The sequence below is a fragment of the Geotrypetes seraphini genome, chromosome 1, assembly GCF_902459505.1.
Source record: "Geotrypetes seraphini chromosome 1, aGeoSer1.1, whole genome shotgun sequence".
NCBI classification, from domain to species: Eukaryota; Metazoa; Chordata; class Amphibia; order Gymnophiona; family Dermophiidae; genus Geotrypetes; species Geotrypetes seraphini.
In genome coordinates this window covers 161,268,196-161,556,553 of record NC_047084.1, presented here as the reverse complement: position 1 = coordinate 161,556,553, position 288,358 = coordinate 161,268,196, and the positions used below count along the sequence as shown (strand labels likewise).

At 42.5% G+C, this 288,358-nt stretch overlaps 1 protein-coding gene and 1 long non-coding RNA gene across 2 annotated transcripts; one reads left to right on the top strand and one right to left on the bottom strand.

Annotated features, from left to right (window-relative positions):
• Window positions 1–81,198: 81,198 nt before the first annotated feature.
• Window positions 81,199–101,606, bottom strand: LOC117358893. The gene is made up of 3 exons (XR_004539113.1): window positions 101,418–101,606; window positions 89,648–89,897; window positions 81,199–81,296 (listed from the first exon to the last, which is right to left on the bottom strand). It is a non-coding gene; the product is annotated as an uncharacterized LOC117358893 (long non-coding RNA).
• Window positions 101,607–101,896: 290 nt separating this feature from the next.
• On the top strand, window positions 101,897–261,937 carry FBXW7 (F-box and WD repeat domain containing 7). Its single transcript, XM_033940721.1, is given in 12 exon segments — window positions 101,897–101,998; window positions 102,001–102,069; window positions 104,906–104,988; window positions 113,131–113,272; window positions 154,417–154,551; window positions 196,079–196,202; window positions 207,529–207,665; window positions 216,996–217,109; window positions 239,341–239,522; window positions 242,373–242,598; window positions 254,090–254,300; window positions 260,628–261,937. Coding segments are annotated over 12 exon segments (1,779 nt in total). The 5' UTR covers window positions 101,897–101,911; the 3' UTR covers window positions 260,897–261,937.
• The last annotated feature ends 26,421 nt before the right edge of the window (window positions 261,938–288,358 follow it).

The window sequence follows — 288,358 nt, the reverse complement described above, 5'->3', positions numbered from 1 at the left end:
GATGCACAAAATGCAGACCTTAGAGAAATAGTCTTTATTGTTACTTTTAAAAGCTTCCAGGTATTAAACACTGAATGGATCATACTGGTTTTTATCTACTGTCATGTACTATATAACTATGTAGATCATATAAATATTTATTCATTTCTTTTCTATCCCATTGTCCCCAAAGAGCTCAGAACGGATTACATGTTAAACATATACTTCCCCCTCTGTATTCGCGGGGATTTAGGGTAGAGCCAGCCCGCGAATATGAAAAAACCACGAATAATATTTGGGCTGTTTCTGCTCCTAACCCCCGCTTCCCCCGGCTATTTTAATCCCTGAAAACCCCCCCACTTAAGCTTTACCTGGTGATCTAGCAGGTTTTCAGGCAGGAGCAATCTTCCCATGCTCCTGCCCCGTGCAGATCACTCACAGGAAATGGCTGCCTTGAGCTCCCATAGTCTCTCGAGCCATTTCCTGTGAGCGATCTGCATGGGGCAAGAGCGTGGGAAGATCGCTCCTGCCCCAAAAACCCGCTAGACCACCAGGTAAGGCTTATGGGGGGGGGCTTACAGGGCTTAAAATAGCCCAAAAAATGAAAGTGATTTTTTTTTCGTTTAAAACCTCAAATAAGCGAATCCGTAGATACGGAATTTGCGAATACGGAGGGGGAAGTGTACATATTATATAGTTCACAGGTTACAATCTGACAATTACAGAACAAGCTTCAATACAAGATTGTACCCTAATTTGATACAAACTAGGAATCTAGTACAAACAAATATAGAGATTACAGGTTACAATTTGCCATAGTTATCCTTAACAGTGCATGTTTTTCCAATTCAAATTTTTATCCTAATGTGACATATTGGGATCTAGTTCCAATATACATTTCTCTGGAATCCATTGGCCATGGACTGGCAATGGCTGTTTCTCCTCTTTTTGTGTCTAGGGGAGCCTATTAAAACTTGATAGCTTACGGGACATATACCTACCGTATTTGCCGGCGTATAGGACGACTGGGCGTATAAGACGACCCCCCAACTTTTAGTTAAAAAATAGAGTTTTGTGTTATACTCGCCGTATAAGACGACCCCTTCTTCCTTCTCCACCCCTTTGTATTCCCCCATGTGCTTTCAGCGTTCTTCTTCCTCCTCTGTCTTCAAGTGCTTTCAGAGTCCTTCCCCCCCCCCCTCCTGTCTTCACCATGGTATTTCAGCGTTCTTCTCCCCCCCCCCCTTCTCTACCGCCCCGGATGCAGCACAGCCAGCCAGGTCCCCTTACTTTTGTGGCACTTCCCCGACCGACCGACAACAGCCCGGGTCCGACAAACTTCCCTGCCCTTAACCGCGAATCTAAATTACCTTCTTACAGCTGCTGTAAGAAGGTAATTTAGATTCGCGGCTACAGGGCAGGGAGGATTGTCGGACCCGGGCTGTTATCGGTCGGTCGGGGAAGTGCCACAAAAGTAAGGGGACCTGGCCGGCTGTGCTGCAACCGGGGCGGGGCGGCCGCCCCTCTCTCTTGGCACCGCGAGGCTACTCTCCTCCTTACCTGCCATGCCTGCAGCACAGAGCCGAACGGAAGTCTTCCCGACGTCAGCGCTGACGTCGGAGGGAGGGAGGGCTTTGTTTAAGCTTTGTTTAAGCCCTCCCTCCCCTCCGACGTCAGCGCTGACGTCGGGAAGACTTCCGTTCGGCTCTGTGCTGCAAGCAGAGAAGGTAGGGAGAAGAAGAGCCGCGCGACTGAGTACATCCAGCCCCGCAAGTAAGGGCATGTAAACTGTACCCGGCGTATGAGACGACCCCCGACTTTGGGAAGGGTTTTAAGGTACTAAAAAGTCGTCTTATACGCCGGCAAATACGGTAGTGAACTCACCGATATTATCCCGACCAGTTTGCGAGCATTTCCTGACCCGATTCACTAACCTTCTGGCCGATCAATCTCCCACCCGATCCGATCCGCACATGCAAATGAGGGAAAATGGCATGTATAAGTAGGAAGGCAGCGATTCACTAAGCAGAAGAAGAAACACTGATTGGGTTTGCCAATCTGAAATGAAACGTAAATCTGCTCTCTGCCGCCCTGAAGTCCCAGTATCAAAATAAAAAATAAAATTGTACATATGCATACGAACTTCCTTTTTATATATTAAAAAAAAGCGCAGTGCGAGCCCGCGATTTTAACCCGCGGGTTGAAAGCATGTTTTGTTCCAAGTTTCAAGTTTATTTACAATTTACTATACCGCCTACTCGAGAATTCTAGGCGGTGTACAAAAATGCCATAACAATATACCAATAAAAGTGTAATTTAATCTAAAACATGCCAAGGGGAAAAAGACAATTCAAGGACAAAAAACGAACAGGAACAAAAGGGAAGAGGGAATAGGAACTCCAATTAATAGAAAGAAAAGAAAACAGTTAAAGGTAAAAACAGAAGGGTGGGGAAGTAGTACTAAAAAAATTATTCTAAAAACTAAGTCGTCCTTAAAAGGATAGTTTAGATTACAAAGGCATCACGGAATAAGAATGTCTTTAGCATTTCCTTAAATTTGATCAATGATGTATTTTCCTGCAAGTAGTTGGGGATACTGTTCCAAAGAAAAGGAGCACTTACAGAAAAGATCGTGTTCCTCATTGTACTAATATGTTTCAGTGAGGGAACAGTGAGAAGATTATGTGCGGTGGATCGTAGGGTCCTCGATTGATTATAAGGGATAAGTAAGTTGTAAATAAATTCTGGCTGACTATTTGCTTTCGTTTTAAAGATTAGTAGTAGAATTTTATAAGTGATCCTATGCTCTATAGGTAACCAATGAGCTTTGGACAAAAGAGGTGTAACATGATCGTATTTCTTTGCGTTGAATAAAATTTTTACTGCAGTATTTTAAACCATTTGAAGCCTGTTTATTTATTTTTTATGTGATGCCCTTAAGAAGGGCATTGCAATAATCTAAGCATGAGATGACCAGTGGGTTCTAATAGTTTTGCTAGAGATCTCAAATCAGAAAATAATGATATATATTGAAGAACTAAGGCCAGTACTGGGTAGACTTCCATAGTCTGTGTTCGTATATGGCCATTTGGTTGAGGATGGGCTGGGGAGGGCTTCAACAGCTGGGATTGTATAGATGGGCTGGAGTAAGCTTTGATGGATAATTCAGCAGATGGAACCTAAGCACAGTACTGGGCACAGCTTTGGGTTCTGGGCCAGAAATAGCTAAGAAGAAGGAAAATTTAAATTAAATCAGTAATTTAAAGAGAGGGTTAGGTTGGGCAGACTGGATGGACCATTCAGGTCTTTATCTGCTGTCATGTACTAAGTTGCTATAAAAAAAAATGGAGATGCCCTTAGGCATCTCCAATAATGGTGCCTTTGTCCTGACTAAAGAGGAGCCTATAGCCGGAAGTGGCCTTAGTTGCCCTTAGGCGCTTCTGTAGATGCGATTCTTGTGGAAGATAGATGCCAAAAATGTAGGCCTTTAAAACCTTGACCTACATTACCAGTGCCTACCTTTCATGTAGCTGCAATTCTCCAAATGGTGCCATTGCATGAATGACATACGATCAACGGCTATTTTGTAGGCGGCCACCATTAATGGTGCCATTTGCAGAATCTGGCCCTGAGGGTTTACTTGGATGCATCACTATGATTAGAGTTTCATATTAGTAGATATAACAGGGGATTCAATCAAATAAATCAAAATGTATACAAGGACGTATTGAAATCAGATTTTAGTAGCTGGACATCATTCACACCACATTAACAAAGACCTTGTGACTACACACCATCAATAAGACAACATATGAAAAATAATATATATACTGTATAAGACAACGGAGAAAAATGAACCTCAATTGTGTGAGGTCAGGACTACACAAGTGCCTGAACCAACTCACATCATCACGGGTTCATAAAAAAACTCCGTGTACATTTAAATAATTCTCATTCATACGTTTTTTCAAAAACTATTTTTCTTTTTCAAACTTTTTCTGTGTGAGCAAAGTCAACAGTATTAACAATCTATTTTTCGGTGTGAACCGGAACCAAGCTAACCAAAAAATTTAACGAGGGCAACAGCTCAACTTCACAGGTGTAAATAGTTGTAGAGGCATGAAAATAGTAACAACAATAAGAGAAAAAAACGTTCACTCATCTGAAAAAACAAGATGGTTCTAAAGTTTCCTCAGTTCGTGTCCCAACAGAAAAGTCTTTCTGTTTCTCCTAAAAGGCTACTTCAGGGGAGTATTGCATTGTCCAGAAATTTTCACGCTTCTTCCAACACAATCAATATAAAGCTGGCTCCTCTCCAAATGGTTCTGGGACTGTGAGACGCGCCCGGCTCGAACAAAAAGACGAACGAACCGGGCATCATGACGTCATCACGAAAAACGTGATGCGTGATAGGCTAAACCCCAGCTAACAATTAATCATCTTATATTGTATTCTCCAAGCTACTTAGATCATCACAAAGACAGAATAAACAAACCCGGGACTGAAACTCTTCATAAAAAAGGTTGCCATTCATGTACAGTATTCAAACCTTCAGGCTCTAACGTTTGCAACCGATCGATCCACTGTTGCTCTTTCTGCCAAAGTACTTTTCTAATATCGCCTCTCCTTAAAGATGTCATTAACTTCTCTATCACATAACATTTCAGGTTTTCAAACCTATGATCTTGTTGAACACAGTGAGTCACTATAGGAGCCGTTAATTTTCGAGTGTTCAGGCAACTTTTATGTTCTGTCATTCTCACTGTTAACGTACGTGAGGTTTGACCCACGTACAACAGGTCACATGGGCACTGAAGGATATAGATAATGTTTGTTGATTGACAAGTGGAGATATGACGTAAATTATAACTCTTGCCGTTTCTCGGATTAATAAAAATAGAAGTTGTAACCATTATATTACAATTGGAACAATGGCTACAAGGACCATGTCCAGGTACAATATCCATATTCTCTTGGTCAAAATTTTCTTTAGATGTATGACATAGCCAATCGCTTAAGTTTCTGTTTCTTGATTGAGAAAAAATAAATTTCTTTTCAGCAAAACATGGCAGAGTTTTAAGTAATGGCAAATGTTTTTTATATTTTTTAATAATCTGCTGAGACATGCGAGTTTGTTTTATAACGCATGGAATTAATTCTTCTTCTATTTGAGGTCTTCTGTATTCCAATAGCACTTCTCTCGGATTGTGCAAAGCTCTTTTTTTTGCTTTTTTGACCAATGTGGTGTGAATGATGTCCAGCTACTAAAATCTGATTTCAATACGTCCTTGTATACATTTAGAGTTTCATATTGACACATTTACTAGAGAGCTATTTTAAAAAAAATAAGTTACATGGTCTTAGAATTCAAGCTCATTTTGAAGAAAAACATTTTTTCAATTTTAGTTCAGAAAGCAATTCTCTCTAAACTGGATTACTGTAATGGTCTATATTGTCTTCTCTCAGTTAATTTAATATCCAGATCATATATGATACAGAAAACAATAGCTAAATTGAATTTTAGACAAAAGAGATCAGATCACGTCAAGCCTACTTGGATAAAACTTCATTGGTTACCTATCAAGGCTTACATTATCTTTAAATTGTCATGCTGGATATATACAATGTTTTCAGATTGCTGTCCAGAATTTTATTTTTTTTTTTCATTTCCACTATTTCCCTTTTCTTTATGGGCTAGAGATTCTTGTCTGTTTTTCAACCTTATTTCCTTATCAAGCTGTGTCAGCTTGGTCTTCTTTGCTTGTTGAATTTAGAACTGTAGAAAAAAAATTCTTTATTAGATTTTTGTTTTGATTGATTTTTTATTCTTTTGAATATTTTGTTATCCACTTTGAACCTACAGTTGGGAATTGGTGAATTACAAGTACCATTGCCATCTCATTTGCTTTCTGAAAGTGAATGCAAGAGCAAACAGTTCCATCTGGTTTTGGGACTACAATTATAGGTGAACAGCACTTACTTTGAGATTTTTCCTCAACCCCCTATACAGCGTTTTCTTACTTCGTAGGACAGAGATTGGCTTCAGAAAACTGATAAACATATCATTTGATCCATTTTCTTGGGGGGTGTATGGATCTTGTCCTTTATTACTACTACTACTATTTATTATTTCTATAGCGCTGAAAGGCGTACACAGCGCTGTACATTTTTACATACAATTGAGAGTCCCTGCTCAGAAGAGCTTACAATCTAAAATGCATTTTAAGTCCTTGGATTCACTTTCTCTGCCTTGTACTAGGAGAAATTCAGGGTCCCCCCCTCCCCCTCCTCCCCCTCCCCCATCCCAACACACTCAACTATGGGTCTATTCTCCATTTATCTGGTCTGTATCCAAATATTTGAAGACTTTCTTTTGTGGATTCCTCAGTATTGCTGTCAGGGGGTCATAACAACACTGCTCATATTCTTGGCAATATCTCACTTGAAGACCAATGGATATCAGAGTAAAGGTTGCATGCCTGCTTCCTCTTAAATTGACTGATATGGGATTTCCATGTATGCAGAAAAGCATCATGCATTGTTGATGATCTGTGGGTTGTTTTTGTTGTTTTTTTTGGATACCCAGGCTTCTTATGAAGCCTGTTTCATTTCAAGAGCTCCTTCTGATAAGTAGCATAAAGCCTGTTTTATTCTTTTGGGATCTTGCCAGATACTTGTGACTTGGATTGACAACTGTTGGAAATAGGATACTGAGCGTGATGTACTTTCAGTCTGTCTCAGTATGGTAATGCTTATTTCCTTATGTTCTAGAATGACCTTGGAATATCTTACCTGCTGGCATTCAGACTTTGGCAAAGGTAAATTTGGGCTTTAGTAGGTTATATCATTGCCTTTTCTTTTACATTTTTAGTTACTGTTCTTTTTTTTTTTTTTTTTTTTTGCAAAGTCAGTTTACACAATAGGTGTAACCTTTAAAGTTTCTGTTAGGGTTTTATATAAAAAGCGTTTTACTCTAGATTAGTATTTTATTAGTCTAGTATTAGAGCATAAGATAACATCAGTTTAGAGGACAGATAGGAAAGCTTCTGTTTAGTGTTTAATTCTCTCCTCCAAGGCTGATCTTTTGATTTATAAACTCTTCAACCAGTTAGGAAGAGGACATTGATTTGGTAGAGCTACTTTCTCTTCTGCAACCCCAGTATGGCTTGGAAACATCATGACACCAAAGCTGTTGCCCAGGTTACAGCTTATGCCTGTGCAGACAGAAAATGTTACCCAGGGAGAGGGAATGGTTCCATGTGCAAGATGTTTTCAGCTTAAATCCCTCATGAAGGAAGTGAAGGAACTGAGGGAAGAGGTGGCAAGACTGAGAAGCATCTGCAAGAATGAGAGGTACATTGATGAAATGGTTCATGAGGCTTCAAAGATTTCCAGCAGTGGGGAAGAAGAGGGCATGCTAAAGCAGGACAGCTGGACTCCGATTAGAGGACCCTGCAGGATTGATACTGTGACTCCACCTATCCTTGAACTGAAAAACTGGTGTGCAACCCTGGAAGTCACGGAGTCAGTTATAATAGAGACCATCACAGCGAGTTCACTGTCTCTGCCACCTGCTAGTAAACACCACATACAAGAAAAAATGGGTGACTTATCTGAATGCAGGGTCAGGGCGAACTAGAAGCCCAAAACTAATAAATACATTCACAGTAAACACTTCATAACCTTTCAATACTATTAATTGGCTTACTGGGGACCGGACACTCCTACACCCGGCTGACAGGCAACTCTAGCGATGACCCTGTTGTCACAGTAAGATGGAGGTTAGAGTGTTGTTTTTCCTTTGTAGTGTCCCCTCCTGATGAAGCCAACCGTGAAACCCGGGTGGGGGGGGGGGGGGTCTAACAGCTCATGGCAGTTGCAACGTGTTAACACTTTAAATATGTACCAGGAGCAGTTAAAGAGCAGCAGCAGTGCCATCCTGCATTCAGATAAGTCACCCATTTTTTTCTTGTATGTTAAATCAAGATTCGAAGTAAATATTGGTGTTTACCAGCAGGTGGCAGAGACAGTGAACTCGCTGTGATGGTCTTTATTATAATTGACTCCGTGATTTTTCACTAGAGTTTGGTTATGAGTCTGAGCGTTCACTTTGAAGTCTAGAGTCACTGTAGTGACTATGAAAGTAGCTATTCATTTATTTATTTGGGGATAAGGTGATCATTTTGTGAATGTTATATTGCTATCACCTTTGAAGAAAGAAGTTCCCTTATATTTTATGTGGGATATATAGTTACACCAGACTATAATCTGTTCAAGAAACACAGGGTAGGAAGACAAGGAGGACATAAGAACATAAGTATTACTACACTGGGACAGATCGAAGGTCCATCAAGCCCAGTATCCTGTTTCCAACAGTGGCCAACCCAGGTCCCAAGTATCTAGCTAGATCCCAAGAAGCAAAACAGATTCTATGCTGCTTATCCTAGAAATAAGAAGTGGATTTCCCCAAGCCATCTCAATAATGGACTTCTCTTTTAGGAAATTATCCAAACCTTTGTTAAACCCCACTAAGCTAACTGACTTCACCACATTTGCTGGCAATGAATTCCAGAGTTTAATTACACGTTATGTGAAGGGGGAGTGGAGTTATATGTTAAAGATCATATTAAAGCCACAGGAACTACAGGGTATGGAAGAAGCATTGTGGGTCAATCCAAAAAGAGGGAATAGTGTGATAGACAGAAGTGGATAGAGATGTAATAGATGGCATTCAAAATATAGCCATAAAAGGGGAAGTACTACTAATAGGTGATTTTAATATGCCAGGTATTGATTGGGGTATCCCTATTGCGGGGTCTCCTAGAAGTAGGGAGATTCTTTAGTGCTTACAAATGGGGAAAGTGTTTCTGATGTTACAGTGAGTGATCATCTGGCATCCAGTGATCACCACATAGTGTGGCTTAATATTAAGGCAAGTGTAGAGAGGGCTCATTCAAAAGAGAAGGTTCTAGAATTAACTTTGTTTATATGGGGATTACGTTGAGTTGCCTGGGTGGGAACATCTAGAAGAAGTAGGAAAGCAGTGGGCAGAACTGAAAGGAACTATTTTGTAAGAAAAGTAAGAGGAAAAGAAGTCCGCTTTGGTTCTCAAAACTAGAAGCTAAGAAAATTAGCTTTCACAAACTACAAAATATTGCAGAAAGAAGAAGGCAGGCAAAATATCTAGAAAAGTTAAGAGAGGCTGGTCAATTAGTCAGGAAAGTAAAGATGAAAAATGAAAGAAAAAATAGTTGAACCAGTAAAACGGGGAAGACTTTTTAGACATTAGTGATAGGAGAAAGTGCAAAAGTGGAATTGTGAGACTCAAAGGTAAAGGAGAGGAATATGTAGGAGCTGATAAAGATAAGGCTGAATTGCTTAACAAATATTTTTGTCCTGGAACAGGACCACAGAAGACAAGTGAAAATAGCGATGGAGGTGTGGTAGACCCTGAACGATTTTCAGAGGACTTTGTTTGTGAAGAGCTAGTTAAACTATAGGTGGACATAGCAATGGATCTAAATCAGGGGTGTCCAACCTTTTGGCTTCCCTGGGCCGCATTGGCCGAAAAAAAATGTTTCTGGGGCCGCACAAACGCGCAAACACTGCAGCAAGACAGAGGAGGGAGCAGGCAAGATGGTAAACACCCGGGGGCAGCAGAAGAAAACACTGCATTGCCCTCAACCGGAGTCGCACAAAATACTTCATGGGGTCGCAGATTGGACACCCCTGGTCTAAATGGTGTACATTCGAGTGTACTGAAGGAACTTAGGGAAGTTCTGATGGCTCCGCTGGCTGACCTTTTCAATGCTTCTCTAGAGTCAGAAGGGTGGATGTGGTTCCTCTCCAGAAAAGTAGAAGTAAGGAAGAGGCAGGGAACTACAGACTGGTAAGTTTGACTTCTGTGATAAGTAAATTAATTGAAATGATTTTAAAATAGAGAATAATAAGGTTTCTGGAATCCAATGGATTACAGGACCCAAGGCAACATGGATTCACTAGATAAAAGAAACTGGAAACAAAAAATGAAAAAACACCAAACTCTGATAAAAGAAAAGCGTTCAAAACACTATGCACAGAAAATAGGAACTTCTAAAATAAATAACAGAGAACTGTTTAAACTGGTGAATAGGCTAACAGACACAACTCAGGTTCTGAAAAAGAATAATGAACGCATACCATTGGTTGATACCCTTGCCAGCTACTTCAACAAAAAAATTTTAGACTCAAGAGCAACAATACCTACACCCACACCTGATTTTGAATTCCAATTCAGACCTCATGAAAGGGAGCCCAGAGTGGACATGCTCTGGGATCATTTTGAGCTCCCTAATTGGCATCAGTTCCTCATTTTGTTTAACAAATACACCAAATCAAACTGCTTGCTAGACGAATGCCCATCTAAGATCATGAAAGTTGCAGTACCTGAGTTTAAAAGGGATTTATTTAATTGGATAACAACTACTCTCATCAGAGGGACATACCATGAGGAAATGGGACACATCCTGATCACACCCATCCCTAAAGACCAGAAAAACTCAATCGCACTGAAGTCTAATTACAGGCCCATAGCGAGTATCCCCTTATTCACCAAACTACTGGAAGGATTGGTCAATTTGGAACTAATGAATTACCTAGACAAATTTAACGTTCTTAGTGAACACCAATCAGGATTCAGAAAAGGATTCAGCATAGAGACAGTTTTAGCTTCAATCCTCAACCACCTTTTTAGTAAAGGTACCAGTGCTCTGATCTTACAACTAGATTTTAGCAGTGCTTTTGATCTAGTGGATCATGAAATAATGCTACATTGCCTAGATGCAATGGGGCTCTCGGGAAGACTTTGGAACTGGTTTCAGGGTTTTTTAACCAAAAGATCATATCAAGTGGTCTGCGATGGGAAATACTCCAATTCTTGGAAAAATCCTTCGGGGGTATCTTAAGGTTCCCCGCTGTCACCCACCTTATTTAATATCTACATTTCATCTTTAGGACATCTATTACAAAAGTTAAACCTAAAATACTATATATATGCTGACTGAAACTGTACACTGGACTATCAATTTTAAATTGAAATTAAACACAGAAAAGACAAAAATTTTCTTGGCAAGCCCAAAAGATAAAATTACTAGAACATCATTACACCTAAATGATCACGATTACCTAATATCAAAAACCATAAAAATATTAGGAGTCACATTAGACACTCACTTGACCATGACTGAACACACGAACTTGGTGGCAAAGAAGTGCTTTTTTGCACTATGGAAATTAAAGACCATTAAAAAAATATTTCGACCCTCTATCTTTTAGACTACTGGTTCAGTCATTGGTTCTATCCATATTGGACTACTGCAACATCATTTACTTGGGTATACCTAAAAAACCAGTGAGAAAATTAAGCATAGTGCAGAACACGGCCGTTCGCTTAATATTCGGACTAAAGAAAAACGAGCATGTTAGTCCCTACTACAAACTGCTACACGAATAACGTTCAAGTTCTCTTGCATTTGCTTTAAACTAGTTTGGGGAATGGCCCCTATCTATCTCTTACCACATTTCGAGCTACACATCCCCACTAGGACAACCAGAAATTGTAATCTTTTTGCCTATCCAAGGATCACTGATTGCAAATACAGGTCCTTTCTGGACAGAACTTTTAAGTTTCAAGCTAGTAAACAGCAGACCTGGCTAGGCAATTAAATCAACAGAGCCAGGGTGACCTAAGGCAAATTTCGGAAAGAAATTAAGACAGCACTGTTCGACAGATTTATCTCCTAATCAGATACCATTTTAAAACTAACAACACCATACTGATAACTTTGAAAAATATGTGTATTTTTTTTATTTGTATTCTGTACTTCGCTGACTGTCCAGGGATATTTTTGCTATTTGTATTCTGTAATTCGCTGGTTGTCCAGCTCTCTTCAGTGTAAACCGCCTAGAAGTCGTAAGATTGTAGTGGTATAGAAAAATAAAGTTATTATTATTATTATTATTAGAAGCAGGTCTTGTCAGACAAATATGATCAATTTCTTTGACTGGGTGACCAGGGAATTGGATAGACGGAGAGTGGTAGATGTGGTGTATTTAGATTTTATCAAAGCCTTTGACAGTATTCCACACAGGCATCTAATAAATAAACTGAGTGCCCACAGTCGTGTGCCTCAAGGGTCAGTTTTTATGCCTGTTCTTTTTAACATTTTTGTAAGAAATATTGCTGAAGGGATGTCTGGTAAGATTTGCCTCTTTGCGGATGATACCAAAATCTGCAATAGAGTAGACACCCCTGACGGTGTGGAGAATATGAAGAAGGATCTAGCATAGCTTGGGGAATGGTCTGAAATTTGGCAGCTAAGATTTAATTCTCAGAATGCAAGGATATGCTTTCGGGCTACAAAACCCAAAGGAAGGGTACAGTTTAGTGGGTGAAGAATTTATATGCACAACAGAAGAGCAGGACTTGGGTGTGATTGTATGTGATGATCTTAAGATGGCCAAACAGGTTAAAAAGGTGATGGTGAAAGCTAGAAAGATGCTAGGGTGCATAGGAAGAGGTAGGCCAGTAGGAAAAAGGAGATATTGATGCCCACGTATAAGACCCTGTTGAAATCTCATTTAGAATATTGTGTACAATTCTGGAGACCACACCTTCAAAAAGATATTCGAGTTTCCAAGATTATTCAGTATCTGTTATCCTGCACATCAAAAAAGTTGTCTGAGCAGCTTACAATTCTAATAGGTAATCAGGGAGAAGGGAAGGCAGGAGAAAGAAAATAAGGTAAAACAGAAATGGGGTGGGTAGAAAGGAACTACAGCATTGGATAAGAAAGGGCGAGCAAGTTGATCAGGGATAGAAGAGATGTTCAAAGTTGTTTCACAGGCTCCCACTGTGTGGGAAGGGGAAAAACTAAGATGTTGGAGAAAGCATCATTAAAAAGGAAGGTTTTTAGGTCAGATTTAAATATTTGAAGCGAGGTCTGGAGAAGTAGATATGAGGGTAATAAATTCCATAGTGTGGGAACAACAGCAGAAAATATATTTAGAGAAAGTTCACTTAAGTGTCGCCTTTGTTCAGAGAGCTTCATCAGTTATCAATCCAAGTATGAATAGCATTTAAAACTTGTACTTTTAAGGTTTTTTTTAATGGACTGACCTCACCATAGGTTTTTAAACTAATATCTTTTCCAATTATATCTAATTGCAGTTGAATGTCTTATAGACTAGATATAGTTGCACTTTTGTTTAAAGGAAATAGATTTTTTTAAATTCTTGTAAACTCACTCTTATCAATCTGTACAAAATTGTAATGCTTTACCTCAGTTGTTGAAAAACCAGTCTTCGTATATGCTCTATTGGAAAGCTCTGAAGACATGTATTTGAGAAATTTATGAGTTCAAATTGAATGATTATATGTGTTTGAGATTAATTTTATCCTGTAGTAAATATGAATATAATTTTTATTGTGAGACACTCTGAACCTATTTGTAAGGAGAAAGCAGTTTATAAATACCAATTTAGATTAGATTGAATTACGAGTAGAGTCATGTGATGTCTAAAGGATGGAACAGTTGGGAGATGTTGAGCTGAATAGAGGTATCAGGAGGGTTCCTAGAGTGTAAGAAACTGCTAAAAATAATGAGAAGTCAAAGGTTTGTATCTTGAATACAAGCAGTAATATCTTGTATTTAATCCTATAATTAATTGGAAGCTAGTGTGTCTGTTTCAGAAGGGGGGTCACATACTCAAGTTTCCAAGAGCCTGTGATCAACCTAATAGCAGTGTTTTGAAGTAGCTGGACATAAACAGGATGGAGTTGGTCCAGAGGAAGGCTAGTAAAATGGTTGGTGGTCTTCATCATAAGGCTAAAAACCTACCTTTTTGATGTAGCCTTCAATCCAAACCCTACTCCCCACTGCCCTGGCCTGCAAATTAACCATTCCCCCTAGTATTATCCATGGTATCCTGTTTTGTCTATTTAGATTGTAAGCTCCTTCAAGCAGGGACTGTATCCTTTATTACTATGGGAGCATTTGGTAGTGCTATAGAAATAATTAATAATAGTAGTGGTGTACAGGGACAGATGTAAAGATCTCAATATATATACTTTGGAGGAAATGTGGAAAAAGGGAGATATGATAGAGTCCCACCCTCTGAAACCACAATCCCCCCATCCTTAAAGCCCACCCGTACTCCCCAGACATTTATAAGCAAGGCCAGCTGGAAGGATGCCTACTCCCTCTGGCTGTAGGCCTCTGTCTTCAGAATGGGAGTAGCCTTAGGGATCTGGCCAACTGGAGTCTTAGACCACTCCAAGTGCGTCCCAGAATGCACTGGGAAGGAGGCCTAAGACTCTGGTTGGCCCAGGTGCCTATGCGAGGAGCTTTAGTGCCTGAACCAATCAGGGCCTTAGGCCCCTCCCTGATGCATCCCATGATGCACCGGGAAGGGGAAGGCCCATCATTCTGAAGAAGCAGGCCTTCTGGCAGAAGGGAGTAGGCACCTCAATGACCGACCTTCGTGTGAAAGGTCCAGGGGTGGGGATGTCCAGGTGGGCTTTATAGGTTCGGAGGTTCCCTGCCGTGGTCACTCAGCTGATCACGGCAGGGAGATTTCCTTGCCATGGTCAGTTTAGTGGCCGCGTGTATCTGAAATGTAGGCTAGCATTTCAATGGCCTACATTTCAGGTGCCTATCGCGGCCCTAGGGAGATGTCTAGGGCTGCTTAAGCTTGCTAAGGCCACTTCCGGATGAAACTACGCTCACACCCAGCCTTGTTTATTTATTTGTTAAATTTTCTATACCATTCTACCAGGGAGCTCAGAATGGTTTACATTAATTTATTCAGGTACTCAAGCATTTTCCTTGGGTGAGCTTAAGGGTCCCTAGGCACCTCCCTACACCTGTGAAAGATACCTAGAGTGTAGGCGGTCTGCCTTGGATTGGTTTTTTTTTGTTTTTTTTAAATGTGCGTCTCAATTGGCTGGTTAGACAGCGGTAGGATACTTACAATTGGGATGTTGTTTGTAGAATTTGGCCCAAAATGTGTATCTGAATTCAAGAAAGCTTGGGACAAGTACGTTGGCTGTCTAAGGGAGAGGAGGGGATAATAGATGACATGGCTAGGCAGACCACTGTAGATAGGCTATGTGGTCTTTATCTGCCTCCATTTTTCTGTTTCTACATTGCTATGCATGGATAGGTGCAGAGTATTTATAAACTGGTCCAGCAATTCTTCCTTACCTCTTGCCTGGATCTTGCTTCTGGATTTAGTCACTTTCAGCTGACATCTCTCTGTTGTAGAAGCTTTTGGATGTTTTCATTGAGTTAGAGGTAATTAGAAATATAGAAACAGAGAACTAAGAGGGCAGATAAAGGCCAAATGGCCAGTCTAGTCTGTCCATCCACAGCATCCACTATCTCCTCCTTCCCTAAGAGATCCTACATGCCTGTCCCACACTATAGAAACATAGAAATACAATGGCGGTAGAACCTCTAGCAGTATGCTTCAGTGCTTCAGCATATTGGACTCTCCCTGACTAGGAAATTGTCCAGTTAGGCAGCCCATGTTTCCTCTGGCTACTTCACTGCAGAGGCTGTTCTCGTAGAGTTAGTGAAAATCTAAGTTGTTTCCAATAATTGTTTTTAATTGCTTACCCTAAGTTGTGGGGAAGTGATTGCTGATTGGACAGCTATTTTTTGGGTGATTCCATGAGTTTGTTTAATTTTAACTAGTATCTGATAAATTCCGTACAAACGTAAGGAAGTTCTTCTTCACCCAGAGAGTGGTAGAGAACTGGAACGCTCTTCCGGAGTCTGTCATAGGGGAAAACACCCTCCAGGGATTCAAGACAAAGTTGGACAAGTTCCTGCTGAACAAAAACGTACGCTGGGAGGGCTAGTCTCTGTTAGGGCGCTGGTCTTTGACCAGAGGGCCGCCGTGTGAGCAGACTGCTGGGTGTGAGGGACCACTGCTCTGACCCAATTCTTATGTTCTTATGTATATTTGAGAATCATAGGTTTAGTAATCAAAATGAAAGCAAAGCCTCTCTATGTTGCTGACTCTTTGACACACTGAGCTAGTCACTTTACTTTCCCACGAAACTCTTTATTCTGCAGTAACTATATAATGATCATTTAGAATCATCAGGCACTTGTGCTGAAATGGCTGCTGTTGACATCCACCAACAGACATGGCTACACACATGTTTTATAGCATTATAATTAAAATGCATAGCCATCTATAAATCTAAAGTTTTTTATACTAGATTTTTCTTTTAAGGATCTTTAGTGGAAACAACGTCACTAGTGATCTCCAGAATACTAAATTATGTTATTATCTAAATGGGTTACAGCAATGTTGCCCTGTGAAGTGGAAAGGTTTTAGGGAATGAGAACCCCCCCCCCCCTCCCAAGAAACAGCTTGATACAATGCACGTAGTGTAGCTTGTTCTTTTTTTTTTTTTTCCTTTGCAGTTTAAAGAGGTTAATTAATGAATGGAAAACACTCATTAGCAAGTGGCCCTCTGTGAAAATTGACAGATCTTGCCATCAGGATAATATTTGGCATATCATTAGCATGCAAGGAATATGCCTTGCAAAATTCTAATAATTACCCATGCATTTTAACAAAGGCACTTTAGAATTTATTCCAGAGTTATCTAGTTACTTCTTTTCATATACACATTTTTTTAAAACAATTTTCATTCTTTGACTATTTGACTATTCTTCATTTCAAGTCCACCCCCACCTCTCTTGGACAGCTACATTTAAAGTTCATGCTGCAGTGGCTTTATAAAGTAGAAATGTTGTTCCGACCATTTCATACCAGGTTTGTTACTATGCAGTATTTTTCAGCTGTTTGTGCTCATTACCATACAGCTGGCCTGTGGAAAAAGGGAGAGAAGCAGGCAGAAGCTACACTGGCTGCAAGTGTAAGGAGTTTGCTTGCAAATGGGGCCCTGGCAGATGGGGCATGTGTTTCAACGGGTTTTGTTGATAACAGACTGCATTAAAAATCATTCTGAGCAAGGCTAAGGTCAGCCCATGAATTCAGAGCTTGAGAGGTATTCAGCGTTTTGAAGACTTTTATAGAATATTAATTAACCCTGTTGGACAAAAGTGACAACCAAGCTGAAATGGCAGATGTATGCAGTTTTTGTCTAGTTTCTTGTGCTATCTCAAAATATTTTCTAGAGTCCACCAGCGATGTATTTTATTAGACTTCATGTTCATGTATTTACAACAAAGAATGTACAGTGTAAATTATAATATAAGCACAGGATTCTAGAAAAAAAAAAAACACGTTTCAACTGGTTTCATGCTGTACTAAGAACATAAGAATAATCTTACTGGGTCAAACCAATGGTCCATCAAGCCCAGTAGTCCATTCTCACGGTGGCCAATCCAGGACACTAGTACCTGGCCAAAACCCAAAGAGTAGCAACATTCCATGCTACGGATCCAGGGCAAGCAGAGGCTTCCCCCATGTCTTAATAACAGACTATGGACTTTTCCTCCAGGAATTTGTCCAAACCTTTCTTAAAACCAGCTACGCTATCCGCTTTTACCACAACCACTGGCAATGCATTCCAAAGCTTAACTATTCTCTGAGTGTAAAAATATTTCCTCCTATTAGTTTTTAAAGTATTTTCCTGCAGTTTCATCGAGTGTGCCCTAGTCTTTTTAATTTTTGACGGAGTGAAAAATCAATTCACTTATACCCCTTTTACTCCACTTTGGATTTTGTAGATTTCAATCATATCTCCCCTCAGCCTTCTCGAAATAGAGTTGAAATCCAGATGTGAAAGTAAAATGTCTGCCCATTCTTGAAATACATGTTCATTACCAAACTAAGAGTCATAGAGTGCTTCTATCAAATATTGAGCCAGTCTTTTCCTTTGAAACCTTGAGTTCCAGTGATTATTAGGGGCATTTTCAAAACACAAAAACATCCCCCCAAAAACCCATCCAAATTGGCACTTGGATGTTTTGCAGGACTTTCACCCTCCAGGATGTCTAAGTCATAAAGGTACATGTTAGAGGTGTGTTTTGGGTGGGATTTGAGTCATCTTTAGTATGACTTAGACTTGGATGTCTTGCAGCGATAATCAAACCTTTCGCAAGATGACCTGAATGGAACTTAGACGTTCTGACCAAGACCTGTCTTAGAAGTATCTAAGTTCCAAAAAGGTACGGACCACTTGATGCATTAAGGCAGTGTTTCTCAACTTCTTCAAGTCAAGTACCCCCTAATGCCTAGCAAATACCAACCGAGTATCCTCACCCCAGACCCGCCCAAGCTCTGCCCCTGACTCCACCCCATAATAATAGTACTATTGTAATGCAATTTCTTTCATCCATTTTTCATATACACACAATATAATCTTATTAATACATAATGGTAACCACAAAATAAAAAAAATATAAAGCACACTGTACGAAGAGAAAATGATAGTTATAATTTATATTCGGTTTTTATTCAAAGAGGTCAACGCAGATGACTTTAAAATATGCAATGTCACCTCAGTAACAGCTATAGAAAAATAGACAAATAAAGTGCAAAATATAGACAGCAGATATAAATTCTCAAAACTGACACATTTTGATCACTAAATTGAAAATAAAATCATTTTTCCTACCTTTGTTGTCTGGTGATTTCATGAGTCTCTGGTTACAGTTCCTTCTGACTGTGCATCCAATATTTCTTTCTTTCTTTCTTTTTGCCTCCTGCATGCTTCCTCTCCTCCAGACCTCATTCCATTCCCTAACCAACATCTCTCTCTGTCCCTCCATGCTTCCAACTTTTCTTCCTCTCTCCTCTGCCCTCTTGGCAACAAGTCTCCCTCTCGTTCTCTCACTGTCCAACTGTCTTGAGAGATCCAGGCATCTCTACCACCCCCTCTACTGCCACATTTAACATTTCTCCCTCATCCCCCAGATCATGTGCGGCATTTTTTACCACTGCTCACCAGCCCCATGCCCATTCCTATCACCCCTCTCCAGCATCATGACACATCTCTCCCTCCATCACTATGTCCAATATTCCCCCACCTTGCATCCCCTCTGTTCCCTCTCCACCACCATATCCAAATCAATGTAAGGGTAGGTCATGCCTCACAAACTTATTGTACTTCTTTGAGGGAGTGAACAGCCAGGTGGATAAAGGGGAATCTATAGACATCATTTACCTTGACTTCCAAAAAGCCTTCGACAAGGTGCCACACGAGAGACTGCTTAAAAAGATATGGAACCACGGGGTACAAGGGGAGGTCCACCGATGGATCAAAAACTGGCTGTCAAACAGGAAGCAGAGGGTTGGCGTAAAGGGCCACTACTCAGACTGGAAAGGGGTCACGAGCGGAGTTCCGCAGGGGTCGGTGCTGGGACCGCTCTTGTTCAATATCTACATAAATGACCTAGAGGCGGGAACTAAGTGTGAAGTCATTAAATTTGCAGATGACACCAAACTATACAGCAGGGCTCAAACCAAGGAAGACTGCGAGGATCTCCAAAAGGATCTAACGCAGCTGGAAAAGTGGGCCGAAAAATGGCAGATGAGCTTCAACGTGGGGAAATGCAAGGTCATGCACGTGGGGAAAAAGAACCCGATGTTCACATACAAAATGGGGGGAACACCACTAGGGGTTAGTAACCTGGAGAGAGACCTGGGAGTGATGGTAGACGCAACACTGAAGGCATCGGCGCAATGCGCCACAGCCTCTAGGAAAGCAAACAGAATGCTGGGTATCATTAAGAAGGGTATTACAACCAGGACGAAGGAAGTTATCATGCCGCTGTATCGTGCAATGGTATGGCCGCATCTGGAGTACTGTGTCCAGTACTGGTCGCCGTACCTCAAGAAAGACATGGCGGTACTTGAGGGAGTACAAAGAAGAGCAACCAAACTGATAAGGGGAATGGAAAATCTCCCATATACTGACAGATTGAAGCAGTTGGGACTTTTCTCCCTGGAGAAGCGAAGACTTAGAGGAGACATGATAGAAACCTTCAAGATCCTGAAGGGCATAGAAAAAGTAGACAGGGACAGATTTTTCAAATTAAGGGGCACCACAAGCACAAGGGGGCATTGGGGGAAATTGAAAGGGGACAGGTTTAGAACAAACGCTAGGAAGTACTTTTTCACTCAGAGGGTGGTAGATACATGGAACGCGCTTCCAGAGGCTGTTGTAGACAAGAAAACACTAAATGGTTTCAAAGAAGGTTTGGATAGATTCCTAGAAGAAAAAGGGATTGGGGGGTATAGATAGGTATAGACCATTGCTCAGTCAATGGGCCTGATGGGCCGCCGCGGGAGCGGACCGCTGAGCAGGATGGACCTATGGTCTGCCTCAGCGGAGGCAACTTCTTATGTTCTTATGTTCTTAATATACAATTAATCTGTGGAATTGCTTGTCAGCAGATCCAATCAAGTCCTTTTCCCCTCTCAACCTTCTCCCCTTCCCTGTCTTCCAGCTTTTGTCAAGCAAAAGATCATGTCCCCCCCTTACTTATTTGAACTGTACTCGCTCCTTCGGTCCTCAGCCCCCACAATGGACTCCCCGCAATGGACGGCGCAAGCAGCAACCCACACCCTGCATGTGGCTGACCCACAAGCCTCCCTCCGACATCAACTCTGACATCAGAGAGAAGGATTCTGGGTCAGCTACTTACGTACAGCACCTGAATCGCTGCGTGCACCACCCACCGCAAAGAGCTCTGCCAAAGGCTGAAGGCTGAAGACTGAAGAAGTGAGTGCGGCCTCAAGGTTGTCACACTGTGTTGGCTTCAGGGGTGGGGGTGGTGAGGCAGAGATCATCGTACGTGGCTTCAGCTAGGGGGGAAGGGGGGATTACAGGCAGGAAAATTAGATCTTGTGTGGCAGCGGTAGCAGCGGCTGTGGATGCCACTTCTATAGACAGGCAGGAATTGGCAGCCAGGCTGTGTATCCCCAACAAGCGGCCCACGTACCACATGTTGAGAAACACTGCATTAAGGTATAACCCACCCACGCACACACACTACCCTAATATGTGAATGAAACAGTACATACCTGTATCTAGAACAGCAGCACCTGGTATTGGAAAGCCCAGTAGAACTCCACACAAGTGTCTTAAGTAGCCAGGTGAGTGAGCTAGTGAAATATAGAGAGGAGGAATCAGACCCATAAGACACTCTAATCACATTTATGGTGGAAATTATGAGCTCCCCAAAACCCTACTATACTGCCCTATAGGTGCCATCTGCAGCCATAAGGGTTACTGGGGTGGTAGATAGGTGGGTATAGTAGTTTTTGGAGGGCTCAGCATAAATTATGATGAGATGTAGTTCAAAGCAGTGCCTTCTAAGGTACCCCACTGCTCTGTTGGCATGTCTAAGTGGCCATGTCCTTTAGAATGCTGGCTCCTCCCACATCTAAATGGTGCTGATTTGGACATTTCTAACTTGGCCATTTTTATGGTCAAAAATGGTAAATAAAGTTAGATGTTCTGGTGGTCTAGACATTTTGGCGGCCAAGACATCCCAGTAAGCGATGTCCCCCCAAAATTATTTGGACGTCCTATTTGAAAATGGATGTTTCTCCACCTTCGACTTTGGACATCTTGCTGGAATTGTCCAAATTTGGACTTAGACATCCTATCAAAAATGGCCCTCCACATATCATATGAGAGCTGTGGCACACAAAATGTAGCCTAATGATCCTTTCCTTACAAAATTATTATCATTGTGATCATATTTAAAAATACAGGTAACAGAACTGAAAATTAAGGTAGATGTTGGAATACAGTTCTGGTTGTGAGTTTCATTGGTAAGTACTGGCACAAGGAGCAGCATAGGTTTGAATTCACAACCACAGGGTGCTAAGGCTGTAGCTTTAACCACTGTGCCTTGTTCTACATACCACTGATGAAAAAGGGTGTATGCTTGCCTCGCCTAAGTAATGCCCTTGACATTTTATTTATAGATCCATCCCGTCTGAATGCCTTAATCTTGTGATTAGAGAGGCACCTGTGAAATAGCATGCCCTGGTTGTCTCACCAGATATAAAGGAGCATGGAAATAATATCCTCTGTTGAAGACGGAAATGATTAAATCTATTGACAAACTAGGACTTTTTATAACAGTATTTGAGATAGTTGTAAAGGTTATTTGAAAGTCAAATGACAATTCCATTTCAGTAAAACTTTTTCCTATGTTGTGCAATTTGGGTTCATAATTATTTCTCATTGCCAAGATTAATATAAGAAGGGTCAAGCTATGGACCCCTTTTACAAAGCCACAGTAGCAATTTTCCCACGGCAAATGCACCGAAGCCCATAGGATTTGAATGGGCTTTAGTGCATTTGCCTAGGGAATCACTACTGTGGCTTTGTTAAAGGCACCCTATATGTTCTTGCAACAAGTTCAGTCGCATTTTATATATACATCTATCTTTATTGAGCTGAGTCACATTTTATAAATAACTTTGCATACCCTTTATAATTTATACATAACATAATATAACATCATTAGTATTTTAGCCCGTTACATTAACGGGTGCTAGAATATATGTCTGTCTGTCTGTCTTTATTTCCGTCTCTCTCTCTCTCTCTGTCCTGCTGTCTTTCTTTCTGTCTCTGTCCCTGGCCCCCTTTGTCTGTCTGTCTTTCTGTGTCTCTCCCTGTCCTTGTGTCTTTCTTCTTTTCTTTCTGTCTCCCTTCCTCCCCTTGGTGGTAGAATATATGTCTGTCTTTCTTTCTGTTTCTCTCCATACCCCTGTCTTTTTCTTTCTGTCTCTCTTCCTCCCGCTGTCTTTCTTTCTGTCTCTCTCCCTCCCTTGCCCCCTTTGTCTGTCTGTCTTTCTGTCTCTCTCCCTGCCCCTGTCCCTGTGTCTTTCTTCCTATCTCCTTCCCTACTTCCCTGTCCAGCAGCCGCAGCATTCCCTCTCCCTCTATTTACCGCGAGAGGAGCCTGTACGGACCTAATAGCCCGAGCCCCCAGCAGTATAACTTCCCAGCGGCTCTTCTCACGATCGGCGCCTTCTCTGACGCAGGAGTGGCTCGTGAGAGGAGCCACTGCAGCGTCTTTGAGAAGTTGAAAAAAACTTCGGCCCATCTCCGTGCTCGGCCGCGGCGGGCTACAGCTGCCGCTGCCGCGGCCTGCAGCCGCCGACAGCCACCGCGGCCGACATCCGCCTTGCTGTATTTTTTTTTTTATTTGAAAGACACGGCGGTGGCTCCTCTCATGATCCCCACCTGCGTCGAAAGTCCGACGCAGGCGGGGATCGTGAGAGTAGCCACCGCTGCATCTTTCAAAGAACCATAAGCCGCGCATGCGCACTTCCTATGGGTCGCTACAGCTCACGGAAAAAGGACCCACGCGATGGGAGTGTGCATGCGCGGCCTAGCGTTTTATTATATTAGATACTTCTTAGCCGCGTAACCCTGAGCTCTTCGTGGTTTACAAAAGATTATAAACTAAAAACAATATAAGAATGACAAAAAGAAATTATTTGACCACGTTTTTTGAAAAGTTTTCAGTTGAGTTCTGAAATATTTATAAGAGCAAGCTCCAAGCAATAACAATCGAAATTCTCTGTCGTGTGAAGCTGCTTGGAATGCTAAAGTATTGTCCAGAAATTTCTTACTTTTACAGCCCTATACTGATGAGAAGGTGAATAGGGCATGAGACTTTCTACTATTTTTATACGATGCTAGAGAGAATCTATTAACCATATAAGACGGAGCAATACCATACATAACCTTATAGTAAAAGCAACCCAACTTCAACAAAACATGAGCCTCCATTGGCAGCCCATGCAATTCACAATAAAATGGAGTCACATGATCATATTTTTTAAGACCGTAGATCAGCGGTCTCAAACACGCGGGCCGCGGGCCGCATGTGGCTCTCCAGGTGTTATTTGTGGCCCGCGGTCTAGACACAATCAACAGCATTTCTCTTCCCCTTTCCCTTCCTTTTGGAGCAGCAGCGTGTCTGGCCGGCTCGTTCCGTTCAAAGCCGCGGGTTGATGGCTCCTCGCGCTATCCACTCCTGCATCAGAAGCCTCTCTGACATCACAACATCAGAAAGGCTTCAGATGCAGGTGCGGATCTCGCAAGGAGCCGCCACCCGCAGCTTTGAACGGAACGAGCCGGCCAGACACGCTGTTGCTCCACAAAGAAGAGAACGGAAGGGGAGGGGAAAGAGAAATGCTTCTGCTACATAGGAAAGGGGGACCCTAGGGAAATGCTGCTGCTGCTGTACAGGGAAAGGGAGAGGGAGGGAAAGGGGAAGAGAAATGCCTCTCCTGCACAGGAAAGGGGGAAGGGAAATGCTGCTTCTGTCGCTGCTGCACCCAATTGGGGAAAGAGAGGGAAGGAAGGAGAAGGGAAAGGAGAGGACAAGAGAAGAAGCCAAGTTCATGGGAGGGAGGGAAGGAAAGGAGATATCAGACCATGGAGGGGGAGGGAGAGATGACAGGGCATGGGGGAAGGGAAGGAGACAGATGCCAGACCAAGGGAAAGGAAGGAAGGAAGGAAGGAGGGAGGGAGAGAAAGGAAGGAAAGAGATGCCAGACCATGGAAATAGGACGGAAGAAGAGAGAGATAGGAAGGGAAGGTAAGACATGGAAACGTAGATTTTGAAAAGAAAGCAGAAAAATTGAACATTAAGTTAATGCCAAAGATGGATGCAAGGCAGAACGTGAAGACGGAGAGAAAAACAGTCAAAGGACAAGAAGGCCCTGGAAACATAGTTGAAAACACAGAAAAATAAAGTCACCAGACAACAAAGGTAGGGAAAATGATTTTATTTTCAATATAGTGATTGAAATGTGCCAGTTTTGAGAAAGAAAAGATATTAAACTTTTAATGTGAGGGCTGCAGAAAAAATAGAGTACTCGGAGGGTCGCAGAAAAAATAGTTAATGTCTTATTAAAGAAATGACAATTTTGCATGAGAGAAAACTCTTTATAGTTTATATATCTTTCCTTTTAACTGTTAAAGTTTTACCTTATGTAAAATTGTCATTTCTTTAATAAGACATTAACTATTTTTTCTGCGGCACTCCAAGTACCTACAAATCCAAAATGTGGCCCCGCAAAGGGTTTGAGTTTGAAACCACTGCCGTAGATCATTCTTACCTCTGTATTCTGAATTAGTATGAGTCAAACCATGTCTTTCTTGGGAATTGTTAAATACACAATATTATCCAAAAGACTCAATAATAAAGATTGCACCAGAAGTTTAAAAGCAGAAAACTCAAAAAAGGTTAAATGGTACGCACCACAGCATCTATTTGGTGACTTCACTCATGATCAAACTCAAATGCTTTCAAATATACATAATTGAGCATCTCTTTGATAACAAAACTGCTAATACGGCTCTGTGTGTATTACAATTAGAACAGAGAATAAACAGAGAAAGCATGTCAAGTTTTAATATGACTACAGAAGAATATGTTAATGTATCTTTTTAATGGAATCTAAACAGATTTTTAGTTTTCAGTATTGATGGAGAAATTGTCCTACCTAAAAGCAATATGATATTGCGGGATTTCAGTCCCATAGAGCAGTGTTTTTCAACCGCTGTTCCGCAGCACACTAGTGTGCCGCGAGATGTTGCCTGGTGTGCCGCAGGGCCGCCATCAGGGCAGTACTACCAGTCCTGCATTCAGGGGCCCGGAGCTGACAGGGGGCCCGAGGCAGGGGCGCCAGTAGCTCGTCAAGGCAAAGTGAGTCGATCACCCAGGACTCACTTTGTCATGGCGATCTAATCTATCGAGCCGATAAGTCTTCTTCTCCCCGACGTCAATTCTGCAGTCGGAGAGGAAGTTCGGGCCAGCCAATCGCTGCCTGGCTGGGCGGAACTTCCTCTCCGATTGCAGAATTGACGTCAGGGAGAGCATGCGTCAGCGTCGGCTTTGGGGCCTGTTATCCATTGGTGGGTCCTGTTCCCCGATGGCAGCGGCAGTGGCAGTGGCTTGGGGAACGGCAGGGAGAAAGAAAGAAAGGGGGCAGGCAGGGAAACAGAAGGAAAGAAGAGAAACAGAAAAAAAGAATGAAAGGTCAGGGAGAGAGGAAGAAAAAGTTGGGGGAGGGAATGAGGTGTGGAGGAGAGAAAGCATACAGGCTGATAGAAGGGAAGAAAGATTGGATGCACAGTCAGAAGAAGAAAGTGCAACCAGAAATCACCAGACAAGGTAGGAAAAATGATTTTATTTTAAATTTAGCAAAGTGGAGGCAGTATTACTACAGTTTTCAAAGGAATTTGCCCAAATAACTTAATAGTTAACTGGGTAAATTCCCAGAGATGAAAACTTCCCTTCACTTACTATGCACAGTTCTGAATTTATATCTGCTGTCTATATTTTACAATATGGTCACCTTTTACTAAACCACAATAGTGGTTTTTAGCACAGGGAGCCTATGAGCGTCAAGAGCAGCACTGGGCATTCAGCGCAGCTCCCTGCGCTAAAAACTGCTATTGTGGTTTAATAAAAAGGATGGAGGGTATATTTGTCTATTTTTGTATGCTATAAAAACCAAATACAGAGAGAGACTGAGAGCTGTTGACGAAGAGCTACGTGTGTGTCTTTCTTCGATTCCAGCCAGAATATCAGCTTTGTGTTCAGCCAAACAGGCCCAGGTTTCGCACTGAATAAAGTATTTTATAATTTTTCACTATTCTGTTTACTTAATATTTCATAATAAAGTAATTATAAAATACTTTCTTTGTGTTTATTTGATTCCTATTCAAGAGAATTACTTTATATATAGTCAATATAGGCACAGAGTTAAATTTTTTAACATTTTCTAATGGTGGTGTGCCTCGTGATTTTTTTCATGAAACAAGTGTGCCTTTGCCCAAAAAAGGTTGAAAAACACTGCCATAGAGTACTGAATTAAACAGGTCAGTATATAAACTCCATGATTTATGTTTCTATTTAAACACTAGTCCCCCTCTTTTCCTAAGGCGCACTTGCCAATTTAGACCGCGCTAAATGCTAATGCATCCATAGACTATAATGGACACGTTAATAAAAGGACCCCTCGCTGCGGTGTTTAAATATGTTCCTAGATATTCAGTGCCAGCCTCAATCAGGAGGTTAGTGCAGAATATCAAAGTTACATTTTTTTATACATTGGTTTTATCTCTTCTAGTTTTTTTTTGAGATTTGGAAAGTTACCTCCACAGTTTTTATACATACAATCCATCATTTTCCATCGGTAGGTCACTAGCCATTATTCATTCTTTCAAAAATTCTTTTAAGTATCACTTTCAATAAACATTTATACACTGGGTTTTAACTTCCAACCAATGCTGTTGGGTTTATCTCGCTCTCATACCTCAATTATTATCACATTTCGACGCACAGGCTTCCACACCTTGTTTTATTAGTAACATCACATTCACCTTCTCGCATGATCAAAAGATATACCACAGCTCGCTTTCATTTTTTTTTCCGTACACACCATCTATGAGAACACTTATTACAACGCTTGTGTTTACATCTGGTTCTCACTTAGGACCCCTGAGGAAGGCTTGTTAGCTGAAACACGGTCCTTGTCGGGTCCGTTTTACCTCTATATACGATGTATGTGGACAAGTTTTATTTTGTGCGAAAACGCATTTGAAGAAATAAGAGGAACGTCATGAACATTGTATTATCCTCAGCCTGTTTTTCTTTGAATATCAAAGTATGCCACAGACCACTATCATTACTCAGATACAGGTGATCTTCAGCACTGATAATTATCTGGACAACTTAGGACATCAATCTTTCTGCCCTAATCTGCCTGGATAAGTCTTCGGATGTCAGCAATGAATATCCCAGATAGTTTCTTGCTCCACATGAGAGCATAAGAATTGCCGCTGCTGGGTCAGACCAGTGGTCCATCCTGCCCAGCAGTCTGCTCACGCGGCGGCCCCCAGGTCAAAGACCAGTGCTCTAAATGAGTCCAGCCTCACCTGCGTATGTCCCAGTTTAGCAGGAACTTGCGCAGCTTAGTCTTGAAACCCTGGAGGGTGTTTTCCCCTACAAATGACTCTGGAAGAGCATTCCAGGCTCTCCACCACTCTCTGGGTGAAGAAGAACTTCCTTACGTTTGTACGGAATCTATCCCCTTTGAACTTTAGAGAGTGCCCTCTCATTCTCCCTACCTTGGAGAGTGTGAACAGTCTGTCTTTATCTCTAACAGATGTCCTGGTGCATTCATAATGGCGACACCAGGAAGTATTTCTTCACCGAAAGGGTGGTTGATCATTGGAATGATCTTCCTCTGCAGATAATTGAGGCCAGTAGCGTGCCAGATTTTAAGCAAAAATGGGATAAGCATGTGGGATCTCTTCATGGAAGAAATTAGGGGGGTGGGTCATTAGAGTGGGCAGACTTGATGGGCTGTGGCCCTTTTCTGCCGTCATTTTCTATGTTTCTATCTGGTTAGTAATAAACAGGAATTTGTCTGATCAAGTGGTCTTATAAACAATAACTATATATACTAATCCCCCACTCTTAGATGGTGCAATACCTTTGGCTGATAAGTTTGTCTTATTATTAATTAACTTATTTTAGGGGGGGGAGAACGCCTTAGAATTTAGAGCTGTTTGCACAGTTGATCTGTGCTAAACAATTCAGAATAATCTTCTTGCTTTGCTCTTTTTGCAGTCATGCCACACACTTTTTATTCTCCTATTTATTTTTTTTACATATTTTTATTTTATAGTACATTCTCTTATTTTAAACTATTTTTAATTATTTCTTTTTTTTTCTCAGTCTTTCTTCTTACAGCCATGGGCCAGCTATCTGGTTAGTACCAGGTGGTCTGTTATCATTTTCAACAGCATTGTCTGGATAGTACTGATAAAAATTACTGGCTGGCCCCAGTTAGCAGCATTTATCCAGGCAGATGGTGCTGCAACCCGTATAAGTGCTTTTGTACCTGGACTTTCTGTGTTCTATGGCTACTGTACTGATTGGTTTTGCTTTTTTTTGTGTTATATTTATAATAGATTATGTTTTAAATTGTTACCTGCAGAGAATGGCAAGATATACAGTGGTTTTAAACGATAAAATAAGCAACTGTGACCTGAAAGTCATAACATATTGTAGTCAGACATGAGCAATCGAAAAGTCTCATGTTTGCAAAGTGACTTTCATCACCGAGTGGCCTCTTTGGCCCAGCAACTGATAAAGAGAATTCTACTTGTGCTTACTTTACAATTAATAGTTGTTAACTACTCTTTCAGCCACGCTTTTGAAGTTGTTCTTCTATTGAAACATGAACTTCATAGTAGTTACCATTCAGATAATGAAATTTCAGCATGGGAAGGCAAATAAAAGAAAACAGGCTGAAACAAGAAAGCGGACCAGGCAAAAATACAGTGCAGAAGAAGAGAGCCTCCAGGAATCCAAGACCTTGAATGTGTCGCACAGTAACTTATTTCAAAGCAAGCTGGCCTACCCGCTTTGCGGAAAGAATGTCAAAGCAGTGTGCTGCATGGTAAAAGAATGTGGTGGTTTCAAAGGAATTGCAGGGGGGCCTAGGAGGGGAATGTTGTTAATCATTGCCACTTGGAAAACAGCATGTTAAACAGGGATGGGTGTATGAAACTGTAGGCAGAAATATGACCCGAATTTGGGGAAGTTTAATTAATTCATTTCTAAGATTGCTAGACCCCCTAAAACCAAGCGGTTAACAATTGAAAACATTCATAATAATTCAGGAACCATACATTTACAAAATGCATTCAAATTACATTGCAATTGCATGGTAATAGCATCCTCCTAAAATAATAACAAGACCTCAACGAATTTACACAATAGCCATCCCATTAGATAATGTGCAAAGATCACAGCTTAAAATTTTCATTAAATATGGCTCCCAAATAGTAAAAAAAACAAAAGCCTCACAAAGAGTTGTGTCTTCAACATCTTTTTAAATTGTAGACGGGCAGAACAGGTCCTCAGCATACCAGGGAGGGAATTCCAAACTTTTACCCCGGCTATGGACAACATTGCCGCTCTGGATTTAGCATACTGGACAGTTTTCTCCGTCATGGAAGTTCATCTCATAGTACCTTCAGACCTTAAATTCCTCCTCGGCTGATACACTTCGCATAGAGATTGAAGGTTCAAAATCTGATGTATCACTGATAATATTTTATAACAAACCCTTTGCGACACTGGGAGCCAGTGCAGCTGTTTTGGCACAGGGGTTATATGTTTTGTGCGTGAGATTCCCAAAATCAACCTCGCGGTAGAGTTCATCAATTGCTGCAACGTCTTATATCTAACCTTGGTCATTCCTAAATAAAGCACATTACAATCATCTAGGCATGTCAAAATCAAGGTCTGTGCCAACGATCGTAAGTCATATGGCAACAGCATTGGCTTCAGCTGATAAAGTGTCCGTTAACTGCGAGCACCCATCCTGGATAACCTGAGGACCTGTCTTCCCATTGAAAGAGTGTAACCTAAGCAGACATCTAAAATCACCTTCTCCCTTATAACCTGCAAGTTCATTCCTTGTCTAAAATCTGTTCAGCATGACTCCCTCAGTCTTGCCCAGAAATTGTTTATCATTGTTTTATTATTAGCAGAATTGTACTAATATGAATATACATTAACGGGTGCTAGAATATATGTCTGTCTGTCTTTATTTCCGTCTCTCTCTCTCTCTCTCTCTGTCCTGCTGTCTTTCTTTCTGTCTGTCTCTCTCCCTGGCCCCCTTTGTCTGTCTGTCTTTCTGTGTCTCTCCCTGTCCCTGTGTCTTTCTTCTTTTCTTTCTGTCTCCCTTCCTCCCGCTGGTGGTAGAATATATGTCTGTCTTTCTTTCTGTCTCTCTCCCTCCCTGGCCCCCTTTGTCTGCCTGCCTGTCTTTCTGTCTCTCTCCCTGCCCCTGTCCCTGTGTCTTTCTTCCTATCTCCTTCCCTACTTCCCTGTCCAGCAGCCGCAGCATTCCCTCTCCCTCCATTTACCGCGAGAGGAGCCTGCACGGACCTAACAGCCCGAGCCCCCAGCAGTGTAACTTCCCGGATATGTTTTTAGTGCCCTGAGGTGGTTAAGTAGATCTGAAACCACACAGTAAATTTGCATTATTCATTATGGCCCATATTCTATAAACAGTGCCTTGAGTTAAGCGCCCTCATCTAAGTAGGCGATTTTCCCCAAAAAAGAAACAGGCTGAAACAAGAAAGCGGACCACATCCAAGTAGTGGACCACATCCTACCGGCACCTAACTTAATTGGTAAAAGCCGTTAAAAAAACATAAGAACATAAGAATAGCCTTACTGGATTGGAACATGGTCCATCTAGCCCAGTATCCCATCTTCACGGAGGCCAAATTACGAGCACCTGGCAAAAATCCAATGAGTAGCAAAAAATGTAGGTGCCTGCCAGCACCTAGAAAAATGGCACCTTCATTGCTTCTACGGAGGTGTCTTAGAACGCTTAAGGGTAAAGTAGGTGTGGTTAATGCGGAAACTACCTTAGCTGTTCTAAGGCACATCCGTGGACATGATTCTCATCAAAGGTAGGTGCTGGAAATGTAGGCCTCTAAAATCCCGACCTTCATTGCCAGCACCTACCTTTGATGAAAGCCATGATTCTGTAAACAGTGCCGTTGCATGATTGACATGTGATCGGTGTCTGTTTTTATAGGCAGCTGCCGATAACAGCGCCATTTACAGAATCGAGCCCTATGCATTTATCGACTGCTATTAAAACATTTCTATAGTGCTACAAGACGGCTACAAGTACGGCTCTGTGTGTATTACAATTAGAACAGAGAATAAACAGAGAAAGCATGTCAAGTTTTAATATGATTACAGAAGAATATGTTAATGTATCTTTTTAATGGAATCTAAACAGATTTTTAGTTTTCAGTATTGATGGAGAAATTGTCCTACCTAAAAGCAATATGATATTGCGGGATTTCAGTCCCATAGAGTACTGAATTAAACAGGTCAGTATATAAACTCCATGATTTATGTTTCTATTTAAACACTAGTCCCCCTCTTTTCCTAAGGCGCACTTGCCGATTTAGACCGCGCTAAATGCTAACGCATCCATAGACTATAATGGACACGTTAGTAAAAGGACCCCTCACTGCGGTGTTTAAATATGTTCGTATATATTCAGTGCCAGCCTCAATGAAGTAGGTGTTATGATTAGAATACATAACCAAGAGCATTCTCACTGAATATAATTTTTGTGAACTTTCAGATAACAGGCAGATTTGGATGATCTCTGTATCCTGTATCTACATCCAGATTCATCTACTATCTGAAGTTCCACAAAAATTATATCTAGTGAGAGTGCTCCTGGTTTGTGATATTATAGGATTCTACTAATACTACTATTTAGAATTTCTAAACCACTTAAAGGCATACGCAGCACTGTACATGAGCATTTAACATGTAATAGATGGTCCCTGATCAGAAAAGCTTATAATCTAATTTAGACAGACAAACAGGACATATAGGGGTTGGGGAGTTTCTCACAGAAAGATGGGCATACACATAGGTATCTTATGGTGAATGGGAGTTAGGAGTTAAAAGCAGCCTCAAAAAAGTGATCTTTTAGCTTGGATTTGAATACTGCTAGAGATGGAGTTTGACGTAATGACTCAGACAGTCTGTTCCAGGCATAAAGCACAGCAAGATAGAAGGGACGGAGTCTGGAGTTGGCAGTAGGGGAGAAGGGTACAGATCGGAGGGACTTACCCAATGAACAGAGTTCGTGGGAGGGAGCATAGGGGGAGATAAGTGAGGAGAGATATTGAGGGGCTAATGAGTGAATGCACTTGTAGGTCAGTAAGAGGAGTTTGAACAGTATTTGGAAACGGATGGAGAGCCAATGAAGTGATCTGAGGAGAGGGGTAATGTGAGTATGGCGGCTCTCACGGAATATAAGTCGTGCAGCAGAATTTTGGACAGATTGAAGAGGAGAGAGATGGTTGAGCAGAAGATCTGAGAGAAACAAGTTGCAGTAATCTTACCTAGAGGTGATAAAAGTGTGAATAAGGGTTTTGGTAGTGTGCTCAGAGAGGAGCGGTTGGATTTTGGCAATATTATAGAGGAAGAAGTGACAGGCTTTAGCGGTTTGTTGGATCTGGATGGAGAAGGAGAGAGAGGAGTCAAAGATGACCCTAAGGTTGTGAGCAGATAAGACAGGGAGGATGAGAGTGTTAACCATAGAAATAGAGAATGGGGGGAGGGGGAAGTGGGCATAGGTGGAAAGATAAGAAGCTTGGTCTTGGCCCTATGTAATTTTAGTTGGCAATGAGACAAGAATGCTAATAATGACCATATTTGGGGGTTTGTATGATTAAAGCATAATCACAAAGGATACATGACAGTTTTTCAGTTGCATAATGAGACACTAAACTATGTCGTACCATTGTAGTCATGTTCTTTCTACTTAATTTGTCAACTGCTTCAGAAGAGTTTTACAAAATATTGTTTACATTTATATCATGCCTTATGAGGCAGCTTATAATATTTTTAAAAGACAAAAGGGGAATCTCAGAATGCCACTTGTCCGCTGTTGATTCCTGAAGTACAGTGTGGCAGCACTCGTCACTGGCTCACCCAAATGTGTCCTCTATTGTATTCTAATCTCTTTTTTTTTCTCTTCTTTTGTATTCTTCACACTACTTCTAATTTTTCATACTGTTTCTGTGCTCTTTAATAAATAAATATACTAATAACATCTTCAAAGTCATTTTCAGGATCTCAATTCATTGGATTTTTTATCTCGTCCCTATGTTTTCTTAGTCATTTCATTCATTTCAATACATTATCATTCTTTCTAATTCATTTTCAAGTAGTATATTTTCAAGTAGTAAATATTTGGATGACCTATTGTAAGCAGCATGAGAAAGCGAATGAATAAAATGTAGTTGTTAAGGCACTTCCCCCGTCCTGAGGAAGATACGAAACGCGTTGGTGGGGCGTAGTGTAACAGCGACATTGCACTAACAAGCTAAGTTATCTAGGGGATATGAAATTTTCAATATACTACTTGAAAATGAATTAGAAAGAATGATAATGTATTGAAATGACTAAGAAAACATATGGAAGAGATAAAAAATCCAATGAATTGAGATCCTGGAAATGACTTTGAAGATGTTATTAGTATATTTATTTATTTATTAAAGAGCACAGAAACCGTATGAAAAATTAGAAGTAGAAACAGTGTGAAGAATACAAAAAAAGAGATTAGAATAGAACAGAGGACACATTTGGGTGAGCCAGTGACGAGTGCTGCCAAACTGTACTGCAGGAATCAACAGCGGACAAGTGGCATTCTGAGATTCCCCTTTTGTCTTTTAAAAGTATTATAAGCTGCCTCATAAGGCATGATATAAATTTAAACAATATTTTGAAAAGCCTTTGAGTGGATTGATATTATAGAGTGTCTAATAGGACTGTGATTCAGAAGAGTTTTAACCATTGAATATGAGTCTGAATAAAACACCTGTTTATTTAAAAGTATTGAAGTTTAAGTTTCAAGTTTAATAATTGTTTTGATTAATCGCTTAATCGTATTTCAAAGCGATGAACAAATTAAAATTACAATTTCTGGGGAATAATACAAAACAGAACAATACATATTAACTTACAATATTAAAAAAATTACGATTACAAACTTAAAAACACAAGGAAGGGAGGGAGATGAAATACAAATCATTATAGGAAAGTAGAACAAAAAAGGAAAAATACAAAATGAATAACAAAAAAACAGTGTAATATAGTACAATAAAATATTCTGAGCTGCAGTAAGTTTCGTTAATTATCAAAAGCGTCTTTAAAGAGAAATGTTTTTAAGTTACTTTTGAATTTCTCAAGATTCTGCTCTTCCCTTAAATAAATTGGAAGGGCGTTCCATAACTGAGGTGCCGTAACAGAAAAAATAAATTGTCGTCTTGTATTGATGACCTTAAGGGATGGAATAGTTAATAGATTCTGTTCATTAGATCTCAGGGTTCTGATTGGAGAATATGGTATCAATAATTTGTAAATAAACGCTGGGGTTTTATTAAGAAGGGTTTTGAAGGTGAGTATGCATAGCTTATATGTTATCCGGTGTGAGACTGGGAGCCAGTGCGCTTCTTTTAAAAGTGGTGTTACGTGATCAAATTTCTTAGTTTTAGTTATAAGTTTAATGGAAGCGTTTTGAATGATCTGTAATCGTTTTATTTCACTTAAAGAGATTCCTTTAAAAAGGGCATTACAATAGTCAATCCTGGAGATCACCAATGAATGAATTAGAATGTTAAGTGATTTAGAACATAAAAATTTTGAGATTGATCGATTTTGTCTTAATCTGTGAAAGGTTGTTTTAATAATATTACTAATGTGATCATGGAAATTTAGTTTGTGATCGAAGATCACCCCTAAAATTGTGGTATTACTAACTAATTGTAGGGGAACATTTTTTATAGAAATGGGAGCAGTAAGGGAGGAGTTGGCTTTCCAGGGAAAAAGCATCACATTAGTTTTTTTTATATTGAGTGCTAATCTATTTAAGTCTAGCCAATGATAGATTTGATCGAGTTTTTCGTTGATCACTATGATATCAGATGTTTTGTTAGCGTCTAATGGGTGTAGAAGCTGGATGTCGTCAGCTACTATTTTTTGCAAAACACAGCAATATCTCCTCTTTGGAGTCGTTCTCATTTCCTCTCTCCTAATCAGTCACAGAGCTAGGGCTGATAAAGTTCATCCAGGTTCATAAGTTAGCTCAGAATTAGAGGAAGTGGAAATGAGATAAAATATTAGAGAGGAAATAAGTATTATTTGGAAGTTATTTTAAGTGCCAAGCGGCTATCCTACCTTCCCATAACGGATTCTGCTTCCTGCTTTTCAGGGAGTTCTCCCAGCGCCCGAGAAAAGGGGATTTCACATTCACCCGCAGTGGCATCTGATGGCCAAGTTGAAGAGAATATGATTTTAATACGAGTATTTTATGTTATGTTGACCGACTTCAAGAGGTGCATTGCAGTTTATCAGTTGTGAGAGCTGAGGGGAAGAACTATGGGGGGGAATTCTGGGATTATCTCTGAAACCAAAACTTTGGGCCCTCTGATTCTCTGCTGCAACCAACTGCTAGGCACAACTGATATCACAACCCTGTTCAATGACTCTGAGTTAACCAGCTGTGTGCCAAGCAGTACAGAATGGATAAAAAAAATGACAGTATGCAGGGTGAGGATGAAAAGCTCTGCATAAGCAACAACATGTGAAAATAAAAAGTAAGTTTTTTCCTTTACAGACTGTATAGAGCACTGGTTTCAAACTTGCGGCCCGCCAATTACTATTTTGAGGCCCTCAGTATTTTTATCATAATCACAAAAGTAAAATAAAACAGTTTCTTGATCATAATATTATTATTAAGACTTAGCCAAAAGGAAAGATTTATAAACTATAAAGAGTTTTACCTCATGCAAAATTGTCATTTCTTTAATAAGACATTAACTATTTTTTCTGAGGCCCTCCAAGTACCTACACATCCAAAATGAATATTATCACTGAATATATTATAAAAATCTTGATATACATATAATTTTGAGATAAACTTTTTAGGTCCTTATACATAATGAAATGTATTTAGACAACCACATTATCATCAAATACTTCACTCTACAAATAACAAAATAATTGATCCACACTGATATGGATAGTATTTGAAAGCTGAGAATCCAGACCTAGAAGAGATAGAGGGTCCAGTGCCAAAAGCACAGTTGAGATGTGTTCATGAACATTTGTTGGCAAACAGTGCAGAAACGTTTTGCTCCATCCCTAGCAGTATTCAAATCCAAGCTAAAAACTTACTTTTTTGAAACTGCTTTCAATTCTTAACTCCCACTCACTGCTGTCAGATACCTATACCCACTGTATCATTTCCTCTACCATTACGGTATAATCTCGTTATAACGGACTCACTTATAACGGAATATCGTCTATAGCGGATGAGATCCGCTGATCCCGGCCGTGTGCCTTTACAAACATGCAGAAAAGCACCATATATAGCGGACTCGCATATAACGGAATTTTGTATATAATTTGCAAACAATTTGGTCCCCAGAGTCGCTTTTAGCTGTAGTTTTGTTCGGCTATAATGGGCATGAAGGCTCCGCCTACAAGGTGCGTGGCGTGCTGGTGATACAGTATCAAAATGCAGCCCAGAAGAAAATGACAGCTTATTTTTCTTTCCAGTACAGTACGACATCTTGCTTTAGAACATCTTTTAGTGTTCTGGTTTTGCAATTATTTGATGCCATACCAATGTTTGCTGAGTTTTGTTATTGATGTTGCTGATATGCTTGTGCAGTGACTATTGTTCATTGATTGTACGTTGTTTCAAGCTGACCTAAATAAAGTTTTAAGAAAATGGAACTCTGGATATAACGGATTCTGGATATAACGGACTGTTTTGCCAGGTCCCTTGAAGTCCATTATAACGAGATTATACTGTATCTCCCCAACCCTGAAATGTCCTGTCTAAATTAGATTGTAAGCTCTTCTGAGCAGGGACTACCTATTGTATGTTAACATGTACAGCGCTGTGTACGCCTTTCAGTACTATAGAAATAATAAATAGTAGCAGTAGTAGTGGTACAGGGCAGGAGTTTGCTCAGGTGATAGACGTGCCATATTAAAATGCATGGTAAGTAGGTTCTTCTCTGATGCAAAGAAGTTGTAAAGGGAGAAAACTCGTGTATAACTTGGAAAAGTTGCCGCCAGGTCTGAGGCAGTATACAAAGGGTTAACTTTCTGCGCCTGTCAGTGATTGACAAATGTCAGGTGCCTGCCTCAGCTGGTGCTGCTTATAGAATCAGCCCAAAAGGGACCCTCCTGCTAATCAATTATCACTACTATGCCCACTCTCCACCCTCTAACATGCCCCCTTTGAGGAAAATAAAAATTAGCACAAAAAGGCAAATTTACAATGGGATGCTGGCACATATTCTACAGTAAGCCTTTTTAATGTGCGGTAAGAGTGCCCTAGCAAATACCACGGTGTGCGGCGCAGTGGTTAGAACTACAACCTCAGCACCCTGAGGTTGTGGGTTCAAATCTAGACAAGTAACTTAATCCCCCCCATTGCCCCAGGTACATTAGATAGATTGTAAGTTTGCCAGGACAGACAGAAAAAAATGCTTGAGTACCTGAGTAAATTCATGTAAACTGTTCTGATCTCCCCTAGGATAACAGTATAGAAAATTGAATAAATAAATAGTGTGTGAAGTTTCAGCCTCTGATAACCAGAGCTGGTATTGTGACATCATAATGCCTCATTCCACCAATGCCTAAGAGCCAACCTCTTCAGTGATGTCACAATGGCTTCCTTGTCCTAGACTTGGCTCACTTCTAATACATTTTGATTTCTAGAGTGGCGCAGTGGTTAAAGCTACAGCCTCAGCAGCCTGAGGTTGTGGGTTCAAAATCTCTCACTGCTCCTTGTGACCTGGGCATGTCACTTAATCCCCCCATTACCCCATGTATATTAGATAGTTTCAGCCCACCGGGACAGATAGGGAAATATGATAAAGTACCCGAATGTAAAACCACTTAGGATATAAGTGGTATGTAAATAAATAAATGGACACCATAGTGCTATATTTTATCAAAATATACAGCATATTTGTATTTCATGTATAATACCTTAGCATAAAGGATGACCTCATTGTTAAAAGTTGACAAGGGAACTTACTTGAAACTAATAATAAATGCATTCTTTGAGCTAACTTAATATCAGAAGTTGGATTTTAGTTTTAAGAAACAGAACAAAAAGGCCAGCAATTCTTGATGCTCTTTGATTTAGTAGTCTTTTGTACTTCTGGACAAATCCCCCAAGGATTCTTTTTACATTTGTGGATGTACTGCAGATTGTATGAGATGCCTCATTAAAAAGCTGTGTAGACTTGGTTTAAAGCAGCCTTGAAGTAACCATGCAGACTTCTTTTTTCTATAGAACCTACTGTATATTCTTCACAGCAAGACTAAATAAGTCCACATAGTATATGCTATGCTACTGAGCTTAAACCTCATACACAGGGCACTGCGAGGAATGTTTGGCATCAAACATTAATCCAGAGAATTTATGCACACCTTTTCTGCATCCTTGTTTAAAATAACATAACATAACACTCCGTTTGTATAACGCAAACACCTTGCAGTCTTACGCGGTTAGCATAAAGAGGTGGGGAAATGGGAATCTGATGTTTATTTTGCAGTCCTTGAATATTTGTGGTAAGATAGCATAGAAAGAACATTGTCAACATGGTCATTCCACAAACAAGAGATGGTTGAGGGGAAATATGATTGAAGTCTACAAAATCCTGAGTCGAGTTGAGCGGGCACAAGTGGATCGATTTTTCACTCCGTGAAAAATTACAAAGACTAGGGAACACTCGAAGTTACAGGGAAATACTTTTAAAACCAATAGGAGGAAATTTTTTTTCATTCAGAGAATAGTTAGGCTCTGGAACGCATTGCCAAAAGAGGAGGTATGAGCAGTTAACGTAGCTGGTTTTAAGAAAGTTTTGGACAAGTTCCTAGAGGACAGACATGGGGGGAGCCACTGCTTGTCCTGGATTGGTAGCCTGGAATGTTGCTACTCTTTGGATTTCTGCCAGGTACTTGTGACCTGGATTGGCCACCGTGAAGCCGGGATACTGGGCTAGATGGACCCGGTAATGCTATTCTTATGTTCCTATGTAAAGTAATAGTAGGAAGTGACATTTAATTTTTGACTAGTAGAAAAAAACTGAGATGGGGGAATATTTTGAAACAGAGAAAACAAGGATAAAAGCAAGAGTTAAAACTTGCAAATAATTCTCTACCTTCAGCATAAGGTTGGAACGGTATGTGGTACAATAGGTTTTTTTCCCCCCAGAGCAAATCTGACTCCCGGGGCACACTCCATTGTTGTATCTCCTGGGGTACAGTTCATTGTTGCATCCAATGGTGATTCCTATGGATCAGTTCATGAACCTTTCCCATATAACTAGACTCCATCATTGGCAACAATATAAATAGTCATACCTATTTTCGATGTGACGTCTTAAGTCCGAATTTGGACGTTTTGTGAAGTGTATCCAAAAATTCGATAGAGAAAATGGCCATTTTTGAAACCGCAAAATGCCTATTCGGTTTTTTGTTTTTTTTTAAATGACCTTTCTAGACGTGTTCACCCTTATAGGCCCTTTATAGGCCATTTAGAAAAAACAAAACATACAAATTCAAAACATACAAAACAAGCCATTGGGATATAGGAAGAGTCAGCATTTTTCATAGACTGGCCACACAGACATCCCAGCAGAGCAGTGGGGCACCCTAGGGGGCACTCCAGTGAACTTCACATGAAGAGCCCCAGGTACACATGTCACCATAACCCCCTTACAGTGTATGAGAATCCCTCCAAAACTTACCCAAAACCTACTGTACTGAACTGAATACCACCCTATATGTCAGTTAAGTAGGGTTTTTGTGAGCTCATACTTTCCACCACAAGTGTAAAATGGGTAGTAGGCCTTGGCCTTCTTCTCAGGAGTCCACTGCACTGACCACCAGACTAATCCAGGCAACTGCTTGCTGTTCTACTAGGACTGCCTATAACATCCGCTGCTGTCATACAGATAGTTATGTACTGTTTCATTCACATCTTTGGTGGGTGAGAAGTAGCCAGTGACTACTGGGGGAGTGTGTGTAGGGGGATATGCCCTCATGCCTCCAGTTGTCATCTGGTCAGTTTAGGCACCTTGTGGGCATTTACTGTTATTAAAACAGGTCTAGCCCCAAACGTCCAAATTGTGTATTGGCCGTTTTGTAAAATGTTTCTAGGCATTTAAACTAGAAGGTGGGGGGTGGTGTATGTATGAAGGACAATTATAGAGACCACCCCCGGCAAAAGAAAAGATGTGATGTTAGTAAAGATTGCAACATAAACAATATTAGCAACTCATTTCATAACATTGCAATGGAAAGGGCAATGAAAAAAAATCTATACGAAAAAGGAGATTACCGCTGAAAAATAGCTGGAAAGCAATGACCACAAATGCTCGCAGTCTAAGCAACAAAGTTCATGATCTGCAAGCCCTGATGTTAGAGGCAGATCTAGATATTGTCGCTATCACAGAGACATGGTTCAGTGAATCCCATGAATGGGATGCAAACATACCGGGATATAATCTTTTTAGGAAGGACAGAGATGGTCATAAAGGTGGAGGAGTAGCTCTTTATGTAAAGATCAATATCCAAGCGACCGAAATGCAAGGGACCTGGGGAGAGGAAGAAGCGATATGGATCGCTCTGAAAAGAGAAGATGGAACTTCTGTCTACGTGGGTGTAGTCTACAGACCTCCGACTCAATCGCAACAAATTGATAAGGATCTGATTGAAGATATCCAAAAGTTTGGAAGGAAAGAGGAGGTGCTGCTGTTGGGAGATTTCAACCTGCCGGATGCGGACTGGAATGTTCCGTCTGCGGAATCGGAAAGAAGTAGGGAGATTGTGGATGCCTTTCAAGAGGCTCTGCTCAGACAAATGGTGACGGAACCCACAAGGGAAAAAGCGATATTGGATCTGGTCCTCACAAATGGAGAGAGTATCTCTAATGTTTGAGTGGGTGCTCATCTGGGAAGTAGCGATTATCAAACGGTTTGACTTGATATAACAGCTAAAGTGGAGAGCAGCCGCACAATACTTAAAGTCCTAGATTTCAAACGTATGGACTTTAAAGAAATGGGAGAGTACTTGAAGAAAGAGCTGTTAGGATGGGAGGACATAAGAGAAGTGGAAAGACAGTGGTCTAAGCTGAAAGGAGCGATAAAAATGGCTAAGGACCTTTATGTGAAGAAAATCAATAAAAACAAGAGAAAAAGGAAGCCGATATGGTTTGCCAAACTAGTGGCAGAGAAAATAAAGGTGAAAAAGTTGGCGTTCGTGAAATATAAAAAAAAACCAAGAAGAGGAGTGCAGGGTAAAACTGAAAGAAGCCAAGAGAGAAATACGCCTGGCAAACAAATGGCTAAAAATGTAAAAAAGGGAGACAAAAATTTTTTCAGATATATTTGTGAAAGGAGGAAGATGAAAAATGGAATTGCTAAGCTACAAGATGCTGGGAACCGATATGTGGAGAGTGATGAGGAAAAAGCAAATGTGCTAAACAAATACTTCTGTCCTGTGTTCACAGAAGAAAATCCTGGAGAAGGACTGAAATTGTCTGGCAAAGTTACACGAGAAAATGGAGTAGATTCTGCACCGTTCACAGAGGAGAGTGTTTATGAGCAACTTGAAAAACTGAAGGTGGACAAAGTGATGGGACCAGACGGGATCCATCCCAGGATACTGAGGGAGCTCAGAGAGGTTCTGGCGGGTCTTATTAAAGACTTGTTCAACAAATCTCTGGAGACAGGAGTGGTTCCCGGGGATTGGAGGAGAGCAGATGTGGTCCCTATTCACAAAAGTGGTCACAGGGATGAAGCAGGAAACTACAGGCCAGTGAGTTGTTGGAAAAATAATGGAAGTGTTGCTGAAGGAAAGGATAGTGTACTTCCTTGAATCTAATGGGTTACAGGTTACAGGGTAAACATGGCTTTACAAAAGGTAAATCATGTCAAACGAACCTGATTGAATTTTTGATTGGGTGACAGGAGAGCTGGATCGAGGACATATGCTAGATGTAATTTACTTAGATTTCAGCAAAGCCTTTGACACGGTTCCTCATAGGAGGCTGTTGAACAAACTTGATAGGCTGAAGTTAGGACCCAAAGTGGTGAACTGGGTTAGAAACTGGTTGTCGGACAGACGCCAGAGGGTGGTGGTTAATGGAAGTCACTCGGAGGAAGGAAAGGTGAGTAGTAGAGTCCCTCAGGGTTTGGTGCTGGGGCCGATCCTGTTCAATATGTTTGTGAGTGACATTGCTGAAGGGTTAGAAGGAAAAGTGTGCCTTTTTGTAGATGATACCAAGATTTGTAACAGAGTAGACACCGAAGAGGGAGTGGAAAATATGAAAAAGTTAGAGGAATGGTCTAATGCCTGGCAACAAAAATTCAATGCAAAGAAATACAGAGTAATGCATTTGGGGATTAATAATCGGAAGGAACAATATATCCTGGGAGGTGAGAAGCTGATAGAGCTTGAGGTTCGGAGTGGGGAGGTAAGGTTATTCCAGAGCTCAGTGATTCTAAAGGGGAGGGATGTCCCTAGTTTACCTGCATGAGAAATACCTTTTGTGGAAGGGAAGGATAGTTTAAGAGTTTGGGAGGATCTGGTGGAGTTAGGAGTTGCGGAGTTCCAAGATAGAGGAATAACGGGAGGAAGGATGTCATGGAGGATCTTGAAAGCTAGACATGCACATTTGAAGTGGATCCTGGGGATTACTGGGAGCCAATGGAGCTTAGACAGGAGTGGCGAGACGTGATCAAATTTACTTTTTGCGAAAATAAGTTTAGCTGCGGCGTTCTGAATCCGCTGAAGTCTATGGAGGCTTTTCTTGGTTAGGCTGAGGTAGATAGAATTGCAATAGTCCAATCTGGAAAGGATGATGGATTGTACTAGGACGGCAAAGTGTTTTTGATGAAAGTAGGGTCTGACTTTCCTTAGCATATGAAGGCTGAAGAAGCATTTTTTTACCAAGGAATAGAGATGGTCGTTGAAGGATAGAGAAGAGTCCAAGGTGACACCCAGAACTTTGCTTGAAGGGTATTAACGTAGAACAAAATCTTTTCCAGAGAAAGGAAAATGGTAAAACCAGAGGACATAATTTGAGGTTGAGGGGTGGTAGATTCAAGAGCAATGTTAGGAAATTCTACTTTACAGAGAGGGTGGTGGATGCCAGGAATGCACTTCCAAGAGAGGTGGTGGAGAAGAAAACGGTGACGGAGTTCAAAGAAGCGTGGGATGAATACAGAGAATCTAGAATCAGAAAATAATATTAAATATTGAACTAAGGCCAGTACTGGGCAGACTTGCACGGTCTGTATATGGACCGCTGCTATTCAATGTATGTATAAATGATCTAGAAATGGGGACGAAGAGCAAAGTAATAAAATTCTCAGATGACACCAAGCTATTTAATGGGTTTAGTACTAAAGAGGATTGTGAAGATTTACAAAGTGACCTGAACAAACTAGGGGAGTGGGCGATGAGATGGCAGATGAAGTTCAATGTAGAAAAATGCAAAGTCTTACACGTAGGAAACAGAAATCCGAGGTACAGCTACATGATGGGAGGGCTATTATTGAGTGAGAGTTCCCAAGAAAGGGACTTGGGGGTAATAGTGAACATGACAATGAAGCCATTGGCACAATGCGCACTGGCTGCTGAGAAAGCGAATAGAATGCTAGGAATAATCAAGAAGGGTTACTATACATCTCCTGGACCTGATGGGCCGCTGCGTGAGCGGACTACTGGGCATGAAGGACCTCAGGTCTGACCCAGCAAAGGCACAGCTTATGTTCTTATGTTTATGCTTATGTTCTTATGGCCGTTTGGGGAAGAATGGGCTGGAGAGGGCTTTAATGGCTGGGAGGGTGTAAATGGGCTGGAGTAGGTTTTGACGGATATTTCGGCAGTTGGAACCCAAGCACAGTACCGGATAGAACTTTGGATTCTTGCCCAGAAATAGCTAAGAAGAATCTCGAAAATCCACAAATACGGTTTTTCATGAGGGAGCCTGAAGAGGGCAGCGGGAGAGCAGCCGGAGCGCCGCAAGTGCAGGAAATCACTTGCGGTTTGCTCCAACCGCCTCTTCCTGCACGAAGTCGGGCCTTATCCAATCAGGAGTTACCTCACCCGTTGCCCTCTCCTTGTCAGCGGTTCGTGGTCCGAACATACGGCGAATGACTGGGACCGCGAACCGCTAACCGCGAACAACCGGGGAACACTGTATACTCAAATATAAGATGAGAATTTTGAGCCACAAAAATGGCCCAAAAATGGGGGTCTCATCTTATATTCGGGTCTGTGCCTACCTTCTGGACTTGTTGCAGGCCTCCGTTGGGCCTGCCATATGACCTGGTGGGCCGGAACAGGAGGGATTTTTCCTGTTTCCTGTTTCCTGTCTCGACCAACTCTGACCATATTTTTTACATTTATCCACCTCCCCCTGTGCACCTTTTTGAATTCCTGGTGGTCCAGTGGTGTACCGGGCAGGAGTGAGCTTTCCGTGCTCTTGCCCCATATTGAACCCCTCTGAATGACTGCTGCGAGTTCTTGTGGTTCAGCACAGTGGTGTACCGGGCAGGAGTGAGCTTTTTGCGCTCCTACCCAGCGCTGAGCCGTTCGCTGAATGGCTGCCACCAGTTCTCGTGGGACTCGTGATAACTGGCGACAGCCATTCAGGGAGCGGCTCAGGGCTGGTTCACTCTTGCACGGCACACCACTGGGCTGTGAGAACTTGAGGTAGCCTGGTACACCACTGGACCACGAGGGATTCAAAAAGGTACATGGGGGAGGTGGGAGGGAGGTAAAAAAAATTGTCAGAGTCAGCCAGGACAGGAGATGGGAGAAATCCCTCCTTTCCCAGCCTACCACTAGACCACCAGGTCATACAACAGGCTCGGTGGAGGCCTGCAGGACATCGGGAGAGAGGGGGGGGGACAGGGTACAGAGCAGGGAAGTGGGACAGGGTACAGAGCCTGGCAGGGAGGGAGGAGGGACAGAGTGGAGAGCCTGTCAGGGCAGGGAATGAGGGGGGCTGGATGCAGAGCCTGGCAGGGAGTGAGAGGGGCTGGGTGCTGAGCCTGGCAGGGCAGGGCACATAAATATTAAACCCCCCCCCCCCCGGCTTATATTTGAGTCAACCTTTTTTCCTCCTTTTTTGTAAAATAACTCTCCTTGTTGGTTCCTGAACCAGTTGCTCCATGAGGCAGTCATTTATTTCATTTAGAACTTGAACTCTCTTGCATTTCCTGATGTGATGTTTATCTAGTCAATACTGGGGGGTAATTGAAAGAAAACCAACATTGGTGAGCAGGAAATAAACAAAAAAGTACCCCCACATACTTGCTATGTGGTATTTTGTTTGTTTTGGTAATTGAAATCACCTGTTATTATAATATTGTCAAAGATGCTAGCTTCCCTAAGTTCTATTATCATTTCATCATCCATCTGTTCAGTCTGGCCTGACGAACGGTACTATAGCCCTATTACTTTCCCTTTACATGTGGAATTTCTGTTCATAAGAATTCCTTGCTGAAATTTTATTCTGTTAAGAGAGTATCTCAGTTCCCTCTTTAAAATTATAGCTCACACACACAGTTTGACTACACTATCTTGGCACAGTGTCTCATTGAATATCCTCCTCCCACCAGGTCTATGAGATGCCTCACCATTTACTGATGTATACTCTAAGGCCTAGATTCACCAAACTCACCAACCAGTTTGCGATCGTTCCCCGACCCCAACCCAATTCACTAACCTTCTGCCCGATCAATCTCCCACCTGATCCATCCATGCAAATGAGGGGAAATAGCATGCATAAGTAGGAAGCCATCAATTCACTAAGCAGAAGAAGAAACACCGATTGGGTTTGCCTATCCGAAATGAAGCGACTGCTGAGGACCAGTCGCTTACTCTCCTTGCCGACTCACCTGCTCTCTACCACCCTGATATTTGAGTATTGAGGTTACAAAACAACCATCAAAATAAGAAATAAAACTGTACATATGCATATGAACTCCTTTTTTTATATATTCTGCAAAAAGCGCAGAACGAAAGTCGTGGTTTTAACCTGCGGGTATATAAAGCGTGTTCTGTTCCATTATCTGGCTGCACAAATTGAAACGATTCCTTTTAAAATGTCCACTTGTAGGGTCAGCAAGTAAACTGCAGCTACTCCTCCAGCCTTATTTTTACCTCGCTTGCGCGAAGAGCAAGCGCATGCGCAAATTACATCTACAGCCAACAAGGATAATCTGCATCTCGATTGCTCTACAGTATTCCGTGGGATCGCTGTAGGGTAAGTGCGTCCAATCAGATCATTTGCATGAAGAATCTGAAGTGAATCGGTCGCTCGGCAAAACTTGGCCAAGAATCGCCCAACGATCCAGATCGGTGAGTTTAGTGAATCTAGGCCTAACTCTCCCATCCCATTTTTTAGGTTTCTATTATTTGTATACAGACATTCAAAGTGTATTTTTGTTTGCATCTATAAGCTTCTTAGCAGTTGACATAGAGAATTTGCAGTCTTTATTCTGCTCCTTAAAACTTGCTGAATTACTTTTGCCTTTGTAGCATTCTCTCTATCAGAATGCCCATACTCAGTGGTGGAGAGTGGGTGAGAGGCACCCGGGGCGGTGGCACCTCCTACTCGCCCTCCACATGGTTCTTCCCCGCCCCCTCACACTGCCACGCATGCACACCACTTCCCTTCCCCTATACCTCTGTAATGTTCCTAGCGTAAGCAGCAACCCCCAAGCTGCTGCCAATGTCGGCTCTTCCTCTGACATCATTTCCTAGATGTGGGTCCAGTGGATTACAGGACCGGAGGCAACATGGATTCACTAGAGGTAGGTCTTGTCAGACACATCTGATCAATTTCTTTGGCTGGGTGACCAGAGAATTGGATAGAGGATGTGCGCTAGATGTGATGTGTTTAGATTTTAGCAAAGTCTTTGACAATGTTCCACACAGACGTCTAATAAATAAACTGAGTGCCCTCGGGATGGGTCCCAAAGTGACGGGCTGGTTCAGGAACTGGTTTAGTGGAAGGCGACAGAGGGTAGTGATAAATGGAGATCGCTCTGAGGAAAGGGATGTTACCAGTGGTGTGCCTCAAGGTTCTGTTCCTAGGCCTGTTCTTTTTAACATTTTTATAAATGATATTGCTGAAGGGTTGTCGGGTAAGATTTGCCTCTTTGTGGATGATACCAAAGACTGTAATAGAGGAGACACACTGGATGGTGTGAATAACATGAAGAAAGACCTGGAGAAGCTTAAAGAATGGTCTGAAATCTGGCAGCTACAATTTAATGCTAAGAAATGCAAGGTCATGCATTCGGGCTGCAAAAACAGTTTAAGGGGTGAAGAACTTATGTGCACAACAGAAGAGTAGGACTTGGGTGTGATTGTATGTGGCCAAACAGGTTGAAAAGGAGACGGTGAAATCTAGAAGGATGCTAGGTTGCATAGGGAGAGGTATTGCCAGTAGGAAAAAGGAGGTATTGATGCCCCTGTATAAGACTTTGGTGAGACCTCATTTAGAATATTGTGTACAATTCTGGAGGCCACACCTTCAAAAAGATATAAAAAGGATGGAGTTGGTCCAGAGGATGACTGCTAAAATGGTGTGTGGTCTTCATGATATGGCATATGGGGACAGACTTAAAAATCTCAATTTGTGTACTTTGAAGGAAAGGCGGGAGAGGGGAGATATGATAGAGACATTTAAATATCTACGGAATGTAAATGCGCATGAGTCGAGTCTCATTTGAAAGGAAATTCTGCAATGAAAGGGCATAGGATGAAGTTAAGAGGTGATAGGCTCTGGTGTAATCTGAGGAAATACTTTTTTACAGAAAGGGTGGTAGATGCGTGGAACAGTCTCCCGGAAGAGGTGGTGGAAACAGAGACTGTGTCTGAATTCAAGAGGGCCTGGGATAGGCATGTGGGATCTCTCAGAGAGAGAAAGAGATAATGGTTACTGCGGATGGGCAGCTCTATGACCTCACAATGCAGGTGCACAGAGCCTCAGCCTATAGGAAGAGGAGATGCAAATGTTAAGAGCCTTAACCAATAGGGAGAGGAAGAGATAATGGTTACTGCAGCTGGGCAGACTAGATGGGCCATTTGGCCTTTATCTGCCATCATGTTTCTATGTAATTCAACTTGATCTAAATCTTATTGTATTATAGATGCCAACTTCACTTGTCTAAACAGATTGTAATGCAGAAGGTGTTGGATCTGTCTGTATATGCTTGAAACTGAGAGAGCCTCTTTCATAGAGATATTGCAAAAGTCTAAAGTATCAGAAGAAGAAGAACAGATTTTGCAGGTTAATAACATGAAGCAGCTGAATCCATTTAAAGTGCTGCCAGAAAGGCAATTTGAACTGTTTCCTTAATTCAACAAAGGTAAAAGTCTCCGATTCTCTAGAGCATGATGTAAGGTCCCGATGCCTCTAGTACTCCAAAGGTGCCAAAATATAGGATGCAAATCCATTCTGATTAATGTAGGCATTTTTGTAGATGTAATTTGTATGGAAATGAATCGTCCTAAATCTTTAAAGCTCCGTCAAAAATTACAAAGACTAGGGGACACTCAATGAAGTTACAGGGAAATACTTTAAAAACCAATAGGAGGAATTTTTTTTCCACTCAGAGAATAGTTAAGCTCTGGAACGTGTTGCCAGAGGTTGTGGTAAGAGCGGATAGCATAGCTGGTTTTAAGAAAGGTTAAGACAAGTTCCTGGAGGAAAAGTGCTTAGTCTGTTATTGGGAAAGACATAGGGGAAACCTCTGCTTGCCCTGGATCGATAGCATGAAATGTTGCTACTATTTTGGTTTTGGCCCGGTACTAGTGATCTGGATTGGCCACCATGAGAACGGGCTACTGGCAGGGCAGGATTAACCAATAGACCAAGTAGGCACGTGCCTAGGGCCCGAAATGGTCAGGGGGGCCCAATGAAGGAGAGCATCAACATTGTTTTTTCCAAATGGCGATGGGCCTCTCCAGCATCGATTGGCAACGTGGGCCCCCCCCCGATCATCAACACGGGCCCCACCCCGATCGGCAATGCGACCCCCCCCCCCCCATCGACGGAAAGTAAGACAAGCAAGCAATGCGGATAAGAAAGGCAACGGGAACTGCAATTGTGCAAGCGGTGCTGCTTGCCCAAAGCTTCCCTCTGATGCAGCTTCCTGTTTCCACCTGGGCGCATGGTGGGGTGGGGCGGGGCAGGGGGGCCCAGTGTACTTGGGTGCCTAGGGGCCCTCGACGAATTAATCCTGCCCTGGCTACTGGGCTTGATGGACCATTCGTCTGACCCAATAAGGCTAGTCTTATGTTCATAGTGGATTTCAACATTTAATTATCTTTAAGGTAAGATGGTAAAACTGTTCTAAGCAAGTACTGGAGCGGCAGAGGGAGAACCATATTCCCTTCTAGATGTAGCCAGGAAGCAGTGGCGTAGCGAAGGTGAGAAGCGCCCGGGGTGGTGGTACCCCTGCCCTCTTCTCCACAACTCCACACGCTCATTCCCTGCCCCTCCTGCCACGCACGTGCTGTTTCCCTTCCCCCAGCGCAGAGGAAGCAAATCATCAGACATACAATCCCACTTGCCTCCCTGGAGGAGACCGCTGTACCTAGGAATGGTTGCGCATTTTGTAATTATAGCCCAATTGTTCGAGGTTGCTTTTAACTTCTAGCCCCCACTTAAAGTACCTGTGCCTGAGAAACTCCCTGCCCCCCCCCCCCCATTTGCCCTCCTTGTTTGTTTAATTAGATTCTAAGCTCTACTACCGAATGTCTCTTGATTGTTTTAATGCCCTGTACACCGCTGTGTACATCTTGCAGCGCTATAGAAATGATAAGTAGTACTCTTCCCCCTTCGTATTCACGGAGATAGGGGATCAGCATGGCCGCGAATACAGAAAAACCGCGAATAACTTTTCGTATGTTTTTCGCAGTTTTTCTGTAAAAAGCCCGAAAAAAAGACACAGAACCGCGGCTAACCTTCCCTGTTCCTGTGAAGAAAGTGCCATGATTTTCTCTGTACAACGCTGAGAGGATCGATTTTTCTCTGTGCATCGCTGGGAGCAGCGACTTCCTGTGATGTAAATTTGGGGGGGGCAGAGCCTGCAAACGAAAACCCGTGAATAACCGAAACCGCGGACAATGAAACCACGGAAACAGAGGGGGACGTGCAGTAGTAGTTATGAGTGAGCTGTTCTATCCCAATGCCTTCAAATGACTTGATTCACTTGTGTGCCTGATTGATCTTACAAGTAAGCAATTTTCCTAAATGGTGCATGCTTCAGATTAGCAGTAGTCCTGTCCTAGATACCAGAATAAACAAATAGCTATTTTAAGAGTAAAATTTAAAAGTTGCAGAGATCATACTAATGAAATAATCACGATATACAGTACACTTGGGTCATGCTAACAATCTACTGCCATTTCCATCCTTGAATATATATTAATGTTTACTACCAGGGCACATCTCTATTTGCATCAGCACTGGGCCAGTACTGCTGCCATAAACAGAGATTATATCTCCCTGCTGTGATCTGAAACAATGCAAATTGCCATACCATTGCAAAAAGTTATTGCTTAATGGCCCAAATCGACCTTTATCAGTCTCTCCCTGTGTCTTAACTTAGACAAGTATAGTTGAGCATTAATAATATTGTTCCTTCTCCCCTTTGAAAATCTAGTTTAGCCCAGCCATCATGGCATAAGAATATTGATGCATGTGTTTAAATCTCAAACTACTCGGTATACATCACTTCTGCAGGTTCAGAAAAATACTATAGTAGTTATGAAGAGGGGTTCTAATCTATATTGGAACTTGCCTGGAGGTGGTTCATATTAGCATCATGGAGTGTTTATGCTGTCTCATGTTCACTATACCTTCTTGTATGGTCTTTCTGTATTGCTTCTGTGCACTGTTCCTTAATAAATACATTAAAAAAAAAAAATTATAAGATGCATATGTTTTGACTGTATTTCTACCACTGCCATCAGCGAGGAGTCAAGCTCTGTCTTTTTTTCCTATCTCCCCATCTTTTTCTTAACAGCTTCCATTTCTACTTAGTAGTTACATTTAGAAGGTTTATAATATAACTGACAAAGATGCAAAATGAAAGGACTGGAAGTTAAAATCTGTTAAAGTGGGGCGGTCACAAGAGGAACCAGAAAAACCTATTCCCTTCTATAAGCCAAACAAAATAGCTATATTTACACCTCCTACCTTAAATTTAATACACTTCTCCCTCTAAATACATGGGGGTTAGGGGCAGAGCCGGCTTGCGAATATCGAAAAACCGCAAATAACTTTTAGGGCCGAATCTGACCCACCCCCGCCTCCTGGACCTCCTCAAACCTTACCTGATGGTTTAGCGGTGAAGCGGGGCAGAAGCGATCTTCCTACCCTCCTGCCCCGTGTAGAGCCATCATCAAAAATGGCTGCCATGAGTTCCCGTTGTAGTCTCGTGAGACCACGAGAACTCACGGTAGCCATTTTTGATGATGGCTTTACACGGGGCAGGAGCCTTAGAAGATCGCTCCTGCCCTGTATCATCATTAGACCACCAGGTAAGGTCTGGGGAGGTCCGGGATGCAGGAGGGAGGTGGGGTATGGAACGGAGGAAAAAACCACGAATAACCCTCGAATTCGGAGTTCTTGTTCCTTAGCTGACATAGAAATGAGTTCTACAATAGAGGGCCTGGAACACATATCATAATGTCATTTCAAGCCTAACCCTATAGGGTGCAGTGATAAGCAAGAAATATCAGTGAGATGATCGGAGAGACTGTAATGGGGACTAAAGAATAAGTGATGATGCTAAATAGACAGGGAGCTGGTGAAACAATTGCATAAACAAGCATGGGTATTTTATATTTCATCCTTCATGTAATGGAAAGCCTGAGCTTCTCCCTCAATGTTGGGGTAGCATGAGCACTATAAAGTTTTATTGCATATCATTTTATTTATTTGTTTGTTTTTATTTATACAGTTTATGTCGAAACATGATGGCAGATAAAGGCCAGTCTGTCCATAAGCAGCATTCATTATCTCCTCTTCTCCCTAAGAGATCCCACGTGCCTGTCCCACACTTTCTTGAATTCAGACACAGTCTTTGTCTCCACCACCTCTACTGGGAGACTATTCCTCACATCTACCATCCTTTCTCTAAAAATGTATATCCTTAAATTACTCCTGAACCTATTATCTTTTAATTTCATCTTATGCCATTACAGAGCTTCCTTTCAAATGAAAGCGACTTGCCTCATGCGCATTTATGCCATATAAGTTTTTAAATGTCTCTATCATATTTACTCTCTCCTGCCTTTCCTCAATATTAAGATCTTTTAGTCTGTGTCCATATGCCTTATGATGAAGACCACCAACCATTTTAGCAGCCTTCCTCTAGACCAGGGTTGGTCAATGTCGATCCTCCATGGCCGCAATTCAGTTGGGTTCAGGATTTCTCCAATGAATTTGCTTGAGATCTATTTGTATGCACTGCTTCCATTGTATGCAAACAGAACTCATGCATATTCATTTAGGAAATCCTAAAAACCTGACTTAGTGAAGGCTGAGGTTGGATGCCCCTGCTCTAGACCGACACCATCCTATTTATATCTTTTTGATGGTACGGTCTTCTGAATTGTATACAATATTCTAAATGAGGTCTCACCAGAGTCTTATACAGGGGCATCAATATCTCCTTTTCCCTACTTGCCATACTTCTCCTTAAGCACCCTAGCATCCTCATAGCTTTTGATGTCTTCTTTACAACCTGTTTGGCCACCTTAAGATCATCACATACTATCAGATCCTTTATTCATTCTTTGAAGGATAATCTTTTATCTCTAATAGTCTCTTTCACTTCACCTTTTAATTATGGTAGCTGTCATTTGCTCATCTTTCCACCTTTGTTAATATGTGAAATACATCTGGTCTGGGCTTCCAAGATGGTATTTTTAAACCACATGCATATCTGATTTAAAATCCTAACCTTTGCTGCTTTTTTTTTTTTATCATTTCCCTCATTTTATCATAGTTGCCCTTTAAAAATGAAATGCTGCTACAGTAGATTTCTTTAGTGACTTCACTCCAGATATCAGCTCAAATTTGACCATGTTATGACTCAACGCTGTTATCTCTTGTACTATGTTCTGCATTCCACTATGGACTAAATCTAAAATAGCTTCACCTCTTGTTGGTTCCTGGACTAGTTGCTCCAAGAAGCAGTCATTTATAATGTCTAGGAATTTTACCTCTCTGGTGCCCCCTGATGTAACAGGAGTAGTGTAAGGCTTTAGGGCACAGGTGTCAAAGTCGGTCCTCGAGGGCCGTAATCCAGTCGGGTTTTCAGGATTTCCCCAATGAATATGCATGAGATCTATGTGCATGCACTGCTTTCAATGCATATTCATTGGGGAAATCCTGAAAACCCGACTGGATTACGGCCCTCGAGGAGGGACTTTAACACCCCTGCTTTAGGGGGTTAATGGAGCAATTTAGATCCTATCACAGCAAAGGAGCAGGACTTCTGGGGAGACCATGGATCCCATGGTAAGAGCCAGAGGGGTATCTGGAACCAGGGGAGATTGAAGGAGAAGATTTGTTCTTCATCCCCTAATTGGGTCCCAATATCTTATGTTACTGGCAGGATCCCAAATATTCTGGCTGCAGCATCACAACTTGAAGAGTTCCAGACACACTGTTTTTTGGGTGGTTGTTTGTTTTGGTTTTTTTTTTGGGGGGTGGCATTTTTTAAAATTTCATTGTTCCTTCTGATTGGCCTATAAATACCCACACCTCAACCTGGACTTCTCAATTTCCCTTTACATAATCTATCTAAAATGGCCTTAAATTGTTATAACCTGCATCCTATTTTACATTAGGATATTTTCAGTCTGTTGATTTTTGTAAAATTGCTTTTGAAAATACATAGTCTGTTCTCTTTATTCATGCTGGCATGGTTTCTGAAAATGTTTATGAACCGTGAAAATTGTGAATAACGAAATGCTGAGTAGGTTCCAGCAGTACATGTTGCATCTCAAAACTGTGGAAAATGAACAATGGATCCTAGTGGGAAAATAGTGTTAGGTTCCTGCATGGGACAGCAGTTGGAGTACCTGTAATTCAGTCTCCAGATGCTTGGGGGCCATATCTGGAAACAAAAGCTCTTTTTTTAAAGAGCTGGTCCACGAATACACAAACACAGCAGCACAAATGGGGAATATTGGAAGCAATTGATGCAATCATGAATACATGAAATCATGCATTGGAAATGCATGAAGAATGAAAACAGACTGTAATGCGGTATCAGATTACTTTATATTTGTTTAATCAAACATATTTAATAAATAAACTCATACATGTATTATATTGCTACTGAAATACATTTCCCAGTTTTACTATTCCTTCCCCCTGCAATAGAGTAGACAGGCTGGATGGTGTGAATAACATGAAGAAAGACCTGGCGAAGCTTGAATAATGGTCTGAAATTTGTCAGCCAAAATTTAATGCTAAGAAATGCAAGGTCATGAATTTGGGCTGCAAAAACCCAAGGGAACAGTACAGTTTAAGGGGTGAAGAACTTATGTGCACGACAGAAGAGCAGGACTTAGGTGTGATTGTATGTGATGATCTTAAGGTGGCCAAACAGGTTGAAAAGGAGTCGGCGAAATCTAAAAGAATGCTAGGTTGCATAGGGAGAGGTATTGCCAGTGGGAAAAAGGTGGTATAAGACTTTGATGAGACCTCATTTAGAATATTGTGTACAATTCTGGAGGCCGCACCTTCAGAAAGATATAAAAAGAATGGAGTCAGTCAAGAGGAAGGCTACTAAAATGGTATGTGGTCTTCATCATAAGGTGTATGGGGACAGGCTTAAAGATCTCAATCTGTATACCTTGAAGAAAAGGCAGGAGAGGGGAGATATGATAGAGACGTTTAAATACCTACATGATGTACATGCGCATGAGTCGAGTCTCTTTCATTTGAATGGAAACTCTGCAATGAGAGGGCATAGGATGAAGTTAAGAGGTGGTAGACTCCAGAGTAATCTAAGGAAATACATTTTTACAGAAAGAGTGGTAGATGCATGGAATAGTCTCCTGGAAGAGGTAGTGGAGACAGAGACTGTATCTGAATTCAAGAGGGCCTGGGATAGGCACTTGGGATCTCTTGGAGAGAGAAAGAGATAATGGTTACTGTGGATGGGCAGACTAGATGGGCCATTTGGCCTTTATCTGCCATCATGTTTCTATGACTTAAAGATAGCTATCATGTGTACATTTTTAAAGTGTTGTGACTATGAAGTATATTGGCTTCACACTTCATTGTTTGTTTGAATCTAAAAAAATAATTTAAACTATCTAGTAACAAGTATTAGGTACAAAAGCTTAGATTATTAGCCCACTAGGACAAAAAAAGTACCTGAATATAATAAATGCTAATCACTTTGGTTGTGCTATAGATAGGCGGTATACCAAAGGTTATTCTCCTTATGCTGTGCACAGTTTGTAGATCAGGCTGCAGATATGAGTGTTGCTTCAACAGAGGTATGACGCATGGTTTCAAGTTGCCTTATGATTCTGTTTAAATGGAAGGTGTTAGGTAATATTTGGATAACAACTTCGTCTCTTGTTACCTGTTTAATAATGTTAGCTTGAAAGACAAGTTTTGCCAGCTCAAGTTGCATACTCACACGCTGTATGTGAATATGTTAAGAGGGGATATATAGGCATCTTTTAAGAACTGTAGCAGTGCATAGATGTTTGTTTTGTTTTGGTGGAGGACATTATTAATAATTATCTTAGAAATGCTTTAAATATTACATTACATTAGTGACTTTTATTCCACCTTAACCTTGCAGTTCTAGGCAGATTACAAAAGAGGTATTCTGGACATCGCCAGGAGATTTACAGGATTAAGTACTATTAACATAAAGGAAGTGGTGATTTTCTGTGACGGTTAAGTCATGCTTGCCTTGCCCTTTGATGGTTAGAAGACAACTTTCATTTATGTAACTCGAGATCCACAATGCAGCTAACTGTCTTCCCTTAATAAATAAGATATGGACAGATCTTAGAGACTGGTCTAAAGGAGAGTTTTCTTGGTTTGGGCAAATGGCATTAATTAGAAGTTGAGAGTGACCTTATAACATAAGTAAATGAAATGACGGCAGATAAAGACCTGAATGGTCCTTCCAGTCTGCCCAAACATACACTCAATGATTTAATTTAAATTGTTTTTTTTCTTAGATATTTCTGGGCCAGAAACCCAGAGCTCTGCTCGTTATTGTGCATCTACTAGAGCAGTGGTTCCCAACCCTGTCCTGGAGGAACACCAGGCCAATTGGGTTTTCAGGCTAGCCCTAATGAATATGCATGAAGCAAATTTGCATGCCTATCACTTCCATCATATGCAAATCTCTCTCATGCATATTCATTAGGGCTAGCCTGAAAACCCGATTGGCCTGGTGTTCCTCCAGGACAGGGTTGGGAATCACTGTACTAGAGTCTCAGTTGAAGCTCACTCCAGCTCGTCTAAACCATTCCAGCCCATCCTCAACTGAATGGCCATATACGTGACAAGGACTGTGCACGACTGCCCAGTACTGGCCTTAGTTCTTCAATATACACCGTTATTTTCTGATTCTAGATCCTCCGTGTTCATCCCATGCCTTTTTGAACTCTGTCACCGTTTTCTTCTCCACCACCTGCCTTGGGAGTACATTCCAGGCATCAACCGCTCTTTCCGGTTTCGGTTATTTGCGGTTTTTCATTTGCAGGCTCTGTCCCCCAAAATTACATCCGGGAAAATTGCTGGGAGCAGCTTTGCACAGAGAAAATTGCTGCACTTTCTTCACAGGAACAGACCAGTTATTCGCGATTTTATCATATTCTCCAGGGTTTTGTAACAGAAAACCGTGAATAACATATGAAAAGTTATTTGTGGTTTTTCTATATTTGCTGACTTGTTATTCCCCTATCATCGCGAATACGGAGGAGGAAGTGTACTCTTGAGTCTACCACCCCTCAACCTCTGATTATGCCCTCTGGTTTTACCATTTTCCTTTCTCTGGAAAATATTTAGCTCTACGTTAATACCTTTCAAGTATTTGAATGTCTGAATCATATCTCCCCTGTCTCTCCTTTCCTCTTGGGTATATATGTCTTTTGGCACAAACCTACCATTTTCATCACCTTTCTCTGGACCACTTCAAGTCTTCTTATATCCTTTGCCAGATACGGTCTCCAAAATTGAGCACAATACTTCAAATGGGGCCTCACCAACGATCTGTATAGAGGCATCAACACCTTCTTTCTTCTACTGGCTACATCTCTTTCTATATAGCCCAGCATCATTCTGGCAACAGCCACTGCCTTGTCACGCTGTCTCTTTGCCTTTAGAGCTTCAGACACTATCACTTCAAAGTCCCTCTCCCCATCCGTACATATCAGCCTTTCACCTCCCAGCACATATGGCTCCTTCCAATTTCTAATCCCCAAATGCATTACTCTGCTCTTCTTTGCAAATTATACGAGGACGCACAACATATATGTTCATATAATAATTCAAAATATTGTATGATCATGGCACCGAGATACCCCCCTCTTCAAACCCAGCATGCACCCAAAAAAGAGGGAGAAAAAGCCTCAGACTAATGTAGCAGTATAGAACCAAAAGGTACAAATCAAAACTGCTTTTGATACTTTCACTGGCAAAAAACTCCCTCACAGAACAGCTCAGGTTTAGAAAAGGGCAAAGTCATCCAGAGGCACGTTCAAGGACTTAGCTGACAAAAGACGACTTGAGGTCCAATGCTGTCACGTCTTCTCCAATCTTCCCAATAAGCGACCTTGTTTCACCAATGTTTGGCTCATCAGGGGAACAAACAATACAGCCTTGAAAAGTGCAGCTACACTGAGACCGTCCCCCAGTCTCCTGTTTCCCTGGTCATATACTGAGGCCCACCTTTACCCCTAAAAATGATCCAAAGCGACACTTATATGCTTACAATGTTTATTAAAAACTTTCTATGCTGCATAACAGCCTAAAAAAAGATCCAAGTGGTGTACAATATATAATACACATTCATTAAGAAAGTAACTCCATTTAAAAATAGGATAGAAAAGAATAAAAGCAAAAGTTAAAATTTTTTTTCCCTAAAATACTAAACAGTTAACATCTCCATAATAATAATTCTAATAAGCAGAGTACAATAAAAGATTCACAAGAACATAAGAGTTGCCACCATCCTGCCCATCAAGCCCAATATCCTGCTTCAACAGTGATCAATCCAGGTCACAAGTACCTGGCAAGATCCCAAAAAGCTTAAAACAGGTTTTTTGCTGATTAGCCTAGAAATAAGCAGTGAATTTTCTCAAGTCCATTTTAATAATGGGTTATGGACTTTTCCTTTTATTTATTTATTTATGCTTTTACTAGTTGAATAAAGAACACTTGAAAGGAAATATAACAATCCAAAAACAGGAAATAATAATAAAAATTATAAAATAATTCCACACTAATAACTATGACTAAAGTCCACATTATGAGGAGAGAGAATCAACCACTTCCAAGGGAAGTTGGATTCCAGGAAATATTTCTAAAGTAAATCAAATTTCAGAGTGCAGTTGGAGTCAATTAATTAATGGTCTGGTTGGCTGATTCCATAGAAGTCTCTGGAATTCTTATAGTTGCTTTACCCTCAAGAAAAAATTGCAATTGATCGGGTTCATAAAAAATAGATCTATTACCCTGATATGTAATGCAACATTTACAAGGAAAACATAATTGAAAGGTTGCTCCTAAACTCAAAACAGATTGATGGCAGGCCAGGAATTTCTTATGTCTGGCTTGCGTCCACTTCGATACATCAGGAAAAATAGAAATTTTGAATCCATGAAATTCCACATTTTCAGATCTATAAAATAGACAAAGAATTGCTTATTTATCTTGAAGAAAGACAAAAGTTTCCAATAGAGTAGCTCTAACCACAATTTCTTCTTGAGATGTCTCCAGCATGCCAGTGAGATCCAATTCTCCTGATAATGCATTTCATTTTTCTTTTCCCTCTTTTGGCAAGTTTAGGTAATATAACTTTTGTAGCAGTGGCATATTATTTTCAGGAAACTTTAAAACTATATTTAAAAAGGAATGAAATAAATCTCTAGATGATTGAAATTTGGAGACAGGAAAGTTTAAAAGTCTCAAGTTCAAGTTCCTATTTGCATTCTCCAAATTTTCTATTTTCATAGTGAGCAGAACCTTTTCCTTCAATTGTAAATTAGTAGAAACCTTCACTTCTGCCACTGATTTCTCCAATTTGTCCATTCTAACAAACTGTTGTTGGAATTTCTCTTCAAAAGTTTTAAATTGAATATTAGTATTCTGTACTGAAGCAACAAACTGGGAGCATACCTTATGCAAAGTCTCCAAGGCACTCCAGATCGCCTCCATGTCAATCACCGCTGGTTTAATCAGAGGAGCAGGGGACTCCACCGAAGGTTTCACCTCCTCATTTCCTGCTGCAATCTGAAGTTCAGGTCCTCCGTATACCAATGCCAACTGTGAGAAAGTCAGCAAGCTGATATTCCCATCCGGAGTCAGGGATGAGACCTGCAATGCCACCGGAGACATCAATTCCAGCGTTTCCTGTGCAGCTGCGGGCATTCCCGACATCATCCCAGGACGTGGAGGAACTCCAGGCCCTCCAAGACCGAGGTCTGCCCTCCTCGGTCAGCAGAAACGCCTGCTCCAGCTGGAACAATATAAGCTGTTATTGCCACTTGTTGCGTCACAGAAGTGGAAGAGGAGGCAGGAAGCACACTTCTCTGCTTACCCCTGCACTTGGCATAACAAAGAGGTAAATTTTCTGCGGAAAAGTGTAAAAGTTGCCGACAAGAGCAGGAGCCAATTGAAAGCGCGACTCACTCCATCGCCATCTTGATTCCCTGGTTGCAAGCAACCCTTATGGACTTTTCTTTTAGGAAATTACCCAAACCTTTTTTTAAGCTTTGCTAAGGTAGCTGCTTTCACCACCCAATAATACTAACTTTATTCTTCTATACCGCCACAATCTTGCGACTTCTAGGCGGTTTACAATCAAGAGAGTTGGACATTCAGCGAGTTACAATGTGCAGATAGTCAGAGCAAATACAGAGTGCAGAAACTTTAAGGAAGCAAAATTATAGATGTACAATTTGCTGAGTGAGAGTATAAGGAATACAGATTGGAAGAGATTTCCAAGTGGGCCTGTTAGGAGAAGGCCGTGCAATTCAAAAAAATACAGCGAAAATTACGATATGATAACAGTAGCAGTTTATATATATCACAGAACCATGAAGTTCTATGCGGACTTAAGAGGGGAGAGAGGAAAAGGGTAAGAGGTCAGGAGGGCCGTTATTGAGGAGAGAGAGAAGAGCAGGTCAGTTGTTTAGGTATTTCAGGAACAGGTGTGTTTTTAGGCGCTTCCTAAATTCCTCATAGGTAGTGGGCGAAAGCAGTTGATCTAGGTCTTTACCACCATAAGGCTGCTTGGTGTGAGAGAAAGTGATCATGGTGTTTTTTCAGTTTGCAACCTCTAATTGGAGGGGAAATGAAGTTTGAATGTGTGCTTCTCTTATGTTTGTTGGTGGAAAAGGAGAAAAGGTCCGTTATGTATTTGAGGGATAGTTCATATAGTACTTTGAAGCAGAGGCAGGCGAATTTAAACTTTACACGTGCTTCCGTTGACAGCCAGTGCAACTGCCAGTAATAAGGTGTCACGTGATCAAATTTCTTCAGTCCGAAGATAAGTCTGACCGCAGCATTTTGCATTATTTGAAGACGTTGCATATTCTTTTGGGAGATTGCTAAATAGGCTATGTTGCAGTAGTCAAGTTGACTTAGTACGAGGGACTGCACCAGGATTCTGAATGCTGACGTATCGAAATAAGATTTAATGGATCTGAGTTTCCAGAGAGTGAAAAAACCCTTTCTGATTACGGAGTCCACCTGGTCTTTCATGGGTTAGGCATTGATCCAAGGTTATCCCTAGTATCTTCATGGTGGGCTGAATAGGGTAATTGAGTTCATTGATGCATAGTGAGATTTTGTTGTCAAGCGGGTGAGGAGAGGCAACGAAGAATTTTATTTTTTTCTGGATTAAGTTTGAGCTTGAAATCTGTCATCCATTGTTCCATCTCGTTTATGGCATCGGATGCCTTGGGAATGGTTTCCGAGATAGATTTAGTGAATTGGATGATGATCGTAAAATCATCTGCGTAACTAAATAATTTTATCCCCAGTTGGGTTAGTCGTACGCCCAATGAGGACATGTAGACATTGAAAAGCAATGGGGAAAGCGGTGACCCTTATGACACCCCGGATGAGTTGCTCCAGGTATTGGAGTGATCATAGTTGAAGTGTACCTGGTTGGTACAGGATGTAAAGAAGCCACGAAACCAGTTCAACACCTCATCCCTGATTCCAATGGTGTCTAGGCATTGTAGCATTTTCCCATGGTCTACCAGATCGAATGCAGAACTCATATCGAATTGCATGATCAAGGCATTGTGGCCCTTGCTGAATAATAGGCGCAAATAGTCTAAGATAGCAGCAATAACCATCTCCGTACTGAATAAAGGTCTAAAGCCGGATTAAGTTTCATGCAGGAGAGAGAATTGATTAAGATATTCCATCAATTGGGTGTGAACCAATCCCTCCATGATTTTTACAATAAATGGGATAGATGCTATAGGTCTGTAGTTGGTTATTAGCGCTGAAGATTCTTTTCGGTTTTTTGGGATTGGGGTTATTATTATATGACCGTTGTTAATGAGGAAATTCCCATTTTTTAGGTTGTGGGCTAGGTAGTGTAGCAGTGATAGTTTAAATTCTAATGGCGCCGCTTTCATAATCTCCGGGGGGCATGTGTCCAGGATGCAGTGAGATTTAGAGTATTTGTTGAATAGTTTGGTGTAGTTATTCCATTCTAAATCATGAAAGGAACTCCAGATCATGTCTGTTGGTATTTCATTGTCTTGTAAGTTAGCTATTTGGTGATCACTAGGGGTGTTTATTACGCAGTTATTTCTTACACAGTTATTTCTTAGCTCCCTCCATTTATTCCGCAAGCAACTAAAAACCTGGCTCTTCTCTAACATGTAATTTCTTTTCCCTTACTTTTCCACTCGATTTATAAACTTGTGTAAACCTTTTCCTACCCTTTCTCTTTTTTAAGTTCTTGTAAACCGTGCCGAGCTCTACTTCCGTGGAGAGTTAAAAGTTATAGGTACATGATGACATTCTATTTTTTCAGTTACGGCTCCTCTAGCCTGGAACGCCTTGCCAATTTATTTAAGAGAAGAAAGAATTTTAGATAAATTTAAGAGCAACCTTAAGGGATTTCTTTTTAAAGATGCTTTTAGTGATTAATTGATTTTTTTATATTTTATATTGAATCTTTTTTCAGTCCATATCAAATTTCCGCACCTCTCCCTACTGTATTTATCCTTAAATGTTTCTTTTATATTGAATTGTATTTCTACCCATTACCTTACCTATTGTTGTCACGTATGTTTATTGTTCTATTGTATATGTTTAGGCATGTTACGTATTTCAGACTATTTTGATTTGTTTTAAGTTGTTATAAATATGTATTTTTACCCTAAATCTGTAATTGATGATGTACATCGCCTAGAACCTGGATTAATCAAATCTTATAATAAACTTGGAAACTTGGAGATGATGCGATATATAAACTTAAGGTTTAGTTTAGTTTAGTTTTTAATTTTGGAATCAAAATGTAGTGCTAGGTCTTTCGCAGAGGGTAGCTTCGTGTTGTGCACAGGTGTGGTGTAGCGAGTGGTATCAAATAGATTTGTGATTAGGTTGAACAACTCTTTTGTGTTGATTCCTTGTGAACCATTGCAAGATAGGTTGATTTTGGTGGAGTAGAACGCTTTATCAGTTTGTAGGTTTTTATGTTGGTTCTCCATTTGTTGCAGTTTGCCAGTTCTCCTGTTTTTTCCAAATTCTTTCTAATCGCCTATCTAGTTGTTTCGTTTTTAGTAGTTCGGTGTCGAACCATTTGTTATATTTGTTTGCATTGCTTTTGCTTTTATGTATAGGGGCAATTTTATCTAAAATGGATGTGCTGGTTGTCATCCAGTGGTCCCAGAAATCTACTCCTTCCTCTATCTCCATCTGCAGTTCATATTGTGACCAGTATTCTTCTGGATTATTATAACCTCTTGTATGATGTTCTTTTTTCATCATTGGACGTGTTTTGGATTTTCGGTGCAACCAGATTAATTTAAAATAATAAGTGAAGTGGTCGGACCAGATGTCATGACACCAGGTGCCTTCAGGCAGAGAGATGATTGGGTCAAAGATTTCCTTTGTGGACATGGCAACCAAATCTAAATGATGGCCTTTTTCGTGAGTTTGTGTGGGCATGGGGAGGTTGTAGTTGAGTAGAGATAGAAAGTTTTTAAGCTCTTTTGTGTCTGTATTGTTCTCTTCATCTAGGTGTATGTTTATGTCCCCTGCGATGATGTTGTAGTTAGGGCCAATTGAATTGTGTAGAACGAATTCGCAGAAATCTTCTTTGGCTTTGGGCCAAATGAGACCCAATGAGATCTGGCAACAAATTCCACGGTTTAATTATATGTTGCATGAAGAAATATGTTCTCCAGTTTATTTTAAATTTACTATTTAGTAGCTTCATTGCTTGCCCCTTAGTCCTTGGTATTGTTGGAAACAGTAAACAAGCAAGTCACATCTACCCACTCCACTCAACTCAGTATTTTATAGACCTCTATCATATCTCCCCTGAGCTGTCTCTTCTCTATAAAACAAATACAACAAACATAAACCAAAATATGACTACTAGACATGCCATTAAAGCAACTGCAAGTAAATAAAATAAAAGACCTGTATAAAAAATGTGACGAGCTGTTTCTGAAAGGCTGTTATCTCATGTAAATGCCTCACAGCAAAGAGCAGCTTTTTTCAAGACAAAGTACCTTCAACGCTAATAGAAATTTAACTGTTTGTGATTATGTTGCTTTCCATGATGTATGGTTCTATTCGTGATGTAAACTGCCTTGATCAGTTTTAGGTATAGGCGAGTAACAAATATGAAAAGTGATGTATTCTTTGCAAGGGTCATAGTTCTCTCTCCCACCCAATGAGATCTCGCTGCCCTTGAAGGGTGATACAGCTGTAAAGATTGAGACAAATAATAAGGCAACTTCCATTAAAAACAAAACACGAATTAAAATCTGAAACTGTATGATGAAACCTTCCGCCCAATGTGTGGTGGCGGCCAAAAAAGCAAACAGGATGCTAGGAATTATTTAAAAAGGGATGGTTAATAGCACTAAGAATGTTATAATGCCCCTTTATCACTCCATGGTGCGACCTCACCTGGAGTATAGCATTCAATTCTGGTCGTGAGACTAGGAGTGGAAATGATTTGATTATAAAATGTACTTTTTGTAATTTGTAATTTGATTATAAAATGTACTTTTTATTTATCCAAAAAATGACTTAAAAACTCATTGAATGAGTGGACATGTACATGTTTCGGTCAAACAGGCCTGCCTCAGGAGTCTGTCGGCACAAACAATATATCAAGATGGACATTATTTTATAAACCTTTTGTGCTTTTATTATTTGTACTTATAATGAAGTAACTGGTTGATTGAGCTTTTGACATCTCATTTGCCTCCTTTTGTTTGGTTGCTTTGCTATATTTTGAGACAAATTTCTTTTTTCCCCTTTTTGTCTACCATCCACTGGGAATGAACAGACAGATGAAGAAATGATTAGGAAAGCTGGCAAATTAGGTAACAGTATAATAATAAGGGGAAATTTCAAGTGCCTTGATAATATCAGAAGATCAAACCAATGAAACTTCCATCAGTGTCCACTGTGGGACCAAGATCCAGGCAAACAGAACAGTAATCAAGAAGAGAAAAAAACCTCAGTCACAATAAAGACACCAGTTCCACAGACAAGCAGAGAAATCAGTGGGCTCATCAATAATCATAGGCATTAAAAAAAACCTCCAATTCTTAATAAAATTATACTGTAAATACGGATCTTAGTCACAACTGTAGACAATGCTAAAGTTAATTACGGTAGTAATCCAGTCTTTGCAAAAAAAACAAGCTCCTTTACCGGAATCATTCTGATCTTTTGTGCTTCAAACAATATAACAAAATCATCAGCATCCACTTATCTGTCACTCCATTGCAAGATGCCATTCTGAAGTAAATCTTTATGCTTACTTGATGCTCTTTCCTCAAGTCCTGGATATTTATATACACTTCCTGTTCAAGTTCCCTTATCTTGCAGTCTTCAGTCAGAGGGATTTTACAAGGGGGTGCTGAAAAGTTCTCAGCCCAACCAAGACGGGAATAATGTGGAGCCATGAAACTTACAAGTTATCCCACATAGTCACCCTTAAGTTCAATACACTTGGCATACTGTGTCTGAAGTTTCTGTAACCCTTCTACAAAATACTCTGATGTCTGGTCACTGAAATACTGCGCCACTGTTGTAATCACCTCTGAATCACTTAAAAATTGTCACCCTTTCAAACTCTTTTTAAGGTATGAAAACAGAAAATAATCAAAGCAAGATATAATGAGTAGAGTGAATGGTCTATGCACTGAAACCCTAACTACACTTCTCCCTCATTATTCGCGGGGGATATGGGCAGAGCCGGACCGCGAATGGCGAAAAACCGCGATTATCCGGCTCTGACCCACCCCCACCTCTCTGCCGCCTTCCCGGCCTTACCTGGTGGTCTAGAGGGCTTTCGGGGCAGGAGCGATCTTCCTACGCTCCTGCCCCATGCAGATCGCCATGAGGAAATGGCTGCTGTGAGTTCCCGTAGTCTCTCGAGACTACGACGGGAACTCCCTACAGCCATTTCCTTATAGCGATCTGCACGGGGCAGCAGCGTAGGAAGATCGCTCCTGCCCCGAAAGCCCGCTAGACCACCAGGTAAGGCCGGGAAGGCGGCAGGGAGGTAAAAATAATGTTTTTTTAAATTTTCCCCCTCCCCAGAAAAAAATTGCGATTATGTGAAATCGCAAGTGCAGAAACCGCGAATGGGGAGGGGGAAGTGTACATCAAAACATCCATGAGCAGATGCATTGTCTTGCAAAAAGAGAACTCCTTTCTGTAGCTTCCTTCTCCTTTTTTCTTTCGATGCCTCCTTTAATCAGCACAGCAAGTTACAGAAGTATTCTGCATTAACTGTTTGACCCCTTGGAAGATAGTCAGCCATTACAACTCTTTCCTGATCCCAAAACACTATGGCCATGACCTTTTCTTTCTTGAATTTCCTTAGCTTTGCAGAACCTGAATGTCGCCATTCCAAGGACGTTTTATTTCAGGACCGTAGTAGTAGTGTAACCATGTTACATCAACAATAACTAGTTGTTTCAAAAGGTTGGCACCAGCTCACTGAAAATGCTGGAAAATCATTTTGGAAATGTTCACTCAATGTCATTTCTCAGCATTCAAACATTTGGGCACTCACTTGGGTGACAGCTTCTGCATACCCAGCTGCTCATGGATTATATACCCATGTTCCCTGGATATCTGTAGTATCTTAACAATTGTTTTAGCTGATATTCACTTATCTGTCAAAATCAGGTCATGGACATGGTCAACAATTTCAGGTGCTTGAGGCTTCTCAGACCTTGCTGCATCTTCGGTCTCGAAATCTCCACATTGAAAGTTTGCATACCAGTTCTTCACTGTTGAGTATGATGGGCATTTGTCACTCATTGTTTGCATCATACATTCATGGATTTCCTTTGGAGTTTTCTCCTGTAAGAATAGGAACTTCATGATGGCTCGGAGTTCCACATTTGAAAATTCCACATTTTTCGTTGATATGGTTCAATCAATGATCTGAAACAATATCAAAATGTAGCATTACAATTCTTCAAATTTGCACTTTGCAAATTGAAATAAAACTTTTCAGCTACAGTAGCAAAATAACACTCAGAATTTAGGAAGTTGATTGGGCTGAGACCTTGTATTCAACTTTCCTCTAAGTAAAGTTTTTTCTTTTAAATTGATGAATTTACAAACTTGAAGACAAGCATACAATACTTGAATACAGATTCATAATTACACTCAAAATATTTTATGGTGAAACACAGATCACAAACATATAAGAAAATTTTTCAATATTTAGTCCTAGTGTTTCACTTTGAGTGTTCATCAAGGAATTAGAACATAAGAACATAAGAATAGCCTTACTGGGTCAGACCAATGGTCCATCAAGAGAGAAGAAGAGACCTCAGAGTGCATCAGATGAAGTCTTTGATCTATCTGCCTTACTATACACCACCCCACTATGCACCAATGTTTGCCAACAGGTTTTTCAAATCAGTCAACTCTGGAAAAAGAATTGCAATGTACAGGACCCACAAAAAGAGCAACAGAGAGATCGACGTCACTTTCCACAGCGAGGCCATGGACAAGAAGGAGGGAAAGGGAGAACCTTGAAGAAAACATATTATAATCAGACATCAACAGCATCAGTACAGGAGAATGGACTTAGACAGAATTTGACGCATAATTTATCAAAGAGAACCTTGGAACAAGATGAGATTGAAGTTATGAATAAAGAATTGTCCTTTGTACCTAACCTGGTATATAACGCTTTCATTGTGAGAGTTGATCTGTACAAATTCACCAGAAGACTGAAAATTTTGAACTTTTTTGCAAACAGCGTTAATAGGTCTATTGTGAAAAACAGTAGCAGATGGAACCCGCCTGGCTATACAAACCCACTCATTCATACATAAGAGCAATTAGTTCTCAAGGACCTCTCTCAATTGGAATGTAAGAAAAAGAAAGTGTTCTATAACATCACAAAAGCACAGAATGAAATGATCAAAAGACACATCAATTGTAGCTGGTTTTTAGAAAGGTTTGGCCAAATTCCTGGAGGAAAAGTCCATAGTTTGTTATTGAGAAAGACATGGGGGAAGCCACTTCTTGCCCTGGATTGGTAGCATGGAATATTGCTACTCCTTGGGTTTTGGTCAGGTACTAGTGACCTGGATTGGCCACCGTGAGAACAGGCTACTGGGCTTGATGGACCATTGGTCTGACCCAGCAAGGCTATTCTTATGTTCAGATAAGGGTGGTACAGTGGTAGTAATGGATGCAGAGGACTATAGAAGGGAGATCTACAGACAACTTGAGGATGACACATTTTGTTCCAAGCTCTGGGGATATCCAACAGAGGACATTCAGAATGAAATTGCATCTTTGATTCAGATTGCAGAGAGTGGAGGTTTCCTTACCACACAAGAAATAGACTTTTTGAAAGTTAAGAGTCTGATCATCCCTACCATTTACATTTTTCACAAAATCCATAAATCCCTGAATAATCCACCTTGTAGACTTATTTTCACTGTAATAAGTTCTCTCTTGGAACCATTATCTATCTTTATGGACAAATTATTGAAACCACTCATATCTAATATTCCTTCCTATGCAGACATGCAGAAGGCATTATCAATGCACTGCAGGACCTGCATGTTGAAGGAGAGATAAGACTGGTTAAACTAGATGTGGAATCACTCTATACCAATATTCCTCAGGATGAAGCCATTAGTATGATTAGAGAAGAATTGGTGGAGACCATAGGCATTGGAACAGGGGAAGCCAAATGGACCATGGGCTCCCTAAAAATTGCTGGTAGAAATAGGGCCAACAGGGATCCTGCAGGCAGAGAAACACCAACTGAGGTGGTGCCCTCAGCACTCTCAAGGGAGTGGAATCTTGCTGCCGGCCAGCGTACTTGCAGGTCAGCTCTATCTGCTGTGTCCCTTCCCTGACATCTACTCCTACCCCCCCCCCCCATGCATGCGTCTACCCTGAATTTCTTGTAACACTTGCCGAGCGGTAGAACCAATTCACAACATCACTCTGCTGCCAGCTCCGGTGTCTACTCTTCACTGTGGCCCACCCCAGCAGAAACAGGAAGTTGTCGGGGGGGGGGAGGGGGGAGAGAAGTAGATGTTGGAGAAAGACGCGACAGAGAGATCCAACCAGCAGGTAAGCTGGCCGGCAGCAAGATGCTGCTTCCACCGGAGTGCTGCCTAGAAATAAGGCCCCTCCTGAAAAATTTCAGATTTGGGGGAGGGGTAGAAGTTAGAGAGGGAGCGATATAGGTCTTGGCGAAGAGCTTGGGGTAGGGAGAGATGTTGGACTCAAATGAGGGAAGGAGGGAGAGATGTGAGACTCGTGAATGGGGTACAGAGGGAGGGATGGAAACATGTCAGATTTGTGAGGGACAGGGAGAAATGGACTTGGAAGGCAGAGGGGGTAGAAGGAGGACAGTGAGAGATGGATTTGGAGGAGGATGGAGGGAGCAAGAGAGGGAGAGATGGACATGGGGAAGATTGAGGGGTTCAGGGAGAGATGGTAGAAGGAGTTGAAAGGGAGAGATGGAAAAGAAAGAGAAAGGGAGAGATGGATGTGGAGAGGGCAAAATGGGGAGAGAGAGAGACATGGATTTGGTGGAGAAGGCAAAATGGGGAAAGGGAAAAAGATTCAGGAGAGGGGGCAGAAGAGAGAGGGAGAGCAGGATGACTCAGGGAGTGCAGAAGGAGAGGAGAAATGGATAGGGAAAGGCGGAGGGGATATGGATTGGGGGCGGAAGGGGAGAGGAAGAGAGATGGATTGATTTTGCACTTGTGGGAGGGAGAGAGAAAAAAAGAGAGGAAGGAAATGAGGGTGGAGTGAGCCATAAGGAGGGGAGATGCTAGAAATGGTGGATCCATGTGAGAGAGTTTTCAAGGAGATGAGTGAGCAGAATAATGAGTATACGAGGGTAGAAATGTGGTAATGGGAAGCAGATAAAAGGGAATAAGAGGATGAGAAGTGTGAAAGTGAGAAGGAGATAGAAAGTTGATTCGATAAAATGTGAAAAGGAATAAAGCAATGTTCCCTCTAAGCTGCATGGCTGTGCACCTTTTGGTAGTGGGCTCTGCAGATAGCACACCAGGACTTCTGGTGTGCCGCTGCTGCCTGTGGCTTTGTGAAGAAAGAAGTACAGCTGGAAGAAAGGTTGAGGAGGAGGCCTACTTGGATGTCTTAGAACACAGGTACACACCCTTGGGAGAGAGAGGGCACAAACTTGGGACAAAGGTTGGAAGGAAGGGAAGGGGCATGAATTTGGGACATAGGATGGAAGGATGGAGGGAGGGAAAGAGATGCTGAGGTGGGGGAGGAAATAGAAAGGGAGAATTGTTGAGAATGGGTGTGAGTGAGAGGGAAAGAGATGGTATACATGGGGAAAGGAAGAAAGAGAAGAATTGTTGGACGTAGGGAGAGAATTGTTGGACATGGTGGTGGGAGAGAAGTGAGGTAGAGAGAGATGAGAGGGAGAAATGTTGGAGAGGGAACAGTGATAATATGAAAACACTTTCACTATGAAAAATGCAGTGTCAGGTGGTGCAATAACAGCACAGTTCAGGCTTAATGATAATTTATAAACGGAGGAAAAAGCCTCAGACAAGGGCTCTCTCACCTCCACAAAAGTGGTTTCAAGGTGGTTAAGTGATCATCTCATTGGCAAAAAACTTCCTTTAAATGATAAAAAGCTCTGTGCTATGCTGTCAGGACCGGATTAACCAATAGGCCCAGTAGGCACATGCCTAAGGCCCAAAATGGTGAGGGGGCATGATGAAGGAGGGCATCAACATTGTTTTTCCAAACGGTGATGGGCCCCTCCTGCATCGATTGGCAATGCGGGCCCCCCCCCCGATCGGCAACACGGGCCCCCCCAGTGACAAGCAATGCAGCCCCCCCATCGACGGAAAGTAAGATAAGCAAACAGCGTGGGTAAGAAAGGCAACGAGAACTGTAATTTTGCAAGCGGTGCTGCTTGCCCTAAGCTTCCTTCTGACGCAGCTTCCTGTTTCCGCCTGGGCACGTCAGAGGGAAGCTTTGGGCAAGCAGCATTGCTTGCAAAATTACAGTTTCCATTGCCTTTCTTACCTGCGTTGCTTGTCTTACTTTCCATTGATGGGGGCCATGTTGCCGATTGGGGGGAGCCCGCGTTGCCGATCAGGGGGGAGCTGCGTTGCCGATCAATGCTTGGGTGGGCGTTGCTGTTCTAAAAAAAAAAAATAAATCTGAGTGAAAGGTGAGTGGTGAGATGGGCCTGGGGTGGAGGGAAAGAAAGAAGGGGCAAGGCAGAGCAGGGCAGATGATGGATGTGGGAAGAAAGGGGAGGGCAGATGATGGAAGTGGGGAGAAGGGAGACAGAAGGGAGCAGGGCAGATGATGGATGTGGGAAGAAAGAGGCAGGGCAGGACAGATGATGGAAGTGGGGAGAAGGGAGACGGAAGGGAGCAGGGCAGATCTTGGAAGTGGGGAGAACTTGTGCCCAGCCCTCACCATTGCTACTGCTTTCCCTCATGCTGGATGGGGGGAATAAGATAGTTAGTGAAATAGTGGAGGGGTGAAGGAAAGGGGTGGCAAGCTGTGAGTAGACACAGTGAAAAGAGGGAAACTGAGGGCTGAATAGTAAGAAAGAATTTAATTTAGATAGAGGCAGAAAATAGAGAAGACCAGAAAAGAAAAGGAAGAGAGAGGAAAGAGATGCCAAAGAAAGGGGAAGGACACAAAGATATCACATCTGAGTGAAGGAAATGAGAAGAGAGATGCTAAAAATCACATGGGGGGGAGGGAAGGAGAGAGATGCCAGACTATGAGGGGAACAGAGGGAAGGTAATGGATGCCAGTCCAAAGGGGGGAAGGGGCAGGAGCAGAGATGGCAGAGGGAGACAAAAATTTTCTGGAAGGGGCAGACAGTGGATGGAAGGAAGAGAATGATGAGAAGATGAGGAAAGCAGAAACCAGACAACAAAGATAGAAAAAAACATTTCTAATTGCTTTATTTATTTATTTTTGCTTTAGGATAAGGTATTATTGTAGCTGTGTTGACAATCATTTATTAATAGAAAATGAAATAAGATGAAACTGTTTATTGAACTAATTTTAATACCTTTTTTAAAATTCAGAGAACATAACTCCTCTCCTCAGATCAGAACAGGGATAGTGTAACAGCAGTATAGTTTACTGATCTGAAGAAAGAGGGTTTAACCTCTGAAAGCTAAATAAGAAATGTATTACTGGTAGTCCAATAAAATGATGGGCACTAAATTTTCTTCCCGCTATGCCCCATGCCTCCTACCCAAATACAAGATATAAATTGGTAGGCTTCCCAAAGCCCTGCCAGCTGAAGATCTCTTCCTCTAGGAAGGAAGGGGAGTTTTGTTCAGAGATATTTGGAGGTTGCATAGAAGAAAAACTGTACATTGGCACTGGTATGGTAACCTTTGTTTTGAATTTTAAAATAAAAGAAATGAAGTGGAAATAAAGAAGTAAATACATGGGGGCAGGGCATGGTGGGGTAGGGGGGGGCAGGGCATGGAGGGGTAGGGCGGGGCAGGGGGGGCCCAGTGTACTTGTGTGCCTAGGGGCCCGCGACGAATTAATCCTGCCCTGTGTGCTGTGCTTACAGAAAATATTAAAAGATAGACGAAAATACTTTTCAACTTATCTTCTTTTGATCAGTATACCAACGGTGGCCAGCTTTTCACAAATGTGCCGCCTCAGGGTGTAATACGTCCGATCAAGCTTTGAGTGGGACGCCAAACGCGTCTCCTGTGTCCAAAGATGGCTTTCCCAGAGCTCGCACTGGATTTGAATGGAGAGGGAACAGTGAGACAGATGGAAAGGGATGCAAGAGGGAGGAATGTTAGCCGTGGCTGTGGAGGGAAACAGCAGTGGAGGGAAAGGAGGAAAAGGTGTGGCATGAAGCTGGAGAGCGGTGATCGAAGGAGAAATGCTGGGCATGGAGCTGGTGGGCATGGACGAAAGGTGCTGCGCACAATCCGGGAGATAGGAGAGGGAGAAATGTTGGATGTGGCAGCAGAATGAGCTGCAGAGATGCACCCTGGATCCCCTCCTCTCTCTCTCTTTCCCCACTCACTTTGCAACAAGGGAGGGAATGAGAGAAAGAGATGGTGGACAGTGAGAGAGAGGGAGACATTGAACATGGAGGTGGAGGAGAGATGAAGAAATGCTGTGCAGGGGTGGGGGAGGGGAAAAAGAGTTTGCTTCCTGTAGTTTAATTTTGTGGTTACCATTATGTGTATAGTACAATTAGTACTATTATTATGGGGGTAGGGTGTAGATGGAGCTTGGGCAGGGTCTGGGATGGAGCTTGGGCATTCTGGGGCGGGTCTACAGTGGAGCTTTTGGCCCCCCCCAAACAAAAAAGCGTTCCACTGCCTGTGGTGGAGACACACCCGCACCCACATATTCCAGTGGAATTTGTGGTAGAATTGGCATCCATTGCTTTAAAGAGAATTTTTTTCTGTTTCGAAAGGACTTCTTGCCAACAAATAATGGCATCCTCTGTGGCCAACCTCTGTGTGGCAGCATTTGAAAACAGATTTTTGGAGACATCCTCATAGAAACATAGAAAAGTGACGGCAGAAAAGGGCCAAGGCCCATCGAGTCTGCCCACTCTATTGACCCTCCCTCCTAACTACCTTTTGAGATATCCCTTTAACTCTACCCTAGAGAGTTGCGCGGGGACAGAAATCCCACCCGTCCCCACCCGTCCCCGCCAAAATCCCACCCATCCCCACCCGTCCCCGTGAGGAATCCCTCCGTCCCCACCCGTCCCCGTGAGGAATCCCTCCGTCCCCACCCGTCCCCGCGAGGAATCCCCTCCGTCCCCACCCGTCCCCGCGAGGAATCCCCTCCGTCCCCACCCGTCCCCGCGAGGAATCCCCTCCGTCACCATTCTTCCCTATAAACTTCAGAAATAGTTATTTTATTTAATTATGCTACTGAATTAAAGGCTCTGGTAGAGACCCATTTACAAATAAGCAAAGAGACTATTAATTTGGAAATATTAATTGGGAAGAATACATACTTTGTAAATGGGTTTCTACCAGAACCTCTAATGTAAATATAAAATATAAATACTCAGCTGATGAGAACCCACAAACTGTCAGCTGAGGACTTCCTTTGCAGTTGGCCTGGGGTCCCTTTTGCCAAGCTTGGCAGGCAGCAGTAGCGTCCCTGAGTCACAGATGCTGGCACCTCAGTGGCTCATGGATGCTGCCAGCGACTGCTGCGCTTGGTGGAGGGGAGTTCTGACCATCTCTAGAGGAGGTCCTCTGCTGGCGGTGCTTGGGGATCCCCACCAGTCACAGCAAGGGCCAACAAGTACTTCAACACTGTAGAAATAAAACCAGAAATGCATTTCCTTTTCTTTTGAACACAAAACAAAGATATCTGCCATATACATTTCCCAAGGCAGATGACTCTATGCAATGTCACCTCGGTAACAAAATACAAAAATAGACAAATACACCCCCTCCCTTTTTACTAAACCACAATAGTAGGTTTTAGCACAGGGAGTTACGCTGAATGCCTCGCGCTGCTCTCAATGCTCATAGGCTCCCTGCGCTAAAAAACAATATTGCGGTTTAGTAAAAGGGAGCCATAGTGCAAAATATAGACAGCAGATATAAATTCTCAAAACAGACACATTTTGATCACTAAATTGAAAATAAAATCATTTTTCCTACCTTTGCTGTTTGGTGATTTCATGAGTCTCTGGTTGCACTTTCTTCTTCTGACTGTGCATCCAATCTTTCTTCCTTTCTTTCAGCCTCCTGTATGTTTCCTCTCCTCCAGACCTCATTCTCTCCCCCAACTTTTTCTTTCTGTCTCCCTGTTCCCCCTTCTTTCTGTCTCTCTGTCTGCCCCCTTTCTTTCTTTCTCCGTGCCCTCCCCCAAGCCACTCGGTTTGCTGCCACCGCCATCGGGGAATAGTCCCCAAGCCACCGCTGTCCCAAGCTTTCCCTGCAGAAGCGTCGCGCTGACCAGCATTCCGCTCCCTGACGTCAATTCTGACGTAGGAGAGGAAGTTCCGGGCCAACAAGGCATTTCTCCTCATTCCATCCAGCCTGAGCCCCATCTCTCCTTGATCCAGCATTTCCCTTCTGTGTCTGTCAGAATTACCATTCCACCTATTTTCCAGCATCACCCTTCTTTGTGTCCATCTCACCTATATCCCTATCTCACCACTTTTTCAGAATCTTCATTTGTCTCTGTCCTTGTCTTTACCCCATATTCACCATTTGCCCTTTCAATGTCTTTATCTCCCCCCCCCACACACACTTTTTCAGCATTACTTCTATGTCTCTATTTCACCTCCTCTTCATGTCCCCTCTGTATCTCTATCCTTATTCAGAAGGTCCTGCTTACCCTTTCTCTTCTTTGTGTCACTATCTCCATTTTCAGCTTTCCCCCTTTTTCCTTTGTTAATGCACCCTGTAGCCAGAATCTTTCCACCCTCTCTCCACTCCGGCCCAGCCCAGTATGAAATATTTCCTTTTGTTTCTCTCCCCTCTCTCTTCTCCTCCCTCACCCACGAGTCCTGCATCTGGCCCTCTCCCTTCTACCTGCACCTGGCAACACCCCCCTGCTCCGCGGCTCTCTTAAGCAACTCGTCAGCAGCGGTGATCAAGACAAGCTGCCGACATCGAGGCCTTCCCTCTACGAGTCCCACCTTTGTGGAAAAAGGAAGTTGAAACAAGCGGGACTCGCAGAGGGTAGGCCCCGACGCCAGAAGCTTGTGTCGATCGTTGCTGCTAAGTTGCCGAAGAGAGCCGCAGGTAGAAGGGAGAGGGAGATAGGAAGGCTGTAGAAGCTCCGGAGCATGACACCGAACCCGGCCAGGATGATTTCTTTTTCAGGCTGCTGCTGCCGCTGCCATCCCCCACCCGAAATGACAAAAAACAGCCTAATGCCCGCGTCGGGAAATAGCCATGTTGAGCAGTGAGCTCAGCACGTACACAGATGAAAGCCTTGCTTGCTGATTGGTCCGGCGGCACGGTGGGGCGGGGCCGCCGGACCAATCAGCAAGCAAGGCTTTCATCTGTGTACGTGCTGAGCTCACTGCTCAACATGGCTATTTCCCGACGCGACGCCAGACTTGCATCGCCAGAATTTAGGTAGGTTGTTTTCATCCCCGTGGGAGTCCCGTGGGCAAGGGGGCGTCCCCGTGGGAGTCCCGTGGGTCAGGGGGGCATCCCCGTGGGAGTCCCGTGGGCCAGGGGGCGTCCCCGTGGGAGTCCCGTGGGCCAGGGGGGGAACCCGCGGGATCCCCGCGGGACCCGCGGGATCCCCGCGATCCCCGTTCCCGTGCAGACCTCTACTCTACCCTCCTAGAGATCCGACCTGGGCATCCCATCTGTTTTTAAAATCTGACATGCTGCTGGCCTCGATCACCTGCACTGGAAGCTCATTCCAATTGTCAACCACTCTTTCGGTGAATAAATACTTCCTGGTGTCGCCATGAAACTTCCCGCCCCTGATTTTTAGCAGATGCCCTCTTGTGGTCGAGGGTCCCCTAAGAGAGAACATATCATCTTCCACCTCGATACGGCCAGTGATATACTTAAATGTCTCAATCATGTCTCCCCTCTCCCTATGTTCTTCGAGAGAGTATAGCCACAATTTGTTCAGCCTTTCTCCGTACGGGAGATCCTTGAGTCCGGAGACCATCCTGGTGGCCATTCGCTGAACCGACTCAACTCTCAGTACATCTTTACGGTAATGTGGTCTCCAGAATTGCACACAGTACTCCAGGTGAGGCCTCATCAACTCCAGGTGAGGCCTCACCAACTCCAGGTGAGGCCTCACCACTCATGGAGAGTTAACATGATTTTGTAGAGAAGATATACTTTTGATTTGAAAAGGAGATACAGCATTAGAGGAATTTTATGGATGTTTGAAAATTAACCAGAATTTAAGGTTCCAGATGTCTTAAAGTAAAGCTAGAATCCCATACCTAGATGCACATCTTATTTGAGAAAAATGGACAGTTTCACAGTGATGTATAAAAATCAGGTAGATGTGAATAAGTACAGTAAAACCTTGAATTGCAAGTAAATTGGTTTGCAAGTGTTTTGCAAGACAAGCAAAATATTGTATTAAATTTTAACTTGAAAGTGATGGATGAGATATTACCGGTGAGGGAGTCAATGACAGTCTTGGGAGTAAAACTGGATCCAGGACTTTCAATGGGTTGTCAAGTGGTAAAGACAGTGCAAGTATGTTTTGCACAGATACATCTATACTTCTCCCTCTGTATTTGCTGTTTCCGTATCTACGGTTTTGATTATTCGTGATTTTTCGGCTGCTGACTCCGCCCCCCAAAAACATCATCACTAAAGTTTTTTTCCTTTTAATGTACAGTACCGATAAAAAAGTTTATCACTTACCATTACTGTACTGTAACTCTGAAAATTGCTGCTTCCATGCTTTCTCTGACCAATTCTTCCACAAATTCGCTGCTTCCATGTTTCTCAATGTGTACTGAGAAAAATGCTGCTTCCCAGCATCCCTAGAGAGAAAGGCTTATTCCCAGCATGCATGAAATCGCTGAGAAAACCAGCCCAAAGACCTCAAAACACAAATAATAACTTGTTTAAAAAAATAAAACGAAACGCTGTTCCGCGGCAAGAAGGCAAATCCCCAAGCAGCTGAGCTCCCTGGGAGCGAGTTTGCAGAGTTTTTGACTGAAGCCCGGGAGCAGACTGCTCTGTTTGTCGTGATGGAGAAAGGGGAAAAATAATTTTCTCAGGTGCTTCCTGGCCCACGAGGACACCCAAGGCAGCTGGTAGAAGCTGTGTCCTAGTGCCAGCCCAGAGCCTCTAACTCCTGCTCTTCTCGCGGCTCGCCATACAATGAGACTTGGAAGCGAGCAGGCTGCAACCCAAAGTAGTGCCGGTTCCAACCGTAGCACCAGCATCTGCCTTGGAGACTCCTTCCGCTCCTGCATCCGATGCCTTCTCCTCTTCTTCCTCAAAAACCGCAAATAACAGTTGATATGTTATCCGCGGTTTCAATAGTAAAAACAATGTCACTTTCCCAAAACCGCGAATAACATATAAAAAGGTTATTCGTGTTTTTTTTCATATTCGCGCCTATTGCCGGAACGCATCCACCGCGAATACGGAGGGAGAAGTGTACTGTTTCATTTAAAACCAATGCTGTCACCATCTGACTTTTGTGCCATTGTACAAACAATGATTTTGTCACGGCTGGAATACTGCAATGTCCTGTACCTTGGAATAACTAAGGCCAGGTGAAGAGCACTGCAGGTGGTTCAGAACGCCGCAGCTAGATTGATAACTGGAACATCAAGATATGAGCACAGTTTGGATTTGACAAATTTCCTTGAGAGGTCGGACTCTGAGGCTCAGCTCTCAGCTACATTGATTGTACAGTTTGCTATTAACTCTGATAGGGAATGGATGCTCAAGATGTTTTTCAAGTACAATGGTACCTCGGTTTATGAGTGCACCAGTTTGCGAGTGTTTTGCAAGACGAGCAAAACATTCGCAAACTTGGTGCCTCGTAAACCAAGCTTGCCTCGCTGTACGAGCGCTCCCCCCGGTGATCCGGCATCCCCCCCAGCGATCCGGCATCCCCCCCGCTCGCATTGCCCCCCTCCACCGTGATCCTACTTCCCCCCCCCCGAGCAGTCAATGACACCCTTTACCCTTTACCCAGTGCCGGTGCCCGAAGATCCTCCCTCTTCTGGCGCGGCCTGGGCTGGGTGGTGCGTTGGAGATCCTCCTTCTTCTGGTCTGGGCTGGGCTGGACTGGCTTTGAGCATGCGCAAATGCTCAAAGCCAGTCCAGCTCAGCCCAGCCCAGAAGAAGGAGGATCTTCGACACACCGCCTAGCCGCTCCAGAAGAGGGAGGATTTTCGGGCACCGGCACTGATGCCAAGTCGGGTAAAGGGTGTTATTGACTGCTCGGGAGGGGGGGAAGCTGGATCGCGGGGAGGGGTTTGGAACAGCGTCGGATTCCTCAAGGGGGGGAGAATGGAGCAGCGCCGGTAGCCGCGTGGAGGAGGGGGAGGAGGTGGAACCAATCAAAGCAGTTTCCCTTACTTCCTATGGGGAAACTTGCTTTGATATATGAGCAATTTGGTTTACGAGCATGCTTCTGGAACGAATTATGCTCGTAAACCAAGGTTCCACTGTATAAGGATATACCTTTCCTGACAAACACTATAAGAATGTATCCAGATGTTTCTAGATCCACCCAGAAGAGAAGGAAGCAATTTCTTATATTGAGACCCCGGGCTGTTCAGTTGGGGGCGACTTTTGTCCTAAGATACCCCTGCAAGTGTATGATATCCTATAAGAATGATAGATATGTTTTCTTTGAACAGCAACAACTGTCTAAATTTGTTTCAGCTAGAGAGCAGTCAACTTTTACTACATGAATTTTGCAGTTTCTAAGATAGCTCAAGGATATTTGCTACTTGTTTAGAGCAGTCAGGCCTACATCTTTTGTTTCCTATTATTTGATTTCCTGTATTTAATTTCAGTTATATTTAAGCTACGTCCCCAATAATAGTGAACTAACTATATCTTGTATTGAGGAGATTACCTATAATGAATTTGGGTCTTTGTATTTTACCTACACAATATTTTTTTCCTGTTTGACTTGTTATGATGTCAATTTTAAAATGCAAATAAAGAATTTTTTTTTTTTTAAAAAGGTATGAACATATTACTCCATATCTCCGACAACTGCATTGGCTGCCAGTTGTATTTAGAATTCAATACAAAGTAATTATGTTATGCCACCAATTTATATATGGTACGATCCCTGAATTTTTTAAGAGTTTGATGTCTGGGTATCAACCATTAAGATCACTGTGCTCTGAAAATTCAGTATTGCTAAAAAAGAAGGCTAATCCTAAATATGTGGAAACGAATGCCATGACTTTCACATGTGCAGGAGTTAAGTTGTGGAATAGCCTTGATGGTCAAATTCGAAAATGTAGAGACAGGAACTCATTTAGGAAGATGTTAAAAACACAACTACTTGTAGATGCATTTCTTTGAGCAATTGACCATATGTAAAGATTGAATGTGTCTCTTTTTGTTCCTATGTTATTCTGATTTTTTATAATATTTTAAGTATGTAACTTTTTGTAAACCGTTTTAATAAATAAATACAAATACATACCGTAAACACACATCATAACTGAGCTGATGGTTCTTCTCTCTCTGACGCTGCAAGAGTGTAGTGACTGTTCTAAACAATCAAAGTCTTGCAATACGAGTACATACAGTATACACGCTTCACATCATCACAGTTGAGCCGATGGTTCTTCTCTCTCTGACACTGCAGCAGTGTAATGACTGTTCTAAATGAGCGAGGTCATGCAATACAAGTACGTATAGTATTTTGTATTAAAGTTTTTGGGTTGTGGAACGAATCGTCTGAGTTTCCATTATTTCCTTTGGGGAAACTTGCTTTGATATACGTGTGCTTTGGATTACAAGCATGCTTCTGGAACAAATTATGCTCGCAAACCAAGGTTTTACTGTATTTGGATTTCAAGAGCTGTCATTATCAATCAGTAAAAAATAACTTACCTTACAGTCGTTCTTAAGAAGCAGGAGACTTTGCTTTAAGGAAACCATTTTCATCAAACAATCCAAAGAGATGATCATATGGTTCATACGTATCTAAAGGTTACCCTAAGAAAGCAATTTTGGAGGGTTTCAAAAGAGCTTCAAATGCAGAAAGGATCTGTTGCAGCCTCAACCAAAAAAAACAAATGAGAAAGTGGTATGTACGTTGTAGTTTACACATTTATCTAGAGATATCATAAAAATCTTATGCAAAAACACTGGCACATAATACAAGGTATCCAACATTTTGAAAGAAAAAATATCATGTTTGCACATATGAAAAGGAAGAACTTTAAAGACATTCTGGTCCACTTTGTTCTTCCAGATCCCCATCCAGGAGTCAACAGAAGACCAGGAGGCCACCACAACTGTGGCTCCTGCTCTGTTTGCAGAGTTAATATTAAGATGTTCTTGCATCCTGAACCAGGGGAGAAATGTATTTCGAACAATTTCACCTATTGTAAAAGTTCTGGAGTGATGTATACGGTGTTGTGTCCCTGTAATTTGAAGAACATGGGCAACACAATAAGATCGTTGAATAAAAGAATGTTGGCACACAAAAATGCAATCAAGGGAGCTGAAATGAACACATCTTTGGAACATCAATGTGTACAAAAACAACTTAAATTTGAAGATTTGCATTTTTTTTTCTTTGCCACACTTTGCAATAGATTTGCTTTTGTCGACAGAACAAAGATTGATTTACAGATTCAATACAGTCATCCCGCATGGCCTCAATCAGGAGATAGGCTTCTCTGCATTTTTATGATGCTGTCCATAAGAAGGTTTAATTTTATCCAGGTGTTTATTATATTTATTATGTGATTTAATGATACTACTGCCTCTTATCACACTCACATGGTTTAAAATACATTTTAAGATATAATTTTTATTCTCATATCGCTTATTTATGTGTTTTAAAGGGTTCTTTTATGGTTTGGCTGATGCTCTTATTTTTTGAGTATTTTAAACATTTTTAACTGACTAATTAGGCAAATATCTTTTAAGCTATGTTGTAACCACATGACTACTTAATTGCTAATGTTCACGGACCCAGGCACATGTGAATAGTCTTGACCTAATTTATTTCTTACTTTATTGGATCTTTAGAAGTTGTATGAACTTCAGGTTTGATTTAATTGCTTACTACATTTTTAATTATATCACATAGCTCAGCCTGGTTTTTAACTGAACTGTGCAGAACAGCTTATCTTTCTTTTACATTTCTTATTTTAATTTGTATAGTGAGATAGATATGTTAAGAAGAATGAAATAATAATAATAACAGTTTATATACCGCAGGACCGTGAAGTTCTATGCGGTTTACAATGATTAAAAGGTATTACAGATTGAGTGGAATAAACAAAGTTCAGAGTTAGTGAATAACAATTTGAAGATCATTTGTTGAGGACTAAGATTGTATAGGTTAGTTACCTAAGTACTTCAGGAACAGATGTGTTTTTAGGCATTTCCTGAATTCCCTATAAGTAGTAGGCACGAGCAGTTGTTCCAGGTCTTTATCCCATAGTGCTGCTTGATGTGAGAAAAGATGTTGGTGATGACTTTTAAATTTACAACCTCTAACCGGTGGAGAAACAAAGTTCGGATGTGAACTTCTCCTATGTCTGTTGGTTGTGAAAGAGAAAAGGTCTGTTATATATTTAGGGGCTAAGCCATAAAGTACCTTGAAGCAAAAACAACCAAACTTGAACTTCACACGTGCCTCCATCGGCAGCCAGTGTAGAAGTCAATAGGAAGGTGTTACATGATCAAACTTCTTCAGTCCACAAAGTAGCCTAACCGCTGCATTTTGTACTAGTTGCAATCGCCGCATATTTTTCTGGGAGAGTGCCAAGTAGGCGATGTTACAATAATCGAGTTGACTCAGTATAAGGGATTGTACCAGAATTCTAAATGATGAGACATCGAAGTAAGCTCTGATGGACCGAAGCTTCCAGAGGGTGAGAAAGATCTTTCTAATCAAGGAGTCTACCTGGTCTTTCATGGTCAGACTCTGGTTCAGTGGTACTCCCAATACCTTCATAGTGGGTTGAATGGGAAGACTAAGGTTATTGATGCACAGTGATGCTTTAGTGTCAAGTTGGTGTGGCGATGCTATAAAAAATTTTGTTTTCTCTGGATTTAGCTTTAGTCTGACACCAGAAAGTATTTCTTCACAGAGAGAGTGGTTGATCATTGGAACAAGCTTCCAGTGCAGGTGATCGAGGCAGACAGCGTGCCAGACTTTAAGAATAAATGGGATACCCATGTGGGATCCCTACGAGGGTCAAGATAAGGAAATTGGGTCATTAGGGCATAGACAGGGGTTGGGTAAGCAGAGTGGGCAGACTTGATGGGCTGTAGCCCTTTTCTGCCATCATCTTCTATGTTTCTATGAACTCAGTCATCCATTGCTCCATCCGATTTAGAACCTCTGTTGCTTTAAGGGCGACTTCTGAGATAGAGGCATTAAATGGGATAATTATCATGAAGTCATCAGCATAGCTAAATAGTTTTATCCCCAGCTGGGATAGTTGCGCACCCAATGAGGACATATAAACATTGAAGAGCAGAGGGGATAATGGTGACCCCTGTGGCACGCCAGATGAATTGCTCCATGTATCAGAGAGATCGTAATTTAAACGGACTTGTTAGGTACGGGATATGAGGAAACCTCAAAACCAGTTTAATACCTCTCCTCTGATTCCAATTGCATCTATGCATTGTAACAGTTTCCCCATGGTCCATCAAGTCAAAGGCAGAGCTCATGTCAAATAGCATGATCAGGGCATTGAGGCCCTTACTAAACAAGTAGCACAAATTATCCAGGATAGCCGCAATTACTGTTTCAGTGCTAAACAGAGGCCTAAAACCTGATTGAGTTTCATGCAAAAGAGAGAATTGGTCGAGATATTCCATCAGTTGGGTGTGTACCAATCCTTCCATGATTTTCACAATGAATGGAATGGATGCTACTGGTCTATAGTTGGTTACTGATGATGATTCTTTAAGATTTTTTGGAATTGGGGTTATTATGATATGACCATTATTAGTGAGGAATTTTTCATTGGTTAGGCTATTGGTTACATAATTCGACAGTGATAGTTTAAAGTCTAATGGAGCTGTTTTCATAATTTCTGGGGAACATGAGTCCAGGACACAGTATGATTTAGAGCAGGGGTGCCCAACACGTCGATCGCGATCGACCAGTAGCTCAGGAAGGCAACGCGAGTCGATCGCGGAGCCCATCCCGGGCTCCGTCATAGACTCGTGTTGCCGTCCTGATCTACCGGGCTGATCAGCCTTCCTCTCCAGTGTTCTCTCTAGGGCCTTTTAGCTGGGCGGTCCAACGGCTGTCATCTGCTGCTGCCGCCGCTGCTGAACATTAAAAAAACACAAAAAAAACCGGCTTGGAGATTTCAGCCCGTAGCGAACTTATGCTCCGTGGCTCTAACGTGTGCGTGCCGGCTTCCCTTCTCTTCACTCCGAAACCGGAAGTTATGTCCGGGGGGAGGGGAGAAGGGAAGCCGGCACGCACATGTTGAGAGCCCTGAAGCAAGCGTTCGCTACGGGCTAAGGCGGGAGACATGTTAGTGAAGCATTTCCTCTTCTTGCTACCGGGTCCTGCCTACTTTCTGTTTCCGTGAAGGCAGGACCCGGCAGCATTTCCCCCAACAGTTCCTCGCGATGCTGGTCGGCCGAAGCAGGGAGAGGTTGGGGCGTCGTCGGCTTTTGGGCGTGTTATTGGCATCGGCTTTCGGGCCTGTTATTGGTGGCGGTTTGGGTCTTGGTCCCCGATGGCAGTTTGGGTCCTGGTCCCCGATGGCAGTGGCAGTGTCTTGGGGGAGGGCAGGGAGAAAGAAAGAAAAAGGGCAGGCAGGGAGACAGAAGGAAAGAAGAGAAACAGAAAAAAAGGAAAGGGAGGCAGAGAGAAAGAAAGGGCAGGGAGAGAGGAAGGAAAAGTTGGGGGAGGGAATGAGGTGTGGAGGAGAGGAAGCATACAGGCTAAAAGGGAAGAAAAATTGGATGCACAGTCAGAAGAAGAAAGTGCAACCAGAAACTCATGAAATCACCAGACAAGGTAGGAAAAATGATTTTATTTTAAATTTAGTGATCAAAATGTGTCTGAATTTATATCTGCTGTCTATATTTTACACTAAGGTCCCCTTTTACTAAACCGCAATAGAGTTTTTTAGCGCAGGGAGCCTATGAGCGTCGAGAGCAGCGCTGGGCATTCAGCGCAGCTCCCTGCGCTCTAAAAATTGCTATCGTGGTTTAGTAAAAAGGGAGGGGGGTATATTTGTCTATTTTTGTATGGTTGTTACTGAGGTGATAGTGCATAGAGTCATCTGCTTTGACCTCTTTGAAAAACCCTGGAATAGGAATGATAATTAACATTTTCTATGCGTACAGTGTGCGTTGTGTTTTTTTTTAATTTTATTGTTGGTAGATCATTTTGACTTGGTCATTTTAAAAGTAGCTCGCAAGCCCAAAAAGTGTGGGCACCCCTGATTTAGAGTATTTGTTATATAACTTGAAATTGTGGAAGGAACTCCAAATCATGTCCGCTGGTATTTCATTTCCATGTATATCAGTTGATTGATGCTCGCATGTGACAATTGTCGAGTGGTTATTTCTTATGTTTTTAATTTTTGAATCAAAATGTGCTAGATCATTTGCTGAGGGTAGCTTGATATTATGCATTGGTTGATGTGGCGTGTGGTGTCAAATAAATTTGTAACTATGTTGAACAGTTCTTTTGTATTAGCTCCTTTTGAGCTAGTGTTAAATGAGTTAATTTTAGATGAGTAAAATGTTTTGCATTTTTCTTTTATCTGTTGTTTGTAGAGTTTTATGTTGGATCTCCAGTTGTTTCAGTCTGACTGTTTTCCCGTTTTTTTTTCAGATTCTTTCTAAACGTCTTACTGATTGTTTCATTGTTAGGAGTTCGATGTCGAACCATTTGTTTTATTTATTTGAGCAGCTTTTACTCTTTCGTTTAGGGGCAATTTTATCTAAAATGGATGTGCTAGTTTTCATCCAGTGATCATAGAAATCAACTCCTTCTTCTATCTTCGCTTGTAGGTCATACTGTGACCAATATTCCTCTGGGTTGATATGGCCCCTTGTGAGGTGTTCTCTTTCTGTCCGTGGACGAGTCTTAGATTTTAGCTGAGTCCAGGTTAGATTGAAATAATAAGTGAAATGGTCAGACCAGATATCGTGATACCAAGTACCATCTGAAAGAGAGATGGAAGGGTCTAAGATCTCCTTTGTGGACATCGCTACCATCTAGATCAGTGATTCCCAACCCTGTCCTGGAGGAACACCAGGCCAATCGGGTTTTCAGGCTAGCCCTAATGAATATGCATGAGAGAGATTTGCATATGATGGAAGTGATAGGCATGCAAATTTGCTTCATGCATATTCATTAGGGCTAGCCTGAAAACCCAATTGGCCTGGTGTTCCTCCAGGACAGGGTTGGGAACCACTGATCTAGATGATGGCCTTTTTCATGTATTTGTGTGGGTAAAGGGAGATTGTAATTAAGTAGAGATAGAAAGTTTTTAAAAAGTCTTTCGCTTCTGGATTGTCCACTTCATCTAAATGTAGGTTTATATTTCCTGCAATTAAATTATGTGATGAAGTGATTGAGTTATGTAGGACAAATTTGCAAAAGTCCTCTTTAGCTTTTGACCAGCTTTTTGGCGGAACATAGAATAATATACAAGAAAGGGAATCTTCTAGTTCCTTATTGCTAATTTTACAGGCTAATATTTCTAAATGATTGGTCATTTTGGAATCCAATAATTCTACTACAAATCCTTCCTTAGAAACAATTGCTAATCCTCCCCCTCTTCTTTCAGCACGATTTAACATGTGAATTTTAAAATTATCTGGTTGGAGATCATTTATTATTGGGTCATCTTCAGACAATAGCCACATTTCCGTTAGGAAAAGACAGGCTATTTGCTTGCTGATGATCCAATCTTTAATTAAAAATGCTTTATTCCTGATAGATCTGGTATTAAGATATGCACAGGGAATGGAAATGGATGTGATAAGTTTGGTAGATGTAGTGGTTCTGATAGGTTTTATTTCCCTTATCCTTTTTTATTTTATGGTACGTTGTTGTCTTCAGTTGCTCGAAATTACATTAATATGGTTTGAAGAGCTTGAATGCAGTATTTAGCATCTAGTCCATGCACGTGGTGTGTTGATAATGTAGTTGACTTTCCCCCTCTTTTACAAAACTGCAAAAGCGGTTTTCAGCGCAGGCTGGTATGCTGAATGCCTGCGTTGCTCCCACAATCATAGAGTTCCTATGAGCGTCAGGAGCAGCACAGATGATTCAGCGCACCAGCCTGTTCTAAAAAATTCTTCTGTGGTTTTGTAAAAGGTGGTTTTTTAAAAACACTTTTTAATTACTTTTAAATTGTTTATTCAGTTATACTTACAACTTTGGTGTTTCTAGCATGCCTTTCCATTTTATGTACATATTATGTTCGGTTTTAAACTGGTAGAATATAAGTATGTCATTTATATTTATCTCTCTGACGGGGAGGTGCCCCATCACCAGAAACCCCGAATTTAAGGAAGAGAACCTGGGTGTAGGGTAGCCTATTTAGTCCAACTCCTACCTGAGGTGGTGCTAGTCATTGTGAAAGACTAGCTGGTTAGTGGTAGGAATAGACTACCCCTATTTCCCTGGAGTGTTGCTTTCCTCAGTAGCAGAAAAGACTGGATGACATCTACATTGGATTTGATAAACTGGTTTGCATCCCAGTTTGCATATAGTTGAATCACAGAGAAAAGGGTCTATTTGAATGGAGAAAAGACTCTTAAAGGCTTAAACTGGACTCCTGACAGGGAGAGGAGGTTCATTTTGGACCCTTTTGGCCTTTAGGGGGGGCAGTTTGAGGGAGATTGAGGGAACTCACCCCAAGCTTAGGGAGGGGATGGTTAATGAACTCCCAGAATAAGAGAACATAGTTGTGAATCCTTGGAGTCAAGGACTCCCAGGCAACCCTTGAAGGGAGGAATCTGGATTCAACCTAACCCTCGGTAAGCCTGTATCCTCATCTGAGTGACCAGAGAGTCAGGAATGACCAGTGTGCTCAGAGTGACCAGTGCTAGCTAGAGTGACTGGTGTAGCCAGAGCGACCAGAGAGTCAGGGATGACCGGTATACTCCAAGTGATCAGTGGTGATTGGTGCAGATTGGTGCAGACCAGAGTGAGCGGTGCAGCTAGATGGACCAAAGCAATTATAGGAGCTTGGCCTACACCTTCAAGTAGGCAGTGAGGAGCCTGAGTGACTAAAGCATGAAGCAGCCAGGTCTTCACAAACTCCAGTATCTTTTATTATTTGAAATTATGTTATTTTTATTATGAATGCCTTATTTTATGAATTGTGGGTTTTGTTTCTGGTTTTTATTTGGTTTTAGTTTGCCCCTGACACAGCCATGTAGGTGAAACATGGCCACATCGGGCACATCCTTGTGTACCTTATATTTGGATTTTGTTTCATAAAATGGAGTTGACACTTTTCTCGACTTGATTCACATAACTATTCCCCTTCCTTCGTTTCCTTTCCTTTGGACATTGAATTCCACAGCCTAGATGATCAGGTAAATTGTCTACATTTTGTTATTTTTGCTACCATAGACCAGATTACTCCCATAAAACCTGTTAAACCCCTCCTATCTTCTAAAAATAAACCCTGGTACCATAGTGGTCTGCAGCTTTTGAAAAGACAACTCCTTAGAGCTGAGCATAAATTAAGGAAATCTAAACCCTTTAGGTGGCCAAGTTTACCGCATAACTGGGACCACATAAAAGTACGTACAATTTTTATGTGGTAACCCATGGTCAAATAAGAGATGAATATCGACTAAAGTGGATATGTCCTAACTAGCTTAAAAATAAACATATATTCAAAGCTGAAGCCCACAGAGTTCCTAGCCTTGAATATCCAGGAACGACGCCATCGACAGGAGTAAAACGCTCACCACCCTATGACTAAATATTGACCCCTGTGTTTTTACAAGATGTTATTTAGAAATATATTAACTCTTGCTTTTATTAATCAAAAAGGTGTCCAGTGAATAGCAAAATCGTTAATTTGCATACATTTTTAATTAACCATTTTTCTTATTTTACTTTTTAGCTTTTGAGGTAGCCATGTTACCCTCATTCTTCACATTTCTTAAAATTTTTATTTTCTCTTCTCTTTCAAACATTCGTTGCTGATACTAGCCTGTGATGAAATACTGCAGATTCAGAACGCTAGCTTATTTTCTACCCCAGGAAACAAAGGAGAATCTGTCTTTTTCCACCTTCCACCAGGAAAAGTATTTCAATTTCACCGTTTAACAGGCATAACATTTATTAAGTTGATTTTGACCTGATGAGATACCTGTTATGTAAAGAGGTCAGTTTGATCGGATAAGTCTAGCTGGCCAGCTTGGATTGTGGCTCATCTTGATGTGACACTGCACACCAGAAGGTTAAGGATAGCGAGTTACAAAACCTTCCAAGAGTTTGGCATGACCCCGGCATACTTGGAATTCCTTTCTGCTGTGTAAACTTTGGGAGTTGTCTCTGCAAGATCTTAAGAGTATGTTCAGGGCAAGAATGTAGCTGTGTGGTAGGTGGCTGCCCAACTCCTGCAGAAGAGAGAGAGAGAGAGAAACGGTTGTCATGACGGTAAAAAGAGGACGAATCCACTTATGTGTGAAAAAAGAGTTCTGACATATCTCCTATACCTGCATATCAGTTTTCTAAGAAGAATGGGGTAGTAAGCGAGCAAATAATAAAGGAATAAGCCCACCAGACAAATTGTAAAACAATTATCATGCAGGCATGAATGCCAACACTTACCGGTAAGAGTTCTTGGCAGGAAAGATTTTTCCTCATAGGCACAGAGAGAACCTTTATTGAACAGGTCTCTTAATTGCCAAGAGAGGCAGCATCTAATTTTTCTTAAACAACAGCATGAAGGTGGAAGAAGGGACTTTTTTTTTAATCAGAGAAAACATTTGACCTTTCACTGGCTTATTGTATTTTTCATAGTTTTATGTATATATGACATAAAGATGAGTAACTCTACTGGAGCTAAACCTGACAAACGGCAGATGAGGATCCCTCATGATGAGAGAGCTAGACATTTATATAGTTAACCAGAAAACATATTTTATATCGCACATTTTATCTTTGTAACTTCTGAATACGAATGAAGCTTGTAAAATCAAAAAGATCATACGCAAAGGTATTTTGTTTAATATTAGTCTTTATTCTCTCTCTCTCCCTCTGGGTTTGAAGCTCTGTGGGTGGTGTGTGTAATTTGATCTAGTCTTTCATTTAGAGGTAATAGACGATCTTAATTACAGCATGCCACATGACAAACTGTTGAGGATGCCAGAATGAAGTGTTGCCAACAGGAAAAGGACTGAACTGTGTACATTTAATTAACTAGTATGATGAACTGTCAAATTAGGATATGTGGTATTTTGCCCTTCAAAAATTCCGTACAATTGGTACATAAGCCTTATTGTCTGCATTCCTCGAGTGAGGCTGGAGATCTTAGCAGCAGAATATAAAATCGAGTGCATATGTTGAATAGAAATATGAGCGAAGCGCATATGGACAGGACCTCTGTGGCTCAAGCACTCCACTACTGAATCATTTAGATGTAATATTAAAAGTTTTTTTTACATCTGGTAGCTCTAAGGGCTCTTTTTCCGAAGGTGCGCTGGGCCTTAACGCGCGGAATAGCGCGTGCTAAATTGCCACGTGCACTAGCTACTCCTGCCTCCTTTTAAGCAGGGGGTAATAATTTTGCTAGTGCGCGGTAATTTTGTGCGTGCATTAAAACCGCTAGTGCACCTTAGTAAAAGGAGCCCTAAATGTTTCAAACTTACCTTCCCCTCAATGCAGCATGTATCTAGGAAATGTTTTCATGTGTCTACTTTTGCTTAGCACGCAGAATTGGTCTGGAATTGTTTAGTACTGTATATTGGACAGGCTATTTATTATATATATTCTTTTCTATGAACATCTAAAAATATTTTTATTTTCGCCTAGTGGAATTTAAATCTATTTGATATTAATTCATTTGTTACTGTATTGCTGCTGTTGTAATTCTCTCGTTTAGAGATTTCTTGACTATATAATCCACGTTGAACCTAGTGAAAATGGCAGAAGTACTAATAACAAAATGGGATAGAATATAATTTTTATAGCTGTTAGAGAACTGGGAATTAATATGATTGCTAATATTCTTTCTCTTAATATAAAATATTAAATTATGTACAAAATGTAGGAAGCAGGGATGGAAAAATATTTAGAAAAGTTAGGCACCAGCTAAAATTTTTAAGAGCCCAGGAAATGTATTTTCCTTAGCATGATCAACAGACTAGTTCAGAACTTGCAGGTTATATGCATCAAACAGCAGGTGGAAATAGAGACGTACAAAACCGTGTTCTGCCTTAATAGGCACTGAAATAATTTCATATATATTCGGTCTCTATGGATAAATCTTTATACACTTGAAGAAGATTTCATAGACCTCGGCGGTACTTTCTGTATGAGGTAAACTTTCCTTCATACAAAATATTGGCACCTAAATTCGTCATCGGTCTTACAATCAATATTCATATACTTATTAGCTCTATTTATTTATATATTTCATATATTAATACTCATCTCAATCTACGCGGGAGGGGGCAGGCACTCCGACATAGAAACTATGTTTCACCCAAACGGGCTTTATCAAGGAAAATCCCCCTTAAGCCAAACGACTCATGCTCCCCACTGATAAAGCAATTGAACGCGTGGAGCATGAGTCGTTTGGCTTAAGGGGAATTTTCCTTGATAAAGCCCGATTTGGGCGAAACATAGTTTCTATGTCGGAGTGCCTGCCCCCACCCGCGTAGATTGAGATGAGTATTAATATATGAAATATATAACTAAATAGAGCTAATAAGTATATGAATATTGATTGTAAGACCAATGCCGAATTTAGGTGCCAATATTCTGTATGAAGGAAAGCTTACTGCATACAGAAAGTACCGCCGAGATCTATGAAATCTTCTTCAAGTGTATAAAGATTTATCCATAGAGACCGAATATATATGAAATTATTTGAGTAACGGGTCTTTGGATGCACTGACTGTTGAGTAATTTGATTTGTTAATAGGCACTGTGCAGCTCATGTGACATCAATGTTTCTCTGTCTTCAGTAGGTGGAGGATGCATTCCTGTTCAGCTCTGAATTGCTCTGTTGAGGTTTGCTCCTGTACCATTTGCTTTGCCTGGTTTCATTTGAAATGTGTGTGTGTGTGTGTGTGTGAGAGGGGGGGAGGTTTGAAGCTTTCTTACATAACTTGTGAGGCTTGAGGGTATACATGGTTATACTGGGTCATTTCCTCCTTTCTCCCTCTCCTGTGTTCCCTCTCATTCCTATCTTTGATTGCCGACAGTGTGACTAAAAATAAAAATAAACCACACCATGAGTCAAGCACTTTGAGAGTGGAATTCAGAAAATATTTTCTGCTGAACTTTCCCTGGTAAGTCTGCTTTACCAATTTACCTCTCACCTTCATCTTATCGTACTAGTCCCAGGCAATTTTGACCATGCCACCATTGTCTCACAAGCCTCACAAATCTGACTTGTCTCACCAATCTAGGCCTATGAAACTCTCCCATATCCAGGATAAATCTCATTATCCAAGGACAATTAGGCAACATATTCTCACATGTGGATGATGTCATCCATGGAGCCCAGCATGGCCAGTGCAAAAGTTTACTGTCACTTTAAGTACTGAAACTGCCCATACCACACAAGCGTCAGTGCCTTCCCACCCATTGTCAGCTCATGGAACCATCAGTTCTCAGTTTTCTGTGAAGCTGTTTCTTAGAGTTTCTCTAAATGTGTCAAACTTCTACATTTTTTGTACCTTCCTATTCCTTTCTTTTTGTCATATCTTTCTATTTTATTTTCTAATCTACCTTCCGGTTTAAAAATTTAGATTTTTCTGCTGAATTTTTATTTAGACCTTTGAACCCTTTACAGTCTATCTTCAGGCCTGTTTTCTTTTTCAACTTGCCATCTACTTGACCTCCCCAGACCTTTGAGTCCTTTGACCTTGCATTGAAGGTTTTCCTTCAATGTCAAAGGCTCCTAGCATGGTCAGTATTTTTCAACATTCATCTCAGAGTCTACACATAGAAGGTCAATTCATCCATTTTCATCACCGATGGTCATTAATAACATCAGATCATTGGGTCCTTCCAGTAGTGAGTCAGGGCTAAGCTCTTCATTTAGAAAAGCAAACTCTGAACCCCTCCCCCCTTCAAAAAGAGTCTCTTTACAACTCCCAGCAGAAGACTCTCCTCTGCCAGGAGCTCTCATCCCTCCTCCAGCTCAATGTCATAGACCAAGTTCCTATACAGGAGTGGTGTTCAGGGTTCTACTCGAAGTATTTCCTCAAACTGAAGAAGTCCAGAGGTCTCCGTCTAATTTTGGATCTCCATGCTCTCAACAAATACTTGGTGAAGGAGAAGTTTCATATGTTATCTTTGGGCACCTTATTACCACTATTAGAGAAGAATGACTATATAGAAACATAGAACATAACAGCAGAAAAGGGCCACGGCCCATCTAGTCTGCCCACACTAATGGCCCACCCCCTAACTACCTCCATGAAGAGATCCCACATGCCAATCCCATCTTTTCTTAAAATCTGGCACGCTGCTGGCCTCAATTCCCTGTTGTGGAAGATTATTTCAGCAATCAACCACCCTTTCGGTGAAGAAATATTTTCTGGTGTCGCTATGTTCTCTTGACTTCAAGGAAGCATATACTCATATTTCCATCCTACCTGCTCACAGGAAATACCTCCACTTATGAATGGGAACATGTCACTTTCAGTACAAGTACTACCATTTGATCTGGCGTTTGCACCTAGGGTTTTCACGAAGTGCTTAATAGTAGTAACTGCACTCTTTCACCCATATAGCTTCCAAGTGTTCCCTTATCAAGATGACTGGATGATCAAGGCTTTCACAAGCCAGGCTCACTAAGCCATAACTGCAACAGTTCGTCTCCTTGAGTTCCTAGGATTTGCAGTCAACTTTGAGAAATCCCATCTAGAACCTACTCATCTCTAGAGTTCATTGGAGACCTCTTAGGCACAACTCAAGCTCATGCGTTTCTTTTTTTTTTTTTTTCCAATTATCTTTATTAACAATTGCAAAGGAACAAACAACCAGGAGCAGAACAAACAGAAACAGGGCATTCAAAAAATGGAACGGATAATTTGAACAACAAAGGCCCACAGTACCAAGAAACCCTCTGGATGAGTGCCCATCACAATTGGCATTTTGAGTTAACAAACTTGTGTTTCTATCTCAGAAAAGACTCAATACTCTAATTCAAATAAGCCAAAAGATCTATTCTCATTGCTACATATCTGCACTTAAAATGTTGTGACTTCTTGGCTACATGGCCTCTACAGTATATGTAAATTTGCTTGTCTACATCTCAGGGAGCCTCAATGGACACTTTCAACCCAATATTCTCAAGCCACTGAACTTCTAGCCCAACAACACACTGTGACTTCACATCTTTAAAAGTCACTTCAGTGGTGGTTATCGTCAGCCAATGTCTCCAGGGGCCTTCTATTCCAGATGCCTTACAACTGATGTCTCCATACTCGGTTGGGGAGCCCACCTTGATGGTCTTAATACCCAAGGTTCTTGGAGTCCTCTGGAACTTTGTGCAATTTGCAATGCTATATTCACATTCCAAGATTGTCTCCTCAATCAAGTAGTACTCATCTGCAAACAACCAGGTAGCCATGTACTATGTGAACAAGCAGGGAAGTACAGGATCTTGCCTGCTATGCCAAGAAGTGATCCAAGTCTGATCCCGTGCGTTTCCTCGCAGCATTTTTCTGAAAGCAGTCTACCTAGGAGAATATCTTGACAAGTTGAGCAGGCTCCTGCAACCGCACAAGTGGCCACTCAACTCCAACACTTTACATTAGATTTTTGCACATTGAGGAATCCCAGAAGTAGTTATCTTTGCTTCCCCCTACAATCAAAAGCTTCCTCTATTCTGTTCCAGAACCTACATTCCCAATCGTCTGGAGACAGATGTTTTTCTCCTTGATTAAAGGAACAAATTCCTTTATGCTTTCCCTCCATTTCTTCTACTCATGAAGTTTCTACTCAAACTTCGCCAGGAATAAGCACCATGATTCTTATAGCACCTCGGTGGCCATGTCAACCATGGTTCCATCTCCAACTTAATGAAAAGGAACCAATCACACTTCAGTTCTTTCCAACCTTGCTGATATAGAACCAGGGCTGTCTCCTCCACCCAAATCTATGTTCATTAGCACTCATAGCATGGTGTTTCTCTCTCAACCAATAAATGCCTTTGCATTATCTGCACCAGTGTCAGCCATTGTTGAAGCCTCTAGGAAGCCTTCCACGCAGTGCTGCTATTGTTTCAAGTGGACTTGTTTCATAATCTGGTGAAATATTAACTCACTGGATCTGATCACCTGTCCTCTCCCATATGTCCTAGGTTTAATGTGGACAAGTGTAAGGTGATGCATGTTGGTAACAAAAATCTTGTACACGAATACAGGATGTCTGGTGCAGTACTCGGAGAGACACCCCAGGAAAGAGACTTGGGAGTACTGGTCGACAAGTCGATGAAGCCATCCGCGCAATGCGTGGCAACGGCGAAAAGGGCAAACAGAATGCTTGGAATGATTAAGAAGGGGATCATGAACAGATCAGAGAAGGTTATCATGCCACTGTACCGGGCCATGGTACGCCCTCATCTGGAATACTGCGTCCAGCACTGGTCGCTGTACTTGAAGAAGGACACAGTACTACTTGAAAGGGTCCAGAGAAGAGCGACTAAAATGGTTAAGGGGCTGGAGGAGTTGTCATACAGTGAGAGATTAGAGAAACTGGGCCTCTTCTCCCTTGAAAAGAGGAGACTGAGAGGGGACATGATTGAAATCTTCAAGATAATGAAGGGAATAGACTTATTAGATAAAGACAGGTTGTTCACCCTTTCCAAGGTAGGGAGAACGAGAGGGCAATCTTTAAAGTTAAAAGGGGATAGATTCCATACAAACGTAAGGAAGTTCTTTTTCACCTAGAGGCTGTTGTAGGGGAAAACACCCTCCTGGGATTCAAGACAAAGTTAGACAAGTTCCTGCCGAACTAGAACGTACGCAGGTAGGGCTGGTCTCGGTTAGGGCGCTGGTCTTTGACCTGGGGGCCACCGCGGGAATGGACTGCTGGGCACGATGGACCACTGGTCTGACCCAGCAGCGGCAATTTTTATGTTCTTATCTTCTACACCTTTCTAACTCTGGATTAAAACCTCTTCAGTCAGAGTTCATCTCGGTGTCATTAATAATAATAATAATAATAACAGCTTATATACCGCAATACCGTGAAGTTCTATGCGGTTTACAAAAGATAAAGCAAAGGTATAAATTGACTGACTTCAAGAGGGGAAGAAGAAAGAGAAGTAATTAGACAGGAAATTCATTATTGAGGAGAAAAGTGATCAAAAGGACAGTAGGTCGCTATTGAGAGGAAAGGGATAAGTGGATCAGTTGTCAAGATGTTTTAGGAACAGGTGTGTTTTTAGACATTTCCTAAATTCCTCATAAGTAAAGGGCGAAAGTAATTGTTCTAGGTCTTTACCCCATGATGCTGCTTGGTGTGAGAGAAGGAATTCATAGTGTTTTTTCAGTTTGCAACCTCTCACTGGGGGGGAAACGAAGTTGGAATGTGAACTTCTCTTGTGTCTGTTGGTTGAGGAGAAAAGGTCAGTAATGTATTTGGGGGCAAGTCCGTGTAATGCTTTAAAGCAGAAACAGGCAAATTTGAACTTTACGCGTGCCTTCATCGGTGCTTTTCATACTCCATTTGATAAAAAGCCATTGTTTCTATATCCTTTGGTTGTTAGATTCATGAAAGGCCTTCTCCATACCAGACCTCCAATCAAGCCTCCTCAAGTAGCTTGGAACCTTAATGTTATCATTTCCACTCTGATGAAGTATTCTTTTGAACCACTCTTGTCTTCATCACCTTCCTTATTGCTGTCACATCTGCACGTCGTCAGCGAAATTTCAAGCTCTTGTGTCAAATCCACCTTTTACAACATTGTACCATGATAGAGTAGTTCTTCGCAGATCTTCTCGGAGTTTCATCTAAATCAGTCCATAGTTCTCCCAGTCTTCTTTCCAAGACCACATTACTACTACAACTACTACTACTACTATTTATTATTTATATAGTGCTGAAAGGCGTACGCAGCACTGTACATTTAACATACAAGTTCCTGGACTGTAAACATGCTCTTGCTTATTACTTAGATCGCACCAAACCTCACAGAGCTTTCACACAGCTGTTCCTGTCTTTTGATCCAAACAGACTTGGAACTCCTGTCACCAAGAGAACCATTTCCACAAGGCTGGCAGACTGTACCTCACGGGACGTGTCGAAGTGGAAGATGATATTTTCTTTCTCAAGGGACCCTCGGCCACAAGAGGGCACCCGCTCAAACTTAGGGGCGGAAAATTTCATGGCGACACCAGAAAGTATTTCTTCACAGAGAGAGTGGTTGATCATTGGAACAAGCTTCCAGTGCAGGTGATCGAGGCAGACAGCGTGCCAGACTTTAAGAATAAATGGGATACCCATGTGGGATCCCTACGAGGGTCAAGATAAGGAAATTGGGTCATTAGGGCATAGACAGGGGGTGGGTAAGCAGAGTGGGTAGACTTGATGGGCTGTAGCACTTTTCTGCCGTCATCTTCTATGTTTCTATGTTTCTAGCTCCTTTTGCTATGCTTGAACTGAGCTGAGGCTTGGAGGCTGTGTCACGGCACACAAAGTTCAAGCAATGGTGACTTCAGTAGCTCATCTACATTACACTCCCATTGAGGACATTTGTAATACAGCCACCTGGTCCTCATACTTTCATTCCAGATGGGATAGTTGGTTCTGCCAAGCAGTTCTACAAAATGTATTCTCCACTTAGTTGCCAATTTCCCTCCAACCCATTTGGTTGTCAATAACCCTCTTCTCAGAGGCATGATCTGGCAGGAAGGTAGTCTTATGTTCTTATGTTGATTCCAGTGGGCATGGCCAGGGATAGGTGAAAGTTCTCTCCCCATGCAACTCTCTATTTCTGACTTCATGTGCAGCTTTCTTTAAATTAGTCCCTTTATTTTTTACCTTCTGGTACTGTTTCTTATTTATCTATATGTTCCATCTTTGCTTACACACTACGCTGTCTATTAAAATGTTTTATTGTGTAATTGTCATTGTCTTTGTTGGTACCAGATCCCAGTATGTGTCACAAAAGAAAAACAAGTATTGAAAAATCTTGCACTATAACTATGGCAGATCTAACCTGTAAACTGTCTGTGTGTCAAGTTAGGATAAAACTTGTACTGTAAGGATAACTATGGCAAACTGTAACCTGTAAACCAGGGGTGTCCAACCTTTTGGCTTCCCTGGGCCGCATTGGCCCAAACAAATTTTCTGGGGCCACACAAATGCTGCAGCAAGACAGAGGAGGGAGCTGGCAAGACGGTAAACACCCGAGGGCAGCAGAGGAAAACACTGCATCGCCCTCAACTGGGGCCGCACAAAATACTTCACAGGGGCCGCAGGTTGGACACCCCTGCTGTAAACTGTATATTATGAATACTAGTATTAGACCCTTAGTATGTGTCAGGTTAGGATAAAAACTTGCATTGTAAACTTGTACTGAAATTATGGCAAATCCAGTGCAAATCATAACCTGTTAACTGTATATTATGTATGTTTAACCTGTAACCTGTTCCGAGCTCTTTGGGGGCAATGGGCTATTAAACAAATGAAGGGGTCCTTTTACTAAGGCGCACTAACCGATTTAGTGCACACTAAACGCTAATGCATCCATTATATTCTATGGACGAGTTAGTGTTTAGCGCGCGCTAATATTTTGCAAAAGAGGGAGTAAACAAATAAATATGTTTTGACTTATTTTTGCTTTACATCAACTTGAGTGAATCTCTCTCTCCAAAAAAGTGAGAAATAAACCTAATAATAAAATAGATTTTAAAAAATCTATAATATAATAAAGCCCTAAGCGCGCATGCACACTCCCACCTGCGTGCTCCCGTTTTCCGTGAGCTGTAGAGACCAGCAGGTAGGAGTGCGCATGCGCGCGGCGGTGCGAAGCCTGTCGGACACGGCGGCTCTTGCAGTCTTAAGGATGTGAACTGGCCAGGGCGACATCAGCGGGGGCCGGAACGGACTTTAATTGCTGCCTCCCAGGCTTCTCCTCCTGCTCCAGCTGGGCCCGCGTAAAAAAAAAATCAAAATCCCAGAGCTCGCTTCGAGTCCAGCAAGGGCTGCGGGTCCTGAAACCTTCTGATTCCAGCAGCGTCTGCAGCACTCTACACACGCTGCTTCGGGGCCTTCTACTGTGTAGAGTGCTGCAGATGCTGCTGGAATCGGAAGGTTAGTTGGGACCGCAGGAAGGGAAGGGGGGGGGGGGCGGTAAGGGACTAAGGGAGCCGGCCAGACTGTGGGAAGGGAAAGGGTGGGTAGGGGAAACGCTGCTGCTGCACAGGGAAGTGGTGTGGGAATCCTGCTGTGGCTGCTGCACAGGGAAGTGGTGGGAGAGAAATGCTGCTGCATAGGAGGCAGGGAGAGAGACAGATAGAAAGAAAAGAAGAAAGACACAGGGGCAGGGAGAGTCACAGACAAAGGGGGCCAGGGAGAGAGACAGACAGCGGGAGGGAGAGAGAGACAGAAATAAAGACACACAGACATATATTCTAGCACCCATTAATGTAACGGGCTAAAATACTAGTATGTATATATTTACCTGGTATATTTACAGAGATTGGTCAATTTGGTAATTATTAGGCATGGGTCACAAACTGGGCTTACCATCCAGAAAGAAAGCTTTATCCTACAGGTAGTTGCGGAAATGCCCCCTGAACTGCACGTCCTTAAAAATCTGAGGTCCATGCCTCTTGTAGTTAGTTTCTGGCTCTGACAGACCTCGGTGACAATTTAGCGCTGACGGACCCATCTCAGCATAGGGAGGGAAAAGTATTAGGATCCATCAGCGCTACAATGTCATCGAGGACTGTCAGAGCCGATTTACTGGGGCTGCAGGAAACCAGTTTAAAGGATTCGTTTTAGAGCCGCTCCAGCACTAGTCTCTGGCTCTGACAAACCTCGGTGACATTTTAGCGCTGACAGATCCTAATACTTTTCCCTCCCTATGCTGAGACGGATCCGTCAGCGCTAAATTGTCACCGTCAGGTCCACGTTTTACCCCTTCCCCATAAAAGATACGAGTAAGGATAAATGACAACCAGTGTAGGTAGTCAAGCTTGTACATATGCTCCCGGTAGGTTTGTTTTTTTTCCCCTCAAATTTAGTTGGATGTACTGCATTGATGTGATCTGTATTGGGTAAGCAGAGTGGGCAGACTTGATGGGCTGTAGCCCTTTTCTGCCGTCATCTTCTATGTTTCATCATCTTCTATTTAGTCTGCTTCTAGGGTGAGCACAGCAGCACTTTTAACATATTTAAATTTGGAATGCGCACACACTGACAGTGCCTGAGCATGACAAGTTTTAAACATATTAACACCAGTATCTCATCATCAGTCTTTTAATCCAGTGCAGTCTACTTAGCCAGAAGAGAGTATTTTAAACAAAATGTGCCTAGTCCAACTGAAAGGAGACGCGGGGGGAAAGGAGCACAGTGGTTCAACACCCTGAGGTTGTGGGCTCGAACCCATCCTGCTCCTTGTGATCCTGAGCAAGTCACCCAATCCCACGTACATTAGACAGATTGTGAGCCGGCCAGGACAGAAAAATGCTTCAGTGCTGGAATAAATTGGACCATTCTGAGCTCCCCGGAGAGAACGGTATAGAACACTGAATGAATAAATAAATAAATGGCACAAAAGTGTTTTGGGGGAAGGGTTAACTTAACTGGTATTTTCACAAGATACACTAAAATCGGGGGTAGGGGGTGCGGGGAGACCCTCAATGTTTTTGCTTCAAAGCTCGTGTGCAAATGAGCGTGCTCCGTCGAACGGATGCAATCCAAACCCTTGAGAACAATCCCACCTGCCTACAATATGACGAAAAAGCAGATTTTTTTTCCTTTACGGGGTGAGGCGTTCCGGGAGCAGCCTGTTTTCCCTTTCCCAAGTCCTTCCTCTTTCGCGAGCTCGGGAGACTCCCTAGCGCTCGGATTCGCATAATTTTTGACGCGCGCAGCTTCGCGTGCATCGAACAAGCCTTCGGACTGCACCATTTCACCTCTCCGGGCCAGGGAAGATGTAATCCGATCCCTCGGCTTCCGAGGGAGGAATCTGTAGAGCAGGCTTTGATAGGTCACGGTATTCCCCCCCTCCCCCTTCCCCCGCCCCCTTCCCTCTCCTCCCCTTTCTTTTCTCATTTGATTACGCCGCCGAGGTGCACTCCCTTAAGCTGCCTGCTTCGGATGCGTGGGAGCGAGCGCGGCAGTTGTGTGCTTAGCGCGAGCCTCGACCGCCAGCTCTCGGCTGTGTGGAGTTTCCGCGGCCGCCGCCTGAGCTTCCTTGCCGACGTGCCCGAGCATGTCCACATCGGACTCTGGGACCTACCTAGCTGAGCGAGGGTTTGACCGTCGTGCCGTGCTGGTCGGGCGCACGCGCCGGGGCTCTGGAATCCACTGAAGGGCAACCAGAGAGAAAACATGGGTTTCTACGGCACTTTAAAAATGATTTTTTACAAAGTAAGTGCTCTGTCCCTAGCCGTGGAAGGCAAATCCGCGCGCATGCTTCCCTCCTGGGCTGGCGTTTTGCGGGCAGGGAGACGGGTCTTGTGAACGAGCGTACAATAGAGGTCTAGCCTGGAAGAGTAGGGTCGCTGTCCAAGGAGCTACTGAGACTTCAGCATGGAAGAGCTAGTGCATATTGATTTGGGAGAACACTTCGTTGCCCCCTAAACGAACCGTGTTGCTGCTTTGACTCACGGGCTGCCTATTAGACCCGATTATGGTTAAAGGGTTTTCTGAACGAATTCTTTGCTGAGCTACGGATCGAATCTTTTGTGCAAAAAGACATTTGTGTGATCTGGGGGTTCCCTAAATACGTGATGCATGTTGCACTGTAGAATTTTTAACTCTTTCGTCAGCCTTGGACAGCTTATCTCTCTTGCCGTCCCAAATATTTGTTTAAGATGTTGTGTTTTTGATGGTTCTGCCCTCTTGTTTTATATACTAGAGAGGTCCTCTGGAGGCTGTTGGGGGCGGGGGGACATTGAGCTGGATGTGAAGTAGCCTTCTATCATTTTGCCAAAACCCCAAACCAACCCATTGTGTATAAGTCAAACATGGGAAAAGTTGAGCTGAATATATATATAACAGGAATTTAGGGCACTTGTTCTTTCATAAGGACGACTGACAACAACAAAAAGAATCTCATTATAATGGAGTTATTTCCTCTCTTCCACCTATCAAGATAATGCTTTTTTTTTTTTTTTTTTCCAAGGGGAGGGGTGGTCTCTATAATTTGTTTTGTACTAAGCCATCCAGTTACAGGGTGCAGAGGAAGAATATAAAGTATTTTATTAAGAGAGTTCAAGACTCATTTAGCTGAAAAGCCTCGTAAATTTAGGGCATGAAATGGAACTTTCAATTTTAGTTGAATAAAGGAATTTACATCCTGAATCATAAATAGTACAGAAAATAACTGTAGTGGGATGGTAAACTTATTCATTCTAATAATAATAAACTGACCTGCATGTTGTTCACTGCTGCTTACAATAGGGTCTTATGAGCTTTTTATGAGATGGAGGTGGGAATTGATGGGAGTGGGGAGATTGTGGGTATAGAGCAGGGAAATTGATTGTGTTGAGAGAGAAAAGGGGGCCAGACAGACCTTTTGCCAAGTCATCCATTTAACATGAATGACCTTTTTGTGTTTTACTACTAATGAAACTGGTTAGTGTGTGCTAAAAAAAAAAAAAATTGGATGGCTGCACATTTTGAGTTTCAAGCAGAAAATAACATTTTAAAATCCTGTTTTTTTGTGTGTGTGGATCAGAACGGTTAAAAATCCACTTTGGGGGAATGATCTATACATTCTAAAACTGACCAAGCTAAAATGGAGTAGCGGTATTTTTGCATATTTTTCAACTTGAAACATATACCATATTCAAACACATTCTGACGGGCAACAACTGTACCTAAAAAGATCCCTTTTCTGATGTATATGAATCTAATTATTCAGAGTAAATGCTGGATGCTGTGTTTTACTCCCGGAGAGACCACTATTGCTGTTGGATTTGTATAACAATAATTCACGAGTAATAGTTCTTAAACGTGCATAAAAAGCTCAGAAATAGAAGAGAGGTTTTCAAAACTGATGGGCTCCTTAAATAAGGTATTTTGCCATAGGGTGAATTTGATCTCGGAACTTAAACCTTGTATGCTGTTACTTACTGCATATGCTGGCAGCATTAATGATGCCAATGGTTAGTTACTGCTCTTTGGCACCTGGAAAGGGACTCTAAATCTCTTTTAATAGTTTTTATGCTAATTAGTGGCTTTTTGATCATGTTAATGGCTTGTAGCATTAGATAACTTGATTCACTTCAGCCGCCACCTTTTGCTGTTTCATTGTGTATTAAAATGTAAATGTTTACGTAAAAAAAAAAAAAAATTACAGTATTTCAATCAAATGAGATATGATTAATCAAGGACAATGCCGGGTGGACTTTTAGTCTATGGCCCAGAAATATCAAAGAAGAGACAAGCTAATTTAATCATGTATTTTTTTTTTAATGAGAATAACTAATGGGCAGACTGCATGGGGACCGTTCAGGTCTTTTATCTGCCATCATTTACTATGTTACTATGTCTGACATGTGGTCCATAAAACCACACACTCCCTCTAACCTTTCCAAGTATCCCAGATTTGAAGACTCCTATGAAAAGACTTGAGGATCTCTCAATCTGCCATTGAATGCGCTGAAGTACATTTTGAGAGAGAACGTGGGAAAATGGTCACTTGTTTGGCCTATTGAGGGAGTCTGTTGGATCTCTGTCCCCCTTAAGTTTGGAGTTCTCAATTTAGCATTTCATTACATTGTTTTGGTTAATTGTTGGAGCATAATGGATGTTCTTCTGTGGGTATTAGAAAGCTCTGTAAGGAACTCATATACCACATGATCGGAATACTGGATATCTACAGCTTTTTTAGATGTGCCTCCCGCTGTCTTACCTCCCTGGGACCTCTCCTATCTCTCCCCCCCCCCCCCCACATCAGATTATTTGAAATATCTCAATAAAGAAACACATATATGCGGAAAAAATTCAGATGTGTATATTTTGTCTCAAAAGACGTTTCAGCACAGTGGTAAACATTTAAAATAAAACCTGTCTTTTGCAAAAACAATTTTATGATTTTTTCCCCCTCCCCCCCTCTGGGCAGTGTTTCTTGTTTGCAGAAACTATAAATTAAGGTGTGCAAAGAATACTGTGATTTAACATTTTCGCTAACACAAACCTTGAGTTTGTTAGTATCATTAATTCTGTTTCCCCCTTTTTTTTTTTATAATCCTTCTAGATGAAGAGAAAGTTGGACCATGGCTCTGAGGTCCGTTCTTTCTCTTTGGGAAAGAAACCCTGCAAAGGCTCAGAGTACACAAGGTAATTCAATTCAAAGATCCTTTGGTCCAGATGCTAATAATGTACTGCCTGTCTCTCCAGCCTCTGAGTCTCTTGTCTGCTTTGACTATAGCATTATTTTAATTTCCAACTGCAAAGGACCGTTGCTTTTTCAAGACTTCGGAAAAGTTTTTGTCATGACAAACTGCATTCTGTGTGTTGGGCATTGCATTTTTTTTTTTTTTTTTCTTTTAAAGATGAAACCCTGTATTATGTTTGCTGCTTCATTTAAGAACTTGAAGAACCAAGGCGAGATAGCTAGCGCCCTTGAGAAATTAAGTGTGAAATTAGTTTAAATTTTAATACAGGGCTACCAAGACAAGATCTAATGAAGCAAAGCTGAGGATATGATCAAATCTGTGGGAGAACCAATGTCTAAAATAGGCCAGCTGGAGTTTTTGCGCAGAACTGAAGGTACACAGAAGTGAGGATATGTTTCTAAGCAACTAAACCAAACGTGTTTGCTAACTGCACTGTTAGCTTTAGTATTATTTGAGCAAGCTTAACATTTGCTTCCGATATTTTAGTTCTGCATTAACAGATCTCAGCTTTGGGGGGGGGGGTCCTGCCACCATGAAAGCTACATGATATATTTGTTTGATGTTTTAATTTTATTATTTTGGAAAGCTTTTAATGCTCCGAGAGCTTGACATATGAAAGATGGTAGTTACTAGAAACACTCAATTTACTTGCGCAATCTTTTCACTGTATTTGAGGATCCTGTGTAATCACAGTGGATGTTTTAGGTTATGCAGCCAATACTTGGCTCTTTTTGAAACAGTATCTTGATGCGATAGCTTTGCAGACAGGTGTAGTTGGTAAAGATGCTAAGTCTGGCACACCGTAGCAGGCAAAGTAAGTGAACCAAGTCGCTGCTGTATGTGCCTTTCCCTTAATGAGGGTCTTTCTCTGCAGAAATGAATGTAAGCAAAAGCAAATCATCCTGGAGACTACTGATTCACCTTGCATATAATTTTAACTACTGGTGTAGTAAAGGAGGGGGGGGGCGGACTGCCACAGGTGCCGTCTTTATGGGGGTGCTGGTACCTGTCTGCCCCCCACGTCGTTCTCGTGCCCTTCCTTCCCTGTACTTCTTTAAAATCTTCATCAGCGCAAACAACTGCGCTAGCCTGCTGCTCTTGCCGGCCTGGCTCCCTCTAAAATCACTTCCGGATCACGGAACCAGGAAGTGATATCGGAGGGAAAGCCAGCGTGAGCAGCATGCCAGAGAAGCGTTGATGAAGATTTAAAGAGGTACAGGGTGGGAAGGGAGGTTGCGAGTGGGTGTGGAAGGAACGGTGGGGGGAGGTGGAGAGGAGGGTACGGGGGGGGGGGTTGCCACTGCCACGGGCACTTCCTTCCCTCACTGTGCCACTGCTTTTAACAGTTCCATTTCTGATAGTAAACAAGTATAGTAGCTTTGGTAGAATCATCATTTTCACACCCTGAACCTGGCCTATTCTTGGACTGCAGAGTGTGTGGTGCCATGGTTAAAGCTACAGCTGCTTCTTGGGCAAGTCACTTAATCCCCTTATTGCCCCAGGTACATTAGATAGATTGTGAGCCCACCAGGACAGACAAGGAAAAATGCTTGAGTACCTGAATAAAATTATGTAAACCGTTCTGAGCTCCCTTGGGAGAACAGTATAGAAAATGGAATAAATAAATAAATAGTAAATAACAACAGATAAAGATCTGCATGGTCCATCCAGCCTGCCAAACAGATTAGTGTCTCTTCCTGGAGTTATTATTGGAGCAGTCATCCTCTGCATTTAAAATGCAGTAGAGGGGAAGAATATCATTTGTAATAGTGACTTTCCTCTGTTGAGGAGAGAGTGGGAGAACAAAAGGAACACTGGGGCATATTTACTAAAGTGTAATAAGAATTTGCACTTCCTACGCTTTAACAGCCAAAATCAATGGAAAATAAGTGCAAAGGCAGTGCAGCAGCTCTTGCGGTCTTGCTTACCATTTCTACTACAGTTACCACATAGACATGTTCCCTACTGCGTGTCGAGTGTGACCCCCCCCCACCCAAGAACGGCTCACATTACTCCAATTCTAAAACGATTCCATTGGCTGCCCATAAAACAAGTGCAATACAAGGTGTTATCGTTAATGCACCAGGTATTATATGGGATTGCCCCTGTCTGGTTTCTATCATTGTGGGAGGTTTACGTGTCTGGAAGAGCTTTGAGATGAGTGAGAGCCATGAAATTAATAGCTACCATGGAAAGGGGGAGTAGGTTATGTGGCCACGAAATCTAAAATGTTTTCGGTAGCCGGAGTGAATATATGGAACGCTCTGATTGGACAATTAAAGCTATGTACAGACTGCCCTAAGTTGAAGAAATTACTAAAAATCCAGTTCGTTGATGCTTATATGTAGAGGTTGCATTAAGTTTCATATGTTTCAATTCTTGGAAGCTTTATTATTTATTTAATTCGTTTTCCATTCCATTTTCCCCAAAGAGCTCAGAACAGGTTACAGATTAACTCACATAATATACGCAAGTTGTTTGTTATTGCTTGTAATTAGAAAATAATGTATGTTGTATGTGGACAAGATAATATAAAGTCATTTAATTTTATGAATGTTTGCTGCTTGGAAACCCCTTAGAACAGGGGTGTCCAACCTGCGGCCCGAGGGCCGCATGCGGCCCCGTGAAGTATTTTGTGCGGCCCCGATCGAGGGCGATGCAGCGTTTTCCTCTGCTGCCCCTGGGTGTTTGTTTTTTTTAAAATTGAAATTGAATAGTTGTGTTTTCTCCACTTCCACAGAATTTGTATAGTATACCTGAATATTTGACACACATGTTAATTACCTGCCCCAAAGTATTTTTGCCTTTTGTTGAAAGTAGCACTTGCATCTCATATGTAACTCTAAAAACCAAGTGTTTCTAAAGGCATATAGGGGTCCTTTCACTAAGCGCGCTAGCCTTTTTAGCGCTTGCCAAACGCTAACGCGTCCATTATAGTCTATGCATGCGTTAGCGTTTAGCGCGCTCTAAAACGGCCAGTGCGCCTTAGTAAAAGGACCCCATAGTGAATGAAGACAAGAGCCCCCTAGAACCTCAATAATATCCCATTTTTGGACGGAGTTCTTTTATTTAAAACCAATCTTTGAGAAACCAACTAAAAGAAAAATATTGGAAATAACTTAGAGAAATAAGACTACAGTACATTTAAATCTGACCACAGGGAGTTTAGTGATAATCAAAAACTAAAAACAAGGTGAACCATGGAGTGCTTGCAGCCATGCTTCACAAAGCAAACGCAAAGACCTAGTTTAGTTTTGACGTCAGTGTGATTGATGCAGTGGCCTTATGTTACCTGTTCAGAGTAACTGTTCAGCTGAATGAGTTTTCAGATGCGGTGAATGTACCAGAAGTTCTGAAGTGCAGCAATCCTTGGCCTTTAGTGTAGGATTTGCACATGGTTCTGTACAACAGAGGATGGGGCTGCTGAGAAATAAATCATTGATGACTCTCTCAAGTGACAGAGGTTTACTACCACCAACCTGCACTGGCTGTGAAAAAAATCTGCTCCTTCTCCTCCCCACCCCACCCGTGTGAGAGATGGAAGAATTGAATGAGTAGTAGATAAGTCAGTTCAAAGAATTAATTCCCAAATTATGTCAATTCATTCTTTGAACTGACTTATCTTTGAACTGACTTATTAAAGAAGTAAGGTCATAAGCAAAGGGAAGGAATTCTTTAATCTGACTTATGCTTTGTTAGGATATTGGTTTTAATTTTTGCTAAAATCAAGTTGTTCTACTTGTTTTTTAATCAAGTTTGCTTTCAACATTTAAGACTAGAGGCCTATTAATAAAAACAACAACCCAATTTTATAAGACAGATTTCTTTGAAATATTTTCAGATATTCAACCAGAATCTTTTTCCTTGTTGGATTTACTACAGTCCAATTTAGTGGTACGCCTACAGGAAAGACCATACTTGATGATTACCACTGTACTTTAACCATCTTGGTTTCTAGACTTGTTTTCCATAGGTTACTTACATGGTATGCCATCGAAAGTAGGGTATTATGAGCTGTCTGTGTTTACGGTTAGATAGCAGATTGGTTACTTATATTAGAAAAATGATTGCTATCAGTTTTTATAGAAATCTTGAGCACAAACTAAAATTTTGGGATTTGGGATATGTAACAGATGGTGGTCCGCGTTTGTGGCATCTGGAAGTTATCCAGGTGTGACCAGTTTTCAGTGCTGCACCTAGATAGATTACTGGACATTAGTTAAGACAGCGTCCAGGTACCAGCATCAAATGTCAGCCTTATCTGGATGATTCTGAATTCCACCCATAGACTTCCCAGCATTAAATGTATAGTGCCATAGGGGCAGAGCAGACATTCAGCAAATTATCTGGTTAAGTGCAATTGAATATCCATAGAGCCAGCCAGCACCATTAAACTGGGCAGGAGCCTCTCATTTTAAATATTGATCCTCCTCCCTTTTTTACTTTCCTATGTCTGAGAACACTAACCCCCCCCCCCACATTTTTTACTAAGCCATAGTAGAGGTTTCTAGTGTGGCCTGGAGCTTTTAATGCTCCTACACCGCTCTGACACTCATTGAATTCCTGTGAGCGCTGGAGCAGGGTCTGAGCATTTAGTGCCCCAGGCCATGGTAGAAACATAAGAACATAATAATAGCCTTACTGGGTCAGACCAATCGCTCATCTAGCCCAGAAGCCTGTCCTCACTGTGGTCAATTCAGGTCAATAGTACCTGGCAAAACCCAAAGAGTAGCAAAATTTCATGCTACCGATCCAGGGCAAGAAGTGGCTTCCCCCATGTCTGTCTCAATAACAGACTATAGACTTTTCTTCCAGGAAATTACCCAAACCTTTCTTAAAACCAGCTACACCATCTGCTCTTACCACAACTTCTGGCAAAGCATTCCAGAAATTAACTATTCTATGAGTGAAAAAAATATCTCCTTCTATTGATTTTAAAAGTATTTCCCTAAAATTTCATTGAATGTCCCCTAATCTTTGTAATTTTTGATGGAGTGAAAAATCGATTCACTTGTATGCATTCTACTCCACACAGGATTTTGTAGACTTCAGTCATAACTCACTCCCCTCAACCATCTCTTTTCCAAGCTGAAGAGTCCTAACCTTTTTAGTCTTTCCTCATACAAGAGGAGTTCCATCTCCTTTATCATCTTGGCTGCTCTTTCAACCTTTTCTAGTTTCGCTATATCTTTCTTGAGATAAGGAGACCAGAATTGAATACAATACTCCAGGTGAGGTCACATCATGGAGCGATACAGAGGCATTATAGCATTCTTAGTCTTGTTAACCATCCCTTTTTTAATAATTCCTAGCACCTTGTTTGATTTTTTGGCCTCCGACACACATTGGGTGGAAGGTTTCATCCTATTGTCTACAATGACACCCAGATCTTTTTTCTTGGGAGCTAACTCCCAAGATGGATCCTGGCATCCAGTAACTGTGATTTGGGTTATTCTTCCCAATGTGCATCAATGTGCATTTATCCACATTATATTTCATCTGATTCTTGGATGCCCAGTCTTCCAATTTCCTAAGGTCTGCCTGCAATTTTTCACAATCTTTCACAATCTACCACAGCTTAGTAAAAGAGGGTCTAAGATGGGTACACCAGATTCTGTATGGAAATTCAGCAGCCCTTCTCAACCAACTATTCTCTACTGTTTGGTCGACATCAAAGAGTCTCCTTAACAGAATCCAACTAAACCTGCCATCCACAAAATACCTCCACTACAAGCAAATTTTCCACTCTATGCTAAATTATCTGGGTGTAGAAACCTGGAATGACCTACCAGAAGCTATCAGGAAAGAGACAAACTACACTACATTCAGAAAAAAACCTGGAGTCACCTCTTTGACAATTAACTGTTTTAGTTTCTATATAGCGCCCCTTACTTCTGGCTCCCTCCTCTTGCTTCTCAATGCCCCCTTCCCCTACTACTTTCCCCTTCCTCTTTGATCTGTTGCCTTGAGCTTGTATAGGTATGTGCAACTCACAAATGGAAGATTAGATTAGATTAATTCCTCCAGCAACAAGTTGAATAGCTCTGTGTTGAGCTGGTTCATAAAATCTTTATATAAAAAAAACACCCAAACTGCTCGGGAGACGATTGTCTCAAATAAAGAATTCCCTAATTCAAACAACAAAATACTGATGGAATCCAAAAATACGATGAGGGAGTAAGGATTTTGGACTGTTTGATTTTTCGTGATTTGTTTGGATTTTTGATTTTCATTATTGGGACTTGGAGTTTTTTGGTTTTTATTGGATTCACACACAGTTTATCCCGGCGGCTAGTGATAGCAATAGATGAGACACCCTTCCACTAAGATAGTTCAGCAAGCCACCTGAAAGATGAGTGGGATCATCTTATTTTCATTATTTTATCAGTGGCTGGTAGGCAGGGGGGTGCTATGATGTTTATTTAACACCCACATGTTACAGCGCTGCCGGTGCAAGACGGGTGCTTCAGACTGAGCACTGTTGCAATATTAGCATTATTATTTTTTTGGTATAAAATCTTTGCCATACAGTGGATTGTCTCATTAAAAAAACCAAAACAAAGAAAATGAAGATCCCCCCCCAGCAATGAAGGGTAAAAAAATCCACTAAAGGGAAAATTCTATAAGAAGCACCCAAAAGTTAGGCGCGAATCAAGTAAAATTGGGTGCTGTTTAGTGAATCACGCTGAGCGGCACCTGTTTTGGAGGCGCCCAATAAATAGGCCAGCTCTAGGCACAACTAAAAGTTAGGCGCCTAAGCACGCTTAAGAGCAGCGATTCTGCAAAGAGGTGCCTAACGCGTAGCCACACCTACGCCTAACGTGCATAGCGCCTATTCTTGTGAAGGCTGCCTAAATTTTTAGCGGTGCCTTATTGCAGAATCGCTCTTTCTCGATAGGCACCTAAGTTTCAATTATTGCTGATTAAAAAGCTTAATTGAGCTTGCTATCAATTTAGATAAGGCACCTATCTAGTTGGGCGCCTAACATTAGGCACCGGTTACGGAATTTGGGCCTAAGTAATCGGTATTAAGCAGACGGTACATCTAGCAGTGTTATAAAAATAAGTAGCAGTTTTTGGGTTTGTTAACAAATTGTGACCATCTGAATAAGCTCTTCAAATGTCGTTGCAGAGCAAGTATTAAACACAGTAAAATTGGAATGTCTGCTGCCACGTGGCTCCCCTCTAGCCCCCCCCACAGAGACCATCGGCATGAATTTCTGGAAAATGTCTGGGGGGTTCATAGACAACGCCGCGAAAGACAAAGGCGCGCACCGACAACTGAGCGCAAGACGGAGGCGCGCGCCGAAGAAAATTACAGTTTTTAGGGGCTCTGACGGGGGGTTTTGTTGGGGAGCCCCCCCAGTTTACTTAATAGAGATCGCGCTGGCGTTATGGGGGGTTTGGGGGGTTGTAACCCTCCACATTTTACTGTAAACTTAACTTTTTCCCTAAAAACAGGGAAAAAGTGAAGTTTTCAGTAAAATGTGGGGGGTTACAACCCCCAAACGCCCCCACAACGCGGCGCGATGTCTATTAAGTAAAGTGGGGGGTTCCCCCCCACACACCCCCGTCGGAGCCCTAAAAACAGTAATTTTGAGCGGCGCGTGCCTCTGCTCTGCGCTCAATTGTCTGGGCGCGCCTTTGTCCCGGCGCGCTTTTGACCTGACACCTGTCTGGGGGAACCATTGACCATGAATCATGCCTTCTTGGGTTTACTCCCCTACCTGTACATAAATCTCCCACCACACCGCAAACAAAGTAAAAACACAGCGCCGACTGTCACACTCCTGAGGAAGAACAGAAACTGGCATTTAACTGGCATCTCCTGCCAACCAGTTAATGAGGCATTGATAGTAGCTTTTGAGTGAGATATAATTTGTTACCCATCAGATGGAGAATTGTTCTTGTAAATATCAGCAGCAGGTCAGCGAGAGAGAGAAGAGGGAGAAGCATCCAAGAGCCCTGTTGATAGAGAAAATATCATGTTTTAAAGATTTAGTAGTCCTGCTGTTTTGTTCGGTCTGAGTAGAGCGAGTCTGTTCTTAAAGGTTCTCAAATGTTGCTTTTTCATCTGTTGCAGTACTACCGGGCTTGTGCCATGTTCGGCAACCCCTACCACCTTTGGGGACTTGAGGGCAGCCAGTGGGCAAGGACAGCACCGTCGCCGCATTACATCTGTCCAGCCGCCCACAGGGCTTCAGGAATGGCTCAAAATGTTTCAGGTAACCAGAATTTATAGAGCGTGACAGCAAAGAGAATTTTATTGATCTGGTCAGTTGATAACCTGACTTCTGGGGAAAAAAAAAAAAGGCAAGCGGTCAAAGTAATGCGCATTAACAATGGACAGTTGTTGGGCGCTTTAACCACTTCCTGAATGGATTCCTTGAAAACGGTGACTGAAGAAGGTCACTAGAGACCAGAACCTTAAATAAAACTGGTTTCTATAAGGCAGTGGTCATGAGGGTTATGGAGCGAGGTAATGGCATAACTGTTAAACTATTTTATCATTTTTCAGTTATTTTTTTGTGTTCAACCTTGACACCTCTGAGTACAAATTTTTTTTTTTTTACTAGTGACAAAACATTTTGGGCTCCTTTTACTAAGATACGCTATGTGTTTTAGCGCGCGCTAAATGCTAACATGCCCATTATAAGTCTATGGACGCGTAAGCATTTAGCATGCGCTAAAACGCTTAGCACACCTTTTGTAAAAGAGGGGGTTTGTCTTACATTAATATAAGCTTTTTCCAGTTGTGTATTATTGCTTTGTCAAAGGAATCTGCATGTGCAAAATTTAATGCATGCCCTTATATCGGTGAACATTTCTTGAATTGACATAGCTAGAACTAATGTGAATTGTGAAACAGCATATTATGCTTGTTAGACTGAATAATCAAATACTGTATACCCTTTGAAAGTGGAAGTCCTTTTAATTGGTTCATAAGGATAAATTGATAGAAACTTTATGAAACCAAATGGCTTGTTGGTTCTCAAAATACCGTGTATGACAACAGAAGGATCAAAGGGGATCCTCTTTTTGTGTTTCATTTGATGCTAATGTAAAATTCTGACTGTCCTTCAATTTGTGGAACGTTTCTGGGAGTCTGCTCATCTAAGAAAATGTGGACAGGATGTCTCTCGTATCATGCTTTCCTTGTACAAAGTGTATTCAGATGTGTTGTAAACGTACATCTCTCTCTCATTTCTGCTTTCCATGCCTTAATCCTTTGCTTGCCTATCATACATGCATTCACTACCTATTTAAAGCTTTTAATAGGATGGTTTATAGAACCAAGTATATTCATGCTATGAAGCACAAGCAAAAGAGAACAGGAATTTTGTACCACTTACACGACAAGGATTATAACAGGGCCCAAGGCAGCCTAGTATATAATGTGACAGACCTATTATAAATTGTAAAATACATTTGTATATAAAAAATATTATCTAGTTCCCCCAACTAAAACTAACCCCCACTTTTACAGAAACGAAGCGGCAGTAACAGCTCTGATGCTCTTAGGATTTCTATGATCGTTGGAGCTGTTACTTCCACGGCTTGCGTTAAAAACTGTGCTACGGTTTTGTAAAAGGAGAGAGGGTAAAAACATGCCAGTCAATATGGGGAGTGGGGAAGTAATAAAATTAGGCTTTTCACTGGTTGATAGAATGTGAAAGCATGTGTTTTATCGCCTTAGCAAAATCATAGGAAAAGAGAATATGTGAGTTTCAGAAATAAAATGGTTGTGGTTATGATGGCAGCAACCAAAATTCCATAATAATATGGTGCTTTGTGCACCTGTATTTTTGTCTCCTGAAGAACATTTCCTATTTATAGTGGTCAAAATGGCAAATGTATTGAAGAAACCTATTACAAGTTAACTGATTTACTATACACTTCTCCCTCCGTATTCGCGGTGGATGCGGGCGGAACATAGCAGCGAATATGGGAAAACCGTGAATAACTGTTTATATGTTATTCGCGGGGTTTTTTTTTTTGTAACAGCCAGCGTTTTTGCTTTTGAAACCGCAAATAACTAGAGAATCTGCAGCTGAAGGTACCTGGAGGTGTGCCGGATGCCATATACGTGAGCAGCTCTCTTGATCTCGCTCGCTGGGCTTCGTGCAGGCTTTGCTTCTTCTCTGTGTCACAATGAGAGGGCGTGGGGCGCGGGCCTGCGTGAAGGACGCGCCAGTTTTCAAAGCGCTCGGCACTTGCGTTTCCTGCACCGTCTTTTGGGTTGTTATGTCGCTCTGGATTGTGTGGGGCTTCCCTCCTCAGAGCTTCGTAGATTTGCCATCACACAGGTGTTTCTGTCAGGTGAGCCCTCCAAAAGGCACTGTGTTTACTTTAATTGTTCTCTGTGATGTAACTCAGATTTTGCATGTGAATATTCAGTGGGTGAGGAAACGAACTGTAGTGGCCCAAGGCAGAAGCACTCCTCGTTTGTTTACATTTTTATTTGAATCAGGAGTAGCAAGGCAAAATGTATTATATAGGATGAGTCTTTTACTTGAAGGTTGATCACCTGCATCTCGATTTCAAAACGTAGTTTGGGTTCAGAGTTGATTGATTTTGGGGGCGGAGTCTGCATGCGAAAAATCACAAATAAGCGAAACCGCGAGGGCAGAAACTGCGAATACGGAGGGAGAAGTGTGTACACTTTTAAAAGTGTGCAGAGAAGGAATACCTGTGAACTGTTTTAAAAACAGGTGCTCTGAAATGTTTGCTGCCTTTATTCATCTCAAATATTTCAAACAAAAGCAAAAAAAAAATCTTCTTGGGCTTTGTATTGTTGCTTTATATGGTAAACGGTTTAAGAAGGGATGCTTTATTTTGAGATGAATAGACGGACCCTCCCTTCCTTTACAAAGCCACGCTAGGGTTTTTAGTGCCGGCCGCTGCGGTTACAAGCGTCCGAGCTGTTAAAACGCCACAGCTGGCGCTAAAATCGCTAGCGTGGCTTTGGAAAGGAGGAGGAGAATGAAGAACTGAGTAACGGCAGCAGATTGCTTCTGAAAGTTGTTCCAAAGTTTCTCCCTCCTCCCTTCAGCGTGGCATTTTATTTTGTTTCTCAAAGGTGAGCAACAGATTTAGTCTGTACACAAATGTCATCTCTTGTTCACATGTGCTTTTTATGGAATATTGTAATAGATGCATCATTTTATGCAGATGTTTTGCTATTCTGTTCCTGTATTGATGAGCTTGTTATAATTATCTGGAAATGAACCATGATCTAATTAGAAAAGTTGATGACTAGGAATAGATTTTTTTTAAAACAGAAGAACCTAGTGTGACTTGTGGTCAGTGATCTATGAAGACGTGTTGATAAGACCTTGGCTTTGTAAAGAAAACAACAAGCTACAGGATTGAAAAAAATGATTTATTCTACATATTCACCACTGAGCTCCACATACTTTTTGACTTATTGTTCTAACTTCTTTAACCCCCCTCCAAGAAAAATGTTTTTGACTGTACTGCAAACCACTTATCTGCAGCTAATGTGACATCCCTCAGTGCTTGAAAACTTTCTTCCCTTGAGGTGTTTCTTGAGGTTAGGAAAGAGGTAGTAGTTCAAAGGGGCCAAATCAAGTGAGTAGGCCGGGTGTTTCAGAACTTTAAAAGGGAAGATTTACCAATTTCTGCTGTGTAATGGCTACCTTGTGAGGAGCGGCATTATTTTGAAGAAACAAGATTTACTTTCAAAAGCTTGCACCAATGTTTGAAGACCAGATGCTGTTTCAGTTTGTCAAGACGTGCAATGAAATACTTTGCCGTGATGGTTGCACCCTTTTCTAGGTAATCCACAGGTACAAGCACAAAACCATATTTTTTTTGTCCCAAACAGCAGATGCCAACACCTTGCTTGTTGACTTCTGTGTCTTGAACTTCTTGGGACATGGGAAGGCCACTGTGTTTCCATTCATTGGATTGTTTGTCTCTGGAAGGCTTGGTGGCCATTTTTACTGTGGAGAAAGAATGGGCAGGAGCGAGTGGGAATTGTCTGCTTCAACGTGTGCTGCTAGACCACCAAGAAATCATGGTAGGCCTAGGTTTTATTTATTTTAATCTTTCAAGGGAGGGAGGGAATGCTAACTGCTGGGTGGGGTGGGGGGTGGGGTGGTGTAGGAGCGCAAGTATGCGCTGTCTGCTTGTTCAGGAGGGTTTATGGCGGTAGAGGAGGGAGGGCAGGGGGGAAGGTGGTGGGGCAACACAGGGAAGGCAAAGGGAGGAATGGTAGAATATATTCGAATTACAATTTTTCCTCTAAAAAGGGGGGCAAAAATGGTATCTTGGTTTATACTCAGATATGTTTTATATTTGAGTATATTGTATAAGGTACTTGGAAAAGGGTAAAACAATAACAGGAGCCTATAATGCAGCATTGTCGTACTATTTGAAAGATGAGCTATGGGAAAAACAGCCAAGATTGGTACACAGAAAAGCACTCGCCAGGACACCGTGCCATCCAACACATCAAACCTCACAATGGCAAAATTGCATGAATTGGTCTTCAAATGGATTCCTCATTCTCCATATTCCCCAACCTTTGCCTCGTCCGACTTTTTTTCTGTTCCTGTTTGGCTCGTTGGGAAGAAATTTTCGTCGAATGAGGATGTCGTCGATGCCGTCGATTTGAGTATTTTGCAGAGTTTAACCAAACCTATTTTTCCGATGGGATGAAAAAAATGGAATCTCACTGGACTAAGGGCGCCTTTTACAAAGGTGCGCTAGCGTTTTTAGCGCACGCACCGGATTAGCACGCGCTACCTGAAAAACTACCGCCTGCTCAGGAGGAGGCGCTAGTGCGCAGGGCATTTTAAGGTGCGCTATTCCGCACATTAAGGCCGTAACGCACCTTAGTAAAAGGAGCCCTAAGTGTGTAGCCCTCGATGGAGACTATGGGCCTGTTTTACAAAACCACGTGGCAACAGCCCCGAAGCATTTTAAATCTCTATGGGCTTCGGGGCCGTTACTGTAAAACAGGCCCTATGTTGAGAAATAAAGCAGATTTTTCTCTCTAAAAATGGGTTTAACATTTTTACCGAACTTTTCAACCGACCCTCTTAGGAAAGCCAAAGGTTTATCTGCAATCCTTCGTAAATCTGCAAGCTTTTTCAATGGTGATAATTTTTCATGATGTCGAGAGAACAGAAAGGCAGGATGTGTTAATGCATATTGCTTGTGATCCTGTGCAAAATACTGATGAAGTTAGAGGTATTCCCCATCCCCACATATGTCACTACATTATTTACTGTTCACATGTGGTGTCATGTAAACATTTTTAAAGTTTTGCTGTTCTTCTCCCCTCCTCCCCCCCCCCCAAAAAAAAAAGGGTCAGTGAGTAGAGGAGTAGCTTCATGGTTAGAGCAGTGAATTAAGAACCAGGGAAGCAAGTGTTCAGATCCCACTGCATACAGGGGTTTCCTCAATTGTGTATTCTAAGTACTGCTGGTTGGCCAGAAGGGGCTGCTTCTGTATCAGCAGCAATTTTCGCTTCCCACCTCTGCAAGACACTTATTCCTTGGCCATCCACTTGATTTTACAGTACTTCTGCTACATGAAGAACAAATAGCATGCATCCCAGAAGAGTTGCTGTTTTTCTAGTGTTCATTACCATGAGTGGTTTTTATAAATGAAAATATTACAAGCCGTTATGAATGGAAAAAAATTTTGGCCTCTTTTGGTAACAGTTTATTCTAAAGTATGTGTGCGGTTGATCAAGGGAGGACAGTTTACAGAGGGTTTTGTGCCACTACGTAAGCATATTTACCTATGTAAAATTGAAAAATGACTTTCGTAAATGGTATACTTTTATATTCCATTCCCTACACCCTGTGGCCCGGATTCACAAACAAAGCCACCTTACGTTAAGCACCAGCAGAGGCTTAGATCACGTCTACTAGCTCCTAACGTAAGTGGTTTAAGTGGCGCAATAATTTAGTCGTGCCATTAAAACCCAATTAAACCCTTGTTAAAAATAGCTGCCGCTGCACTGCCTCCGGGACTGACGCCTAGGTCCCTGGCAGCTAGCGGTGCATTGCGCTGCTGAAGCCTGGAAGTGGGAGTGTTTAGGGGGCAGCACCTGACTTCACTGTGCGCCGCTGGCCGTGATTCAGACAGGATCCTAAGCACCGGAAATGTAGGCCTGTTAAACCCTGGTCTACATTTCTGGCACCTAGGGTCCCTGCTCTCCCCGATTCTGGAAGCAGCACCTGTCTGTGATTGACTTGTGGCAGGAGCCCATTTTGTAGGCACCTTCCGCAGCGGACGCTGCTTCCAGAATCAGCCCTTGTGTGGGTAAAAATTTGCACACTTATTTTGCAACATGCTTATTTGTGGGGAAAAGAGTGGGAATTACATGAGGGGAGGGAAACCTACATTCCATGATTTCATGTTGAAATTCCTGAACCTCCTTTCTGGTACATACTCTGTGCAATTTCTTTTTTTAACCGTAATGTGGGGAGATATGATTGAAGTCTACAAAATCCTGAGTGGAGCAGAACGGGTACATGTGGATCGATTTTTCACTCCGTCAAAAAGTACAAAGACTAGGGGACACTTGATGAAGTTGCAGGGAAATACTTTTTAAAACCAATTGGAGGAAATTTTTTTTTTTCACTCATGGAATAGTTAAGCTCTGGAACGCATTCATGGAATATTGCTACACCTTGGGTTTTGACCAGGTACTAGTGACCTGGATTGGCCACTGTGAGAACGGGCTTCTGGGCTTGATGGACCATAGGTCTGACCCAGTAAGGCTATTCTTATGTTCTTAATCCAGAGAGTTTCTGTTTATCAGTGAGTCTGTAGACCTTATGGGGAGTCACAAAATTTTTGCCAAAAGGGGTAATTTTATAAAGCATTTTCTACAAATACTACTGCTACGAATTATTATTTCTAAAGCGCTGAAAGGCGTACGTATATAAAGCATGTTAAAATAGCGGAAATGTCTATTTTAAAATCTGAATACATGTGTACCTGTTACAAGACATTGTTTGGCCTTATACCTGATTATATTTTGATCACTTTAAATTTATTGACAGAAAACATGTTTCTTTGCATTTTAGATTATTTACTTTTCCTGCTGTAAAAGAGTTTTCCATAGAATTTTATCTTTTCAAGCTGGATTGTGGGATAAACCCTTTTCTGTCCTGCTGACAAACTCCAACTCCTATCTTTCCTTTAGAAAAATGCTAAAGACCTACTTATTTGACAAATTCTTCTGAATGTGATTATAATACACTGAGTGCTTGTACAGTCTTTTGATTGTTGTTAACCGCGTTGAATTGAGAGGTTCCTGCGGCATATAAGTGAATTTGTTATGTTATGGAGGTGTAGCCTAGTGCAGTGGGCTGAGAACCAGGGGTCCAATTCCCACTGCATCTTCTTGTGATCCTAGGCGACTCCCTTAACCCTCCATTGCCTCAGGTACAAAAACTTAGGGACAAAAACTAGGGACAGAGAAAGTACCTTATATGTAAACCACTTTGGTTGTTCTTCAGAATGGCAGTACAGTAAAACCTTGGATTGCAAGTAACTTGGTTTGCAAGTGTTTTGCAAGACAAGCAAAACATTTTATTAAATTTTGACTTGATATACAAGCAATGTCTTGCAATACAAGTACCGTATTTGCCGGCGTATAAGACGACTAGGCGTATAAAACGACCCCCCAACTTTTAGTTAAAAAATAGAGTTTTGTGTTATACTCGCCGTATAAGACTACCCCTTCTTCCGCACACCTTCTCTACCGCCCCGGGTGCAGCACAGCCGGCCAGGTTCCCTTACTTTTGTGGCACTTCCCCGACCGACCGACAACAGCCCCGGTCCGACAAACCTCCCTGCCCTTAACCGCGAATCTAAATTACCTTCTTACAGCTGCTGTAAGAAGGTATTTAGATTCGCGGCTACAGGGCAGGGAGGATTGTCGGACCCGGGCTGTTATTGGTCGGTCGGGGAAGTGCCACAAAAGTAAGGGAACCTGGCCGGCTGTGCTGCACCCGGGGCGGGGCGGCCGCCCCTCTCTCTTGGTACCGCGAGGCTACTCTCCTTCTCCTTATCTGCCATGCCTGCAGCACAGAGCCGAACGGAAGTCTTCCCGACGTCAGCGCTGACGTCGGAGGGAGGGAGGGCTTTGTTTAAGCTTTGTTTAAGCCCTCCCTCCCCTCCGACGTCAGCGCTGACGTCGGGAAGACTTCCGTTCGGCTCTGTGCTGCAAGCAGAGAAGGTAGGGAGAAGAAGAGCCGCGTACATCCAGAAGACTGAGCATCCAGCCCCGCAGGAGCCCCGCGACCCTCGGAGGCATCCCCACGGGATCCCCGCGACCCTAGGGGCGTCCCCGTGCAGCTCTGTAATGTAAAGTAAGTACATGTAAAACAGTACCCGGCGTATAAGACGACCCCCGACTTTGGGGAGGGTTTTAAGGTACTGAAAAGTCGTCTTATACGCCGGCAAATACGGTACATACCGTATACACACGTCACATCATAACTGAGACAATGGTTCTTCTCTCACTGACGCTGCAAGAGTGTAGTGACTGTTCTAAACGAGTGAGGTCTTGCAATACAAGTACGTATAATATTTTGTATTAAAATTTTTGGGTTGTGGAACGAATCGTCTGAGTTTCCATTATTTCTTATGGGGAAATTCAAGTGTTTTGGATTACAAGCATGCTTCTGGAACGAATTATGCTCGCAAACCAAGGTTTAACTGTATATCAAATGCATTATACTACCGTGCATGCACCAAGGCTATTGCATGTGAGTTTCTAGTGGCCAGTGGTGTTGTAAAAGGGGGTGGGGGTGTCCTGCACCTCTCCTCCGCCTACCCGCATACCTTTTTAAATGTTCGCCGGTGTGAGTGCCATCTTCCACTTGCTGTTCTCACCATCCTCTGTTCCCTTCTGATGTCACTTCCTGCTTGTGGGTCACATTAGCAATCCATAAATATAGTATGCAATGTAATTAAAAAACAAATGATAGGAGTCGGATGACAGCGGCACCCCTGGGAGACCCTTGAAAAAACACTTACGTGTGAAACATGTCGGGTCTGGCTCCCTGGGCTTTTGGCTGAGGATAAGTACCATTTATTTCTAAAATCTTTAAAACTTATAAGATGATGGGAAATAAATTTAAAATCATTGTGATACATAGTAATCAGACAAATAAGTAAATAAGAAAGAAAGTTTAAAGTTTAAAAATTTTTTTTCTAAACTTGGCAGCCAATGATGAAGCACCACAACATGCTTCCCGCGGTATAAAATAATATATGCGGTGGAGTGGTGGGGCTGAGGCGTCAGTTTGAAACAAGTAATAACTTTGACATCCAGACATACAGCAATTTCACACTTTCAAGTTGTTAAATTATAAGACATTGAATATGTATTTTGGGATCCCATTCAATTGCAACAATTCTTAATAGCTCGAGAACAGAAATGAGTTTTCTTTTTTCTTTTTTTTTTCTTAAATATATTTCACTACTGAGAAATTGTAGGATGTAAGAATCCCAAATAGTTGGGACTAGTTTAAGATTCATAAGGATGAATCAAGAACGAATTCATAGTTTTCTTCTTATTTTGGTTAGTTGAAATTGTAACATGTCTTCCCATTGTTGTGGGCTTGGAAAGGAATTTTGTTTGTATGTATAAGCATTGTTAAATTTTGTGTAAGATGCCTTTTTTCTTGGTATCATCTGATATTGTAATCATTAAATTTGTAAATAAAAAAAAAAGAAAAAAGAAAAGCTTTTTATTTAAAGATGCCTATAACTCTTTTTTTTTTTTTTTAAATGAATATTGCTGCTCTTTTATTTTCACCCAAGATCAAACTCAAAGAAGTGACGAGAGAAATATGATTGGTGAAAGCGCAGGCAGAAGAAAGAATGGCTAGAGAGGTAAAAAGGGGAAACAAGACATTTTTTCAGATATAATGGAAAAAAGAGGATGACTAGAAATGGAATTGTGAGACTAAAACATGCGAACTGCTTTGCAGAAAGTGATGAGGAAAAAGCAGATGTATTAAACAAATACTTCTGTGTTCAAGGCTAACAAAAATGTATATGGAAATGGAGTAGATATCGTGCCATTCACAGAAATGTTTATAAACAACTGGGAAAACTAAAAGTGGACAAAGCCATGGGACTGGACAAGATCCATCCTAGGGTACTGAGGGAACTTGGAGAAATTATTGCAAGACCTCGTGCAGATTTGTTTAATAAATCCTTGAAGATGGAAGAGGTTCCATGGGATTGGAGAAGGAAGAATGTAAGCCCTCTGCAAAAAAGTGGTAGCAGAGAAGTTGGAAACTACAGGCTGGTAAGTCTCACTTTGGTGGTTGGAAATATAATGGAAGCTTTGTTGAAGGAAAGGATAGTGAATCCAATGGGTTATAGGATCTGAGACCACATGGTTGCACCAAAGGGAAATCATACCAAACAAATCTGATTTCTTTGACTGGGTGACCAGAGAATTGGATAGAAGATGTCTCCTAGATATAGTCTTATCTAGATTTCACCAAAGCCTTTGATACGGTTCCTCATAGGAGACTCCATCAGTAAGCGGATTGAAGTTAGGGTCCAAAGTGGTGACCTGGATTAGAAACTGGTTGACAGACAACAGAGAGTGGTGGTAAATGGAATTTACTTTGAGGAAAGAAAAGTGAGTAGTGGGGCTTGTTCAATATATTTGTTAATGATATTTCTGAAGGGTTAGTAGGAAAAGTGCATCTTTTTGCAGATGACACAAAGATTTGCAACAGAGTGGACACACCAGAGGGAATATAAAACATGAGAAGAAATCTGCAAAAATTAGAAGAATGGTCTAATGTTTGGCAGTTAATTTAATGTAAAGAAGTGCAGAGTGATGCACTTGAGGAGTAAAATTCCAAATGAACTGTATGTGCTAGGGCAGTGTTTCTCGACTTCTTCAAGTCAAGTAGAAACATAGAAACATAGAAAGGTGACGGCAGAAAAGGGCTACAGATAAGCGTTGTAAAGAAATGTACATGTGTTTCACTTTACAGCAAAGAAAAATCATAATACATAACAAAATTTGTACAATAGTTAAGATAATGATAGGGTGAATTAAAACATTAAATACGTGGTTTGCAGTGGGCGAATACCCAAAGAAAAGTTCCCAAACTGAGACATGAGCGTCTTGTATTAAATTTTGTGCAATCTGTCCATTTTAAAAAGTGATAGTATGAATCACTTCTTTGGAAGTTTTCTTAAGTTGTTCAATGTAAGTATGGAGTTCAGTAAAGTTCAGCAGCTTGTGGAATGTCTCATTCCCCATTCCAAGAGGTAGTGGATGTACAGCATAAGAAATAGAGTCTGGAATGTCCATAGAATAGGTTAAATAGGTTAAATAAGGTTAAATTGTACAGCAAAGCGTTCTTAGGAAGGTGGCTATATCCGATGAACAGGAAACATTGTGTACAGCATGTGTGGAAAAGTCTTTGCAGTCAGGGTGCATGAAGATGAATTAGTCCAGCAGGAACCGGCAGTCTCTTTAAACTGATGAGGTTCACACTTGAAATGAAAGGATGTTTGCACAGGATCTGATGTTTGCACAGGATCAGTCAAGTCACTGGAAACTGGTGGTGTTCGCCCTTGAGATGAAATGATGTCTGTGCATACTGGGAGGGATTTGAAAAGAGTCCCGATATCATTCAGCAGCTGTACTCCAGTGTGATCCAAATAAGAGATAGAAAATGGAAGAGAAAACATGTTGCCTGTACTGAATGTAGAGAGAGAGAAACCAGGTTGCCTGTACTGAATGCATAGAGAGAGAGAGAGAGAGACTAGTTGCCTGTACTGAATGTGGCAACATGTAACAATATTAATGCATTTACTTGTTATAGTGATGGCAAAAGACAGACAATAATCAGGTACTTAAGGTTCTTAATCAGACATTCCAAAAAGATATGTTTTTGTGTGCTGCATATAACTTATGGCAATTCAGAGAAACCATAATTCTGTACTGAATGTATATATAAAAAAATTATGTCAGAAATGTGTACTAAATCTAATGAGGAGCATAGAATAAACATGGTATAGATATAGAATAAAACCTTTTCGTAAAAATATAACCCCTAACTAAGCTACATTTAGCATATGCAAATTATAGGGAAAAAAGAACATTGCGCAATTGGGCTAGTTAAAAAAAAATTGGGGAAAAGAGCTCTAGAAATGGCCAATGTTATGTATCCTGGGGTACCCCCTAAACTAAAACAAATAGACAAAAGACAGACCACATAGCACAGACAACATAAAACACAAATTTTGAGGCGTCGGCATTATTCTTTCATCTGTCAAGTGTTCAGGGCTGAATTTAACTCTGCAAATAAACACATTGTTATAGAAAAACACAGCAAAGATGAACACCTGAATAGTACAAATAATGCATATCATAACCATCTCATATTCAGAAAAGGCATAAAGCTAATATCTTCTTTGGAACATCTTTATCTCTGCAGTGATAAAGAGGAACCTTGGAAAACACTAGAAATATCTTTGTGCCAAAATTGGTCTGGGATGGCTATATCCGAACTGCTGCTAGGAAAAAGAAAAAAAAACATTTTAAATTAGCAGCAACCTCAAGGTCACTTAGAGCAAACTTTGTCCATGTTCCATTCAGGCCGACCTGGACCACATGTCTGCCACCTGGGTCCCACTGCACTCGGAGGAGTGGGCACTGCGGTGCAGAAGTCAGGTGCAGGCTAGATTTGTCTTCTTTTGTCTGCACTGTTGTGTCCTGGCATTCAGAGGCAAGGGGCAAATTCCGAAAATCATTAGTCATGTCTAGGACAGAGAAAAATGCACATGTAGGGTTAAATTTCACAGTAATGTCAGAGCAAGAGGCAGCCACTGGCACTACAGGCTTTGAAATCTTAGTTAGGGCCTGAGAGTGTATAGTGAGCCTAACAGAGCCCTCTGATTTAGCAAATGACCCAGTTGGAGAGCCACATGCTAAAGAGATAGGTCCACTCAGACCTCTCTCCTCCATCTTAGGCACCAGTTCTGTTGCTGGAGGAAGTACTGGTTGCTGTGTTTGTGGTGCAGGATCTTTGCCCTCAAACAAAATTTCTGTGTACCTTTTCCCACAATCTTGTGCCCAAACTGAAAGATCTGTAGCCTCTGAGTGAGTTACACTACGATCATGCTTCTGCACTGGCATGCTACACAGTGTGGCTAACTGCACAGGAATAACCTTGTGAACCAAAGGTTTAGAAGCATTAGGAATTCCTGTACCTAATACAAGACCAGCCACCTCAACAATTTCTTTGCCTGTATTCTCACTCGTGCTGGCAGTAGTTTCTACAATGTCTTTCATTTGTTCCTTTTGTGGGATAGACACACACTTTGAAGCTTTGTCATTTAGACCCTGAATCTCACAAATTTCCATATTTTTCTGATCTCCAGTAGGAGGTGCTCTATCTGTGAAACTGATTCTAGCCCCTGTATCGATCAATTTTAATTTATCCTGACCCTCTATGGTAGTATTAACCTTGGGGCTTTCGGAAGTGTCCAAAATCAAAGGTGCAACATACCTCAAGCTGAATTCTGAGTCTGACTTCTTTCCCTTATCTTGTGTCTCCAAAAGTGAGTCCACAGGTAAGTGAAAGGAGTCTGGCTGGGCTGTGAAGGCCTGAGTCACCTTGGCATTCGGACACAGAGAGTCAGGACATCCCTATGGACTAGCACTGTTGTTCCTAGCTGTCAAATCACTTTTTACTCTGTCCAATTCTATCTGCATTGTGTGACGATCCTGTTCCCATTTCCTTTTCTCTTTCTCTAATGCTTCTGTCTGTGCTCTGAGCTCATGGAAAGGAATGTAAGTGGAGGAATTTCTGTAACTACCTCTGCCATGCCCTCTATTTCCTGTGTGTGGTGTGTTCTTGTATTGGGATGCTCCCTCAGCACGCCACCTTCTAGCTTCTGAGACTGAAATAATTTGAGCTGGTTGGGTCTTCCACACAGACCCAATCCTGAGCAGTAAAGTGTCAAAAGGCGTAGTTTTAGGGTCCTCCGAGAACAACAGAAGGTGTTTAGTAATCTCGGGAGATAATAATTCTAATAGGAATTCTTTATGTTCTCTCTGGCCATAATCTGAGGAAATGGGCCAATGTTCCTGTTCGTTAAGTACCGCGTTGATTACCCACACTCTATATGCAAACTGCTCTGGTGTATCACTTGGCAGGGGTGAAAGAGTTCTAAGTACTTGCAAAGAGGTGCAGCGAAATAGTTGTTCGATGCCCATCTTTACAAATTGGTATGGATGAACAAGAGATCCAAATTTATAATAATGTGGACCCAGGGCTAGGTGCATAAGCTTATCAAAATCTGCATTGTTCCTTTTGTATTTCCCTAGACCCCAGTGATTCAGTATGTCAGTAGCCCATTTGCACCATTCATTTATGTTAAAAGGAATAGGGCCCACTTTCTCCACTATTCTTTCAATGTCACTATCTTTCATATGGCCCTGCAGCACTACAGTTACTGGAGCTGTGTCACTTATAGGGGTACTATTGGTATTGCTCTGGCCTGGTAATGAATTTTCCTCACTTTCGTTTGTCGGGTCTTCTTCCTGTTCTACATCTGTAGCTAGTTTACCCTTTCTCTGACCTGCTACAAAAATGGTTTTCTGTTTCTCTATAAACTGACTACATGGATTATATGGTGATGGTGGCACAGGTGCAGACGGCAGAATAGCCTGTCCTTGTGAGGCACATTTTGACTTTAAATACTTTAATTCTGCCTTGGCCTCTTCTAATTGTTCATTTACAGTTAAAAAGGAATTTGTGGCCTGAACAATTTGGGTTCTTAGCATGGATATATTAATTTGTGCCTCATCTAAGTCTTTGGACAGCTGATGGCACTGAGTGTTCAAGTCAGTATTATCTTGTCTTAGGCTAATAAGTCCTCTATATAAGCCCTGAATGAAAAGGCATTTGCGTTTATCTGTTTTCTTTCTAAACTCCTGAGAATGAGAAACCATTTGTTTCTGAATATCGTGCCATGTGTTTTCTGGAAAATTACCCTCATATGGACCCCCTTTCTTGTCAAAATATTTGTGTACAATATCTGTGAGTTCTTGAAAATCAAAAGGGTTCATATTTGAGGCTGCAGAAGTCTGCCTTGGTTCGTGGGCCTTGCTCATATATTTCATGAGAGAGAATGGGCTTCTAAATGTCCCTGTCTGTGTGTAGCCTTTGAGATTGAAATGCTCCCACTTATGAAGGAGGGAGACTTTAGTTAATAGGTAGAAAAGCAAGTTAAAGCGTGTTAGGCAAGAGTCATTGGCATAAGTAATACACTTATGCCTACACTTGCCCACACTGGTTACTACCTGAAATTTACAGGCAGAAGTTTAGCAGGAAAAAATATAAGAAGTCTGGTAGAAGAGCAGAGGAGTCAGCTGCCAGTTCCAGTCCAGTGTGCACTGGGCCTTTCACCAGGGCAGAGACTGACAAGAAATAGAATTAAAAGCACAAGGTAAGCAAAGTAAAAGTTATACAGATGTGGCGTGTCTTAATTGAGTGACTGTTTTCACTTTGAACCCTGCTTTTCTTCAGAGCAGCTCAAATATTCTTACATGCAACACCCTAGCAAGCATATAATAGCAAATCATACAATGCAAACTGGCACAGGTAGACTACAAAGACTTTTGATAGTAAAATCTCACCAAATATAAAACCCAAAATATTACTGAAACTTTTCACAATTGTGTCATCCAGTCTAAAACAATTTAAGGGTTCCAAAAGGACTTTTGATTTCTATCTCACTCTATCAATCAAAAATTGAAATAAAATCTCACCAAGTATAAAACCCCACAATATTACTGGAACTTTTCAACAGTGTGTCATCCAGTCTAACGTATAATCAATCTAAGGGTTTTCCAAGGACTTTTGATTTCTATATCACTCTGTCTATACATAATCCTATTGCACAGTGCATTAAAAAAAACTTAAATTCTACTTACCCAAATGAAATCATCAGGAAGCCCCCAAAATGTCAGTTTGAAAGTGGCCCCCACAATATTAGGTGGTAGGGGTTAAGTGAAAGGCGTACTGACAAACGCCAGGTCCCAGGTTCAGTTCCCTCACAGATGACTCACCAGGAAGTAGAATAATAGACACAACCAGAGGTGATTGCATAAAGAATATATTATAGAAATAGGCTTACAGAAAAGTAATATTCATAAGCATTACAATTAAGCATTACAATTAAATAGAGAGCAGAGCAGTTTCCCTGCCATACAGTGTCCAGAAGGAAGCGTGAAGTTTCAGGGAAAGGCAGAGAGGGAGAGACAAGGGGGATGGTCTAAGCTTCGTTGTTCCATAGATAAAGAGAAGGATAGAAAAAGAGAGCGATATTGATAGCTGCATAGAAAAAGAGAGAGATAGCTGTGTGTTGCAGAGAGCAGGCTTTTATACCTTGACTCAATATAGAAACCTGTATGCCCCAGTATCTTTCTGTTTAGAATTTGTAAACTGTTTGAAACAATGGTTAATTTAATTGCTAAGGAGGGTGAGATACCTGTAAGCATGGTGATGGGATTAAGTCTCTGGCTTGATCTGTGCACCATTGTCCTAAGCACCCTCTTAATCAGACATTAACACCTTTTAGCTAGCCATGATTCAAGCAGGGCTACTTGAAACTTAAAATATATCAATCAGGGCTACTTGAAACAGTTTCCCTGCACTAAGGGTCTATCTGCCTTCCCATGCCAGGGTCAGATTGATATAATCTCCCAGAGGCCTCTAGGCTGACACCCATCAAGTCTGCCCACTCTACTGACCCACCCCATTAAGTCTGAGTGCTGCTCGACCCACGTAGGGATCCCACTGGATGTCCCATTTATTCTTAAAGTCGAGCACGCTTGTGGCCTTGATTACCTTGAAGTACCCCCTAAGTCTAACAAATATCAACCGAGTATCCCCGCCTCTGACCCCATCCCCATAAAAATAATACTATTGTAATGCAATTTCTTCTATTCATTTTTCATATACCCAAAATATAATCTTATTAATTGATAATGGTAACCACAAAATTAAAAAAAACACAAAGCACACTATATTCCAGTGTCTCACAAACTTTCCGGCTGGCGGCACACTAAATCTAGTGTCCCAGCCGGAAGGCATCCGGAAGTACGTGGACATCGACACATGTCCATCTGGCTGTGACCCGCTTCGGTGGAGAGATCCAGGATGTGTGGGGAGAGATGCCGGCCAGGCGGAGAGACATCTCTCTCTGTCTTCCATGAGTCCAACTTTTCTTCTTCTCTCCTTTACCCCTATTGGCAACATGTCTCCCTCTCTCTCTCACTGTCCATCTGTCTTTCTCTCATTCCCTCCCTTGCTGCAACATTCCTCCTCCTTGCATCCTCTTCAATCTGTCCCTTTGTTTCCTCTCCACCAACATTTCTCCCTCTCATCCTTCTATTCCCCATTGCATCTCTACCTTACTCCTCTCTCTCTTTATGCTCAATTTTCTTCTTTCTTCCTTTCTCCATTTGCACCATCTCTTTCCCTCTCAACTTACACACTCATGCCCAACAATTCTCCCTTTCTATTCCCTCCCTCCTATGTCCCAAGTTAGTGCACCCTTTCTCCTTCCCTTCTGTGCCCCATGTTCATGCCCCCTCCCTTCCTTCTGTGTCCTGAGTTTGTGCCCCCCCCTGTCTTCCAACCTTTGTCCCAGAATCGTGCCCCTCCCCTGTCCCAACGCGCTCCTTCTCCCCTTTGTCCAAGATCATGTCCCCTCTCTCCTTTACTTGCTCGCTCCAGAGTCGCACTCGCTTCCTTCAGGGCCATCCAGCTGGGCTACTCCTTCTGCGACACTTGTTGCAGGGACATGCAGGCAGCAGCTCACACGCTGCACATGGCTGACCCATAAGCCTTCCCTCTGACGTCAGCTAGAAGGTTTCTGGGTCAGCCAAGTGCAACATGAAAGAGCCACTGATGTGTCCCTGCAACAAGTGTCACTGAAGGCAGGAAAGAACAGCCCATCTGGAATGAGATAACTGGGATCCCCCGCTGACCTGGAAGGCTTTCCACTGACATCAACTCTGATATCGGAGGGAAGCCTTATGGGTCGGCTTCGGTGGAAGGGGCAGGCAGGAAGGAGTGCATGAGATCCCCGGTGGCGGCAGTGGCTTTGGCAGAGAGGGGGCAGATGGCCAGGCAATAAGGAGGGCATGGGATCCTCTGCGGCGGCGGCCATTAAGGAGGAAGGGACGGGAGACCCACGCAGTGCCATCTACCCCTAAGGGTGCGTGTAGCGCGTGTTGAGAAACACTGTGCTAGGGGATGAGAAGCTGATGTGCACGAACTGGGAGAAGGACCTTGGTGCGATAGTGTTGGAGGATCTCAAGGCTGTGAAACAATGCAACAAAGCGGTGGCTATACCCAGAAGGCAGCTGGGCTGCATAGAGAGGAATTGCCAGCAGAAAAAGTAAGATGTTAATGCCCCTGCACAAGTTGTTGGTGAGGCCCCACTTGGAATATTGTGTTCAATTCTGGAGGATGTTTCTTGCTAAGGATGTAAGAAGACTTGAAGTGGTCTAGAAGAAGGCAACAAAAATGATATTGGGATTGTGCCGAGAGACGTATGAGAAGAGGCTTGAATACCTGAATATGTACAGTATATCCTAGAGCAGTGGTTCCCAACCCTGTCCTGGATAGAAGATGTGACCACCAGGCCAATTGTGTTTTCAGGCTAGCCTGAGAGAGATTTGCATATAATGGAAGTGATAGGCATGCAAATCTGCTCCAAGCATATTCATTAGGGCTAGCCTGAAAACCCGATTGGCCTGGTGGTCCTCCAGGACAGGGTTGGGAACCACTGTACTAGAGGAAAGAAGGGATAGAGGAGATATGATATAGGTGTTTAAATACTTAAATGGTATTAACTTACAAACAAATCTTTTCCAGAGATAGGGAAGCAGTAGGAGTAACATCAGGAAGTACTTTTTCACAGAGAGGGTGGTAGATGCCTGGAATATCCTCCCTGTAGAGGCGATGGAGGCAAAAACAGTGACTGAGTTCAAAATTGCATGGGATAAATACAAAGGATCCTTAAATAGAAAGAAGATAGTATCGACGCACAACTGAATAGATCAACAGCTATAACTTCATTTATCCCAGGACTGAATGGACCATGTTGCCATCCACTTCATATTTTATAAAGAGAGATTTAGGACCCCTGAGGAAGATGTTTTAATCGAAACGCGGACCGTGTTGGGTCCTTGTTTCTCTAAAGCAAAGTGGATTACAATTATAATAAAGTGCCTGCATCAAAGTACATCTGTTCTGCAGTTCCCTTTTTTGGCCTTTATCTGCTATCATATATGTCACTATGACATTTCTGCACATTACAACCCTCTTTTTCTGAGCCTTTAAATTAACTATAAAAGATGCAATAAGAAAAAGCTCCAAAGGCCTTAGAAACCCTTTTAGCCATCTAGTAAAACAGCATTATTTGATAATATCTTTCAGTGAATTCTCCCATATGGATAAAATCTGGAGATTACAGAGGATGGAACAGAATCTCAATATAAACTCCCAGTTATGCAAGGGCTAGATTCACTAAGCCCACCGATCATGTCCTGACCACTTTGCGTCCCCAACGTGATTCACTAACCTTGAGGCTGATCATCCTCCGATCTGATTCCGATCCGCACATGCAAATGAGGGTGAACGGCATGCAAAGTAGGAAGGGCCTCGATTCACTAAACTTGTTTAGGAACACCAACTGGGCTGGCTTATCAAAAAAGAAGCGACTGCTGGGGACCAGTCGCTCACGTCCTTTCCTGCTCTCTGCCGACTTCTCCTGCTTTTGCTGCCCCGACTTCTCCTGCTTTTGCCGCCCTGACTTCTCCTGCTCTGCTGCCCTTCCCTGCAGTGCGAGCCCATAGTTTAAACCCGCAGTGCAACCCTGCTTTAAACCCGCGGGTTAAAACCACGGGCTCGTGAGTAAAAAAAAGTCAAAAAAATTAAGTCAAGCCAAAAATTAAAAATGCAAAGTTTTGTTTATGAATAGCAAATGCATACGCAGACCATCTACAGGCAAAGAAGATGGTCTGCGCTTGCGTCAGGATCGCTCTCCAGCGATCAGTGCGGGGCATGCCTCCGATTGCCCCCATTTGCATGAGGACACGTTGTGAATCGGTCGGCCTGCCACGGATTGCTCACGGATCAGATATGATTGGGAAGGTTAGTGAATCTAGCCCTAAGACATTCCACATTTCCCAATAGTACAGATGGGGCATTTACTTTTATAATTGAGCATACAAAAATATTAAAACAGTAGTGTCATCTTGGGAGCACATTCATTTTCGACGGGAAGTCTGGGGAAGGAGTGAGATAGGGAATGAGAGAGCTAGTGAATGAGAAGGATATGAAATTTGACAGGTAGCTGAAAAGTAAAAAGGGGGAGAAGGATGAGAAAGAAGGTGAAATCTGGGTGGACAGAGGCATAAATGAAATGAGCGAGGAAAGGAACATTCAGTATTTCAGAAGTAGGTGTAGTGGGAGAAAAGTACAAGACAGGAGAGAGGAGAAAGTCCTTCATAGTCCAAGTCTCATTCTTCCTCTGATCTCCACTCCTAGCTCTTGAGTACCAACCTTCCTCTGTATGTCCCTCGAACACTAATCTTCCTCTGATCTTCATCCAGTCTCCAATTCTCATGCTTGTACTCTGCCCCCCCTCCTCCTTTTACAAACCTTCAAGTCTCATCCTTCCTCTGGTCTCCCTTCTCCATCTCAATTCCTGTGTCCATATTTTGCCTCACTCTTTACCTTTCAACTTTCTGCTTTCTTTTTCTCAGCCAGTGATCTGACATAACATGAGTCTGCTGAGGCTGCAGCTTCTTCAGAGTTCAAACTCGCAATCGAAGCTGCTATTATATCAACTGTGGTTAGGCTCTTATCTGTGGAGCCCTGCTCACCACGAAAAACTGTTGTAGGGCTTCGTAGTTAAAGAACCCCACATTTAGAACAGAGTTGGCTTCAGTCGTGTAGGGGAAGTGGATATTTTAATCACAGCTGCAGAAAGGAAATGTTTGCTTTTTGAAGCCACAGCCAGCCCGGAACCCATTAAGTTTGGATTAGCAAATGGGTAGCATACCACACCTAGGCTCTATTTATATATTGAATAAGAAAAAAAATAAGCACCATTTCTAAGGAAGGAGGTGATAGAGACAAACAAGACTCAAATTAAGTGAAGCTTAATGCTAGAGTCTGATGTGGGATTGGAGGAAGCAGCTAGTCCATATGTTACAGATTGATCATTTTTACACCTCTTTGATTTTCCGCATTTTCACTTCTGTTCTCCCAACTTCCAGGCTTATAAAATTTAAGAGCATAAGAATTTTTTTGTTATTTTTTTTTTAATAAGAGTTGCAGGTGCTTTTACCATTTTTCATTGGGGGTAAATGACCACCTGTACACAATTTAAGGAAAGGAATATGTTCACAAACATTCAGTAAAGTTGCCTGCGTTTATGTGCATTTAAGCTTGCATTGCTGCGCCATATGAGGAGGGGATTTTAGGTAGCTGTCCAAAGTATCTAGACCAGTGGTTCCCAACCCTGTCCAGGATGACCACCAGGCCATTCTGGTTTTCAGGCTAATCCTAATGAATATGCATGAGAGAGATTTGCATATAATGGAGGTGACAGGCATGCAAATCTGCTCCATACAAATTCATTAGGGCTAGCCTGAAAACCCGATTGGCCTGGTGGTCCTCCAGGACAGGGTTGGGAACCACTGATCTAGACAATATGCCAGCAGTCATAGGACTCGGAATCTCAAGTCTACTGCTGAGAAATGTGGGACATTTGGATATATTAAAAGCATTAAGTGCTTTAGGAATCTGCTTTCCTTGTTTCCAAGTAGGAGTGTGCATTTGTTTGAAGAAAACATAAAAAGTTGACATTTATTACACTATTTCATGTTGTTTTTAGCCCAAAAGAACAGGAAGAATCCAAAGAATGTACACTTTTATGAAAGAAAGTTTTCCCCTTTTAGCCCTTTAAATTCCTTGTTTGGGGCAGTTACCATGGTGGCAACCACTAGCACGGCTTGGTTAAAAAAAAAAAAAAAATGACGGGGGGATGTTAATTCACTCCTTGTTTGGAATAAAAGGCCAGTACCTGGGATTTTTGCTATTCTGGGAGAGTGCAACTAAAATACTTGAAGAAATAGAGTATATTCTTTTCAAAAGAGTGTGAACGAGTAATACAGTACTCACCATAAATTTACGGGGGTTCCGTTCCAGGATCCCCCGCGAATTTAGAAAAACCGCAAATGCGGTTTTTAGGCAGGGGAGATGGGAGAGGGCAGCAGGAGAGGGCAGCTGGAGCGCCGGCGGATGAAGGAAATCACTTGCGGTCTGCTCCAACCGCCTCTTCCTGTAGTAAAGTTGGGCTACACCAATCAGGAGCTGCTTTGATACTCAGCTCCTGATTGGTGTAGCCCAATTTTACTACAGGAAGAGGCGGTCGGAGCAGACTGCGAATGACCAGGTCCGTGATTCGCGAACCGCGAATTCGCAGGGGAACACTGTAATAATGTTTCCAAAATAAGAAAAAATAAAAATTCAATAATATGAAAATTGCCACAAACACCATAGAAAACTAAACTCAACCAAACCTTTTGGGCTGCATGCTCCTATTTCTCAGAAGCGCTCCATTCGAGTACATACATGCTTGTCTAAGGATGCAGTTTTGCCACTGCTTGCTTTGTATTGGTAGCATGGAATGTTGCTACTCTTTGGGCTTTGTCCAGGTACTAGTGAGCTGGATTGGCCACCGCGAGAATGGGCTACTGAGCTTGATGGACCATTGGTCTGACCCAGTAAGGCTATTCTTAGGTTCTGTATACCAGTGCTCACCAAACATTCTTCTTCAGGCCCCATTTTAATAAATGGAATGTTCATACAACCCCAGCTCTAGCTCCCTAATGCCTATGCCTTGCTCTAAACAAGGCTTCACATCAGTATGCTCAGATCCTGTTAGCCATCTTGTAGAGAGAGCATTTAGGCTTCTGCACCTTATCAACTTTGTTTTATACACAGGTATGTGACGATTTGCACTTTTATCTGTGGTGGGTAGTAACTTGGTTGTCCCATTCATCTTCTTCAAGTGTTTTAGTTGCACTGTCCCTCAAAAGGAAAGTGCCAGACGCTGGCCCTTATATTCAAAACAAGTAGTGGACTAAATTTCTAGCCCCTCTCCAGAGGAGCTAGTTGAAAAGCCAAAAAAATACCCCAATAAATAAATCCCAGAGGAACAGAAAGCTCTCAGCTTCAGGTAGTCACAGGAGATTTCAGAATTTCCCTCAGAATCCCAAAAGAGATTTTTTCCCCCCATCCTTTTCATCAACTACAGTAGACCTCCAGGCTTTCTGGTGAGACTACTGTGAAGCCAGAGGTTCTAAGACTTGTAATGTTTTCCAGTTGCACATTAATGATCAAATATATAGCATACTGTTCCAGATGTTCATGCCTAACATGGTGTAAACATTAACCTTACTAAGTTAATTAACTTCCAACTTTCCTTTTGTTCTGTCTCATAAGAGAGAAGCAGCATACGGCCAACTGGATTGTCAGAATGCTCTGGCCTTCTGTATCGAGCTTTTTTTTTTTTTTTTTTTTTTTTTTAGAAACCCTATAGGGTTGTTCTAGGGAGGTAGAGTCAAGATGGTGGCAGAAGCACAGTACTGAGCTCTGTTTGCTTTCCTATGATGCCGAAAAAGAAGGGTAAGCTGAGGATATTTCCCTCAGAACCCCAGCAACAGCCCTCCACATTGTTTATAGGACCTGTGGATTTGTTTGTTCTGCCAGGGAACCCCTTATCTCTGGCTCTAAGAGAGCCACTGGCTGTTCCCTCAGTGACACCAGGAGGTGCTTCATGGGATATCAGCTTGGATCTAGCACTGACTGTGATGGGATATATATTCTGTCACGGAAGCAAGAGTATTCCCAGGTTCCTAGTCAGACGTTCAAGAAAACAGCATGGGCTTGAGGGTAACATATTTAGTCCAACTCCTACCTGGGGTGGTACTAGTCATTGTGGAAGACTAGGTGGGTGGTGGTAGGAATAGACCAGTGTTTCTCAACTCATTCCTGGAGTACCCCCTTGCCAGTCAGGTTTTCAGGATATCCACAATGAATATGCATGAAAGAAATTTGCATATAATGGAGGCAGGGTATGCAAATCATGTTCATGCATATTCATTGTGGATATCCTGAAAACCTAGCAGGAGAAACAAACAAAACTGCAGACTGTGTACAAGATGCAGGCAACAATTTATTGTACCAAAATTAAAATGCAAATAAGTAAAATAAAACCCTTTTACCAATCAAGGGACCCGACACGGTCCGTGTTTCGGACAAACCTTCGTCAGGGGTCCATGGTGAAAAAGGTTGGGACATACCATAAAAAATGAAGATAAGTAACAAAGTGCCTGTATATTGTGTTCGCCGAGGATTGCTGCAAAAAGTAAAGCGTCTCAAGGAACCTGACTGGCAAGGGGGGACTCCAAGACCGAGTTGAGAAACACTGGAATAGGCTGCCCCTGTTTCCCCAGATTATTGCTTTTCCCCAGTAGCAGAAAAGAGTAGGTGATATCTACATTTGATTTGATGAATTGATTTACATCCTAAGTTACATACAGTTTAACCACAGAGAAAAGGGTCTATTTGATTATAGGTTCATCTTTTATATAATTTATATTCCGCATATCCTACAATTCTATGCGGATTACAAATTATTCATGCACTCAAGCATTTTTCCCTGTCTGTCCCGGTGGGCTCCCACTCTATCTAATGTACCTAAGGCAATAGGGATTAAGTGACTTGCCCAGGGTCACAAGGAGCAGTGTGGAATTTGAACCCACAACCTCAGGGTGCCAAGGCTGGCTTCAACCACTGCAGCACACACTCCCTTTTGGCCTTTAGGGGGGCAATTTGAGGGGGAAAGAGGGAACTCATCCTGGGCAAAAAGAGGGGGTGGGAATGGGGAGAGGCTGGTTAATGAACACCCAGAACAAGAGAGCATAGTTTGGCGTTCTTAAAGACAAGGATTCCCAGGCGACCCTCGAGAGGAGGAATGCTGGCTTCAGCCTAACCTTCAGTAAGCCTATAACCTCATCTGAGTGACTGAAGAGTCAAGACTGTGCCGAGAAATCAGTGGTGCCCGGTGCAGCCGGACAGACCGGAGCAAATATGGGCACTCGGCCTATACCTTCGGGTAGGCATAAGAACATAAGAAGTGCCATCTCCGGGACAGACCCTAGGTCCTTCACATCCGGTGATCCGCACACGCGGAGGCCCCGCCAGGTGTACCCTGGCATAGTTTTAGTCCCCATATCACTCTAAGCTTCTCATAAGGAGATGTGCATCTAACTTACCCTTAAATCCTAGAATGGTGGATTCCGCAATTACCTCTTCTGGGAGAGCATTCCAGGTGTCCACCATTCGTTATGTGAAGCAGAACTTCCTGATATTTGTCCTGAACTTGTCCCCCCTTAGCTTCAGTCTATGTCCTCTTGTCCGTGTCACATTGGACATTGTAAATAATTTTTTTTCCTGCTCTATTTTGTCGATTCCTTTCAGTATTTTGAAAGTCTCGATCTTATCCCCTCGCAGTCTCCTCTTCTCAAGGGAAAACAATCCCAGTCTCTTAAGTTGTTCCTCGTATTCCAAGTTCTCCATGCCCTTTATTAGCTTCGTTGCTTGTCTCTGCACCCTCTCAAGCAGTGAGGAACCCAGGTCTTCACACTGACCCTTGACCTGCACACACCTCTGCCCTAGCCAACGCTGAGATAGATCACTGGACCCTAATAGCTTAGCTCAGTGTATGATGATGCAGCTGTTTCTGGATCAAGGAAAGGTTCCAGTAGGAGAGATGAAAATTCTCTTCTGGGTCAACACAGTGTACTGGCATCAGCAGGAGGAAATAACAGTGAGCACAAGCTCAGAGATTCCCTCTGCTGCAGGGTGAGATTTGGCTGAGATAGCTGCAGGAAAAACTTGTTTTGTGTTTAAAAATAAATCAGGGATTGTACTTCAGAAGCCTATAACATTTTCTTTGTAAACAATATATACAGCTGTTTCAGAGCTGAGAAGGGTGATATCTCACCAATTAGCAGCAAGGAACGGAACTTTGCAAGGTAAAGCAGCTTCAGTTACTGTGTTTCAAGAGCAGTTAGCTCGGAGTACCCTTGTAAATAAAAAAAAAAAAAAAAGGTGCAGGATGAGGATATCTATTACCTCATTTTACATTTCCAGGCATAACCTGCACACGAAGTGCTTATTTGTTTGCTTTCCCATCCTTGAAGGGTTGCATCTACAAAAGATTTATTGATAGAACATTATCTTTTCAGGCTGGCAAAAGGAATGAGTGTTTGACCAAATTCATTCCAAATGCATTCTCTTATCAAACTTTTAGAAAGTCAATTAAAACTTACCTTTTTGATACATTTCCCTGACTCCATTTCTATCTGGATGTATCTTTAAACACTCTAACTAAATTTGATTAATCTCAATCTGCTGATGTAATTCTAGAAGCTTTTTGTAATCACTGTCTGTATACAGTCTCTTGTTCTGTAAACCGCATTTAACTATTTGTGGTATTGCGGTATAGAAAAAAAGTTGTTATTATTATCCTTCACTAGAAGAAAGTTTAGAGAATAGTTTGGGATATGCTCATCTTCACTCTTTGAACTTTCATAAAGTACCACTTGCACCCCCTCGGAATATTTTTAAAACCATATTTAGAAGATTTTTTGATCAGGATGGTGTGGAGTTTTCCCAATGATCGGGATGGTGTGGAGCTAAAGCAAAAAAGGGGGGACTTTTTCTTGATACAGCCTTCGGGCGAAACATGTCGGAAAACTCAGAAAATGCAGAAAAAAATATAAGTTGAAAGATTATTTATTTATTTATTTATTTATTTACTCAAGCACTGAAGTATAGAAGCACTAAAGCACTTTATATAAAACATAATGGTCTGATGAGGAGGCTAGTGCCACATAGTACCACTCAAACCAATTGGCTAAATACTGGCACTTCTGAAGACCAATGAATAAGTAAAAATTATAAATGAATATGTTATGAAGTACTGTTTGTGGAGAACACGAGTGATAGCATAACAGTACAAAGGACTGCTGTCCACATTACTTATTGAAAACTAAGCATGCGCAGGGCAGATGCCTTCCCCCGTACATTCTCGGTTTCGCAAAAGCTAGGCATGCATGGGGCATCTTCCCTAAGCATGCTCAAGTTTTCACACATGCATGGGGGAAGAAGGAGTTGAGAAAATGAGGGACAGTCTCTTCAGCTGCCAGGTTGGGGGATCCCTGACAGCCTTAGCATTAGACCCCACTATGAGGGGGGCCCAGGCTTCTGAGGACCACCAGCTCTGTGACTGTAGTTTAGCAGGTGACTGATGAAGAACTTAAGGGGGGGGGGTCCAGGAACAGCAATGTGGCATCTATTTGGGAGAATAGGAGGCACTAGTAAGAGTTTGCAAGGTGGGATCAGGCGGGGGAGTGGGTGGAGCCTGATGAACCAATAGCTGGTTCATCTGGAGGGTCGGATAATCAAAGGGTAGTTCATAGAGACTTTACTGTATATTTCCCTTTTTAAAATTTTTCTTCTGTTATTGATCGGATTACATTATTTGTCTAATAAATAAAAATATTTCAGAGAGTAGTCATAAGTAAATATATTTAGCTACAATTCTAATGTCAACTTTTACATCCTGTTGTTTAAAAAAAAAAATTGAACATGATATTTTAGTGATCTTGAATGTTAAAACAGAACATCCCTCTATTCTAATTGGGCTCCTCCGCCACCCCCACCCTAGAACTTTTTAAAGAAGAAAGTGGCTTAGCATTTTTTGTTGGTTTTATCTCCTCTCAGTGGTTTATTTAATGGGGAAAATAGTCTCATAAACTTGGACTCAGCTGAAATTGCAACTTTATCTCTGGCATCTTGTCAATAAACCTGTTATAGCAAGAAAGATGGCGTTTCAATGCATTAAACCAGTGTTTTTCAACCTTTTTTGGGCAAAGGCACACTTGTTTCATGAAAAAAATCACGAGGCACACCACCATTAGAAAATGTTAAAAAATTTAACTCTCTGCCTATATTGACTATATATAAAGTAATTCTCTTGAATAGGAATCAAATAAACACAAAGAAAGTATTTTATAATTACTTTATTACGAAATAAAAATTATAAAAATTATAAAATACTTTATTCAGTGCGAAACCTGGGCCTGTTTGGCTGAACACAAAGCTGATATTCTGGCTGGAATCGAAGAAAGACACACACGTAGCTCTTCGTCAACAGCTCTCAGTCTCTCTCTGTATTTGGTTTTTATAGCATACAAAAATAGACAAATATACCCTCCATCCTTTTTATTAAACCACAATAGCAGTTTTTAGCGCAGGGAGCTGCGCTGAATGCCCAGCGCTGCTCTTGACGCTCATAGGCTCCCTGCGCTAAAAACCACTATTGCGGTTTAGTAAAAGGTGACCATATTGTAAAATATAGACAGCAGATATAAATTCAGAACTGTGCATAGTAAGTGAAGGGAAGTTTTCATCTCTGGGAATTTACCCAGTTAACTATTAAGTTATTTGGGCAAATTCCTTTGAAAACTGTGGTAATACTGCCTCCACTTTGCTAAATTTAAAATAAAATCATTTTTCCTACCTTGTCTGGTGATTTCTGGTTGCACTTTCTTCTTCTGACTGTGCATCCAATCTTTCTTCCCTTCTATCAGCCTGTATGCTTTCTCTCCTCCACACCTCATTCCCTCCCCCAACTTTTTCTTCCTCTCTTCCTGACCTTTCTTTCTTTTTTTCTGTTTCTCTTCTTTCCTTCTGTTTCCCTGCCTGCCCCCTTTCTTTCTTTCTCCCTGCCGTTCCCCAAGCCACTGCCACTGCCGCTGCCATCGGGGAACAGGACCCACCAATGGATAACAGGCCCCAAAGCCGACGCCGACGCATGCTCTCCCTGACGTCAATTCTGCAATCGGAGAGGAAGTTCCGCCCAGCCAGGCAGCGATTGGCTGGCCCGAACTTCCTCTCCGACTGCAGAATTGACTTCGGGGAGAAGAAGACTTATCGGCTCGATAGATTAGATCGCCAAGACAAAGTGAGTCCTGGGTGATCGACTCACTTTGCCTTGGCGAGCTACTGGCGCCCCTGCCTCGGGCCCCCTGTCAGCTCCGGGCCCGGCGGCCCTGCGGCACACCAGGCAACATCTCGCGGCACACTAGTGTGCCGCGGAACAGCGGTTGAAAAACACTGCATTAAACCACCTTAAAGAAAATTGCCCTGCCTGGTGCTGTGTTGGTCACTCTAGATTTTCTTTACCACTACTATTTATCATTTCTATAGCGCTGAAAGGCATACGCAGCGCTGTACATTTAACATACAATAGACGGTCCCTGCTCAAAAGAGCTAACAATCTAATTAGACAGACAGGACATCTCAGGGATACATAGGTACATAGAGTATGACGGCAGAAAAGGGCCGATGGCCCAACAAGTCTGCCCACTCAAAGAACCCTCCCCTTAAAAGAACCCTCCCCTAAGCATTTCCCCGGAGTGAACCCACATGTCTATCCCATCGTCTCTTGAAGTCGAGCACGTTGCTGGCTTCGACTATCTGATGTGGAAGACTATTCCAACGATCAACCACCCTTTCGGTGAAGAAGTACTTCCTGATGTCGCCATGAAGTCTCCCACCCTTGAGTTTGAGCGGATGCCCTCTTGTTGCCGTGGGACCTGTAAGGAAAAAGATATCTTCCTCCACCTCAGCATGGCCTGTAAGATATTTGAACGTCTCTATCATGGGTTGGGGAGATTATGGTAGAGAAAATGATACAGTGGGAATAGCTATCTGACAGCCAGTGAGTGGGAGTTAAGAGTTGAAAGCAGTTTCAAAAAAGTGGGCTTTTAGCTTCGATTTGATTACTGCTAGGGATGGAGCATGACATATTGATTCAGGCAGCCTGTTCCAGGCATACGATATGGCAAGAAAGAAGGGACAGAGTCTGGAGTTGGCAGTGGAGGAGACGGGTACAGATAAGATGGTAATTTCGTAATAAAGTAATTATAAAATTAATGGGGGAAACATAGGAGGAGATAAGTGAAGAGAGACATGGGGGGGGGGCTTCAGAGTGAATGCACTTGTAAGTCAGTAAGAGGAACTGTATTCGGAAATGGATGGGGAGCCAATGAAGTGACTTGAGAGGGGTAATGTGAGAATAGCAGCTCTCTTGGAATATGAATTGTGCAGCAGCATTTTGAATGGATTGAAGAGGTGAGAGATGGGTGCATGGGAGGCCTGAGAGAAGTATGTTGCAGTAGTCTAAGTGTGAGGTGATGAGAGCGTGGATAAGGGTTTTGGTAGTGTTTTTAGAGAGGAAAGGATGGATTTTGGTAATATTATAGAGGAGGAAGCAACAGGTTTTGGCGGCTTGTTGGATCTGAGCAGAGAAGGAGAGAGGAGTCAAAGATCACCCCAAGGTTGCGAGCTGACGAGACAGGGAGGAGGATAATGTTATCCACATAAATAGAGAACAGTGAGAGGGGGAAGCTATAGACCTTGGACCTATAGACTTTGAACACTGGCCTGCCAGTCCAAGATTTCGCTTAGGCTGCTATAGTAGAAGACTTTTAGATCAGAGCAGAGTGGCAATAATCATGTCAGAATATCCCTTGCGAACTAAGGCTGTGCACTCAAGAACCATGCGGTAAGACCAAAGTGCTGGGGATTCTCATGGGGACTGGTCTCTAACTGAGAAGACTGCGATGAAGAGGCAGCTTGAGGCTCCTGTCCTGATGCGGACGTACTAGGTCTGCATACCAAGGCCGGTGAGGCCCGTCCGGAGCCACTAGGACCACAAGGCCCTCATGCTGGGCTTCCTTTGGTAAATTACTCCAAATCAGGAGACCGTAACAGCCTGCCCTCAGTATATTCTGTATCGCCTACTTTCTGCCTCAAATATTTCTGCATTCCAGGCCTGGGATTGTTCTCCTGTCAGCCAGATGGCTAAGCACATAGAAATCCTGTATAACTGTATTCCTAAGCCTCTGGCTCCCTTGATGTTTGTACGGGTTGCACTTAGCAGGTTGTTTTTCTATGGTTGTTTCAATTGCTATGAAGTATTGCTCTAATTCTTGTTTTCTAACTTAAAGAGCAGAACAGAATTGTATAATATATGTGAGGAGGTTGCCCTTACCCCTTATTTGTATTCTGTTCCAGTGGAGCTCAGTTGCTTTGGTACATAAGTGGAGGGTGCATAGTGCTCTGCCTGTAAGTGGGAGGTGCTCAAAGCTTTAGTATTCTCACTACTGCAAGTCCAGTTCACAGGAACGGATTGATCACCATACGTACAGACTCCTGAGTGGGTTAACAGAAAGAAGATTATGGCTGGGGCGGAACAGGGTAGAGCCAAGTGTTCTCTCTTTTTAAAGAGGAAATTTTGTAACCTTGCTTATTTTCAGTATTACTGATGTAGCTTTCTGCATCCAGAACCTGGGTAACCAAAGATTTTTTCTCACATGGTCCCAGAGGCAGGGTTTGTGCACATTTTTTTTTTTTGTGTGTGACTGCCAGGTTTTAAAAACCAACAATTTCCCAGGTTTGCAAGTATTTTTGTGAAAAACTATGTAAAATCTGTGAGTGACGCTCCTAGAATTTATGAGTGATTGCTCATGTACTCAACTTATAAGTAGTGGGACCTACGTTATGTTCCCTAGCTGTGTTATTTCCGTTTTGAAGTCTTGTATTTCTTTTAGCAGTAGCTGCAGACTCTCTTCATGTATGATAGAAGCCTCTTCTTCCTAATTCCTTGCAACTGATTCCAGCAATGCAAGCAAATCTCCCATCCCTTGCCCTCACTTTGTAAAACTGTTTTAAGAGGCGTAAATCTCATCTATCATTGTTGAGATGTTCACTTTCCCTTGCTTGCGCATGCTCAAACTAAGGACCTATTCATCAACCTCAGAACTTGAAGAGGCAGGGGTGGGCAGCAGTGGAGCTTTTCTTACTTATGTCTGCCTCAGTTGCACTCCAAATTAGAAGTTCCCCTGTTTTATTCTTGTTACATTTATTAATAACCATATGGTTATGGGATCTACAAATATTTAGCTGTTTTTTTTGTTTTCATTTGGCTTTTAAATTCCCTTTTCAAGCTCTAAAGCTGCTACTAAACCAGCTCATCCTTTTTAATATGTTCTTTTTTTCCTAAATCCCTCTATTTGCATGGCAAATCGAAACATTTTAGAAGTGCAGGATAGATTTTGAGCAAAGAATGCATGTTAGATATAGAGTATATTCGGTTATTTAATTTTCTGTCTAAATGATTCCACTAATCTGCTGCACTTACGGCCTCTTTTACAAAGCTGCGCTAGCGACCCCGAAGCCCATAGAGATTTAAAGGGCTTCAGGGCTGTTGGCCGTGCGGCTTTGTAAAAGAGGCCGTTAGAGTTTTGAAAACATTTGCTTTTGTGGTGATTATTAGGTAACAGTGTGATCCAATAACCATAACCACCCTTAAGCCTGATGTATTCTGCAAATATTCTAATCCGTTGCTTGCTGCATACTTACAGAACCTGAGCAACAACATTTTTTTCAAGTAGGTCAGCTAAAAGTTGGAGCAAATAAAAAGTGAGGATTATTCTTTGTCTTTATGATTGATTTATTACCCGTGTAAAATAAATGAAACTTTTTGTTCTATTGCATTTTACTAAGGTATGTATTAAAATATTTACATTTTAGGGATAACTTGTAGATATTGATGTGTATGTGGGTTCAAACCCACGCTGCTCCTTGTGACCTTGGACAAGTCACTTAATCCCCCCATTGCCCCAGGTACATTGGATAGATCATGAGCCCAAAGGGAAAAATGCTTCAGTACCTGGATAAATTCATGTAAACCGTTCTGAGCTCCCCTGGGAGAACGGTATAGAAAACTGGATGAATAAATAAGTAAAATAAATAAATATAGATTATTGAACTATGATACTGATGTGTTATTGTAGTACTATGGTACCGTATTTGCCGGCGTATAAGACGACTGGGCGTATAAGACGACCCCCCAACTTTTAGTTAAAATATAGAGTTTTGTTATATACTCGCCGTATAAGACTACCCCTTCTTCCGCACACCTTCTCTACCGCCCCGGGTGCAGCACAGCCGGCCAGGTCCCCTTACTTTTGTGGCACTTCCCCGACTGACCGACAACAGCATTAGAGAGCTGCAAGGGGACGCCCCTAGGGTCGCGGAGATCCCGTGGGGACGCCCCCTAGGGTCGCGGGGATCCCATGGGGACGCCTCCGAGGGTCGCGGGGCTCCTGCGGGGCTGGATGCTCAGTCTTCTGGATGTACGCGGCTCTTCTTCTCCCTACCTTCTCTGCTTGCAGCACAGAGCCGAACGGAAGTCTTCCCGACGTCAGCGCTGACGTCGGAGGGGAGGGAGGGCTTAAACAAAGTTTAAACAAAGCCCTCCCTCCCTCCGACGTCAGCGCTGACGTCGGGAAGACTTCCGTTTGGCTCTGTGCTGCAGGCAGGGCAGATAAGGAGAAGGAGAGTAGCCTCGCGGTACCAAGAGAGAGGGGCGGCCGCCCCGCCCCGGTTGCAGCACAGCCGGCCAGGTTCCCTTACTTTTGTGGCACTTCCCCGACCGACCGATAACAGCCCAGGTCCGACAATCCTCCCTGCCCTGTAGCCGCGAATCTAAATTACCTTCTTACAGCAGCTGTAAGAAGGTAATTTAGATTCGCGGTTAAGGGCAGGGAGGTTTGTCGGACCCGGGCTGTTATCGGTCGGTCGGGGAAGTGCCACAAAAGTAAGGGAACCTGGCTGGCTGTGCATGCAACAAGGGCATGTAAACAGTACCCGGCGTATAAGACGACCCCCGACTTTGGGGAGGATTTTAAGGTACTAAAAAGTCGTCTTATACGCCGGCAAATACGGTATATATTGTGCTATCATTATAGTGTACTTGTTCATCATATTATTTGTTTTGTTGTAGTCCACTTTCTGTTGAACATTTGTTTGTGAAAGTTGGTATATAGGTGCAATGTAAAAATAAAATAAAAAGGATAGTAGAAATAAACCAAAAATTACTAGAAAGTCTCTAAGAAAAAGGGGTCTCCTGGAAAATGTGGTAGAAAAAATGTCCATATTATAACGGTCAGCCAAAGGCAAAAAGAATGAAGAAGATAAAAAAGTAAGAATGGAGTATGTGCAAATGTTAATAAAACACTACTAAAGTGAACATAGAAAGAAAAAATGCTACGGGACGTTAGGGATGTGCAACCCCCCCAAAATTGTCTTTTCCTGTCATTTACAGGAATTTTGTTTTATTTTAGATCAGTGTTTCTCAACTCAGTCTTGGAGTACCCCCTTGCCAGTCAGGTTTTCAAGATATCCACAATGCATATGCATGAAATACATCTAATATATTAAAAGGCTACTCGCGCATGCGCACTCCCATCTGCGTGCGTCCGTTTTCCATGAGATGTAAGGGCATTGCAGGTAGGAGTGCACATGCGCGCGAAGCTAGTTCTCTCTCCCCTCCCAGGCGGCTGTCGGTGGCCCGAGGCGGATGTCGGCCGCGGCAGCTGCTGGCCGCCCGAAGCTCTCTCTCTCTCTCTCCCTGCTCTCCACCTCACGCAAACCTAAATCCAGGGAAAACGGCACTACCGGTAGAAGTTTATTTTTAAGATTAAAGGTGCTGCGGCGGCTCCTCTCACGAGCCGCACCTGCGTCGGAGAAGGCTTCCGACGCAGGCAGCGATCTTGAGAGGAACCGCGGCGGCAACTTTAAACTTAAAAATAAACTTCTTCCGGTACTGCCGTTTTTCCTGCTGTGCCCTCTCGATCTCCTTAACCACAGTGAGTGCGATGATAGGCCAGACTGTGGGAAGCAAGGGGGGGGGGGTTGGGGGAAATGCTGCTGCACAGGGATCTGTAGGGGAAGGTAAATACCGCTGCTGCTGCTCAGAGAAGTGGATGGAGAGGGAAATACTGCTGCTGTTGCTGCACAGGGAAGTGAGGTTGGGGGAGGGAAATGCTGCTGCACAGGGAAATGAAGGGGGAGGGAATGTTACATATGGAGCAGGGAGAGAGACAGATAGAAATAAAGATAGACAGACAGCAGGAGGGAGGGAGACAGAAAGAAAGGAAGAAAGACACAGGGGCAGGAAGAGGGACAGAAAGACAGACAGAGAAAGGGGGTCAGGGAGAGATAAATACAGCAGGAGGTAGAGAGAGAAAGAAAGACAGACAGACAGACATCTAGCACCCGTTAATGTTAACGGGATTAAAGACTAGTTTGCATATAATGGAAGCAGGGTATGCAAATCAAGTGTATGCAAATTCAATGTGGACATCCTGAAAACCTGACTGGCATGGGGGTACTCCAGGACCGAACTGAGAAACACTGTTTTAGATCGTATAGGACAATGGTTTTCAGTCCTTGCAGACCACCTGGCTAGTTGGACTTTCAGGATACCACAGTGAATATAGTAACATAGTAAATGACAGCAGATATAGACCTGAATGGTCCATCCAGTCTGCCCTATAATTACATGCATTACAGTTTTCATGATTAAATTGTCTTTTTTTTTTTCTTTGTTTCTTCTGGGCCACAGACCTTAGAATCCACCCGGTACTGTCCTTAGGTTCTAACTACCGTAGTTGCTGTTGAAGCTCCCTCCAGCCTATCCAAACCATCAGTTTTGCGGGATTCTCAGACCGTGAAAGTTTGCCCGTTCATGTTCTAGTTAGAGATCCTCTGTGTTTATCCCACGCTTCCCTAAATATGTATGAGTTTTGCATATCAAAAAGATGGTGCTTGCAAATTCCTCTCATTCATATTCATTGTGGATATCCTGGAAAACTGACTGAAGACTAGGTTGAACAGCACTGGTATAGGCATTTTAATTCTGGGTGCAATGTCATTAATATTACATACTACTTCCCAATAGTGTGAACTATTTAATTTTTTTTTTTTAATATTTTTTATTCTTTTTTTAAATTCTTACATCAAGTGAAATACATGTAATACATTCAATTATGAAAAAACACTTGAAATTATTATTAAATGTTCTTACAATGTGAATTAAATAAACCCTTTATCAGAATTTTATATCATATTAATATTACAATAGTTTTCCCTCCCTACCCCTTCTATATGTTCTATACATGTGTTATTATATCTGATCAATAGAATAATTTGTCAATGGTCCCCATATTTTATTAAATTTTTTAATATAACCTTGTTGTAATGCCAATACTTTTTCCATTTTATATATATGACAAATTGAATTCCACCAAAAAGTGTAATTCAATTTAGTGTAATCCTTCCAGTTCTGAGTAATTTGCTGTATAGCGACCCCTGTTAAAATTAATAAAAGTTTATTATTGTTAGCTGAAATCGGACTTTGTGTTCTCATTGCTGTTCCAAATAATATTGTATCATATGATAGTCCAACATGATTTTCTAATAAATTATTAATTTGGGGCCAAATTAATTTCCAAAAGGAATTAATGCAGGGACAAAAGAATAGTAAATGGTCCAATGTCCCCACTTCTATCCTACAATAGTACGTATGATTTATGGCCCAAGTCCAGATTTTCTGGGCTTCCTGGCACAAGAGGCGAGAGCCCGTTCCACCCTGCTTGTTGATGTAGTACATCGCCACTTGATTGTCTGTGCACAGTAGAAGAACTTGAGGGAAGAGAAGATGTTGGAAAGCCTTGAGGGCATAAAACATCGCTCTGAGTTCCAGGAAATTGATGTGATGCTTCTTTTCCTGGGCTGTCCAAAGGCCTTGAGTTTGGAACTCGTTCAAATGAGCTCCCCAAGCATACGTAATAGTACGCATTATTATCAGTATTTACTTTTGTTTGTTAATGACATGCAATGACCTAGTCAAATAGATGCATTATTTTAGAATCAAGGTGCTTAACATTCAACTCACAATTAAAGCCAGAATGAAATTTCTTCCAGCTACATTAGCAGCCTTTACTAAGTCTTCTCAGACCCTCAGTGGCACCACTCAGAACTCAAACTTCTCATAGTTCGTAAAGCTCAGAACTATGAGAAGTTTGAGTTCTGAGTGGTGCTGCTGAGGGTCTGAGAAGACTTAGTAAAAGGCTGCTAATGTAGCTGGAAGAAATTTCATTCTGGCTTTAATTGTGAGATGCAATGACCTAGGACAGGGGTAGGCAATTCTGCTCCTCCAGAGCCGGAGCCAGGTCAGTTTTCAGGATATCCACAATGAATATGTACGAGATGGATTTGCATGCACTGCCTCCTTGAGATGCAAATCTATCTCATGCATATTCATTGTGAATATCCTGAAAACCTGACCTGGCTCCGGCTCTCGAGGACCGGAATTTCCTACCCCTGACCTAGGATATGTCAGCTGACATTTTCCATATTATTACAAAATGACTGCTCATCCCTAGCGTCCATTTATTTGTACCTACTTCACTGAAGCAGATTTGGCCATTTCTAGTAATGTCCTTAAATATTTCCAGGGCTTTTTGCATTTTCGTACCTACCAGGTCTGATTTGGGGATTGTATTTTCTAATAAATGGGCTAATTCTTGTGGAGTTCTCAGGGATCTCCTCTCTCTCCTTTACTCTTTAGTGTCTACTTGTCATCTCTGGGACATAGGTTGTCTAACTTAGGTGTGACATTTTAGAATTATGCTGATGATATTACTATTGCAATTCCAATATATTCATTATTCTCTCAATCTGTGCAGTTAATTTCTACCACAATCACAACTGTAGAATTATGGATGACTGAATTTAAGTTAAAACTCAGTACAGAAAAAACAAAATTCTTCTATGCTACTCCTTGCAAGAAGAAAGAAATAGAGACTGGTATAAATTTGAATGGAATTTTGTACTCGATTAATCCTACTATAAGAATTTTAGAGGTTATTTCAGATCAAAATCTCACAATGAAGTCTAACACAGACTCCTCTTCAACTAAAGGTCACCCTTAGTCTATACCCAACCCCTTAAACTCCACCTCTACCCTTCTTTCTCCATTCTAATCTTCTGCCTAAATTTCTGTATAGTCCACACTCAGCCTATACTCAAATAACTCATATCTAAACTAAACTACTTATATTTAAACTACTGTTCTTAATTTGCTGTATAGTCCCTATATTTAAACTGCTGCTCAGTCTCGTATGTCCAAGTATTTAAATCTACTGTATAATCTTGTATGTCCAATTCACTCCATTGTGAATGTTTACTTGTAAACCGTTCTGAGCTACTGGGAGGATGGGATAAAAATCTAAATAAATAAATAAGATGCTTTAGTAAGGAAAAGTTTCTATATGTTGTGGAAATTACAGACTATTAGACTATATTTTGATGTTTCTTCTTTTAGACTGTTGGTGCAGTCATTAATTCTAAATATTTTGGATTACTTTAATATAGTTTACTTAGCGGGTTATCAGAAAAATCTTTATACCCTCCACATCATACAAATCACGGCAGTCCGATTAATTTTTAAGCTGAAAAAAATCAGATGATGTCACACCTTATCATTCGAGGCTAGAGTTGGATCTAAGGCCAAGATTCTCAAAATTTAAGAACATAAGAATAGCCTTACTGGATCAGACCAATGGTCCATCAATCCCAGTAGCCTGTTCTCACGGTGGCCAATATAGGTCACTAGTACCTAGCCAAAACCCAAGGAGTATCAAAATTCCATGCTACCAATCCAGGGCAAGTAGAGGCTTCCCCCATGTATTAATAACAGACTATGGACTTTTTCTCCAGGAACTCGTCCAAACCTTTCTTAAAACCTTTAACACCGTTGCTAAACTGTTTTCCAGTGGCTTAGCCTGTACGCAGTTTAGCGGCGGATCATCAAAAGGGATTATCTCTTGTCTTTAGCGAGGTTTCTAGCAGTCACCAACGCCAACATGCAAATGGGTTCTTCAACATTGATATGAGCCCTCCAGTGGATTCTTAAAAAATGACAGCCACTTTCAAAAAGTGGTGTCAGCTTTTGGCAACAAAATAAGCGACTGGTCCAGGGGTGCTGGTCAGTGTCAGAGACTAGTAGAAAGCCCTTGTGTTGTGATGCAGTGGGAGAGATGCCCATTCTCTCTGTTCCATCACAACACCCCTTCCCTGCAGCAGTGACGGCGAACATCCCCCCCCCGCAGCAGGAGAGATGACCACACTCTCCCGCTGCCCTAAAATCCCTGCCGCGACCCAACTTGACTCCCTCCCCCTGCAGCGGGAGAGATGCCCATTCTCCCTCACTGGCAAGTGACTTCCCTCCCCCATCTCCGCTGCCCCTCTCCCCCTTACCTCAAATAAATGATCTGGAGGGACACCGACTCCCTCCTCCCAGCTGCCTGTGTCATTTAAAATGGGTCTTCCCCTACACGGTGCATCTTGGGATGCACTGGGGAGGGGCCTGAGGCTTTGATTGGCCCAAGTTGTTTAAGGCCTCTCCCATGGCAGGGGATTTATATAACCTGGGGATTCCTTGTCCCTCCGGATCATCTATTTGAGGTAAGGGGGAAGGGGGCAGCGAAGATGGGGGAGGGATGTCACTTGCCAGCAGGGGAGAGTGGGCATCTCTCCTGAGGAGGAGTGTGTGGCGCAGTGGTTGAAGCTACAGCCTCGGCATTCTGGGGTTGTGGGTTCAAACCCCGCGCTGCTCCTTGTGACCCTGGGCAAGTCACTCAGTCCTCCATAGCCTCAGGTACGCTAGATAGATTGTGAGCCCACCGGGACAGGTAGGGAAAAATACTTGAGTACCTGATTGTAAAAACCGCTTAGATAATCTTGATAGGCGGTATATAAAACCTAAAAAACTTGGAAACTTGGATGTGTGGGGAGGGAGGGGTTGCAGCCGGGATTTTAGGGCAGTGGGAGAGAGTGGGCATCTCTCCTGCTGCAGGAGGTGGGATTGTTGGTTGACATTGGTAGAGATTGAACATCTCTCCTGCTATTGTTGTGTTTATTTTTTATTTATTTATTTTTTTTTTTTGGGGGGGGGGGGGTTCTTGATGCATTTTTTCTCTGCATGTGCCCATTGCTATCACCAGCCATGGGCACATGCAAATTTAGCGAATCTTGTCCACTGCCCTCATTTGCATACCTGATTGTTTGAGAATGATTCGCTATCAAAACAGCTGTGTTAGCAGACTGTCGCTTTTTAACACGGGTTTTTGAAAATCCTGGCCTAAGTTTAGTTGTATATGCTATAAAGTCTTACGTGGTTTAGCACCTGATTATCCTGTGGATCATATTTTATTCATTAATTCACAACGCCCAAAATGTAACTGTTTGCTTTTCCATCGGTAAAGGGTTGTTTATACAAAAGCTATTTTCAACGACTCCTACAGCTTCTTGTGATAGTATGTAAATACTGTATTTTCGCTCTCTTTCTTACCAGCAGTTCAGGAAATTATTGAAAACCTACTTATTTAAAATTTTTTTGTAATTTGTAGGTCATTTCTTTTTATTGTCACTGTTTCAATTTTCTTTTGTAAACTGCATAGAACTCTTAAGGTACTGCAGGTAAATACATTTTTATGTTATGTTTATTTTGAGCAAATACTCAACAGTTTGCACAGGTGGTTTTATCAACACCTGGTTATGTTACATCTGATTCACTATTTGAAAGGTTTAGTTGTTTGAAAGAGATTTTTAACATTTTTATCAATAACAATTTCTTTCTTCTTTTCTTTCACATATTGGCCCCAGTTTATATAAGAAAACATTTTATCACACACCGGTTTTGGTGAATTTTGATATTTTTTGTACCACTTTGTTTAGTGTGTAGTGGTTCCTGCAGCCCCTCTATATGCTTTTTTAAGCTTTTGAAAGTACCTTTTACTGTATGAGGGGTGGGGGTGGGGGGGGTGCTGAAAAGTTCTCAGCCTAACTGACCAACTTCCTAAATTCTGAGCGTTATTTTGTCACTGTAGCTGCAGACTGCTATCTTGCTTCATTAAGTGCCAATTTGCAGAACCAAAATTCTCTATTTTGACATTGTTTCAGATCATTGTTTCAGATCATTGTTTCAGATCATGATTGAAGCATATCCACATCATTCTCTTCTTGGTTAAGCCGAGAACTTTTCAGCGCCCCCTTTGTATTACTCCCAACACTTTATATTGAAAGAAATGGGTAATACTGCTCTTTAGAAACCTGCAATTATTTCTTTAAAAAAAAAGGTGGTTGTTATGAAGAGTTCTTTTGTTTGAGGTGGATTTGCTGATTTAAAGTGGAAAGGAAGCAAGTGAGACAAACTTAAGTTTGGAGTTTTATTTGCTTTTTCTCAGAGTTGGAGCGGACCGGAAAAGTTACTCGCTTTAGACGAACTCATTGATAGCTGTGAACCGACACAAGTGAAGCATATGATGCAAGTTATTGAGCCACAGTTTCAACGAGACTTCATCTCCTTGCTTCCTAAAGAGGTAATGTTACCATTCAGCTGGGCACTAGGTAATGTTTGTAAAAGCCATTATCTACCACCTCTAAAATCTCTTACCTACCAGTGATCACATTTAGCACTGTTAGTTTAACACTTGGTGTTAAAAAGGGGACAGCAAGCTGACACATTGCCATGACTTAATGTAATTTTGAGATTAAGGTATGCATATAAGCTCACCTAAATTCCTTATCTACTGTAAGTTACCTCTGCTATGTTTTGTGCTGCAAGAATTTTTTTCACACTTTGGATCCTATTGGAGAGCTGGCTTTTTCTCTAGCCAGTTCTAATAAATGTATTTTTATGAGCACTTTCCTTAGAATCAAAACACAACTGCTAAACAAAGTAAAAAAAATATATATAGATTGCTGTTCGGAAAGAAAATTTGAACAATTCGGTAGTCTGTAAATGAATATTACTTTTTTAGTCCCTGGAGGCTCCAAGACACCCAATATTCTTGGAAAAGCCTTTCTCTGCTTGTTCCTTATTTTTTTTCTTGGTATAAAAGTCAGTTTTCTACAAAATACATTGGGACTCATTTTAATTTTCTTACCCAGGGGCTCTGAATAGTTTTGGAGACCAAAACCTGCTACCTCAGGACAGGATACCATAACTACAGTATACTGTACTGACCTACTGTACTGAAAGCTAATTGAAAAATTTACTAGTTCAAAATGGTATTATCTTATTTTCCATCTTTTGGGTTATTTGTCTTTTTTTTTTTTTTTTTTAATTTACATCTGCTGCCTTTATACAAGTATTAGGGGATATGCATCACTGTTCCTGTATTACACTGTTTGCAGAGTCTGGCTTCTTGGCAGTTCAGTTTAACTTTTGTCTACATGTTTCTAATTTTAGTTTGTGATTACTTATTCCATTCTGGATGAGGGTGTATCTATGTTCTGTGTGAATGAAAAAGACATAGGCCTAGATTCTCTAAAAGTCGCGTTAAAAACCAATGGGCCGCTGTTGCAGTCGTTACAGTAGCGATTTTTAAAAAACGAGTCATTCTCCAAAAAACGCTCAAATATGGTTGGCAGAGAGTACCGAAGACTCGCTAAATTTGCATGTGCCCATCACTAGTGATAGCGATGGGCACATGCTCAGAATAAAGGCAAAAAAACCAAAACGAGCCGCAAGTAACCCTCCACCCGACAGCGGGAAAGATGCATAATCTCTCCTGCCACCAAGCAACAAAACACCCAACACCCCCTCAGCAACAAGAGAGATGCCCAATGTCTCCCGCCACCAAGAAACACACCTCCCAACACCTCCTTTGCAGCGGGAGCAATGCCCAATCTCTCCCGCCACTAAGAAATGCCCACTGACAACGGGAGAGATGTCCAATCTTTCCCACTGCCAATAAGCACCCCCCCCCCCCAGTAGTGAGAAAGATGCCCAATCTCTCCTGCCACCAACCGACACATTCCCCTGGCAGCGAGAGATGCCCAATTTCTCACGCCACCAACCGACACATTCCCCTGGCAGCGAAAGAGATGCCCAATCTCTCCCGCCGCCAACCGACACCCCCAATCCCACTCAGCAGCGGAAGAAATGCCCATGCTCTCCCGCAGCCACACAACTCCCCCCATTGCTTCTGACAACCCCTGCTCTCTCCCCCTTACCTTACTTTCAGATAGCTGGCCAGAGGGATGCCTATTTCAGGGATGCTTACTCCCTCCGGCCAGCTGGGCATCTCTTCCACTGTTGGTGGGTATTTCTTAACAGTGGGAGAGATTGGTCATATCTCCCACTGTTGAGGTGGGCTATAATACACATGTTCAAGAAGCGTGCTTTTACTACTCCCACTAAAAAGAAAAATAGACAACTTATGATTCTCCTTGTAATTTTTTTTATTTTTTTCATTAGCCACAGTCAAAACACACGCCACAAGATGCACTTTTAACAGTGTTGTCACTGTACCGGCACCCCTGGAGCAGTCGCTGATTTTTGTCATCAAAAGCCGACGCTGAAGAAATTGATGGAGAAATAACAGATGAGATTAAACGCAATTGCAAGGGAGGCAACATAGTTATCATGGGCGACTTCAACTATCCGGGGATAGACTGGAACCTAGGCACCTCTGGCTGCACTAGGGAGGCCAAGTTCCTGGATGCTGTAGGCGATTGCTTCCTGGAACAACTTGTCAAGGAAAATACAAGAGGAAATTCAATTCTGGGCTTAATTCTAAATGGACTGCAAGATCCGGCACAAGGTGTAGAAGTAGAAGGGAATCCAGGAAACAGCTATCACAATATGATCCGCTTCGACCTGGATGCAGAGGCGAAACATCGGTCCAGAACGACAGCCACAGCACTGACCTTCCGAAAAGGGAATTACAAAGAGATGAGACGCATGTTGGGGAAGAAGATTAAGAAGAGGATAGGCACTGTAAAAACGCTAGAGCAATTTTGGTCTCTTTTTAAGGACACGGTCACCGAGATACAAAATCTATATATTCCGCATATCAACAAGGGATCCAAAAGGGAAAAAAAAACAAAGAACCGGCGTGGCTCACTGTAGAGGTTAAGGAGGTGATCAGAGACAAGAAAACTTTGTTTAAGGAATTGAAAGGTCAAAAATGGACGAAAACTGGAATAAGCACAAACAACATCAACACTGGTGCCATCAGGCGGTAAAAGGGGCCAAAAGAGACTATGAGGAAAAAATAGCCAAGGAGGCAAAAAACTTCAAGCCATTCTTTTGATATATTAAGGGGAAACGACCCGCGAAGGAAGCGGTGGGACCATTGGATGACCATGGAATGAAGAGAGTGCTAAAGGAGGACAAAGCAATTGCCGACAAACTGAACACATTTTTTTTGCATCTGTATTTACCGAAGAGGATATACACAGCATACCGGAACCCATCAGGCTATATGATAGAAACGAAGACGGGAAATTGACAGGGTTGACGATCAGTCTAGAAGAGGTATACAGAGCGATAAATCCCCGGGACCAGATGGCATCCATCCAAGGAACTGAAAGGGACTATAGCTGAATTGCTTCAACTAAGAGCCAATCTGTCGATCAAATCGGGAAAGATTCCGGAGGACTGGAAGGTGGCGAATGTTCCACCGATCTTCAAAAAAAGTTTGAGGGGAGATCCAGGAAACTACAGACCGGTGAGTCTGACCTCAGTACCGGGAAAGATGGTAGAGGCACTGATAAAGGACCGCATCATTGATCACCTTGACAGGCACAGTCTGATGAGAACCAGCCAGATCTTGTTTGACGAACTTGGTGCACTTTAAGAGAGTAAACAGGCAGATAGACAAGGGCGACCCGGTCGACATTGTATATCTGGATTTTCAGAAGGCGTTCGACAAGTTTCCACATGAACGACTACTTCGGAAAATTGCGAGCCATGGAATCGAGGGTGAAATACTCACCTGGATTAAAAACTGGCTTGAGCAAAGGAAACAGAGAGTGGGGGTAAATGGACAATACTCGGACTGGAAGAGCGTCACCAGTGGGGTGTCGCAGGGCTCAGTGCTTGGACCTGTGCTCTTTAACATCTTTATAAACGATCTGGACATTGGTATGACAAGTGGGGTGATTAAATTTGCGGACGATACGAAGTTATTCAGAGTAGTGAAGACATGGGGATTACGAAGATCTGCAACATGACATAATCAGGCTCGAGAAATGGGCATCGACATGGCAGATGAGGTTCAACATGGATAAGTGTAAAGTGATGCATGTCGATAACAAAAATCTCATGCACGAATACAGGATGTCCGGGGTGGTACTTGGAGAGACTTCCCAGGAAAGAGACTTGGGAGTTCTGATTGACAAGTCAATGAAGCCGTCCACACAATATGCGGTGGCGGCGAAAAGGGCGAACAGAATGCTAGGAATGATAAAGAAGGGGATCAGGAACAGATCGGAGAAGGTTATCATGCCGCTGTAACAGGCCATGGTGCGCCCTCACCTGGAGTACTGCGTCCAGCACTGGTCGCCGTACATGAAGAAGGACACGGTACTACTCGAAAGAGCGACTAAAATGGTTAAGGGGCTGGAGGAGTTACCATACAGCGAGAGATTAGAGAAACTGGGCCTCTTCTCCCTCGAAAAGAGGAGATTGAGAAGGGACATGATCGAAACATTTAAGGTACTGAAGAGAATAGACTTAGTAGATAAAGACAGGTTGTTCATCCTCTCCAAGGAAGGGAGAATGAGAGGGCACTCTCTAAAGTTGAAAGGGGATAGATTCCGTACGAATGTAAGGAACTTCTTCTTCACCCAGAGAGTGGTAGAAAACTGGAATGATCTTCCGGAGTCTGTCATAGGGGAAAACACCCTCCAGGGATTCAAGACAAAGTTGGATAAGTTCCTGCTCAACTGGAAAGTACGCAGGTGAGGCTGGGCTCATTTAAAGCACTGGTCTTTGACCAGAGGGCCGCCGCGTGTGCGGACTGCTGGGCACGATGGACCACTGGTCTGACCTAGCAGCGGCAATTCTTATGTTATTATGTTAATTTGCATGGCAGGGTCGGAGACTGCTAAAAAGCTTGTTAAAGACCGCAATAAGCCGAATTGATAATCCGCCGCTAAAATGCATGCACGTTAAACCGTCGGCAACCAGTATAGCAACTGCGTTAAAGTTTTGAGAATCTGGCCCATATTTTTTCTATTAGCATTGACTGTGCAGGATCATTGTGTAATCTGGCTTATTTAATTTTACAGTGGGTGTATTGATGTTCTAGTGCTCACTGCAGTGTTTAAGATGCTGCCTTTTCCTAGTTACATCCTTGTTGTGTGACTCATGAATTATTACTAAAAATAATTTTTTAATATAAAGGAAGGATTGTTAAAAAATGATCGGTCCTGGGTGTCAAATATATTAGATATTCTATGATATTCTATGACGGAAGCACTGATTAAAGAACACATCGATGAACATCTGGAAAGAAACGAACTTTTGAAAACAACCCAACATGGTTTCTGCAGGGGGAGATCGTGCCTAACAAACTTATTGCACTTCTTCGAAGGAATTAACAAACGGATGGACAGAGGAGACCCCATAGACATCATATACCTTGATTTCCAAAAAGCCTTTGACAAGGTGCCTCACGAACATCTACTCCGGAAACTGAAGAACCATGGAGTGGACGGAGACGTACATAGATGGATCAGAAACTGGTTGGCGGGTAGGAAACAGAGGGTAGGGGTGAAGGGCCACTACTCGGACTGGATGGGGGTCACGAGTGGTGTTCCGCAGGGCTCAGTGCTCGGGCCGCTGCTATTTAATATATTCATAAATGATCTAGAAACAGGCACGAAGTGCGAGATAATAAAATTTGCGGACGATACAAAACTATTTAGTGGAGCTGGGACTAAAGAGGAATGCGAAGAATTGCAAAGGGACTTGAACAAATTGGGGGAATGGGCGGCGAGATGGCAGATGAAGTTCAACGTTGAGAAATGTAAAGTATTGCATGTTGGAAACAGAAACCCGAGGTACAACTATACGATGGGAGGGATATTATTGAATGAGAGCAACCAAGAAAGGGACTTGGGGGTAATGGTGAACATGACAATGAAGCCGACGGCACAGTGCGCAACAGCCGCTAAGAAAGCAAATAGAATGCTAGGCATAATCAAGAAGGGTATTACAACAAGGACAAAAGAAGTTATCCTGCCATTGTATCGGGCGATTGTGCGCCCGCATCTGGAATACTGCGTCCAATATTGGTCTCCGTACCTTAGGAAGGATATGGCGTTACTCGAGAGGGTTCATAGGAGAGCGACACGCTTGATAAAAGGGATGGAAAACCTCTCATACGCTGAGAGATTGGAGAAACTGGGTCTCTTTTCCCTGGAGAAGAGGAGACTTAGAGGGGATATGATAGAGACTTATAAGATCATGAAGGGCATAGAGAGAGTAGAGAAGGACAGATTCTTCAAACTTTTGAAAAATAAAAGAACAAGAGGACACTTGGAAAAGTTGAAAGGGGACAGATTTAAAACGAATGCTAGGAAGTTCTTCTTTACCCAACGAGTGGTGGACACCTGGAATGCGCTTCCAGAGGGAGTAATAGGGCAGAGTACAGTACAGGGGTTTAAGAAAGGATTGGACAATTTCCTGCTGGAAAAGGGGATAGAGGGGTATAAATAGAGGATTACTGCACAGGTCCTGGACCTGTTGGGCCGCCGCGTGAGCGGACTGCTGGGCATGATGGACCTCAGGTCTAACCCAGCAGAGGCATTGCTTATGTTCTTATGAATTTGAAAATATAGAATTAATGTTTAGACAAGAAGAATAGATACAAAGAAGGGGCATAATCAAAACTTTTAAATGTCCAAAAACCAGCGCTTGGACGTCTTAATAGCAGGGACATCCAATGCTGATAATCAAAACCAACTTTCTGGATGTGCTCTTCTAAACTGCTGTAAGTCCAGAGCTCAAAGGGGCGTGTTGGGAGATATGTTATGGGCGGAAATCGGGTGGGCTTAAACCTGGATGTACTGCAGCGAAAATCAAAGCTTTCCTAGAGGAAACTTGGACGCTGGAAGTTAGACCATTTATAGTTGTGTTTAAGTGCCCCAAAATTGCCCAAACTGCCCAGATGACCACTGGCGGGATTAAGGCATGATCCCTCTTACTCCCCCAGTGGTCATCGACTCTCCCCCCCACTACCCGGAGATGGGGAGGGGGGAAACAGCACATTGAGGGCTTGCCATCAACTGATTGCTGCCTGGCTGGCCCGGGATGTTCTCTTCCACATCAGAATTTATATCGGGGGAAGTCTCATGGGCTGGCCACTGCATAAGGCCATGGCCAGTCCCTGCTACAGAGTTTCTGCTGGGGGAGGGATGGAGCGTGTCAGCTCCGGGTTGGCTTTGGGGGTGGAGGGTTGTGCAGTGGGCGAGCAGATGGAGGCAGGGAAGAAACCCGACGGCAGTGGCTTTAGCAGGACTGGGGGGCAGGCAGGGAGTAATCCCTGGCGGCGGCCAGGCCATGTACCCCCAACAGGCGGCCCTTGTACCCCCTGGGGTACGTGTATCACAGGTAGAGAAACACTGTTCTAATTCAGGGAGATTATTCTTGGCCCTTTGGCAGAGGTAGGAGGTTGCCCTCTATTGGGGAAATCCTGGAACTGAGATGCCAAACTCCTTTAAGAGCTGGGAGTTCCAATCAGGGGAAGGGCTTCTAGAACAGGGGTGCCCACACTTTTTTTTTGCTTGCGAGCTACTTTTAAAATGACCAAGTCAAAATGATCTACCAACAATAAAATTTTTAAAAAACACGAAGCACACTGTACGCAGAGAAAATGTTAATTATTATTTGTATTCGTGGTTTTTTTTCGGAGATCAAGGCAGATGACACTAAAATATACAACTATACAAATATACTCCCTCCCCTTTTACTAAATTGCGATAGCGTTTTTTAGTGCAGGGAGCTGCGCCCAATGCCCCTCGCAGCTCCCGACGCTCATAGGCTCCCTGCGCTAAAAACCGCTATCGCGGTTTAATAAAAGGGGGCCATAGTGCAAAATATAGACAGCAGATATAAATTCTCAAAATGGACACATTTTGATCACTAAATTGAAAATAAAATCATTTTTCCTACCTTTTTGTCTGGTTGCACTTCCTTCTTCTGTAAATCCAATATTTCCTTCTGCCTTTCTTTCTGCCCCCTCCCCTTTTCTTTCTCTCTTTCTTTCTCTCTCCCCCTGCCTCTCTTTCTTTCTCTCTCCCCCCTGCCTCTCTTTCTTTCTCTCTCCCCCTGCCCCTCTTTATTTCTGTCTTTCTTTCTCTCTCCCCGCCTGCCTTTCTCTCTTTCTTTCTCTCTCTCCGCCTGGCTTTCTCTCTTTCTTTCTCTCTCCCTGCCTGGCTTTCTCTCTTTTTCTCTCTTCCCCCTTGCCTGCCTGTCTTTCTCTCTTCCCCTGCCCCCCAAGCCATCGCGTTGATTTCCACTTCCTCGATTCTTCTCTCTCCCTGCGGCCGCCCCCCCCAAGCCACCACACCGATTTCTCCCTGCTTTCCCGAGCCAGGCCTGGCGCATACAAGCGCCGGGCCCACAAGCCTTCATCTCCGACATCAATTCAGACGTTGGAGAGGAAGTTCCAGGCCACCAGGTAGTGATTGTCTGGCCCAGAACATCCTCTCTGATGTCAGAATTGACGTCGGAGGTGAAATCTTGTGGGTCTGGCGCTTGTATGTGCCTGGCCTGGCTCGGGAAGGCAGGAAGAACAATGGTCGATTGTGATCGACCATTTGGGCACCCCTGCTCTAGAAGCTCCTCCTTACATGAAAGACCAGCGGTCCTTTGGAGAAAGCTTGAGGTAGAGCGGCCTCTGAGAGAAAGCTCAGGGTAGAGAGATGCCTGTTGAGGTCACAATCGATGTCTGAGGCAAAAAGACCAGCAACCCTCGGGAACACGCTGAGGGTGGTAGGCTCATGGGGAGCAGTTGAGGAGGGAGGTGGTGTCTTCTGGGACCCAGTTGGGCTACTGCCTGCCCTGGGTTTGGTAGCATGGAATGTTGCTACTATTTGCTGGGTACTTGTGTCCTGAATTGGCCACTGTTGGAAAAAGGATACTGGGCTAGATGGACCACTGGTCTGATCCAGTATGGCTATTCTTATGATCTTAAGATATTCTGTGAGCGGGGAACAGCCAAGGTAGATCTGTTTACTTTTCATCCTCTTAGATCAGGTGTGACCTCTTGTTTTTGTTGTCCCTGCTAGTCTAAAGAATCTGTCCCTCTCCACCTTCTCTATGCCTTTCATGATTTTATAAGTTTCTATCATGTCCCCTCTCAGTCTCTTTACCCTGGAGAAGCGGAGACTGAGAGGGGACATGATAGAAACTTATAAAATCATGAAAGGCATAGAGAAGGTGGAGAGGGACAGATTCTTTAGACTAGCAGGGACAACAAAAACAAGAGGTCATTCAGAAAAACTGAGAGGAGACAGATTCATAACGAATGCAAGGAGGTTCTTCTTCACTCAGAGGGTGGTGGACACCTGGAACGCGCTTCCCGGAGAGGTGATAGGACAGAGTACAATTCTGGGGTTCAAAAAGGGACTGGATGATTTCCTGGAAGCAAAGGGAATAACAGGGTACAGATAGAGGTTTACCTTACAGGACATTGAGCGAATAGGGTATGGATATTTTAGGTTAGGTAGGGAACACTTTCAGGTCATGGACCTGGGGGGCCGCCGCGGGAGCGGACTGCCGGGCACGATGGACCCCTGGTCTGACCCGGCAGAGGCAACGCTTATGTTCTTATGTTCTTATGTGTGTGGTGGGGGGGAACTTTTGTATGTGAATTAACCAGCTCTTCTTGTGGCAAAAATAAGATGCGGGAGACCTATGATATAGGATTCCTGTTGGCCAAGACAGATTTCATTCCTACTTCTGTGGAAGCTGCCATCAATGAACCAGTCAAGTTGGGTCTTTCCTAACGCTAATCATGCAGAATTAAGGAACTTTGTTGCATTCTAAGATCAGGTCCCCAGCCTGCATTGCCTGGATTTAAAAAGAGTAATTTTCGGTTCATTGATTCTGCTCGATATCGTATCTCAAATCTCTCTGGCCTGTAGGAGAAAGTCTACTGCAACATCATAATGCTTTTGAATGGAATATATGTGCTGTATGGTGTGACAGGAAGGTCCTAATCCCCCTTTTTATGGTGTACACAAACTGATTAGATAACCAACTCCATTAAGTGTCGTCTAAGTGCAGTTAGCACATACCACTGCTACTCAAAGGTGGACCTATCTCTCTACAGCTTTTATTGAAGCTTTCTTTGAAGCCTCCTCTTCCTTGGAATTTCAATATGGTTCTAACTCAGCTCCCATTGAACTACTATACTCCATGTGAGTTGAAAGTGAACTTGAAAGGTCTTATTTTGGTGGCTATCACTTTGACAAGCAGACTTAGTGAGTCCCAGGCATTAGTGATCCATCTTAGAAAAGTTGTTCAACAATAGGGTGGTTCTACATATGCATCTTGAGTTCCTGTCTAAGGTAATATGAAATTTCTACCTTAACCAGTTGGTTCAAATCTTTTCCCAGAACACATGTCCACACAGCTTTAGCTTTCTACATGAAGAGAGCTAAAACCCTTAGAAAGTCCACCCAGTTTATTGTTTCTTTTTAACCCATAGAGACCTGAGTCGATTGCAACCAAGAATATGGTATATTTTTTAATTGTATCTCTTTCACTCACTTGTTTGACCAGACAGGACTGACCCTAGAAAGTCATGTCAAATCTCATAATGTAAAAGCCCATCATCTATAGCCCATCTGAGGTGGTCATCCATGGAACAGATCAGCAAAGCTGCAACATAAGACTTCTGTTCAGATTTTAACTGCATTACTGTATATACTCAAATATAAGCCGACCCAAATATAAACCAAGCTAATCTTTTTCCCTTCAAAAAAGAGGAAAAAAAGTTGACTCAAATATAAACAAGGAAATTAATATTCAAGTGCACTGTCCTGCCTTGCCAGGCTCTGCACCCAGCCCTCCTCCCTTCCTGCCCTGTCAGGCTCTGCACCCAGCCCCCCTCCCAGCCCTTCCAGGCTCTTCACCCTGTCCATCTCCCGTCTTGCCTGGCTCTGTACCCTGTCCCACCTCCCTCCCTCCCTGCCCTGTATCTGTCCCCTCTCCTTTCTTCCTTCCCATTGCCTTGCAGGCCTCCACCAGGCCTATCATAAGACCTGGTGGTCCAGCGGTGGGCTGGGACAGGAGGGATCCCACCCGCCTCCTGTCCTGGCCATTTGTTAAAATTTTTATCTCCCTCGCCTCCCCGACGTACCTTTAAAATCCCTGGTGGTCTAGCGGTGAACTGGAGCAGGATCGGTCTTCTTGTGCTGCTGTCCCGTGCAGAGCCGATAGTGATTGGCTGCTGCGAGTTCTCGCAAGGCCCGTGAGAACTTGCGGCAGCCAATCACTAGCAGCTCTGCACAGAGCAGGAGTGCGGAAAGACCGCTCCTGCTCCGGTTCACTGCTGGACCACCGGGGATTTTAAAAGTACACTGGGGAGACGAGGGAGGTAAAAGTTTTAACAGTTGGCTGGGACAAGGAAATGAGTGGGATCCTTCCTGACCCGGCCTACCGCAGGGCCATCAGAGAGGCAAGGGAGGTAAATGTTTTAACAGTTGGACAGGAGGTAGGTGGAATCGCTCCTTTTGCAGCCCACTACTGGACCATCAGGTCTTATGGCAGGCCCACGGATTTTAGCAGTACATAGGAGAGGTGGAGGGAGGTAAAAGTTGTAACAGTCGGCCAGGACAGGAGGCGGGTGGGATCCCTTTTGTTCTGGCCCACCAGGTCTTATGGCAGGCTCAACGGAAGCCTGAAACAGATTCGGGAGGGGGGGGGGCGGGTGGTCACTGATCTGAATATAAGCTAAGACCCCCATTTTGGGGCCTTGTTTTGGCCCCCAAATCAGCTTTCATTCTAGTATATATGGGACTTTTATTTTCTAATGGAGAAATCCCAAATGTGTGAAAAGAGATGGCAGTCTGTCCTGTAGGATCTCTTTGAGATTTAGAATCCAATTCTACCCTCACCCCAGGGCCCATTTTTTAATGATTAAAATGCTTTTTCTTGCGTACCCAACAAATATCATTGCAAGAGAATGCAAAAACATTTAAATTTTAAAAGTGTAAGGCTTACAATTACCAACTAAATGTGAAGGACAGTAGGTACACCCTAGTGTACTGTAGAAACTACTAGAAACCCTGTTACCTGGGCTCTGTCAGATGATGTTTGAGGACTAGTATTCTACTATGCTCAGAAAACATGCATTACAGGTACTTTCATTGTTCATACTCTGAATATGCTAAACCTAAATTTATCTGAACCGGGAGGGGGGGGGGGTGGGATCTTTCCAAATATGTTTTGCAGTTTAACATTCCTGTTTGGCTCTAAAGCTGATTATTACTTTGAGGTAGTGAACAAAAAAATAACCGTTTTTACAGGCAATTTTGAGATACTTTGACAAATCCATGGAGTACTGCTGCTTTAAAAAAAAAAGTCAGTCCAACATTTGATGGCAAGTTCATGTTGCTCGGAGCAAGACAGCTCTCAAGCTTCTGTCTGATTGCTCTCATTCAGTATTCATCTTCCTGTGAGTTGCCTATTATCCACCTGCTTGATTTAACTTTTATTGTTGTTATGGTTAGGTTAGTTTTCATAGCTCTGTTGTGAAAATAAGAGCGGTTGCAGATCTTGGTTTTGGAAATACAAGGCTTGAATGTAATATTTTCTCTAGCTGAACTGTAGGTTAGTCAAACTTCAGCACTGTGAGGGAGAAAAAAAAAATATCAGTACTCCCTTTGCCTGAGGTGCTTTATTCAATAGGATTCACATCAAATTACCCATAACTTTATTCAGTCTAAAATGCTGGCTGTCTTAGAGACCGATTAGATGCAGTGTAGCCAGTAACTCAGACATCCTCCTCCTGCCTGACACACACACTTGATAACTTAATGATGCTTAGCATTTTCTTTATTTTACTACTAAGTGGATCTTTCTCCTGCCCACTTAATATTTTAATATGAGTTGTTTATCCAAGACTGGCAAGAAGCTAATATTTATGGGGTTTTTTTTTGTTTCTTACCGAAAATGCATTTTTATTATAAGATAGACAATAGAGGTCACATCTACAAAAATTGCATATTGAAAGGCATCTCTAGAATGAGGGGGCATAAGATAAAGGGGAAAGGCTCAGAAAATAGTTCATAGACAAAACCGCCGAAGACAAAGGCGTGCGCCGACAACTGAGTGCAAGACGGAAGCGTGCGCCGAAGAAAAAGAGTGTTTTTTGGGGCTCCGACGGGGGTTTTTGTTGGGGAACCCCCCCACTTTACTTAATACAGATCGCGGCGGCGTTGTGAGGGATTTGGGGGGTTGTAACCGCCCTCATTATACTGGAAACTTAACTGTTTCCCTTTTTTTAGGGAAAAAGTGAAGTTTTCAGTAAAATGGGGGGGTGGATACAACCCCCCAAACTCCCCACAACGCCCCCACCCCCCATCGGAGCCCTTTAAAATAGTCATTTTCTTCTGTGTGCGCCTCCGCGTTGCGCTCAGTTGTCTGCGCGCGCCTTTGTCCCGGCACGCTTTTGACCTGACACCCAGAAAATACTTTTTCACGAAAATGGTAGTGAATGCTTGGAATGGCCTCCTAGTGGAGGTTGTGGGGATGAAGACAGTATCTGAATTCAAGAATGCTTGGGACAAGTACATTGGATATCTAAGGAGTGGAGGGGATAGTATGATGGCAAGGGAACCTGTCACCAGGAGTGGGATCCCTAGGATAGTAGACTTGTGGGTGGGTCAGTAGAGTGGGCAGACCTGATGGGCTATGGCCCTTATCTGCCGTCATCTTCTATGTTTCTATTGATTTTCAGACTACAATAGATAGACCATATGGTCTTTATCCGCCTTCATTTTTCTATTTTCTCAGATCAAAATTGTCACCTGTCTAAGGGTGTAGCAGGGAAGAAAAATCAACTGTATAAAATGTATTCACTTCTGTATGGTTATTTGGAACCCTTCTCCCTATCAGCAAACTACTGCTGGCATTTATTTTTTTTACTTTGCAGACTGGAGCATATACCATAACATATATTTTCTTCTATACCACAAGTTTCGGTAAGGAATCAGTGTGGTTTACAACAAGATTTCTAACTATTGGTCATAAACAATGAATTACGGGTTTGAAGAAACAGGAATTTCTTTTGCATTTTGAATTGTTAGTTAAGAATTGTCTCTGCATTGCAGTTATTGGTCCGAAAAGAAGAGATGGGTCTTTAGCTTTCTCTTGAAGTTGCAATATGTGTCAAGTTGCTGCAGGTGGAAGGCCATTCTAAATTTGGGGGACTTGGAATCAAAAGTGGTTTCATATAACCTCTTTCGGTGCACACGTGAAGGAGAAGGGAAAGTTAGCTTAAAGTGTTGCGTCGATCTCGAGTTGAAGAAAGAGGGTGTAATAGTAATGTCGGTGATTAGTCATGTGGAATTCTCCCCATAAATGGATTTGTGGACATGCAAGCAATTTTATACCGAATTTTTTTTCTTATGGGTAGCCTTGTATAGCTCCCTTAAGAGCAGGGTAACACTCAAATTTTCTTAATCGGAAGATTACTCTGGCAGCCGTATTTTGGAGTAGCTGTAATCTCCCACACTCTTTTTCAGTGATGCCGCAATACAAGGAGTTGCAATAGTCCAGATAAGAAAGCAATGCCGCTTGTGCTACTGTTCTGAAGCTGGCCTGACTCGGAGATGATCTAATTGTTTTTAGTTGTCTTAGTTTGAAGAAATATTTTCTAACCAGGGAATCAGTCTGGTCCGCAAAGGTAGGGTCTGAGTCTTTAATTACTCCCATCACCTTGGATGTTCGCTTGATCTTGAGTTTCCCTCTGGTTACCAGAGCCCCAATTCCTTGTATAGCAAGGAGTTATAGTGATAGTTACTGAACCAGAGGATCCTGGTCTTCAATTTATTGAGTTTAAGAAAGTTTCTCTTCATCCACTCACTGAGATCCTCGACAATCCTTCCTATATTTTGGGTGGTGGCTTTGAAGGTGTCCCTAAGAAGACATAGCAGGAAAATATTGTCTGAATATGTGAACATTTGGAATGGTGAAATTCTTTCCTAATGCTCTGAGATATATATTAAAGAGGGATAGGGACAGTGGTGAGCCTTGTGGCACTCCAAGGATGGCTTTCTAGGCTTGAGATCTGTCATTGCTCTTCCTTACTTCATATGTTTTGTTGGCTAAGAACTCCGAGAACCATTTCAATACCACGTATACCTAGTTCATTTAATCTGTAGAATAAAAGAGAGTGATCCACTGAATTGAATGCAGCCGAGATGTTGAGCTGTAGAAATACAGATTGTGTGCCCCTACTTATATAAGATTCGGCCTTTGATACCAGTTCTGATTCTGTACTGTGCATGGATCTAAATCCGTGTTGCGAGTTATGAAGTTTGTCTGCCATATATAAGAAGTCTGTTAGCTGGAGGCTGACACAAAGCTTTAGCAGTTTTGCAGGGCATGGTATTCCTGACCCTGGTCTATATTTCTCTGCCTTGGTTAGGTTTGCTCCAGTGGCCTTAGGAATTGGAGTCAGTGTAGTGGCTGATAGGGATTTGGGATAGACACCCTGCATCAGACTCGTATTTACCAGATTGATTAGCCAAATCTAGGAATGCATCTTTTGATGCTCAACAGACTGAATATACTGCTTATTAAAACTCAAGATTCTTTTCACTGTCTCTACAGATTCTCTCGAGGACCATATTTAAGTCTTTTTTGTTGTTGTTGCTCAGAGTAGTGGTACTAATGGCAGAATGTTTCCAATCCATCTCTTGAGAATTGGAATACGGTAATTAATTTTGATTATTACCTATTTTAGTCTGTTGACTAAATTTCACAGCAATAAAAAAAATCTAGATTTCATCTGACTGCAAGGATGATTGATTTGCCTAGTTCTTCTTCCTTAAGTGCTTCTGAATGTCTTGTTCTTTTTCACTTTTTTTTTTTTTTTTTATAATTAGTGCTCAGAGTTTGAAGAGAGAATTTTTTAAATTGGTTTTATGCCTGTTCCCAGTAGTTTGTGTTAGAAAATTGCTTCACTTTTTTTCTTATAAGTATATTCAAGCTCATCTGTCTTGCCGTTATTCCTACTATTCTTCTTATGTACAGGTATCTAAAGTTTGGATTTAAATTGATGGGCCGTACAATACAAGATTAATAAATGTATTGATCTTTTTCACACAGTTCTTAAGTGTCACATGGCAGTGGCGTACCTAACATGTGTGACACCCGGGGCCCATCATTTTTTGGCACCCCCCCCCATCTGTACGAAAAACATGACGATGTTAACGTCGTATCTGCGCGTGCTCGGGGCCCTCCAAATGCAGCCTCAAGTTACAAAACCTGGACAAACTACTGGGTTTGGAACAGTGACGTACCTAGCATATGTGACACCCGGGGCCCATCATTTTTGGCACCCTCCCCCATCTGTATGAAAAACATGATTTTTAGTAACAAGCCACACGTCACACATGAGTACCTAGGAAAAGGCAGCATCTTACATATTGCAGTGAGAAGTACAACAGCAATACACCCATAAAACTAAACAAGCCAGACTAGTACAGATCAATCCTAACAGAAAACCATGTCTTTCGAACACACAGAAAACACCTTCGCCTAGTATGGAATGTTATCACAAACTAACCCCTCCCCCTTTTACAAAACTGTAGTGTGGATTTTAGCCACGGTGGCAACAGCTCTGACGCTCATAGAATTCTGAGCATCAGAGCTGCTACCACCACGGCTGGTGCTAAAAAACACTCCACAGTTTTGTAAAAGGGGGGATAAAATAGAACTACATAGACAAAGGTTTAATTGAACCAGCAAGAAGCTGGACTCTGCATACAATGCAATACCACAGAAACAGTGACACATGTCTCCTAAAGCAATAAATAAATAGAAAATTCTTGTTCTACCTTTGTCTTCTCTGGTTTCTGCTTTCCTCATCTTCTTATTACTCTCTTCCTTCCATCCACTGTCTGCCATCTCTCTGCCCCTATATGTCATCTTCTCTCCTTCTATGCCCCTTCTAGAAACTGTATGCCTCCCCCTTCCATCTCTCCTTTCACCCCCATTGGTCTGGTATCTGTCTCCTCTCCTTCCCCCCTGCTCTGGCATCTCTCTCTCCGCTCCCTTCCTCCTGTTCTTCCCTGGTCTTCCTTCTCAGTTTATTTTCTGCCTCTGTCTAAATTCTTTTTAACTATTCAGTCCTTAATTTCCCTCTTTCACTGTGTCTACCTATAGCTTGCTACCTCTTTCCCTCACCCCCTTCCAGTAACTAACTCTATCCTCTTCCCTCAATCCTGCATGTGCCCTTTTTTCTTTCTCCTCCCCACTTCCTTCCAGCATCTGCTCCCCCTTTCCCTCACACTTCCATTCAGCAGCTGTTCTTCCTCTCCCCCACACTTCCCATTCAGTGTCTGTTTCCCTCTCTCTACCCCTTCCATCTACTGTTCACCCTCTATCTCGCCCCTTCCATTCATTGCCCTCTGTGCTCTTTCTATCTAGTGTGCACCCTCTCTCTCTCTCTTCCATATGGCATCTTCCCTCTTTCTATGCTCCTTCCATAAACTATCTATCCCGTGCCCCTTCTCTCCTTTGTACATGATTGATTTCAACTCTGTCACCTCTCCGTTTTTCTCTCTTTGTCACCACCCCATTCCCTATGCTCTGGCATCTCTCTCTTCTCCTTTCTTTCCTTCCCACCTCACGGTCTGGCATCATCCCTTCCCTGATTCCCGGCATCTCTCTCCTTTCTTTTTCTTCCATCTCTCCCTCCCCCTCCATGCTCTGACATCTCCTCCTTCCTTTTCCCTTGATCTGGCATACCTTCCTCCTATCCTCCATGCCCTGTCGTCTCTTCTTCCCTCCAAGCCCTGGCATCTCCTTTCATTCCCTCCAGTTGGGTATAGCAACACTCTCCCCCTCTGCTCCCTTTCCTCCTTCTGTCACCCAAGGCCTGGTGTCCTGAACTTCATCGGGCAGCAGCAGCATTCACAATTCACTGCTGTTGCCGGCTTCAGGCCTTCCTCTTGAGCATGGGGCATTGACGCCATTTGTGAAAGCTTCAGGTTTGAAAATAATTCTACATGCAAAATGACACCAGCGCAAGGTTTTAAAATTATAACCAGGATTTATTGAATTATTGGTTCTATTTTCCCATTATTAGATCAAAAGAATAGCATAATTGCTTACGTTGCGCTCATGGGAGATCATCATCGTGGCCAAAGGCTGGCCTTCTCACAATGGTCTCGTTTTTCTATCTCATTACAGTCTATTATATAACTTTTGGTTTAGTGACATCATCAAGTTTGACGACCAATAACATTTCTATGGGTGGTCTTAAAGTTTAGACAAAGAAACATTCCTCCATGTTTAAAAGTTAGTCAAAGTTTCAGATGATTTCTGAATTAACATTAACATTCAAAAGAATTCACAATTATTAACATGGTAAATTCTCAGTCCTTCCATGCTGACAAGTTCTGAGCCTTAAAGGAAAAAACTCCTAAGCTGACAGATTCAAATTGCACAGTCTTACACAGAAATCTTACTCAGGAGAAAAAGGGGGGGTTAAATCCCCCTCTCCTCTTCCTGAAGCGTGTTTATGCTTATAAAACCATTTATATATCCACAATCATATTTTACATTCATGTCACCACATATCACATTCAGGGGCCCCAAACATTCATAATTTCATTCATATCTTGGCCATTCATACTTCATACATTTTATATCTCAGTTTGGAATATGGAATCTAATATGCTTTTTTCTAACTAGCCTGAGCACATCTGTTTTCAATTAGAACCACGAGGCTAAAGGCGGGAAGCTGAACAAAGAACAGAAACTATTCACTGGCACAAGATGCTGGCCTAAGACAGGACAGTCATAGTACATACAAAGAACCTAAAATGGATTCCATGTAATCCTGATTTCCACCATGATTTGGCTCAACAGCAAAGTACATACACAGATATTATTATGCTTTCCCTTATATTAATCCTTAGTATATTTTTCTCTGGCCTTAGCTACATTATATTTAAATGTTTTATTCACCTGTTTTTCGTACGCTTCTATTTGGGCGTGGTCCTTAACTAACACAGATGTTTGTCTAACTAGAATTACCCAGAATCATACGAAAAACTACAAAAATACTGCACTATCATGCTTCTGACCTCCATTGCATCGTACCATAAACAACACGCTGGCCACGAGCCACGCGCCACGCGCCATGCGCCACGACTCACTCTCTGTCGGGTCCTGTCTTCATGAAAACAGGAAGTAGGCAGGGACCCGGCAGAGAGGAAGGCCTGAAGCCGGCAACAGCAGCGAATTGTAAAATCTGCTGCTGCCTGAAGAAGGTAATGGCGCCAGGCCTTGGAGCACAGAGGCAGACCGCTTCTCCCCCCTCCCAGCCGAACACCCGCTGACGTCATCAGTGATGCGGGAGAGGGAGGAGAAAGCCGCGAAGCAGCCGACGCTACTGGAGGGAGGTTTGCTGCTCTCGATGGGAGGGTGGAAGCGCAATAGGGACCGGGCCGGCTGTGCACCCCCCCTAAGGCTGCACCTGGGGCGAATCTCCCCCTCGTTGGTACGCCACTGTCACATGGGATTAGTGTATTTCAGGGAATAGGCCTGGCTTAAATTGGCCTAATCTTGAGTTTTCTTTATTATATAGTGATTTCTCTTTCCTGGTATATAGACTGATCACTACATAAGAACATAAGAATTGCCACTGCTGGGTCAGACTAGTGGGCCATCGTGCCCAGCAGTCCGCTTATGCGGCAGCCTCTAGGTTAAAGACCAGTGCTCTAAATGAGTCCAGGCTTACCTGCGTATGTACGTTCCAATTTTGCAGGAACTTGTCCAACTTTGTCTTGAATCCCTGGAGGGTGTTTTCCCCTATAACAGCCTCTGGAAGAGCGTTCTAGTTTTCTACCACTCTGGGTGAAGAAGAAGTTCCTTACACTTGTATGGCATCTATCCCCTTTTAACTTTAGAGAGTTCATTCTCCCTACCTTTGAGAGGGTGAACAATCTGTCTTTATCTGCTAAGTCTATTCCCTTCAGTATTTTGAATGTTTCGATCATGTTCCCCCTCAGTCTCCTCTTTTCAAGGGAGAAGAGGCCCAGTTTCTCCAATCTCTCACTGTACGACAACTCCTCCAGCCCCTTAACCATTTTAGTCGCTCTTCTCTGGACCCTTTCGAGTAGTACCGTGTCCTTCATGTAAGGCGATCAGTGCTGGATGCAGTACTCCAGGTGAGGGCATACCATGGCCCGGTACAGCGGCATGATAACCTTCTGCGATCTGTTCGTGATCCCCTTCTTAATCATTCTTAGCATTCTGCTTGCCCTTTTTGCTGACGCCGCACATTGCGCGGACGGCTTCATCGACTTGTCGATCATAACTCCAAAGTCTCTTTCCTGGGAGGGCTCTCCAAGTACCGCCCCAGACATCCTGTATTCGTAAATGAGATTTTTGTTACCAACATGCAACACTTTACACTTATCCACGTTGAACCTCATTTGCCATGTCGATGCCCATTTCTCGAGCTTGATTATGTCACGTTGCAGATCTTTGCAATCCTTCTGTGTCTTCACTACTCTGAATAACTTTGTATCCTCCGCAAATTTAATCACCTCACTCGTCGTACCAATATCCAGATCATTTATAAAGATGTTGAAGAGCACGGGTCCAAGCACCGAGCTCTGCGGCACCCCACTGGTGATGCTCTTCTAGTCCAAGTATTGTCCATTTACCCCCACTCTCTGTTTCCTATGCTCCAGTCAGTTTTTAATCCACGTGTGTATTTCACCCTTGATTCCATGGCTCGCAATTTTCCGAAGTAGTCGTTCATGTGGAACCTTGTTGAATGCCTTCTGAAAATCTAGATATACAATGTCGACTGGGTCGCCCTTATCTATCTGCCTGTTTAGTCCCTCGAAGAAGTGCAGCAAGTTCGTCAAACAAGATCTGCCTTTGCTGAAACTGTGCTGGCTGGTCTTCATCAGCTCGTGTCTGTCAAGGTGATCAATGATGAGATCCTTTATCATTGCTTCTGCCATCTTTCCCGGAACTGAGGTCAGACTCACTGGTCTGTAGTTTTCCGGATCTCCCCTCGAACCATTTTTGAAGATTGGCGTAACATTTACTACCTTCCAGTCTTCCGGAATCTAGTGTATAAACAGGTCCACCAAGTTCCACCTCTGTCACGCCCTGTTCCGTCCCCCCCAGCCCTGCCCCCAGACGACATCCGCGAACGCGACGCAATGACGGCACGCGTGCGTGCGCATTACATCACTGCTTTGAATGCGGGGATGTCCCTTCCTGATGCAATTTTTGTGGGAAGCTTTTCAAAATCCAGACATCTGGTAACCCTACTGAGAGGAAGATTTAGTATGATCTGAACTCCTGAAGAAAACTGGTTAGTGCAGTGGCATTGAACGCGTGGAACTGTGTTCGATTCCTATTGCAGCTTCTTGTGACTCTTGGCAAGTCATGTATTTATTTATTTGATTAATTTTATATCCCGCCCTCCCCAACGAGTTTAGAACTGGTAACAAGATTGGCATACATAATGTATAGACTAGTGTTTCTCAACCTTTTCAAGCCAAGTACCCCCTAAGCCTAACCAATGCCAACCGAGTACCCTGACCCGCCCAAACTCTGCCCCTAATTCCACCCCCATAATAATTGTACTAATTGTAATGCAATTTCTTCCATCCATTTTTCATATACACACAATATAATCTTATTAATATTCATTGAAGAAATATGACCACATCACTGAGGCATACATCGATTCACACTGGCTTCCAATCCAGGAAAGAATACAATTTAAATTCTACTGTATACTATTTAAAACTATAAATGGGGACAGCCCAATCTACCTAAACAGCTGCCTTATCCAAACTACCTCTACCAGGCATAGAAAAACACACACCCCATTCACATACCCCCCAATCAAGGAAGTAAAACAGAAAAAAACTATATGACGGCCTACTAGCCACTCAAGCAGCAAAACTAGATAACCAAATCAACCTATTGATATCACCCCAGACTACAAGATGTTCAGAAAGGAAATAAAAACTATACTCTTCAAGAAATCCCTGAATAAAGCTTAAGACCATGAATACCATGAATACCTCCCTCTTTTTAGTTTTTTCAATTTTTTCAATGAAGTCACTTATCTGAATATTGCTGTTTGAACGTAGTCCTGGGGTTAGAAAAGCAGGAAAAAATTGCTCCGTGGATAGTAAGCTGAACGCTATTCAAGCATGACCATTACCGTACTTCCACATAATCCAACAGGGCTCCCTGTTTCGCTTACACGCTTCTTCAGGGATTTGAGCGTCCATTCACCCGCTTCCACTCTTGTTGGATTATGTGGAAGTATGGTAATGGTCATGCTTGAATAGCTTTCAGCTTACTATCCATGAAGCAATTTTTTCCTGCTTTTCTAACCCCAGGACTACATTCAAACAGCAATATTCAGATAAGTGACTTCATTGAAAAAACTGAAAAAACTAAAAAAATTGTATAAAATGAAAATGACTTTTATTGAAAAATTTGAAAGAGTTTTGAAAGAGAGTGTGCTTTTTTGATAGAGACTGAGATATTATAGCTCTCTCTTTTGGGAGTTTTTGACCAAGGATGTGTCTGCTGGTCTCAAATTATGTTTGAAACTAGCTTGTCTATGTGGGTAGCGATTTAAAGCCCCTATTGGACACTGAGGTCTTTTCTCCTTTTTTGATATAATTCTGATACGTATCTCTACGTTGCTCTAGAGGGTTGCTCTAGAGGGTGTTTTTTGGGTTATTATTTTTAAAATCAATACATAATTTCAAGAGCAGACATTGTAAATAATATAATCAAGATCCATTGCTTTGCCATTAGTTCATTAATTGATTTAAAAATGTATTTGTATGATGTTACGTTTTTGCATCGTTCCCCAATTCTAGAAGATATGTGGGTGAATCAAAAATTAAAGGCAATTGTTAAGTTGTGTGATAACCAGAATAGAGCTAGCCAAATGCAACATATTGTGACAGGCAGAACCCTGTCACGTCCACAGACTCCGCTGCTAGCCCTACTTGTGCTAAACTCGTGCCTATTCCTAGGGAAAGAAATAGAACTGTGAAGTCTGGCAAGCAGACTGTAGGCACACCAGAAGGGTAGAGAATAGGAAATAGTATAGCAGCAGTTCAAAGTTCTACTATATTTCCTTATTATTCCTTATACAAATCTGCAGAGAGAAAAACTTTCTTTAATCCTACAGCATTGCAGGCTGACAAACAGAGGGCTAGAGGGAAGGGAGGAGCCAGCAGAGCTGATGTGCACCAAGCATTGCAGGAGCCCCGGAAGAATAAAGCCTCTACCGCTGAGAGCTGGAGGGAGGGACAGTAAGCCAGAGATGGAAAGCTGAGAATTCTGCCAGGCACCTTAACAAACTCTGAGAGAGTTTATGCACCAGTCCCTCTACCTTGCAGGCAAGTTTAGCTTGAGGCACACAGGCAAGATAGGAATCCAGTTCCCAGAGAAAGGTTAGCTTGGAAAGGGGAGGATTCTGAGGAAGAATTTGTTCAAGCTGGCTGTGAGAAACAAGGGCTTCCCCAGGTTGGGGGTGGGGAGCCAGAGGACAGAGGAGAAATTGGGATGGAAGTATCTGAGCAGGGTTTTGATTCAGATAACCCAGATTATGCCATGGGGTGCAGTTATGAACCAGAGGAAGGTATTTTTGATGAAAACATGGATGAATAAAACTGATTAACTATGGAATGCCTTGCCTGGTATCCTGCGGTTTTGTATGGGGAGGATGAATTTTAAGAAAATGCTGAAAACTCAATTATTTGCCAATGCCTTCTTATGCTAAGGTATATTTCAGTTGATAATCCCCTTTTAGAATTTTTTTGACAGCAATGTATGATTTAAAGCTTGCTTACATTTCTGAATTGATTGAATTTGTGTTCTATTCCCTGCTTATAACAGGGACGATTAATGTTGTTGTTTAGACATGTCTATGTTATATGTGATAATCGTAGGGAAACAAGATTTTATCTATGCGATATGGAAACCGCATAGTTGTATGCAGTATATAAATTTTTAAATAAATAAAATAAAAACTAGGAAACCTAACTGTTTTAAAAGTTAAACAAATGATCCTGTTGATAAGGAGATGAAAACTGAGGAAGGTGAATGGGCTTTGGTGCAGTGGGGGAGGGAATCCCAGCACAGCTGAAGTTTGAAGCCAAGTTTAAAAGTAAGGCTGTTTCAGGCGCCCAAAGCTTGTCCCTGTCCTAAGTCACTGAACAACTGGGAACTCGGGTGGAATACAGGGTCATTTATTCTGTATAAAGGTTCCCCACACATACTGGCCCTAGCTATAGGAAGTCAGGGCACTATTGTGAAAGTTCTCTTTGGGGCTGGACACATGAGAATGTCCATTATTTGACTGTTGCTATCAAAAGCATTTTGAGGATAATGTGAAGGCAGAAACGCTGCCTAGTGTTGCCTGTTGGCAAGGAGAAATGGACTTGGGTACCTGTTGCAGAGGGCTGCCAGAACTGTGGTAAAGCATCAGCCTAGGGGGACAGAGTTGTGTGAAATTGGTTTGGTTTTTTTTTTTTTTCTTATTTTGGTGAAGAATAATAAAACCCTGAACCTTAGGGGCTATTAAGAGATTGTTAGACATGCTGAGAGGACTTTGTGAAGAGTGGTTTGTGCCAGCTCACCTGTATGGAGGAATATAAAAGAAAATAAACCTTTTTTTCTGTTTTGAAAGTAGAAGGGCTCAGAGACGGTTTATATTTGAGAAACCCGCATAACCCCATGGGCACCCTGTGGAGACTGGATCAGTGCGCACCTGGTGGGGGTTCAGGCCTTGCCCTGCTGGAGGGTCTTGATCCTACTTCAATATGTACTCGTACATTGCCCGTTGAATAGTTCGTTCACGCACAGTGCAGTGCTTGGCCTCTAGTCGTGTGGCAGCCATGAGGTCAGAAGCTTCACTGTGAGATTGCACCATCGAAGAACAACGTGCAGTACATAAGAACATAAGCAGTGCCTCTGCTGGGTCAGACCAGAGGTCCATCACGCCCAGCAGTCCGCTCACGCGGTGGCCCATCAGGTCCAGGACCTGTATAGCAATCCTCTATCTAAACATAGAAACATAGAAATCGACGGCAGATAAGGGCCACGGCCCATCCAGTTTGCCCACCCTAATGACCCTCCCCTGCCTTTACTTTGCGAATAGAACCCACATATCGATCCCATTTGGCCTTAAAATCAGGCACGCTGCTGGTCTCAATCACCTGAAGTGGAAGACCATTCCAGCGATCCACCACCCTTTCGGTGAAAAAGAATTTCCTGGTGTCACCGTGCAGTTTCCCGCCTCTGATTTTCCACGGGTGTCCTCTTGTTGCCGTGGGACCCCTGAAAAAGAAGATATTTTCTTCTACCTCGATGCGGCCCGTGAGATACTTGAACGTCTCGATCATGTCTCCCCTCTCTCTGCGCTCCTCGAGCGGGTATATCTATACCCCTTTATTCCCCAGTAGTGCACTTTCTTTTTGCAGAGGGAGTGAAACCTGTGGAAATTCACTGTCGGATATTGACTCAGTATGGACATAGCACCATAAATCAACAAAAGGTTTATGAGCGGGTAAAAAATTTAAAGCAAGAGGAACAGGTGTAACTGACGAAGGTTACACCCATCAACATCGTGAACACTAGAGCACATTGACAGGGCAGGTGCCTAGATTAAAGAAGACTGATGGATAACGGTGTCTCAGTTGGCTGCACATTTGGATATCGGCTGTGGATCTGCTTTTGCCAAAATGCATGATGACTTGGGATACAGGAAAGTCTGTGCACGATAGTTTCTCCAATAGCTTCCTGATCTGCACAAGCAACAGCATGTAGAGGTTGTGACCCAGTTCCTGCGGCGGTATGAAGATCCGAGTATTCTGGAGAGAATTGTCACTGGCAATGAGATGTGGGTATATCACTACGACCCAGAGAGCAAAAGAAAAATCACGGAGTGGAGACATCTGCCTTCTCCAGCGAAGAAGAAATTCAAACATCAGCCCTTCTCCAAGAAAATCATGTTAACCTTCTTTTGGGACATGAAGGGGGCCTGTTCTGGTGCATTTCCCAGAGCACGGGCAAACGGTGAACAGGAAAAAAATTACTGCGCATTGCTGCGAAATGAACTCAAACCTGCAATTCACAGCAAACGGAGAGGAATGTTGTACAAAACAGTCTTGCTGCGGCATGGCACTGCACGTCCTCGTACAGCAACAGAAGAAACTGTGCAACAGCTTGGGTTCAAATGTCTTCCACATCCTCCTAGCGATTATCGCATTTTCAATCCACCGAAGGAGACGCTGCAGATTTACCTCTGATGATGAAGTAAAGGAAGCGGTGCTCACCTGGCTTGGGGAGCAGACAAAAAATTCTGCAGCAATGCGGAAGCTAGTTGAACACTACAACAAATGCGTTGTCTTGAATGGAAACTATGTGGAAAAAGGATATGTTCAATTGTGTAGTTATTTCTGTTAATGTCATTAAACGTATACAGTGGTACCTTGGATTACGAGCATAATCCGTTCCAGGAGCATGCTCGTAATCCAAAATGCTCGTTTATCAAAGCGAGTTTCTCCATAGGAAATAATGGAAACTCGCTTTGATACGTTCCCATCCCCCCCACCCCCGATAACCGGCATCGCTCCCCCCTTCTCGCAAAGGCCCCCTCGCTCCAACCGGCACCCTCCCTCCCCCCCCCGAACAACTTAAACTTCCCCCCCCCCCCCGGTCTGGCACTGGCGCTGGCACGCAGGCACAGATCGTGCCGGTGCCTAGAAGATCTTCCGGCTTCTGCCTGCCTTGAGCATGCTCAAGGACTTCTAATTCTCCCTCTCGCCGAGATTGGTGAGAGGGAGAATTAGAAGTCCTTGAGCATGCGCAGATGTATGCTCAAGGCAGGCAGAAGCCGGGAGATCTTCTAGGCACCGGCACGATCTGTGCCTGCGTTCGGTGCCAGACGGGGGGGAGGGTAAGTTTAAGTTATTCGGGCGGGGGGGCCGGTGCCGGTTGGAGCGAAGGGACCTTTGTGAGCAGGGGGGAGCGATGCCGGTTATCGGGGGGGGGGGAGTGCTCGCAAATCGAGTCAACACTTGGTTTGCGAGTCAAAAGTTTGTTGAGTATTTTGCTCGTCTTGCAAAACACTCGCAAACCGAGGTTTAACTGTATTGCCTTTACTTTTTGATTTACCCTCTTACTTTGTTTATACCTAGAATTTATAAAAATAACATATGTGAGATGGTTTTTGCTCAACTTGAGCGAGTGAAGTGATGAATACTGTTCTTGGCCAATAGGGTCATCGTTCGATGTAATTTACACATACTATTCTCTGAATGTAAAGTCAAGTGAAAGAGGCTGTTCAGAATTCCGGGACTATATAAACAACACGTGCATGGTAGCTTCACTCTTTATGGATGTTTATCTTAAAAGATAGCTGCAGGTTAAAAAAAAATGTTATTTCCCAATTTAAGAGGAGATTGTTTTTAGAACTGGAATTTATAAAATCAATACATGTGAAATGGATTTTGATCATGACTTCTTTTTTTTGCGTTAAAAGCAGTGAACTATGTGATGAATACTGCTAAGGGTCATCGCTCGACATAGTTTTTATACACCATTCTTTGATTGTGATGTTATTTGAAAGAGCCTGGGCAGAATCTGGGCACTTGTAAAAACAACGCATAAATGGCGGCTTCATTTTTTATGGAGGTTGCAGAAATAAAAATGCCATGAGTGGTGAGTTATGCTGAAGAACATAAATTTGTTAGATTTGTGCTTGTATAATAAAAAAGAGGTTAAAAAGAACTTTTATATATACAGTATATATACATTGTTTTGTACTGTGCTCTAAAGATGCTGTTGAAATAGGTTTTTTAGAGGCTCAGAGTTAATAAAAGTAGCATGTGTAGCATGTTTGGTTTATGTATTAGTTTTTGAACATTTGGGGTCTAATTCTGCATGAGACGCCGGTCTCAACAGCTGCCTAAGTGGTGGATGAGAATCACACACTGGCATCCTATACAGAATCATGTCTGTCCTAATGGACAGGCGCCTAACCTGCCAAATTCTGTAACAGGCGCTCATGTCATAGGCGTTGTCGCTGAGCTGATCATGGCAAGGGAATCCCCCTGCTACGATCAGCCAGCGACTGCGGCAGGGAAACCACATCCCTGCGAACATTCCTTACAGGTGGGATGCCCAATCTCTCCTGCCACCACCAACAAAACAACCTCCTTGAACATATGACCCCCCTGGACACCCAACTCACCCTGTTCTCGCCGTACATTTTTTAACAAGGCCAACCGGAGGGATGCACCAGAGAGGGGCCTGATTAGCCCAGGCACTTAAGGCCCCTCCTATAGGAGATGCATTAGGTACCTGGGCCAACCAGAGTCTTAGGGTTTTTTTTCCAGTGCACTGGGAGTCCCAGACCTCCTAGGATGTACTGGGAGTGGCCTAAGGCTCTGATTGGCCAGATCCCTAAGGCCACTCCCATGGGGCCTAAGGCCCCTCCCCAGTGTATCCCAGGATATAGCTGGAAGGGAAAGGCCCGCCATTCTGAAGAAGTGAACCTGATGGCCAGAGAGTAGGTATCCCGCCAACCAGTCTTGCTGAAAAAGGTGTGGTGGGGGGTGGAGGTTCAGGGATTTGAGGGATGGAGTGTTTGGAGGGTCATGTGTTCAGGGGATGGGGAAGGAGGAATTTTCATCCTCCTGTCAGGGATATTGGGAGGGGGGATCTGCTGACAGGAGAGATAGGGTAACCCTCCTATTGGGGGACTTTGAGGGGGGATTTTGGGGGGGGGGTGGCGAGAGGGAATAAGAATCTCTCCTGCTATGGACAGTGGTGGCAGGGGGGTGTTCGGGGGTGGCAGCAGGAGGGAGTGGGCATCCCTCCTGCCAGCCAATTGCTATGGGGTTTGGGGGTTCACTGCCGTGGCCGCTACGCTGATTGCGACAGGGAGATTTCCTTTTCTCGATCAGTTTAACTGGCATCCTATCATACACTGGCATTTCAATGGCCTACATTTTAGGCGCCTATCCCAGCCGTAGGGAGACGCCTAGGGCTGTTTAAGCTTGCCCAAGGCTACTTCCGGGCAAAACCACGCCCATGTCCAGCCTTGGGCGATCTTAAGCGGCCCTAGGTGCCTCCCTGCACCTGTGACAGATGTCTACAGTGTAGGTAGCCTGCCTCGAGGTTTTTTTTTTTTTTTCAATATGCCTCCCTATTGGCTGGTTAGACAGTGGTAGGATGACTACCGCTGCCTACAATCAGGACACCGTTTATAGAATTTGCCCCTTAGTTAAAATAGATAATGTATGGAAAGTTTATGTTGTATGCATTGAAATTAGCTCAAGTTACGCTTGCATAATAGTTTGGAAATTGCATCTTTTAATTTTCAATTTATTGACTATTCTATTATCTTTTAGTCTTACTTTTGAAGCAGTTGAATCAATTAATAGTGGTAAGCGTGTTTTTCATGAATTGTTCAATATCTCACTACATATATTTGACATTCTTTCAGAGCACAGGATATTTTATGAGACGCATTTTTTATTATGGTTTAGAAGTACATTGTATTTGTATACATATGATAATGAGATAAGGTTGAATTCACTAAGTACCAGTGTTATTATCAAATCATGTACTTTATTTATTCAGACTATAGACACTTTAAATAGTAAAATTCAGCACTTTTTAAAATCACTTTGAGACTATCAGCACTTTAAATGACTCATTTTTGAAAATCATAAATTTCTATTAGTTTCAATGCTGCTTTCCTATGGGTTTTGTTTTGTTTTTTTTGTCCGTATTACGGTTTAGAAGTATATTGTAGTCATATATGCAAAATAATGAGATAAGGTTGAATTCACTAAGTACCAGAGTTATTTTCAAACCATGTACTTTATTTACTCACACTATAGGCACTTTAAATAGTAAAATTTGGCACTTTTTATCACTTTGAAAGTAACAGCACTTTAAATAACTCATTTTGACAATCATATATTTCAATTAGTTTCAGTCCTGCTTTTCTATTTTAAGTACATCCAGTCCTGTGAGATGGCTCCCATCCAAACTTTTGAAACAAGGAGGGCCTATGTGATCCATAGGTAATCTGAATTAAATTTATGATTTAAATGATGTATTTTTAATTGAGACATTTCATTTTACTTGTTTATATTATTCAAATGAAAGCACTTAAAACAAGACCACCTAGGGCTAGTTGATAGTCTCCATTTTTTGTTTTTTACCCCCATTGCATTGTGTTCTGCTGTTCTTATTGCAATGAGAGCATTATTTCAATGCAATGAGTTAAAGCAAAGACTGTCTCCCAGTGGCGTAGTAAGAGTGAGCGACGCCCAGGACGGTGGCGCACCTTCCCCGCCCCCTTCCCTCGTACCTTTTCAACTTCTACGGTGTGAGCAACATGCCCACGTCGGTGCCGGCTCGCCCTTTGATACACTTCCTAGGTGCAGGTCCCGGAATTGATGTCAGAGAGAGCACAGATGCCGATGTGGGCGCTGGGGAAATTAAATAAGGTACGGGGGGGGAAGGTGAGGGTGAGAGGTGCCCAGGGTAGTGGAGCCCATTATCTTTGCTCCCCCCCGCTCCTTCCCTGATCCCCCATGCAACATACGTGTCCCCCTTCCCTTCCCCCTACCTCTAGTTGTTCACCGGTGCGAGCAATAAGAACTTCAACATGCTCCTCGTGGCCCTGCCATCTCTTCCGCTTATGTCACTTCCTGTGCACGGCACCCGGAAGTGATGTCAGCGGGAGAGACGACATGGTCGCAAGGAGCACATTAAAGTTGTTGCTCAGGGCAGTGAACAACTAGAGGTTCAGGGGAAAGGAAGAGGGGGGGGGGGCGCATGCATGGTAAGGGGGTAGAGAGGAGAAGGGGTGCTGGTGCCCGGGGTGGTCCACTCCACCCCCCCTTACTACGCCACTGCCTCTTTATGTGAGTAAATGAATCTGTGAAAAAAATCTATGTAATCCTTGCTTTAAAATGCCTGGTGAAAATGGGCACGAAATGTCTGAAATATGTAAATTATGCCCTCATCGTTTGATGTGTATGTATACATGAAGGGTATTGCCTTCAGAGAGTGACAATTAGAGGTAAGTAATTTCTTTTCCGATTTGATGGCCTCATTTAGTAGACCCAGCTGTTAGTTGCAATCTGGCACCAAACTGTGCTGGAATACAGATATTGTGTGCCTATTTAATGTAAAACAACTTAAATCAATCTAGTCATAACACTAAAAAATAAACTCTTTAGGGAAAAGAGCAGAACCTATCCAGATGATACAGTATTTTGAAGCCCTAAAAACAAGAAACATTTTTTTGATTTTGTGGCCTTAAAAGCTGTGTGTTAATGGAGGTAGTACTTTCTTTGAATACTGACCGGAATCATCTAATGTGGTTATAAAATGTTTGAGGCTGGAACAATTTATGACACTTTTTGATTTCTATGACTAGGGGTGTTCTTATTGCGATGGGTGCATGGATCTTTAAAATATTATGTGGTGGTGGCTACTGAAGGATTTAAGAGAGCTACATATGCGCTAATGTTGGCCCTTGCTGAGTGAATGTATGTAGCAGCCACTCCAGCGGCAGGAAATACCACTAACCTTGGTTGGACTTATACAGCTGGCAAGAATGGTAAACTGGCAAGGTGACTGTATGATCCGCGCCATTCTGGTACCATATGTTCTTCCAGTTCTCAGCAGTTGTCCCTACCATCACTATACTTAGCAAGGCTAACTTCAACACGGAATTCTACCTTTTTTTAAATTTTATTTTGCTTCTGCCCTATATTTATGGAACTCTCTTCCTGTAGATCTGCATACTGGCTTACACTAAATTTAGAGGCCTTTTGAAAACCTATCTTTTTTGTTTAGCCTACCCTTAGAAGACTATCATTATCTACTGTAATAAGATCTTTTGGATTGGAGCTTAGGGAGGGATTCCAGACAACAGTTTTGTAAGTTTTTATATTTTAATTTTTTTAATAGGGGGTTGTATTTGTTTAATCTTGTTTTGTAGTTTGTTTGTTTTTTGTTTTAAATCTTTTCTTTTGTTAATGGAGTTCCTTTTCTATGAGTTTGAAATTGTAAACTGCTCTGCTGTTGCGAAGGGCGGTGTGCAAGTGCTAATAAACATAAACGCAAACATACCAGTGGCTGTAACACGAGTAATATCCTTAGCTGGGAAAGGATGGTATAAATAATTTTCTGGAAGGATAGAAAGTCATTAGTACAGTTGCAAAGGGTAGTGCGGATAGACGTTTGGGGATGCTAAATTTGTGACTGTATAATACGAACTCTCATGCTTGTGCTTGGTTGAGAAGTGGTTTGGTTTGGTTTATTTATAATCCGCTTTATACAAGGCGAAGTACATCAACAGATTCATAAATAGACATAAATAACATTTCAAACACCAAATTACATAATCAGACTGAAATATCAACATTAACATTGTCAAACAACCCCACCCTGCCGTCCCAAAAGGATCAATTCAATGAGCATAACGTAGTAGTCATAACAAAGCCGATGAATTCATACTGTGTATTTCATACAACAGAACAAATGATGTTTAATTGAAGAACAATTTTAACATCCATTCAATATCTGAATCCAAAGCAAACTGTACTAATAAAGTAGCTGGTACTTGAGTCTCAGTTTCCGACCTCTCCAGGAAATTAGATAAATCTAAACAAATGACGTGCCAAGCTCCACATCCGTGGAGATGATGCGGTATATAAACTTAAGGTTTAGTTTAAACAATTTCGTGAAAGCCTGCAAACTTTCTTGCTGGCTTAATGAAAGAAGGGAGCTTATTCCACTCATCTGGACCACTACATGAAAATACTCTCACTGTCCGCAGACTTGACTCCTTTCTAGACGGTATAGTCAAGTTCTGCTGTGTTGCCGAACGAAGCTTTTGTATCCCAGTATAAGGTGATATGCAGTCCATCAAGTATTGTGAAGCTCACCCTTGCACGCTTGAGTAAACCAACAGCAATAATTTGCACTTAATTTTAAACTCAATTTTTAACCAATATAGCTTACAATAATACTCTAATACATGTTAATTTCTTTGAAGCCGGAACAAAGCTCGCAAAATAGAGTTTTGTGCCACCTGCAGAGATTTTAGCACCGTCATTGGAAAACCTAACAATACCACATGGTGCTTCATGGTTGGTTAAAGGATGGTGTGGAAGAGCAGTTGGTGGTCATATGTGTCTTTGCAAGTCCATGGGGAAAGAAACCAAACTGTTTTGGTTCAGGTGACTAGGCGGATGTCTAAGTATTTGTGGGAGAAATTGGGGCGGCCCTTCCAGATGTCAGAGTTTTTGCCTGTTTGTGGAAATTACATGTTTTGTTCTTGGGATGGTGTCATCAATTTTTCAAGAGTGAGGTTGAGCAGAGTTGTATCATAGGTTAGGTTTGAAGAGATAAGGGACTGGAATGGAAGTCTTATTCAGAATTACAGGATGTGTTTGGGCTGGGAACCAGAGATTTCTGTGTGTACCTGCGAGTATGACACAAAAGCCCCCGAGCCTTTCATTTCAGGAGGATTTTCTGGAGAAAGTTTTTTGTGAAACAGTTGCTGAAAATGGAGGTGGTCTCATGGCTGTATTGGCATTTGAATGATAAAACTAGGAGAGGATGAGTATCCAGCAACAATAAGAAAATGGCAGAGAGTAGGAGATGTAATTTGCGGATTATTAACTTTCTGAAATTATTTTCCATCATCGGCAATTTAAGCGTTACTTAAGTGAAGTTTTGAAAGTACCTGACTCCTATCCACCTCGCTCTAAAATATATTTCTTAACTGTGAGACCTAAGTCTCAATATCCCAATCAGCAGAATTTATCTGCAGATAGTTTAGATTTATCTAATTTCCTGGAGAGGTCGGAAACTGAGACTCAAGTACCAGCTACTTTATTAGTACAGTTTGCTATGGACTCAGATTTTGAATGGATGTTAAAATTGTTCTTCAAATACCTTTTTGTCCAATATCATAAGAATGTTTCACGTCCGACACAGAAGAGAAGAAAACAGTTTCTTATATTGAGACCTAGGGTGGTTCAGTTGGGGGCGACCTTTGTTTTGAGGTACCCCTGTAAATGTGTTATGGTATATAAAGAGAACAGATATGTTTTCTATGAACCATAGCAGTTATCTAAATTTATTGCGTCTCAGGATAGTAAGTAATTGCTTACTCTGATTCTTTTAATCCGACAACTCAGACAACAGAACTCATTATTGACATTCCGTAAAATGGTAAAGACCCTCCTCTTCAACTAAAGTTCACCCTCAGTCTACACCCCCCTTAAAACCCACCTCTCTCTTTCCTCCCCTGTCTAACTTCTCCCTAAATTTCAGTATAGTCTTTTCTTAGTCTGTACTTGGATAAATTGTATCTAAACTCAAATAACTTGTACTAAACTAAACTACTTATACTTAAACTCTACTCTTAATTTGCTGTAAACTCCCTGTATTTAACTACTGCACAATCCTGTATGTCCAAACATTTAACCTATTGTACATCTTATTTGTCTAATTACTCTCCATTGTGTATGTTTATCTGTAGACCGTTCTGAGCTACTGGGAGGACGGGATAAAAATCTAAATAAATAATAAATAAATAGATGAGAAAATGTTCAACGGCAGTCGAGCCTCCTTTTGGGTTTCTTGGTTATAAAATTTGTATGTTAAATTTCAGCTCCGTCTCTATTTGATAGTGGACTAACTATATTGTGTAATCAAAATTTACCTTGAATTATTTGGATTTAGTGATATTTTCTTTTTCATGATATTTTTTCTTGTGTTTTGATTGTGATTGTCAAAATTATAAAATTAATAAAGAAATATAAAGTTAAAAAAAGAAAATGGCAGAGAGATGCGACTGTAGAGATGGAGGCGGATGATTTTTGTTAAATGGTAGCAGGTGATAGGAAAGTGGTGGAAAGGGTGGTATGGCGTAAACTTTATGTGCTGCTTACGTGTACACCTGTTTTGGGCACAGAAAACAATACTAGCGGATTCAGGTATGTGTCCAAAGTATGGGATAGTAACATAGTAGATGACAGCAGATAAAGACCCGAATGGTCCATCCAGTCTGCCCAACCTGATTCAATTTAAATTTTTAATTTTTTTTTTTTTTTTTTAGCTATTTCTGGGCAAGAATCCAAAGCTTTACCCGGTACTGTGTTTGGGTTCCAACTGTCGAAATCTCTGTTAAAACCTACTCCAGCTCATCTACACCCTCCAAGCCGCTGAAGTCCTCCCCAGCCCATCCCCCACCAAACAGCCATACACAGACCGTGCAAGTCTGCCCAGTACTGGCCTTAGTTCAATATTTAATATTATTTTCTGATTCTAGATCCTCTGTGTTCAGATGGTAGTTTATAGTCATAGTGTTTGGAGTTACCCCAGAATAGCGTTGCTTTGGGAAGGAGTCTTTAGTTGTTTATTTCAGCTGTTAAAGGTGGCCACAGCAGAATTTGCTTACTTGACTTTATGGTCAGCTCCTTCTAAGCCAGTGGTCTCAAACTCGTGGCCCGGGAGCCACATGCAGCCTGCCAGGTACTATTTTGAGGCCCTCGGTACGTTTATCACAATCACAAAAGTAAAATAAAACTGTTTCTAGATCATATGTCTCCTTAGCTTTAAATGACAATATTATTATTAAGACTTAAACAAAAGGAAAGATTTTTAAACTATAAAGAGTTACCTCATGCAAAATGGTCATCTCTTTAATAACCAAAGCACAACAACTGGGTGTAGAGTAAACAAATTATTGTTCCAAAAGGTAATAATCACAAAAATCGTAAAGGGAACAATACATAGAAATTTTCAACACCTTTTAAACCCGAATGGTGCTCAGAATCCACAAGTGGATAGGAAAAAGCTTTAGCATGGGGAACAAACCCCCTAAGGCATTTTTCACGGAATCTATCATTGCACCACCGATTTTGGTAGAAAGGTGAATAAAATATCTCTAAAAAACTGGTGTAATAATTGTTATATGTCCATAAAGTGAAAAAATATCCAATACGTAAGAACTTCAAAACTGGTGAACTTAATTAAACTTATCTTAAATGTCCATATAGCGATGGTCTTGACAGGTTCTGACGCGTTTCGCCGAAATAGGCTTAGAAGGCTTCTTCAGAGAACCTGTAACACTGTGTGAAAGATTCAGTTTGTAAATCCTTCCTAAACAAAAACACAAGGTGAAACTGTAATGAAATTCAAAAAACAAGAATAATACAAAGTCTCGACGCGGTCGGCTGGATACCTGGTACAGAGGAAAAAACCTTTCATTTCCTGTGACGTCAGTGCTCAGCTGAGCACCCTGTATTTGGAATGTACAAAACTGTCCATCATCAGTGAAGGAACGCCCACCATTCAACTTCACGGTTCAATCCAGTGGGAGTCACTGTCCTCCAGTGGTATATCCATCTCTGCTCATGTTTCCATAGCCAGGCTTGGACATTACCGCCTCTCTTGAGGTGAGCTACTTCCAAGACTAAAAATTTTAAGTCATTTAGCTGGTGTGATAGCGAGTGCCAGTGCTGCACTAAGGGGGCTCCCATGTCACCCCTCCTGATCTTGCTCAAATGCTCGGTGATACGTACCTTAATGCTACGAGTAGTGTGTCCTATGTATAACAATTTACATGGGCACATGATCATATAAACTACACCCCGAGTGTCACAGTCCGTATGATGTTGAAGAATGTGGGATTTAGATAGACTGGGGTGGTCAATTCGAGTGGTCTCAAGAGCATGTGAGCATATTGTGCAGCGGCCACATCTAAAGTGACCTTTAGAATGAGCTGAGATGTTAACATGTGCACTAACAAATTGAGAGGTCGTAATGTGATCACGTAAATTTCTGCCTCGCAAAAACGCAAACAGAGGGGGTTGAGAGCCCTGGATGTACTTTTAAAATGTGCCAATGGGCTTTAATAATCTTTTTGATGGCAAAGGCTTTATATGAGTGAGGTAAAGTGCACACCATACGAGCTTCTTCAATAGCAGGGGAATGCTGTAATAAATACTGGCGGTGAGCATATAAGGCCCTTTTAAAAGCCTTTTTGATGATACCACTCGGATATCCTCTGTCTATGAACCTTTGTCTCATTTCCACAGAGCGTGCCTTATACTCCTCTTTATCACTACATAATCGTCTGAGCCGCAAAAATTGGCCCATGGGCAAATTATCCCTCAAATGACGTGGATGGTAACTGTCATAGTGCAATAGATTGTTCCTATCTGTCTGTTTACGGTATATCGTAGTATCAAAATGCCCCTGACTTAGAGTGATACATATGTCAAGAAAGGCAATCTGAGTAGTAGAAATGGTAGATGTGAATTGTAAATGTGGGTTACAAGTGTTTAACCACAACAAAAAACTGTAAAAAGACTCCACCGTGTTAGTCCATATCAAAAAGACATCATCTATATAGCGCTTCCACACATAAATATCTGTGGAGTGAGTGGAGGTGTAGATGTAAGTCTCTTCAAAATCAGTAACATACAAACCATGCCAAAGTGGGGGCCATAGTGGCCCCCATGGCAGTGCCTTGGATCTGCAAAAAATATTCAGTATCAAACATAAAGTAATTCTTTTGCAAGGCAATGCTGGCAATTGTTACAAGAAATTCCACTCTCGCTGCTGATAAACTGAGGGTCACTAGATGTCTGTGGACTACCTCAATGGCACTGCTCTGAGGAATGTTCGTATATAAGGCCATTATGTCTAAAGTGACTAGAAGAGCACCCTGAGGAACAGAGTGGGTCTCTTGAAGCCACATGAGCATAGATGTGGTGTCTTTGTTTAGGAAGGATTTACAAACTGAATCTTTCACACAGCGTTACAGGTTCTCTGAAGAAGCCTTCTAAGCCTATTTCGGCGAAACGCGTCAGAACCTGTCAAGACCATCGCTGTATGGACATTTAAGATAAGTTGAATTAAGTTCACCAGTTTTGAAGTTCTTACGTATTGGATATTTTTTCACTTTATGGACATATAACAATTACACCGGTTTTTTAGAGATATTTTATTCACCTTTCTACCAAAATCGGTGGTGCAATGATAGATTCTGTGAAAAATGCCTTAGGGGTTTGTTCCCCATGCTAAAGCTTTTTCCTATCCACTTGTGGATTCTGAGCACCATTCGGGTTTAAAAGGTGTTGAAAATTTCTATGTATTGTTCCCTTTACGTTTTTTGTGATCATCTCTTTAATAAGACATTAACTATTTTTTTCTGAGGCCCTCCAAGTACCTACAAATTCAAAATGTGGCCCTGCAAAGGGGTTGAGTTGGAAACCACTGTTCTAAGCCGTAAAGATGAATGTGCAGAAGACATGTTTAGGTCTTAAAACATATATTTCGAGTTAGTGGACAGTGCACCAGCTGCATTACAAGTTGAGAGCTGAGAATTCAGATGCATGCATTGCTGAAGACGGAGTGACTCGCTGCTCTGGCGGGTAGCTTAAGGTGAAAAAAGAGATTTCTTCTGTTTGGCTCCCATTTGTTATGACAATGGACTCAAAATGTAGAGTAACGATTTCGAATGTGGTATCTGTCTGTGGGTCGAAGAAGGCACTGTGGTTTGTTGTGACTTTGTTTATTATTTTGTTGAATCCTATGATGATACAGTTTTTTAAAAAAATCTATTTTAATGGAAGGGAGAGGGGATGGGATTTTCTTGGGGGGAGGGGAAGGTGGAAGAAACTAAGGGTTCCTTTTACAAAAGTGAGTTAGGGCCTTATCGCACGGAATAGCGCGCGCTAGCCGCTACCGCCTCCTTTTAAGCAGGTGATCATTTTTTGGCTAGTGCGCGCTATAGAGTGCGCCAATCTTGTGCGTGTGCTAAAAACGCTAGCGCACCTTAGTAAAAGGAGCCCTAACTTAAATGGTGACGCTCTTGTTGGATTGACAAAAAAAAAAACCAACACAGATTGAACATAAATGTGATTACTGTAGTTTGTGTAGAATGTAAGCTCTGTAGAGCAGGAACTGTTTGTGTACTGTTGTTCATACAACTAGTAGTACTATACAATAAGTAGTAGAAGGTTGAAATAGCATGCTCTTGAAAGAAGAATTCAATTTGGTCTAGGCCAGTGTTTTTCAACCGCTGTTCCGCGGCACACTAGTGTGCCGCGAGATGTTGCCTGGTGTGCCGCAGGGCCGCCGGGCCCGGAGCTGACAGGGGACCCGAGGCAGGGGCGCCAGTAGCTCGCCAAGGCAAAGTGAGTCGATCACCCAGGACTCACTTTGTCTTGGCGATCTAATCTATCGAGCCGATAAGTCTTCTTCTCCCCGACGTCAATTCTGCAGTCGGAGAGGAAGTTCGGGCCAGCCAATCGCTGCCTGGCTGGGCGGAACTTCCTCTCCGATTGCAGAATTGACGTCAGGGAGAGCATGCGTCGGCATCGGCTTTGGGGCCTGTTATCCATTGGTGGGTCCTGTTCCCCGATGGCAGCGGCAGTGGCAGTGGCTTGGGGAACGGCAGGGAGAAAGAAAGAAAGGGGGCAGGCAGGGAAACAGAAGGAAAGAAGAGAAACAGAAAAAAAGAAAGAAAGGTCAGGGAGAGAGGAAGAAAAAGTTGGGGGAGGGAATGAGGTGTGGAGGAGAGAAAGCATACAGGCTGATAGAAGGGAAGAAAGATTTAATGCACAGTCAGAAGAAGAAAGTGCAACCAGAAATCACCAGACAAGGTAGGAAAAATGATTTTATTTTAAATTTAGCAAAGTGGAGGCAGTATTACCACAGTTTTCAAAGGAATTTGCCCAAATAACTTAATAGTTAACTGGGTAAATTCCCAGAGATGAAAACTTCCCTTCACTTACTATGCACAGTTCTGAATTTATATCTGCTGTCTATATTTTACAATATGGTCACCTTTTACTAAACCGCAATAGTGGTTTTTAGCGCAGGGAGCCTCTGAGCGTCAAGGGCAGCGCTGGGCATTCAGCGCAGCTCCCTGCGCTAAAAACTGCTATTGTGGTTTAATAAAAAGGATGGAGGGTATATTTGTCTATTTTTGTATGCTACAAAAACCAAATACAGAGAGAGACTGAGAGCTGTTGACGAAGAGCTACGTGTGTGTCTTTCTTCGATTCCAGCCAGAATATCAGCTTTGTGTTCAGCCAAACAGGGCCAGGTTTCGCACTGAATAAAGTATTTTATAATTTTTATAATTTTTATTTTGTAATAAAGTAATTATAAAATACTTTCTTTGTGTTTATTTGATTCCTATTCAAGAGAATTACTTTATATATAGTCAATATAGGCAGAGAGTTAAATTTTTTAACATTTTCTAATGGTGGTGTGCCTCGTGATTTTTTTCATGAAACAAGTGTGCCTTTGCCCAAAAAAGGTTGAAAAACACTGGTCTAGGCCAATAAAATGCTATGAAATCTACTTGACCTTCTCTAAAACTTCCGAAGAGCCTTCGCTAAAGGGATATTGGTGGATCCACATGGAGCAGGAGCCAAATCATATCTGTTGTCAGGGTGCACAAGGCAAACCGTAAAAATACATAGGTAGCTGCTCATTTTCACTGTTCTGTTTGGTAGGGCTGCATCTCGAATACTGTGTGCAATTCTAAAAAAAAGGTACAGTGGAATTAAAAATGGTTTAGAGAAGGGCAACAAAAATGATAAAAGGGATGGGATGACTTCCTTATGAGGAAAGGTTAAAGCAGCTAGGGCTCTTCAGCATGGAGAAGAGATGGCTCGGGGTGATATGATAAAGGTCTATAAAATACTGAGTGGAGCAGAAAGGGTAGATGTGAATAACTTGTTTACTCTTTCCTAAAATATTAGCACTAGGAGGCATGCAATGAAGCTACTAAGTAGTAGATTTAAAACAAACAGGAGACAATATTTCTTCACGCAATGTGTAATTAAACTCTGGAATTTGTTGACGGAGAATGTGGTAAAATCAGTTAGCCTTGCGGGGTTTAAAAAAGGTTTAGATAAATTCCTAAAAGAGAAGTCCATATGCCATTATTGAGATGACCTGGGGAAATCCACTGCTTATCCATAGAATAAGCAGCATAAAATCTGTTTTATTACATAGCAATCATGGTACTTGGGACCAGGGTTGACCACTGTTGGAAACAGGATACTTGGGCTTGATGGACATTAGGTTTCTCCCAGTATGGCAATTCTTATGTTCTTATATAGAAACGCTTAAATATCTAGCAGATTAAACTGGGTACCAGAAGATCATTTTTTGTAAAATGAAAACTCAAGGATAAGGGGATGTCATGTACAGCTGACGGGAACGGGCTCAAAAGAAATCTGCAGAAACGTTCCCTGAGAAGGTAATGGACATCAGCAGTTGTGGTGGGAGTAAGCATTGATGAAATTCAAACATGCAATGGAGAGAGACAAACTGATAAGCATAGAGGCAAAAGAACACCAATTGAGCATGAGCTGTAACAGCACAATAAACGGACACATTCAGAAGACTGTGTGGATCGTGCAGTTCTGATCTACTAAAAGTTTCTTTGTTCTGAAAAATCGGGTGCTTTTTTTTCTGTAATTCAAAAAACTGATAGATCCCTGGAGGTGAGCATAGTCTTCTAATGTGTAAGTTTTCATACTTTTTTTTTTTTTTTTTTTCATTTCATTTTTCAACTTTTCTCATCTTTTCTTTTGGCTTCTAGTATTTTTCCATGTAAGAAACATTAAAACTGAACTCTGTTATTGCAGTTTGAATTTTTCATCACATTGGTATACTACTAGTTTTTCATGCTGCCTGAGGCGCAAATAAGTTATGATTTGTGTGTGTAAAGTATGCAACTGCAAACATTTCAGTAACTTTTATCTCCTCTTTCTTCACAGCTGGCATTATACGTGCTTTCATTCCTGGAGCCCAAGGACCTATTGCAGGCAGCACAGACCTGCCGTTACTGGAGGATTCTAGCTGAGGACAACCTTCTGTGGCGGGAGAAATGCAAAGAAGATGGTGGGCTCTGCCAAATATTCTTTTCGCGTATGCTTTGTTGATGTGAGGGGAAAGCGGCTGTTCACCTTAACTTTTAAGTACCTTTGTTTTCTCATGAATTCCTCAGATAACCCCAGAATATGTAAGAAATGTTAACAGAGTATTGCGAAATACTTCAGACTAGGTTGTACATACTTGGTATCTCCAACTTTGCTCCTAGAAGGTGTCACACAAATTGCATACTTTCAGAGAAGAGCTTGTATGCAAAATTAACATAGGTTAACAAACTAACCCCCCCCCTTCCCATTTACTAGAACTTTCTACCACGGCCCGGAGCACTAAATGCTCCAACACTGCTCTGACGCTCATAGGAGCATTTAGCACTCCGGGCTGCGGTAGAAACCTCTACCTCAGCTTAGTAAAAGGGAGGGCAATTCTTTTAAGAGATTTAATGAAAGGTAAGAGATGTATATGTCTCCTTAGGAGAAGGTTAAGAGCATGCCTGTATATTAGAAAGTGGAGCAAATTGCTATCATTAGTTTAGAGCAATGGTTCTCAACCCATTTTTTGTGATACTGGGGTTTTCAGGACCTCCATAGTACCTATGCATGAGACAGATCTGCATAGCATACCATAACAATCAGCTTGTATACCGCAGAACCGTGAAGTTCTTTGCGGTTGACAAAAGATTACATTAATGTATACAACTGAGTAGATCAAAAATTGCGTAACCAAGAAAATAAAAAATAAAGCTGAACAAAATGAATTGCTAAGATATAGTATCCATAAACATAGAAATTAATTGTTCAAATATTTAGAAAACAATATTGTTCAAAGTACTAGGTCAAAGCAAAGTAAAAGTAGGAATACAGTAAAAGTACAGTGAAGAACACAAAAAAATTTGCTAAAGTGAAAGTTATTGCCTAACACAGTATGTTTTGAGTAAAATGTAAAAGTGCTGCAACCACAATGAATGCAACTTTTATTAACATTTTTATCCCAACAATTTTATTGCTTTACAATTCAATCCACTTTGCTTTTAATAAAACTAAGGGCTCCTTTTACTAAGCTGTGTTAGGGCATTAACACGCGGAATAGCTTGCGCTAAATTGCCGCGTGTGCTAGAATTTACGCCATCATTGAGCTGGCGTTAGTTTTTCCATGTAGCGTGCGGTAATTTCCTGCCTGCATTAAAAACGCTAGTGCACCTTAGTAAAAGGAGCCCTAAATGTCTTACAATCAGGGACCGTTAGCAAAAGCATGGAAATTTCCTTGTCTAATTTAGCAGCCTGATAGGAGAGCAACTAAATTAGGCCGCTTAAATAAAATAAGAAAATTTCCATGCTTTTGCTAATGGTCCCTGATTATAAAACATTTAGGGCTCCTTTTACAAAGGTGCGTTAGGGCCTTAACGCGCGGAATAGCGTGCGCTAAATTGCCCCGCGCGCTAGCCGCTACCGCCTACTCTTGAGCAGGTGGTAGCTTTTTGGGTGGCGCGCGCTAATCCGGTGCATGCGCTAAAAACGCTAGCGCACCTTTGTAAAAGGAGCCCTTAGATGACAAATTAAAACATTTTTACTTAGAAAATTTTTGCCAGATAAGACACCAGCTTCTGCACTAGAAGTACTGCTAATTCATCACTTGCATCTTCATCTTTATCTTCATTATCATTGTCATAGTGCCCAGTTACAGAGAAGGCTTTCACCAAAGTTGGAATTGCCTGTTGTTTTCTAACAATTTTCGTCTGATGGCAAACTCTGTTTGAATATCTTGAGAACTGATGCAAGAACGTCAGATGTGTTGGAACCTTTCAATCTTAAGGCTAGACCAGCAGATTTCCTCTCTAAATACTATCAATACAGTGAACAGTCACCACAGTATAGGAACATAAGAAGTTGCCTCCGCTGGGTCAGACCAGAGGTCCATCGCGCCCAGCAGTCCGCTCCCACGGCGGCCCATCAGGTCCATGACCTGTAAGGTGATCCTTGTCTAAATCCTTTAATCCCCCTTGTCCTTCTATCTATACCCTTTCATAACCTATCTCTACCTCTATCTATATCCCTCAATCCCCGTATCCTTCAGGAATTTATCCAATCCTTCTTTGAAACCCGGTAGTGTACTTTGTCCTATCACAACCTCTTGAAGCGCATTCCAGGTGCCCACCACCCTCTGAGTGAAAAAGAATTTCCTAGCATTGGTTCTAAACCTGTCCCCTTTCAATTTCTCCGAGTGCCCCCTTGTTCTTGTGGTTCCCAATAGACTGAAGAATCTGTCCCTTTCTACCTTCTCTATGCCTCTCATGATCTTGAAAGTCTCTATCATGTCTCCTCTGAGTCTCTACTTCTCCAGAGAGAAGAGCCCCAGCCAGATGACAATGGTTTTTTTTATAAGAGAGACATATATCTGTTCACCAAGAATTGCTACCAGCTTCATCGTCACGTCAAAGTGACCCGACCCATCACTGCTCTGTTTGGCTAGAGACCAATAACCAGGTCAACAACCACAAGCATCTCTACTGTTGCTATATGCTCAGATATTCACTGGACAGCAAAATTTAAGATGAGATGATCCGTTGTTTATTGAAGTTTGCAATTCCTGGTTTTATTGCTCCATTTGGTTTACTGAGGAATTGCCATTTACATCTCGTTTCCACTTTTTACTTTTAACTGCAGTCAGCAGATGTAACTGAGTAAAAGTAGTAAAAATTGGTGAAATTATTCCTTTGGTAAAAGTAATAAATGTTATCCTGTACTTCAGATGATAAAACCTTTTAAATACAGTAATTAGTTAGTAATTAAGTTACTATATAACATTGTGCCTCCATCAAATGGAAATCTATCTCATGTCTATTCATTGTAGAGATCCTGAAAACCCAATTGGCTGGGTGTGTCCCAAGGATGGGTTGCGAGAGGGTATTTAGAAAAAGGTAGACGCCAATTGCCATTAGAGATTGTTTCCCGGGAGGGGGGATTTCAGGCCACGGGCTAGGGACCTTGTATAGCTTTGCCATGTCTTTCCCAGACATCATTTCCTACGTGATTACTGACATATTTAAGTGTAACTGTTCCTCAGTAATCCTTGGCAGCTCTCAAGTCTCTGCTTTCTGTCCAAATGTCCAGAAGCCAAAAGTCTGGTACCCTAACAGTGGTGCCCAAACGGTGGCACCAAAACTGTGGCACTCTTGGCTGATGTTTTTTTTTTTTTTTTGCTGAAAATAAATAGCCTCATATATAACATAGATTCTCTAGTCCTCTTGTGACTTAGCATGTTGAGTGTAACTTGGTAGAAAATAACCCAGCTCTGTTTTCCTGTATTATATACTTTGCAAAGACATGCTTGTCCTCTTGTCATTTTTCCATTGTAATATCCTATTCGTTAGCATTTTCCTTCTCCTACTAATGTAAGTTACTATGCGTCTCCCACCCCCCCTTAAAATAGAATTACTTTCGTGGGCTCTCAAAACAGTGCTGAACATTCTACATGCTGTTTGTTGGTTTACCAATAATTAGGGTTGCCAGATTTCCTCTATGGAAAAAGAGGACAACTGGTTCTGCCCCATCCTGCCCTGCCTCCACACGAACCTCTCCAAGCTCGGGACCACATCTGCGCATGCACGGACATTGGCACATTGATGTCATGCACATGCGTATGACATCAGCACGACGTTTGCGCATGCACCTATGCCCTCCCGATTTGGCCCTGAGGTCAGGGACTTCCAAACCTAGACAAATTGCCGGGTTTTGGAAATCCTTCTAGGCACCTGAACAGTCTTCTAAAAGGAGGATATGTCCAGGTTTTCCTGGATGTCTGGTAACCCTATCAATAATCTCTATACTTCACTTGCAGATAGGCCCAAAACTTAGGGCTCCTTTTATCAAGCCGTGCTAGCGGGGTTAATGTGCCCGTTGTTTCATCACGCGTTAACCCCCGCACTGGCCTAAAAACTACCGCCTCCCCTCTTCGGAACCTGAGTGCTCTCCAACCCTTCCGTAAACATCTGAAAACCTGGCTTTTCTCAAAAATCTAACACTCCCTCCTCATCTGACATCCTAGCCCTCTAACATTCTTCTTTCCTCCGATCTTCATCTAACCCTTTCCCTGGAGTTCCTTTCTCTTTACAATTCCTGTAAACCGTGCCGAGCTCCACGACCATGGAGATGGTGCAGTATACAAACCTAAGGTTTAGTTTAGTTTAGCGGCTAGCGCGACCGGCGGTTGTTCCGCCACTTATTTCTGCCAAGTGGGATGATCAGTGACACTCAGAAAAGCACACATACAATATAAAACATAAACAATAACACTTTATTACACTTATATATATATATGAATATTAAAATAGAATAACATCACCGTGCGTCTGGGCAACACCATCCTTCACAATCGGGAATCCTGGCAATTTACCAAAACTATAGATTCCATCGGAAAGCTGTAATGTTAACCTTTAAAATTTGTAATATTCTTCCTGCTTGTATAATTTTCCCCCCAATCCTGATATTTATATTCCTCCACCCCAGTGTCCATTACAGCTTGTACCTTTTGCTCCCCAGATTTCTACTAAATATTTATCTCTACGTGTGGACGCTGTTCTAATTTGGTCCAGGCAAACACTGAGGCTCGGCATTCACATTATTGATCCTCCCAACACTTCCACCCTTTTAAATCAGGATAAAGAATGGAAGCAGTTTCCTCAGGGGGGGCCGTTGGCACCAAAATATCCTCCCTCTCTCCTTTGTTCACTTGTGCTTGTGGCATAGATTTCTTTCCCAGTCCTCTACTTTTGTACATTCCCCATAATGTCCCTGTATCTTTTCCATCTATTTCTTCCCTCTTTACACCATCTTTTATTAATGCCAAAAACATATTCCTCCGAGACACCTGCTTAGCCCTGTTTGAATTGGATTGTCCTTTTCTCTTTTTATCAAAAGTATTTTGAGGTCCCCAGTCCCCCCGATCTTCTAACTGTCGGACCGCTTCTAAGGCTTCCAAAATAGTCCTGTCTATTTGATTGATCAACAAAGTTATCATTACCTGTTTGTATGCCGATGCAGCGTACTTAATAATTTTATTTCTCATGGACACAGTAAAAGGTAATGACATATATATGTCAGTGTGACCTATTACTAAGGCTACCTTCATAGTCTCCTCCTTAATTTTCATTTGAGCATCTTTTAATGTATACCAAATTTTATCATTTGAGGGCCAATCAGATTCAAGTGGATATCGCTTCGTGACACCCCTACTAATTATCTCTAATAAAGACCATTGGGCATTTTATGCAGGATAAGGATCCTCCCGTAACGCATTTTGTACTGCTACTTCTTGATTAATTTGAACAAATTTAGGGGCATCTGTGGCATCCAACATAATCCCTGCTGCGCCCAGCTCCTGCACCCGAATTACCCATTGTATTAGTGGTCCCCCAGGCTGCTGTGTAAAGCGTGCCATCGTATCCATGATTTCATGTGGAGTAACATCCTCCATAACATTATTTCTAGTTAGATTTTCTCCTGTTTGCAGACTTCCCTGTAATCTTTGTCTCCTCACAGGCTCTGCTTCTAAACTTTCTGCCTGTTCTCCTTCAACACATATATCCTCCTCACTGTTATTAGAATTTGAATCCCAAATTTCCCCATCCCGTTTGTTTGGATTCCAATTATCCGGCAGATGATAAATTAAGATTTTAACTTTTCTGTCACTCACTTTCCACCTCCGTTTCTTGTATTTATATCGTGCACATGGCCTAGCTGCCTTTTCTGTTACATTTTTACCTATACTGTCATTCCCATTCGGAATGGAGGGATTGGGGGGAGCCTGCTCCTCAACCCCTTGTTTCATCTGGTGCTTTTTTGACCACATTGATCAACCCCACTTCTGGTACCAATTTGTTCCGCCACTTATTTCTGCCAAGTGGGATGATCAGTGACACTCAGAAAAGCACACAGACAATATAAAACATAAACAATAACACTTTATTACACTTATATATATCTAATATAATAAAATGGTAGACGTGCATGCGCACTAAAAAAATCGTGTTCCCTGAGCTGTCCCGTTTTTTTTTAGTGCGCATGCGCGGGTTGTACGTCACCAAACTCGGCAACGCAAGCCATGTCCGCTGTCGGCCTCGAGCTCCTGGGGGCCGGCGGCTCGAGTCGCCCAGCCGGTGCTGAGTCCCCCCCACTCCCACTTCAGCTGGCACGGACGGTTTGAGAATGAGGGAGAGAACAACGCAGCCAGACGGACCGCGGGAAGGGAAAGGGGGGGAGGGTTTCGAGGGAGCTGGCTGGCCGCATAAATTATTTTAATTTGAAATCTGCCGCCGTCGCCGCGGCTCCTCTCTCATCTTCCGACATAATATAAGTGCAGCTCATGAGAGGAGCCGCGGCGGCGGCTTTGAAAACAGCTCCCTTAGTTCGCTGCATTTTTTTTAAAGTTTAAAACTGCCGCCGTGGCTTCTCTCACGATCCCGGCCTGTGTCAGAGAAGGCTTCCGACGCAGGCCGGATCGTGAGAGGAGCCGCGTAGGCATCTTTAAACTTAAAAAAAAATCCAGCAAAGAACTAAGGGAGCCGTTTTATCTCCATGCTGCTACGAAGGAACAGGTGAGGAGGAGGGAAATGCTGATGCACAGGGAGCAGGCAGGCATGGCAGGCAAGCAGGGGAAGAGGGAAAGGGGCTGCTTTGGGGGTAGGGGTGTGCTGGGGGCACATAGCAGTCATGGGCAGGGGATCACAGAACAGGCAGGCATGGCTCAACAAGGGGAGAGGGAAAGGGGGCTACTTTGGTTTCCTGGGCCAGACAGCAATCATAGGGGGGAAACAGAAAGGGGCCACGGAGCAGGCAGGCATGGCACAAAAGGGGGCAGGGGCATTGGGAAACGGGGCTGCTTTGGGGGGAAGGGTGTTTTGGGGGCACACACCAATCATGCCGGGGAAGAGAAGGGGGCCACAGAGAGATAGGCAGGCATGGCGCAAGACAGAGACACAGACAGAAAGAATGACAGACAGACAGACAGCATCCAAGCACAGAGAGAGAAAGGAAAAAAAAAACAGTCGTCTACTCTAGCACCTGTTGCACAGGGGGAGAACGAAAGAGATGCTGATGGACAGGGGGTTGAAGAAAAGGAACGGAGGACTAATGTTGGACAGGGGGAGAAGGAAAGAGGTGCTGCTGGACAGGGGGGAGGTAAAACAAAGGGAGAAGGGCTGCTGCTGCATAAGGAGAGCAGTGAAGGGGTGGTGGTGGACACAGGGGAGGTAAAAGGAAGGGAAAATGGACAGGGGGAGCAGGCAAGGGGTGGTGATGGACAGCCAAGGAAAAAGAAAGGCAGAAAGAAAAAAAGCGGCTAAGGAGAGAGAGAGAAAGAAATAAAGACACACACACACACATATGTTCTAGCACCCGTTAATGTAACGGGCTTAAAGACTAGTATATGAATATTAAAATAGAATAACATCACCGTGCGTCTGGGCAACACCATCCTTCACAATCGGGAATCCTGGCAATTGATAGGAGGGTCGACACAGGCTGCTGTCCCTTGGTTGCAACGAAAATGGATTCTAAGGTTAGAGGCAAGTCCCATCTTTTATATTGGGTGAAAAGCTGGAAAAGCTGCTGGGTTCTTAGTAAAACATAAACAGCTGGTCTTGCTCTTTTGTTCTCTGTTTTGACAACACCTAGGTTAAGGAGGTGTTTGCAAAGATCGGTGTCCCTTTGATGCTATCGGGCGACACGCAGGCAAAAGGAAGTCAGAGAAGCAAACTTTGATGTTATCCAGGAGGTGTTACAGAGCCCGGTTTCCCATTGAGAGACACGCAGGCAAAAGGAAATCAGAATGCCAGAGAAGCAGACTTTGTGGATTTCAGTTACCCCCCCTGGCCAGTCCTTTTGATGTAATCAAGGAGGTGTTATAGAGACCGGTTTTCCATCTGTCCTTTTGATGCTGTTTGGGCAACTCCCAGGTCACAAAGATTGTGGAAATCTTTGAAGTTGTCTTGGCAACACCCAGATCAGATAAGCAGACTTGAGGAGACATATCAGTAGTATGCAGAGTTTCAGTTACCCCCCCTGGCCATCTGCATAACAGCGGTTTAGCAAGGCTTGATAAAAGGAGCCCTTAGTCTATACCCAAACAGGTTGGGAACCACCTGGACTTCCTCATTGGATATAATTTTGGCTGTACTAACTCTGCAGTCTATTACCACTGCCTCTATTTGCAAAAAAAAAAAAAAAAAAAAAAAAGTTTCTTGAAACTAGGCTATAATCAATTATTGATTGTCGAGCATGTACCCTGTACACATGGACATTCTCCATTTCTAATGGGAACAACACTTTTAGGAATTCACTAAATCCAGGCTGTCACAAAAAAAGGGGAACTCCTTTATTCCAATTCATTTTGTCTATAATACACACTTTAAAAACACCCACCCTGAGAGCATGTGGAACAGCCCAGCAAAAAAAAACAGCTTCATAAACATTTGGAGCATAGATATTGAAAAGAATGAGTTGTTCCCCATGTAATAGCTCCTCAACAATAAATATATCTTACGCAACATGCCTAGCCTGTAAGGGGGCACATTTTACCAACTAAAAGAGTCACCCTGGCTTCTTTGCAGCAGAAACAAAAAAAAAAATGCCACCTCTATGAATGCTCTCTGTAGTTTAAAATGCTCGGCTGAACTGAGATGAGTTTCTAATAGAAAGGCAATATACCTCATACTTGATTAACTTTTGAAGTATCTTATATCTCTTTAACTGGGGATTTCAATCCTGCTACATTCCAAGATACACATTTCATTAAATCTCTAACCATAATCATTTTCAATTATGAGGATCACAAAATTAACTCCTGTACCTAATGAGTAAACTTCCCAGCCCTTTTGGTATGCTGATGTCAACTTCATTCATCAGAAATCAACCATCCAACTTCAAACCTTGGAAACCACTCAGTGTATATTTTGCCCTCTCCCACCCCTGATACATCTCTTCATCTAGTCCAGTGTATCGCAAACTGTGTGCCATGGCACACTAGTATGCCGCAGCAGATTCCAGATGTGCTGCCAGATGCAGGTGAGGAGAAGTACCGGTGTCAGCTGACTGCGTGCAGGATGTGCCTCTCACGGCGAGAGGCACGTCCTGTAGGCTGTCAACCGGCACCTCTCTTCTTCGCCGGCGTCTTGCCTCCTCTCCCTGCAACCTCTCCTCCATCAGTAACCCCTGCCGGCATTTAAATAGGCTCAGGGCCACAGCTGGAGGGCCTCAACACATGTGCAGACTTTTAGTGTAGGCACTACGGACGTGTGACGTCATCGTGTTGACGTTCGCGCACTTTCGGATATCCTCCAGCCGCGGCACCGAGTTTAATGTGCCTTGGCATCAAAAAGGTTGCGGGACACTGATCTAGTGACTAGAATTCTCCCATTCCCACTGACCTCTCCCCACACCATCACCGCCTCTCACCTCCACGGTGTCAGGTCAAAAGCGCGCTGGGACAAAGGCGCGCCCAGACAATTGAGCGCAGTGTGTGCCGCCGCGCCGCTCTAAATTACTGTTTTTAGCGCTCCGACGGGGGTGTGTGTGGGGGGGAACCCCCCCACTTTACTTAATAGACATCGCGCCGCGGTGTGGGGGGTTGTAACCCCCCACATTTTACTGAAAACTTCACTTTTTCCCTGTTTTTAGGGAAAAAGTTCAGTTTACAGTAAAATGTGGAGGGTTACAACCCCCCAAACCCCCCATAACGCCGGCGCGATGTCTATTAAGTAAACTGGGGGGGTTCCCCAACAAAAACTCCCGTCGGAACCCCTAAAAACTGTAATTTAGAGTGGTGCGGCGGCGCGCGCTGCGCTCAATTATCGGCGGGCGCTTTTGTCTTTCGCGCCGTTGTCTATGAACCCACCTCCACACTTCCATCTGCTGTTGTAGCTTGGTGAGGTATACCAGTAATGCATACAAAGATTCCCCCTTCATTCATGTTCCTCTCCCACCAATAACATTCAGAAATACAAGCATATTGCTGTCACTCTCCAGCTCTCTGCCCCCTCCCCCCCAACTCATTTTAATGTATCAGTTAGCCACTCTTGCCTTCTCAAGGCAGTCCAAAAATTGTCTTTGTTTTGCTGAAAGGGAAACCTCTTCTCAGTCCTCCCCCCCCAGATTAATCTCTGGCACTGCCAGATCTGTAATTTGCTTGCCAAATTCTGCCTCCATGATGGGCTTTTTCTTATCAACCCAATCAAAAAACACAAACGGGAAGAAAAAAGTTGAAATGAAATGGAGGAGAACGTTTGCCATTTTGGAAACGTGGTTTCTGCTGGCCCCAAAAACATCGACAAAGCTGCCAGTTCAACATGAATCAGTACGTCAAATCCCACTGGTGCAGTTCTACCACACCCTTGGTGGTCATAAGCTTAATCACTCTATACAGGTAAGTGCTTTTGAATATAAGGCTGTTTATGGCTCAAGGTTCTGGCCAGTGCAATATTTTCAGATTAAAGGATTTATCTGGCTGGTGTCTGCTACCAAATGTAGAAGTCCTTTTGAAAACTGACCTCATTTCATTTGTGAATTATAGTACAGTGGTATCTTGGAATCTGAACTTAATCCGTTCCAAAACTCTGTTCGAGTTCTAAAATGTTCAAGTTCCAAGATAATTTTTCCCATTGAAAATAATAGAAACTGGATTAATCTCTCAATTTGTACTATTTTTAATCATTGTAAACCGAATAGAACTTCACGGTCCTGCGGTATATAAACTGTTATTATTAATCTGTTCCTTGGTCCCACAAACTCAGATTTTCTAATAAATTTAACAGTAAACACACTGGCAGAAACAGCAAGATCGCCCCCCCTCCCCGTCATAGACATCAAGATCAGGCCCCCCACCGGCATAGACAGCAAGATTTGGCCCCCACCGGCATAGGCAGCAAGATTGGCAACAGCTTCTGCAAGCGGTGCTCAGCCCAAAGCTTCCCTCCCAGGCGGAAACAGGAAGCTGTGTCAGAGGGGAAGCTGTAGGCCGAGCAACGCTTGCATTTCCTGTACGTTCGGATTCCAAAGCAGCATTCGGATTCCAGGGCAAAATTTAACTTTAAAAAAAGTTTGGATTCCAAGTTATTCGAGTTCTGGGGCTTTTGGATTCTGAGGTACCACTGTATTTTAAGCACTTGATTGTAGAAGTGAATAAGCAAATACATTAAATACAACTATTGTCCTTTGAATGAAGTGTTTATAGTCCTTTGCTTAACTTTATACAGTAGTATTTCCTTCATAGTTTTGTTTGGAGTAGTGAGTGAGGTTCCCATCCTTACACAATTGTTTTATTTATTAATTATTTTTGTTATATTTAGGTATTGATGAACCATTGCATATCAAGAGAAGGAAAGTAATAAAACCAGGTTTCACACACAGTCCATGGAAAAGTGCATATATCAGGCAACACAGAATTGATACAAACTGGCGACGAGGAGAACTTAAATCTCCCAAGGTAGCCATTTTTACAATATGCACATCCAGCTTTACTAATTAAGATTAGTAGTTGAGCTTTCTTTTGGCCTATATAAATGAGGAAAATTTGTTGTTTATCGGGGAAATTTACAGATTAATTCTATAGAAAGAATAATTGTCTCTCAGGAGGGTAGTGGTGACTCGTTAATGTATATTGGGGGTAATTTTATATAGTGTTTTACACTGTATGGCCTATTTTACATGCAAAAAATTGCTTTCATAAAATTGTGAGAATTGACTGACTTTGTGCATGGACTTTTAAGTTAAAAGTCCATGCACCAAAAGTGTGTACTTACTTGTACACAATCTGCATTTAAGCATTCCCAAGGAGGTTGTTTGAGTGGAATGGAGGCAGACTTGAATTGGATGCATTATCCCCCAAACTCGATAAATGGTGCTCAAAATTACGAGCACAAATTTGAACACATGCACAATGTGTGAACACAATTTACATGAATAATGAGCCAGTGCCGATAATTGGATGCTAATAAGCAATAATTGGCGCCAATTTGAATTTATGCATGCATCTTGCTAGGTTGCTCTTCTGTCAAGAAGCACGAGTACATTTTTTAGCGTGCAACTGGAAATGGGACATAGCCATGGGAAGGGCATGGACAGGTCTGGGGCTTTCACTGAAGATGAACACACTGTTGTAGAATCCGGGGGGGGGGGATCCATCCCTAATTTGGTACACTGACAAATTTGCACAGGACAATTCCGCTCCGACAAACGCATGCTGACAATTGCGCACACGGATAAGTGCGTGCAGGACAATTGTGGCCCGTGAAGGATAGCTGGAAGGCCCTGATTTGCTGAGACTCCTCAGGCCCCATCCCTTGGGAGGAGTCTCGGCAAATCAGGGCCTTCCAGATATCCACTAAAAGGGTTCCCATAATCATGCTGTAAACCTAACCTTAACACTTGATAGGAAATGAATATTTTAAGTGTCCTGTCGGGGCGGACCTCCCATTCAGTGCGCGCATTTGTCGTGCGCGCAAATGTCGGCACGCATTTGTCCTGCGCGCATTTGACATCTCACCCCTAAGGTGCACCGACAAATCCGCGTTTAGGTGTAGGGATTTATACTAGGATTCAAAGTTGGTTGAAATTCTAATGCCCAAAATTGGGTGCGCATCCCAGCACTAAGCGTAGTTCTATAAACAGTGGTGAACTCAGAGTGCTGTTTATAGAATAGCACTAAGGGCCTGATTCTATAAATGGTGCTTAACCACTCCTAATTTGTAGGCACCAGTCCATGTGGTTGTCAATCAAATGTTAGGTGCCGCTCTTAGAATCACACTTAGCAGCATCTAGGCGTGCTCAGGCGTCACTAGGCGTCCTTGTGGTAGGCGCCAGTATATTAGGCCAGGGATTTCCTGGCCTAATGTACCAGTGCTTAACAGACGCCTTGCAACGCCTACGTCAACCACGCCTAGTCTCTGCCCCTAACAAAATCTCTCAAATCTTACCTCTTTGATAAATTTCTTTAGTGCCTGCTCTCAACTGCATTGTATATTCTCTGACATTGTATCCTCACTGTATATGTGCAGTCTCTTACACTGTAAACTGCCCACAACTGCATTGTACATTGTCTTGCATTGTATCTTCGCTGTACTTTTTCTTGCATTGTATCTTCGTTGTACATGTACAGTCTCTTGCATTGTAAACCGCTCTGAACTGTTTGTGGTATTGCGGTATACAAAAATAAAGTTATTATTATTACTTTATCCCAGGACAAGCAGGCAGCATATTCTTGACTGATGGGTGACGGCACCGACGGAGCCCCGGTACGGACAATTTTAGAGTGATTGCACTCTAAGAACTTTAGAAAGTTCTAGCTAGGCCGCACCGCGCGTGCGCGAGTGCCTTCCCGCCCGACAGAGGCGCGCGGTCCCCAGTTTTCTTAATTCCGCGGAGCTAAGAAGACGCGTGTTTCCAACGGCTGTTGGAAGTTTTTTCCTTAAGTTCACTTGCCTTCCCGCTCGCGCGTATTTTTCTCTTCATTTTATTTCTTTCTTGTTTTTTTTACCGTTTGTAAAAAAAAAAAAAAAAAATTGTTTTATTTTTTTCACTTTTTATTGACTACCCCGGCGGGGCCTGTTGGCACCATCGAAGCCTCCGGCTTCGATTTTGCTACAGCGGTTTTTCCCTTCATGCCCCCGTCACCGGGTTTCAAAAAGTGTCAGCGGTGTGCGCGCCCTATATCTCTCTCCGACCCGCACAAGTGGTGCCTTCAGTGTCTGGGTCCGGACCATAGGGCTGACACCTGCACCCGCTGTAGTTCTTTACAAAAAAGAACTTTAAAAAACCGACAAATTCAACAACGAATTTTGTTCGGCACCGACATGGAAGTTGCACCAGTATCGACATCGGCAACTTCCTCCAAATCGACACCGACTGTCTCGGCACCGACAGATACATCGCCGACGTCGGTCCCTGTAGGTAAGCCGGCTAAGAAGCCTTCCCCTACTGTCCTAGGGCCACCAGTCGAGCATGCAGTGAGCCAAGTCCTGCAGACTGAGCGCCGGCCCCGTAAACGCTCCGCTCCCATTGAAGTCACTGCCTCGTCATCGGCATCGACTTCACCCGAGCGTCGAGCGGCACCGAAGGTACCGAGCAAGAAAAGACCGGTACCGGTGCAATCGGGACCTACGTTGGATGAGCGCATTGCCTCTATCCTCCAGGTCCAGCTTAAACAGCAACTTCAACATTTGCTCCCGGCTCTGTTGACACCGAATCCTCCAGTGTCGGTACCCAGTGAGCCTTCGGTGCCGACCGTCGATCAACCACTTTTATTGACATCGACTTTGTCGGCACCGCACAAATCCATGTCCATGCCTATTCTTTCAGCGGAGCCGAAACGACGTTCTGCTCCGGACACTTCTGAACCGGTACCGTTCTCTGAGCCCCGTACCGTTCTACACTCTCCTGGTACCGTCTCCAACCGTTCGGGGAAATCGGTACGCAAGACTAAACATGTTGGCACCTCGACTCCACTTTCTCAGGGCCGTCTCCAATCGGTACGGGACCCTGACTTGTGGGATGACTCGGATGATCACCTCGGTACCGAGGAAGATTATTCATCTGAAGAGGAGGATGTATCGGTGCAAGACCCTGCTTCTAAGCCAGAGCACTCCTCATTTACCAAATTTTTAAGGGAAATGTCAGACACCCTTTCAATTCCTTTGGAGTCTGATTCTAAAAAGTCCAAGGCATTCTTAGATGCCTTGGACTTTGATCATCCTCCTAAGGAGTTCTTAAAGTTGCCCCTCCATGATATCTTGAGGGAAACTTTCTATAAGAACTTGGAAACTCCCTTAACCATCCCGGGAGCCCCAAGAAAATTGGAATCTCTTTATAAAGTCATTCCAATTCCAGGGTTCGATAAGCAACAACTTCCCCATGAATCCTTGTTGGTGGAATCAACCCTGAAGAAGTCTGTAGGTGCCAGTGTTTACGCCTCTGTTCCTCCTGGCAGAGAAGGAAAGGCCATGGATAAATTTGGAAAGCGCCTTTACCAAAACGCCATGCTGGCCAACCGTTCAGGTAATTACGCATTCCACTTCTCGTTTTACCTGAAGCATCTCATTCAGCAGGTGACCTCTTTTCAAAAGTACATTCCGGACCGTAAACTTCCTGCTTTCCAGCAATGTACTTCTAGTCTTTTGCAACTAAGGAAGTTTATGGTCCGTTCCATTTATGATACTTTTGAACTGACGTCACGGGCCACTGCTATTTCTGTAGCAATGAGAAGGTTGGCATGGCTACGGGTCTCGGAACTGGATGTTAACCATCAAGACCGACTAGCCAATGCGCCTTGTCTTGGGGATGAGCTGTTTGGGGAGTCCATGGATACCGCCACACAAAAGCTCTCCGCGCATGAGACTAGGTGGGACTCCTTGTTGAAAAACAAGAAGAAGCCTCCTCCTCCTCGTCCATTCAGGCAACAACCTTCTTATCAAAGAAGGTTTTCTGCTCGCCCAGCTCAGACTCATCCTCCTCAACCTCGCAGGCAGCGTCAACAGCAGCAACAGGCTCGTCAACAACAACAGCCTGCTGTAAAACCGGCTGTTCAACCTAAGTCTACACAGCCCTTTTGACTCTCTTCTCGAGAACATTGCCAGTCTTCCTCCCTCATGCCTTCAATCTCAGCCCATAGGAGGTCGACTCCAGGTTTTTCTGTCTCGATGGGAAGCAATTACCTCCGACCAGTGGGTACTTGCTATCATCGCTCACGGATATGCCCTGAACTTTCAGACTCCTCCACCGTTAAGTCTACCAAAAGAGTCTGCTTCCAACAAGGCTCAGTCCCTCCTTCTCGGTCAGGAGGTTCAATCCCTCCTCCTTCTCAATGCCATCGAACCAGTTCCTCTAGACCAGCAAGGCCTGGGATTTTATTCCCGGTACTTTCTTGTCCCCAAAAAAACCGGAGATCTCAGACCAATATTAGATCTCAGAGACCTCAACAAATGTCTGGTCAAGGAGAAGTTCAAGATGTTATCTCTTGCCACCCTATACCCTCTTCTCTCTCAGGAAGACTGGCTATGTTCCCTCGATCTCAAGGAGGCGTATACTCACATTCCAATTCATCTGATGTCCAGACAATACCTTCGCTTTCTTGTCAACCAACATCATTACCAATACAAGGTTCTACCCTTCGGCTTAGCCTCCTCTCCCAGGGTATTCACCAAATGTCTGATTGTGGTCGCAGCTTATCTCCGCTCCCACAATTTTCAAGTCTTCCCTTATCTGGACGACTGGCTCATCAAGGCTCCTTCTCCTCAGTCCGTTCACATAGCCACCAATCAGACCATTTCCTTCCTTCGACTGTTGGGGTTCGAGATCAATCTACCCAAGTCACACCTCATTCCAACTCAGCGACTTCAATTCATCGGAGCCATTCTGGATACTGTTCAAATGAGGGCGTTTCTTCCTCCAAACCGCCTTCACACCATCCTTCATCTCTGTCAGCAGGTTTTCCAGAGAACTTCCATCTCAGCAAATCAAATGATGGTACTTTTGGGGCACATGGCATCCACAGTGCATGTCACCCCCTTTGCACGTCTCCACCTGCGCACTCCTCAATGGACCCTAGCGACTCAGTGGTCACAAGCGACGGATCCTTGTTCACAACACATATCTGTGACCTCGTCTCTTCGACAGTCGCTTCTTTGGTGGTTGAACTCATCAAATCTATCCAGAGGTCTACTGTTCCATCTACCTCCTCATCAACTAGTCATCACCACAGATTCCTCCCCCTATGCATGGGGAGCTCACTTGAACGAGTTCCAAACTCAGGGGTTTTGGACCACCCAGGAAAAGAAGCACCACATCAATTTCCTGGAACTCAGAGCGATATTTTACGCCCTCAAAGCTTTTCAACATCTCCTCTTTCCTCAGGTTCTTCTCATTTGCACAGACAACCAGGTTGCAATGTATTACCTCAACAAACAAGGAGGGACGGGATCCCGTCCTTTATGTCAGGAAGCTCAAAGGATTTGGACATGGGCGACTGCTCGTCACCTATTCCTGAAAGCAGTCTACATACAAGGGGAACAGAATTGCTTAGCAGACAATCTCAGCAGAATTCTTCAACCTCACGAATGGACTCTCAACCCCTCGACTCTACAGTCCATTTTCTCCCAATGGGGCACTCCTCAGGTGGATCTCTTTGCAGCTCCCCACAACCATCAGCTGCCCAGGTTTTGCTCCAGACTTTACTCTCCTCACCGTCTGGAACCCGATGCATTTCTTCTGGATTGGACCAATCTCTTCCTTTATGCATTCCCTCCTCTTCCGCTCATGCTGCGCACCTTATTCAAACTCAAGAGGGAACAAGCCACCATGATCCTCATCGCTCCACGGTGGCCCAGACAACATTGGTTTTCCCTTCTACTTCAACTCAGTTCCAGGGAACCCATACCTCTTCCTCTGTTTCCTTCACTACTTACACAGAATCAGCAAACGCTTCTTCATCCCAACTTACAGTCTCTGCACCTGACAGCTTGGTATCTCTCGGGCTGACTGCACCTCATGCTCTCCTTTCTCAGCCTGTCCGTTCTATTATTGATGCTTCCAGGAAACCGTCCACTCTTCAGTGTTACCAGCAGAAGTGGTCTCGGTTTTCTTCCTGGTGCCTGTTACATCACCATAATCCCATATCTACAGCAGTGGGATTGGTATTGGACTATCTTTTGTCCTTATCTGACTCTGGTCTTAAATCCTCTTCGATAAGGGTCCACCTTAGTGCCATTGCAGCTTTTCATGAGCCGATCCATGGAAAACCCCTCTCAGCTCATCCCTTAGTTTCAAGGTTCATGAAAGGCCTTTTCAATGTAAAACCACCTCTTAAGGCCCCTCCTGTTGTATGGGATCTTAATGTGGTTCTTTCTGCGTTAATGAAGCCTCCTTTCGAGCCTTTGGCCACAACGCATTTTAAATTTCTAACTTGGAAAGTGGTCTTTCTGATAGCTCTCACTTCTGCCAGGAGGATCAGTGAGCTCCATGCACTGGTGGCTGATCCACCTTTCACTGTTTTTCACCATGATAAGGTTGTCCTTCGTACACATCCAAAATTCCTTCCTAAGGTTGTGTCTGACTTTCACCTTAATCAATCCATCGTTCTACCTGTTTTTTTCCCAAAGCCTCATTCTAATCCAGGTGAACAGGCTTTGCATTCCTTGGATTGTAAACGTGCTCTGGCTTACTATCTTGATCGCACCAAACCTCACAGATCATCTCCTCAACTGTTTTTGTCCTTTGATCCTAACAAGCTGGGTCATCCTGTATCTAAACGCACTCTGTCCAATTGGCTTGCTGCTTGCGTTTCTTTTTGTTATGCTCAGTCGGGCCTGACACTGGAGGGTTCTGTCACGGGCCACAAAATTAGAGCTATGGCAGCATCTGTAGCTTTCCTCCGTTCCACTCCTATTGAGGAAATCTGCAAGGCTGCTACTTGGTCCTCAGTTCATACTTTTACATCTCATTATTGTCTGGATTCATTCTCCAGACGGGATGGACACTTCGGCCAATCTGTTTTGCAAAATTTATTTTCATAATGGCCAACCTTCCCTCCATCCCTCTTTTTGTTAGCTTGGAGGTCACCCATCAGTCAAGAATATGCTGCCTGCTTGTCCTGGGATAAAGCACAGTTACTTACCGTAACAGGTGTTATCCAGGGACAGCAGGCAGATATTCTTGCGTCCCTCCCACCTCCCCGGGTTGGCTTCTTAGCTGGCTTATCCTAACTGGGGACCGCGCGCCTCTGTCGGGCGGGAAGGCACTCGCGCACGCGCGGTGCGGCCTAGCTAGAACTTTCTAAAGTTCTTAGAGTGCAATCACTCTAAAATTGTCCGTACCGGGGCTCCGTCGGTGCCGTCACCCATCAGTCAAGAATATCTGCCTGCTGTCCCTGGATAACACCTGTTACGGTAAGTAACTGTGCTTTTCAGATAGGTGTTGTTAGGTGTCACTAGGCACATTGGCCTAAGTGTCACCAGGTACTACGCAGCATTCTACGCAGAAATTAATTGTTTTTATATATTTTTAATGGCATGGTCAATTATCGTGCCAATTAAACCAGTTAAAACCAATTAAGTTGCATGCAAAATTCAGTTAGACATTGCTAGGTGTCCTCAATTAGAGCACCATTTATAGAATTTCCCCCTTGGTGCCCATTTTTTGGCATCCAAATTTTGGCACCATTTACTGAATCTAGTCCTACGTACACACACATTTATACCAACTTTGGAGAAGTTGTGAATGGGCCCTTACTTATGGAGCTGGTTCTGGGAGCCTATATTATAAAGGCCCATAGCTGTCTACGTTGCCTTTATAGAATACACACCAAAAGTCCAAAAGAAAGTGATACTGAAAACAATATTCTTCAAAAACCACTTCCAGTAAATATCACAAATATTTACATACCATTTAAAAAATATTTGTTTAATCAATGGCAATATATAATATTGTAATCACAGCTATAATCTCTTGTTAATAATGTTACTTTCTTTAATTTGTTTTAAATATTATTGTGAAGTGCTCAGACCAAGTAACCCAAAATATAGTGAAGTCACTACAATGAGGTTAACAAGGGGACCATCATCGCCTTCACTTGTCCCCTGCCCTCCCTAGATGCCCAATAACTTTATCAGATCAACTTGATGTACTTATCTGAATAGGGGGGTAGTTGGTTTCGTTAATTCTCATTGATGACTGTTTACTAATAAAATTTATGTGCTCCATTAAAATCCTAGAAGTGTTCATTCATTGTTCCAATCCCGTCCCCCCGACTCGAGTTTCACCTCTTCATCAGGGAGGGACACTGGTGAAGGCTCACTGAGATCAGACTCACTCAAAGCAAACGGGCTTTGAGTGAGTCTGATCTCAGTGAGCCTTCACCAGTGTCCCTCCCTGATGAAGAGGTGAAGCTCGAGTCGGGGGGACGGGATTGGAACAATGAATGAACACTTCTAGGATTTTAATGGAGCACATAAATTTTATTAGTAAACAGTCATCAATGAGAATTAACGAAACCAACTACCCCCCTATTCAGATAAGTACATCAAGTTGATCTGATAAAGTTATTGGGCATCTAGGGAGGGCAGGGGACAAGTGAAGGCGATGATGGTCCCCTTGTTAACCTCATTGTAGTGACTTCACTATATTTTGGGTTACTTGGTCTGAGCACTTCACAATAATATTTAAAACAAATTAAAGAAAGTAACATTATTAACAAGAGATTATAGCTGTGATTACAACATTATATAGTAATTTCTGTCACAGAATACTAAGTTTTATCTCCCTATTAAGTAAGAAATTTAATCAATGGCAAGACATATCTATTGCGTTCCCAGTAAGCAGAGACTTCCTCTATTGCCTTTATAAAATAGGGAAGTTTTTGGGTTCCTCACATAAGTGCCCTGTTTATAAAATCAGGCCCTACGTGTACAGAGCAGGAAAATAATCAGATCTAGCTGCAATTTCTTTTTTCGGCTTTTCACTTTTCTAGCCAAGTACAGATTGGAAAGGGGAAGTTGGGGGAGAGAGAGAGAAATGAATCTGCATGATAATGCTTACTATTATAGATTTGTTATTATGGTTTAATAATGCAGCAAATATAATTCTAATGCCTGGGTTTCAATATGGAAAAATAATTATATTGAAAAAAAAAAAATCTTTATTCCTTTTCCTTATTTTTTTTTCTGTAGCTAAAGACGGGAAAAGTCCTGTTTTCCTCTAATTTTTTTCCTAGTAATATTTATGAATGCTTGACGGGGATCATCTGTGATGATTTATTTTATCTCCTCAGGTGCTTAAGGGTCATGATGATCATGTGATCACATGTCTACAATTCTGTGGCAACAGAATAGTTAGTGGTTCTGATGACAACACATTAAAAGTTTGGTCAGCGGTTACTGGCAAGGTATGTTCTGTGATTTCCTACTGAGATAGTATTAAATGAGTGCATATTTTATATAGCTTAACAAACCATGGGGTCCTTTTATTAAGGCACACTAAATGCTAAGGCATCCGTTATATTCCATGGGCGCCGTAGCATCCAGCATGCGCTTAATCGGTTTGCGTGCGTTCATAAAAGGACCTCTGTGTTAGCAGCCATGGTAATGCAGTTTCACTAAACTGTGTGAAATGGAGCAGCAGATACAATAGCATTCATGACAAAGTAAATTGTTTTTTTTTTTCCTGTTTTATATTCTGTTTTAAAATTCTCCCCTGCTCTTCTGAAAATCTTAGAGTGGATTTCGAGTTTAATAGAAGACAACTCAAAATCATATATTAGAAGAGGAAAGGGAAATTACAGTTGTGAAAAGGATAGGAAGAGTAGACAGTAGTACTCTTGTGAAGTCAGTACCGACATTGGCCTTACCCTGAGTGCCGTCCCCCCGCCATAAGCCATCAAAAGAGGGAAATAGCACAGGTGTAAAAGGAAACAGAGAAACGTGATGGCAGATAAGGGAAAAGCAATCCGAGCATTGACTCGATTTGCGAACTCCCCCCCTCCTCCCGAGAACCGGCATTGCCCCCCCACTCACGAACTCCCCCCTCCCCCGAGAACCGGCATCGTCTCCCCGCACTTGCTAATGCTTCCCTCTCCCCCCCCCCCCCGCCCACCAAAACATAAGCCCTTACCCTGATCTGGCACCGGTATGCAGCACCAACCCACAGGACGTGCCTGTGGTTGGTGCTGTGTGCCGGTGCCAGATCGGGGTAAGGGCTTGTGTTTGGGCTGGCGGGCAATGCCGGTTCGGAGGGAGGGGGGGCATGCCAGTTCGCAGGCAGGGAGGGCGATGCCGGTTCTCAGGGGGGTGGAAGTGTGCCAATGGCCTCGGGGGTGGGGGGTGAGGTGGAGCAGCACTGGTAGCTCGGAGGGGGGGAACAAATCAAGCGAGTTTCCCTTACTTCCTATGGGGAAACTCGCTTTGATATACAAGCACTTTGGTTTACGATCATGCTTCTGGAACAAATTATGTTCGTGAACCAAGGTTCCACTGTACTGCCTTTTTGTAGTTGTACAACCACACTGAAAGCGGCTTTATTTCTTTTTTTATTCATTCATTTTTATAGTCCAGAACGGGTTACAAAGATGCATAGACAAAAGTTTTCAGGAACAGAGATACGTACGCTATAGAGTCAATAACATGCTACAGGATCAAGACACAAAGCTATAGAATCAATAACGTCCAACTTATAGAGAATGTGACTAAGAACACATGCTTTGCAAAATCTAAGAAAATGAAACCATAGAGTCATGAATGGGTATTAACATATCTTACAATGAACTTGAGGCTGCATCACCTTCCAAAGTCCCACCATGCAAACTTCACTTCCGCCCACTTCTGACCTTGCGTGGCGTGAATATAGAAGGTGATGCGGGCTCAAGTTCATCTTAAGATGTGATATAATAGACAAGGGCATTGACTTATACCACCAGTTTCACATCATTGTCAGGCATCTTTAGGATTCTGAATGGGATGTTGCTACTCTTGGGATTTTGGCCAGGTACTAGTGACCTGGATTGGCCACTGTGAGAACAGGCTACTGGGTTGATGAACCATTGGTCTGACCCGGTAAGGCTATTCTTATGTTCTTAGAAGTGAATCCCTTTGTCTTACCATTCCAGTGATGACCTGCTCTCCTTCAGCAAGGTACTTTTTCAAGCTCTGAGCCTGCACTGTTAGCAAGGGGCAGAGACAAACCACAATGGATGGTAAAAGCTGAGTGGAGGCATAGCCTAGATCAGTGGATCCCAACCCTGTCCTGGAGGACCACCACGCCAATCGGGTTTTCAGGCTAGCCATAATGAATATGCATGGAGCAGATTTGCATGCCTGTCATATACATCATATGCAAATCTCTCTCATGCATATTCATTAGAGTTAGCTTGAAAACCCGATTGGCCTGGTGGTCCTCCAGGACAGGGTTGAGAACCACTGGCATAGTTAGATCAATGGATGAGGCTGTAGGCAAAGATAAAAGCAGTCTGTATTGTTATTCCTGATCAATTTCCCACCTTTGCTCAACTGTCTCTAAGCCTGTTGACGAGTCTATTTTACAAGCGTGAACCTGTACTAGTGTGAGGGGAGTAGAGCTAAGTACATTGCCATCACCCTTGTGTGTACAAATAAAACATCATTCACACTCATGGCATGAGTTTCTATGCAAAAAACTATTTTCATGCCTTGCATGATATACATTATTTGTCATAATTAGTATAAGACAGTAGCATACTCTTACTGCCTTGTTTTGAACAAGGCGTAAAGTCCTACAAAAGCCTGAAACTAATCTAGCTGTTATGCACATGCTGTACCTCTAGGTGCATTTTGTCTAAGTTGTCATAGATGGGCATCTAGGGAAGCCAAATAAGAATCATTTAGAGAAAAACATTTATGTTTTACCTTATAGGAAGCTTTTTTCCCATAATGCTATGGATCATAATTTCTGTTTTATTGGCATGGCAGGGTCTGTTTACTCCTTTGGGTTTTTAGCTAGGTTAGAATCAGTCCATGTTTGGATATGAAGTTTCATTCACAACTGCTCAGTGATTCTGTCTTATTTGTATACTTTCCCGACTCAATTCAGCCCAGTCATCAGCCAGAGGGCACGTGCCACTGCGCCAGTCCTGGCGGGAGCACCACTAGGTACCGAAGGCCTGGCAAAATGGATGCCTTGAGGACAACTTTAAAACAGGAATAGTTGGCCTCAGACCTTACAGAGGGGAGGGGGTAATGAATACCATGATATAGGAACAAAATAATAGAGAACGACACGGGGGCAAATTTGTCCCCGGTCTCACAGGAACGCAATTTCCCCGTCCTGTCCCTGCAAGCTTTTGTCCCTGTCCCTGCCCCATTCCTATAAGCTCTGCCTTAACCGCACAAGCCTCAAACACTTATGATTTTAAAGTAATTGAAGCTTGTGCAAATGAGGACAGAGCTTGCAGGAATGGGGCGGGGTAAGGAAAAGAACTCATCGGGATGGGACGGGAAAATGAGTTCCCAAGGGGACGGGGAAAAATCTGACCCGCTAAACCCGCGCTATGCGGCTAGAACTAACGCCAGCTCAATGCTAAGCGCGCGCTAAAACCGCTATCGCAGCTTAGTAAAAGGAACCCTAAGAACAGTGTGGTCAACTTGAGCCTATAGGGCAGGGGTAGGGAACTCCGGTCCTCGAGAGCCATATTCCAGTCGGGTTTTCAGGATTTCCCCCAATGAATATGCATGAGATCTATTTGCATGCACTGCTTTCAATGCATATTCATTGGGGAAATCCTGAAAACCCGACTGGAATACGGCTCTCGAGGACCGGAGTTCCCTACCCCTGCTATAGGGTACCAGAAATTTGCAAAAGTAAGCAGATATTAGAATATATGCCTTATGATTAAGCAAAAGGGCATTTAAAGTTAATTCTACAAAGCTACTGGAAGCCAATGAAAGTTTGCTAAGAAGGAAGAAACACAATCAAAACGTCTGGCAGTTACTTTTCATGCGAGGCTAAAGCTCATTTCTTCTACAGCAGCAGCTGCTACTTAACTTTCCAGATAGAGTATTTAATGTTCAAAATAAACCTGAGTTCAGATGTTCAAAATATTAGGGATTGCAAGTCCAGTGGAATACTTAATTAGATTCTGAGCATCTAATTTACTAAAATTTAGAATATTGCTCCCCCAGTAATGATTTGTTTTTATTGACTTGCGTGTTTGGAATGTTCAGCTTCACTGTGTCATTAAAGTAGCAGACCACTTTAAAACATTCAGTCTACTAAAGCAATAATATCTTCTTGGCAAAGCATTTACTGTATTTTCACGCATATAACGCGCACGTTATACACGATTTTACAAACCGTGCATAACCATGCGCGTTATACGCGTGAGTGCGTTTTACAACTTTTTTTTTACATAGTTCCCCCCCCCCCCCCGACGTCCTCTTCCGGCAGTCCCGCCCTTTCTCTGATGTCAGAGAAAGGGCGGGATCGCCGGAAGAGGAAGCAGCGCAGACGCAGGGCTCACAGAAGGGCCGGGACAGCGGTAGGAGCAGGACAGCGGAAGCAGCAGGACAGCGGTAGGAGCTTCTACATGATGGGGGGGGAGTCGGGAGGCTGTGGGGGTGCGAGCGGTCCTTCGGGGTGGGAGTGCGTGCGAGCGGTCCTTCGGGGTGGGGGTGCGAGCAGTCCTGCGGGGGGGGGGGGGGTGAATCGGACGTCGGGGGGGCATCAGGCTTTCAGGGTGGGGACAGGACTTCAAAGGGGAGAGGAGAGTCGGGGTGGCCAGAGGAGAGTCGGGGCGGCCAGAGGAGAGTCGGGGCGGCATGTGCGGTATACGGGTGTGCACGGTATATAAAAATTTATTTACATAAATTACAGTTTCCCGCGCGCTATAACCGTGTGCGCGGTATATGAGTGAAAATACGGTATATGGTTAAAAGTTGGAGGCAAAAACTATCCATAAATATCTATGTCTTTAGGGATTGTTTAACTTAACAAAAAAGAGTACTGTGTAAAATACAAAACAGAAGAATTGCCAGTGTTAATCCCTGCTGCCCGTGCAAGCTCTTATGTAAAGTAATATTAGTGGTTGGCATTTTATTCTCACATGTGGGAGACGGCATCTACGGAACCCGGTATGGACAATCAAAAGTGTACTGTCACTTAAATCTTCAGGACCACCTGTACTGCGCACGTGCTGGTGCCTTCCCGCCTGATGTCGGCTCACAGAATCTGCAGTTCTTAGTTTTCCACGGAGCTGAGAAGCTGTGTTTTCAAGTTCTCTCAAAGCACATCAAACTTTTCATCTTTTTATGCCTTCCCTTCAGTTTTTTTTTTTCTTCAGTTGTCATAATAATTTGAGTTTTCTTACATTCACCTCATTTTTCATCAAATTTTAATTTTTGCAAGGGAGGTCATGCCTCACTGATTTGCTTGATTTCTTTGAAGATGTGAATAAACAGGTGGATAAAGGTGAGCCAGTTGAGGCAGTGTATTTAGATTTTCAGCAAGCTTTTGACAATGCTCCACATGAGAGGCTCCTGAGAAAATTAGAGAGTCATGGGATGGGATAGTCAATGTTCAGTAGTGGATTATGAATTGGTTAGAACCATGATAGAATAAATTATACTTTTTGGTGGGTGAATGTGTGCACTTCATATAGATATGAACGAATTAACACAGAGTGTAGGGGATTTAGTGAGGTATTCAATAAAATTTGGAGCCCATTGACTAAATTTGTAAAAACAATAATGTATTTTCATCATCATATCTTTCTTTTGGTTTATTTATCTTTACACATCCAGGGAGGGTGGGGGGTTGGAGGGAGGGGAGTAAATATTGATAGTGATATTTGGGTAACTTTATTCTTCTTTTGTATTATATATTAGGTAATATTCTGATATTATTAGATGCAAGAATCTGAAATTAATGAATGATATTTAATGTTACTTGAACATGAATTAGTGTAATGTATGTAATACCTACTGTTCTTTTATTTGTATGACACTGTTTTTGATTAAAAATCAATAAAGAATTTAAAAAAAAGGAATTGGTTATCGGATGAAAAACAGAGGGTAGAGTTAAATGGCCATTTTTCTCAATGGAGGAAGGTAAATAGTGGCGTGCCGCAGGGGTGCGTTAGCATTTAGCACATGCTAATCTGTAGCGCACGCTAAATCGGTTAGCGCTCCTTAGTAAAACGACCTCTAAATTTGCAGATGACACTAAACTGTTCAAAAGTTGTTAAATATATGAAGACTGTGAAAAACTGGAGGCAGACTTTAGGAAATTAGAAGACTGGGTGTCCAAATGGCAGATGAAATTTAATGCAGACAAATGCAAAGTGATGCATATTGGAAAGAATAACCCAAATCATTGTTACCAGATGCTACGGTCCACCTTGGGGGGTCAGCGCGGAAGAAAAAGATCTGGGTGTCAATGTAGGCAATGCACTGAAACCTTCTGCCCAATATGTGGTGGCGGCCAAAAAAGCAGACAACATGCTAGGAATTATTAGAAAAGAGATGGTTAACGAGACTAAGAATGTTATAATGCCTCTTTATTACTCCATGGTGCGACCTCACCATGAATATTGCACTCAGTTCTAGCCACCTTATCTCAAAAAAGATATAGCAGATCTAGAAAAGGTTCAAAGAGGAGTGATCAAGATGATAAAGGGGATGGAACTCCTTTCATATGAGGAAAGACTAAAGAAATTAGGGCTCTTCAGATTGGAAAAGAGACGGCTAAGGCGAGATATGATTGAAGTCTACAAAATCCTAAGTGGTATAGAACAGGTACAAGTGGATCTATTTTTTTTTTTTTTGCTCTATCAAAAATTACAAAGATTAGGGGGCAGTCGATAGAAGTTACAGAGAAATACTTTTAAAACCAATAGGGGGTAATATTTTTCACTCGGAGAATAGTTAAGCTCTGGAATGCATTGCCAGAAGATGTGTTAAGAGCAGTTAACACAGCTGGCTTTAAAATAGGTTTGGACAAGTTCCTGGAGGAAAAGTTCATAGTCTGCTATTGAGACAGGCATGGGGGAAGCCACTGTTTGCCGTGGATTGGTAGCATGAAATGTTGCTTCCATTTGGGTTTTTGCCAGGTACTTGTGACCTGGATTGGCCACCTTAAAGACGGGATACTGGGCTAGATTGACCATTCGTCTTCTTAATTTACGGGTTTTCAGACCTTCTGGCTCTTTTGAGCCTGTTTTCTATCTGGGAGTGTTGATTCTTTTTCTGCCTGAATTTTATTCAACCTACCTGGGCCATTGAGCCCTTACACATCACGTTAGTGGTTTCTCCATCGATATCCAAGGCACCTAGCAGCTTCACAAGATCAGCTGTGAGCCCTGCAGCAGCAGAAACTAGCGGGGTTGCTGCAGTTGCACCCTGTACAAATACCTGCAACTTCATTCCTAGTTTGGGTCCAGTCTGAGCAACAGCCACAGAGTCATTCTAAGCATCGATTTCGGCCACCTCGATGTTGATCCTCCACACCTAAAGCATGGCTTGACACATGTGTCATTTAGGGAGCGAAACACTCCAACCTCTCCTCGATGTTCCTCATCACATTCCCGGCATTCGTCTTGACGCTGCTCTCGACACTCTAATTCAGGGGTCCCCAAAGTCCCTCCTTGAGGGCTGAATCCAGTCGGGTTTTCAGGATTTCCCCAATGAAAATGCATGAGATCTATGTGCATGCACTGCTTTCAATGCATATTCATTGGGGAAATCCTGAAAACCCGACTGGATTCGGCCCTCAAGGAGGGACTTTGGGGACCCCTGCTCTAATTTCATAAGAGCTGACATCGAGGACTCTGATTTGTCACTGCACTCTTCTGATGATCTCCCAGAGTTTTCTGTAAGATCCTTCACGTGACACAGATCCCCACCTGAAAGTCTGTCCTTTATTAACTTTATTAGACAGTTGGGTCAAGCAATCCCTATTAGATTGGAGTCTGAGCAGGATCCTTATGCTGAGCTCATGGAGGTCTGGCTATGAGAAATGACCTAAGAATTGCATCAAAGTTCCCCCTCATTCAAGTTTAAGACCTTCAAAAGTTCATGAAGGAAGCTCTGTTTAAACACTCCTCTATCTGTCCCAGTAGCTCCTTGTAAATTGGACTCCATATACAGAATATAAACTTGCCCTAGATTTCACAGACTTCAGGTGCAACACCGATCCTTAGTGGTTCAGTTGGTGCTAAAATAGGCTAACAGCTCCCATACATATGCCAGCACGTTACCAAGTAGAGAAGAGAGAACCCTGGACTAGTTTGGCAGGTGTGTATTCCAAGCCACAATACTTGCTAATAGAATACTCATTTAGAATTTATACATGATTATTTATTTAAATGTTTAAATTGTTTTTATTGATATTTCTAAAAAATACACACAATATAGGATTGTACAATCACAACGCAAGTGCAACCAACTCCAACTGAGATAGCATCAGCCAACCCATCTAACCCAAACCCCCACTAGAGGCAAACAAGGTATAATGTGCGATGAGATTTTCAAAAGCTTGCATAATCTTCTCCAAGTCAGCCACTTGGCAGGTAGAAAAATGTCTTTTTTGCATGTAACAAATAACTGAAGTGTGAAAGTTTCAAGTGATAAGGGCTTTAGTTAGCACATTCTACATCGGGCACAGAGAAATATACAGTATTGTAAAACCAATCAAATGTATGTCTTTTTTGACAAGCCTATATTAAACCTTGAAATACTCAGCAAACCTAGACCTCCCTGGACCTTAGGTAACGTCAAAATGGCCATCGGTATCCGGGCTTGCTTTCCCTGCCAAAGAAAGGCAGACAGGGAAGCTACATGCTGTACAGCATGTCGTTGAGACAACGTGAGTGGGAGCATCTGTAATAAATTTAGCCATTGTGGCACTACCATCATATTATATAATGCTATATGTTCCCAGCAATGAAAGTGGATAAGACTGCCATGTCAGCAACTTATGGTCAGTACTGGCAAAGAATGGGAGTATATTCAGCTTATACTTATACTTATATTCAGATCATTCAAGTCCTGTGGGATTTTTACCCCCAAATAGACCAAATGTTGAGTCACCCACTGCAGAGGAAATTCGCCCACCACCCATCCCTTATGGAGGTATCAGTGGGAAGCACAAAGGATTTTTGTTTGTTCAAAGTAAGACCGGAATATAGGTGAAATTCATCTAGTATTTCCAGTTGAGAGGTACGCTCTAGCAAGCCACATCAAACATGCATAGAAGATGATCTAGTACAGAATGAATAACGGTGACCCTGCCCAATGGGAAAGCTAGCTGTATGTACCCCATTTATTAATACCAAAGCCGTAGGCATCGAGTATAAAACCTTTAAGGAGTTATAATTCCACCCATATAGCCCCAAATAGTTCAACAATTGAAGTAAATAGTGTCAGTTCATCTTATCAAAGGCTTTAGCCGCATCAAGTCCCACTAATAGACCTGGTTAAATCTGTCTCTGAGCACGGGAATAGGCCAAGAGCACCCTTTGAACATTAAGTACTAAATGGCGATTCTTAACAAATCCCACCTGTTCCGATGTCACTATTGTAGGCAGAATAGAGGCCAAATGATTAGCCAAAATGCGTGCAAAAATTTTATGTCTACATTAAGGAGATATATTGGTCTGTAGGACTCTAGCTCATTTTCAGCATAGATGGCTTCAGGATCAAAGATATCAGGACTTCATTAGCATAATGCGGTAGAGCTCCCTGGGCCTATATATTCTCATAATACGCTAGAAGTGGGCTACCAATGGAAAGAAACAAGAATTTATAAAACTCAGGTGAGTACTGTCTAGCCCAGGTGCAGTGCAAGACCTCTGAGGCTTTAGCACCTCCTGTAAACGTAAAGGCCCATTCAAAATAGTAAGCTGATCGTCTGACAATTTTGGCATACCAGCATCTTCCAAATAATCTGATACTTCAGGACCGGTGTATGGCCCAGGGGCCACATAAAAGGTCTCAAAGTAATGATAGAAACAGTCAGAGATCAAGCACTGGTCAAGGTCTCACCCTGTCCATCACATAAGCTGAAGATATATCATGACCCCTGCCAATTTTTAGTAATGGTAACAAGTAATTTTCCCGGCTTATTACGGTAAAACAATGACTTTTTCGTACATTCGTGTATCAAGGAATTGAGGGCCATTTGTGCTGTCAAATATGCTTCCTGATGTTGTACAGTAGGCGGCCTTAAAAATGTACCCTTTAAGTGGGTGCACTGCTGCTCAAGACAGATAATGCCCTGTGTTAGCCGCTTTGCACGGGTAGAGACGTAAGCAATAATGTCACCCCGGAGGACGGACTTTGCCACCTCCCAAAATAATTTAGGTTCTGTTAAATGTTGTGAATTAAATTGAAGGTATTCCTCCCACTTAGCCAGTAAATATTTAGAAAATTGTGGATCACTGTGTAAGTAGGCAGGGAATCTCCATCCAGCCCCCATTTCCAAACGTCCTCCCGCCGATAGATCTAACCAAATCATATTATGGTCAGACACCTTCAGAGGCCCAATCCGCGCCTCCTTCACTTGTGAGAACAGGGATTCTGAAATTAAAATATAGTCTATCCTTGAGAATATCCGAGGTGTTTGGGATTGGTGTGTATAATCATGCTCTGTTGGGTCTAATAGCCACCAGGGATCCACCAATCCCAAAGAACTGCAGAAATATGGGATGCCCTTGGTTTGTTTCAGCGGCAGTTGCCGACCAGGATAAGAGCGATCCATAGAAGAGTCAAGAACTTGGTTAAAGTCCCCCACCACTATCAATGGCCACTCCGAGTCCCGAATACACAGGTTAACCAAATTTTGAAACTAGGTGTGAGAGTAAGTGTTAGGACCATAGACAACAAGGAGCCTAAATGTTACACCCTGCACAGTCATCTTAGCCAGTAGGAATCTACCTTGAGGGTCTTGGCATTGAACAGTAACCTCACAGGGCAACCCCTTGCGAATAAGAAAGGTGACCCATGCTTTTTTGCCCAGAGAGGATACAACTCTCCTACCCAACTCCGCCGTAATTTTTTATGTTCATTATCTGTAAGCCGAGTCTCCTGAAGACAAGCAATATGGACTCGATGATGCTTCAATTGAGTTAATATTTTCATCCTCTTTACCGGAGACGTTATGCCCAACATGTTCCATGATATTATTCAGATCAGCTGGTCACCCAGTGTCCACCCAAAAGCGTTTTGTAAGCTATGCTAAGCTAGGGAAGATCCCCAGGCACCCAGCCCCGCCTAGGGGAATACTCATAAAATACCTGGGTAACGAACCCCCCACCCCCAGCAACACACACATAATAACATGGTCCCATATCCACCGCTGATCCCAAACCACCAGAGCCCTGCATATAACAAGCCCATGAAAAACACTGCTGTTCCCAAACAACTAAAAAAAACTTCCCCCCCTCCCCAGCCCAGTTTCCTCATGTATCCTCTCCATGAAGGATACCAATCAAGGCATGATCTGACGCTATGCGGGGCAACCCTTGCCTATAGCAAATACAGCCTCAACATCAGCAGAACTTCAGATCGGCAACAGGTACTCAGTCAAAAGCTTCACCTGACTCTGCTTCCTGGTTCCGCCCAGGCAGTTCAGTCAGGGGAAGCTTTTGACTGAGCACCTGTTGCCGATCTGAAGTTCTGCTGATGCCGGGAGAAGGAGGCCGAACTTGAGTGCTGTCACGGGGCAGGGGGGCGCCAATGCCGCTCAGTGCCATCGCGGGGGGGGGGGCGCCTTGCCGATCTTGTTGCCAAAATCGGAAAGGTGAGGGAGAAAGAAGGGCCTGTGGTGGATGGAGAGATTAAGAGAAGGGGACAGATGATGGAAGTGGGGGAAAGAGAGAGAAGGAGCAGATGATGGAAGTGGGGAGAGAGAGGGCAGATGATGGAAGGAGGGGGAAAGAGAGAGAAGGGGCATATGATAGAAGTGGGGGGAGAGAAGAGGGCAGATGATGGAAGTGGAGAGAAGGGGGAGAGAAAAGAGGGCACATGATGGAAGTGGGGGGGAAGAGAGAGAAGGGGCAGATGATGGAAGTGGGAAGAAGGGGCAGATGATGGAAGTGGGGAGAGAGAAGAGGGCAGATGATGGAAGTGGGGGAAGAGAGAAGGGGCAGATGATGGAAGTGGAGAGAAGGGAGAGAGAGAAGAGGGCAGAGGATGGAAGGAGGGGATAAATAAAAGGGCACATGATGGGGGAAAAGGATTGAGTTTGGGAAATACTGGAGTGGGTGAGGGAAAGATGTGGTGAGCTGTAGGTAGACAGTAAAAAATGAAATTGATGAGAGGGTAGTAAGAACGTAATCTAGATGGATGCAGAAAATAAATTGAAAAGGAAAATGAGGGAAGAAAGGGATTGCAGAAGAGAGGTGTGGAAGAGGGAAGGAAAGGAGAGAGATGCCAGACCAATGGGGGTGAAAGGAGAGATGGAAGGGGGAGGCATACAGTTTCTGGAAGGGGTATAGAAGGAGAGAAGATGCCATATAGGGGCAGAAAGATGGCAGACAGTGGATGGAAGGAAGAGAGTAACAAGAAGATGAGGAAAGCAGAAACCAGAGAAGACAAAGGTAGAACAAAGATTTTCTATTTATTTGTTGCTTTAGGAGACATGTGTCGCTGTTTCTGTGGTGTTGCATTGTATGCAGAGTCCAGCTTCCAGAGTCCAGCTTTTTGTCTATGTATTTCTATTTTATCCCCCCCCCCCCTTTTTACAAAACTGTGGAGCGTTTTTTAGCGCCAGCCGTGATAATATCAGCTCTGATGCTCAGAATTCTATGAGCGTCAGAGCTGTTACCACCGTGGCTAAAATCCACACTACAGTTTTGTAAAAGAGGGAGGGGTTAGTTTGTGATGACATATTCCATACTAGGCGAAGGTATTTTCTGTGTTCGAAAGACATGTTTTTCTGTTAGGATTGACGGTGTAGGATTGATCTGTAATAGTCTGGCTTGTTTAGTTTTACAATGGGTGTATTGATATTGTACTGCTCACTGCATATGTAAGATGCTGCCTTTTCCTAGGTACTTATGTGTGATGTGTGGCTTGTTACTAAAAATCATGTTTTTCGTACAGATGCCAAAAAATGATGGGCCCCGGGTGTCACATATGCTAGGTACGCCACTGAATAATTGGTTTGGGCAAGAAGTTCTACAACATTTATTCTCTTCCTAGATGCCAACTTTCCCTGAAGAGAGTGTGGTGTAGTGGTTAGAACTACAGCCTCAGCACCCTGAGGTTGTAGGTTCAAATCCTTTGCTGCTCCCTGTGACTCTGGGCAAGTCAATTAATTCTCTACTGCCACGGGTACATTAGAAAGATTGTGAGCCCACCAGGACAGATAGGAGAAATGTTTTGAAGTATGTAAACCACTTTGAGTGTGATTGTATAACTACAAAAAAGCAGTGTACAAATCCCAATCCCCATCCCCCCTGTCTTTAGGCTCATGTTTACTAACTATAACCCTCTTCCTAGAGGCATGATCTTGACAACTAAGGAGTCCCATATGTGAGAATATAATACCTGCTTGTCCTTGAAGAAAGCAAAGTTACTACCCTGTATAGGTGTTCTCAGAGGACAGCAAGCATATATTCTCACAGACCATCCACCTCCCCTAGTTGGCCTCTTTTCTTTCTTACTGAACGGCAGGTTCTGTGAGCTGACAGGCAGGAAGGTACCAGAATACATGTGATATGGGCAGTCCTAAAGAATTAAAATGACAGTACACTTTTGACTGTCAGTACCAGGTTCTATGGATGATATCAACCACATGTGAGAATATATACCTGATGTCCTCGGAGAGCACCTGCGGAAAGACTTAACATGTTCTTTTCGTCTGTATTTACGAATGAAGACACAACCAACATACCGGAACCTGAGCAATTCTTCAATGGAAATCGAGCAGAAAAATTAACATCCATGGAAATGAGCCTTGAAGATGTGCGCAGGTAGATAGAAAAACTAAAAACTGACAAATCCCCGGGTCTGGACGGAATCCATCCAAGGGTTCTAAAAGAATTAAAGGAGGAGATAGCAGATTTGCAACCTATCCCTGAAAACAGGAGTGATTCTGGAGAATTGGAAGATAGCCAATGTCACGCCCATCTTTAAAAAGGTTCCATGGAAAATGGCAGCAGCACTGATAAAAGAAAACATCGATGAACATTTGGAAAGAAACGAACTTCTGAAAACAAGCTAACATGGTTTCTGCAGGGGGAGATCGTGCCTAACTAACTTATTGCACTTCTTCGAAGGAATTAACAAACAGATGAACAGAGGAGACCCCATAGACATCATATACCTGGATTTCCAAAAAGCCTTTGACAAGGTGCCTCTTGAGCATCTACTCCGGAAACTGAAGAACCATGGGGTGGACGGAGACGTACATAGATGGATCAGAAACTGGTTGGCAGGTAGGAAACAGAAGGTAGAGGTGAAGGGCCAATTCTCGGTCTGGAGGAGGGTCACGAGTGGTGTTCCGCAGGGCTCGGTGCTAGGGCCGCTGCTATTTAATATACAGTGGTGCCTCGCATAACGGACGCCTCGCACAGCGAACGCTGCGCACAACGAACTTTATGTCTTGATTCGTACAACGAACTTCGTTTCACACAACGAAGTCGCCCGAGCTGCATCCTTAACTGCCCTCTCTCCGCCTGGCTCCCTCTTGCCCCCCCCCGACTCCCCGACACGATCGGGGCAAGAGGGAGCCCAAGCCCTCTTGCCCCCCCGACTCCCCGACACGATCGGGGCAAGAGGGAGCTCAAGCCCTCTTGCCCCCCCGACTCCCCGACACGATCGGGGCAAGAGGGAGCCCAAGCCCTCTTGCCCCCCCGACTCCCCGACACGATCGGGGCAAGAGGGAGCTCAAGCCCTCTTGCCCCCCCGACTCCCCGACACGATCGGGCCAGGAGGGAGCCCAAGTCCTCCTGGCCACGGCGACCCCCTAACCCCACCCTGCACTACATTACGGGCAGGAGGGATCCCAGGCCCTCCTGCCCTCGACGCAAACCCCCCCTCCCCCCAACGACCGCCCCCCCCAAGAACCTCCGACCGCCCCCCAGCCGACCCGCGACCCCCCTGGCCGACCCCCACGACACCCCCAACCCCCTTCCCCGTACCTTTCTGTAGTTGGCCGGACAGACGGGAGCCAAACCCGCCTGTCCGGCAGGCAGCCAACGACGGAATGAGGCCGGATTGGCCCATCCGTCCCAAAGCTCCGCCTACTGGTGGGGCCTAAGGCGCCTGGGCCAATCAGAATAGGCCCGGGAGCCTTAGGTCCCTCCTGGGGGCGGGGCCTGAGGCACATGGGCCCAACCCGACCATGTGCCTCAGGCCCTGCCCCCAGGAGGGACCTAAGGCTCCCGGGCCTATTCTGATTGGCCCAGGCGCCTTAGGCCCCACCAGTAGGCGGAGCTTTGGGACGGATGGGCCAATCCGGCCTCATTCCGTTGTTGGCTGCCTGCCGGACAGGCGGGTTTGGCTCCCGTCTGTCCGGCCAACTACAGAAAGGTACGGGGAAGGGGGTTGGGGGTGTCGTGGGGGTCGGCCAGGGGGGTCGCGGGTCGGCTGGGGGGGGCGGTCGGAGGTTCTTGGGGGGGGCGGTCGTTGGGGGGAGGGGGGGTTTGCGTCGAGGGCAGGAGGGCCTGGGATCCCTCCTGCCCGTAATGTAGTGCAGGGTGGGGTTAGGGGGTCGCCGTGGCCAGGAGGACTTGGGCTCCCTCCTGGCCCGATCGTGTCGGGGAGTTGGGGAATCGGCGGGGCAAGAGGGCCTGGGCTCCCTCTTGCCCCGATCGTGTCGGGGAGTCGGGGGGGCAAGAGGGCTTGGGCTCCCTCTTGCCCCGATCGTGTCGGGGAGTCGGGGGGGCAAGAGGGCTTGGGCTCCCTCTTGCCCCGATCGTGTCGGGGAGTCGGGGGGCAAGAGGGCTTGGGCTCCCTCTTGCCCCGATCGTGTCGGGGGGGCGGGGGGGGGGGCAAGAGGGCTTGGGCTCCCTCTTGCCCCGATCGTGTCGGGGAGTCAGGGGGGCAAGAGGGCTTGGGCTCCCTCTTGCCCCGATCGTGTCGGGGAGTCGGGGGGCAAGAGGGCTTGGGCTCCCTCTTGCCCCGATCGTGTCGGGGAGTCGGGGGGGCAAGAGGGCTTGAGCTCCCTCTTGCCCCGATCGTGTCGGGGGTGCCAGGGACCACACGGAGTCACCCACCGTACCACCCGATTCGGGTAAGCGCAGGTATCGGTGGGTGGCTTATTTGCGGGGGGGGTGCCTTATTTTACATTTTTTTCTAAAAAGGGGGGGCTGTCTTATTTGATGGCCCTGCCTTATCATCGGGGAAACACGGTAGAAAAAAAAAAAAATGAACAGTTAAGTCCCAGTTTTTGCCGCTGAGACTCTGCCCTCTCTCACTGTAAAATTAGACTCTACTTAGTCTGTCTTTAAATTTAAAAAATGTGTGTTGTTTTAAAAAACAATTATGTTTTTAGATGTATCTAAATAAAAATAATAACCAAAAATTTATCTTTTTTTATGTCATCTTAGCATATTTTATGCTGCAGAACGAATTATTTTTTTTTACATGTATTCTTATGGGAAAACGCGTTTCACATAACGAACGTTTCGCATAACAAACTTGCTCCTGGAACCAATTAAGTTCGTTGTGTGAGGCACCACTGTATTCATAAATGTTCTAGAAGCAGGGACGAAGTGTGAGATAATAAAATTTGCGGACAACACCAAAGTGGAGCTCGGACTAAAGAGGACTGCGAAGAATTGCAAAGGGACTTGAGCAAACTAGGGAAATGGGCAACGAGATGGCAGATGAAGTTCAACGTTGAGAAATATAAAGTATTGCATCTGGGAAGCAGAAACCTGAGGTACAACTATACAATGGGAGGGATGTTAGTGAACGAGAGTACCCAAGAAAGGGACTTGGGGGTAATGGTAGACATGACAATGAAGCCGACGGCACAGTGCGCAGTGGCTGCTAAGAGAGCAAATAGAATGCTAGGTATAATTAAGAAGGGTATTACAACCAGGATGAAAGAATTTATCCTGCCACTGTATCGGGTGATGGTGCGCCCGCATCTGGAATACTGCGTCCAATGTTGGTCGCCGTACCTTAAGAAGGATATTACGTTACTCGAGAGGGTTTAGAGGAGAGCGACATGTCTGATAAAAGGGATGGAAAACCTTTCATACGCTGAGAGATTGGAGAAACTGGGTCTCTTTTCCCTGGAGAAGAGGAGACTTAGAGGGGATATGATAGAGACTTATAAGATCATGAGGGGCATTGAGAGAGTAGAGAGGGACAGATTCTTCAAACTTTCAAAAAATATAAGAACAAGAGGGCATTCGGAAAAACTGAAAGGGGACAGATTCAAAACAAATTCTAGGAAGTTCTTCTTTACCCAGCGTGTGGTGGACACCTGGAATGTGCTTCCAGAGGACGTAATAGGGCAGAGTATGGTATTGTGGTTTAAGAAAGGATTAGACAATTTCCTGCTGGAAAGGGGGATAGAAGGATATAAATAGAGGATCACTGCACAGGTCCTGGACTTGTTGGGCCGCCGCGTGAGTGAGCTGCTGGGCATGATGGACCTCAGGTCTGACCCAGCAGAGGCATTGCTTATGTTCTTATTGATTTTAAAAATTGTAATATACTTCTCCCTCCAAATTTGTGGGTTTAGAACTCGCAACTTTGGTTATTCATGAATTTCTGAGCACTGACCCAGCCCCGCCTCCTGCCTCGTGCAGAGCCATCAATAAAAATGGCTACCGCAAGTTCCTGCTGTAGTCTTGTGAGGCCACAGGAACTCACGGCAACCATTTTAGTTGATGGCTCTGCATGGGGCAGGAGCATAGGAAGATCATTCCTGTCCCGCTTCTCCGCTAGACCAGCAAGTAAGGTGTGGAAAGGTCCAGGAGGCAGGAGAGTGGCGGGGATGGGTCAGAGTCAGTTCTAAAAGTTATTCACGAAGTTTCCCTTATTCGCAGGCTGACCCTGCCCCTAACCCTCACGAATATGGAGGGAGAAGTGTACTGCGTTATTGATTTTAGTATTGGAACTGAATATACGAGGTCATTTCATAAATAATGCACACTATTTTTTTTTTTTTTTTTTTTTAAGAACATAAGAATTGCCGCTGCTGGGTCAGACCAGTGGTCCATTGTGTCCAGCAGTTCAGTGCCCTAACTAAGACTAGCCTTACCTGCGTATGTTCTGGTTCAGCAGGAACTTGTCTAACTTTGTCTTGAATCCCTGTAGGGTGTTTTCCCCTATAATAGCCTCCGGAAGAGCATTCCAGTTTTCTACCATTCTCTTGGTGAAGAAGAACTTCCTTACGTTTGTACGTAATCTATCACCTTTTAACTTTAGAGAGTGCCCTCTCGTTCTCTCTAAATTGGAAAGGGTGAACAACCTGTCTTTATCTACTAAGTCTATTCCCTTCTATATCTTGAATGTTTCGATCATGACCCCTCTCAGTCTCCTCTTTTAATTTACATGTTTTATTTTTTTTCAAGTATTTCTTTACAATCCTTCAATATAGTCTCACTGCTTTGCAATGACTGAGGCCCAATGTCCGGTAAGCTTCATTATTCCATCCAAGACACCATTTTTGTTCAGTTGCCAAACGGCTCGGTACCGGCGGAAGAAAGCTTTTCCAGAGATGCAAAACGATGTCCACGTATAGGTTGTTTCAACTTTGGAAAAAGATCGAAGTCTGATGGACTCATGTCTGGACTGTAGGGAGCATTAGATAATACCTCCCAGCCATATTTGCGTAGTTTTTCAATGATGAGTGGAGAGCTCCATCTTCCCCATGACCCAAAAAATTTCGACGAGCTCAATCAAAAGTCAAAAAATGATGATTTTTGCTTATGATCATGAAGGTATCATCACAGACAAAGTTCCATGTGGAAGAAGTGTCATAGCAGTGTATTATTGTGATTTTTTGCAAAATAATGCGCAGAAAAATGCACAAAACCTGACCTCAGTTGCTCTTGGCTGGGCCACTCATTCTTCACGCTCGCCTGCACATAGGGAATGTCATCATTGGAAAAACTACGGAAATATAGCTGGGAGGTGTTAACTCATGCTCCCTACAGTCCAGACATGAGTCCACCAGACTTCGACCTTTTTCCAAAGTTGAAACAACCTATGCGTGGACATCATTTTGCATCTCTGGAAGAGCTTTCTTCTGCCGGTACCCGAGCCGTTTGGCAACTGAACAAAAATGATGTCTTGGATGGAATAATGAAGCTTCCCGGACATTGGGACTCGGTCATTGCAAAGCAGGGAGACTATATTGAAGGATTGTAAAGAAATACTTGAAAAAAAATAAAACATGTAAATGTAAAAAAAAATAGTGTGCATTATTTATGAAATGACCCTCGTAATAGCAGTAATTAAAATGAAAAGGTTTTGTATACACTCGTTCTGCACCTATACACTCATTTTGCACCTGGACTAGCTTGCTACACTGTAACTTAGATCAGTTCCTTTTATTTTATTTTGTTTAACTGTACAAAGAGCTTACCCTGAGTTTAGCCACCCATTTATTTATCCCAACGGATTCTGTACTACCCATCTTTTTCCCATCTATATATCTATACTTGGCCCCTTGGCTACATGATAAGGTGTATAGCAGAAAAGAATTAGTTTTATATCTATGTTATCTGAATATATTATGCTGATATTGTATTATATCTCTTGTTTGAATTACATTGATGTTAAATGTGCATACCACATCCTCCATGTTCCAGAGCTCAACTATTCTGAGAGGGAAAAAATATTTCCTCCTATTGGTTTTAAAAGTATTTCCCTGTAACTTCATCAAGGGTCCCCTAGTCTTTGTAATTTTTGATGGCGTAAAAGATTGATTCAGTTGTACCCATTCTGTCGACTTCAATCATATCTCCCCTCAACTATCTCTTTTCCAGTCTGAAGAGCCCTAACCTCTTCAGTCTTTCCTCATTCAAGAAGAGTTCCATCTCTTTTATCATTTTGGTTATTCTTCTTTGAACCTTTCTAATTCTGCTATATCTTTTTTGAGATACGTTGACTAAAATTGAACACAGTACTCAAGTTGAGGTCATACCATGGAGCAATACAGAGACTTTATAATAGTCTTAGTCTTATTTTACCATTCATTTTCTAATAATTCCAAGCATCTTGTTTGCTCTTCTCACTGCCACCACACATTGGATGGAATGTTTCAACGTATTGTCCATGAGGGCACTTAGATGTTTTTCTAGAATGGACCCTAGCATCTGGTGACTATGATTTGGATTATTCTTCCCAATGGGAATCACTTGCATTTGTCCACATTAAATTTCATCTGCCATTTGGATGCCCAATCTTCCAGTTTCCCAAACTCTGCCTGCAATTTTTCAAGGCCGCCTGTGTTTTAACAACTTTGAAGAGTTTAGTATTACCTGCATATTTATTTTTGGTTATTTGCTGTTAACAAACTTGTAAATTTTATGTTAAACTGTAACTGCTATACACCATCTTGGGTGAATAAAAGCAGTTAATAAAGCCCATTCAGTCAATTGATAAATAAATGTTCAGCAGCTGTAAGCATACAAGTGCCACTGTTGAAAGTCTACGGTGTCAGGTCAAAACCGCAGAAGACAAAGGTGCGCGCGGACAACTGAGCGCAGCGCGGAGGTGCGCACTGAAGAAAATAATTGTTTTTAGGGGCTCCGACTGGGGGTGTGGGGGGGGAATCCCCCCCCCCACACACTTTACTTTATACAGATCGCGCCGCATTGTGGGGGGCGTTGTGGGGAGTTTGGGGGGTTGTAACCCCCCACATTTTACTGAAAACTTCACTTTTTCCCTAAAAACAGGGAAAAAGTTAAGTTTACAGTATAATGAGGGGGGTTACAACCCCCCAAACCACCCACAATGCCGCCGCGATCTGTATTAAGTAAAGTGGGGGGGGGCTCCCTAACAACCCCCCCGTCGAAGCCCCTAAAAACTGTCATTTTCTTCGGCACGCGCCTCCGTCATGCGCTCAGTTGTCGGCGCACGCCTTTGTCTTCCGCGGTTTTGTCTATGAACCAAAGTCTACATATAGCCTCTCAATTCTATATATGACGCTCAGAATTGCATGCACAAATTTGGGCATAGACACAATTTGCACATACAATTTCCAAACAAGCCAATTAATCTCAGAGGTATTGTCCTCTAGTCTCAGAATTTATTGTCCTCAACACCCCTTAAGATCTGGGGAACAGTTTTTGCTGGATGTTCCCTCTTTTAAGCATATTTGATTGGAAGACAAGGATATGCTATGTGGAGGGATTGGAAGGTCCAGGATATGCTATGTGGAGGGAGCATTTTTATAGAGGAAGCACTTTTATGAAAAGTTGCAATGCATTAAAAATTATCTCCTCATTCTCTCCGCCCCCCCCCTGCCTCTTCCCACGCCTCCCCTCACCACGTGTGTGCCCCCCTTCCCTTCCCCCCATACCTGTAGTTGTTCACCAATGAGAGAAACAACGTAAAACGTTTTCCTCACGACTGCATCGTCTCTCCCACTGACGTCACGTCGGGTGCTATGCATAGGAAGTGGCATCAGAGGGAGAGCTGATGGGGTCGCAAGGAGCATGTTGAAGTTCTTCTTGCTCACAGCGATGAACAACTAGAGGTATGGGGGAGGGAAGGGTTATAGCGGAATTCCTCAAAAAGAATTACGACGTTTACAGCTCATTCAAAACACGGCAATAAAACTCATACATAAGTTAGGGAAATATGATCACGTTACCCCCCTTTTGAAAGAAGCCCACTGGCTACCTATCACACATCGCATTACCTATAAAACACTTATGCTAGTCTTTAAAATAAAACTTTCACGTCTTCCTCCCTTTCTGGACAAACTCCTCATCCCTTTCTACCCCTCTCTGACTCTTAGATCAGCAGATCGGATCCTACTATCTGTTCCCTCTATTAAAGAATTTTATTACACTAGGAAATCCAATTTCTACGTTGTCGCCCCCAACTTTATGGAATGCCTTACCTCCCCAACTTCGCCATGAAAATCTCCTAGATAAATTCAAGATTAAACGAAAAACGTTTTTATTTCAAGATGCATTCCACAGCTCCTAAACTTCTTATTGCCAAAACTGCCAATCGCTCTTAAGAAGCGATCCAATCTCTAATGTTTTATCCCTCTCCCTCTCTCTTCTTTTTAACCCTAGTTTTTTTGGGGGGTTTTCTCTTTAACAATGTAACTTTACTCCCACCTTTCTTCTTCAATTCCCACTCTCATGTATGTCTTTGTAAAATGTCTACAATGTTCACTTTTCCCCCTTTTATAAGTATTATTTTAATTCTTTATTTTATCATAGCGTTGTAAACCGGCTAGATATTTGTTGATGGTCGGTATATTAAAAATAATAAAACTTGAAACTTGAAGGGGGTGCATGAGGATGGGGGAGAAGCGCCACCACACTGAGCACCTCTTACCCTCGCTATGCCACTGACTCTACTTTCATTTTAGTAAAAGGACCCCTTGGTGCCTTTTGCAGCATAGGAATTAACATGGCATGTTTCTCAATTTTGAGAAAAAAAAGCATCTGTTTTATAAGGCAGCCCTCTACAAAAATGAAGTTATCAATATTTGTTTTCCAGTGTTTAAGAACATTAGTTGGACACACAGGCGGTGTATGGTCGTCACAGATGAGAGACAACATCATCATTAGTGGATCCACAGATCGGACACTCAAAGTATGGAATGCAGAGACAGGAGATTGTATACATACATTATATGGTCATACCTCCACAGTTCGATGTATGCATCTCCACGAGAAAAGGTAAGAGTTGCCCAAAGCTTATACGCCTCTTATTTTTCTTAGAAAAATCACTCCGACCCCACATCCCACTATAAAATTTGTTGTGTCATGAACTTACATGCATCAAAACATAGCACCTGCTTCTGTGCAACATATACACATGTGTTTCTGAAGATAGAGATAGTGTGGAATTGACACGTTCATATTTAGGGCTCCTTTTATCAAGCCGCGTTAGTGGGGTTAACGCGCCCGACTTTTCATCACGCGTTAACCCCCGCACTGGCCAAAAACTACCGCCTGCTCAAGAGGCTTTTAATAATTAAGATAAGAAGGGGAGAAACTGATTGTTTAATTGTAATAATTGTATAGTTAATAGTGTGTTTTTGTGCAGTTCTTATGATTTACAATTTGTATTGCACTATTAAAGTTTAAAAATCAATAAAGATTTAGGAAAAGAAAAAAAAAAAAAAACGCTAGCGCGGCTTGATAGAAGGAGCCCATAGTGAAATCTACCAATACTTACCAAATGTCACAAGGAGTCCAACAGGAAACAGGCCCACGAGCGTAGTACAGATGAGGAAAACAGTGGGGCAGGACAATGTTCTTTTCACCAGAGCCTGATATTTATATCAGTTCAAACATAACATTTTATTTTATATTTGAACTGAAATCAACATCATTGATTTACCCTGCTGGCTCTGGTGGAAAGATCATTGTCCAGCCTCCACTCTTTTCCTCACCAGTACTTACCAAGTACTCCTACAAAATTACTTCTGCCTCAGAGCAGGCATAGCTTTGAGTGGGAGCTTTCATTGAAGTTATCATAAAAAGGCACATAAATACATATGTTGCCTTTGTAAAATCAACGTCCAATGCTATCAAGCAGTATCACACAAGCTTATGTTAGCATTTCTGTGAGGTCTTCAGAAGTGCCAGTCAATAGCCAAGTGTTTTCAATACTTTTTCGACACTGGCATCGTCATGAGACCCGCTTTTCTATAAATTATTTAATTTTTTATATTTTATTCTTTTTAAGTGCTCCGTGCTCATTCAAAATTACTCAATAATATAATAATAATATTATCTTTGCAAAGATAAGTTTTAAACTTTATATAATATAACATTAGCTACATGAAAATACTGCCTTTGTAAAGTCAGAACACATATGTGCTTTCCTGCCTAGGCTCCTGTTAAAAAAAACCAAAAACAGACTCCACCTCTTTATTTTACTTTAATATTAAAAGATATATTTTAAATAGTCTGTCTTCCTTGAAGGGATTTAAATATTGCAAATAAACTTCAAAAATGCAGTAATTAGGGATGGTTGACTGTAATTAGCTCTGAATGATAATGAGCAGGTGATCAAGATTTGGTTAGATAAATAGGGTGGTTGTGATTGGGGCTTAAATCGTAGCAACCTACATCCCCCAAAGCAGTGGCGTACCTAGGGTATGTGGCACCCGGGGCCCATCATTTTTTGACACCCCCCCCCCAAAGGGCAGTGTGAAAGGGATAGACCCTGGTGGTAGCGTTGATTAACTAGTTAGATTTTACATTGAGCTGAACATCATTCTGCCACCTCAGCGCAGGCTGTCATTATAAAACATGGAAAGTGATTAGATTATTCCATTGGCTTCCCTTTGTATCTCACATCAAATTTTAAATGATTTAAATTTTTTGAGCTTTATTAGAAGGATAGCCCTGAATTCTTAGCAGAGAAGTTGTTAGTATAGTGTGGAGGACAGCTTAGATCAATGCAAAGCTTTTTATTTAAAGGGGCCTCCTATAAAAATGATGCAGATGGTTATGTGATTTGTTACAACAATTTGCTGAAAGAAATAAGGAAGCAGATGAATTACAGAATTTTTAATCCAATAACAGGTATATCAAAACACACTTGGAATGATCAGGCAGTGTAATCATATTTTTTAAACGTTCAGCAGTAATTTTAATTTGAAGGATGAATGTAATTGTGTTTTAGCATGTTTTTGTGAACTGCATTAAATACTGAATTTGTGTTTATATATTTGTGATACATGAACATTTTTAAACTAAAGGAGATGAACAATCTCTAGTTCTAGTAAGATAACTTTATTCTATTCTAAGTTGCACTTTAAATATAATTGCATCCTTTATAGAAGTAGTACCCAGGCAATCATATTATTGCCTGCTCTTAGTCTTTGATGGTTTATTATGCATTTCAAATGAGAGAAATGTGGCAATTCTTCAGGCTGAAAGCTGAAATCATTTTAACAATCCACTGATGTCTGTTGCAATACAGAGAAGAAAAAAAATGTTAAAACTAGAGGGCATAATTTGAGGTTGCAGGGAGGAAGACTTAGGAGTAATGTTAGGAAATTCTTCTTCACGGAGAGGGTGGTAGATGCCTGGAATGCCGTCCCGAGGGAAGTGGTGGAGAGGAAAATAGTGATGGAATTCAAAAAAGCGTAGGATAAAAATAAAAGATCTCTAATTAGAAAACCAAGGATGTAAATTAAAGAACTAAGTCCGGTATTGGACAGACCTGCACTATGTCCCAAATATGGTGATTCGGTATAAGATGAGCTGGGTTGGGCATCAATGACAACTCCACTGATATGGAACATGAGGATGTTACCGGCCAGATATCCTGCAAACAACAGGTGGTTGGATAGGCTGGAGTGAGCTGGGACGGCAACTTCAGCATTTGGAACCTAGGACAATACCAGACTTTACAGTCTAAGGCCCAAAAATATCAAAGAGGAGACAAGTTAATTTAATCATGTATTTTATAATGGGTATAACTTATGGGCAGACTGGATGGACCGTTCAGGTCTTTATCTGCCGTCATTTACTATGTAACTCTATGTAATTATGTTTTGTTTTGTGCAGAGTTGTCAGCGGATCTCGAGATGCCACTCTTCGAGTCTGGGACATTGAGACAGGCCAATGTTTACATGTTCTGATGGGTCATGTCGCAGCAGTCCGGTGTGTCCAGTACGATGGCAGGAGAGTTGTTAGTGGGGCTTATGATTTTATGGTGAAAGTGTGGGATCCAGAAACGGAGACTTGTTTACATACGTTACAAGGGCATACAAACAGAGTTTATTCCTTACAGGTAAATAACTGTGTTGACCAGCTTCCCATCAAAGTTCATTGTCAGTCAATGGTATGAATCGATGACTAATTGTATTTAAAGTATTATTGAAAGGTCACTTGGACACACAATGTCAGAGGCGTGAAGAAAGTACAAGTTTTATTCACAGCATGCATGCTGGACCCCTGAGCTCCAAGATGGCTCAGAAGTGCCGAAACCAGGAAGTTACAGAGATATTTATTCATTTTTCTGGCTATACAACTGAATTCTAGAAAAAGCTTTTCACGTGTTACTTTTCTTAACACTCATTGGTTCTAAGCTCACACTAGCAGGTCACTAGCAGGACACTTATCTAACTCTTGCAGTTAAATGTACAGAAGGGCAGGGTACATCATGGCTCAAACTCTTATCTATTCAGCTTACAATGTGGTAAGGTAGGGACATACATATTAGGCAGATGAAGTCAATAGATTATACACTGTTTTCAGCTATGTAGGCCAGAGCAATATTTTAAACAACAGTTAACCATTTCATGACCCTACATTATCAATGTGTGGAAAAAGTAGCAGGTTCTGTTTCAGTATTGTTAAAAACTCATATGTATAGGCTATGAAGAAATGAATCAGTAATGCTGTGCTTTGAAATGCAGTAAAACCTTGCTTTGTGAGCTTAATTCGTTCTAGAAGCATGCTTGTAATCCAAAGCACTCTTATATCAAAGCAAATTTCCCCAATGGAAATAATGGAAACTCAGACAATTTGTTCCACAACCCAAAAACTTTAATACAAAATACAGTAAAACTTTGGTTTACGAGCATAATTTGTTCCAAAAACATGCATGCAATCCCAAAAAACTCATATATCAAAGCAAATTTATCCATAAGAAATAATGGAAACTCAGACGATTCGTTCCACAACCCCAAAACTTTAATGCAAAATACTTTATGTACTTGTATTTGCAAGACATCTCTCATTTAGAACAGTCACTACACTCCTGGAGTGTCAGAGAGAGAAGAACCACCTAAAAACATATTTGTTCCTAAAGTACTTAGGCAGCTACACTGAACAATCTTTCCCCACAATAACTGACCGCTAAATCTTAACTCTGTTAGTACTACTCAATCTGTAACTTTTAATCATTGTAAACCGCATAGATCTTCACGGTCCTGCGGTATATAAACTTATTATTACTACTATCGTCCCAGTTGTGATGTGGGTATACTGTATGTACTTGCATTGCAAGACATTGCTTGTATTACAAGTCAAAATTTTAATAAAATGTTTTGCTTGTCTTGCAAAACACTTGCAAACCAAGTTACTTGCAATCCAAGGTTTTACTGTATCTTAAAAAAAGAGCAAAGTATTCCAGAGAAGGAAAACTGAGCACGGACCTATTATCTTTAATTTCCCACAGGGAGAGACGACTGTCAGAAAAGAAAAATGTTCTGATTATGTACCTGCTGCTGCCATTATTTTTTTATTTATTTTTTTTTTTTTTTATTTATTCAATTTTCTATACCGTTCTCCCAGGGGAGTTCAGAACGGTTTACATGAATTTATTCAGGTACTCAAGGATTTTTTATCTGTCTGTCCCTGCGGGCTCACAATCTACCTAATGTACCTGGAGTAATGGGGGGATTAAGTGACTTACCCAAGGTCACAAGGAGCAGCGTGGGTTTGAACCCACAACCCCAGGGTGCTGAGGCTGTAGCTTTAACTACTACGCCACTACGCCACACACATGTTTGACAAGGTGTATCAAGTAAATACTAATAGCAGCCATATTGGGAGAGGGGTGGAGTCCCTTGGGCTGTCCTGGTAGCTCATTGGCCAGTGCTGTATACTGTCATGCAGAGAACCTGGTTTTAATTCCCAGACTAGGACTTTGTTCTGCAGGCTGCCTATGCTGTAGATTCTGCAGGGCTTGAGGCACAACCCTCAGAGGGGAAGGAGTCTTGTAACTCAGTAGTGATATCTAGTGACCAGTTAGGCAAATTCTGGAGAAGTCTCCAGTCATACCCCGACTTTCTACACGGTCCCCAAAATATACAAAACCCTGGTTAATCCTCCTGGGAGACCAATTGTGTCCCTTAGAGGTACCATCCTTGAACCTCTATCCAAAATAGTAAATTTATTTTTTGTTTTTTTTTTTAATTCTTTATTCATTTTTAAACTTTCATCAAGTGTACAAAAATTCATAATAAACACAATTAATCTGAGCACTTGAACATCTTATCATTATAATCTATAAGTAGAAATGTAACCCTCTCCCCACCATCCCTCAAAGCCCATTATTCATTATAAGATCATATACTTGAAACCCTCCCCCCCACCCAATACTAAATGGTGTATAATTAATAGAAAAATGGCATCTAATCATGACAAAAAAATGTTAATGGCTCCCATATTTTAATAAAATTTTTATAATTTCCATTCTGTACCGCTATTGATCTTTCCATTCTATATATATGACATACTGAATTTATTTTTTGAAACCAGAGATATCTAAAGCTAAATCTTTTGTACGAGACACGACTCATTTTTAAAATCTCATTAAGAACATGAGGGTTCAACAGTATGATTTACTAATAACTATGGACTTGGAGGCACTGTATATTAACATCCCCCAGTGTGATGCTCTACAAATTGTGCATGAGGTTTTGTCTGATAATGAAGAAGTTAATCGCATACCAAAGGATTTCCTCATGACTTTAATCAACTTGGTCCTTCAAAAAAACTTATTTGAAATACAGGGTGAGGTTTGTTTGGTTTATTTTTTTCTTCAAACCCATGGCGTTGCCCCTAGCATGGCCAACCTGTACGTTTCTACATTTGAAAAACGCCACTTGTATGACTTGTGGTTACGGTATATAGATGATGTCTTTCTTATATGGTCTGATTTCTAAAATCAAGTTTCAGGAGTTTCTTGAATGGCTCAATACTCTGGACGTTAACTTGAAGTTTACAGCCATGGTCAGTGAGCGGGATGTCACCTATTTGGACACTAAAGTCATAAAAGATACAAATGGCTTAGTTACAACGGTCCATAGAAAACAAACTGACCGCAATACTATAGAGAATGACATGGGGGGAAAAATCCGTCCCCGTCACTGCCCTGGCCCACTGTCCCCTTCGCCGCCATTCCCTTCACCGCCCCGTCACCGTCACTGCCATCCCATTCACCACCCCGTCACCGTCCCCGCAGCATCCATATAAGCCTTAGTACTGCAATATTTAGCTTATTTCTTCCTTATAATGCTGAACTAGAGAAAGAGATGTTCAGCTGGCAGGGCTGGCAGGGCTTTGTTTATAAACTTTTATCAACACAACTAATATACTGCTTTATCCTAAAGCAAAAAATAAATAAATAAATATAAATTTTTTTTTCTACCTTTGTTGTCTGGTTTCTGCTTTCCACATCTTCTCATTCAATTCCTTCCATCCACTGTGTGTCTTCTCTCTGTGTCTTCCATTTGCTGTTACTGTGCCTCCCCCTTCACCACCCCCCCCCCCCAATTGGTCTAGCACCCATCTTCTTCCCTCCGCTCCCCCATAGTCTGGCATCTGTCTTCTTCCCTTCCATCGTCTTCTCCACACTCTGTCTTCCACATTTCCCTTCAGGGTCTGTTCCTCTCTACCCTCTTTCAATGTCTGTTCTATTCCTTTCCACCCTTCCCTCCCTCCTTTACCATCTGCTCCTTTCTACCACCCTTCAGCTCCTCTCGCGTGGCCTATCTATCTACCTCCCTCCCTCTTATTTTCGTGGCACGTTACAATGTAATTTGTGCAAGCCGCTGGAGCCTGTGAGCTCGGTCCTTGTCCCATCCCCACAAACCATCACACTTCTGTGTTCCTATTTTCCCCATTTCTAATATCTCCCCTATGTATCTGGAATTGCCCCCCCTCCCCCCGTGTCCATATACCATCCCCATGGCATGTCCCCTTTATGTCTCTGTCCCTATGCCCCCATGCACATAATTTCCCCTCTTTCTGTTACCTTCCTATGTCCAGATTTCCCCTATCTTCTTCTTCCATACCAGTGTGTCTCTTCTTTTCAACCCCATCTAGCTTCTTTCCCTCTTTCTTCCCCCCCCCTGCTTCCAGTATCTGACTCACCTGCCTGTCCTTCCCTTTCTTTCCTGCTGTGGGTTTCTTTCTTTCCCTCTTCATCCCCTTGGCCCAGAATCTTTTTCCCTTTCACTCCCTCCTTCCTACTGTGAGCCGGGATCATGCGCGGTCCAGCAGCCCCCACCCGCCCGATCACAGCATTTAGCCAGCTCCCTCCCTCCACCTCACCTTATATTCCAAGTTTGCCGGCTTTCCATTTCGCCGAGCCGCATGCTTTCAAAAAGCCGCCCATGCACGGCTGCTCAGTTGTTCAATCTTCTGCTCTGATGCAACCGGAAACAGGAAGTTGCAGCAGAGAAGATTGAACAACTCCAGCAGCCGCGTGTGCGTGGCTTTTTGAAAGCGTGTGGCTCGGTGAAATAGAAAGCCGGCAAACTTGAAATATAAGGTGAGGTGGAGGGAGGGAACTGGCTAAACGCTGCGATTGGGCGGGTGGGGGCTCCTGGACCATGCGAGCCTTGATTGCTTCACTGCGGAGACAAGACCATTCACCGCTCCACGGGGCGGTGAATGGCCTTGTCCCCGTCCCCACAGCGACTACTATTTTTCTTTCCCCGTTTCGGCGAGTTACCCGCAGCTACTTGCGGCTAGCCGCGGGTAACAACCACCGTGTCAATACAATAAATGTGCCAATACAATAAATGTGGGGAAGTGAAAGTGTATTAAACCCTGAAGAAGCGGTTGTATACCGTGAAACATTGGTGATTGTATAACTGTTACCTACATTATATGCAAAGCTGCTAATAGTCTCAGGCCCGCTAGAATAGTGGTTTTGGCACATTCTCTCAGGACGTTTTTTGGCTGATGATGTGGGTGCTTTTAAGCTCTGCCGTAATGAATACCTGAGGCCTTTTTCTTCTGTTAGAATAGTGCTTTTAGATTTATAAGTTTTATTTTATTTTATTTTATTTTTTTTAATCTTTATTCCTTTTTATTTCTTTCAACAAGTGTACAGTATTATTACAATTAATTTACATAACACACTTGGCATTCTTAAACAATATTATTATACATGTTTTTATTCCCCCCCACCTCCCACCCTTTTCCATATCAATAAAATATTCCTTCCAAATTTATATATAATTATACATCCCTTTTTGATAATACAATTAATCTGACATGAAATCTGTCCCTCCCCCATCCTTCTTCCTCAAACACTTTAAACATTTTATTATACCCAGTAATGCACAACAATAAATATCCCATCCTATTACATATATCTCCTTATTTTTCATAACAACATATTTCCAATATTTTTCCCTCCCTATCCCTCCCATCCCATCCCATTTCTATATATTATCCCCTAAGGAAAAAGAATAAACTTTACTCGTTATAATATTCAATTAATGGCCTCCACACCTCTTGAAATCTTTTAAAATACCCCCTCTGTATCGCAAGAAATCTTTCCATCTTATACATATGACAAACTGAGTTCCACCAAAAATTACAATTCAATCTAGAACAGTCTTTCCAATTAGTTGTTATCTGTTGAATTCCCACTCCCGTAAGAATTAACAATAATTTATTGTTTGCTGTAGATATTTGGCATTTGGCCCTCATACACATTCCAAAAATCACTCTGTCGTAGGATAAAGCCACATGACTCTCCATCAACATATTAACTTGATCCCATATTGATATCCAAAATGCCTGAATACATGGACAATAAAATAAAAGATGGTCTAGAGTTCCAGCTTCAATTTTACAATGCCAGCATTTATTAGACTTAGAGCAATCTAATTTTTGTAATCTAGTAGGGGTCCAGAATGCTCTATGCAACAAAAAGAACCATGTTTGCCTAATAGATGCTGACATCGTACCTTTAATTCTCCAAGACCAAATACGTGGCCATTGAGATGCATTAATCTGATGCTTAATCTCAATGCTCCAAATATCTCTTAATCCATTTTTAGGCTTCTTATTCAAATAATTAGATATAATTTTATACCACTTTGCGGCCTGGTGACCCAGAAAATCTGCCTGTAAACATAAGAATTCTAAGCTGTAATGATCATTTAAAGATTTCCATTCAGGGAACCCCACCTGAATAGCCTGCTTCAATTGCAACCACTTATAACTTTGTTTTTTATTCAGACCATATTTATGTTGCAATTGTGAAAATTCAAGCATCTTACCATTATCAATTACTTCCGTTAATGATCTTATACCTGCTTTAATCCAATCTTTCCAGACAACCTTAAACCCGCCTATTTGTATCTTGGAGTTTACCCAAATAGTCTGTTGTTTCGATTTTAAAATAGAATCAGTAGTTAATTTGTCTACAAACCTTAATGTTTTCCAAGTATCCATTAATACTCTATTGTCCTTACGTATTCTAGGCACTTTTATACCAAGCAAAAGATCAAGCCTAAGTGGAAAGATAAGTGATCTCTCCACCCTTAACCACTCTGGTAATTGTTCCAAAAGCTCTGGGAGGACCCAATACATACCTTGGCGCATGATATAGGCCTGATGATACCTATAAAAATTGGGAAAATTTACCCCACCCTCCTCAATTGGTCTTTGCAAAGACACTAAAGCCACTCTTGCAATTTTATCCAGCCAAATAAATTTAACCAGAATACTATTTAATTTTTTATAGAAAGACCCCTGAAAAAACACTGGTATCATTCCCAATTGATAGCAAACCACAGGCAAAATCATCATTTTAACAGTTTGTACTCTTCCCCACCAGGACAAATGTAAAGGATTCCATTACTCACACAACTCTGTAACTTTTTGTAATAAAAATTTTTCATTTATTCTCATTGTCTCTTCAAGTGTTTTATTCAGCCAAATACCTAAGTACTTTATTCCATCCTCTTTCCATATAAAAGGGAAAGAATCAAGTATATCTTTTGTACAATGCACATTTAAAGGTAAAATCTCTGATTTAGTCCAATTTATTTTGTATCCTGAGAATTTCCCAAATGTATCTATGACCTTCAGTAGACATGGGATTGTTGTTTCCGGATTCCTCAAATGAAGCAAGATGTCATCTGCATAAGCAGATACTTTATATTCCACTCCAGCACATGGAATACCCTGTATGTCCTTTGCCTGTCGAATAGCTAATAATAAGGGTTCAAGAACTATTTCAAAGAGCAAAGGAGATAATGGACAACCTTGTCTAACTCCCCTCTGCAACTTAAAAGCATCCGAAAAATTATTATTTATATATAAGCGAGCAGTTTGGGAGCTGTACAATGCTTGTATCATTTGTATAAATCCGGATCCAATACCAAACCATTCCATAGCTTGATACATGAAACTCCATTCTACACGATCAAAAGCCTTCTCAGCATCTAGTGAAACCGAAAAAGCCGGATCATTAATTTGTTTTGTTAAATAATACATCTGAAATGCCAGTCTAGTATTATTAGAAGAGTGTCTTTGAGTAACAAATCCAGTTTAATTCATTCCTATTATATGCGGAAGAGCTTTAGCCAATCTTAATGCTAAAATCTTAGCTAATAATTTACCATCTACATTTATTAAAGATATAGGCCTGTAGTTTGAAACCAATGTTGGATCTTTATTTGGCTTTGGCAAAACAATAGTTAAAGATTCTGCCATAGTGCCTGATATACAACCTTTATTCAGTTGATCCTGATATAATTTTAATAAATACGGTAATAGGGAAATTTGAAATTCTTTATAAAACTCTACTGTAAATCCATCTCCACCTGGAGCGGTCCCAACTCTAAGGGATTTCAATGCCATTTGTAACTCTTTTAATGATATAGGTTTATCTAAACTTCTTTTTATATGATCAGGAACCTTAGGACCTTCAACTAAACTCAAAAAATCCATCCCATCTTTCTCTTTATTTAAATAAGACTCCGAAGAATACAATGACTTATAATATTTTAAAAATTGTTTTAATATATTTCCAATTTGAGAATGAGAATTTCCTAACTCATCTTTAATTATGCTTATTTTCTCCTTCCTTTTCTTTGCTTTTAAATAATTTGCCAATAATCTTCCAGCCTTATTTGCACTACCATAATACACCACCTGCTGAGCAAAAATATCTTTCCTTACTAACCCAGAGGAAATTTCATTATATTCACATTTTTTTAAACAATATTTGAAATGTCTCCTGTTCCCATTTATTAACCAATTTTAATTCCAAATTCTTAATTTCTTTTTCCAAATTCACATATTGTTTTCTTAACAGTTTCTTTTTATATACAGAATATGATATAATTTGTCCTCTCATAGTTGCTTTGAAAGCATCCCATAAAATTCCAATCGAAATTTCCTCTAAATCATTAAGTCTAAAATATTCATTTATTTTATTTTGAAATTCTGTGCAAAATTTAGAATCGGCAAGCAATGTATTATCAAACCTCCATACAGGTTTGGAATTATCTGGATCTACTAAGACTTCTATCCATATACCACCATGATCAGATATTACTATTGGTTCTATGTCAGCTTTTATAACTTGCTGTACCATCTGATCTGAAACAAAAATATAATCAATTCTTGAGAACGATTGATGAACATGTGAACAAAATGTAAATTCCCGATCATTAAAATGAAGAATACGCCATATATCTTTTAAATTACATATTTGTACCAAATTCTCTAATCCCATTGATTTCATTATTCTACTAGGCTTTTTATCCATTATTGGATCTATAACAGCATTGAAATCTCCAGCCACCACTAAATTAGTAGTAGCCAGTGGTAAAACTAATTGTTGTAGAGATTTAAAGAATTCACTTTGATTCGAATTAGGTGCATATATATTTAGTAACGCCATTGTATTACTGCCCATGCTCATGTCAACAAGTAACCACCTTCCTTGAGGATCTGCCTTAACCATATTAAATGTTGCTGGACATTTTTTATTAATCAATATTGCAACTCCTGCCTTCTTTTTTACCGCTGGTGCAAATAAACATTGTTTTATCCACTTATCTGTCAGCTTCATAGACTCTGTTCCAGACAAATGTGTCTCTTGCAAGAAACATATATCTATATTTTGTTGTTTAATATATTCCAATACCTTTTTACTTTTTATAGGGTGATTAAGGCCATTTACATTCAAAGAAAAAATTTTAAAACCCATTTTACAAATAAAATATAAAATACATATATAATCCACTCAAACATAAAATATACATTTTTTCTTTTTCCTTAAACCAATATATGAGTCTCCCCCCCTCTTTCCCCATCCCCCCCTATTCCCATCCCCCACCCTCCCCTCCCCTAACACAAATGCAAACTTCGAAACGCACATATTACTGAGCAAAAAATAAACTCCCCACAGGCAATAACATACTCATTTTTCTTTCTCTAATCTTTCAAACAACCAACACTAAATTCTCCTGCAGTCAATCCATTCTTCAATACCCTAAATACTCATATTTACTATAATTCTTTATTATATACTTCCCCCCTCATTCAAATTTCCAAACATTCTTCCATCCTATACCTCTAATATATTTATAAAAGGATATACCCAATATTTCGGAAACCATTTCTTACAATATATACCCCCCCAAGATTAATATTATTTTATTTATTTATTTATTTTTTTGTCTAACCTAAGTTTCTCACAACTTCAATGGAACATACATCACTCCATCCTATAATATTCATTTTTTTTTTAAACCTTACATCAAAAGAAGGATCAAACATTTCAACCAAGCAGACCTCATATTTTTTAAAACTCTCATTAATTTTCATTGCATCTTCAATCTATTACAGTCTATTCTCCATTCTGCACAACTGTAACACTTGTACATCTTCATCCTGCTGTTTCAGTCTCTTATTCCATCTTCTTGCAGATTGCTATTTCATCTTTCTCCAATAAAGTATTTTTGCAACATCATCCTTATATCTCAGTCAATTTCAGATGCAAATTGTAAATCTAAATAATGCTCAAGTCATTTCCATCAGTCCATCTTCACATCTTCTTTTCTTTACATCAATAGTCTTTTGTATTTTTCATCTTATTATATTCTAAGTTCCCACATTTCTCCAATGCAGCATTTATGTGTCCTCATATTATTATCTCAGTCACGCTCAAATGCAAATTATAAATTCACATTAAGAAACCATCCAAATCTTATAATTGTTCCTCATATTTTCTTCACTTCCTATATGCTCCATCCCTCTTCTTACCTTGTCAAAATCTTCTTTTCTTCTTTTCTTATTGTCTCTTTAAAATTTTTCATTTCTATTCTTTAAATCTTGTTTGAAATGTTGATCCCCCTTAAACCTAACTGCAACAATTTTCTAGAAAATTTTTCTCCTTTTCTATTTTTTTTTCCACTTTTTCCTTCTTTATAAAATATCTTTCAATTTTCACTCAAAAATATAAACCAAAAATAATCTAAGTATATTATTTATTACAATTTCTAAATACTTTCATGAAACCATAGGCAAATTATATTGATCTAGAAATTCCTGTAATTTGCCTGCTTCTTCAAAATTATAAGTTTTATTCTCATAAGTTACCCTCATAATAGCAGGGTATATCAATCCATATCTTGCTCCCATTGCTCTCAGTTTAGGTCTTAAATCCAAAAGCTGTTTTCTTCTGTAGGCTGTAGCTTTTGCAAAGTCAGGTACTATAAAGATCTTAGAATCCTGGCATTTAAGATCCTTGTTTGTTTTAGCCAGCTTTATAATCTCTACCACCTGCTGATGTCTTAGCAGCTTAAAGATTAGTGGACGGGGACCCTTCTGACTATTTGATCTTTTCATCGGTATCCGATGTGCTCTTTCTATCTCCAAAGGAAAAGAACTTTTAAATGGCAAGATCTTTGGGATAAAATTAGTCACAAATTGAATAGGATCATTCTGCTCAATCCCCTCAGGTATCCCAATCAGACGCAAATTATTCCTTCTTTCACGATTTGATAAGTCTTCAAAATCCTTTTTCAACGCCTCTATTTCTCTGTGATCTCTTTTACACACCAGCATTTTTTTTTTTTTTATTTATTCAATTTTTCTATACTGTTCTCCCAGGGGAGTTCAGAATGGTTTACATGAATTTATTCAGGTACTCAATCATTTTTCCCTGTCTGTCCCGGCAGGCTCACAATCTACCTAATGTACCTGGGGCAATGGGGGAATTAAGTGACTTGCCCAGGGTCACAAGGAGCAGCGTGGGTTTGAACCCACAACCTCAGGGTGCCGAGGCTGTAGCTTTAACCATTTTCTTCTTTTTTGTATTCATATATAGAAAAGTATATATTTTTTTAAAAAAAATTTTTTATTCATATTTTGTTAACCGAGTCGAGCCCTCCTGTTGTGATGAATAGGTATAAAAAAAATCAAAGATTAGATTAGATATGTAAGTTTCACCCCAAGAGAGCGTTAAGTAGAAATTTATGCTAACACAGTCTCTATTTATATGCATATAGTTTGATGGCATCCATGTAGTGAGTGGATCTCTTGACACTTCGATCAGAGTTTGGGATGTGGAAACCGGGAACTGTATTCACACTTTAACGGGACACCAGTCATTAACTAGTGGAATGGAACTCAAGGACAACATTCTTGTCTCTGGAAACGCAGATTCTACGGTCAAAATCTGGGATATCAAAACAGGACAGTGTTTACAAACTTTGCAAGGTGAGGTTTCTTGTATCTCGCTTGATTGGCATTTTAAAACTTGTTAAATGATTTATGTTTAATATAAGTTTATGTTTATGTTCTATATTATAGTCTCTAAATAAAGACTCAAAATTTTTAGTCTTTTTTTTTAGAATAGGGAAATGCATTATGGACATGACAGTTTGAACCTCTGTGCACATATATATATTTTTTATCTCTGAATTCAAGGATATGTCTGCACATAAATTGCCTGATTGAAGATAGTTATGTGTAATTTTTTATAGTGAGGGCAAATGAAACTGACACAGCAGGAGAACAGCAGCTGGAGTACGCATAAGGGTAAACTCATGCATACACAGAATCCTCTCCCTCCTCCACTACCTTACCTTACACTAAAAAATGACACACTTACCAAATTTGTCACAAGAATCTCCTATGTAAAATCTTGCCCCCAACATAACCAGTACATAACCAGTTGTACATTCTCTCCAAATGTCACAGTTCGTTTAATAAAGCAAACCCCATATATACCATCCCCAGTGGATTGTGCACTATTAAGAAAAATGTACAAACCATATTCTCCTGACAGACTCTATCCTCCAAGAAATTCGTTTAGAGGATAGTGTGTGTCAAGAATATATTGTTTGTGCATTTTCTTTTCTTGCTAGGAGACAAACCATTGGAGACAGTATGTATGCAGGGTTTTTTTTAAGAGAGTCTTTGACAGAGCTATATATCAAACAGAGACAATCTGACTACTGGACAGACTTAACATCCACCTAAGGCAGCACAATTTTAGGACAGCACAGATGCAGCAGTCAGTGTGTCAGAAAATTCTTCATGGCCAGCATGTTCATGGCCACACATTTTCAAGGCTTCTTGGGTCCCATCCCACTTAGACTTCCTTTTTTGGAGGGGGTAGAACTCCAGCAGGCCTTGAATATGTGCAGATGCTCAAGACTGGACACCAGCCATGACTTGCCGACTGCCACATCAGTGGTGCCCTGGAGCAGGTAGGGAAGGGAAGCCAAGGAACACCTCGTGGGGAGGGGTGTTGGGAGGCAGGAAATGGACATTGGATGGGAGGGTCTTGAGTCACCCCTTGGTGGAGGGGGGGAGGGGGAGCACAATGCTGAAAGTTCACCTTGGTTGTCTGGTACCCGTGAGCTGATCCTAATGGTAAGTACGTGATATCCATTTAAGAAGAAGAACATAAGAAGTTGCCTCCACTGGGTCAGACCAGAGGTCCATCGCGCTCAGCGGTCCACTCCCACGGCGGCCCATCAGGTCTATGACCTGTGAAGTAGTTCCTGACCATTTTTATAACCTACCTCTACTTCTATCTGTACCCCTCAATCCCCTTAACCTTTAGGAACCTATCTAAACCTTCCTTGAACCCCTGTACTGTGTTCTGGCCTATCACAACCTCCGGAAGCACGTTCCATGTGTCCACCACCCTCTGGGTAAAAAAGAACTTCCTAGCATTTGTTTTAAACTTGTCCCCTTTCAGTTTCTCTGAGTGACCCCTAGTACTTGTGGTTCCCCACAGTCTGAAGAATCTGTCCCTGTCTACCTTCTCTATGCCCTTCAGGATCTTGAAGGTTTCTATCATGTCTCCTCTAAGTCTCCACTTTTCCAGGGACTACGAATATCTTGGAAATGTACTGTACTGTACTTGGTGTACACCTTTCTAACCTTGTTTTGTTGCTTTCTAATGTCAATTATTTTTAATGTTTAGAGCTTGCTTACACTTGCCTTTTAAAACTTTTTAAGAAATATGTTCAAGTGGGGGGTGGTTAGCCTTTATGGCTTTCTGTATCCTAAGGCTTTAAATTTCTAGTTTAAATGATCCAAAACTGTTACCTTGTAAAAGCTATTTAGAATCCTTTGTGAAATAAATGGGTAGATTGGCCTGTTCCCAGCAGATCAATGTCCCAGTTAGAAGAAGTCATCACGGCAAATCACGTACTAGTTAAGAGTTCCAGGATATGGAAAATGAGTGTTCTGCATCCCACCTCACTCCAGAATGGCACTGGGGAGCACTGAAAGGGCTATTTTGTATTTCTATGGCTTATTCTGTGACCATTCTGTTACAGAAATAGAGAATGTCTCAGTTTGGTATCTTTCACAGTACTAAATATTCAGCCTTTTACCTGAGATGTCAAGAGGCTAAAAAAGTGGACATTTAAGGGCAACTCTTTAACTGGATTACTCTCAGGTGCACATCCCTTTGCTCCTGTCACTCCGGAGTGACCAGAGAAGGTTGACACTGCAGAATTTTATTTTATTTTTTTAAATCATCTTTATTAAAGAGGCCGTGGAAAACAGAACCATCAATACAATGAAATAGTCTTACCAAGAAGAAGGGAAACAGGAAAAAAAAGGAAGAATACAACAAGTGAATATCAGCCGTACAAAGACAGGAGCCTTACAGCATCAATAAAGTTCCCCCCCTAAATAAACATGTCAACAATCCACAGCAACCGGTAGTATGGAGAACTAAATGGGTCAGGGAATCGAACAATAAATATACCATAATACTAAGCAAGTCCTTTGGAAGAGAAGGCCCCGCTTTCCCAGACCTCCGCTTTTCCTTTACCTGAAGAATTGTGACTACTAAAATAGAGGTCCAACAGCCCTGAAGAAGTGGTCTTATTTCCAGTGGGGGTGGTGTGGAATTAGATTTTTTTTTAGGAAAATTACTGAAATTCTCTATCTCTAAATAACCATTTTTGCATGTTGATAAGGAACTTGCTTTCTTATAACGCATCCTCGCCTTGGTACCTTAGGAAATAAGAACACAACATAGTAGATGACAGCAGATAAAGACCTGAATGATCCATCCAGTCTGCCCAAAGTGATTCAATTAAAATTTTTTTTTCTTATTCTTAGCTGTTTCTGGGCAAGAATCCAAAACTCTGCCCGGTACTTGGGCTTAGGTTCCAACTACTGAAGTCTCCGTCAAAGCTCACTCTAACCAAGGGGTGTCCAACCTTTTGGCTTCACTGGGCCGCATTGGTCGAAAAAAATGTTTCTGGAGCCGCACAAATGTGCAAACGCTGCAGTAAGACACCCGGGGGCAGCAGAGGAAAACACTGAATCGCCCTCAACTGGGGCTGTACAAAATACTTCATGGGGCCGCATGTGGCCCTCGGGCTGCAGGTTGGACATCCCTGCTCTAACCCATCTAGACCCTCCCAGCCATTGAAGACCTCCCCAGCCCATCCGCCACCAAACGGCCATATACAGACACAGATCGTGCATGTCTGTCCAGTACTGGCCTTAGTTCTTCAATATTTACAATTATTTTCTGATTCTAGATCCTCTGTGTTCATACCACGCTTTTTTGGACTCCGTCATCGTTTTCCTCTCCTCCACCACAAATGCTCATAACTTTAAAACATGGATGGAGGAGAGAGGCACACACTTTACAGATGGTTCACCCTATGGATATATTTTTTGTTAGTTTAAATCTACTGTAAACCATATCCAGCTTATTCTATTTGTGTTATCCATAAACAGAAGAACCAAGACCAAAGGAAAACTGTAGAAGAGATGTTTTTGATGTAGGCTTTTATTCAATCAATCCTCATATGCATAAAATGGAATGAGGAGGACCCAATGCGGTCCGCGTTTCGATGAACACGCCTTCCAGGATAATACTATAGGATCAAAACATAGCAAAAGTGGATGCTGAGAAATTGACATAAAACCAAATCCTTGATCTTGTGCTATGAAAGTAGAGCGCTGCCAAACCATAAACAGAAGCTTCCATTGTAAGCCTCTCTAAATCATCCAGCTCCCCCTAAGTTCGGCTAATGCACTCTAATCTCTAGGGTCCACTTTAAATGCGCTTGCCTAACTTTCAAGATCCTACACCGCATCCTCCCTCCCCTCATCCCACTATCTTGGAATTCCTTGAATCCTAACAACACCAGATCCATCCAAAAATTCAAACTATCCTTCCCCTCATTAAAAGGCATATCCCATCCAGGAAAACTAGGGGCATCCCTCTCCTTCAGAATTACAGAGCTCTGGAATAACCTTTCTACCCCACTTCGAAATCTGGGCACCCTCCAACTTTTCCGAAAACATTTGAAAACTTGGCTATTCTCAAAAATGTAATATTTCCTCCTCTTTATTATAGTAAATCCCTCTAAACTTTCTCTATACTGTCCTGTATCCCTCATTGGAGTTCCTTCTCTATACCATTCCCTGTAAACCATGCCGAGCTGTACGAGTGTGGAGATGATGCGGTATACAAACTTAAGGTTTAGTTTAGTTTAATTACATTACATTACATTACATTAGGGATTTCTATTCCGCCTGTGCCTTGCGGTTCTAGGCGGATTACAATATAGAAGATGTCTGGGCAATTCCAGTAGAATTACATTACAGGATAAGAGTAAATTACAGGAACAGTAAAGAATTATGATACAACAATTTAACAGAATGATACATAACACAGAGGATAATACATGTCACAGAAGATAATACATATCACAGGAGATAATATATATCGATTGAATCAAGTTAAATCAGGTGTAGTGTAGAAGAGTTACAGTACATTCTAAATCACAGACAAGGAGATACTATAGGTGGGTATTTCTGAAGGCGTTGATTGGGAACTCGTTGGGAGGAGGTTAGAGTGATGGGAGATATTTTTTGAACAATAGTGTTTTTATTTCTTTACGGAAATCTTTTATGTCTGTTGTTTTGATCAGTAATTCTGAGATGTCAGAGTCGATTTTAGCTGCCTGTGTCCCTAGAAGGTTGTCGTAAAGTTTCTTACGACGAGTTCCGTTGAGAGGTGGGAAGGTGAAGATGTTCTGCGTTCTCCTTCTTCTGGGTGAGAGGTAGTAGTGAAAGCGGTTGTTTAGGTAACTAGGTGCCGTGCCGTGGGTTACTTTGAAAATGAGACAGTAGAGTTTGAATTGTATTCTTGCTCTTATTGGTAGCCAGTGAGATTCTAAGTATGCATTAGTAATGTGGTCATGTTTGCTGAGTGAGTATATGAGTCTGAGGGCTGTGTTCTGGATGGTCTGCAGTTTTTTTATTGTGTTGATAGGGCAAGGTAAGTAAAGGCTGTTGCAGTAATGCACTGTATAGTGCCTCCCTGGATATCGGCGGCCACCCTTGTGATGCTACTCTGCAGGTGTAACAGCAGGAGGGAAGTGCTAAGGCAGCAGGCATTTCCAAGCACAAATACACCACTTACAGATTCATTTCAGCTGCTCAGCAGCATTGGGAAAAGCCCTAGGCTGGTCGTCTTTTTTTTAATGAAGAAAAACAAATGCGTGCAAAGCTCTTAAAACCAAACCAACTCTGATAGAGAGCCAATTTCATTACAAACCAATGCATTAGTTACACGAGTGTTATTAGCAACACCCACACTAGTTGATATTTCTTTTACATAACCCACTTATTAGTTCAGAGAGCGCTAATATTCCAAAGAAAGTTCAAACCGTTCAGTCAGGACTTGTAAGACGAGGAAATCAGTCAAATGAGCTCTTTGATAGGGAAGCATGCTTTGCTTAGAGGTAATAAGTAGTTATAAGAGACGGTTCAGTGTGCATGGCGGCAATCTGATTATGAAACAGACATCTTGTCTGTTTCTAAGTGGCAGGAAATGCAGGCCATTCCATTTCCTTGATTTATTTCAGCAGACAAGGTAAGCTGCCACCAGGCCTAATTATCCAGTTGGCCTTGAAATGTCCAGATGACCCCTAAATTAAATATGCTGGCAGACTGCATCGAGAGAGCACTTCCTGCACATCTATTTGTATTGACTTAGTCCAGAATACCCTTAGCAATTTGGTGTTAAACCAGAATGGCATCTGTCTCATTTTATAGGCAAAATATTATACATAATACAATCTGGAAAGCTATGGGGGGAAGAGGGTTTATATATACTAAAAGAGATTAAGTTTTGTGTTATATGACAACTGCTCTGAATCCTTCTGTGCACATAGGAGTTTTGTTGCAAATATATCCTTCTCCTGTAGCTGATCCTTCTTTCCTATCAGGGAATAAAAAAATTTAAGGAAAATGGAATATTTAAAATATAGCAAGATATAATGTAATTTTAAACCTATCTACCCATAACTCACAGCAAAAAAATGTAAAAAAAAAAAATCAGAAAAGGTCAAAATAATGTTTTCTGCAGAAATTGAACTATGCCAGTGCCAGTCTGAGTTTTTTTGGGTTTTTTTCAATTAAAATTAGTTCCATTAAAAAGTCATTTAGGATTATTTTTAAAGGCCCAATTGGCCACTCGGTATATGAAAATTTAAATGTTAGCCAATGTGAAGTACTAATCATGTTTTCTATTCTTCTCTTTCCTAGGTCCCAATAAGCATCAGAGTGCGGTAACCTGCTTACAGTTTAACAAAAACTTTGTAATTACCAGCTCAGACGATGGGACTGTAAAACTGTGGGACTTAAAAACGGGTGAATTTATCCGAAATCTGGTCACACTGGAGAGTGGGGGAAGTGGAGGAGTGGTTTGGCGGATCAGGGCCTCCAATACAAAGCTAGTGTGTGCAGTTGGAAGCCGAAATGGGACTGAGGAAACAAAGCTGCTGGTATTGGACTTCGATGTGGATATGAAGTGAACAGCGAAAGATAAATATGTCCAAATGTCTAGACTATGTAATTCCCCCCTCCCCACCCTCCCTCCTCTCAAGTCTCCAACCTTCCCTTCCATTCCCCAAAGAAAAGAGAAATCCCTTGGCCCTGGGTGGTACAGAAGGTTGATTTGGGACAACAAATCATAGCGATCATGGGACTGTGAGAGGGAAAAGAGGGGGTGGTCATCAATAACGGACAAGAGAAGAATTTACAGTCTCATCATGAAAAAGACGTCCCACCTTGGCACCTTAGCAAAAGTAAGATACTTGAAACTCCAGGTGCAGTTTTTCTCTTAATTGTCCCATAAGTGGTCACTGGGCAGAATACATGGTAAAAGCATTGTTGCGGGTCATGCTTTAAACTGTTTTGTAACCATCCAGCAAGGAGCTGAGAATACCACCAAAACAATTACTGCTCGATTTTAGACTGGAGAGCACCTGTCATAAAGCAAGCTTTCCTGACCCAGAAAAGCTAAAATATTTTTTTACTGTGAATTGTTTTTGTACAGGTATACCGTACAAAGGGTTTCTTTTATTATTTTTGCCTACCATTGCCGATGTCAAGCTCAGTATTAGCGTGTTAATCTCTTTATTCTTACTTCCATCTGCACTCTTCAGTGTGTGTTGCTCTATGGTGGTAAGTTGTCCAGACTTCTCAAATGGAGTTCATTCTTGACGCTGGTGCTTGAAGTAGGTCTTCAACTATGGGACTGTTCTCCCACCGCTGTACTGTATTCCCAGTGGCCAAAAGTGTTTATGCTGCTATATGAAAGAGAGGGGAAAAAAGGCAAATTTTTTTGTTTTTGGTTTTATAAGGGTTTTTTTTGTTTGTTTTTTTAATGCTGTGACGTTTTAGTCCCAGACTGAATCCCAAATTTGCTCTAGTTCGGTTATCAGAAAATAAAATTAAATAACAGACATTCTCCACTGAAACTTGAGCCAACTGTGCCTCTAAGAGGCTGAGAGTGGGAGAGTTTCAGACAATTAAGAATTAAGTTTGCCTGTAAATAAAGAAGTAAGAAAGTGTGCAAAGTTTATTTTCTTGTTTCTGGTCAACATATGAACACATTCCTTAGAGAAAAGCTGTTACAGCCCATTGTATGGGGATTTTTTTTTGTGAGGACTGTGGTAACTGGCATGAACAAGATAAACTGATTATATATATACTGATTTTATGGGCACCTTTTACTAAGGTGCGCTAGCGTTTTTAGCGCACGCAGGATTTTAGCGTGCGCTAAACCCACGCTACCCTTCTAGAACCAACGCCAGCTCAGTGCTGGTGTTAAAGTCTAGCGCACGTGGCAATTTAGCATGCGCTATTCTGAGCATTAAAGCCCTAATGCGTGTATGTGTGTGTGTGTGTATATATATATATATATATATATATATATATACATACACGCATTATACATACACGCATATACATATATATATATATATATATATACACACACACACATACACGCATTAGGGCTTTAATACCCAGAATAGCGCATGCTAAATTGCCACGTGCGCTAGACTATATATATATATATATATATATATATGCTGGTAACTTGTGCTATAGTGCAGGTTTTGGTTTGCAGGAGGGGCAGAAACATGGTAAAAACTATTAGCTCTGTTGCTGTAAGTTGCTGAGAAACCACGAAGTGGGATCCCTAGGCAAAAACAAAACCATGGTTAGTGGAAAAACAAACAAATAATTTTACTTTCCCTCATTCTCGGAGCCACAACTCAAGATGAACTGTGAACATGATTTAACACTGTATCCTAGTTGATCTTTTTTTATTTTGTTTGCATTTGCTTTTATTTCTTGTCTATTAATTTATAGTCTGATTTTTAAATAATCAGATTCCAGTTGATTAATTTACAGTTATGTAATTTACAGTTATATAACAACCAGCCATGATGGAGAACCCCCCCTCCCCCCAATGTTTTAAAGGGATTGTGTCTATGGTTTGATCCACTTAGAAATTTTATTTTCTTATAACTTAAGTGCAATAAAATGTGGGTTTTTTCATGGTAGTCTGTTTCTTGCTTCCTTTGGCGTGTTGTGTTTCTCATAAGATATTTTATTCATCCCTTCAGAACCTAAATCCATCATGATGTTAAATACAAGCTGGCCATGCAAACAGTTTTCATGCAACAGTATTTAGAATAATATTACATTGAGTTAATCTCCATATTCTCTTTATTTTTCATAAATCAGGTACTAGAAATATACCTACAAACTGAGAATCGACATAAAATTTTTCAAAGGAAGCAACACTGTGTACTATAGATAATATAATGTAATGTAGTTGCTTCTAGCTTAGGAATATACAAACCGTATACCAACTGTACATATAAATTAAAGAACTACGGCCGGTATTGGACAAACTTGTACAGTTTGTGTCCCATATGTGGTGATTTGGTGTAGGATGGACTGGGGAGGGCATCAATGAGAACTCCACTAACTTGGAACATGAGCACGTTACTGGCCAGACTTTATGGTAGATATCCTGCAAACTACGGGATGGTTAGTTAGGCTAGAGTGAGCTTGGATGGCAACTTTAGCATCCAGGACATTACCAGGTGGACTTTAGTCTATGGCCCAGAAATATCAAAGAAGAGACATGTTAACTTAATCATGTATTTCTAATGAGAATAACTAATGGACAGACTGGATGGACTGTTCAGGCCTTTATCTGCTGTCATTTACTATGTTACTATGTAAGTTTGAGCTCAGAGAGGTAACATGATTGAGACATAGCCATGAATGGTAGAAGGAGAATCAAGTTAGTGTATCTTGGTTTGGATACTACTCTGTTTCCATACACTGTCATTTCATGACCTAAACATTCCCAACAACATTTCAGGATTTCCCCTTGAGAGCAAACAAGCTTCTATGAGGACAAGCAAGCCTTCTATCTTCACAGCTGACTGATGTCATCCAATGGTGCATGCTAGCATACATTTATGCAGAAGCTTCTAAATGGTGCATGCACCATTGGATGACATCAGTCAGCTGTGAAGATAGAAGGCTTGCTTGTCCTCATAGAAGCCGTACTGGACATGCACGAGTGCCTTCCCACCTGACGCACAAGCACAGGTCTTTCCATCTTTGGTCTTCTGCAGAGCAGAAAGGACACGTCTTGATGTTCTTTCGCATGTGTATTTGTGCCTTCCTGAGTGGGTTTTTTTTTTCCAGGTTTATTTTCTTTATTTTCCCTTTAAAGTAATTTTTATTACCTAGCCCATGTTTTTTTTTCCAGCATTTTTTGTTTCTTTTTGAATATCTGTTGGGTGCAACAGTGCATCAAGACAGAGTTCATAACGAAATGCCAACACAATAATGAAGCAATGAACAAATACAGAAAGAAAGAAAAAATGTAGCGGCATATTAAGTAAACAATGGAGGCATCCCTATGGCAAATACTTAATAGGTAGGACACGCAGTTGGCTGCGATCCCTGTGACCTCCATTAAAAAAACAGAATTATGCACCACAAAGTAGCTTTCAGTATTAAGAACCCAACCTCACCACAAGAAGCAATGATAAATCATTTCTTACTCCCTCCCCTGCCTAATCCCCAGCTGACATTGTGTGAACTAAGACCATCCATGAAACATCATGTTTAACAAAAGACTTCAGTCTTTATGTGATAATGATAACCAATAGTTCTCCCAAATGTCTTGGAAACTCCTCCAAGCTGCTGGCTGTCCATATCCTGCATCTCTCCACTCCAACAATGTCATATCAAAGAGTACGTGCTGCCAGCAGTCAAACTGTGGAGGGAAGTGCCCTCTCCAGAATATCAAGAGAACTTTTTTTTTTTTTTGCAACAATGCCTTCTTCAATAGTAAACTCTGTCTCTTAGAGGGAACCTGGATTGAAGAGCCCCCTTGAAAAGTATTACTGATGAACCAAAGGGACAAAACGATCAAACAAGTGAAAAATTTCCATACTTATCTCTAGAAGTGCTGAACCCCAGAATATATAGCCCATTGTTGCTGTAAATACATTACACTTTGGACAACTATCTGTATCTAAGCCAGATTAATAAGCCCTCCAAGGTATGATATAAATTCTGAGAATAAATTTATATTCCAGTTCCCTTAATTGCATGTTAATGGTTAAATGGAAGATGCCAAGTATAATGCGCTGTATCAGTTCTGATTCTGTATTCTCCCCCAATTCATCTGATCAAGCCATGGACCCCAGAGAAGATACAATAAGCAGGCCCAAAATACCTCAGCAAAAGTTTACCCTCCTCCGCCAAACCTAGGCACTGATATAAAGCCTGTGCAGTATCTACTTTCAGATCCTCTTCCTTGAGACATACTGTAGCTCATAATGCCTAATTTGATTTATAAGCAAAATATTCTTATGATGAAAGATCAAACAGGGAACAAAACTTCTTATAAGACTTTAAAACCTGTCTATTTAAAAACTCTCCAACTCATTTCAAAAAGATAACCCCTACTAGTCCCGGTGTTAAATTCAAGTTACCCACAAACTGCAACAAAGGAGTCCCTGTGGGGTTACTGCATATTCTATGGCATAACTTTCTCCAACTACTTCTCATATATGACCTTCTTTAAAATGCAAATTCATTGCTTGAAGTACTAATAGAGAAAAAATGGTCAAGGTAAAAGTCTGTTGTCTTGCTTTCAGTTACGTCTTATATCCTGCAATTTTCAACAGAGAATCATTGCAGCTGACAGCAAGATGAGTTACATTTGTGATATAATGCTGTTGATAAGTGAGTTTAATATTGCTAGGTTAGTTTAAGGATGGCAGTCTGGGATGAAGAGGTCTGGGAAGAGTTGAGTCTACTGGGGGAAGAGATATGTCTTTAATCTTTCCCTGAGCAGACAATGAGTAGGTAATCGTCACAGATAGGCAGGCAGACTGTTCCAGATATATGGTCCTAGGAACTCAAAGGTGCTCAGGCATTCAATAGCAGTTTTTATGAGGTGCATAGTGTCTTCCAGAGATTCTTTGGCTGCGCAAATTATGAAAATGTCCGCAAAGGAGAAGATGTGTGACTTGGGGAAGGGGAGGCTGTTGCCCACTACTTTTAGGTAGATTTTGAATAGGGAGGGTGAGAGTAGGAGCTTGTGGGATCCCACAGAAGGACACCCAGCACTGAGATCTTTGGTCATCCTTCCAGATCTTTTAGGACCTGTTTTTCAGGAATTGTGGGAACCAGCCAAGGACTGTTCCTTCCACACTTATTTCATTTAATCTCAGGAGCAGGAGTGAGTGGTCCACAGTGTCAAAGGCGGCTGAGATGTTGAACTGCTGAACTGCACCAAGACTGATTGTTTGCTCTTGCTCAGATAGTGTTTGGCTATTGAGGTTGGTTCCAGTAGAAGAATTTTGGTGCTGTGCATGGCTCTGAAGCCATGTTGCGTGTAGTGGAATCCATCCCATTGGTTACTGAAGTCAGATAGTTGTGTGTTGATGCAGAATTCTAACAATTTTGCCAGCCAAGGTATTCCTGCTATGGGTCTGAAGCTCTCGACCTTAGCTAAGTCGAGGCCTGGGGCTTTCGGTATAGGTGTCATTGTAATTTCTAATACTACATTGGGGTAGATGCCTTTGCTTAAGCATGTATTGATCAGGTCTGTCAGCCAGAGGAGGAAAATAGGGGGCGCCTGGCACAGTTTGCTGGACATATGTTCTAGGCTGGATGGTTTTTTTCAAAGCCTTTTTAACCAGTTTGAGATCTCTTTGGGTGTGACTGGGGAAAAGTTTAACCAGCATCTATCAGCGGTTGACGCCTTCCTCAGCAATGCGGCATGTTTGGTCTTGTCCGTAACTTTCTTCTAAAGAGTGTCCCAGTTTTCTTCTGGAAATAGTATGCCAACTGCATTGCATCTGGTTGATTTGAGGCTGAGCCACCACAGATGGCCTGTGTTGCTGTCAAGGCGTCGAAAATCTTGAAGAGACTTTTAGTGGAATTTTCTGATTGACTTATGAGATTCTCATAATATGATTTTTTTGGCCTCAGATGTGGCCTGTTGGTATTGTTTTATTGTTCTTCTCCTTGGATATGTTGGTCCTACATCTGGCTCTTCTTCCAGGCCCTTTCTAGTCACTTGGCTTCAGTTCTTAAGGTAAGTAGTTCATCCAAGAACAATGGCCTGTTTTTCCACTTGGGGACTAAGGCCTTGTCTAAGGTTGTCGTGACTGTGCAGTGCCAGGAGTTGATTGCCTCATCCATGCTATAATGGGGAGAGATGGACCATGGTTTTCTCCCAGAAAGCCTCTGCTGGAATTATGCCTCGCTTCATCACCCGTGTTGTCTCATTGGCTTTGTGTACAGATGTTTAGGCAGTTTCAGGTAGTAATTTGAAAGATGGTGGTCTGACCATATTTGTGGTTCCCATATAATATAGTCTACTAGTGGGAAGTTTAATCCTCTGGATGAGTAGGCGATAAAGTCAAGGCTGTGGCCATCCCTGTGTGTTAGGACTGAAAGTGGACTATAGATATCAAGTTGTTCGAGTAGTTCTTTGGGGTCATTGCATATTTCTATTTGGAGGTTGAGGTCTCCCAGAATCACCAAGTTAGAGAAGAGTGTGGCACAGTGAGAGATCAGTTCAAGGAGCTTGTCCTCCACCGTGTTCCAGTTGCCAGGTGGCCGGAATAGTAGCAGCAGGCCTCCATCTTTACCTCCCTCGTGGTTCTTCAGGGTGCAGATCATATACTCCAGGTCTGAGTTTGCCCGTGCGTCAAGGATGTTTAACCCTGGAATGCAGTGCTGGTGACAATCAGGAGGGGGCAGAAGGGACAGCTGGAGGATGCCTACCGGAAAATGTAAAGTCATGCACCTGGGCAGCCAAAATCCATGCAAGACGTACATCTTTAATGGTAAAATCCTACAAAGGACTGTAGCAGAACGTGACTTAGGGGTGATCATCAGTGAGGACATGAAGACTGCCAAGCAAGTGGAGAAAGCTTCATCTAAGGCTAGACAAATCATAGGTTGTATACATAGGGGTTTCGTCAGCTGGAAGCCCAAAGTCATTATGCCATTGTACAGATCCATGGTGAGACCCCATCTGGAGTACTGTGTACAATTTTGGAGGCCGCATTACCGCAAAGATGTGCTGAGACTTGAGTCGCTCCAGCGTATGGCCATCCGGATGGTCTCGGGGCTCAAGGATCTCCCGTATGAGGAAAGGCTGAAAAAATTGCAGCTATACTCACTCGAGGAACACAGAGAGAGGGGGGACATGATCGAGACGTTCAAATATCTCACGGGCCGTATAGAGGTGGAGGAGAATATCTTCTTTTTCAAAGGCCCCACGGCAACAAGAGGGCATCTGTGGAAAATCAGGGGCGGGAAACTACACGGTGACATCAGGAAATACTTCTTCACCGAGAGGGTGGTTGATCACTGGAATAATCTTCCACTGCAGGTGGTCGAGGCCAGGAGCGTGCCTGATTTTAAGTCAAAATGGGATCGCCACGTGGGATCTCTTCACAGAGAAAGGTAGGGGAGGGTTATTGGGGTGGGCAGACTTGGTGGGCCATGGCCCTTATCTGCCATCTATTTCTATGTTTCTTTCCCTGCCTGGAGATGGATCCGGCGGTTAGTCTCTTCCAGTCTGCAGCCTTGACCCTGGAACTGGAGGCTTGCTACAGTTCCTGGAGGTGTCTTCTACTGGAGGCTCAAAGGGCCTTTGATGGAGGGATTTGGGTCCATTTGGGCGTGGGCTCTAGGTGCAATTCCTTTGGCCCACATGAAGGGCCACACAAAGGGCCCTTTGGCATTGCCCACCTGCTCATTGGCCCTTTAAGGGCAGAAGATCAAGTCGGCCGGCTGCTGGGTGGGATTTGTGTGAATGCTTCCTAAGCCCCAACCTACATGGCTGAAACTTTTGGAGATATGCAAACAGCTGCTTCCGAGAGACATGTTACAATGAAGGACATGTTGAAAATGTCATGGTAAGATATATAACTTTGAAATAATAGAGATGTTAAAAATGTAGCAACAGGTTTAAAAAGTCATGGCAAAATATACAACTTTGAAAGAACAGACATGGGCAGATGAAGGGGGCATTGCAGGGAAAGAAAGGGGATGGACATAAATGGGGATATATTTATGAGCAGGGAACAGCTAGACACATGTCTTGTCCCACCAGAGCAACCGTCAGGCACATGTTAGCAGAAGTGCTTAACTAGTGGAGAGACTAGATTTTACTCTGTGTTCAGGGGGCCAAACCACAGGGAATAGAGTAGGCAGTAGCCAGAGTGCACCTCCAACATGGGCATAGAGTAACAAAACAAAATGTAGCCTCTAAATCAGTAGTCTCAAACTCATGGCCCAGGGGCCATATGCAGCCCGCCAAGTACTATTTTGAGGCCCTCGGTATGTTTATCATAATCACAAAAGTAAAATAAAACAATTTCTTGATCATATGTCTCTTTAGCTATAAATTACAATATTATTATTAAGACTTAGCCTAAAAGAAAGATTTATAAACTATAAAGAGTTTTATCTCATGCAAAATTGTCATTTCTTTAATAAGACATTAATTATTTTTTCTGAGGTCCTCCAAGTACCTACAAATCCAAAATGTGGCCCTCCAAAGGGTTGGAGTTTGAGACCACTGCTCTAAATCCAGTGTTTGCATCTTCAAGGCAAGAAATCGCTTCCATTGTTTCTGCATAATAATGAGAAACACCTCCCTTCATTAACCACAGAACAAAGCTTTTTAAAATTTAAAATACGCTCTGAAAACCAATAACACAGGTTAACACATAATTTTCATCAGAGTTAATGTTGGGTGGGTTTTGTAGTATTTTTCATGCTGATTTCAAATCTGTGTTTAGTTTTTCACTAGCACGTCACGTTTTTGTAATGAGGCTCATTATATATAATTATAAATGTTAATTGGGTGATATATTATACGTTTATAGCAGGGGTAGGGAACTCCGGTCCTCGAGAGCCGTATTCCAGTCGGGTTTTCAGGATTTCCCCAATGAATATGCATTGAAAGCAGTGCATGCAAATAGATCTCATGCATATTCATTGGGGAAATATTGAAAACCCGACTGGACTACGGCTCTCGAGGACTTGAGTTCCCTACCCCTGGTTTATAGGATAAACATATAAGGAGGGTTAACTACAGTTGTCTTTGTTTTTTATGCTACACACATTATTTACGGTGATTAATATCAGTCTTTATCATGCCAAGATATTGTACTAATCAGATAGTTTCTGTTACATCTACATAAGAACATAGGAATTGCTGCTGCTGGGTCAGACTAGTGGTCCATCCTGCCCAGCAGTCCACTCACACGGTGACCCTCAGGTCAAAGACCAGTGCTCTAAATGAGTCCAGCCTTACCTGCGTACATTTCAGTTTAGCAGGAACTTGTCCAACTTTGTCTTGAAACCCTGGAGGGTGTTTTCCCCTATAACAGATTCCGGAAGAGCGTTCCAGTTTTCTACTGCTCTCTGGGTGAAGAAGAATTTCCTTACATTTGTATGGAATCTATTCCCTTTCAACTTTAGAGAGTGCCTTCTCATTCTCCCTACCTTGGAAAGGGTGAACAGTCTGTCTTTATCTACTAAGTCTATTCCCTTCAGTATTTTGAATGTTTCGATCAAGTCCCCTCTCAGTCTCATCTTTTCAAGGGAGAAGAGGCCCAGTTTCTACAATCTCTCATTGTACAGCAACTCCTACAGCCCCTTAACCATTTTAGTCGCTCTTCTCTGGACCCTTTTGAGTAGTACCATGTCCTTCATGTACGGCGACCAGTGCTGGACGCAGTACTCCAGGTGAGGGCGCACCATGGCCTGGTACAGCAGCATGATAACCCTCTACGATCTATTTGTGATCCCCTTTTTAATCATTCCTAGCATTCTGTTCACCCTTTTCGCTGCCACTGCGCATTGCACAGACGGCTTCATCGACTTGTTGATCAGAACTCCAAAGTCTCTTTCCTGGGAGGTCTCTCCAAGTACCGCCCCGGACATCCTGTATTCTGTATCTGTGGTTCATTCACAACAAAGGCACAACATCACCCAATTACCATAGATCTGAAGAAGGTATACAAATTGTATTTTGGCTGTCTCACTGGCTGACCAGGATAAGTCTTGGGCTCCACATATCACCTGTACCAGTTGTTCCAACGGACTTCGTGACTGGCTCAACCAATAAAAGGCAGCAATGTCATTTGCAATCCCAATGATATGGAGGGAACCACGAGACCATATTAAAGATTGCTACTTTTGCCTTGTGAACACAATTTGATTCTCAGCTAAAACTAAGCACAAAATTATATATCCTACTCTGGATTCTGCTATTAGGCCTGTTCCTTATGATGACTCACTGCCTGTCCCTGTATCTCCACAATTTGAACTTGCTTCTGTGGAACATGATGAGGAATGTGATGATGATGATGCAGCAGCTGGTCACAATCCATAATTATCTTATCCTGATTATGTGAATGATGAAGATTCAGAACCAGAAACCTTTACACAAGCTAAGCTCAATGATCTTATTCGTGATCTAAATCTTTCAAAAGTAAAAGCAGAACTTCTTGCTTCAAGGCTTAAGCAAAAGCACTTGCAAAAGATGCTAATATAACTCATTACAGAAAAAGGAATCATAACACAACATTATTCACTGTAAATGGCTCATTGTGCTTGTGTCATGACATGAACGGTCTCTTCAACAGTTATCACAAGTGCATTGTCCAGATGAATGGTGTCTCTTCATTGATTCTTCACAGAGAAGCTTGAAGGCTTCCAAACCAAGTATACCAGTTGCCCATTCTGCTCATCTAAAGGAGTCTCATGAGAATATGAAGAATTTACTAGAAACAATCAGTTATAAAACACACCAGTGGAACATCTGAGGTGATCTGAAGGTCATTGGTATGCTAATGGGAATACAAGGAGGATTCACTAAATACTGCTGTTTCCTGTACTTGTGGGATAGCCGATCTACAGCTGAATATTGTGTCTGGCAGCTGAGGGATACCTATAACCCAGGGACAAGCAGTGTGAAATTTATGCCATTGGTGGATCCTCATAAAATATTTGTTCCACCTCTTCATATCAAGCCGGGGTTGATGAACAGCCTAGTAAAGGCCATGGGTAAAGCAAACTCATCAGGTTTTGAATATCTTGTTAAGAAATTTCCAAAAATCAGCACTGCAAAACTGAAGGAAGGGATATTTATAGGCCCACAGATCAAGTCCGTTATGCAGGATGAAGATTTTAAGCAATCACTCTCAGCAGCTGAGCTTGAAGCTTGGGAGGCATTCAAGTGGTTAGTGGAAAACTTTCTGGGCAACCATAAGTTTCCTTCATACAAGGAAGGAGTTTGGAATCTCCTTGATTCATATAAGAAACTTGGCTGTCGCATGTCATTAAAAATACACTTTTTGTACTCACATCTTGACTTTTTTCCGGAAAATCTTGGTATGGTGAGTGACGAGCAAGGAGAACGTTTTCACCAGTTCAGTTAAAGGAGCGTCACTGCCAAGGTTTCTGGAATGAGAGTATGATGGCGACTATTGCTGGATGTTGTGCCGTGACAATCCAGACACAACTCTCAAAAAGAAATCATATTCAAGTATTTTTGAAGAAATAGTGGTTGCTAAGTGACACAGTCTAGTATAAATTTGCTATGCTGTGTACTTAATTGACTTTGGACTGAAGATACTGCAACATTTCTTTAAGTTGATGCTGCAGTTCTTAAAACCCTATATGCTAAAAAGCTATAAATTAACATTAGTCATAACTTTAAAAGTTTACGTAACTGATAAAAACTAATAACAGATCTGAAATCAGCATGAAAAACTGATTTAGAAAAATGTGCCGTGTTGTCAGATGATTTCACCCCCCCCAAATTTTTTTGTTGCATTGTGTAATTTTTCTTTCTCTGAAGGAAAGATAACTAACGGGGCAGCACGAGAGGAAATAATAACTTGTGAATCTTCTAAAAAAGCAGTGAGGTCACTACTCTTCTGAGCATTAGCCTCAATAATATTCCTGTCAGTGCCAGCAAACTGTAATGTCCCTTCAAATACTTCCATAATGGTTCAAACTAATAAATCTTAGGAAAATTAAGAAATCTAAGATTATTAACGTGGAGCAAAGAAGTGAACTCTAATTATGGTGGGCACAAAGATTGCCCTTAATGGCTGAAACACTTTCTACCTGCAAAGACCATACTTTTGGTTCCACCAACTGCATGTCTCACAGGGGGGAAGTTATCAACATGGCTTTCTGTTAAGTCTGGTTAGTTTACTACTTTGTTTTGTTGTTGTTTTTAGCACAGGGTCTTCCTATATGCAATGAGACCCTGTGTACAACTAAGAACATAAGAATTGCTATGCTGGGAAAGCCCAAAGGTCCATCAAACCCAGTATCCTGTTTCCAATAGTGTGCAACTCAGGTCCCAAGTAAATGCCAAAAACCCAAAGAGTAGCAACGTTCCAAAACTGAGATTGTGATGTCATAATGCCTCATTCCACCAATGCCTAAGTACCAACCTCATCAGTAATGTCACAGTGACTTGATTGTCCTATACTTGGCTCACATAAGAACATAAAAGCTGCCATACTAGAACAGAGCAAATGTCCCTCAAGCCCAGTATCCTGTTTCCAATAGTGACCAACCTAGGTCCTGGCAAAAACACCAAAGAGTAGCAACATTCTAGAGCTGAGATTGTGATATTATAAAGCCTTATTCCACCAATACCTAAGAGTCAACCTCATCAGTGATGCCACAATGGCTTGATTGTGCTATATATGGCTCACAAAATAACATAAGAATTGCCATACTGGGACAGACTGAAGGCTCAGTAAGCCCAGTATCCTGTTTCCAACAATGGCAAACCCAGGTCCCAAGTACCTAGCTAGATCCCAAGTAGTAAACTAACCTTACTTAATAGTAGCCCAGGTTGACAACTTCATTCTAAAATGTTCCAATTTAGAATCCAAGTCCTTGAATTTGAAAGCAGTGTTATCAGTTGATGGAACATAGCTGGGTGATGGTTCCTTTCAACATACCCTCAGTCCTGGAGACTTCTTGCCAAATTTCTAACAAGGAGATTTTCATGTTGAACCTTCTGATCAACTTCATCAGAACAATTAGGTAATGAAACTGGCAAAGAAACCAGAGAAGTTCAGTTTTGACGGTTGCTTAGAAAGATCCTTCACACTTCCTAACTGGGGACTGATGATTACCCAAGAATTCAGGTGATTATAGCAACAGTGGAAGTGGGTGGTAGAGGGAGAGGGGTCTTGGTGCCAGAACTAAGTGAAGCAGCTCCCAACAGAGCTGGGGAGATGAAATAATCCTCTTGATCTCTTCTCATGTTTATTTATGGGTCCAAAAGTTAATGGAGCAGAGATAGCTGGAGTCTTCTCAGGTGATGAAAAATAAAGAACTCACTATGGTAAAGAAGAAAAAGGGCTAAACAGACACTGCTTCAAACCTACTCTGAAGTTTCTCCATAGGTTTTCTAAATGAGTCAGACCTGCCCTTTTGATCATGTTCCTTCAGGCACATTCCAACACCTCGTGTGCCAACAGCCACTTGTAGTAATGCATCTAGGTCATATATAGAAGAGGGATGAAGGTGCTGATGTCACTCCCCTGTGCCTGCCACCATAGGTGGGAAAAAGTAGTAACAAGTCCTTTCTGGCTATAAGCATGGATTTCCTACACTCAGTGTGTCCAGGTATTGGGTAGAAAAGGGAGGAAATCTCTGATGTTGTTCCTCCATGCTGGCCACTACAGGTGAAATAAAACAGTAACAAGGGCTTCCCTAGCCTCAAGCAAGGCTCCTATGGCTCAGCAGGTACTCCAACTCTCTCACTCAGTTCATCTAGGTATTATATAAAAAGGGAGAGAGGGTCACCACTCACTGATATCACCCAGCCAGCCACCATTGGTGAAAAAAGGTAATTACTGTATAAAGCATTCTCTTGTTCCAAGTGTGGTTCCTGTAACTCAGCGGGTACTCCAACTCTCTTTCACACTCAGTACATCTTAGTCTTATGTAGAAGATGAGGAAGGTTACTGATGTCACTCCCCCACACCACCAAAGGTGGAAAAAGGCAGTAGCAAGGTCTTTCTTGACTCTAAGCATGGTTCCCACATCTCACCAGGAGTAGCCTAATGGTTAATGCAGTGGCATGAGAACCTGGTGAACTGGGTTTAATTCCTACTGCAACTCCTTAGAACCCTGGGCAAATCACTTAACATCTATGGCTCCAGGTACAATACCTGAACTAGGAGCCCATTAGGGACAAGATCCGTAGGTATGTGGCAGGCAGGAGAGCGGATGCACGGTTAGGGCCCACACTGGAACACTGTGGCCGACCCAGGATCGTGGGAGGATGCGCCGTGCAAAGTGCTGCACACGTACTGGAGGGGGAGGGACATACCGGTTCTGCACATACCGGCACAAACCTCCCTCCAGCGTTGGCAGCCGCAGCACGCTAAACAGGCTGCTTCGGGCTTTCTCCTGCAGTTGAGTCCCTCTGCCGCGTCACTGATGACATCATCAATGACGCGACAGAGGGACTCAACGACAGAAGAAAGCCGCGAAGCAGCCTGTTTAACGTGCTGCGGCTGCCAGCGTTGGAGGGAGGTTTGATATTAAAGTCAGCTTGCTGGGAGGGTCGCAGAGTCAGCGGGGGTTGGGCTGGGAGGGGAGAGAAGCGTCTGCCTCGGGTGCTTCAGGCAGCAGCAGCGTTTACAATTCGCTGCTGTTGCTGGCTTCAGGCCTTCCTCTCTGGCTGGTCCTGGCTACTTCCTGTTTTCATGAAGACAGGACCGGCCAGAGAGAAAGACCTGAAGCCAGCAACAGCAATGAATTGTAAATGCTGCTGCTGCCCAATGAAGTAGTTAAATGAGGAAAGGGAGCAGAGGGGGAGAGAATGGCTTGGAGGGAAGGAGGAAGGTATGCCAGACCAAGGGAAAAGGAAGGAGGAGATGGAGAGAGGCCATATGGAACAGAGAGAGAGAGGGCGGACACTGGATGGAAAGAGAAGAGAGGGGCAAGACAGAGGGTGAACAGTAGATGGAAGGGGTAGAGAGAGGGAGACATACCGAATGGAAGTGTGGAGGACAGGGGGAGCAGACGTTGGAAGTGGGGAGGAGAAAGAAAAAAGGCCACATGCAGGATTGAGGGAAGAGGATAGAGTTAGAAATAAAGATAGACAGATAGGGGGCCAGGGAAAGACACAGACAGAAAGAATGACAGCGTCCAAGGAGAGAGAGACAAATTTTAAAAAAAACAACAGACAGACAGACATCTACTCTAGCACCCGTTAATGTAACGGGCTAAAACACTAGTAATAAATATAAACTGCTTTGATTGTACCACAGAAGGGCTGTATATTAATTCCCATTCCCCCTACCCAGCTCTCTCACCGTATTATTTCACTGTCAGATACCTTCTAAGCAACTTCATCAGAAAGGTTCAGAAGACTTGGTATGGTCACGCCACTCAGAGAGAGACAAGATCCACTAATTTCTGATTTAGACACCTTTAACTTATCTTTAAAGTATGTTTTTGATTACTCGCATCATGTAGTCTCAGCCTTCATCTCCCTTCTGCAGACTAAATAGGATGTCCGTACGGTTGTCCGGTATGCTATTGAATTTCATAGGCAATGTCAGTAGCCTTCTGGAATGTTCTATTAGTGGGGATTAATGATGAACTGGCTTTTTAGGATCTGTCTTCAGATTCAGACTCCACAGTATCACCATAATTGCACTGAGTAGTATTCATCTTCTCGTAGCCCATTTCCTGCCCCTGTATTGCAATCATATATGGTCACATTTTCCAAAGAGTCTTTAAAACTGACCCACCCTGGGTTTTGATTATCTAAGGAGGAGAATGATTGAAGAAGGGCATGTGCCTTTATTGTCCTGATCATGGGGACCTAGCCAAAAGCTGCTCTCACAAACAACGATCTAGTTAAAACCCATATCCCATGAAGAAGGAGAGGTGTACTTAGATTTTACTACCCATTCAATGCATTAAATGACCCAGTGTTTATTGGTCTCAATTTCCATATACTGGATATATATATATCTATAATCTATAATATAATAATAATCCTCTTAAGCGCGCATGCGCACTTAAGAGGCTGTGGGTACCTGACAAGTGTTGTGTCCCTCCGTGCCGAATTCCATTTTTAAATTTGAACACAGAGAGATACAGCACAGCCAGCGACTCCTCCCTCCCGCCCTCACCGCTAAAATCTTCTCGCCGGCTCACTCACTGCCAAAACCTTCCCGCAGCCCCCTTCCCAGCCGCTGCATTTAAATTCAGAGACAAGCGCTACACCGCGCTACCGCTGGCCTCACTGTCTTCTGTCCACTGCGGCCCGCCCTCTCTGACTACTTCTTGTTTCCGCTAGGGTTGGCCGCAGTGGATAGAAGACTCCGAAGACAGCGGTAGCGCGGCGCAGCGGTTTTCTGTGAATTTAAACGCAGCGGCTGGGAAGGGGGCTGCGGGAAATGCTGCTGCTGCACAGGGAAGTGTGTGTGTGTGTGTGTGGGGGGAAATACTGCTTCTGCACAGGGAAGGCTGGGAAATGCTGCTGCACAGGGAAGTGTGTATTAGAGAGTTGCGCGGGGACAGAAATCCCACCCGTCCCCGCCAAAATCCCACCCGTCCCCGTGAGGAATCCCTCCGTCCCCACCCGTCCCCGTGAGGAATCCCTCTGTCCCCACCCGTCCCCGCGAGGAATCCCCTCCGTCCCCACCCGTCCCCGCGAGAAATCCCCTCCGTCCCCACCCATCCCCGCGAGGAATCCCCTCCGTCACCATCCTTCCCTATAAACTTCAGAAATAGTTATTTTATTTAATTATGCTACTGAATTAAAGGCTCTGGTAGAGACCCATTTACAAATAAGCAAAGAGACTTTATTAATTTGGAAATATTAATTGGGAAGAATACATACTTTGTAAATGGGTTTCTACCAGAACCTCTAATGTAAATATAAAATATAAATACTCAGCTGATGAGAACCCACAAACTGTCAGCTGAGGACTTCCTTTGCAGTTGGCCGGGGGTCCCTTTTGCCAAGCTTAGCAGGCAGCAGTAGCGTCCCTGAGTCACAGATGCTGGCACCTCAGTGGCTCATGGATGCTGCCAGCGACTGCTGCGTTTGGTGGAGGGGAGTTCTGGCCATCTCTAGAGGAGGTCCTCTGCTGGCGGTGCTTGGGGATCCCCACCAGTCACAGCAAGGGTCAACAAGTACTTCAACACTGTAGAAATAAAACCAGAAATGCATTTCCTTTTCTTTTGAACACAAAACAAAGACATCTGCCATATACATTTCCCAAAGCTAACATATTTTAGTCAATAAATTCCATTTTTTACCTTCGTTGTCTGGAGACTTATTTTTCCATAATGTTGGTCCCAGTTTCTTTTTTCCGCTTTCCCATCTTCTCTAAATTCTTCTGTTGCTGTCCATTGATTTCCCCTACCATGGTCCAGCATTTATCTCTTTCTCATCTTTCATGCCTGCCCACCAGCCCCATGCCCAACATTTCTCCTTCTATCACCCCTCTCCAACACTATGCCACATCTCTCCCTCCATTCCCTTCACCACTGTCCAATATTCCTCCCTCTTGCATCCCTTTCAATCTGTCCCATTGTTCCCTTGCCACATTTCTCACTCTCATCTTTTTCTTCCCTATCACATTCTGTACCTTCCTCCCTACGACCAAAAATTCTCCTCTTTCTTCCATTTGCCGTGTGTGTGCCGTGAGGGAGGTCTGGTGCCCCAGAGTAAGAGCAGGGGTGCCCACACTTTATGGGCTTGCGAGCTACTTTATAAAGACTAAGTCAAAATGATCTACCAACAATAAAATTAAAAAAAAAACACAAAGCACAATGAAAGGCAGAGAAAATGTTAATTATTCATATTCCGGGTTTTTTCAAAGAGGTCATGGCAGATGACTCTATGCAATGTCACCTCGGTAACAAAATACAAAAATAGACAAATACACCCCCTCCCTTTTTACTAAACCACAATAGTAGGTTTTAGCACAGGGAGTTACGCTGAATGCCTCGCGCTGCTCTCAATGCTCATAGGATTCCTGCGCTAAAAAACGATATTGCGGTTTAGTAAAAGGGAGCCATAGTGCAAAATATAGACAGCAGATATAAATTCTCAAAACAGACACATTTTGATCACTAAATTGAAAATAAAATCATTTTTCCTACCTTTGCTGTTTGGTGATTTCATGAGTCTCTGGTTGCACTTTCTTCTTCTGACTGTGCATCCAATCTTTCTTCCTTTCTTTCAGCCTCCTGTATGTTTCCTCTCCTCCAGACCTCATTCTCTCCCCCAACTTTTTCTTTCTGTCTCCCTGTTCCCTTCTTTCTGTCTCCCTGTCTGCCCCCTTTCTTTCTTTCTCCGTGCCCTCCCCCAAGCCACTCGGTTTGCTGCCACCGCCATCGGGGAATAGCCCCCAAGCCACTGCTGTCCCAAGCTTTCCCTGCAGAAGCGACGCGCTGACCAGCATTCCGCTCCCTGATGTCAATTCTGACGTAGGAGAGGAAGTTCCGGGCCAACAAGGCATTTCTCCTCATTCCATCCAGCCTGAGCCCCATCTCTCCTTGATCCAGCATTTCCCTTCTGTGTTTGTCAGAATTACCATTCCACCTATTTTCCAGCATCACCTTTCTTTGTGTCCATCTCACCTATATCCCTATCTCACCACTTTTTCAGAATCTTCATTTGTCTCTGTCCTTGTCTTTACCCCATGTTCACCATTTGCCCTTTCAATGTCTTTATCTCCCCCCCCACACACACTTTTTCAGCATTACTTCTATGTCTCTATTTCACCTCCTCTTCATGTCCCCTCTGTATCTCTATCCTTATTCAGTAGGTCCTGCTTACTCTTTCTCTTCTTTGTGTCACTATCTCCATTTTCAGCTTTCCCCCCTTTTCCTTTGTTAATGCACCCTGTAGCCAGAATCTTTCCACCCTCCCTCCACTCCGGCCCAGCCCAGTATGAAATATTTCCTTTTGTTTCCCTCCCCTCTCTCTTTCTCTCTCTCTTCTCCTCCCTCACCCACGAGTCCTGCATCTGGCCCTCTCCCTTCTACCTGCACCTGGCAACACCCCCCTGCACCGCGGCTCTCTTCAGCAACTCGTCAGCAGCGGTGATCAAGACAAGCTGCCGACATCGAGGCCTTCCCTCTACGAGTCCCGTCTTTGTGGAAAAAGGAAGTTAAAACAAGCGGGACTCGCAGAGGGTAGGCCCCGACGTCAGAAGCTTGTGTCGATCGCTGCTGCTGAGTTGCCGAAGAGAGCCGCGGAGCAGGGGGGGTGTCCGGAAGCAGGTAGAAGGGAGAGGGAGATAGGAAGGCTGTAGAAGCTCCGGAGCATGACACCGACCCCGGCCAGGATGATTTCTTTTTCAGGCGTGCAGCTTACAAGTCCGGCGTCGCGGCGGGAAATAGCCATGCTGAGCAGTGAGCTCAGCACGTACACAGATGAAAGCCTTGCTTGCTGATTGGTCCGGCGGCACGGCGGGGCGGGGCCGCCGGACCAATCAGCAAGCAAGGCTTTCATCTGTGCACGTGCTGAGCTCACTGCTCAGCATGGCTATTTCCTGCCGCGACGCCGGACTTGTAAGCTACACGCCTGCATCGCCAGAATTTAGGTAGGCTGTTTTCATCCCCGTGGGAGTCCCGTGGGCCAGGGGGCGTCCCCGTGGGTCAGGGGGGCATCCCCGTGGGAGTCCCGTGGGCCAGGGGGCGTCCCCGTGGGAGTCCCGTGGGCCAGAGGGGGAACCCGCGGGATACCCGTGATCCCCGTTCCCGTGCAGACCTCTAGTGTGTATGTGGGGGGACTGCTTCTGCACAGGGAAGGGTGGGAAATGCTGCTGCTGCACAGGGAAGTGTGTGTGTGTGTGTGTTGGGGGGAAATGCTGCTTCTGCACAGGGAAGGGTGGGAAATGCTGCTGCACAGGGAAGTGTCTGTGTGTGGGGGGGAAATGCTGCTCCTGCACAGGGAAGGCCTGGAAATGCTGCTGCTGCACAGGGAAGGGTGGGAAATGCTGCTGCTGCACAGGGAAGAGTGGGAGGGAAATGCTGCTGCTGCTGCTGCACAGGGAAGTGGAGGGGACGGAGAGGGAAAGGGGGCCTGGGAGCAATCTTGGTTTGCTTTGGGGGAGGGGAGACAGAAGGGGGCCATGGAGAGACAGAAAGACAGACAGGCAGGCAGTGCATTAGAATGAAAGACAGACACACAGAAAGACAGCAGGCAGGGAGAGAGACAGAAAGAAAGAAAGACAAACAGGGTGCCAGAGAGAGAACCAGAAAGAAAGAAGGACAGACAGCGGGAGGGAGAAAGAAAGAAAGGAAGAGAGAGACAGGGGCAGGGAGAGACACAGAAAGAAAGAAAGACAGACAGACATATATTCTAGCACCCGTTAATGTAGCAGGCTTAAACACTAGTATACACACATACAGTGTACACACTAGTATACACACTAGTACATACTAGTATACACACTAGTAAACACACATACAGTATCTCCCCCCAAATTTGCAAAGGTTCCGTTCCAGGAACTCCCGTGAATTTCAAGAAACCATAAATATGGTTTTTCACCTGTCAAAAAGCAGGAGAGGGCAGCTGGGGCACCGGCAGGTGCAGAAAATCACTCATGGTATGCTCTGACTGCCTCTTCCTATTACTAAAGTCAGGCTACACCAATCAGGAGCTGCTGTGATACGCCAGATAGCGTGTCAAAGCAGCTCCTTATTGGTGTAACCATGACTTTAGTATAAGGAAGTGACAGTCGGAAAATACCGCGAATTACAGAGTCTGCGATTTGCTAACAATGAATTTGCGGGGGTTTACTGTACTGTGTGTGTGTATATATATTAATTCACTATTGGAATCTGTGCCACTATTTTTGTGGAGGAGGGTGTGGCACAGCGGTTAAAGCTACAGCCTCAGCACTCTGATATTGTGAGTTCAAACCCTCTGCTACTCCTGGTTAGATAGACTGGTTAGATAGACTGTAAGTCCACTGGGACATATAGGGAAAGTACTTGAAGTACCTGTATGCAAACTGCTTTGAGTGTGGTTGTAAAACTACAAAAAGGCAGTATATATAACATGACCATACATCCCGTTTTGAACAGGACAATCTCATTTTTAGGTAGCCTATCCCGTTGCCCCCAAGTACAGTTTCAGGATGCCGAAATGTCCTGTTTTCAGGGTCCCGCTAAAGAAACAAGTACCGTAGCTAATACAGTCCCCCCTTCCCCCTACACCCCCCGGGGTACCTTTTTTAAATCCCGGCAGCTGCCTCCTGTCCTGACATCTTCCAGCAGCAGCAGAGCGGCATGCCTGCGGTCCCACGCCGCTCACTGAATGACTGCCGTCAGTTCTCACAAATCCCGCAAAAACTCACGGCAGCCATTCAGTGAGCGGCACGAGACCAGGCAAGCGTGCTAAAAGCTTGCACATGCCTTGTGCATTGCACTGCCGAAGACAGGACAGGAGGCAGCCGCTGGGATAAAAAAAAGGTACCGGGGGAGTGTCCGAGAAGGGGAGGGGGGGTGGTTCCTTTCCTGTTTTGAGGAAAAAAATAATTGGTCACGTTAAGTATACAAGTTCAAACCCTTCTTCAGGTATGTGAAAGGGAAACAACCAGCCAGAGAGGAAGTGGGAACACTGGACGACGGAGACAGGAAAGGAGCGATAAAGGAGGAAAAAGAGATAGCTGACAGGTTAAACAAATTCTTTTCGTCAGTCTTCACCAGAGAGGACACATCCAATATCCCAGAACCCGAGGATAAGCGGAGAACACGACGAAAGGCTGGTACAACTAGAGGTAAGCAAAGAGGATGTCCTCAGGCAGATAGACAGACTAAAGAGTGACAAATCACCGGGCCCGGACGGCATCCACCCAAGGGTACTAAAAGAACTGAGAAACGAAATAGCAGAGACACTTCGCCAAATATGTAACCTCTCCCTAAAAACTGGGGAGATCCCAGAGGACTGGAAAATAGCAAATGTCACGCCCATCTTTAAAAAGGGATCAAGGGGTGACCCGGGAAACTACAGGCCTGTGAGCTTGACCTCGGTTCCGGGAAAGATGATGGAAGCAATGGTAAAGGACACAATCTGCGAACACATAGAAAACAATGGACAACTGAAGGCGAGCCAGCATGGCTTCTGCCAGGGAAGGTCATGCCTCACGAACTTGCTGTACTTCTTTGAGGGAATAAACAGCCAGATGGATAAGGGGGAATCCATAGACATCATTTACCTTGACTTCCAAAAAGCCTTCGACAAGGTACCTCACGAACGGCTACTTAAAAAGCTGTGGAACCACGGGGTGCAAGGGGATATCCACCGATGGATGAAACACTGGTTGGCAGGCAGGAAACAGAGGGTTGGAGTAAAGGTCCAATACTCAGACTGGCAATGGGTCACAAGCGGAGTTCCACAGGGGTCGGTGCTGGGACCTCTACTGTTCAATATATTTATTAACGATCTGGAGACGGGGACAAAATGTGAGGTTATCAAATTTGCTGATGACACCAAACTCTGCAGCAGGGTTAGAAACACGGAAGACTGTGAAGACCTGCAAAGAGACCTAACGAGACTGGAAGACTGGGCAAAAAAGTGGCAAATGAGTTTTAACGTAGAGAAATGCAAGGTCATGCATGTAGGGAAAAAGAACCTGATGTTCAGCTACAAAATGGGGGGAACACTGCTAGGGGTGAGTAACCTTGAGAGGGACCTGGGGGTGATGGTCGACACATCACTGAAACCATCGGCGCAGTGTGCGACAGCCTCAAAGAAAGCAAACAGAATGCTGGGCATCATCAAAAAAGGTATCACAACCAGGACGAAAGAAGTCATCATGCCGCTGTATCGCGCAATGGTGCACCCGCACCTGGAGTACTGTGTTCAATACTGGTCGCCGTACCTCAAGAAGGACATGGCGGTACTAGAGGGAGTGCAGAGGAGGGCGACTAAACTGATAAAAGGTATGGAAAATTTTTCATACGCTGACAGGTTAAAAATGCTGGGGCTGTTCTCCCTGGAGAAAAGGAGACTTAGAGGGGACATGATAGAAACCTTCAAAATCCTAAAGGGCATAGAGAAAGTGAATAGGGACAGATTCTTCAAACTGAGGGGAGCCACAAACACTAGGGGTCACTCGGAGAAATTGAAGGGGGACAGGTTTAGAACAAATGCTAGGAAGTTCTTTTTTACCCAGAGGGTGGTGGACACATGGAACGCGCTTCCGGAGGATGTGATAGGCCAGAAATCTGTACAGAGGTTCAAGGAGGGTTTGGATAGGTTCCTGGAGGAAAAGGGGATAGAGGGGTACAGATAGAACTTGAGGTAGGTTATAGAAGTGGTCAGAAACCACTTCACAGGTCGCGGACCTGATGGGCCGCCGCGGGAGCGGACCGCTGGGCGAGATGGACCTCTGGTCTGACCCAGTGGAGGCAACTTCTTATGTTCTTATGTTCTAAGTTCCAATATAGGACATTTTATACATAAAAATGAATTTGTTTTCAAAAATGTATTTCAGAAGGTTATTTTTTGTGTGTAATGATTAAGGCAAAGTGATATGTCCCACTACAGATATTTTTCTACTGCTATGATTATACTTTTTCATTATGAATATTCTGATTTCCATAGAGGGTTAAGAAATTTTTGTCTTCGGCTCCTATTTATAATTGATTGGAGGAAGGCATGGCCTAGTGGTTAGAGCTACAGCCTCAGCACCCTGCGGTTGTGAATTCAAACCCCCCATTGCTCCTTGTGATCCTGAGCAAATCACTCAATCCTCCATTGCTCCAGGTACGTTAGCTAGATTGTGAGCCCACCGGGACAGATAGGGAAAATGGCTGATTACCTGATTGTAAACCACCTAGATAACCTTGATAGATGGTGTATAAATACCCTAAAAGCATTGTAAGTACTGCCCCAATAGGAAAAGCGAGGAAAATGAAGACCGAATGGTCTGTCATAATGCAGTAGGGTGGGGAGAATGAGTGGACTGGAGGTCGTTGTATGCCTCCATGTTCTCTGTTTCTGGAGCAATTTTGATGAGCCTTATCAAAATAGATGATCCTAAGTAATATTCTATCAAGATTTCACCACTAAAATAAAGGATGCATAAAAGATTTAGTTTTGTGTAAGTCTAATCAAATTGTGCTTCCCACAGCTTTGCTCGTAAACTGCACTTTATGGTGTGGAACAGAACGAACACTGGATAATTTATTATTAAAGAAATACAAATTAGGTCTTGCTGTTACAAGTAAAAACTATGTGCAACATTTTAAAGCAGTGGTACAAGCAGAGAATTCTTAAACAAATTCATTTAGCATTCTAGATAATGCTATTAAAAGCACAATTTTTATGGCAGGAGGTATCCATTCCTAATGTTTTCAAAGCGCCTTCTACCAGTATGATTATAAAAGAATTGATATGATCCCAAACCAGGACTAACCAAACCTGTCTTGGGTGTCCTTTTACAAAACTGCAGTAGAAAGTGGCTTTAAAGCACCCTTACACAGGCCTTTCCTGCATGTTAAGGCCATTTTTACCGCAGCTTGAAAATGGCTGATTTTCCAAATTAATGATCATATGCTATTATGTGCTGGGAGGTGAGAGGGTGATATGCATGGATGGGGAAAGGGACCTTGGAGCGATAGTGTCTGAAGATCTAAATGCAAAGAAACAGTGTGACAAGGCAGTGGCTGTTTCCAGAAGGATGCTAGGCTGTATAGAGAGAGGTGTAACCAGTTGAAGAAAGAAGGTATTGATGCCCCTGTACAGGTCGATGGTGAGGCCTCACTTGGCATGTTGTGTTCAATTTTGGAGACCGTATTTGGCAAAAGACATAAAAAAAACTTGAAGGGGTCCAGAGGAAAGCGACGAAAATGGTAGGAGGTTTGCGCCAGAAGACGTATGAGGAGAGACTGGAAGCCCTGAATATATATACCCTAGAGGAAAGGAGGGACGGGGAGATATGATTCAGACATTCAAATACTTGAAAGATATTAACATAGAACAAAATCTATTCCAGAGAAAGGAAAATTATAAAACCAGAAGGCATAATTTGAGGTTGAGGGGTGGTAGACTCAAGAGTAATGTTAGGAAATTCTTCTTTACGGAGAGGGTGGTTGATGCATGGAATGCGCTCCCGAGAGAGATGGTGGACAAGAAAACGGTGACAGAGTTCAAACAAGCATGGGATAAACACAGAGGATCTCTAAAACCAGAAAATAATGGGTATACATTGAAGGGGTTCATAGACAATTGCGCGCAAGACAAAGAGGCGAGGACAACTGAGTGCAAGACAAGTGAGCGCTAGTCAATTGAGTGCGAAGACAACTGAGCGCGAAGACAACCTAGCGCAAGACAATTGAGCGCAAATTATTATTCTGTAATGTGCATGAGCGGGACAACTGAGCGCGAGACAATTGAGCGCAAGACAGGTGAGCGCATGACAATTGAAGTATTCTGTATGAGCGCAAGACAACTGGTTCATATTCAAAGTGCGCGCTGAGACAACTGAGCGCAACCCCCCCTACACACACACACACACACTTTACGGAATATATATCTGCCGGGGTTTGGGGGGACTGTGAGACCGGTTACCAGAACCAGAAGTCATAGTGCCTCATTCCACTAATGCCTAAGCTCCTCATCTGCACAAGCCTCAAACACTTTTAAAGTCATACGTGTTTGAGGCTTGTGTAGTTAAAGCAGAGCTGATAGGAATGGGACAGGGACAAGGACAGCAACATAACTCGCAGGGACAGGATGGGGAAATTTAGTTCCTGTGTCCCTGTGTCACTCTCTATTTGGTAAAAGAGTTTAATAAATCAAAGTAACAGGGTGGACAGGTTACTTAGTTCCAGGCTGGAGATTTTGGGAGAGTTCTCAATTTTTGACCCAGGTGTTTTTGTCCCGTTACCAGACATATTCATTGGGGGCTGTGAGACCTGGGTGTTTACAATGGGGTCATAATAAAATGCCCATAGGCTGATGCTTGCAGTGTCTATTCATCTGATCCATCTGTCAAATGCTAAGGTAACCAGGCAAATGTAAAACTAGAGGTGTGTAACATTCAGTAAGTTATGTTATTTTCATTATTTCTAAGTTTCATTATTTCTAAGTAATCATTGATTCATTTTCAATCACACATCAAGTGCACAAGAATCAAAACATTAAAATGAAATACATCACTTGTCAATCTGTCTAAATTATCACATACTAGATATAAGTACAGTGGTGCCTCACACAACGAACTTAATTCGTTCCAGGAGCAAGTTTGTTATGCGAAAAGTTCGTTATGTGAAACGCGTTTTCCCATAACAATACATGTTAAAAAAAATTATTCGTTCTGCAGCATAAAATATGCTAAGATGACATAAAAAAAGATAAATTTGTCAAAATGGTGAAAATGGTGGTCTTGCCGAGGCCAAACTCTTTGACGAGGTCACACTGTTTTACCCCACATTCACTCCTTCTAATTATTTCCCGTTTCATTTCAACAGAAATCACCTTCCTGCTTTTTTTTAGAAGCCATGATATATAAAAAATATTGAGTTTATCTTAAAAGGACGACTGCCGTGATGCGTGCGTGCGTGCGTGATTTAATTCGTAATGAAGAACGATTGCCACGATACGTGCTTAAGTTAAGCGCAGTGACTAACGACTGCCTGCAGCGCCTGCGCGGAAGGATGCAATACATCGGCAGCGATCGTGGAAGCTCGGGCGACTTCGTTGTGTGAAACGAAGTTCGTTGTATGAATCATGACACGAAGTTCGTTGTGCGCAGCGTTCGCTGTGCGAGGCGTTCTTTATGCGAGGCACCACTGTACCTCTCTTCCCACCCCACTTCCCCGCTCTTACTTTTCCCAATATGAACGATAATAGTATAATAAAGACTCCCCTCCCAACTATAAGACGGTGTATCTTTCAATAGAAAATAGTGTCTATTCATTACAGTAAGATGTTAATGGCTCCCAAATTTTATTAAAATTATTATAACTTCCCTTTTGTATTGCTACCGTTCTTTCCAGTTTATAAATGCGACATAATGAATTCCACCATAAACTACACTTGAGTCTACTATGATCTTTCCAATTATTAGTTACAGTGGTGCCTCGCATAAAGAACGCCTCGCACAGCGAACGCTGCACACAACGAACTTCATGTCATGATTCATACAACGAACTTCGTTTCACACAACGAAGTCGCCCGAGCTTCCACGATCGCTGCCGATGTATTGCATCCTTCCGCGCAGGCACTGCAGGCAGTCGTTAGTCACTGCGCTTAACGCGTTTCACATAACGAACTTTTCGCATAACAAACTTGCTCCTGGAACGAATTAAGTTCGTTGTCTGAGGCACCACTGTATATGTTGAGTGGCGACTCCAGTGACATGGCCAGTCATGAT